General features: G+C 38.3%; 7 protein-coding genes, 1 long non-coding RNA gene, 2 other non-coding genes and 3 pseudogenes across 24 annotated transcripts; 6 read left to right on the top strand and 7 right to left on the bottom strand.

Moving 5' to 3' along the window:
* Positions 1–10,472: 10,472 nt before the first annotated feature.
* Positions 10,473–13,265, bottom strand: HNRNPA0 (heterogeneous nuclear ribonucleoprotein A0). Its single transcript, XM_028527362.2, has one exon. The coding sequence runs from the start codon at positions 12,923–12,925 to the stop codon at positions 12,014–12,016; it is 912 nt and encodes a 303-aa protein (XP_028383163.1). The 5' UTR covers positions 12,926–13,265; the 3' UTR covers positions 10,473–12,013.
* Positions 13,266–41,545: 28,280 nt separating this feature from the next.
* LOC114510334 lies at positions 41,546–44,284 on the bottom strand (annotated as a pseudogene).
* A 2,763-nt stretch (positions 44,285–47,047) lies between these two features.
* LOC114509108 (neuropeptide Y receptor type 6-like) lies at positions 47,048–55,031 on the top strand. Its single transcript, XM_028527193.2, has 2 exons — positions 47,048–47,800; positions 52,750–55,031. Exon 2 carries the CDS (start codon positions 52,930–52,932, stop codon positions 54,043–54,045), a length of 1,116 nt encoding a protein of 371 aa, XP_028382994.1. The 5' UTR covers positions 47,048–47,800; positions 52,750–52,929; the 3' UTR covers positions 54,046–55,031.
* LOC114510537 lies at positions 48,598–48,704 on the bottom strand. The gene has a single exon (XR_003685697.1). It is a non-coding gene; the product is annotated as a U6 spliceosomal RNA (small nuclear RNA).
* Positions 55,032–87,100: 32,069 nt separating the features above from the next.
* On the bottom strand, positions 87,101–119,731 carry LOC118498054. Its single transcript, XR_004900574.1, has 4 exons — positions 119,479–119,731; positions 113,214–114,304; positions 94,308–94,469; positions 87,101–87,304 (listed from the first exon to the last, which is right to left on the bottom strand). It is a non-coding gene; the product is annotated as an uncharacterized LOC118498054 (long non-coding RNA).
* LOC114510467 lies at positions 97,130–97,260 on the bottom strand. Its single transcript, XR_003685649.1, has one exon. It is a non-coding gene; the product is annotated as a small nucleolar RNA SNORA66 (small nucleolar RNA).
* Positions 101,654–118,380, top strand: MYOT (myotilin). 4 transcript variants are annotated; one of them, XM_028529068.2, is made up of 10 exons: positions 101,654–101,771; positions 104,578–105,144; positions 109,053–109,227; positions 110,051–110,155; positions 112,322–112,368; positions 112,932–113,064; positions 114,061–114,268; positions 116,468–116,633; positions 117,292–117,425; positions 117,636–118,380. In XM_028529068.2, the coding sequence occupies exons 2-10, from the start codon at positions 104,789–104,791 to the stop codon at positions 117,806–117,808; spliced, it is 1,497 nt and encodes a 498-aa protein (XP_028384869.1). In that variant the 5' UTR covers positions 101,654–101,771; positions 104,578–104,788; the 3' UTR covers positions 117,809–118,380. The 4 variants fall into 4 exon arrangements, with proteins under 4 accessions (XP_028384869.1, XP_035870720.1, XP_035870719.1 ...); XM_036014827.1 differs by having other exon boundaries at positions 101,656–101,771; positions 104,543–105,144; positions 112,319–112,368; XM_036014826.1 differs by having other exon boundaries at positions 101,656–101,771; positions 112,319–112,368.
* A 118-nt stretch (positions 119,732–119,849) lies between the features above and the next one.
* PKD2L2 (polycystin 2 like 2, transient receptor potential cation channel) lies at positions 119,850–142,481 on the top strand. Its single transcript, XM_036014830.1, has 13 exons — positions 119,850–120,641; positions 122,128–122,261; positions 123,234–123,469; positions 126,713–126,934; positions 130,244–130,472; positions 131,731–131,901; positions 132,168–132,349; positions 133,780–133,900; positions 134,803–134,904; positions 136,324–136,388; positions 136,944–136,998; positions 141,854–141,966; positions 142,380–142,481. Exons 1-13 carry the CDS (start codon positions 120,521–120,523, stop codon positions 142,474–142,476), a joined length of 1,848 nt encoding a protein of 615 aa, XP_035870723.1. The 5' UTR covers positions 119,850–120,520; the 3' UTR covers positions 142,477–142,481.
* FAM13B (family with sequence similarity 13 member B) lies at positions 142,088–220,329 on the bottom strand. 12 transcript variants are annotated; one of them, XM_036014818.1, is made up of 24 exons: positions 219,980–220,116; positions 206,019–206,185; positions 204,578–204,769; positions 203,928–204,140; positions 198,136–198,313; positions 197,696–197,837; positions 194,159–194,319; positions 181,090–181,131; positions 180,262–180,417; positions 178,480–178,612; positions 166,192–166,259; positions 163,483–163,531; positions 162,921–163,068; positions 160,084–160,149; positions 158,478–158,688; positions 157,770–157,899; positions 156,783–156,864; positions 154,922–155,151; positions 152,875–152,958; positions 152,114–152,209; positions 148,769–148,852; positions 148,509–148,672; positions 147,415–147,516; positions 143,802–146,154 (listed from the first exon to the last, which is right to left on the bottom strand). In XM_036014818.1, the coding sequence occupies exons 3-24, from the start codon at positions 204,732–204,734 to the stop codon at positions 146,031–146,033; spliced, it is 2,820 nt and encodes a 939-aa protein (XP_035870711.1). In that variant the 5' UTR covers positions 204,735–204,769; positions 206,019–206,185; positions 219,980–220,116; the 3' UTR covers positions 143,802–146,030. The 12 variants fall into 12 exon arrangements, with proteins under 12 accessions (XP_035870712.1, XP_035870711.1, XP_035870718.1 ...); XM_028528614.2 differs by having other exon boundaries at positions 144,435–146,154; positions 166,192–166,256; positions 219,980–220,277; XM_036014819.1 differs by lacking the exon at positions 219,980–220,116 and having other exon boundaries at positions 142,088–146,154; positions 206,019–206,202.
* LOC114510333 (protein PET100 homolog, mitochondrial-like) lies at positions 216,567–217,741 on the top strand. The gene has a single exon (XM_036014829.1). The coding sequence runs from the start codon at positions 217,100–217,102 to the stop codon at positions 217,343–217,345; it is 246 nt and encodes an 81-aa protein (XP_035870722.1). The 5' UTR covers positions 216,567–217,099; the 3' UTR covers positions 217,346–217,741.
* A 35,043-nt stretch (positions 220,330–255,372) lies between the features above and the next one.
* Positions 255,373–260,524, top strand: WNT8A (Wnt family member 8A). The gene is made up of 7 exons (XM_036014831.1): positions 255,373–255,440; positions 255,533–255,566; positions 255,793–255,931; positions 257,123–257,248; positions 257,965–258,107; positions 259,273–259,806; positions 260,095–260,524. Exons 1-7 carry the CDS (start codon positions 255,373–255,375, stop codon positions 260,260–260,262), a joined length of 1,212 nt encoding a protein of 403 aa, XP_035870724.1. The 3' UTR covers positions 260,263–260,524.
* A 5,289-nt stretch (positions 260,525–265,813) lies between these two features.
* LOC114510332 lies at positions 265,814–266,298 on the bottom strand (annotated as a pseudogene).
* An 11,162-nt stretch (positions 266,299–277,460) lies between these two features.
* LOC114510496 lies at positions 277,461–277,568 on the top strand (annotated as a pseudogene).
* The last annotated feature ends 4,721 nt before the right edge of the window (positions 277,569–282,289 follow it).

Raw genomic sequence — 282,289 nt, forward strand, 5'->3', positions numbered from 1 at the left:
AAGAACCTGAACAGACACTTCTCCAAAGAGGACATACAGATAGCCAAAAGACATGAAAAATGCTCAACATCACTAATCATTGGGGAAATGCAAATTAAAACCACACTAAGATATCACTTCACACCTGTAAGAATAGCTACATCAATAAATCAACAAACAAGTGTTGGTGAGCATTTGAAGAAAAGGGAACCTCTGTGCACTGTTGGTGGGAATGCAGACTGGTGCAGCCATTATAGAAAACAGTATGGACTTTTCTCAAAAAATTAAAAATGAAACTGCCATATGATCCAGTGATTACACTTCTGAGAATATATCCCAATGATCCCAAAACACTAATTTGAAAGACTATATGCACCCCTATATTCATTGCAGCATTATTTACAGCAGCCAAGATTTGGAAGCAGCCCAAGTGTCCTTCAGTAAATGAGTGGATAAAAAAGCTGTGGTACATTTATACAATAAAATACTACTCAGGCATAAAAAAAGAAGAAAATCTTACCTTCTGGAACAGTATGGATAGACCTGAAAAGTACTATGCTAAGTGAAATAAGTCAGACGGAGAAAGACAAATATCATATGACTTCACTTATATGGGGAATCTAATGAACAAAATAAACAACCAAACAAAATAGAAACAGATTCTAGATACATAGAGAACATACTGACAGCTGTCAGTGGGAAGGTGGGGTTAGGGCACTGGGTAAAAAGGTGAAAGGATTAAAAAGAAAACTATAGACAAACAACAGAATGGTGATTGCCAGAGGTAAAAGAGGGTTGGGGATAGGTAGAAGGGTAGAAGGTAAATAAATGGTGACAGAAAAAGACTTGACTTTGAGCGGTGAACACACAATATACAGATGATGTGTTATAGAATTGTATACTTGAAACCTGTATAATTTTATTAGCCAGTATCACCCCTCTAAATTCAATAATAAATAAATAAAATATAAGCTTTATTGAGGGCAGGGACTTTTGTCTCTTTTTAGTTTATTCATTTTCAGAGAGAGAAAGAGACATTGATTTGTTGTTAGACTTATTTGTACATCATTGGTTGCTGCTTCTTTGTGCTCTGGCCAGAGATCAAACCCACAACCTTGGCATATCATGATAATGCTCTAACCAGCTGAGCTATCTGTCTGGGGCTGGGACTTCTGTCTCTTGTTCAATGCTCTAGTTTCAGCTGAATCATCAAGCAGAGGAATCATAAGTTTAACCTCACATCACAGGAAAATAAGGAGACACTGAATTTCAAATAATGTGGAAAAACTCACAGTAGGTGGGGAAAGGAGTAAACTAGTGCAAATAGCTATGTCTCCTCCAAGTATGGTGGTGCCTGGGAGATCAAGTCATTAGAAAATGTGAAGGGGATTAAAGTTTTTTTAACTTAAGAGATGACAATTTATGGTGCATCCAAACAGGATTACTGAAGTTTTACAATAATAAAAGTAACTATTTACAAGAGTGTGGGCACAATAAGGAAACTCGACAAGGTTTAGAGAACCATCTTGGGACTCACAACAGGCAGCCTAAAGTAGCAATAGGAGGGAGTATTTACCAGAAGCTAGAAAAAACTTAGACATATAAGACAGAGTAATTGGAGCAGAGCTGTGGCCACTGATAACCTATTGGTGCTGAATGTGTGTATTTGAGGAGAGGGAACAAATATCTTTGTCACTTTTCTCTCTCTCCAAATCTCCTGCCAGTTTCTTCCACTGTCCAAACCCAACATGAAGCCAGAGAAGAAAGTATGCAGTTCTATAACACAGAGCAAAGAATAGAAAGATAGAGAGTAGATCAGGAAAAAAGGGAGAGAGAGAGAGACAGAGAGACAGAGACAGAGATAGAGACAGAGACAGAGAGAGAACACTTGGCATAGTAACCATTTTGCAAAGCTACCTTCAACTATGTCCAAACCTTCCTTCTAACTCTTCCCATTCCCAGTGGCATCACCATCCTCCTACTCACAGAGTAATCTTGATTGGACTATTCCCTCTTCCTTATTTCCCACATATCCAATCATTTGCCAATTATACTTTCACAAGTTCCCTCAAATTCTCTTTCAGTCTATTTCTAGTGCTATCTCTTTGTACATGCTTTCATTTTCTTACCTGGTTAACTAACATCAGTTGTTAGTTAACTTAGCAGACTTACTACCTAAAACTTTGTTTAAATGCCATTTATTTTACACAATGCTACCAGATTAATCTTTCTAAATTACTCTCACTACCACTATTATTGCTCAAAAACCTTTAGTGACTTCCATTGCCTGCCAGATAAAAGTCCAAACTCTTTAGTGTACTACTCAAAGACCTTGGTATGCAGTTTCAAACTTTTCCCATTTATTTCCTACAACTCCCCTTGATCCTTAGTTCAGATTAGCCACTTGTATTTGTAAGCATTTAAATAAAGGTTAGTGGAAAGAGTATGACCACTGGAATCAGGCAAACTTGGATTCTACCCCCAGCTCAATCTCTTCACCAGTTGGGTGGCTGTGGGAAAGGTACATTGTTCTGAGATAAGCTTCAGCTACCTTATCTATAAAGAGGATTATTGAATAGACACAGTGAGAATGTTTGTAAATGCACTGAGTACATGCACAGGAGACACACTTATCTGTATATGCTCCATGTCTTTGCCTTTTTGTCCCTCTACCTGAAACTACCTCCCCCACCCCTTCTTTATGGGGCCAGTTTTTTAGGTCAAATGATATATCCTCTACAATGCTTTTCTTATCTTCCTACCTGGAAGTCACCTCTCCTCAACACTCACATTATGTATATCTTCTTTATAGTAATAAGTACTTAACCACAGACAGCTAACATGGTCGAAATCTCTACTAGAATTGAAGCAGCAGAGTTATAGGAGTTTTCAAATCCAAGCTTACCCCAGTTAAGTCAAGGGTAAAACCTAAATTAAAAACAAATCTCAGCTACTAAGACTGCTCTACTAACTACATATGCTTATGTCACTGTTCTTCTCAAGAGTTAAGTCTACTCTGCAAATACCATGTGATTGGAATGAGGATGAAATAAAGGTACACTTTTTGCTAGTCAGTCATACCTCTTAATAGAGGTTCTACTCTTAGCACTACTATGCACCAGAAACAATTCACTTTTTCACTGAATCTGTTCAACCCTAATACTAGCAGTCTCTCTCCTTTTTAAAGACAAGAAAACTGAGGTTCAGGCCAATTTGTTCAAGGTCACAGAGCTAGAAAGTGACAGAGTCCGGAATTGAACCTGGTCTTTTTTTATGCTAAAATTTATGTCCTTAAGGACTATAAATTATTAAATCAGATGCCTACTTTGAGGCAAATTACTTTGCAATATAAACATCAAAGAACAAAATGCACCCTTCATATGGTATCCAAACAACAAGAACCAATGAAGGAGTGAAGCTTTAATGTTATTCGGAGAACATACACTGAATGACAATGGGACTTATTCCAGTTTGTTTGCATGATGTGAGCAATCTGAGATGCTGGCACAACACCAAAAAGGAATGGATACATCATTTCCAAAGTATTAGAATTCCAACCAGAATGCAAGTTATTTGAAGACAGGAACCATGTGTGACTCACTGCTATGTATTATCAGTTCCTAGATACGTTTTTGCACAAAGAAGGTAATCAACGCCTGATGAAATTGATGGTAAGCACTGGGAAATAAGCAGACTGTTTAAATGGTAGGAGTTTACATCAGAGAATTTTAGAGCAGGATATGATGATACAAACCTGTTTCAATTAATTTTTTCAAGCAATCCATACAAACTGGTAAAATAATCAAAGGAGCCAAGAAATCTGCCTGAATAGAAAAGGAAGCACAGAACTAAGAAAAGAATGCCTGGTAAGGTATCTTCTTGAATTATTTTCCTCTCTGAATATTCAAATCCTCTAAATCCAAGTGCAAGTTAAAAAGTAGGTAGAAAAAGTCAGTACATGAGAGACGTAATTGCCCTTTATAGCCTTTCTACTTTGGGATTCCTTTTTAAAAAGCAGCTTTCAAGTATCTCCTTTTTATGATAAATGTTTTATCTGGTAACATTTAAATCCTCATTTAGGGAGAATTCAAAGTTCACCCAAAAGCCAGTTCCAATGCCAAAGACTCATTTTCCTAAGCCAGTTGTATGCTTCTTTTTGAAATGAGCAATAAAGTCTATTTTCCAAGTAAGACACTTCCACACATATTTGGTAAAAACTAAATTTAAGCATCAAGAACATTCACAATATGCTAAATTCAAATTCAACCTGAGACTAATAATTCATGTGCATTTATTATTTTTCAAACTAATCCCACCTCCCCCATAATTATACAACTGTTAACTATTTTCAAAATGAAATTTAGGGCACATATAAACCTTTCAATTGTAACAAATTGTTTTTCTTCAGAAACTGCTTTAATGACTCCAAGTTATTTTCTAACAAACTTGGATTTTAAAATCAGCTAATATGCCAAAATATAAGGAAGACATAAGAAGAAAATGCAAGAATGGTGAGCATAATGCTAGCAGTAGCCTCCTAAAGGAGTCACCAAGACATCAATTATATTCTTATGGAAAGATTTACTAGTGTATAGTATTACCATTTCCCATTTAAGATCTTAACTGATTTGTTTTTCTAGCACTGAATATTTGAAGTTCTGCCTCCCTTAAGCTGATTTCACTGTTAATGCTTATCAAAAATTATGAATCATAAGATAATGCAAAATAAAAGTGGATGATATACTTTTAAAGGTCTTTGTGGTTTAGCAATCTAAGAAACAAGCAAGGAGCCCAATATATCATACTCTGCACTTTGGCATAAGCTGTGGAATGCCCTTTGCCATTCAAATGTCAAGACTAGTCCAAATGTCTCTTCTTTAACATTTTCCTTGACCCACACAGAAAGTCACCACCATGGCTCATATATCTCTAGCTAAAATGCCCACTCTATCACAATTTCTTTTTTAATTTTAAAAGACTTCGCTTACTTTTAGAGAGAGGGGAAGTAAGAAAGAGAGGGAGAGAAACATTGATCAATTGCCTCTCACATCCCCCCAACTGCAGACCTGGCCTGCAACCCAGACATGTGCCCTGACTGGGACTCAACCAGTGACCTTTTGGTTCACAGGCCAGCACTCAATCCACTGAGCCACATCAGCCTGGACTCCATGACAATTCTTTAAATTCCCACCACACAAACTAAATTGTAGGCATCTTGTGAACAAGGGCTGACACTTATTTATTATTTAGCTAAATCTTGCTCAATAAATTTTCATTGAATGAATATTATAGAAGAACCAGTCTAAGGGTTTCTCTTGAAGGCTGTTATTGAATCATTACAAGTGACTAAAACACATTATCAAATTAGAAAGTAATTACAGTCTTCATATCATAGAAAAGTAAGTTAACCCACTAAGGTTAAATAGTAAGACCTGAACCCATATTTCAATTGAAAATTTAGATCGTTAGTGCTCACCTCTGATCCAGAGCAAACCTCTCCCAGGATACCCTTTCCAAACTGTTATTTTCTCCACTTCAGCTTCTTGAGAAAGGATTCAGTAAACGTTTAAAATTCAACTGAAGATAATTTCTGTAGTGAAAATCCTCTATAAACACACAACCGAAATATGATGCTGCAAGTTTTAAGTCAGATAAACCAGAAAAGAGCAATAAATGGCAAATTTATTGCTATAAAATAATCCCAAACCTCAATGTACAGTCCCTTCAGAATATAAACAGCACCAAGGCTTGTTTTTAATGGAGACGAGTTACATATTTTCTAATCAAGTCTTTCTCATAAAACACTAAAACACAATTTGGGAGGAAAAATGACAAAGCAAAATTGGAATGTTAAGACTTCCTGCCTGGCCAGGTAGCTTGGTTGGTCAGCACATTGTCCTGATATGCCAAGGTTACAGGTTCAAACCCCAGTGAGAGTACATAGAAGAATCAACCATTTACATGAATGATAAATAAGTGGAACAACAAACTGATGTTTCTCTCTTGCACCAGCTCTAAAAGTCAATAAATAAAGTTAAAAAAAAAAGACTGTAGAATATCCAACAAATCCTTGTAGGGCTCTAGCTGGACACCAGTATAATCAATGGCTTCAGGCAAGCTCCTGTACTTTCTTTTTCCTCTTTGATATGTTGTAAATGGCAGAACAAGCCCTGCAGAAGTTGTTTTAAATTATAAGCAGGAGAAAAACAAGAAACATACTAATCTATAAATTATGGTGCATCTACATAACAGTATACCAGTTACATTAGTTATAGGTACAGATATGGAAGAACATCTTTGAAGTTAAAATACGTAAGTATATATAAAATGGTCCAATTTTTACTTGTCCACACAAATAAAAAGACCGGGAAGTGGACAAACTGTTAATATAGATCATCTCTGGGTAGTAGGAAATAGAAGCTTTTGTTTGTTCCCCTTTACAATGTGCCTTTAGATATAAAGGTGCCTGTTCCTTGTCAACAGCTATTGTAGGCAACAACAGTGATTGCCTACAACAGTGATTGTAGGCAAATTACTTAAATTAGGTAAGCCTGCAACTAATATGCAGCATAGACATGAAGATCTCATAGAGTTATTCTGAGAAATGAAATGATACATATGAAGTACTTAGTGCAAACACAGTAAATGGTACCTTTAACTTTCTTATTTCTTCACACAATAATGTTATCTAAGTGATATACGCGGACATCATACAGAAAAACTGGCAAGTGTTTCTGTAGTAAAATAACAGGAAAAAACAAAAGGGGAAGACAGTAATATACCCATATTTTGCTGTGTATAATGTGCACCCATGCTTTTGTGCACATTATACATGGGATTATTATACCCATTGTAATACACATGGTGTGTAATCATTATACTCATGTATAATACACACCCTTATTTTCCACCAAAAATTTGGGCAAAAAAGTGCACACTATACACAGCAAAATACAGTAAGGATCTTCACAGGCCATTAACTGTTTATCATGTATTATTTAGCTTTGACACTTTTCAGTATAAACGTTTTAGTTTAATTTACCCTAAGGCTTTAAAAAAGCCACTAGTAAGTATGTACCTTTCTCTGTATGTGTATTCCGAGAACTGAAAAATACTTAATGCCTGTTAAACTGATGCATTATTTAGCACATTTAACTCTGAGATAGCCATCTCATCAACTAAGTATTATTTGACAAGCAAAAACTATCTGCAAGGATAATAATCACTGCATTATTCCTAATAGCAACAAATTGAAGACAACTCATATGCATCAACAGAGGAATATTTTAAGCTATACTACAGCCATATTATGAAACACAAGAGACATTAAAAAAAATGAAGGCCACCCTGGCTGGTGTGGTTCAGTGGATTGATTGCCAGCCTGTGAACCAAAGGGTGGCAGATTCGATTCCCAGGCAGGGCACATACCTAGGTTGTGGGTTCAATTCCTGTTCAGGAGGCAATCAATCACCATTTCTCTCTCACATTAATGTTTTCCTCTCTCTCCTTTCCTCTCTAAAATCAATAAACAAATCCTCAGGTAAGGATAAAAATAAAAGAATGAAGGTCTATTTGCCTTGCTATGTGAAATGTTAATATACACATAAATTGCAAAACTATCTTTTTTTTAATTAACATAAGAGCATACAAAAAAAATCTAGCTGTATACCCATTGACAATGATTATCCTTGAGAAGGGGGTTTGCTCACATAAGTTAAGAATTTTACTCACTTTTTTCAGTTTGGTTTATAAGTAGTTGTTTAATTCTAGGTTATTTTTTAAAATACACCAGCCAAGCAGATTCAGTAAGATTTTTCAATTTTCTACTTCTTAGTAGTATTAGTATTTTCTATGACAAAGTACAACCCAAATGTTATGCAATACTATAATTTTCTAACATACAATGATGAGGTCTGTCTGGGAAAAGACCAGCCATTGTTAAGATAATGAGAACGGTTAGCACATCAGTGTAACCAGGTAGTCAAGGAGAGTGGACTGGGAATGTGCACACATGAACAACGATGACTTCACTGTAGTCAGTGGTGGCAGGAGATGCCATTGAGTGAGCACGTGTACTATGTGGTGTCATATTCAAAATGACTGAGCAGTAAGTGGGGAGATCAAAAATAAAGAAAAAATAAAACAAAATGACAAAGTAGGGCAACAAATCTAGATCAAATTTTGCATTAAGCTTGAACATTCCTCCGCAGAAACTGAGATGATTCAGAAGGCCAAGCAGCTATGGGCAACTGGTGATTGGCAGTTTCATCAGGACAACATGCCTTCTCATGCATCACGTCTCCTGCTTTTTGGCAAAACATCAAATCACCCAGGTGACTCAGCCCCTCTACAGCCCAGATTTGGCACCCTGCAATTTCTGACTTTCCCCAAAAATAAAATCACCTTTGAAGGGGAAGACATTTCAGACTGTCTATGAGATTCAAGAAAATACAATGCAGCTCATGGTGACTGGGAGAACTGTGTGAGATCCCAAGGTGCCTACTTTGAAGGGAACTGAGGCATCATTGTCCTGTGTACAGTGTTTCTTGTATCGTCAATAGATGTCTCTATTTTTTTCATATTACATGGTTGGATACCTCCTGGATAGACCTCTTATAAGCAGAAGGTGTGTTTCTTAGGCTTTACTCTCTCAAGGAACTTTTTAATTGAAAAAAAAACTTACGATGCATATTCACTTTTAATAGAAAGCACGAGACAAAGCATGAGACATTAATCTGCAACAAGACACTAGGGAAAAAGCATTGTCCTCCTCCGGTTTAGAGGTGGTCTTTGTTGTCCTGTTTCAGAAGAAAACAAGAGGGCTTTCTGAAACTGGAAAAGGCACTTTTCCCAGTGATCAGAACCTTCACTGATTCAATAAATTGGTTAAAATGAGAGATTTACTATCCTAAGTGCAAATATTATCTTTTGGTGTGACATCCACATTGTCTAGAGCAGTTCTGCTCAAATCAATCCAACATCCAAGAACCACTTTCAATCAACAAAGACAGAGGCATGCAATATTTAACATTAAACACAAATTCTCAAACAAGCAAGCACAGTTAAAAGTTAAATAAGGCTACAAATCAAGTAACTAACACTGTCACTTCTGGTCTTGAGGGAAATAATCATAAATACCAAATTCTTAAGTATCCTCAACCCTTTAACATTACTTAAAAACAAAAATTCATTGTGAAGTAAATTTAAATATGAAATTTATGTTCCCAATCACCAATTTATAGGAGAAAACCAACGTTATATTCTGAGTTACCACTATGAATAACCACTTGCACGTGTTATTAATGTTAAATTTTAAATATTGAAATTAGTATCAACTTTTAAAGACTTTTTAAACCACTTTAATGATTACCATTTAACTTATACTAAAAATACTGTAAAAGAAATTCTTCATGATAGGGAGACAAAAAAATACGTTCACTTTTATTTTGCTATCTTTCAAATTAAAGCATGGTGCAAAAATTGTATTGAATATTGACTAGATTCTGTATCACCTACTCCCATGAATTCACATATTAAATTTGAATATTGATAGTTCTCATAGATGAAAAGAAATCAAAACATACAACTGATTGTTCCCCTTCCAAAAAAAGTCCCAGATGCCAAAAGTGCTTGTATAAAAATCAGCAAGAGGAATTTGGGAAAAAGTAAATACCACTATGCTTTTGCCTCCACTAAATACCAGCCCAAATTACAGAAATTTGTAAAGGTAGATATATGACAATGAACAGCATACTAACTCGCTTTTCTAGCAATTTTTACATAATTCACATAACTTTTTACAACTATGTTGGAATTCAAAATGACAACAGTCTTATAACTTTGAAAACCCTCCAAAAAGTGGTCTATTCCAACTGACCCAGAAAAAAAATAGATCTTTCCACTAAAACTGAGTAAAAGACAGTGACAATTATAACAAAAAATTTAAGCATATCACTCTGTATCCTAGTAGCCCCCAAAATGCTGAACCAAATTACCAAATGAAGCTCACATGCAGTGTTTCACTAAAAGTGAAAAATACAACCAACTTAAGAGAACTGTAGAACAATTTGAGAGCAAAAGATTTGACGTGTTTTATTCAATGTGCAAAAACCTATCCCATTTATCATAGAAGTACATTTAGATATTTGTACCAAGCATCAGCTATCCTTTGTCAAATTGACAATTGAGCGTCCATAATCTGGCTTAGCAACCTTGACCTTTCCTCTAGGAAAGCAGAGCCTTGGCAATTAAGAAGAAAATTGACAAGAATTAGATCTTTAGAAACATATAATGACAAGAACTAAAAGAGAAAGGGGGGGGGGTCCATGTTAAAATAGTCTTTAAGCCAAAGAATCTCCCCTTCAAAAGTCTTCTTAGTATGACTTTCAACTGTAGAATTCAAGCCAATTATTTTATAATGTTAAATAAATGTTCTAGATTAATAGGTAATCTGAACCCACCCACCAGGTTATACATACTCTCACTCAATCATGTAAAGAATTGAATTCTTTATTTGTGATATCCATAAACGTTGCTATTCTATATTTCTATCCAGGAAGGCAATCTTCTCCTATGTTGTTTAGTTTTGTTATTTATAAACAACTGAAATCTATTGCATTAAAGGGCTACAAATACACATTTGTTAACCAAACAGAATACAGATATTTCGCTTTACAATTTGCACCTAAGACACCAGTACATGTAGCTGGTTCACGTTGTCATAGCAATTTGGGGCCACTGCCCAAGCTATGCATAGCAGTTTACATTTTCCAATCTCTTGTAAAAAGGGCAATTGTGATATGGGCTGTTAACTACATTCCTGTTAAGCCCACCTAAAGTAAACGTGTTACCAAAGTCTGAACAGATTTTTTGATGGCAAAACTTCTAAATCTGATGCAATTGTTCTAAACAAGTTTTTAAACAAATTGTTTTGCACATATACTGCCACTGTGCCAGTAGATGGCGCTACATACGTTGAGGGAAGGATTTCTGTGAGGACAGCAGCTATAGGAAAAAACGTTTAAACCTGCTCTGAAAATACAAAAATGCATTTAGTTTGAAGGTAAAATAGAACCCTTATTGTAGCCACTCATTACAGACAAACCATTAAGAGGGATAAAACTAGGCAATGTGAAAACTTTTAAATAGTTTATATGAATGAAACACATGCTTTACACAAAATATTTCTTTAGAACTGCACAGTACATACTTTTAAGTAAATTCTCATAAAAAGAAGTAACCAATAATGTCAAGATGATAAACAAATCCTTTAGAACAAGAGATGGATGCACAGAAACTTTAAAGATTTTTAAAAAGCCACACCCATCATTTCAAAAGTTTTGCCTGTAAAGGGATAAATTTCAACACATCACTAGTAGGGCAATGGGGAAAAAAAAAACCAGGACCTTTCAAAAGTCCCTCTGAGTACACATCAAAATTAAGAACACAAAAAATTTTCAACTAATATCCCTTAAAACTGTACGAAATGGATCATAGAAAAAAATGTTAGACATGTACGGTCAAACACAATGGTTTATTAAAAATAAAACGTAAAAATGATTTTTGTACATATGCTTCCAAATTTCAGGCATGGGATCCAAGTAGATTTCATAGAAAACGCTGTAGCCAGGTATCAAGTCCTTACAACAAAGTAAACTAACCCCCCACCCCAACTCCCACCCAAGTTTTGCTACAGAATCAGCAAGTTCACTCCCTCCCCCCAAAAAACACAAATTAAAACGAGACATCTTGCTAGTATAAAAACGACGAAAGTCCAAGTAATAATAAAAAAATATAGTCCATCAATAACTGTAACACAAAAATGTGTATGTGGGGCAGAGTCCATCTTCAGAGGCAGAGACGAGAGAGGTGGCAGGCAAACAGGGCAACACCCCCAAGAGTAAGCAGCCTTAGAAGCAGCTCCCCCAAGGGCAAAATGGGGAAGGCGGTGGGAGGGGAAGGGACTCGGGAATTGACCCTAGTTGGGTGGTTGAAGAGCTACCCCTATAGCCACTCCCAGGTGCTTGAAATTTTTTTAGAAGGAACTGCCTCCATAGCCACCCCCACCGCCATAGCCACCTCTGTAAGGTCCACTGTTACTGCGACCGCCCCAGCTGCTGCCTCCTCCACCGCCGCCGCCGCTCTTCATGGGCCCATAGGAGGACTGGTGCTGACTGTAGCTGCCGAAGCCGCCGAAGCCGTTACCGTAGTCGCTTCCACCGTAAGACGAACCGCCTCCGCCTCCTCCGTAGGCATTGTAGCCGCCGCCGCCGCCGCCGTAACCACCGTAGCTGTTGTAACCGCCGCCACCGCCCTTAGACAGGCCGTTCTGGTCACGACCGCCACCGCGACCCCGGCCGCCCCGGCCGCCTCGGGAGGACCGGGAGCCGCCTCCGCCCCCACCGGAGTGGATATCCTCCTTGGGGACGGCCTTCTTCACCTCCACACGATGGCCCTGGATTGGATGGAACTTGACCACTGCGGCCTTGTCTGCCGCGTCGTGATTCTGAAAATACACGAAGCCGAAGCCACGCTTCTTGCCGGACTGCTTGTCGGCAATAATCTCGGCCTTTTCCACGGTGCCAAACTGCGAGAAGTGCTCGATCAGGTCGCCCTCGGCCACGTCTCCTTTAAGGCCCCCAACAAAGAGCTTCTTAACCTTGGCGTGGGCACCGGGCCGCGCCGAATCCTCCCGGGACACCGCCCGCTTCAGCTCCACCGTGTTGCCGTCCACTGCATGGGGCGAGGCGGCCATGGCGGCATCAGCCTCCTCCACATTGGAGTAGGTCACGAAGCCGAAGCAACGGGAGCGCTTGGTCTGGGGGTTCACCACCACCACGCAGTCCGTCAGAGTCCCAAAGGCCTCAAAGTGGCCGCGCAGGCCCGACTCACTCGTCTGCACATTGAGGCCGCCTATGAACAGCTTACACAACTGGGAATTATCCATTTCCAAGGGCCGGGCCTTCCCCCCGCCCTGCGAGCTCCGAGGTTTCGCCGTCGCCGTTATCGTTGACTAAAGCCTCTTCACAGCTTGGGCCCAGCCGTTGCTGGAGCCGCCACCGCCGGTCACCGGCGGGGAAGGGAAGGAGGGAAGGGGAGGGAAGGAGGAAAAAAGGAAGGGGGAGGGAAGGGGAGAGGTGCCGGCCAGAGGGCGAGCAGAGAAAACTGGAAGACAACCAAGGCCGTTACTACCGCCACAGCCACCACCACCTCCGCTCTCCTACCTAGGCACCACACAAAGAGGCCGCTGAACGCGCGCGCACCCTCCCCGAGCCATGCGTCACCGCCGACGTACCGCAGCCCAGGGCTGCCCGCCAATCCCCGCCTTGCTCTCCTTAGTCCCGCCTACCGCGCTGCAGCGCCGCTCTTAATCACGGACTCCCCGCCCTACGCCGTCTATTCAAGCCCTCGGCCTTCTCTGCTCTGTCGCGCTTCTACCGCCCCATTTTCATTGCCGAGCTCTGCTGTGTGCCCTAACATGGGACTACCCCTGGCCTTTGCGTACCTCTGAGACTCATTTTTTCCCCAGCAAAGAGGCTGTTCCCAGTGATTTTACCCCTCCCCTTGCCGTGTCCCCCTCGCCCAACGCCGCAGTGGCGTTCGCGCCAGCCCCTTGAGAGGCATGTCAATTCAGCCAATCACCGCAACCCACTCGCACTCACTTCCGTTTTCCGCAGGCGCTCGACGGGCGCGCTCCAAGGAGCGCGCTGGTCTCGATACCCCCTATTGCGGAGCCTGCCTGTCACCACCGCACCTCCTCCCGCCCTGGGCTTGGGGCGGGGGGGGGGGGGGGGTGGGAAGGGCGAAGAGCGGGGTGCTCTGAGGTCCGTTCCCAACGGATGCGGCCTGGGACGCCACGCGCGGGCTTTTTGAAAACTTGACTGTTGGGAATGGGGGCCTGGATTCACCCGCCACGTTCCAACAGGGTCGCTACACCTGGTACCCTCCCTCTTCACTGTGGTACAATGATGGAGGGTAGAGGCCTCGTTGGGGAAGGAGATTAGCCATTTATAGTAGGCCCCCGCGCGGTTTAAAACATGGGCACGTGGCCCTGCGCAAAAGCAAGCCCCAAGCGACTTGAAGGACAGCCGTGTGCCAAAAGCGCTTAAGACTTGACGCCCTTTGGGGCCACCCGTGAAGCCCCTATGCGGCGCCCCTCTAAATCTCCCTCCGCCAAGACATTTTCATTTTACTTCAGTGATCGTATCTTACAGGTTAAGTTGATGATATCAATTGCTTTCTTCCCAACTAAAATGTTATTAGCTCTTTTTTTTTAAAGATTTATTTAATTTTAGAGAGGGGAAGAGAGGGAGAAAAACAAGGTTGCTCCCTGCCTCGGCTCCCCAACCACAGGAATCCCCACAACCCAGGCACGAGCCCTGACCAGGGGTGGACCTGTGGCCTTTCACTTCGTGGGTGGACGCCAACCAACTGAGCCACACCAGTCAGGGCAAAACATTAGCTTTTCACCGGTGTTTAATACCAGACTAGAAAATACATAAACATCATATATTGGGTTGGCCAAAAAGTTCCTTTGGTTTTTTCTGTAAGATGGCTCTAGTAGCACTTAGCGGGCTTTAACTTCATTTGAAAGGAGTTAGATTGTATTTTAACAGCTGTCATATCAGCATGCCTTTTTTAAAAAACATCAAAATTGGTGAATTTTTGTGTAGCCATTTTAATATTGAAGATGGAAAAATAAGCAACATTTTCAGCATATTATGCTTTATTATTTCAAGAAAGGTAAAAATGCAACAAAAATGCAAAAACAGTTTTTTGTTCAGTGTATGGAGGTGCTATGACTGATCAAACATCAAAAGTAGTTCAGGAAGTTTTGTGCTGGAGATTGCTTGCTGAAGGATATTCAGTGGGGTAGACCAGTTGAAACTGACAGTGACCAAAATGAGACATTAATTGAGAACAATCAATGTTATACCACATGGGAGATAGCCAACATACTCAAAATATCCAAATTAATACAGGTTATTGGTGAAAATGAAAAATGTCTATTATGTAAAAAAGCTAAATAGACTTTTTGGCCAACCCAATACAAATATGTACGCCTGATAACCACTTTGTAGACCCTAGTTCAGGTGGGAATGACAGAAAAATTATAATAACTTCCATTTATTGAACCTTTGTGTGCCAAGTGATACATGGAATGTGGCATAGAATGAGACATGATAAAACCAAAAGCCCCCAAACCATGTGGTAAATACTGAAGAACAGGAATGATTCCTGAAAGAGATGGAAGCTGCACTGAATTTCAGAGTCAAAGGCTAAATAAGATTTTTACAGGCAGTTTATCTGAGCAAAAGCTGGAGGACATGGACCTGTTTGGAGCAAGAGGTTTTGACACAAGGCAGATAAGATTGGTTAAGTGCCTTTGATATTATGAATATCTTGAATTTCAGATTGAATTTGAATGTTATTCCAAAGATATATAGATAGGCTACAAGGTTTGGAGACAAAGAGCACAGTGCCTGCCTGGCACATAGTAAGTGCTCAGTTTATCTCACAAATACTATGCTAAGTGCTGAGAATATGGCAGTCAACAATAGTCAAAAATCTCTGCCACCGTGGAGCTTACATTCTAGTGAGGAGAAGCAGACAATAAATAAGAATGGTATGTACACCTTAGACTATGATAAGTGTCACTGAAGAAAAAAAGAGGACAATAGGAAGCTATTATCTTGTTATAAAAAAAAAAACAAGTCAGATATGTCAGGATTACTAAATGATGGTAAAGGGTGAGAGAAATAAAAGCATTCCCGTGATTGAAATCTGGCAGCCTAAAACGCAGCAACAGTAGAACTAGAAAATCTAAGACAAACTATTTTGGAGAAAGTGGGGAAGATGATGAACATAGTTGTAGGTGTTTAAAGTGATGCTGGTATTCACGGTGCAATGTTTTCTGGGATGCCCAAGGCTGTAGCTCAGGTGAGAGAGTAGACTTCTGGAAATACATCTTAGAGTCATCCAAAAAATGTTAAAACAGTAAAAGATGAACTTCTAAAGGAAAGAGAATAAAACCATAACTTATTGTCCCATCTAAACTATAAATTCTAAAGTAACAATTTTTTTCTTACATTGTTTTAAAATAATCCTCCACATCACCTAATTGGGGATCCATTATGTGTTTAATTTCTCTTGAGGAGGAGAACTTCATAGAGGTGTATGTCTATTATAAACCTTACATATAGAAGAGACATTCAGGAAGCCCAGATAAATGTAAGAAAATTGGATGTTAGATTGTTCTCAGAGATTAGATTGGTAAAGGTAGATACAGTGAATAAAGAGTATTATATAAATGATGCACTCAGTTTCCTACCCCTCAGATCATGCAGGGAGACAAACCTTTTTTTACCTACTTTACCTTTTAGGTCATTGCCTGCCTGAAATTGTTTCCTGGCTTTACCTTGCTTATGATATAAGCAAGGTCAGTCTTCCAACACACACCAAAAAAAAAAAAAAAGGAAAAATATAACTGGAATTTAGACAACCTTTGGTTCTATCCCTCCTGCAAGCTTGATTACAAAAATATTGAATGTGATGGTTACACAACTCATAGAACTTCACACTAAAAAGAGTGTATTTTAATGTTCCTAAATTATATCTAGAAAAAGAAAGAGAGAACTAGAGAAAGGGAAAACTATGGCCATGTATATTTCCAGAAAGAAGCAACTTTGATTATTTTTTTAGTCAACTTTCTGTAACATTCAGAAATATCTTTTTGCAGTTAAGGTTCTGTTATGGACTGAACTGTGTTTTTCCCCCACCCTCAAGTTCATGTGTTGAATCCCTAGCCCCCAGTTCAAATGAGTGTACCTGTAATTGAAGATAAGGTCTGTAAAGAGGTGATTGACTTGAAATAAGGCTATGTGGGTGAGTCCGTAATCCAACAGGACTGGTGTCCTTATAAGAAGAGGATGAAACTAAAAAATAATAATAATAATAATAATAAATGTAAACTGTGATTGAAAATTTTAAAAAAATAAACTCCATGTTAAAAAAAGAGAGAGAAGAAGAAGGAGGAGGAGAAGGGGGAGGAGGAGGGGGAAGAGGAAGAGGAGGAGAGGAGAAGACACCAGGGGCACATGTGCATAAGGTGAAAAGTGATGACCATGTTAGAGGCAGCAAAAGAGTGGCCATTTGGAAGCCAAGGACAGAGGTCTCAAGAGAACCCAACTCTGCAGGCACCTTGATCTTGAACTTCGAGCCTCCAGAACTGTAAGAAAATTAATTTCTGTTGTTTAAGCCACCAGTCTGTGGTGCTTTGTTATGAGAGTCCTAGCAAACTAATACATCCCCCTAGAAAAGAAGTGCTTTCGGTGTCCATGTTCAGAAGTACGAGACTTCACACATTTGTACCTGCAAAGGTGCCTATACACATCTTGCCTGGATTTCTCTAGGCCAGATTACAACAGATTTAGTGATTTTAACCTATGAATTCTATAACAGGGTCACCAAAGTACATTCCTTAAAATTATGTAAATTAACTTTTGATTTGGAATTTTATGGTTTTTATTTATATTACCTAGAAGTTTATATATTTTTAGTGCATTGTTTTGAAGTCTAGTAAGAACTTCACATTTTTTGAGTATTTCCTTCAGCAAATCAATGTGAAAATCAAGTTTTTAATTGCACCTGTTTGAAATGTGGATAACAATTTACAAAGCTTCTTTTCCTAACTTACCACAGTAAAGAAAAATAATTTGCATTTATTGAGCTCAAATGCCATCAACCTAAAAAATGGGAACTCAGAATGAGATCTAATTTGTGAAGTGCTCTATACTCACACCTGTGAGTGAAGCAACATTCATACCACCATATGCATTTTGAGTCCTCAGGAATCTGGTCCTTCCTCATTTCTAAGAACACACTGAACAGAGCAAAGAACAGGTTAGTCTACTCAGTAAGCTGCAAGAGTAGTATTTACTTGTAGTTTCCAGTGAGTTCAGATTATATATAAAGCTTTTCTGGATCATTCAGGATCTAAACATTTTTAGTTAAATTATATTTATAATTTCAGTACATTAATATTAGGGAAAGAAAGCTACAGATTTTTTCAACTAAAACCAGCACAATAGAAAAATATAAAAATAATTAGCCAAGATTTATGTGAGCAACAGTGTAATGATGAAATTAGCAGCTATGAAATCAAGAATCACATGCTCCTTGAGAAACCTATTCCATATGATAATCACTGGCTGAAATCTCACAGTATACATAGCAGTGATTTGTTTGGGACTGGCTATGTGCACACCCTAGTTTACCTGAAACCTATTTTACTTTGCTGCCCAAAGTTCTAAATATGATTTATTTTTTCAGTTTCTGAAATAACATATGAAGCACTTTTCATTTATCAGTATCAATTAAAGGGGTTTCTTTCAAGGATTAAAATTGCATATAATTCAGTTCAAATTCTAATAATTTGCTGATTCCCATCATTAGTTTGGGAAGATTTATTTTTCACTAAGCTCTGATATGCTTATCCACTGTATCCAGCCAAAACATATATATTCTCTAAGTTTCATCACAAGGTTTTGTGCATTCTTTTATAAAATCATAGCATTAAAATCTTACTGACACATTCAAAAGTTCCACCAAAAATGAGTCCCATTATACCTGAGCATTTACTGTAGAACCCGCAACCTAGGTGTGTGCCCTGATCAGAAATTGAACCAGTGACCTTTTGTTTTGCAGGACTATGCCCAACCAACCAAGCCACTCTGGTCAGGCATGTAACTACTGTTTTGTTGGGAGGTGTTTTGAGACTACATAATATCTCTTTCTTCATCAGTCTTTCATCCACTAGTTTTTAGTATTCATTGATGCTTCTTGGCTGAATTAATTATTACAATGATGTTTTTGAAATGGTAATTTTCTAGCTCAATCATTCTTTCTACCTTTATCTTTCCCCCAATTATTTGTTCATTTGTTTATATCAGTATGTACTCGTGGATTCCTACTTTATTCAGTGGGTAAAAAGTTGCTATTATCATTATTTTGATGTCCTAAGTATCCCAGATTTCACCACTGGAAGCTCATTCAAATTGACTTCTCTGTTCTTTTGACATGTCCCCATATTCATCAAGCCCTTTTTACTTGCTGGCCTAAAAAGACATTTCAGGTTCATCTTGGACTTTCCCTGCCCTGGAATCAATTATTTTTCTAAGGAGTTCTGGCTTCTTTTAGTGAAGAATGGTACTTAGAAACCAAGGTATAAGCACTAGATGTGTTCAGTGCTGTTTGTTGCTGCTCCCAGACAGAGATAGAAAATATATGTATACACACATATATGGTACATTTTGTATACATGTACATTACAGGTATATAACCCATGCATTTATTTCTAAATTTATTTCTACATCTACCTATCTATCAATTAATCAAACCATGAGTTCATACCAGTACCTCCAATTCCAATCTGACACCACAGAGATCATTCTAGTTTTTTTTCCTTTTCCATATTTATAACTCTTTTCTCTGACGGTGAGAAACCAGGTTCCCATTATTCTCAATGTATTTACAAATATTATTAACTCAATCCTGCCTGTGTGTAATCAATTCTCTGCCCTGCCCACCACCCTTTCACAAAGATATCTTCCTTACCCTGTTCAGACTCCATACAGTGCTGGCCCATCACTGCTGCCATAGGTCCCTCTCATATAGATGCCCTCCTCATCCGGCTGGGCTTCAAATACCCTAGGCCAGGCCAGTTCCACCCTTGTGCAGAGATTATTCCCTCCCATCCCAGTCAAGTTCTGATATATGGTGCCAGGCCAGCAGGCCCATTCCTCACTCCTCATAGGTTTCAACATTTATCACTGAGCTAGCACTCCACCCTCAACTTAGATGCCTTCTTCCCCTCACTCATGCTCCAACAACTTTGTGCCTGGCTGCTACTGTCACCACCATTTTGTGCAGAAAAACTCCTTACCTCTCTCAAACTCCCAACAACCATATAGGCTGCTACACCTTCCACCTGATACACACCTTCTCACTCTAGTCAGGCTCCCATGCCAGGCAGCTTTCCCACCCTCATTCTCCACACTCCAATGCAGGTGCCTACCTTGCTCAGCCCTACCTAAGGGTTTTTTTATTGTTTTATTTTGAGAGGGAGGGAGGAACAGAACTGGTTTTATAATTAAAATGGCCACATGCAATTCCTGATCAAGATTTTTAATAATAATCTCTTCAATTTTTTACATTCACCATCCTCACTGATTCATACAATGATACATACAATGAAAATGTATTCATAGTTAGGTGGATAAAACTGTTAAATATTTTAATAATCATTTAGAAATGAACCACAATTGAATTTATACTTAAAAATATAATACCTCTGACTTTTCTTTTATTGGTAATTGAAAGCATTCTAGGCAGAGAAAACAGCTAGTGTAAAGGTTCCAAGGAGATAAGTACAGTGGGTGAAGATTACTGACAGAGGAGAAGAGTGGTAGAAGAGATTTCCGGTGCTAATTAATGCAAAAGAATGTCAAATTCAATTAAATTTTTCATATCAAGATATTTAAAATAATGAAGAGACTCTACTTGCAGTCTATATAATAATAGTTACCTTGTAGTTACCCTTAGATCCTACCACAAGTGCATCTCAGCTGCAGAGACAAAAGTACCCAATATACAGTAATTCAGGGCTAACACCCCAAATGGTGCCCGCCAGAAACCTCTGCCCAGGCTGTCTCCTTCATCTTCCAGACCAGCTATACACTATACTTATGGTACTCCTGAATCATTTTGTGTTCCATTGATTCCACTCTCCCCTGTTCTCAATAAGCAGCAGTGAATTCCTGAAACAGATGTCCAGCTGGTAGGTGACTTACTTGGCTACACTCAGCACCTTGCATCAGAGCAGCAAATGACACATATCCTTCAAATATTCTGCTATTAGCAGGGATGATGGGGGCTTGTGGTCATGCATTGCTCCATTATGAAGACCCTCTGCACAGGGATGAATGCTTCTGGTGCTGCTCCTGGAGTTTATCAAGAGCTGAGGAGATTAACATCTCCTGCATACCTCTAATCCATTTGAAACACACTGACTGGATACTTCTGGCTCCTTTTTCTTTCTCCCTTTGCCTAGATAAGTCTTATCCTGATTCAGAATTCAGTTTGGAAGTGAGTTCAAAATCATTCATTCATTCAATTAACAAATATCTAGAAAAAAAATGAAGAAAATTCCATTTATAATTGCACCAAAAAGAATAAAATACCTAGGAATAATTTAATGAAAAGGGGGAAAGACCTGTACACTGAAAACTATAGGCTATTGATGAAAGAAGCTGGAGACATAAATAAATGGAAAGATACTCTGTGCTTATGATTGGAAAAATATTGTTAAAATGCCCATACTATCCAAAAAAATCTACAGATTCAATGAATACTCCATTTAGAGGAAAAAGCTTGTGTAAAGGTCCCACAAAACAAAGAAGGCCAAAGAGCTGAATATTACTAACAGAGGAAAAGAGTGGTAGGAAATGAGGGCAGAGAGCTGACAAGGACTGGTTGCACACGGTATTGTAGGCTAGGCAAACAAATTCAGATTTTAAGAGCAATAGAAACCATTGGAGGATTTTAAACAAGGAAATAACATAATTTGATATCTTAAAATTTAAAAGATAACTGGTCTATGTGAATTATGGACTATAGAACAGAATCAGGTAAACCAGTAGGAATCTGCCACAGATAACCTAAAGGAGGAGATAATGATGTCTGGGAATTGGCTGGTAGTAGGAAACATGAAAGAGGTGGATGAATTCAAATATGTTGAGGTGGAAGAGTCAAAAGTAACTTGCTGACAGTTAATATAGGGTGTAAGAAAAAAATCATCAAGAATGGCTCGGAGGCTTCTGATTTAGGAACTGGTTAAACAGCAATTCCATTTACTGAAATTTGGAAGACTGGGAGGGCAGAAAGACTGGGAGCAGAGGAAGGTCTGTAGGTGAAAATCATAAGTTCTGTTTTGTACATGTTAAGTCTGAAATCCCTATTAGCTATCTAAGAAGAGTTGTTAAGTGGGCAATTGGATATATGGGTGTGGAGATCAGGGAAGGGTCAGGACTACTGATAAAATTTGGAAATAATTTGCTCACAGTATTTAAAAACATGAATCAAGATAACATAGCAAGAGTGTATAGACAGAGAAGATATCTCAAGATAGAGCCCGGGGTACTCCAACATTTAAAAGTTTAGTGGAAGGAAATGAGAATAAAGAAGACTTCCAGTCAAGATGGTGGCATAGGCAAACACAGCCGGCCTCCTCACACAACCACATCAAATATACAACTAAACTACAGAATAACCATCATCCAGAACCATCAAAATTGAGCTGAATGAAAGTCCTATAACTACAAAATTAAACAAGAAACTACATCAAGACTTGTAGGAATGGAGATGCAGAATGGGCTGGTCCCACACCATGTTCTTTAGGTTCTCCACTGGCCCCAGTTCAAGCTAGTTCTGCATGCCTCCCTACCCAGGCTTCTAGACCCAACTCTAACCAAAACAGGGGGTGGAGGCTTGCATTAGTTTTTGATCATTGCCATAATAATTTACTTCAAACTTAGTGGCTTAAAACAACACAAATTTATCTTGCAGTTCTGTAGGTAAGAAGTCTGACACCCATTTCACTGGGCTAAAATTAAGGGCTGCCTTCTGCCCTGGCTGGTGTGGCTCCCTGGATTGAGTGCCAGCCTACAAACCAAAAGGTCACTGGTTTGCTTTCCGGTCAGGACACAGGCCTGGGTTGTGGGCCAGATACTTGGTTGGAGGTGTGTGACATGCAACCTATTGATGTATCTCTTGTACCTTGATGTTTCTCTCCCGCTCTTTCCCCCTACCCTCCTCTCTCTCTAAAAGTAAAGAAATAAAATCTTAAAAAGAAAAAATAAGCTAAGCTAAGGGCTGCATTCTTTTCTGGAGGCTTTAGAGTATAAACTGTTTTCTTCTAGAGGCCGCTCACATTCCTGGGCTCATGGTCCCCCTTCCTCTGTCTTCAAAGCCAGCAATGGTGAGTCCAGTTCCTCTAACTGGACTTCAAATTTCTCCTGCTCCTTCTTTCATTGTCCCATTTTCTTTCTATTTATATCTCTGTCTATCTCTTTTTTAGTCTCTTTCTCTCCCTCTGACTGCAACCAGGAAAGGGGCTTGCTCATATGATTAGATTGTACCCACCTAGATAATCCAAAATATTCTCCCTACCTCAAGGTCCTTAACATTCTTAATCACATCTATAAAGAACATTTGGCCATCTAAGGTAACATATTCACACCTCTGAGGATTAGGACATGGATACTTTTGGGGGCTCTGCCTGTCACAACATAAAAGAGAAGAAGGTGCCCAAGTAGGAGCTAAAGGAGGAGACATATTCGTACAGGTCATAAAGCCAATGCTGATTCAATTAAGAGAAGTGCTAAAGGATATTTTTATTCAGTTTAGGATATTGATTATTCAGTTTACTTAGCACCACATATAAGATTGAAAATGCCAGATTTTTTGAAGCAGGGAAAGGGGAGGTAATAGAAGAGAAGGTTATAATCCAGAAAATAATACAGATAAGCTTCTGTGTCCTAAAACTGTTGCTTTGATTTGGTGGTTTCAAAGTTTGGAATCATAAACACACATATGTTGCTTCTCTTGGGTAAGTTACATATTTCAAAAGCAACTCAAATTTTTTATTTTCCTTTCAAATGTGATGTTCCATTTACATGCCACAAGATGGCAGAGAAGAGCAGAGAATAAATTCCTAAATCCAAATTAAAAAAAAAAAAAAAAACAACTAAAAAAAGAAAAGGTGTTTTTAAAAAAAAAACAAAAAAACACCTTTTCTTTATCCTTGAAGTCAAGTGCAGACCTCTGGATAGAGAGGGCAAATCCAAACATCTTAGAGTGGAAAATTACCTCATTTTTAAAGGCTTCCAGAAACATCAATTTCACAATTTTCCTCAGATATTTGGGAAACCTATTAAAAATGTCTATCAAGACAATATAACCAAGATGAGCTCAAAATAGTTAGACAAATTCACAAGTTCAGAGAGAACTAAGAATAACTTCATCTTAGAAAACTACCAAAAGCCAAAAAAAAAAAAAATCAAAAAACCAAAACCTAATGCCTTGACCTTCACCTCTCTAAGGAAACTTAATGGCTGCCTCCTGGTCATCCACCCTTGGCTGTCCCTAAAGCACCTCAAATTCAACTTGTCCCACATGAAACTCTCAATCTTCCACACTTTCTCTTCCTTGTGTTCCTATTTCAGTTAAGAATACCATCATCAACCTAGTTGCCAAATTCAGACACCCTCAGTATCCTTGTTGTTTCAATAACCCTCAACTTGGAAAGAATCCCCTTTTTTTCATCATTGTTGTCATTAGGAAGTCAACTATTAATCCAATTGTTCCTCCTTTGAAAGTAGTTTACTCTTTTCCTCTGGAGCTTCTGAGATTTTTTTCTTTGCCTATTTTTTGTCTATGATTGTCTTGGGTGGGTTCCTTTATCCTATCTGGGATTGGTGAACTTCTTTAATTCATTCTAAAATATTTTAGTCATTACACATTCAAATAATGCCTCTGCCTCATTCTTTCTCTCCTTTCCTTATGTAACCCCAATTAAATGAATGATAAATCCTCTTATTCTACTCACTACACATCTTAATCCCTCTTGGTAGTATATTCTTCTTGTCTCTCTTCAAAGCATTCTGGGTGATATCTTCTGATCTAGCCTCTAATTCACTCATTCCTTTAGTTGTGCTCCATCTTCTGTCAAACCCTTCAACTGAGTTTTTACTAAGTTATTCATCATTTCTAGAAGTTCTATTTGGTTCTTTTCCAAATATTTTCTGTTCCTTTTTATAATTTCCCATTTCCTGCATATATCCTTAGGCTTGTATTTTACCTCTTTAAACATTGTTGTATTACTTGTATTAGTAATGGAAGAATAGGTTACATGACAATAATAAATGGCTCTAAAACCTCAATGGCTATAACCATGAATATTTGTTTTTTGCTTTCTCTCTATGTTCACTGTGGATCAGCTGCAGTACTGACCCACATCTTCTTTGCTATTGGACCAACACTGACAGATAAGCCATTATCTGAAATATTAATGTTTATCATGAGAGAAGGGAGAGTGTGGCCAAGTACATGCTGACTCTTCAGTCTTTTGCCAAGAGGTGATATATGTCACTTCTGCTCACAGTTCAAGTAAAATCCTCTTGAAAGAAGGGATGCCATGTTTCATGAATAATAATAAAAAGTCTATCACAGCCCACCCTTCTTATTAAATATTCAGCCTCCCCATCACATACAAGTATACTTACCTCCCTCCTCCAGAGAGAAAACCCGAAAATCCCATACAATCATTACTTTGAGCACAAAGTCCAACATCTCTGAGTGCTATGTGTTCACCTCTACATCACTATATGAGGTTCATTTTAACCTAGATATCTTATAAACTAATAATACACATCATCTATTCTGTCCCATCCAATATATATACATATAAAATAGTGAAATAGAATCATAATAATTGCTATAATACTCCCACTCAGAAAAAAGAAATCATAATTATAAAATCCCACTGACTAGACAATTACAAAGGGTTCCTACTCTGAGGAGGGAAAATATTTTTTGGACAGGTCTTCATTTCACTTCCCAGGAATGTCCCCTATTCCACTGTTCACCATGGTACTCAGTTCTGCCCTCTGGCAGGATGTTCCTTTTCAGTTATTCTTGGTCACTGTGAAGACGTCATTGGAAAATATGCCCTCTTTGGGGACTTAGTAGCTTTCTCTGCATGTTTCCTTCCCATACAACATTGGGGCTAACAGTTGCAGAATCTTTTAATCCATGATAGTGTTACTTTTGATGTATAATTATTTCCCAAAAACGAACTCGATTTTTTATTTATTTTATTTTAATCAACTCACCCCACGCCAGCCTGAATAACCAACTGAAGACTAGCTGAACGGTAGAAGTATTATAACTAAGGATATACAGAAGAAACCACAGCAAGACTGGTAGGAAGGGTAGAGATGTGTAAAGGGCTGGACCCACACCCACATGTGGTGGTTGAGAATCTGGAGGACTATCTCAGTTACAAAAGCACAGCCCCCCCCCCCCGCCAAGGAGTGGGGGTCTCAACCACATGCAAGGGTTCCCAAATTAGAGCACCAGTGCCAGGAACAGAAGCTCACATAATACCTGGTTGTGAAAATCAGCAGGGGTTCCACCTGCCAGGGAGAGATGAGAGTCTGCTAGAAACCTAGGTACCCTCTTAAAGAACCAGCACACAAATCTCATTTGCACACACTCACCCTGGGCTCCCACAGAAGATCAGCAGCTCAAAGTGGACTGGAGTCTTATAGGAAGAGATTGGATTGTGTGGCTTCAGGGAGAGGGCTAGAGGGACGGCCACCAATGTCCCTGTGCAGAGTCCCTCTCCCATGCCACCCACAGATGCCATCTTTCCTCAATCAGCCTCGGGGAATTTTCTAGTCCCACCCTCCTGACTCCCTACAGCCCCGTCCTGCTAGGAAATCAGCTAGCTTGCAGCAAGCCTGGGCCTACAGTGCAGACTTTCTTGGAAGGCTCTTGAGGAGATCCTGGCAAAATCAAGGGATGTCAGAGACACACAGAAAGAGACTAAGTGTAGTGGCTTTAGGGTGAGGGCCAATTTTCCCACGTGCCCCAGCAGTACCACTAGCCCCACAGCATTAGTCTAAGAAGATGAGCTAGCTCCATCCTGTGAACTCACTGTGGCCCTGCCCTACCAAGCTCACACTCTTCAGAGGAGTCAGCTGGTTTAGATCAGCCTGGGCCTGCATTGTGGTTTTTCTTGGAAGGCTCTCAAGGAAACAAACTCAGGGGATGTCAAAAATGGACAGGGAAAGACTAAGTTGTGTGGCTTTGGACAAGGGCCATTTCTCCCCAGGTACCCAGTCAGCACCACTGTTCCTAAGCAGAGCCTTCCCTCTACATGGCCAAATCTTAATCTGTTTTAGCCTGATAAACTCTGCTGGCCAAACTCTGACATCTCCCTGAGACCCAGCCCCACCACAAAGGTCCACAGACCCAAGGCAGGTGGCAGTTGCCTTGGTATACACAGAAAATTTTGCTAAGTGTCTTTAGACCCAGCACTGGCACAGAGTTTGAATCTGTATCAACCTGATGAACACTACTCACCCCTATCTGATGACTCAGATTTGCCTCATGCAACTCACATACTGCCAGAGGCTCTTTCAACTGGCTAGCCTAATAGGCAGCCAATAAGTGGAGGCAGTACCAGGATGCCTTGTGCCTTTGCTGACCTGCCCCAGCTCAGTACTGGTAGAAGCTGGCCTCAGTATACAGCATGGCCTCCCCCATGCATAACCAGGCCCAGCAGAGGCAGACACTAATAGCTTTGTAGCTGCTAACAGGTAGCCCATGGCCATTTAGAGGCAGCATCTGACAAAGAGCTGCACCAGTACACCAGAAACCCCAAAACTAACACACACTGTGCCTGGCTTCAGACCACATCAGAGCATGACCCAATTAGCTCCACAAGGTTTTGGCAGGCACCAGACCCTGCTGGGATGAATTCTACTTCCTGGAGTCAATTCCCATGCAGCAACTCATATACTGTGGCTGGGGTCAACTTCAGTCAACAAGTCTGAGGGCCTGCCCCACAGGTAAACAGGACAATAGCAATGAAGACCAAACTACAGCCCTAGCCAAGTAGCTCAGTTGGTTAGAGCACTGTCCCAATACACCAAAGTTGCAGGTTCAATCCCCAGTGAGGGCACATATAAGAATCAACTGATGAATGAATGCATGGATGAGTGGAACAACAAGTCAATCTCTCTCTCTCTCTCTCTCTCTCTCTCTCTCTCTCTCTCTCTCTCTCTCTCTCTCTCTCTCCCTCCTCCCCTCCCTCCCCCTTCTCCTTCTTCTTCCCCCCCCCCCTTTTTCTATCTCCCCCTCTCTCTCCCAAAAAGATTTTTTTTAAAAGACTAAATTACATAGAATGGCTAACACAACCCATACAAGGGACATTCCTGTAGCACATAGCTAAGGTAATCAGAGAGACTGTACCTCTAGCCCCATAGGACACCTACTATGTAAGTACATCATATGAAGCCTAGGAGACATAGGAGATCTACCTAATAACACAGAAATATATACACAGAGTCAGCCAAAATGGAAAGACAAACAAACATACCCCAAATGAAGGAAAAGAAGAAACCACCCCAGAAAGACCTAAATGAAGTAGAGGCAAGCAATCTACCAGACACAGAGTTCAAAATAATGTGTATAAGGATATACGGTGAACTTAGTAAGAATTTCAACAAGAGATAACAAGCATTTTTAAAAACCCATAGAAATCATAAAAAAGAACCAGTTAGTAATGAAAAGTACAATATCTGAAATGAAGAATACACAGGAAGGAATCAAAAGCAGAGTAAATGAAGCAGAGGATAGAATAAGCAATTTAGAAGATAAGGTAGCAGAAAACAATCAGAGCAGCAGAAAGACAACATTTTTTTCAATGAGGCTAGGCTTTGGCCAGGTAATTTGGCCAGTTGTTTAGAGCATTGTTCCAATATGCCAGGATTGTGGGTTTGATCCCTGGTCAGAGCATATGCAAGAATCAACCAATGAATCCATAAGTAAGTGGAACAACAAAATCAGTGTTTCTCTCTCTTGTTCTCTCTCTCTCATCAAGAAATTTTAAAAAATTAAAAATTAGAATAATATAAGGGATTTTGAGAATAACATCAAGTGTAATAATACCCACATGATGGGGTATCAGAAGGAGAAGAGAAATAGCAAGGGACTGAGAACATAATTGAAGAAATAATGACAGAAAACTTCCCTAACCTGGTGAAGTAAAAAGACACACAAGCCCAGGAAGTGCAAGAGTCCCAAAAGAGATGAATCCCAAGAGGTCCACACCAAAATACATCATAATCAAAATGGCATAGGTTAAAGACAAGAGAGAATCTTAAAAGCAGCAAGAGAAAGATATTTAGTTACATACAAGGAAGCTTCCATAAGACTGTTGGCTGATTTCTCAACAGAAACATTTCAGGCCAAGATGGGATTGGTATGAAATATTCAAAGTGATGAAAAGCAAGGACTTACAGTGAAGACTACTTTCCCCAGCAAGGCTATCATTTTAAATCAAAAGACAGATAAAGAGCTTCCCCAACAAGAAAAAGTTAAAGGAGTTCACTACTACCAAACCAGTATTACAAAACACTTTAAAGCACTGTCTATAATAAAAAGAAGGAAAAAAACTGAGGAACACAGTTACAAAGATTAAATAGCAATAAATTCATACCTATCAACAGTCACTTTAAGTGTAAATGTATTAAATGCACCAATCAAAAGATATAGGGTAGCTGAATTAATAAGAAAACAAGACCCAACCCTGGCTGGTGTGGCTCAGTGAATTGAGCACCTGCCTGCAAACCAAAGGGTCACCAGTTTAATTACCAGTCTAGGGCACATGCCTGGGTTTCCAACCAGGTCCCCAGTGGGGGGCACATGAGAGGCAACCACACACTGATGTTTCTCCCTCTCTCCCTCTCTAAAAAATAAACAAAATCTTTTGAAAAAAAGAAAGAAAATAAGATAGATAGATAGATACACACACACACACACACATATATACATATATGCATATACATACACACACACACTGTCTACAAAAGACCCATGTTAAAATAAAAGATACACACAAAAAGTAAAGGGACAGAAAAAGATATTTTATACAAATGGAATGAAAAAGAAAAAACAGCATATCAATATTTATACCTGACAAAGTAGACTTTAAAACAAAGCCTATATTATATATGCACCCAACATATATAAATACATAAGTACCCAAATACATAAAGAAAATCTTAGAGGACTTCAAGAAAGATATTGATAGCAACACAATTATAGTGGGGGATTTTAACACCCCACTGTCAAAAGTGGACAGATCTTCCAAACAAAATATCAACAAAGATATTGTGGCATTGAACAATACCCTAGATTAAATGGACTTAACTGATATATACAGAGCCCTCCATCCCAAAGAAGTTAAATACACATTCTTTTCAAATGCACATGGAACATTTTCAAAGATAGACCACATAATATGACAGAAAACCACACTCAACAAATTCAAGAAAATTGAAATCATATCAAGCATTTTCTCTGACCACAAGGGACTGAAACTAGAAACCAACCACAAGGGGAAAAAAAAACCCAAAACACTCAAATCATGAAGATTGAATAGCATGCTTTTTTTTTAAGTTTTTTTAAAGATTTTATTTTATTTATTTATCTTCAAAGAGGGAAGGGAGGGAGGGAGAGAGAGAGAGAGAGAGAGAGGGGGAGGGAGAGAGAGAGAAACACCAATGTGCGGTTGCTGGGGGTTCTGGCCTGCAACCCAGGAATGTACCCTGGCTGGGAACCGAACCTGGGACACTTTGGTTCCCAGCCCATGCTCAATCCACTGAGCTACACCAGCCAGGGCTGAATAGCATGCTTTTAAACAATGAATGGGTCAAGAATGAAATTAGGGAAGAAATAAAAAAGTTTCTGGAAACAAATGAAAATGAACTCACAACAATCAAAAATCTGTGGAACACAGACAAGGCAGTCCTGCGAGGGAAGTTCATAGCGATACAGGCATACCTAAAAAAGATAAAAATATTTCAAACAAACAACCTAACCCTACGTCTACAAGAACTCAAGGAACAACAACAAAGACAGCCCACAGCAAGTAGAAGGAAGGAAATAACCAAGATCAGAGCAGAATTAAATGACATAGAGACTAAAAGCACAATTCTAAGGATCAATGAATCCAGGAGCTGGTTCTTTGAAAAGATAAACAAAATCGACAAGCCTTTAAGCAGACTCATCAAGAAAAAAAGAGAGAAGACCCAAATAACAATCAGAAATGATAGAGGAGAGATTACAACTGATACCACAGAAATACAAAGGATTGTAAGAAATTACTATGAAGAACTATATGCCAAGAAATTTGAAAACCTAGGGGAAATGGACAAATTTCTAGAAAAATATAATCCTCCAAACTCCATGAAAAAGAAGCAGAAAGCCTGAACAGACCAATAACAGCTAAAGAAATTGAAGCAGTAATCAAAAAACTCCCAACACACAAAACCCCTGGACCAGATGGTTTCACAGAAGGACTACAAAGCGTTTAAGGAAGACCTAACCCCTATCCTTCACAGACTATTCCAAAAAATCCAAAAAGATGGAAGACTCCCAAACTCTTTTTATGAGGCCAACATCATCCTAATTCCAAAACCAGGGAAAGACACAACAAAGAAAGAAAACTTCAGGCCAGTATCACTGATGAACATTGACGCTAAAATCCTCAACAAAATACTGGCAAACCACATCCAACAATACATTAAAAAGATCATACACCATGACCAAGTGGATTCATTCCAGGGATGCAAGGATGGTACAATATTTGCAAATCAGTAAATGTAATACATCACATAAACAAAAGCAAAGACAAAAACCACATGATCATATCAATAGATGCAGAAAAAGCATTTGATAAGGTACAGCACCCATTTCTAATAAAAACACTCTGCAAAGTGGAAATATAGGGAGTATTCCTCAACATAATAAAGGCCATATATGAGAGACCTACAGCCAACATCATACTCAATGGGCAAAAATTAAAATCTTTTCCACTAAGATCAGGAACAAGACAAGACTGTCCACTTTCAGCACTTCTATTCAATATAATACTGGAAGTTTTAGCCACAGCGATCAGACAAAATAAAGAAATAAAAGGCATCCAAATTGGAAAGGAGGAAACAAAACTGTCACTGTTTGCAGATGACATGATAATGTACACAGAAAATCCTATAGCCTGGGGCAAAAAGCTGATTGACCTAATAAATGAATTTGGCAAAACAGTGGGATACAAAGTCAATATCCAGGAATCAAAGGCATTTCTGTACACCACCAATGAAACAGCAGAAGCAGAAATCAAGAAAATAATCCCATTTGAAATAGCAAAAAGAAAAGCAAAATACCTCGGAATAAACCTAACCAAAGAGGTAAAAATCCTGTGTTCAGAAAACTACACAACACTGAAGAAAGAAATCAAGGAAGACACAAACAAATGGAAACATATACCGTGTTCATGGATTGCAAGAATTAATATCATCAAAATGTCCATACTACCCAAAGCAATTTACACATTCAATGCAATGCCTATTAAAGTACCAATGGATTATTTCACAGACATAGAACAAACACTTCAAAAATTTATATGGAATTATAAACGACCCCGAATAGCTGCTGCAATTTTGAGAAAGAAGAGTAAAGTAGGAGGGATCACAATACCTAACACTAAACTATACTACAAGGCCACTGTAATCAAAACAGCCTGGTACTGGCATAAAAACAGGCACATAGACCAATGCAACAGAACAGAGAGCCCAGAAATAAGCCCAAGTCTCCATGGTCAATTAATATTTGACAAAGGAAGCAGCAACATTAAATGGAATAAAAATAGCCTCTTCAACAAATGGTGTTGGGAGAACTGGACAGCCACGTGCAAAAAAATGAAACTTGAGCACCAACTTACACCATATACAAAAATAAATTCAAGGTGGATAAAAGACTTAAATATAAAACGTGACGCCATTAAAGTCCTAGAGGAGAATGTAGGTAGGAAAATCTCAGATATTTCACGAAGAAACTTTTTTACTGACATGTCCCCTAGAGCAAGGGACATAAAGGAAAGAATAAACAAATGGGACCTCATCAAAATGAAAAGCTTCTGCACAGCTAAAGAAAACAGTATCAAAATTAAAAGAGAACCAACTGTATGGGAAAACATATTTGCCAATGATACCTCAGACAAGGGTTTAATCTCCAAAATATATCAAGAACTTACATGACTACACTCTAAGAGGACAAGGAACCCAATTAAAAAAACTTCACATCTCCATGACTATTCTGTAACTACCAATTTGTGCTTCTTAATCCCTTCACCTTTTCATCTATTCCCTTGATACCCCCCTACCATCTGGCTCCCAGCAAACTGTTCTCTGTATCTATGATTCTGTTTCTATTCTGCTTGTTTGCTATTTTGTTTTTTAGCTTCAATTGTAGATAAATATGTCTTTATTGACCTTTCATTGTTCATATTTTTTTAAAATCTTCTTTTTCTCAAATTAAGTCCCTTTAACTTTTCACCATGGTATGGTGGTGATGAACTCCTTTAGCTTTTTCTTGTCTATGAAGCTCTTTATTTGTCTTTTGATTCTAAGTGATAGCTTTGCTGGACACAGTAATCTTGGTTGTAGGTCTTTGCTTTTCATCACTTTGAATATCTTTTGCCAATCCTTTCTAACCTGCAAAGTTTCTTTTGAGAAATCAGCTCACAGTCTTATGGGAACTGCCTTGTAGTTAACTACATGCTTTTCTTTTTTCTTTTTTTTTAAGATTTTATGTATTTATTTTTAAAGAGAAGGGAAGAGAGAGGGAAAGGGAGGGAGAGAAACATCAGTGTGTGGTTGTCTCTTATGTGATCCCTACTAGGGACCTGGCCCACAACCCAGGTATGTGTCCTGACTGGGAATCCAACTGGTGACCCTTTGATTTGCAGGCCAGCACTCAATCCACTGAGCCACATCAGCCAGGGTTACTTACTTTTCTCTTGCTGCTTTTAAGATTCCCTCTTTATCTTTAATCTTTGGCAATTAATTATGATGTGTCTTGGTGTGGGCCTCTTTGCATCCAGCTTGTTTGGGACTCTGTGCTTCCTGGACCTGTATGTCTAGGTTTTTCACCAAATTAGAGAGGTTTTCTTTCATTATTTTTTTCAAAGAAATTTCCAATTCCTTGCTCTCTCTCTTCTTCTGGTATCCCTACAATGTGAACATTGGTAAGCTTGAAATTGTCCCAGAGGCTCTTTATACTATCCTTTTTTTTTATTCTTTTTCTTCTTGTTGTTCTGGTTGATTGTTTTTTGGTTCCTTACATTCTAAATCATTGATTTGATTCTTAGCTTCATTCACTCGACTGTTGATTCCCTATAAATTTTTCTTTATTTCAGTTAGCATATCCTTCATTTCTGACTGTATATTTTTTATGTTGTTCATGTCTTCACTAAGTTCCCTGAGCATCCTTATAACCAGTGTTTTGAACTCCACATCTGAAAGATTGCTTATCTCCATTTTGTTTAGTTCCTTTTCTGGAATTTTGTTCTGTTCTTTCATTTTGACCATGCTTCTTTATCTCCTCATTTTGTCAGCCTCTCTATGTTTGTTCCTATGTATTAGATAGATCTACCATGACTCTCTGTCTTGGTGACATGGCCTAACATAGTAGGTGTCCTGTGGAGTCCAGTGGCACAGCCTCCCCTATCATCAAAGCAGGAACTCAAGGTTCATCCTCTGTGTGGACTGAGTATGCCCTCCTCTTGTTCTTGAGTCTTGATTGCTGTTAGCAGGTCGATGGGAGGGATTTACCCAGGCCAATCAGCTGTAAACATTGGCTCTGACCACTGACTACCAACTTCTGCCCTCCATGAGGATCAGCTGAGCAGGGGCCCATTACACAGAGCAGGGCTTACTTCAGCAGGGTTCTGGTGCCCACTTGTGTTCTGTCTGGGGCCACTTGGCATAACCTACAAAGCAATCTGCAGCTGGCTGCTTCTTGTGTGGGGTTTAGGGGTACCCTAGCGAGGCCAGGTGGTAAACCAAGGCCAGTTGCTACTAGTGCCGGGCCTGGGGCCACTTAGCAAGGTACAGCAGCTTGCTGAGACCTGTTGCTGCTTGTTTGAGAGGATTTAGGAAGATCAGAAGCATGTGCCAATGCAAGTCATTAGTATGGAAAAGCCATTGTTAACCGCTTGGGTGGGCCCTTAAGTTGGTTGGGGCAGAGTCTCAGGGAATCACCAGGGTGGGGCAAACAGTGTGGCCAGGTTGACAAAGTGTCAGATATGGTGCCTGACAAGCTCTGTGGCTCTGTTTGGGGAAGGCTCAGAAGAGGAGCAATGGCCTCTGCCAGCAATTCTGTCTTGAAGAAAGCTGTCCCCTAGCTCTCTCCCTGATGCCAGACACTTCAGTTCTTCCCTGTGTGCCACTGGTGCCTTTCCAGCTGCTGCCCCAGTGCTGGAACTCAGTGGGAGTGAGTCTGAGTAAATCCATGTGAGGACCATCTAAGAGGAACTACCTGTAAATCCAGAAGTTTCTTCCGTCGACTCAATCTCCACTGGTTTTTACAGCCAGAAGCCATGGGGACTTATCTTCCTGGAACTGGAACCCTGAGCTAGGGGGCCTGATGTGGGGCTGGAATCCCTCAGTCCTGATATATCCCTCCTGATTTTTAGCCACCACATGTGGGTGTGGGACCAACCTTTTCCACGTCTCTGCTCCTCCTACCAGTCTGGATGGAAGCAGTTTCTTCTTTAATTTGTGGTTACAAGAGTTCCATTCAGCTTGATTTCTGCCAGTTCTGAGTGATGACTGTTGTATAGTTTAGTTTTAATTTAGATGTAGTTGTGCAAAGAAGTGAGTCATGTTTACCTAAGCTGCCATCTTCCATTGGTAGATTCTTGTATGTGCCCTGACTGGTGATGGAACCCGCAATCTTGGTCTAACAGAAGGATGTTCTAACCAACTGAGCTTACTGCCAGGGCCACATCACAGCCTTCTTGCAATTAAGAACACTAGACAGTGCTGGCCACTGTCTTCCTCCACAGAACTAGGGGCCCACAGCAGCAAAGTGTAAGGTTGGACCCTCAGGTTGCAGTGGGGTGGGGCAGTTTGCACTTTGGTGTCCAGCCAAGTACAGGCCCTTCCTTGGAAAAGCCATGGCCCCTGAAAGAGTGGAGTGCTGGGAATCAAAACTCTCGTCGCTGAACCAACTCAGAGACAGCAAAGAAGAGGGCTAGCACAAAGAACGGAGCACCAGCTTTTCCATAAACATTGTGTTTGTGTACAAGGAAACTATAAAAGACCTCTATATCCTTGTAAGAGATCTTTCAAAAATTATAATAACACAATTCACCACAAGCCTTTGCATGTCGAGTGGAAAGAGAGTTCTGAACAAATTCAGATGAAAAATACAATGAGACCCTGGCCAGGTGACTCAGTGGGTTGGAGTGTTATCTCGTACATCAAAAGGTTGTGGGTTCAATCCCTGGTCAGAGCACATACCTAGGTTGTAGGTTGGGTCCCAGCTGGGTCCCATACAGGAGGCGAATGGTCAATATTTCTCTCTCACATTGATGTTTTCCTTTCTCTCTCTCTCTCTTTCTCTCTACCCCCTCCTCTGTCCTTCCCTCTCTAAAAATCAATAAAAACATATCCTCAGGTGAGGATTAAAAATAAATAAGTAAATATAATGAGGACAAATGCTGCCAAACAATATAATGGGAGAAAAACAGGTTTTTCACTGGTGAAATTTCCCTGTTTAGTGTCATTCTTTTAGAATTAGAAATGCTAAATTGGTACATTTTTTGTAGACATTTTTCTTTTAAGTAAACACGAGATAAATAAAAAATAATCTTAGTAATAAATCTAAATAAGGAACTATAAAATATGTCATTTAATAGTATTCTTACCAGTTGTTACATTCATAATTTAATAATAAACATGTTTGAGAATTACAAATAACTGTGTTCTTCTGGTTTGTTTGATTTGACATTCTGAAATATTTTCTAAGACTATTTTGTCAATATATTTGTACTCTTTGTCAATGTTTTCTTTGGAAATATAGCTACTACTAGAAATTAGCCACACTTGCAAGATATATTGTAAGTGGACAATACAAATATGTTCGTAGGATGTGCCTGAGATTTACTGCACAGTAAATCGTGCAGAATGGGGAAGGTGGAAAGTGGGTTGCGTGTAGATGAAACAAGATTTGCCCCTAACCTGTGTGTTTCAAAATTTCTATAATAAAAAGTAAAAACAAAAAAATGGAGAAACTGCATATGATATTAAAATATGTTCATTTTAGGTCATTACTTTTATTTGCTTGCATTCTGAAAAATGTTTTTAAAAATTTCATCTTGGTTTTTAGATAAAATCTAAATTATTGTTCATGTCACATATAATGTTAAGTCTAAATGTTAAAATATGGTTCATCTAGAGATTATATAGAATTAAAAAAAAAGAACAGTAGACAGCACTTCGGCCCTACACTGGGGATTATTTTAAAAAGTAAAAGCAGCAACGAAAAGCACAAAAATGCAAAAAACACATAGCACTAAATAGGCCACACAAAGGACACTTGTTCATGTATGAGAGCTGGAACAAGAAGGCAAAACAGTTGCCTTTATGGAAACGTGCTCATGAGGTGACTCAAACTTTTGACCATTCTCTGCCTGTCCTCAAATGACCATGAAAGCATTGTAGGTATTAATTTGAAGGTTACAAATAAATTTTAGTGACTAGGTGAACTCATAAGTATGGGATCCTTGACTAAAGATTTACTGAATATGTGTGTTCTCCAAGAAGTATCAGATGAAGCCCTGAATGAAATGGGCAAGAGGGTCAGGGAGGGGTACATTGTCTGGAAGGACTTGCATTTTGAAGAATATTCAAGAATTACAGAGATGAAAGGAATATTTGAAATTAACTAACCCCAACATTCCAAATGAAAGTCTAGTAAAAAGTTCTTCTGGAGATTGGCATGCTTTGTCATACTTGCCATAGCATCATGGGACTATGTCTGGACATGAGGATATATATCCAACATATTCAAACATTATGTCCCAGACTGTTAGTTACTTAGGGTAACTCCTAGAAATAAATATGGACTAATATTTAGCCACAAATAAAGTTGTTTATAATACAGTGATGTTTGTAATGGGGGGATGGGGAAGACCATCAATAGGAAACTTGTTAAATTATGCTCTATCCATAAAATGGATTATTATTGTTAAAGGAATAGTATCTTTAAAATAGCTCCTGATTTATATTACCAATTCTCACCCCTACCTCCACCATCCCCCTCCAAACCTGATCAGTTATCATCAAAAAGAGGTAGAAGGTGGGATCCTGTAAGAGTGGTATAAAAGTCAGCACTGTCCATGACCAAAAGGGGCAACAGGGGGTGGAAAAAAGGCAGGAAGGTTCTATGGAAAGTACCCTCACAGGGTGATCTGATCATAAATTCCTAACTGGACAGGTCATGGTGGGTAGTTGAACCCCAGGCATATAACTTATTTAGCAAAAGTTTCATCTTTGTTTTAAGAAAGTCCTGTCCATTGTTTCTGTACATCTAGGTTAACACACCTTTGAAAACAAGCCATTAACTACCTTCAAGAGAGCACATAATCTTGTTAACAATCCTATAATCCAATCCCCGCCTTGCTTTTCTCCCACCTCCTTGTAATCTTTCTTAAATCCCCTCCTTAATTTCAAATGCATAAAACAAGCTGCAAGATGTTTTTGTCCAGAGCATTCGAGATCTTGCTCCCTGGTATATGTCTTAGGTTTGGCTCCAACAAACTCATAAAAATTAAAAAAAATAAAAACTATTAAAAATTAAAAGTAAGCACTGTCAAAAAATAAAAGATTACGTTAGCTGCCATTTAACAATTGAGCTAGCCACGAGCTCACAGACTTCTTCCTGCAGAGTGAAGAAGATACCTCTGTCCTCTACTGAAACTCCTTAAAACCAGAGCTGGGAATAACTTGATTGGTTATGGGGAAGGGGAAGGGAAAGAATATGAAATAAAGTTGAAGAGGTAGGCAGGAGCTATGTCATATAAGACTTGTAAGCAATAGAAAAGAATCCTGATTAGATCAGAATTGCAATCAGACATTGTTAAAATGCATTACTCAAATAAGTGACATGACATAATTTATATTTTCTCAAAATTCACTTTGATACAGTGTGGAGAAATGATTGGGAGATAAAAGAAAATGTAAGGAGCCCTGGCTGGCATAGCTCAGTGGACTGAGCACAGGCTGAGAACCAAAGCATCACAGGTTTGATTCCCAGTCAGGGCACATTCCTGGGTTGCAGGCCACAGCCCCCAGCAACCGCACATTGATGTTTTTCTCTCTCTCTCTTTCACCCTCCCTACCCTCTCTAAAAATAAATAAATAAAATCTTTTTTTTAATTATTTAAAAAAAAGAAAAAATGTAAGGAAACAAATAGCTAGACTATTGCCTTCCTCCTAATGACAAATGAAGATGGTGCGGACTAGAGTGAGTAGAATAGCAAGAAAAAGAAAAGGATGGATTTAAGACACATTCTGATGAAAGTAATTGTCAAAAATGCTAAAATTGATCATATTACAGAGGTGATAGTCAGATTATTTTCCTCCTCATACTATTTCCTAAGTTCTTAAAAATAATTTTTTACATGTGAAATAAAAAACATTTACTTTAAAACAATTAAACTCTAAAATAAAATACTTCCAAGCAGACTCATGCCTAATATTTGCAGTATCTAGGGCAAGAATATAAATGAAGCCCATACCCGTATCTCTAAAAATTTTAAATTTATAAAACAGTATATTAAATAAAGTGTTTGATCCACATAACATGACAAAATAAAAAAATGTGTAAAGCTATGATTTTTATATGACTAAAAGTTGACAAAATAACAGACAACTGAATTTAAGTATTATGGTATATGTTTGCATATAATGTCAATGAGCTGGCAATGTATGGAGGAATAATAAACTAGATATACATAATTCATAACTTATAATATATTTCATCAAATTTATTTTCTTACCTTAATTTCATCAAAATTGCTAAGTTATGTTGTTATAAACAAGCTTTCATCAAATTGCCAGTAAGCATCTAAAAGATTAAAAATAAAGTGTAATTTGTTCAAAGTATATAAAATTTGAAGATATTGCCATGAAAAGATATACTACATTGGCCAAAAAGTCCATTTAGTTTTTTCCATAAAATAAAAGACACATTTTCTCATTTTCACCAATAACTTTATTGATTTAGATATTTTGAGTATGCTGACTATCTCCTGTGTGGTCTAACACTGATTGTTCTCAATTAATGTCTCAATTTGATCACTATAAACTTCAACTGGTCTACCTGACTGTGGAGCATCATCCAGTGAGAAATCTCTGGCACAAAACTTCACAAACCATTTTTGACATGTTTGATCAGTCACAGCACCTTCTCTATACACCACACAAAACTTTGTGTTTCAGTTGCATTTTTACCTTTCTTGAAATAATAAAGCATAATATGCTGAATTTTGCATATTTTCGTCCATCTTCAATATTAAAATGGCTGGCTACACAAAAATTCACCAATTTTGATAAGTTTTTTGTGAATGCACACTAAAATGACAGCTGTCGCAACATAATCCAACAAAATTGTTTCGAATGAGGTTAAAGACAACTAAGTACTACTAGAGCCAACTTGCAAAAAAAACCAAATGAACTTTTTGGCCAACCCAATAGTAAAGGTGAAGTCAAATATTATTTTCATATTTGTTTTCAAACATTATCTTTTTACAAATTTCCCAAAATTATCTATATAATTAAGAAGTAATATACATGCAGATTGGTAGTTTCAAAATAGTCATGGGAATATAAAGTACATTATAGAAAATATAGTCAATAATAGTGTAATAATTATGTATGGTGCCAGGTAGATACTGGAAATAACAGTGGGAACACTCCATAAAGTATATGATGTCTAACCATTATGCAGTGTACCTGAAACTAATACAAAATAATATTGAATATAAACTGATATTGAAAAAAATTTTAAATACATTTTGCACAGCAGAAAAAAGCAATATACAAATTAAAGTTAACAAATTCAAATTTTTAAGTAAAATTATTATAATGAAGTTGAAACTCATGCAATCTTTTTATTTTTTAAGTATATTTTATTATGTTATTACATTTGTCCCATTTTTTCTCCCCTTTATTTCTCTTCACCCTGCACTACCCATCCCTCCAGCATCCCCCCCATCTCAGTTCATTTCCAAGGGTCATACATATAAGTTCTTTGGTTTCTCCATTTCCTATACTGTTCTTAACCTCTCCCTATTCCATTTTGTACCTACCATTTATGCTTTTATTCCCTGTACGTTTTCCCACATTCTCCCACCTCACTCTCACTGCTAATTAACTCTCCATGTGATCTTCATCTCTGTGATTCTGTTCCTGTTCTAGTTGTTTGCTTTGTTTGTTTGCTTTTCTTTAGGTTCAGTTGTTGGTAGTTGTGAGTTTGGTATTGTTTTACCATGTGTAGTTTTGTTCATCTCCTTTTCTTAGATAAGTCCCTTTAACATTTCATATAACAAGGGCTTGGTGATGATGAACTCCTTTAACTTGACCTTATCTGGGAAGCACTTTATCTGGCATTCCATTCTGACAGCGTTTTTTTTTAATTCACTTTTTAAAATAGATTTTATTTATTTATTTGAGAGGGGAGGGAAGGAGAAAAAGATGAGAAGCATAGATATATGAGAGAAACATTCATTAGTTGTCTCCCCTTTGCATCTTGACCAAAGACTAAATCTGCAACTCAACCATATCCTCCAACCTGGAATCCTTCGCTTTGCCAGAGGGCCCCCAACAGAGCCACACAGTCAGGGCTGTTGTTTATTTATCAATAAGTTTAAATCCTGGAGGGGTACAGCATTACATGGATTCTGTGTCTGATGGCCTTAGCAGGAAGGTTGCTTCGAAATTTAGCACGAACCATGCCACTGTTTCCATGAACATGAGTTACCTTTCCCCAGATGACTCTGGTTTTGTTTGGTTTACCACCAGGAGTCACTGTGTTGCTCTTTGCTTTGTACAAATAAGCACATCTCTTTCCTAGATAGAATTCAGTTTCATCTCGAGCATAAACACCTTCAATTTTAACAAGAGCTGTGTGCTCCTCCCTCTGGTTCTGGAGACCCCATTTATAGCCAGCAAAAATGGCCTAGGACCACAGCCTTCCAGACACATTTGTTGTTGAAGAAGTCCTGTTCCTGGCAGGCACCACAGCCTTCAAGATGGAGAAAAAGCCTAACTGATAGCTTTGCTAGATAGAGTAATCTTGGATGTAGGTCCTTGCCTTTCATGACTTTGAATACTTCTTTCCAGCCCCTTCTTGTCTGTAAGATTTCTTTTGAGAAATCAGCTGATGGTCTTCTGGGAACTCCTTTGTAGGTAACTATCTCCTTGTCTCTTGAAGTTTTTAATATTCTCTCCTTATTTTTAATCTTGGGTAATATAATTATGATGTGCCTTGGTGTGTGCTTCCTTGGGTCCAACTTCTCTGGGACTCTCTGAGCTTCCTGGACTTCCTGAAAGTCTATTTCCTTTGTCAGATTGGGGAAGTTCTCCTTCATTATTTTTTCATAAGTCTTCAATTTTTGCTGTTTCTCTTCTCCTTCTGGCACCCCTATGATTCAGATATTGGAATATTTAAAGTTGTCCTGAAGGTTCCTAAGCCTCTCCTCATTTTCTTGAATTCTTGTTTCTTCATTCTGTTCTCATTGAATGTTTATTTCTTCTTTCTGCCCCAAATCATTGATTGGAGTCCTGGTTTCCTTTCCTTCATTGTTGGTTCCCTGTATATTTTTCTTTACTTCACTTTACATAACCTTCACTTACTCCTCTATTTTGTGACCATATTTAACCATTTCTGTGAGCATCCTGATTACCAGTGATTTGAACTGTGCATCTGATAGGCTGGCTATCTCCTTGTCACTTAGTTCTTTTTCTGGAGTTTTTGTTTTGTTTTGTTTTGTTTTTTGGTTTTTGGGTTTTTTAGAGAGAGGGGAAGGGAAGGAGAAAGAGGGAGAGAAACATCAATGTGTGGTTGCCTCTCATGCACCCCCTTCTGGGGACATGGCCTGCAGCCCAGGCATGTGCCCTGATTGGGAATCAACCCAGTGACCCTTTGGTTCAAAGGCCAGTGCTCAATCCACTGAGCCACAGCAGCCAGGGCTTTTTCTGGAGTTTTAATTTATCTTTTCATTTTGGTCACATCTCTTTGTCTCAGTGCACCTGTTACATTGCCCAGGGCAGAGCCTTAGATATTCACCAGGGCAGGGCAACCCAGGGTGCTGCATTATAGTACTGTATGTAGGGGCGGGGTATGAGAGGAAACAATGCTGCTTGCTCAGCTCTGGGCAGGCTTTCAGTCATGTTCTCTGCTACCCACAAGAAAATTGAGCCCTTCTCATGATGGTTCCCGGTGGGTGGGTTTGTGTACGTTCTAGGACCCATGGGCCCCTCCAACAAACTCTCCTGTGAGGCTGGGAGTTTCTCCCACTGCTGCAACCCCCACAGGTTTTTACAGCCATAGGTTTTCTTTCCTGTGCTGGAACCCTGGGTTGCACAGTCTGTCTCACTCCCCAGTTGTTCCTCCCGGTTTATCTGCACACAAATGTGGGGCCACCAGTCACCATCTTGCCTGCCTGGTCCTCCAGCCACTGCCTTGCCATGCATCCTCTCTGTGCCGCTGCCCATCTCCACCACTTCTACTAGTCTGAATGTATGTGTCTTCTTTAACTCCTTGGTTGTCAGACTTCCACACAGTTCAATTTTCTGGCAGTTCCGCTTCTTTTTTTATTTTAAATTTGTTGTTGTCCTTTTGGTTGTGCAAGGAAGAAAAGTGTATCTACCTATGCCTCCATCTTGGCCAGTCATGCAATTTAAAAAAGAACAAAAACAATTAAACATTAATGTATGTTTTTACAAAAATAGAACTATGCACAATTCTAGGTTTCAAGGCTCATACATTGCCTATGTCAACAATAGACATTACATATGTTGTCTGGACCGTCATATATAAAATTTAAAAGTAACATGAATTGTTCAGCCCTGGCTGGTGTGGCTCAGTGGACTGAGAACTGGCCTGCAAACTGAAAGGTCCCTGGTTCGATTCCCAGCCAGGGCACATGCCTAGGTTGTGGGCCAGGTTCCCAGTTAGAGGTATATGAGAAGCAACTGATAGATGTATCTCTCACACATCAAATGTTTCTCTCCCTTTTTTTCTCCTTCTCTTCCTCTCTCTATAAAAGTAAATAAAATCTTTTTTAAAAAAACATGAATTGTTCAATATTGTAAAATATTCCTTAGCTGCTGTGGACCACTATTACAAATATCACCTTAATTTCTGAGTAGAACAACAAATTGAAATACGAAGAGAAATAAGAAAGTAGATAGCAGTACTGAAAAATGATAATTCATTATGAAAAGCTCCATTGCATTTATGCTAAGTTAATTTTTTCCTCTCACCTAAGAACTTCTGCCCTTCTGAAATCTTCCCTAGACACCAAAGCAGTATCCATAACCTTCATGACATTCAGACATAATCACGTTTTGTTTTAAGGGGATAAGAAAAGTGATGGAGAGAAGTGTATCTGGAGCCTGAATGAGTTAGTCATTACAGTAAATATTTGAATTACAAATTGGAGTCTGCCAGGGCTAAGTACTGGAACCCAAATGGCAATTTTTTAAAAACATTTGTGATATATGGGTCCTCTAAGTACAAGATCCAAGGTACAGGCACTCTAAGGTGTTAAGGTGAAACTCTAAGCTTATTAAGTAAATAGATCACCTAGGATCTACTGAAATCTAAGGGAAAAAACATATCAAACAGGTTAATCATAATAGCTTTGTCTCTTTTTCTAAACGCATGTAAGCAGAGAGGTGTTAACAAAGTCGAGTCCTTGACAGAAGTAAAGACAGCTGTAGCAAGGTGAGAAAAGAGCAGGAAACTTTCTTTACTAAGCTTCTGGTATAATCTATCAGTTGTAGTAACACAGATGACTGAGACTTTGAGTTTAGATACTACTTATATTTGTCAAGATGCTCCTCAATCTTGATTTTCCCTACATTGTTCAAAGTATGAACTCAGAGAATTACCTAATGTTTTAGTTTACACTTATGAAGGCATATCAGTTTAAAGACAAAATGTGGTTTATAACTTAAGAATATATACAGGATGGGGCAAAAGTAGGTTTACAGTTATTTGTATGGAAAATAATGCAATAATTAATAAATAATACGAGAATAAACTGTGTTTTGTGTACTCACAACTATAAACCTACTTTTGCCACACACTGTGTAACTTAAAGTAATATATAACATAATGAGATGGGAGTAATCAGAGACTTAGTCCTTTCTTTGGATACTTGTATGGACTACACACCCTGCTGTCCAAGGCTACTAGTCTATGAACTAACTTTTGCAATTAAAACAATGAATTTTTAACTGAGGCAAACAAAACCCTAATGTTCGCTAAATTTTATCACCAATAATAAGTCCAGCACAGGATTACACCAAACATCCTATTAAAAATTTAAAAACAGCCCTGGTTGGGCGGCTCAGTTGGTTGTATTGCTGTCCCACACATCAAAATGTTGCAGGCTCGATTCTGGATTAGGGCACATACTTGGGTTGTGGGTTCAGTCCCTGGTCAGGGCACATATGGAGGGCGGCTGATCAATTTTTTTTCTCTTACATTGATGTTTCTCTCTCTCTTTCCCCTTCCTCTCTCTCTAAAATCAATAGGCATATCCCTGGGAGAGAATTAAAAAATTAAAATAACAACTCTAATTTCACCATTTCTCAACTTCTCATACTCATTCTAGACTTTCTTTGGGAAGGAATGTAGGAATAGAAAACAATTAACTCTGCTTAAGCTGGATTATATACTTGTCCTAAGGGAAATTCTTAAAAAATCAAGAATAATAACTATCACTTATTGAATATCAACTATGTGCTATCATTAACATTTAAAATAATCCTGCAAGAGAAATGGCAATATTCACCTTATATAAAAGGAATCAAGAACTCAGAGAGAAACTTAAGGTGACTCAGCTAGGTACTATGGGAAAATCTGGGTTCAGAGGCAGCTATGTCAACTTCAACTGCTTCTCAAAATCTTCACCATCACATATGACTAAGATGATCTCTTAGTATACACCAACCCTGTGGCCTCTGTCAGTATTTGTCAGTATTTTATGTATGAAATAATTTGTTTTTCAATAAGCCCTGCTGTCTCCCAAAGTTTGCTACTCTCTATATTTCAAGTACAAGAAGTAAGTAATGGGGATACCACGAAAAGGTGACTGAGTTATGAAGAGATATGGATCCTGAACTATTTTGACTGTATCTGCTCCTCAAGTTGCTACAGAGAAGACCAGCTGCCATTCCTGTAGCGCATACCCCCTTCTTTTCTGCCACTCTCCACTCTGCCTAGCAAGGGTCTGTAAAACACAGATGCACAATTTCCATGTTGTTGACTGCCTAGGAACATTGAAGGGTTTTTTTAAAGAGTTTATTTATTTATTTTTAGAGAGGGAAGGGAGGGAGAAAGAGAGAGAAACATCAATGTGCGGTTGCTGGGAGCCATGGCCTGCAACCCAGGTATGTGGCCTGCCTGGGAATCAAACCTGTGATGCTTTGGTTCGCAGCTCAAGTTCAATCCACTGAGCTACGCCAGCCAGGGCTGGAACATTGAGTTTTTATTAGTCATTGTGGTGTATGGAATGGGGAAACAGAATTGACTTGCATGGCTTAGTTATAAAATTTGGGGCTCTATCATTGAACCCATGGGTTAGGAAATATTTCTAAATGTTGCTAGTCTATCCAATAGGTGATGCCAAAAATATCTTCAACCACACTTGATATTCCACAACCTTGTTTCTCAAATACTTCACTCTCACTATAAAGAAATATTCCTTATATAGCATGGGGCCAAGGTAGGTTTATAGTTGTGAGAACAAGAAAAACATTATTTTGTATTATTTTTTCTTTTTTAAGATTTTATTTATTTACTTATTTATTTATTTTTTAGAGAGGGGAGGGAGGAAGAAAGAGAGAGAGAAACATCAATGTGCAGTTGCTGGGGACCATGGCCTGCAACCCAAGCATGTGCCCTGACTGGAAATTGAACCTACAACACTTTGGTTCGCAGCCTGCACTCAATCCACTGAGCTACGCCAGCCAGGGCTATTTTGTATTATTGTTTATTAATTATATTATCTTCTATATTGTAAACCTACTTTTGCCCCGCCCTGTATTTAATCTAAATTTTGCTTTTTTTCAGTCTTCTGTAACAATGAGGAATAGCCCCTTCTTATAATAATTTTTTAAATATAGAAGAGGGCTTTTCAGCCTTCACTTTTACTTAAGCAGTTCAGTTGTATCCATTTCAATGTGGTTGATAAAAATCCTATATAATAATCCATACTTTCCTGGGAAGTTAAGGTTAATTTTAATTTTAAAATCATTTTATTAATCTCATCAATTATAGCAAAATCAGGAATAAACACTGTCTATTAACATATAGTAAATTCTCTATAATAGAGCAATCACTAACATTTACTAATAATTTTCCAGGAATAATTAATTCAAATGTCTGATTTTGGCAAAGCTGATTTTTTTTAAAGTACAAATATACATATACATGCCAGAAAATGTCAGATTTTCAAAATGCTTTCTTATTATCATCTCTACAAGATGAGTGAAAGTGACATTTTGAACACATCTTTTAAGCAATTCCATCTGATATCACTGGGCTGAGATTCTAACTCCTCCCCTCAGGCTCTTCAGTGGCCTCAGATCCTACTGGATTCCAGAGCTCTGTGTGATGATTTCAACTCCAGGGAGCAGCTCTGAAATGACGCTGTAGATTGTCTGGGAGACAGATAAGCCAAGAAGGAAGAGGGGTATGTTGTGATTTGGAGAAGCAGCAAACACATCACCTTTTGACAGAAAAATAAGCTTAGAAAAATAATCACGGAAATGAAGAAAGTAAACATGTACCAGATGAAAAGAATAGCAAGAGAGCTAGAAATATCCAACAGGTAAGAACTGGGAAACAAACCTCTACAATGCTAAAGAAAATCTTGCTAATGTAAGATTTGATAAATGTGTATTTCATGTTAAAATATTCCCATTTTTAAAATATGTGAAGATTATTAAAAATTAGAACTGTCATATTTTCATGCCTAATCGTACTTGCTTATGTGATCTGTGTCTTCTTGCTTATGTGATCTGAAAAACAACTCCTTAGCTTTGGAATGAACCATTATAAGAAAATGATCAAAAGAAATCACCAAATGCTGGTATTGGCACAATAGGGTTTTAATTACTTTCTGTTTATCTGTTTGTAAATAAACTTAAACACCTGGTATACTTATTTTCATTGGCAAAGTTTAGCTCTCTTTTCTTGACACATTTAATGTATTGTTATTTTAAAGAATTGAAATCCTCAACAACCCTATAATAACAAACTCAATCATTAACTTTCACAGAAAATGAAAGCCAATTCATACAATCTGTGTTGGCTTGATTTTAAAAGTAACTATTAGACTTCAGGAGATAAAATATGTACATTTTTCACTAACAATTTATATGGACTCAAACATTTTTCAAATTGAAGGAAAAAACAGAAAAACCATCTCTAGCAGAGAAAAATCAAAGTACATGTAGTAAAAGAACAGATGAGTCAAATGTTATCCCTGGATCTTAAGTGTGCAGCACATACTTCTGCAATAGATAAACATAAAATAGTATTTTTTGGAATGGGTGAAGAGTTGAATAGGATAAGGAGTTTGCATGATATAGAATAACCAGGCCAATCACTTTTTTTTGGTCTTTAAAAAATACAGAACGCTTCATATATTTGCATGTCATCCTTGCATAGGGGCCATGCTAATCTCAGTATCATTCCAATTTAGTGCTTGTGCTGCTGAAGCATGCACAACACTTTTTCATAAGGCTGTAAGAAAGTAGGCATTTGTTTCTTGATGCTTCTTATGGTTACTTAATATAGTACTTTGTTCTTAGGGAAAGTTCTAAGAAGTATCTTTACAGAGATTCTAGGTCTATTTGTTTTCATGGAGGACAAAAGATTGATTTGATGTTTTTAATGCAGTGATCAAATAAACTAGAAATATTACTTGGCATATGTTTAGAAAGTAAAGTCTTATTCCTGACTCTGCTACTAATTATACAACTATGAGAAAGTCACTGGGTCTCAGTTGCCAGTGACTTAGTTCTGTACTCTAGACAGAAGTAAAGTATCATTCCTACCCAAAGTACAGGACTGCTGTAGAGATCAAGTAAGATGGCTCACCTTATCAGCACTTAAATTATTAAGTGAATTAAGGAATATGTTAGTACTTTAAAAATCATTAAGCCCTAAACAAGTGTGAGATGTTGTTGTATCAACATAGCCATAGAATCAGTGTTCCTAGAGGTTTGAGGAAAAGGAGAGAGAGTTCTATTGAGGGAATGCTTGCAGTGTGGTCCTGCCCAACTTTGGGCCCCTCACATACATGTTTGGAGAGTAGGGTGTGCAAAAGTTCACCTGCACAAAGCCACAGATTCCCTGAAGTTACATAAAAAATTTTTTAATATCAAAGAATTAGAAAGTGTTCTACTCACCTGCTCTTAATATTAAGAGCAAGAAATACAGAAATTTCTTCAAGAAATATAAAACAGGAGGCAGCAAAAATAGTAGAAAGAGCATAGAATTCTGAAAGCCAGGAGACTTGGGCTCTGGTCCTGTTCTGCCAGTAATTAACTGCAAAGCCACATCTGTCAAATGAGAGCAGTATATTAAAACACCTGTAGAGTCTCTTCCAGGTCAAAAAACCATAGCACCAAATGAAATATAATAGATAATATAAAATATGCTTTCCTTTTTCCTAGGTTATAGACAATTAAAGGGAAGAGGGAAACAGAAAAGAAAGAGACAGATAGGTAGAGAGGAAAAGAAAAACACAGAGAAACCAAAGGACAGACACATATGAACTCTATTCCTAACCCTACTCACTCCCACAAAAAAGAGTTCTTGGATAGAGACATAGAAAAACACACACACTAACAAAAAGACATTCAGATACAAAAGTAAATATGCATATAGAGACTTTGGCAGAGTAATTCTTTTATTTTGTTCATCTTGAAACTTTTAAACACAAAACTACTAAAATGTATAATGTAATATTATACTTTTACATTAAAAGCCTAAATACACCCAGCTCAAGGCATCTGCCTCATGAGGCAGACACAGCGAAGTTGAAGGTTGAAGACTACTAATTTCTACCATATGCTAAACTTATTTTGGGGCAAAATATCACTTGGTGATGGGAGAGCTCGTATCGCTGGTCATTTCCAACCAAACAAACCAAACATGAACTTTCCTAGAATAGAAATGTATCTCAAGAATTTTTTTATGAATCAAGGCTTAGTGTTATTTTGCTTCCAGGTAGGCAGTACTTAATATTTAAACTTAATAGTTACCTTTTATGTAAAGTATAAATCCCACATTGCCATTTCAAATCCGACATACAGGATTTTCCTGTGAAGTTTCTCTGTCCTGTGTAGAGGGCACTGGACAATGTAACTCCAGCACTCCCCTTTGACTCCCTCCCAAATGAGGCCCCTCAGACCTTCTGATTTTTCTGAGTTTTGAGCCTATATAGGAATTTACGGAGTAGGGAGATGATTTGTGCTTTGCTACTATTCAACACAAGACAGTAAAGGGGCGTCTATGAAGTTGCAGATCTGCTGTAAGTGATAACCATCCATTCAGTCCAGACAACCCAGATCAACAAGAATGAGCAACACAAAGGTTCCCCATGTTTATTCCCATCTCTATTACCACTCTGCTAGGAACTCTGCAAAATTGTATGAATTTCCACATCTGTAAAAAGAAAACTGTTATTCAAATCTATCTTGGCAGGATTCACAGGCAGCATTTCTTTCTTGTAGACAGTGTTAGGGCTGGGAAGGAAAAAAAGCACAAGACTTTGTTGCTTTTGTTGGGCTTTAGCTAAGCTTTTGGACCTTTCTGTACTTTGGTTTCTATCCATGAAACAGATAAAAAAAGCAATCCCTTCTCTTTCCTGCAACCTTGATGTTGGAGAAATAAATAGTACAGCAGACATAAAAGCACTCATAGATCTCTGGAGACCTCAACAAGGACAATAACACTAATAAGCACCTGAATTTGTATATTATTTGTTTATCAGATGCTTTAAATATATTATTTCACTGGCCCTTATACCAAGGTGTACAATAGGAAGGCCATTTTAAAAAATTCATTTGAAAGATGAAGAATCTGAGGCCCAAAGAAGGGGACTGACTTGCCCAGAATCAACCCAGCTAGTTGGCAGCAGGACTGTCAGGAAGTCTAGTGCTCATTCTGGCCTACCAACCAGTATAAGTAGTTATTGCCTCCTTTTCATTCCTTCCTTCCTCCAAGTGAAGCTTGCTTGGTAGGAGGTCTCTAGTAAACAACCATATCTTTCCATTTCTCATTTATATTTCTAGTCTGCTGACTGTCATAAAGAACTTAAATCTGTCTTGACATTCCCCTTCAACCAATACCTATAAACTCTAGGTCTGTTGAAACCCTGAATCACCCAAGCCCTAAACCCTCATTCCAAAAACCACTGTTTTTTAATTTTGCTATTTCTACTTAACACTGTATCACATTTAAGCCAAAGATCAGTTCCTTGGGTCTTCCTTTATAAGACATACTGTCTTTATCAACAGTTTCTATTCATCTCTGGTATTTTTATGGTGTTCCTCATTATGGTCTCTATTGTTAAAACCATGGACAGCCATAACAGGTATTTTTAAGGTGATTTCTTTCCAATGAGAATCTGCTAAGCTTTTGAACTCAGAGAGAATGTAAGAGCAAGCCAAGGTAATTTCAAACAGCAGATAAAAGTTCTCTCTCTTTCATTCGTATTGCTCAGCTTTCTTTATCAGTGTTATTATGTTTTCCTCAAATTCCTAGAGAATAAAGCAAGTCGAGGGGTATTTGTTTTCAATACCCTTTTTTTTCAAGGCCCTCTTTCAATATGTCCTTTTTGGACCAGAAATCTCAGCACTTAGAATGGCAGGGGGATTACCATGCCTGTTGTATACCTGGTATGAATAATTCCACTGAATACAACCACCCTAAGCCATGCTGAGCCATAGGACCAGGACCCCCTTTCCTCTGGAAGTCAGAAGAAGGGGCTCAGAGGGAAGGAGAATTGGAGAATGCTTTCTAAATAAAGTTAGTTCCAAGTAACACCTCACCAGGCTTACCCTTTGCCTTGATCTCCAGAATCCAAGCAGTGTACCTAGAAACTGCTTGTGCAGAGTATGGCTTCAGCTCCAAACAAAGGAAAAAGTACCACGAGGAGCAGTCATTGTTACTCCATACCAGCATGAGCTGTGATTCTAGCCCCCATCTCAGAGTAAAGGCTATAGATTGTCTCTGAGCAGGGGAACTAACAGATTCTACTCAGCACACATACACTGAACACCCATTATATGCTCTGTGTTAGGGCTGTGGGACAAATTCAGTTGCATGATCTCGTTTAATCCTTACAACAGTGCAAACGATATTTTTATCCCCATTTTGCAGACAAGAAAACCAAGCAGAAAGGCTAACTGATTTATGCCAAAGTCATACAGACACCAAATTGTGATGCTCTAAATGGAACTCAGATCCAGACAAATCACTTCTGGCTCCACAGCACGCACACACACAAGACAGAGGGGAACAGGGGTAGAAATGTATATTGGGGCCGCCTTATACAGTTAGTAGAATGCTGTCACATTTCCTTACTCATTAGCTTTAAAGAGTATGTTGGTGGGACAAAAAAAAGCCCTCTGAGATGAGAGGGCAATGGTATAGACAGACCCTCTGGATATCTCCCTACATCCTCTCAGAGACAATTTCCACCTACAGAATTGTCCAGGTTGTTAAGAATGTACATTAATATTCTGCATTATGTTTAATTTTTAGAATTTCAAAAGCATATTCAAGTCATTCATGCATTTCCATCAAGCACAAAGATCAAAGAAGATTAAATCTTACAAATTACTCCTTGGAAGCCTGAAAGCAAAGTACTTCCCAAGAACTGGTGGTTAAAATATTCACCCATACAAATTAACTTAGAAAAGCTTTCTCATAACCCTGACAACAATGGAACTTCCTTTAAACCATTCAGCAGCTAATAAAACCAGTGTAAAGAGCAACAACTCTGCATATTTTTACTTTGAGTCCTGTCGACCTTCTTCTCTAGCCTTGTTCCTACTACTCACAGCCTACACTGCGGTCTTCCTCATGGGCCTTTTTGGGAACCTCTCTCTCATCATTGTCATCTTTAAGAAGCACAGAGAAGCTCAGAATGTCACCAACATACTGATTGCCAATCTCTCTCTCTCTGACATCTTGGTATGTGTCATGTGCATCCCTTTTACTGTCATCTACACTCTGATGGACCACTGGATATTTGGGGATACCATGTGCAAACTCACCTCCTATGTTCAGAGTGTCTCCATTTCCGTATCTATATTCTCACTTGTGTTAATTGCTGTTGAAAGATATCAGCTGATTGTGAACCCCCGTGGCTGGAAGCCCAATGTATCACATGCATACTGGGGTATCACATTAATTTGGCTATTTTCCCTTATGTTGTCTATTCCCTTCTTCCTGTCCTACCACCTAACTGAGGAGCCTTTCCACAACCTCTCTCTTCCTACTGACCTCTACACCCACAGGGTAGCCTGTATAGAGAGCTGGCCCTCCAAAATGAACCAACTTCTCTTCACCACCTTCCTGTTTATGCTCCAATACTGTGTCCCTCTGAGCTTCATCCTCATCTGCTACCTGAAGATTGTCATCTGCCTCCGTAGGAGAAATGGAAAGGTGGACAGGAAGAGAGAAAATGAGAGCCGGCTCAGTGAGAACAAGAGGATCAATACAATATTGATCTCCATTGTGGTGACCTTTGGGGCCTGCTGGTTGCCCTTGAACATCTTCAATGTTATCTTTGATTGGTATCATGAAGTGCTAATGAGCTGTCAGCATGACCTGGTATTTGTAGTTTGCCATTTGGTTGCTATGGTTTCTACATGTATAAACCCTCTCTTTTATGGTTTTCTCAACAAAAATTTTCAGAAAGATCTGGTGGTATACATTCACCATTGCTGGTGCTTTACACCTAGGGAAAGATATGAAAATATTGCCATCTCCACTATGCACACAGATGAGTCTAAGGGATCATTAAGATTGGCTCCTACATCAACAGGTATATAAAAATTGGTAACATTTAATACTGTATGAAAGCCCTTCTTGAATGAGAGATTGAGAGGTAATGGCTGGAGATAGAGCGAGATTCATAAAGGAGAAGCGAAGCAAAAAAAAAAAAGAGCAACTTTATGCTACCCAGTTTTGCTTTAGGCCAAACCTGTCTGTGTCATCTCTCTTGCTCTCATACACACACACACACACACACACACACACACACAACCCCTTTTGTCTTAGGAGAATAACTCAAACAACTTAGGTGCCATCATTTGTAGCAGACAATGAAAGTGAGAAAGCAAGAGAGGTTAAGCAGCACTGATGGCTGGGGAACAAAGTACCCCAATACTATTATTCAATGGAATATCCACAAAAGTCATTATTAACGATACCTCCTTGTGTTGAAGCAACTTCACTTGCAGATGTGGAAAATATAACTTTCAACCTTGTAACTATTCAATTAGCAAACTCATAAAGCCCCCTTCTAATTTATTAATTAGCTAACAAAATAAGTTTGGATTGGAAGTTAAAGGAATGGTTCTACCTTAATATTTTAACTAAGTATTGTAATTATAATTAATTCCAATGCCTAACTCAGATTCTCTAATGTATGATAAAAGCACATTTTCTTCATTAATAATGCTATTAGCATCACCAGAACAGGTAACAAACTCCTATACTCCAATTATACTAAAAATCATATTAACTAATTTATTAATGGTAAATGTAGATAGAACCTTCATTTCAGAATGGCCTTTTACCCTTAAGCAGAGGTCATTATGAGTCTATCGCTAGGCCAGAGGGGCATTACCAGTAAACTTTTATAATTAACTCCAGATTTTTAAAAGCTCTCATAAATCTTACCACAAACATTTTTAAAACTCCCTTATCCCCACAGAGTAACTTATACAGGAAAATCAGCTAATCGTTTTCAAAAAGGGTACTAAGCTACTGTTCATATAGCCATTAGCTCAGTGACTTCTACTAAATCATGACCAGCTTTATCTCTTTTGATAAATATCCATATCCTATTACTTTCCAGCTGCAGCTTACTTGTATGTTTAAAATGTAAATGTTATTTTCTTTCTTTTGAATAAAAAGTAATGTTTCTCTGCATACCCGTGACTTTTCCATTGTTTTTTCCTGCACATTAGCCTTCACATTTTCCCCCAAAAAGATTATCTCTATCCCTATCTCTCCCTCCCTCTCACTTTCCTTTCCCTCTCTGTTTGCTTCCCTCTCTTCTTTCCTCCCTACTTCTTCTGTCTTTTCCTTCTCTTCAGGATTTGTGTTCTCTCTGTTATATCATTTCAGGGAAAATTAACAACATAAGAACCACAAGGCTCCAAAATGCAGAAGAATGTAAGTCTCACCAAATTGGCTGCAAATAAAAACTCATATCTAAAAACCAACTTTAGCCCTGACCAGAGTGGTCAATTGGTTGGGTATCATCTTGCAAACCAAAAGTTTGAGGGTTCAATTACTGGTTAGGGCACATACTTAGGTTTCGGGTTTGGTACCCAGTCAGGGTGCATACAAAAGGCAACCAATCAATGTTTCTCTCTCACATTGATATTTCTCTCCCTCTTTCTTCCTCCCTTCCCCTCACTCTCTAAAAAAATGAAAATAAAAACCAACTTCAAATGGTGTCAGCTTAGAATCTTAAAGGTATAGGACTGTGGTCAGTTAGCCCAGAAAGCAATCAACTCTCCCTTGACATTTTTTTCTATTTCACAGGTAGTGATTAGTAGTATAACTAAGACTAATGTAATATTTTACCACCTTAATAAAGGTACATTGATTCTAGTTTCCATTACTAAAATGATTCTGACCAAGCCACTGAAAACAGGAAAGGGCTTTCATGAAAATGTAATCCTATTCTCTCCCCGTACCCCCCCCCCCAAACACACCCAGGCTCCTCTAACCCTGGTCTCTACCCTGAATATTCAGAAGAGATCTCCAATCTATGATTGAATGTTATGCTTCTTCCTAGCTCCATGATAAGAGCTATTTCCTTTTCCTATAAAACTGTTTTATCTTCTAAAGTTTTCTTAAAGTTTAATGAAACAAAGGTCACTAATAATATAACTATAAATAAAAATCTCTCTTGTGTTTATTTTTACCTCAAAGAAAAATAGTCAATTAAGTCTACTTTTTCATGAATATCTTTATCGTTAAGGGGCTTACCTTCTGACAGGTAGCAAAGCACAGGTCAGTAAGTAGTTATTTGAAAAGCTATAATGGAAATATAAATCAAGTGTGGTGAGGGCCCAGTGAAGGTAGAATTCACTTTTGAGAGGAAACAAGGAAAGACTTCAGGAAAGTCAATCTTATTTCCCATTTTTTGCAGTATTTGTGGATTGTTCACACTAATATGGTCTACTGTTGAACCACTTGGTAAAAGAACTGAGACCTCATTTTTTTATTTATTTAAATATATTTTATTGATTATGCTATTACAGTTGTTCCATTCCCCCCCTTTATTCCCCTCCACCCTATGCACCCCATTCCCCCCCTTTAGTTCATGTCCATGGGTCAAAAATACAAGTCCTTTGGCTTCTACATTTCCTATACTATTCTTACCCTCCCCCTGTCTGTCTTCTACCTATCATTTATGCCACTTATTTTCTGTATCTTTCGCCCCCCTCTCCAACGCTGCTAACCCTCCATGTGATCTCCATTTCTGTGATTCTGTTCCTGTTTCAGTTGTTTGCTTAGTTTGTTTTTGCTTTTGTTTTAGGTTCAGTTGTTAATAACTGTGAGTTTGTTGTCATTTTACTGTTCATACTTTTTATCTTCTTTTTCTTAGATAAATCCCTTTAACATTTCATATAATAAGGGCTTGGCGATGATGAACTCTTTTAACTTGACCTTATCTGGGAAGCACTTTATCTGCCCTTCCATTCTAAACAATAGTTTTGCTTGATAGAATAATCTTTGATGTAGGTCCTTGTCTTTCATGACTTCGAATACTTCTTTCCAGCCCCTTCCCCAGTCTGGCAAAAGAAATAGACTTCCAGGAAGTCCAGGAAGCTCAGAGAGTCCCAAAGAAGTTGGACCCGAGGAGGAACACACCAAGGCACATTATAATCACATTAGCCAAGATTAAAGATAAGGAGAGAATCTTAAAAGCAGCAAGAGAAAAGGAGACAGTAACCTACAAAAGAGTGCCCATAAGACTGTCAGCTGATTTCTCAGAAGAAACCTTGGAGATCTCATTTTCTCACCTGCCACTCCTGTTGTCACATGAGCCTGCGTTCTTTCTAGGACGCCCTCTGAGATTGGAAGTTCATGGCATTTGCCAAGTAGCCCTAAAAATACAGTCTCTCCAATCAGGGCTCCAAAAATCTGTTTTCCCCTATCCCCTCACCTCAAATCATTTTGAATTGGGAGTAATATCTCATCTCTTTAAAAGTTTCCAGAAAAGACAACTATTAATGGGTGAATTTATGACCTCAAAAATGAGTAAAGTAACTCTTCTGAATGTGTCTGTTCAGTGATCCAGAGCTGAATGAGAAAATGGTAAAAACATTCTTGCAATAAGTCCCTTAAGTTTTCTTTCTGGCTATTTCTAAAGATTTCCAGAGAGTAATACCCAATAATTTCTAACACAAAAAATCAACAACATAAATGATGCAAAATAAGGAGTACATAAGTGTGGTTTAAATGTGTACGACTCATTTTAAATATGCATGGAAATGTGATGTTCTGAAAAAGGTGTATATGACTTGACAGATCAACATGTGTGAAGCTTCAGCTCAAAGGAGGAGCTCCCCACTTTCTGCTGAGCATGAACAGCATAATTCATCAGCCAGATGAAAATAGTCGATCTCTCTTCCTGTAAGTTTTGGTTTTTGTGGAATAAAGAAATTGAGAAAAATATACTAAGTTTTTAGCAGTGTATTAGGTATAGAAAAAAATGTAAGACACAGCCTTAAAGAGTTTACAATCTAGTTGAGGCATTAAATTACAGTTTACAATACTCCAGGGGAATAATTCAATGTCTTGGTTTCAAAGGCTTTCCTTCTGGTTAGGTTGAAAGGTGCCTAAAGGAAAGTTGAGAATAAGTGAAGACAGAGTTAATGTCTATTATCAATTTATCTTTATACCCATAAGTAAGAATATACTGGAAACCCAGGAGGAAATATACTAGATGAGGAGGCAAGAGGGAGTATTTCAAGACTGATATGACCAGGAAATCCTAGAATCCTCCCTGAAATCACCTATGCAATAGATGTGCTCATTCAATAAACTGGAAAAAGGAGATGATGAATATTTCCAGGGGGCTAAGGAAAGCAAAGCAGGTCTCTTTTGCCTGGTCTGTGCCCAAATCAAACTCCTTGTTGAAACTGGGACAGTGGTTCCCCTGCAGGAGAAGTGAAAGGATGTGGGATGCTGGTGACAAGAAAACATGCATCTTACATCTGTTTCCTGCTATTCCCTATTTTCAATAGATACATCTGAGCTTCTCAACTAGACTGTGAATTTTCAGAGACCCTGACCTACATCTTTCATTCCTTCTATATCAACCCCTCACTCCTTCCTAGAATATTTAAGATAGGACTAGGCAAGGAAAAAGAATTTAAAATATATAGATTTTAAAAATTATTTCTTTTTTTAAGATTTTATTTATTTACTTTCAGAGAGAGGGGAAGGGAGCAAGAAAGAGAGGGAAAGAAGCATCAGTGTGTGGTTGCCTTTCGTGCACCCCCAACTGGGGATCCAGCCCGCAACCTAGGCATGTGCCCTGACTAGGAATTAAACCCGTGACCCTTTGGTTCACAGACCAGCACTCAATCCACTGAGCCACACCAGCCAGGGCTTAAAAGTTATTTCTTAGAACACAAACTAGGCAGTAGCTACTTACTGAATGCCTGAATGTTTTCATACCTGTTTTATTAATTATCCAATGAGAGTATAAAAACACAATTCTAATTACACAGACATCATAGTAATGTCAATAAGGTGCAAAGTCCCACATCCTTCAGGACTAAATATAAATGTTTCTTAACCAACTCCTCTGATCCCCCAGGGCTATTATGACTCCCTAGTTGCTGCACTCATAGTACTCATGTATACCTACCATGTAGAACCATAAAGGTCTATTTACATGTGTGTCTGATTTTCATGTCATGAGCTACTTGGAAGTTCAGTCTGGGTCTTACTCACTATAGTGGCTCTAGTGCCAAGTATAGCATTTAGCACAAAGTGGGGGCTCAAACATCATTTTCAAACTGTAGACACAGAATAAATCTAGGGATAACAAACCTTTGTGTGGAAGTGGTGTATGGACCTGAACAGTAAGTGGGGCCTGAATGCTCTGGACTCAGTACCTGAAACAGCAGAATACCAAATCCCATCTGAAATATACAAGCCAGTGTCCAGGAAATCTGTATTGGTGGGAAGAGAAATACAAACACACCTTGGTACCAGGGGAAGCTCAAAGGTAAAGTGTATTTTTTTGCCTCACATATTATTTGCCAATAAGAGTGTACCAACAAGACTCAGCTAACTGAAAATACTCTACTAATTTCCAATTAACTAAGCTGATAGATTGGAGCTAATACAGCTTTTAGAAATAAAATGCCAGTTTTCCAGTGCAACCAGCCTCCAGGAGAGTGGGCCCCATTATGATTTTATCAGAAGAAAAACAAGACTCTTCATAAAAGGCCAAGGCACCAAAGAGCTTTGTCTTTTTCAGTGAGCCAAATTCTTCTCCACTAAGGAAAGATGGAACCAGAAAACACCCTAGTAGCCTCAGCAATCTTGAGAAAAAAGAACAAAGGTAGAAAGATCACAATACCAGATATCAAACCATTCTACAAAGCCATCATAATCAAAACAGCCTGGTATTGGTACCAGAACAGGCATATAGGTCAGTGGAACAGAAGACAGAACCCAGAAATCAACTCATGCTTTTTTTTCTTTTTACTGTTGTTCCATCACAGTTGTCCCAATTCTTCCCCCATTGCTCTTCAACCCATGCTTTTCTGGTCAATTAGGATTTAATGAAAGAGGCAAGAGCATACAATAGAGTAAAATAGTCTCTTCAATAAATGATGTTGGGAAAACTGGACAGGTATGTGCAAAAAAATAAAACTAGACCACCAACTTACACCATACACAAGAATAAATAAAAATAGATAAAAGACCTAAATGTAAGTTGTGAAACCATAAAAATCCTAGAAGAAAACATAGGTGGTAAAATCTCAGATATGTCATATAGCAGTGTTTTTGCTGATATGCCTATCTCCTAGGGTAAGTGAAACAAAGGAAAAAAATAAACAAATAGGACTACATCAAACTAAAAAGCTTCTGCACAACTAAAGAAACTATCATCAAAATGAAAAGGGAACCCACTGAATGGAAGAACATATTCACCAATGATACATCTGATAAGGAATTAATTTCCAAAATATATAAAGAATTTATACAATTCAATACCAGGAAGACAAACATCCAATTAAAAAATGGGCAGAAGACCTGAATAGACACTTCTCCGAAGAGAACATACAGATGTCCAATAGATATATGAAACAAATGCTCAATGTTACTAATCAGTAGAGAGATGCAAATTAAAACCACAATGAGCTATCACCTCACACCTGCCAGAATGGCTATGATCAATAAATCAACAAATAACAAGTGCTGTCAAGGATGTGAAGAAAAGGGAACCCTGGGGAACTGCTGATAGTGGGAATGCAGGCTGGTGCAGTCACTGTGGAAAACAGTGTGGCATTTTCTCAAAAAATTAAAAATGGAACTGCCATCTGACTCAGCAATACCACTTCTGGGAATATATGCTAAGAATCCCAAAACACCAATCAGAAAAGAATATATGCACCACTATGTTCATAGCATTATTTACAATAGCCAAGATCTGGAAACAGCCCAAGTGTCCATCAATAGATAAGTGGATAAAAAAAGATGTGGTATATTTACACAATAGAATACTACATGGCTGTAAAAAAAGAAAGAACTTTTACCCTCCCCAACAGCATGGGTGAACCTGGAGACTATTATGCTAAGTGAAATACGCCAGTCAGAGAAAGACCAATAGCACATGACCTCACTTATATGTGGAATCTAATGAACAAAATAAACTGACAAACAAAACAGGACCAGAGGCATAGATACATGGAATAGAATGACAGATCTCAGAGGGGTGGGGGTGGGAGGGACTGGAAGAGATTAGCCAAAGAACATATATGCATATATGCATAACCCATAGACACAGGCAACAATGTGGTAAAGACTGGGGTCAGGGGGACTGGGTGGAGGGGGTGACTGGGGGTAAAGGGGTGAACATGGGGAACATCTGTAAGAGTATTAACAATTTAAAAAACCCTAAAAGCAAAAAGTTGTTGAGTTATTGATTTGAAGGCAGTCTTCCTCATTCTGGAATCCCAGAAGCAGCCTTCTGCTTTTTCTTTCTTTTTTATTTTTTACAGGAACAGGAGTCCATGACTCCAGCTTTACACCTTCTACTTCCTGCAATTTAAAAGCAAAGACAAAAGTGTGTGTGTGTGCACATGTGTGCATAGCACCTAAAAAAATTTCTGGAAGGAAATATTCCAAAATGTTAACAATGTTTACCCCCAGGTGATAAGACTTTTGAGTGACTTATCCCTTTCCTTTTTTTTTCCTTGTTCCATCTTGCCTTCAAACTTCCTTTCCCCTCTAACGATTTTTAAAATTTTTTTACCTATTTGCTTATTTGCATTTTCTAAATATTTTACTAGGAATATTATTTGTATAATTTTTTCAAATGGATAAGCACCCGCCTCAAACACACACTCCTGAAAGTGGTCAAGAAAAAGATAGCTGAAAATAAAATTCACTACCCTGGAGTCTGGTCCAGAAAGCCAGCATAGGATGATCAGCCACTATGTGTTTTAATGATCTTATACCTTTATTTATTTTTTAAAATTATTTTATTGTTGTTCAATTACAGTTGTCTGCATTTTCCCTCCACCACTTCCCCCTACCCCAGCCAAACCCACCTCCCTCCCTTGTGTCCACTCTCCCCCTTGGTTTTGTCCAAGTGTCCTTTATAGTAGTTCCTGAAAACCCTTCCCCGCATTGTCCCCTCCTCCCTCCCCTCTGGTTATTGTTAGATTGTTCTTAATTTCAATGTCTCTGGTTATATTTTGTTTGCTTTTCTCTTTTGTTGATTATGTTCCGTTAAAGGTGAGATCCTATGATATTTGTCCCTCAACACCTGGCTTATTTCACTTAGCATAATGCTCTCTAGTTCCATCCATGCTGTCACAAAGTGTAGGAGCTCCTTCTTTCTCTCTGCTGCATGGAATTCCATTGTGTAAATGTACCATAGTTTTTTGATCCACTCATTTACTGATGGGCACTTAGATTGCTTCCAGCACTTGGCTATTGTAAATTGTGCTGCTATGAACATTGGGGTGCATAAATTCTTTTGGATTGGTGTTTCAGGGCTCTTAGTAGATAATCCCAGCAGTGGAATTACTGGGTCAAAAGGCAGATCCATTTTTAGTTTTCTGAAGAAATTCCATAGTTTTCCACAGTGGCTGCACCAGTCTGCATTCCCACCAATAGTGCACTAGGGTTCCCTTTTCTCCGCAACCTCTTCAACACTTGTGGTTTGTTGATTTATGATGGCCATTCTCACTGGTGTGAAGTGGTATCTCATTGTGATTTTAATTTGCATCTTTCTGATGGCTAGTGATGCTAAGCATCTCTTCATATGTCTCTGGGCCCTCTGTATGTCCTCCTGGGAGAAGTGTCTGTTCAAGTCTCTTGCCCATTTTTTTAATAATCTTGTACCTTTAAAAAGCAAAGAAAAACTCACCCCTTGCTCTTCCCAAGGTAGCCTTTCCACTCCATTTAAGACAGTCACCTATCTTTTTTTAAATATATTTTATTGATTATGCTATTACAGTTGTCCCATTTCCCTCCCTTTATTCCCCTCCACCCTACACACCCTCTCCCACCCACATTCCCCTCCTTTAGTTCATGTCCATGTGTCATGAGTTCTTTAGCTTCCTCAATTCCCATACTATTCTTGCCCTCCCCCTGTCTATTTTCTACCTATCATCTACGCTACTTTTTCTCTGTACCTTTCCCCCTCTCCTCCTCCCACTCCCTTGTTGCTAACCCTCCATGTGATCTCTATTTCTGTGGTTCTATTCCTCTTCTAGTTGTTTGCTTAGTTTGCTTTTTGTTTTTGTTTTAGGTGTGGTTGTTAATGATTGAGTTTGCTGTCATTTAACTATACATTTTTTTATCTTCTTTTTCTTATTTAAGTCCCTTTAACATTTCATAAAATAAGGGCTTGGTGATGATGAGCTCCTTTAACTTGACCTTATCTGAGAAGCATTTCATCTGCCCTTCCATTCTAAATGGAAGCTTTGCTTGATAGAGCAATCTGGGATGTAGATCCTTGCCTTTCATGACTTGGAACACTTCTTGCCAGCCCCTTCTTGCCTGTAAGGTCTCTTTGGAGAAATCAGCTGACAGTCTGATGGGAACTCCTTTGTAGGTTACTGTCTCCTTATCTCTTGCTGCTTCTAGGATTCTCTCCTTCATTTTTACCTTGGCTAATGTAATTATGATGTGCCTTGGTGTGTTCCTCCTTGGGTCCAACTTCTTTGGGACTCTCTGAGCTTCCTGGACATCCTGGAAGTCTATTTCCTTTGCCAGATTGGGGAAGGTCTCCTTTATTATTTGTTCAAATAACTTTTCCACTTGTTGCTCTTCCTCTTCCCCTTCTGGTACCCCTATAATTCGGATGTTAGAACATTTAAAGATGTCCTGGAGGTTCCTAAGCCTCTCCTCATTTTTTTGAATTCTTATTTCTTCATTCTTTTCTGTTTGGTTGTTTTTTTCTTCCTTCTGGTCCACTCCATTGATTTGAGTCCCAGTTTTCTTCCCATCACTATTGGTTCCCTGTGTATTTTCCTTCATTTCACTTAGCATAGCCTTCCTTTTTTCATCTAATTTGTGACCAGATTCAACCAATTCTGTGAGCATCCTGATCACCAGTGCTTTGAATTGTGCATCTGATAGGTTGGCTATCTCTTGGTCACTTAGTTGTATTTGCTGTGGAGCTTTGAGCTGTTCTTCTGTTTGCACCATTTTTTTTTGTCTCCTCACTCCTGTTACATAAGAGGGTGGAGCCTTAAGTGTTCACCAGGGTTGGGCAACTCAGTCACTAGGTTGAGACACTGTATGTGCGAGTGGGGTCCAAAAGGAAACAATGGTGCTTGCTCCTCTCTCTGTTGGACTTCAGTCCCTTCCACCACTTCCCCCAAGAAAACTGGGCCCTTCTGGCACTGATTCCCATGTGGGTGGGCCTGTGTACATTCCAAGACACCCTGGGTGTCTCCAACGAACCTTCCTGTGAGGCTGGGAGTCTCTCCCTGCGCCGCAACCCCCACAGGTAAGTTCCCAATCAGTGCCCCGAGGCTCTTTTTCCCAGCACTGGGACCCTGGGTTGCACACAATGCCTCACTTCACAATCGCCACCTTGCTGGGTCTGCCAGCTGCCGCCTGCGCACCCAGGGTATGCCCGCTGCAGTCTTGGGTGCTCGGGATGCCTTATGCGCCCAGTCTTACCGCTCTTCATGCTGAGACCCCTCTCTGCCCGGCTGCCTGGCTCTGCCTCTCCTACCAGTCTGGATGAACGTGTCTATTTTAACTCCTTGGCTGTCCAACTTCCATACAGTTCAATTTTCTGTCAGTTCTGGTTGTTATTCGATTTCTAAATTGTTGTTGTCCCTATGTTGGTTGTGTGAGGAGGCACAGTGTGTCTACCTACGCTTTCATCTTGGCCAGAAGTTCAAGACAATCACCTATCTTGTCCAGAACATGTGGTCACTGTGGTCTCTGGGTCTTTGCCAATGGTACTCTTCCAACCAGTTTTGATCCATGATTTCCTTCAAGGTCTAGTCCAAGACTCACCTCCCTTAAAGGACCTTTTCATAACATCCCTGATTCACACAGCCCTGAGCGCCCAGTCCTTGGACCCCCCAGCATGTGAACACAAAGTCACCTATTCCTGCTGTCCACACCTTCTCTAATTCTACACATTGGTTCTGCCTCCAGGCTGCCAGCCTCTCCCTACAAAAAACTATTAGCACCTGACCTGCAGATTCAGACCTTTACATCTTTGACTCACCTGAGTGTCCAGCATCGGGCCAGATTTACTTGCTGAGTGAAGAAATGATTAACTAACTAGAGACTTCTTGTCAGTGAGAGAAGATTCAACCTTTAAAACTCACACTCCTCAAATCTCAATATGTAATAGGATTGAGAATCCTTTTGTCCTATTAATCTTGTCAGAGTGAAGAAATTAAAGATTAGTATTCAAGAAGGAAAAAGGAAATATTTATTATTTATCTTTTAATAGGTTCACATACAGCATCTATTTTCTTACAAAGGCAATAGCTTTGTAAGAAATCACTGTTTACAATTACTAAAAGCTGTATAATAATTCATCGAGTGGATATATAATATTTTACTATTCATTTCTGTGGTGGATGTTTAGATTGCTTTAAATTTCTCTGTATTATAAATGACACTGTGACAAAACTTTGACTGTATTTTGGATTATTTCCTTAGGAGAGATTCCTAAAAATGGATCTGTCAGATCAAAGGTTTTGAACATTTTTATTAAGCCTGATAGATATTATAAATCCATGATGAATTCTTAAATACCTTTGACTTCAGATACTATGTTCTATTGCTAAGAAATAGAATCCCCCTTATGGTAAAGATTTTTCTAAGTAGGAAAAAATAGGAAGAAATAGTTGAGAAAGCAGACTCTGGTGTCAGACTACCTGGATTCAAGCACCAGTTCTGTCACTTGCTAGCTACACAAACACATGCAAGCCCCCGAATCCTTCTCGGACAATATACTCGTACATAAAGCACAGGGCCAGGCACAGGGTGAGGGCTCAGTAGAGGTGAACCTTTATCACTGCCTTTAGATTCCCAAACAGAAGCTGAATCTGTAATTCAAAAAAGCCAAGATAATCCTCAAATAATAGAATAAAAGTAAACATAAAATGACAAAATAATACTCCTGTAAGTAGACCATAAGTAAGCAGGTTCATTTACTGTGAATACTATTTACACCACTATGGTTATTAATTACATATAAATAAAAATAAATATCACTTTACTGAGTGCCTATCCTCTTTGAAAACTACATATTACTGTCTCATTTAATCCTCAAATAACTCTATATGGTGGGAGTAATAATAACAATAACTAATATTCCAAGTGCTTATTATGTGTCATGCATGGTTCTAGGTAATAACATTAATCACTCTAAAACCTATGAAATAAAGGCTTTTCATTTTACTATTATCCTCATTTTACAGATAATATAATCAAGGTACACAGAGGTTAAATAACTTGTCCAAGGTTATATAGCTAATAAGGTAGATATTATTATGCTTATTTTATAAGAAAATTGAGCTTTATGAAAATTGCCCATAAAGTAATTGGAGCAGGCTTTGAACCAGTATCTGTTAAATTCTCGAGTCCACATTCTTTTATTCTACCACTCTGCCACCTTTATGTGGATCTCTGTATGGGGAACACTCTGTACAGGATAGCAAATGTTTAAGGCTGGCTTCCCTCATTCCTGCCTCCTTCTGCCATAAGCCACAATACGCTGAGAATAGCCTCATTTTAACCGGTGCCTCTGAGAATATAATTGAGAAGGCAAGCCTAACAGAAAAGCCCACCTACTGAAAGGCTTCCCTTAAAACAACTTTTTATCTCTTCTGGGCATTGACCTGTGGTAATTCTTCTAGCATGCACACCTGAGAGTTCCTAAGGCCTCCCTTTCAGATACATGGGGATTCCTAATCAGGTGCTTCTGGCAACACTTCTTCAAAGATTTTTCAAATTATGTGCTACTGAGAACGTCTCCTATTTCCCCCTGCCTCGGAAAACCCTGAAAATTCTCACTACTGGGAGAAACAAAGCTGTTTCAAGCCTCCAAAACTACCTTGAAAATACATTTGCAAAGGGATGGAACCCACGGGGAGAAAACTGGACTGAAGTCTTAACTCTTGAACAAACTGACCATTTAATCTTGGACAAATTATTTCTTTTTTCTGTGCCTCGGTTTTCCTCTTCCGTAAAACAAAGGACTGGGTTAGACAGTTTTCCAGGTCCATCCAAGCTCTCATTCAAAGAAAATGAAAGTGAATTTGGAGTCCACAGCAGTGAAATCCCAAAAGGGCAAGCCCAGAACAAGGTTTGTAACCATTAACTGAACACCTGCCATGGCTGGCTAACTTGAACAGTGGGGAATTGCCCTGGGATTCTGATTTAAGAATGTGAATCTTTTGAGAAATTATTTAACATAGAGTTGAAGAATTTGGTACAGAAATGTAGGTAGTGGTAAAGAAATAAGTCTTCTTTACTTTTGCAGAATAAAACAAAGCAGCATTTTTTTTCCTACACTAAAAACAGGAGTAAAGATAGGATCCTGCTGCCCCCTTGTGGCACACTGGACAGCTTAAGAAAGAAGGGTTACTTCATCTGTTTCCCCCAGTCTAAATCCCTCTCAGGAGACCACATCTTCCTACACCCTTATAAAGCCTGACAATTCACAAAACACTTCCAACCCCATGATCTCATTTCATTCTCCTAGCAACTTTGTGGAGTGGCAAGAAGGAGATATAACTTCATGGTACCACAGAAGAAACCAAAGCTCAGACAGACTATGTGATTTGCCTAAGGTCGCACAGTAACTAACTGGCAGTGGGTGCTTGAACCCAAATCTCCTTACTTAAATCAGATAATTCATTGCATTCTACTGCATAGGGATGGGAATGAAACAGGTTCATGTATGCTCCCAGTCTAGGAATTTAAGAGCGTGGCTTAAGAAGAGGAACACTCAATTCCTTCTCTAGACACAACTAGCCACAGGCCACAATCAGGCTGCATGTCTATAGAAAAAGTCATCCAGGTAAGCCTGGACTCCTGCCTTCCTGGTTTGCACATCTATAGGCCTCTCCAGTTGCTCTCCCTCACTCTGTTCCCAACCCCATCCTACCTATCAGAGCTCAAGACATTTATATCTAAATGCTGACCAAATAAATCTCAGGCAAGGGAGCCACAACATCCAGAAAAAAGCAACAACTCCTGGGATCTCTTTTCTGTTCCTCGGTTAGAGCTCATATCCATGGATCAGCCCAAATTTTCTTATAAATTTTGATGAAAAGACCAGATGGCTTGTGCCATAATGATGTCATGCTCCCTGAAACTGGAGGGGCAATGGTGGGGTTATATGTTTTACCAAATGGCATATAGGAATGACCCAAAATTACCATATTTTAGGACTATAAGATGCACCGAACCCTAAGACATGCCTAGGTTTCAGAGGGGGAAAATAGGGGAAAAAAATTTGGAGCAAAAAATGTGGTAAAATATTTAATAACCTATGATCCCACCCCACCACTGCTCCTTGACTCCCACCACAGTGAGCCAGACTATAAGACACACCCCCATTTTCCTCCCAAATTTGGGGGGCGTGCATCTTATAGTCTGAAAAATACAGTAATCTGAGAATTTCAAATTTCAATTTCTCCAAGGGAACTATAACTTTTTTCATATAGAATTGCAAAGCAAAGAGAGAGGAAAAAGAGAATTGCAAAGCTTCGTGCCTAAACTTTCCACCACCATAGTTTTTCCTTTAGTTTCATTCATTCATCCATTCACTAAGTGAGCAGACATTTTACTAAATGAGTAGGGCACTGTGATAATCCCTTTAATGGAGACTTTGTTGCCTAGTGGTGAACAGAGGAAAAGTACATAATTATAAGTGCATGTGAGGTATATACAGTAAATGACTGGGGGTTAAGAGGAAAAAATAAAATTCCTCTAGGTTGGGGGTTAGGAGACTGGGAAAAGAATGGATAAAAAAACAATGTCACAGATATATAACACATAAAGCCTTTCACAGTCTGGCCTTTTCAAATCCTCCCTGCCTTCCCTCCTGTTACTACTTTGCTCTTACCCTACCATATTCTGAACATAAATTTTCTTTAGTAATGTAAGGATTAAGCATTTAGGTTTTGGCCCTGGCTCAATTGGTTGGAGCGTTGTACCATAGACTGAAAGGTCTCGGGTTCAGTTCCTGGTCAGAGCACATACCCAGGTTGTGGGTTTGATCCTCAGTCGGGGCACAAATGAGAAGGCATCCAATAGACATGTCTCTCTCACACCAATATTTCTCTCTCCCTCTCCCCTCCACCACCACCTCTCTCTCCTTTTCTATCTAAAAGCAATGAAAAAAATGTCCTTAGGTGAGGATAAAAAAAGAAAGAGTTTAGGTTTTGGAAACAGATCTTGGTTCTGATCCCAGCTCTGACACATTAGACAACCTTGGGTAAGCTACAGAACTTCTCCAAGCTTCAGTTTCCTGATCTGTAGAGTGGATATTTTAGTAATTCTCAATTTTAAAAGATTTTGTGAGAGTCAAGTGATATGATGTGTGCAAAGCACCTACCTTTGTGCCTGACACATAGAAAGGACTTAGTAAAGAGCAGCTGATGTTGTTAGTTATCTCTATGCCTTTGATCATATTGTTTTCTTTGCCTGAGACTCTCTTCACTTTCTCAAACTGTTTTACCCTTATTTGTCTTTTTTTGAGTACCCTGGATCCTACTAGCTGCTCCCCACTAAGTGCTCAGAACTTTTGTTCACACCTCCTTTACTGTATTTATGTGATACCAACTTGTAGTTGTTTGTAAGTTTGCCTTTCAGATATGTGGGGCTCGGAATGGGTCCTACTCATTCTGCCCTAGCACCTAGCACATCGTATGGCTCATGGTACCATTGAGAAATTATCATTGAATAAATAAGATTACATCTGAGCTGCACCTTAAATAAATGAACAGAAATTAAAGCATACATCTAGATGGCCTTTAAATGTGAATATTAACCTATTCACATTGTACATTAAACCATTCAAAACCACTAGAATTGATTACCAAGGATTAGCCTTTAAGATGGGCTGACATCATCAAACTTAGACAAATTTTCATTAGGAAAATCTGGGGGTCAATGCTTGGATGAATGAAAGCAGCCTGGAGCTGAGGCAGCAGCTCAGGAAACCAACGCAGGACTTCCTTGGGTAGCCATGGGTACTCTGGGGGTATTCAGTATTATAACTGTTTTAATATCTTGGTATGCTAGTTTTATGATCTCTCACTTCTGAATTCTGTTTCTAGTAACTACATTTTCTCCATGTTATGATGGTATGATCCTGTCTCTGAATGTCCAGTAATTTTTCACTGGATGCCAGATATTGTCATTTTCCTTCCTTTAGAGATTACTGTCCTGTGATGCCTTTTTTCCAATGTCTAAAAACTGTTGTTTTCTGTATGTTGTTAGGTTTTTTAGTTGTTTAAGGTGAGAGAATAAATTCTCTTTCTAATACTCCATCACAGCCAGGAATGGAAGGCTTTACAACCCCAAACAAAGGTATCAAAAGGATGAAGCATCAATGATTGCTAATACCACAAAAAGAAAGATAACTAGGCCATATGTGCTTCCTGATGGCATGCCATCTATGAAGTAGTCATGCAAAAGAGTATACATCAAAATGAGTCTCATCGAGTCTCTATATCCAACTATCAATTTACGGGAAATACAGAAGACAGAGGAACATCTTAAACTACACCATAGGGAAAAAAATCAACAAAATCAAAACTGCAGGAAATTCTATCAGATAAACAACTACTAGTTTTGTCAACAATTTAAATTATCAGAGAATTTAAAAGAGGGGGGAGCTATAAATTTAAAAAAGTAAAAGATGTATTAACCTATTGTAATATGTGGACCTTATTTGTATCCTGATTTCAAGCAAACAAATGGTAAGAAAAAATTATGACACTTAGGAGAAAATGGAAATTTGAACTCAGACTAAATAGCTGATGGTATTAGGGAATTATTATTAATTTTATGTATGATAATGGTATTACAATTATGTTTATTAAAAGACTCACCTTGTAGAGAAACATTCTGGTCTACTTATAGATGAAATAACAGGATGTTTTATATTTGCTTAAAATTAATATGATGGGGCAGGGGGGTGGGAGTACAGATGAAATAAGATCATGATTAGGAAATTACAGAAGTTGAGTGATATATATGTTTAAAAATTTCTATTATGAAAGAATTTTAAAAAATTTTAAAGAGTCATAACATTGAGATATGGGTTCCAAATCTGGCTCTGACGTCATTCTGCTCTGTCTTTATGAACCAATCACTTCTCTCTAGGCTTCAACTTTCCTTATAAAATATAAAATCCATTCCAATACACTTTCCATTATATCCATTTATAAGCTATGTGACACAGGAAAGTTACCTGATCTTTTTAAGCCTTAGTTTCCTCATCTGTGAACAGTAATATAAACACTAGCTAATTTTCAGGACCACTGAGTGGGTTAAATTGGGTATTGTACATTAAAGCCCTCATCATAGTATGTGGCAAAGCACTCAATAAATTTCATCTATTATTATCTCTTGATACATCTTAGAAATACCAATAGATGAATTCTGTACTTTTTTTAATGAAAGGACTCAATATGCCCTTATCCCTTCCTTCTCTATATCTCCTTTCTTTAGAACAAAAGCAGGAAAATCTGAAACTTCCTCTCTAAAGCCTATGGAACAATGTACCAAACAGCAGGAGCCAGGAGAAAAACAGCTTGGCTCCCCTTCCCAATGAGAGTCACTGCTGTGGACCTGGAAAGAGCAGAGCTACCTCTTTCATCATTTCAGAATATAGTATGCAGCTGTTCTTCTGGTATGCCACCCATCCTGAAGTTGCTACCAAGAGCTAAAAACAGAGCTCAGGCAATCAGTCCACTGTAGCCAAGATCATTCTTTTCAAAGAGGCCCCATTAGAAATAAAATGGGTACTTTGTGCCTCTTTTCAAACTAAGAGTGGGTCTTCCCCACCAGACTGCAAGTTCTTTGAGGGCAAAACCTGTGTCTAGTTTATCTTTATAGCTTATGCTCCTAGCAAAGCACCTGGGAGAGAGCAGGTTACTCAATAAATATTTGGTGAATGAAGGAACTAATTGTTTATTCTTTTGTTTTGTTTGGAGTAGGGCAAAAGGAAGAAAGGAACATTGACAGGCATACAAAGAACCAATTGTTGGAGGAATCTTTTTAACCATTTTTGCTAAGGAGTACCAACTTGTTCACAACTTCCAATTCATTTATTCTCCTTATTTCCCATTATTTATCTTTTTATAACTTCCCCACACTCCCATAAACTATTCATGGTTCACCAAACACACCCTGAATATTTTTCCTTCTAAACCTGTGCTCATACTATTCCCTTCATTTGTTAGTCTGTGTCTGTCTGTCTCTCTCTCTCTCAATATATGCATCCTTCAAAACTTGGCTCCAGTACCTCCTCTTCCATGAAGTTTTTCTCAACCACTATAGCTGAAAGGGATATCTTCTTGATTTCCTATGACACTTTAGACTTAGCCTGAAGCATTCATAATATTCTGTTGGGTTGGCCAAAAAGCCTATTACATTTTTCCATAAAATAAGAAACACATTTTTCATTTTTACCAATAACTTTATTGATTTGGATATTTTGCTTATGTTGGCTGCCTCCCACTATTGGCTTCCAGTGGGTAGAGGCCAGAGGTGGAGGTGCTGCTAAATATCTTCCAAAGCATAAGATAGCCCCACAGCAAAGAATTATTTGGCCAAAATGTCAATAGTACCAAGAAACTTCACAAACCACTTTTGACACGTTCGATCAATCACCGTACCTTCTCCATACACTGCACAAATCTTTGCATTTCAGTTGCATTCCTACCTTTCTTAAATAATAAAGCATAGTACACCAAAAATGTTGCATATTTTCTTCCATTTTTAATATTAAAATGGCTGCCCAAAATTCACCAATTTTGATGTTTTTTTAAATGCACACTGATATGACAGCTGTCACAGTACAATCTAACAAAATTGTCTCAAATGAAGTTAAAGACAACTAAGCGCTACTAGAGCCATCAGACAGAAAAAAACATAACAGACTTTTTTGCCAACCCAATGGTATGCATTGTGATTAAATGTATAGGTTTCATAACTTTTACAAGATTGAGGGCAAGGGTCATCTTTGATTCTCTTAGGTATCCAGCATAGTGCTTTGTACACACCAGTCATCTGATAAGTGTTTAGAACATTGATTGACTAACTCTGTAGAATAAGAAATATAATCATTCAACCCAATTTAAAGTATAAAACAAGTAAGCCTTAAATAGTGTGTTTTATTCATAAGATCTTTTTTTAAAGATTTTATTTATTTATTATTTATTTTTAGAGAGGGAAGGGAAGGAGAAAGAAAGAGAGAGAGAAACATCAATGTGCGGTTGCTGGGGGCTGTGGCCTGCAACCCAGGCATGTGCCCTGACTGGGAATCGAACCTGCGATACTTTGGTTCGCAGCCTACGCTCAATCCACTGAGCTACGCCAGCCAGGGCCCATAAGATCTTTTTAATTAAAAAGTTGATACATTGTTTTGGAAGTTTTGCCATCCTATTATTATCTGTTCTATTAGGCAATATCTTTTATTCAGAGACACCTAAGGGAAAACTCTCATGAAGCATATTTGTTTAATCAAGTGGATTTAAAAGAATAATTCACATCATTAAAAAATAATAATTTCACATATTCTTCAAATTCCAGGATAAGATAGCCTAGGGTATCAAAAAAACAAGATTGAGAATCACTAGACAAATACTGAACCTTGGGAGAAGCCCTTGTTTTTTTCAACTATTGTCCCTAACTACTTCCCAGCACAGATGTAGAGCACAAAAGAGAAGAAAGCATGAGAAACCATTTAAAAATTATATAACTTTAGGTTATTGCATTTCTCAAAGGTAAGGGCTAGTATAAAGGTAAATCTCATTTCTTGAAATTAAGGGTGAGCTGAGACTTCCTTGTTACATTGATAATTGCTTATTTTCTCTTCTAGATGATACCATTGCCATCATATATCTACCACTTTGTTGCCCTTTCCTCTTTGTTCATTCCTTCGAGATTAAAGATTAAGATACATAAATCAATGACACTCTCCTACACCACTATGCCCAGTAAGCAGTTCATTGTAGCCTTCTCAGTGTCATTTCTTAAAATTATATTTTATTGTTAAGAACATTTAGATCATCTAGTCTACCTTTTCCATTTTACACATGAGGAGTCCAAAGTGTAGAGAGAATATATTATTTGTTCAAGGTCACCCAGGTAATGTCCAATCTGAAAATAGAATCTCATTTCCTAACTCCTAGTTCTCAGCATTACACCCAACAAATGTCTGGGCACAGAGATGGCTATTAATAAATATATTTTAACTGAAATGAAGTTAACTTCATTGTTTAACTAAACTACCTGAATGAACACTTTGCACAGTGTAGAGGGAAGAGGTGAAAGTGCTGTTCTGGATACTATGACTTTAAAAGGCCATTTGGTACAGACTCTGGAGCAAGCTACTGAGTTCTGATGTGATCTCTATCACTGCCCATCTGTATGACCTTAGGAAAATTGCTTCACATTTTTTAGCCTCAGCTCCCTCACTTGTAAGATGAACATAACAACAGAAACTACATCACAGGGTTGTTTATGCATTCCATAACATTTGTTGGACACCTACTCTGCAACACGTACTGTGTAAGATGCTGAGGATACAATAATGGACAAGAAAAACAAGAGCCTACTACCCCTAGGAGCTAACAGTCTATTACAATTAAAGGATAGAATCTACATAAAATACCTACCTAGTAGAGAGTCCAGGACCTAATAAATGTTCAATATAAATGTTAGTAGTTGTTATTTTTATTTCAAATGTACTTATATATCCACATTTAAAAAACAAATTAGCAAATAAATCTTACAGAGACAGCTCCAAGCAATATTTTAGGGCATAAAACAGCTCATATAGCTGTGTTTCACAAGGACAGATATTATCACCATGGCAACATTTTTTTGAGTTCCTTAAGAGCACTTGCTTGATACTGCAGAAGTTTCAGGCATAATCTGTAAAAACAACTTGTAAAAAAAGTACGGGGTAGAGAAAATCCTCTCAAGTTTATGTCCAAAAACAACAATTTTCTCTATGGAATCATTTACTAAAATTTAATGTATATAATCTTAAATTAAGAAACGTAAATTAGAGGATAATTACTTGTATTATAGAGGAAGTCATCAAGGATTTCCTTTCAACAGCCAGCTTCACTAGCTCATTCAAAATACGATGTACTGTTCAAAACTCCACATGATTAACAAGCACATGAAAAGATATTCAACATCCTTAATCATTAGGGAAATGCAAATCAAAACCACAATGAGGTGACACTTCAAGCCCACAAGGGTGGATACAATTTTTAAAATGGAAAATAACAAGGGTTGGAAAAGATGTGGAGAAAGAAACTGGCACCCTCAACATTGCTGGTGGGAATGTAAAATTAGTTCAATCTCTGTGGAAAACAATTTGGCAGTTCTTCAAAAAGTTAAACATGAGAATTGCCATATGATGCACAACTCCTCTCCTAGATATGTTGTATAATCAGAAGAATTGTGTGTACATGAATGTTCATAGCAACACTATTCACAATAGACAAAAGGTAGAAATAGCCAAAATGTTCCTCAATAAATAAACAGATAAACAAATTGTGGTATATACATACAATGAAATATTACTCAGCCATAAAAAGAAATGGATTACTATTATATACTATGATGTGTATAGATCTCCAAAATATTATGCTAAATGAAGGAAGCCAGATACAAAAAGTCATATATTATATGATGATATTTATATTAAATACCCAGAGTAGATAAATCCATAGATACAAAATGCAGACTGGTGGCTGTCAGGGGGAATGGGGAGAAAGGAATAGGGAGACTGCCTAATAGATAAGGAGTTTTACTTTGGAATGATGTAAATGTTTTAGAATTAGGCAGAAGTTGTACAGCATTGTGAATGAACTAAATGCCACTAAGTTGTGTTACAAATGTTTAGTTTATAACAAATATTCTTTCAAAAAGTGTTAATTTTACGCTCATGCAATTCATCTCAATAAATTATTTTTTAAGATGTTATCCACATGGGCTAAAAACATAAAAATTTTAAGAAAAAAATTATAAATGATTGCTTAGTCATCTCAGAAACCCATGTAAATAGGGCCTATATCTATTCACAGTGAAGGAAGAAACAGAGAGCTCTTAGAAAGATCCTGTTTAAGAACAGTTTCTTACCCTTTGTAAGAGTATGAATGGACCTGGAGAACATTAAGCTGAGTGAAATAAGCCTGTCAGAGAACAACAACTATAATTTCACTCACATGTGGAATCTAGTGAACAAACTGAACAAACAAGCAAAACAAGACAGACTCATAGATTGGGAACAGGATAACAGCTAAGTGAGGAGAGGTTAAGGGGTGGAGTGATTTAACAAAAAGAAAAAGGACTCATGGACATGGACAACAGTGGGGTGACTGCCGGGAAGACAGGGGTATGATGCAAAACTAGTTTCTCTGTGTATGTGACAAATAGCATCTCTTCTTAGGATGTCAAGTCCTTGTCTGTTTAAGAAAAAATTAAGAAGTTGGTTTAGATGACCTGAAGCTTGCCTTGATCTTTAACAGCCAGGTAAGAACCAGCATCCAGGAACCAGATGCTGAGCCAAGATTCCTGCAGATAAAGCCCATTCAGCTCTCTGCACTCATGATTACATAGAATAAATTGCTTCCCTTCTGACAAAAACATGCCATGCCTGATGAGGGAGACCATATTTCTAATGAATCATTCCAGGAAAATTTGCCATTTTACATTACTACTGGAAATAAGATTACTGTGTATTGTATTTCCCCAGCTTTTGTCATGACCAACAAGCATCATTTAATATTTAAACAAATGGCTGAAACTAGAGAGTGAAGTAGTCTAGAACTATGAAAGAAAACAAAATAAAATAGTTGGTCTACATAGATGCTCAAAAAAAAAAAAAAAAAGAATACTGGCTGCCCTGGCTGTTTTGACCTCAGTGAATTGGGTAGATAGGTAGCCAGTTCAATTCCTGGTCAGGGCACAGGTCTGGGCTGCAGGCCAGGTCCCCAGTTGGAGACATGTGAGAGGCAACCGATTAAGGTATCTCTCACACATCGATGTTTCTCTTCCTCTCTTTCTTCCTCCCTTTCCCTCTCTCAATAAATAAATGAATAAATAAATCTTTTTAAAAAATACTGGCTGAATCGATTGGCTTACAAAATTTTTATAGCGGGGGGGTGATTACAATTCCATTTAGTTTACTGTATTGCAGCAATCCTGTATTACTTACTTAGGAATTACTTAGGGAAACTAAAAATTACTAAGGATTGCATTTAGGATACACTTAGTTTACTATAAATGCAGTATAACATTTATGTTTCTTCCTTTTGTTGGTTCTTTCATAATACCCTCCAGCTGCTCAGTACTATGCACACAGCAGGTCTTCAATCAAAGCTTGCTATTTAATCATATAATGTGTTACAGAGAGCTAAAGGCTACACTTGTCAAAGAAATTATCAGTTTATTCACGATAACAGGAAATTTATTATTAGACACAAATTCTTTTCTTAAAATATATTTTATTAGCCCTGGCTAATGTGGCTCAGTGGATTGAGTGTCAGCCTGTAAATCAAAGGGTCACTGGTTCAATTCCTAGTCAGGGCACATGCCCGGGTTGTGAGCCAAGTCCCCAGTAGTGGGCACACAAGAGACAACCACACATCAATGTTTCTTTCCCTCTCCTTCTTCTTCCTTTCCCCTCTCTTGAAGTTTCTTTTGAGAAATCAGCTGACAGTCTTATGGGAACTCCTTTGTAGGTAACTCTCTCCTTTTCTCTTACTGCCTTTAAGATTCTCTCTTTCTCTTTAAACTTTGGCATTTTAATTATGATGTATCTTGGTGTGGTCCTCCTCTTTGGGTCCAACTTTTGTTTGGGACTCTCTGTGCTTCCTAGACTTATATGTCTATTTCCTTCACCAAATTAGGGAAGTTTTCTTTCATTATTTTTTCAAGTAAGTTCGATTTCTTGTTCTTCCTCTTGTCCATCTGCCATCCCTATGATTCAGATGTTGGTATGTTTGGAGATGTCCCAGAGGTTTCTTATACAATTCTCTTTTTTAAAAAAATTCTCTTTTTTCTTGCTGTTCTGGTTGAATGCTTATTTCTTCCTTATGTTCCAAATTGTTGATCTGAATCCTGGCTCTATCTCCACCATTGTTGGTTCCCTGTAGATTTTTCTTTATTTCACTTAATGTAACCTTCATTTCACCCTGGGTCTTTTTTTATGTTGTTGTCATACTCACTGAGTTCTTTGAGCATCCTGATCACCAGTGTTTTGAACTCTACACTGATAGGTTGGTTATCTCTGTTTCATTTAGTTCTTTTCTGGGATTTTGTTCTGCCCTTTCATTTAGGCCATATTTCTTTGTCTCCTCAATTTGGCAGCCTCCCTGTGTTTGTTTCTGCATATTAGGTAGACCTGCTTTGACTCCCCATCTTAGTAGTGTGGCCTGTTGCAGAAAAGGCACCTGTAAACTGTGTGGAGTAGAGATTTAGGTAATTGCCAAGGCGGGGCAACCTACTTCACCACTTTATGGCTCTGTGTTTGGGGAGGGTTTGGAGAAGGGACAATGTCTCTGCCTGGCTTCTGGAGGTTTGCCTAGCACTTGTCCTATTTCCAGTCACTTCACTTATTCCCCATATGTGACTGGTGCCCTTTCAGCTATTGCCCTATTGCTGAATCCCAGAGAGAGTACGTCTGCATACATTCTAAGTCCATGCAGGCCCTTTAAGCAGAGTCTCCTGAAAATCTGGCAGTTTCTTCCACCATCCCAACTCTCATTGATTTTTACAGACAGAAGTTATAGGGATTTATCTCCTTGGTGCTGGAACCCTGGGCTGTGCAGTCTGGCCTAGGGCTGGGATTACTCACTCCCAAGGTATCCCTCCTGATTTTTATCCATCACACAGGACTTTGGGACTGCCCATTCCACCACCACCGCTTCTCCAAGCCACACTGTGTTTCCATGCCTCTCCACTTGTCTCTGTGTCTCTGCCTCTCCTACCCATCTGGATGAATGTGATTTCTTTAAATCCTTGCTTGTTGGACTTCCATACAGCTCAATTTTCTGATGGTTCTAAGTGGTATTTGTGTTGAAGTCTAGTTGTAATTCTGTAGTTGCACAAGAAGGTAAAGTATGTTTACCTATACCTCCATCTTGACCAGAAGTCCCCCAGACCTAAATTCTTGTATTGTATTTATGGAGTACTAATCTAACCAGGCCAGTTAAAAGTACATCAACCAATAGTGTGTAAAACAAAAGTCTTAAGCTTCCAAGAAAAAAAGTGCTGTTCCACACACTTCTCCGTAAATATCTACAACCCTGCATAGGGTTCTCCACCAAAGCCAATGCTAAGATATTAGATTTCTGAAATGAGTAAAGCTGTATTCCTGATCCAAGCAATTATAGCTATCTCCCATCTTTAATTTCTTTGAAATGTCAATACCAAAATTCTTTACATTCCAGATAAAAATGTTTTGATCTCCATGAGACTTTGGCTTCTGCCCTGCCTTTTATCTCATAGTTTTCATTTAGATTTAATGTATAATTATTAGTGGTTAACTCAAGGTCACATATTCTTGTCCTTCTGTGTGGTAAATTGAAAGCCGGGGCTGCACCAGAGGGGACTAGGGAAACCCTTCCCCAACTCTTTCATTGGATCCCTAGCCTCTTTGCAAACAGCTGTCATTCCAGTTTATGCCCCTCCTTGCCAGAGAGCAGGGATCTATCTCAAACAAACCCAGTCTCAAGTGGCTCTTTCTGTGAGGATAATAGGAACAGAAAAGTAGACACACCATGAGGAAGCTGTGAGTACCTTTGAAACCAAAACTGCTGCTTGACTGGGTTTTCTCATGCCATAGGGATTCTACAGATGAGAACAATCAACCATTCTTAATTCCTTGGGCACAGGACAGAGAATACAATCCTGATGCTTTTAATTTATAAATAGCTAGTATGGTAGCTTCCCAAGTCTACTCCTCTCAGGACTAAATACATTTACTCACTCATTCATTCACGTACTCACCAATAAGCACCCTCTTATCTAATGTTTGTTATTAAGCACTAAGCAAAATGCAGGAGTGGATTCAAAGATATAATGCAACTCACTATATCCTGGCTCTGAACATCTGGAGCTGCTACAGTTTCTACACTTCCCAGAACTCCTCTCTTTGGTCAGACAAAACTTCTAAGTGCCAAGCTGGGTGTGTGGGAGACTACAGAAAGAACAGCCCTTTCATTCTCTTCAATGTCATCTAAGCCCTTGACTCTCTGCACTGGGGAAGCCTGGCAGAATCTGGAGAAAGATCTGCAAAAGGGCAGCTGGTGACATTAAGACTGGAAATGAGCACTGGCCTGTGTGGCTCAGTTGGTTAGAGTGTCACTCCCATAACCAAAAGGTTGCAGGTTTGATCCCTGGTCAGGGTGTATACCTAGGTTGCACGTTTGATCCCTGATCCTTGGTCCAGAACTGGGCACTATGGTTCCCCAGTCCAGGCATATACAGAAGGCAACCAGTCAATGATTCTCTCTCACATCAATGTTTCTCTCTCTCCCTTCCTCTCTCTCTGAAAGCAATGAAAAAAAAAAATGTCCTTGGGTGAGGATGAAAAAAAAAAGACCAGAAATTACAGGGAAAGATAAAGAGAAATTGCATTAATAGAGCCAGAAGGAAAGGAAAAGGATATGTGGAAAAAAGAGAAGAGTCATGAAGAGAGAATAGTAAATAGCTGTTCTCTACCAGGGATGGCAGTGGGATTTGGGCTCACCTTACAGAGCTCAGGAATGTCTAGAGCCAATACCTACCTGTGAAGGATCTCTGAGCTGGATTAAAATATCTATTATGTATATTATGCTAACTGCAGGAAAACAGGTGGAGAGAGAATAAGCATTACTGAATCCCTATTTGATCTTTTCTTACATCACACAGCTTCAGTCAAAAGCCTAAGGAAATCCAAGGAATTTGTTTTTATGTACTTGATCTGTAGTTGATTTTTTTCTCTCACTTCACTGCCATATATTCCAAATTTTCTATAATGAGAAAGCATTTTTATAGAAATTTTGAAAGATTATTTTCTTTCAATATTTTGAAAGATTATTTTCTTTCTTCATGTATTTATTTATCTTTAATACTCACCCGAGGAGCCCAAGCTGGTGTGGCTCAGTGGATTGAGAGCCAGCCTGTGAACCTAAGAGTCGTTGGTTTGATTCCCAGTCAGGGCATATGCCTGGGTTGCAGGCCACATCCCCAGCAGGGGGCACAAGAGAAGCAACTACACATTGATGTTTCTGTCCTTCTCTTTCTCCCTTCCCCTCTGCTTAAAAATAGATAAATAAAATCTTAAATAAAAAATAATACTCACCCAAGGATATGTTTAGAGATTTTGGAGAGAAACATAGGTACGAGAAACATCAATCAGTTGTTTCCTGTATGTATCTTAATCAGGAATCAAACCCACAACCTAGGGTATATGCCCTGAGTTGAAATAGAACCCGCAGCCTTTTGGTGTATGGGACAATGCTCCAACCCAGTCACCTGGCCAAGACTAAATAAATTATTTTATAAAAATTTAAAAAGAAAAGCCTCCAGACTTGTAGAAAGGGCCCTGGGTCAAACTGGACATTGTTAAGTAGACCAAGAAATCCCAGAGCTCCCAGCACTAATTGCTCCCAAGGTCTGAAACTGTTGGCTTTTCTGAGTCTAGCAGTTAACAAGGGGACAATAATATCAGCCTTCCTCACAGACTTGTCTGAAGGTCACAAGATAAATAAGTGAAAGCATTTTTTTTTATTATCAAGCACTTAATCGGTGTAAAATAGTAAATTATTCCAGTTAAAGGCAACTTCCTATAAAACTAAAAGAGAGTAGGAATAGATATTAAAAAAAAATAGGGATTTACATGCATTTCCATTCCATTTTAGTTAAAATGAGATCTATAAAGTCTGACTGGCAAAGGCTCTTTGCTAAGAACATCTGAGCCAATAACAGATACAGAAGTTCAGCAATAAAAATCTTTTCTCCATGTCATATGACTTGGATTATTGCAGAATATTCAGGTCCTAGAACTGAGTTCCTGAGAATTTTTACCACCTTTCCAGCTCTGGTTGAATCTGACCCCTTGGAGGAAACACTGAAACCCAGCTGACATGGAAAAGTCCTAGCAAAAATATTTTTGAAATTAGAAGAGCTCAAGTACTTTCCCCTGAGACTGGCCCTGAGTTTGGTTTTGAGTTCTCACCTTGATGTATTTAGCCATGTCCTAGAGGAATTGGAGGGACTAATTAACTGAGCCGGACAAGAAGCAACAATAAGTTGCTCCTATAACAGGACAGGGCTATAGACTTTTACCAACACTAGTCCATGGCCAAATCTGTTTCTTATTCTGGCTATTTCCACAATGTATTAGGACAATGGATGATGTCAACACCAGCCAAGAAGACAAATTATCTCAACACTGAACCCCTGACAGCAGAATCTGTGCCCTGATTTATTTTTAGTACTTTCTACCTTAGTAATCCAGTCATTTGAAGAAAAGCCAGCAACCTGATGTTCTCTGAGTTCACCAGCCTTATTTATCCCTTAGCAATCTGTCAGACATTTGGTCACCTGGGTGAGAATTAGGAGTTTGGGTTCCCATCATTTGCAAACGAGGATTATAATCCCAACCCAAGTAGAAATATTGGTCTCACCATTTTACTGATAGCAACCTGGTTTTACTCAAGGGAGAAAGACAAAGAAAGAGAGGTTGCTAACAAAAACAAGTATGAATAGCCTATCATTTTTATCATCAGAGTGGAGGATGGGGTCAAAAGCAAGAATCCTGCTTTACTTTTCAGAAAATTTTAGACCTCAAATTAGGGCACACATTCTGTTCATCTTAAACTTCATATTGGACTATTGCCAAGAGTTCACAATGGGTAGTGGGTGTCTTTTCACCAAGATGCAGATATTAAAATATCAAAAGACTAATCAGTCATTTCTACATTTTTGCATTTGGAATTAACCCTAAATAATTCACTTTTATTTCAATCTCATACAGCTTGAGGACAGAGCTATACAACACCAGCCGTCTTCATATTTAAAAGTTGCACCACAAAGACATAATTAGAATCAAGTGAGGATCATATTCCTTGGCAGCAATTCTGCTCTGTGTCCCACTGATCCCTGAGCCACAACTGAAAACCACATGCCAACATTATTGTTGTTTTTTTTTCTACATTTTCTAAGCAGCCACAATGTGTCAGAAACTGTATAGATCACAGAAGGAAGGAAGGAAAGAAGGAAGGGAGGAAGGGAGGAAGGGAAGGAAGGAGGGAAGGAGGGAGGGAGGGAGGGAGGGAAGGGAGGGAAGGAGGGAGGAAAGGGTATGAGCCCTAAACTCATAGAATTATAACCCTGTGTACAAATTTATTTTTAAGGTTATTTTTCATGAAAGTGGGAAGAAAGTATGTAATGTTTTGACAGAAGAGGGAGTAGATGAAGTCAACTATCACAACCCTCCCCTGATTTGTTGGGGTTTTTTTTTTTTTTTGGAGTTTTCCACTTCAGGAATTTTCTAAACTTGCATGAAGTTCAAATTAGACTGAAGTCTGGGTAAGGTACAACTGTTCATTAAATCAAACAGGAAAGATCAAATGTCATCATCTTGGTGTTAGATATTTAGTGTTGAGTTGGATCTCACAGAAAAATTTACCAAGTACATAGCTTATGGCTGCATCCTTAAATAAATAAGGGGTTGGCATGGATCTCTTGGACTTTGGGCAGATTGAAGAGATTTATGATCCAAACAACTTCCCAGTCTCCCCACCCAGGGCCAGTCTGTAAAGTAAGTAGCTTCCTTGCTGCCAGTTCCCTCCTCTCTCCTTTCTGCACATGGTCTCATTTGGCATTAAGGGCCAGGAGTTGAGTCTCTGCTACTTGATACCTAATATGAAACTTCTACCCCATCTGTCCTATACATGATGACAGATAAATCTCCCTTAAGTACAGGTCCCATCATGTCACTGTATAACCAGTACAGAAGCCTGCAATGATTCCTTAACACATATCATCTAAATCCTTACCCTTGTACTCAGGGCTCTTTGAGATCTGATCCTAACCAATCTTTTCAATCTTCTCTCCTGTCAAACTGACTTACTTGCTATTCCCTATGCATGCCTCACATTTTAGCCATGTTAAGACTTTGCTCACACTACTTGTTGAATTGTGCTCCATGGACCAGAAGCATCAGTTGTACCTGGGAGCTTGTGAGAAATATAGGATGTCAGGCCCAACCTAGATCTATTAAATCAGATTCTGCATTTTAACAAGATTTGTAGGTGTATATATGCATATTAAGTTTTGAGAACCACTGCAAAACCATCAAATGCTTTTCCATATGCTTGAAGAGCTATTATTATCATTAATTTCTCTCTCTACAGAATATGGAAGTACCTAGAAAACAAAGCACTATCCAAATTATGTACCTAAGATCTGTTGTCCAGACCTCAGAGACAAAGGAATACCTTGAGTGAATACTCAAAAATCTATAGATTGACTAAATTGATTTAAATTCTGCAACTAAAAAGGTAACTAAAATCACCATCCTTTACTCTACTGTCTGAAAATCCAGGCCTAACCCACACAAACACTAACACACAGGGTCTTTTATGGATATGACTTATAAAAGAAAATAAAACTGCAAAAGAAAATGATGTTAAAGCCTGACAAGTAGCAAAACTGTTTCTGAAGCAAATAGACAACACTCTAAATTCCCTTTAAACTAAAAATGAAGGACTAGGTTTACTTGATGGACTCCAAGGTCATTTGGGGCTCCGGTATTCAATGATTTTATGATTCTAGGTGACATCACTTCTATATTGCCCCCTTTCTACCACCACCACCACCCCCTTCCCCCTACCCCGTGACTGTAGGAACCAAGGACAGCACTGAGATTAAGTCTGAAGCTGCAAAGCCTGACTTCCTCTCTCATTTCTCTCTAACCCCCAGCTTCTCCACAACCTCCCTGAAAAGCTCCAGCTCTGCACAAGTGTCTACTATCATTACACCTCCCTCGTGACCTCCTGGCATTTCACACTGCTCCTTGCCTTCATGAGTTCATCACTGTCACACTTCTCAATCCCTCACACAGTTCAACACTGCCAAGGTGACAGTGAGTTAAATTAAACTGTGTTAATAAAAGAAAGTTAGGAAAGAAATATGTCCTGCTAACCTTCCTAATCACCATCTTCTCCTCCCTTCGTAACTCCTTAGTAACTTTCTTGAGAGAACTGAAGTGGGGTATCATTACACCATATTCTACAATGAAGGCACTGGACCTACTGATAATTTACCCTTGGGGTCTCAAATATTTTATTTACTAAACACACTTTCAGTTCTGCCCCTGCCAAGACTACTGATGTGGGTCTTTGGGGACTTTGACCTAGAACTATTTCACATCTCAAAATGAAATCAATACAATTACCACAGATCTCTCTCACATTTTGTGAAAGCTTTTTACACACTGTCCAATTCTATTCATCTTAACATCACATATATTTTCTTATACATCTAAGAAATAGCAGAGTTAAGCTTCTCTGTCAGAGTTAAGCCTCTGACCTAGTGTCCTGTGTATGATAGGATTATTGATGGATATCTCTGCTTATATTCTTATGAGGCCCCTCCTAACTAAACCCAAAGGCTAGTTATGAAGTATTATGTCAGGTTTTTTCTTAGAACCCAGGTCCCCTTTCCTCCTAATTCCCAAGAAGGGCACAGGTTAAGGAAGTGTATTTCTTATAGTAGAGATTAAGAACTCTCTCCTCTAGAGATGGATTGTGTGGATTTCTCCCTGGCTCCACTGATTACTAGCTATGTGACTTTGGGCAATTTGTATAACCTCTCAAAGTTTGTGTTTCCTTATTTGTAAAAGGAGAATAATATCTCTACATCTTTGGTTTTTGTGAAGAATGAATGAGAAAATTATGGGCCCTGGCTGGCGTAGCTCAGTAGATTGAGCACGGGCTGCAAACCAAAGTGTCCCAGGTTCAATTCCCAGTCAGGGTACATGCCTGTATTGCAGGCCATGACCACCAGCAACCGAGCATTAATGTTTTTCTCTCTCTTTATCCCTCCCTTCCCTCTCTAAAAAATAAATAAATAAAATCTTTTAAAAAAAGAAAAAAAATTATGGGTAGTGCAGTGCCTGGGTAATTAATTTCATTCTACAATTGCTAAAAATCAATCTCAGAGAGGACTGAGCAAAGTATTTTATTTTATTTTATTTTATTTCATCTTTGCAAGGCCAGCTTAATGCTGCAGATTCTCCTCTCTAAGACTCTTCTAGTTACATGTGGCTCTAGCACATGCCGCTGTCTATGTGGTGGGTAACCTGACTCCCATCTAAGGACAGTATGTGGTCTTGCTATCCTTGTGCACACAGAATTCCTCTTGGCAATAACTCTGCATGTGAGTTTAGAGCAAACAGAAATGCAACATCCATTTTTAAAAATTGGGCATGATCTTATAATATAAAAACTTATGTATTGGGGCCAGTGACATCAAAGAGGACAAATTTCACTTTCTATTTTATGTTAAATATCAAAGGAAATACAGGAGGCAACCTATCTCTGTTTCTCTCTTACATTGACATTTCTCTCTCCCTCTCTCCCTCCCTCTCTCTCTCTCTCTCTCCCCTTCTCTCCTTTCCTCCCTCCCTCTCTCCCTCAAGTGAGTATTACAATAAAAAAAAAGACAAATGGAGGAGTGGAATGTATTCATGGAGAAATTTGTATCTTTATCTGAATCAATCTATCAGAGGATTGGTATAAAACAAATCAGTTTTTATGTGGGCTTCAGTGATAGCTTTGAGGGCTAAGTCTAAAGACAGAAAATACTGTAACTAAGAGGGACAGAGTTCTGGGGAGGAGCAGATAAAAGAGCTGGGGAGAACCTGCAAAATACAACTGAAAGTTGTTGATTGCGTCCAAGACAGTAAGGCCCTTAACTCCAGGCAACTGTTCTCCTGACATCTCTCATCAGCACCGTCACTGCAGGTGTGCAGAATGAGAGCAGAAAGTACTGTAGGCCATTCTCCCAGAGTCCAGGCCTCTGCCACCACTGCTCCCTTGTTCCAGAACTGGTTCAATTTCAATATTTTACCCTTAAATAAGAAAAAAATCATAAACCCAATCTTTAACGAAATTCAAAAGTTCTCTAACAATACAAAGTAAAAAGTAGCTTGCCATATAATTCAAGCCTATCATGTTTATCTTATTATTTGATTCCTAAGACCTGAATTTTTTACATAGAACTCTACAAATTAGTTTTTTTTTTAATTTAGTTCCTGTACTGCCATAATTGAGGGTCTACAAAGTCACAATAAAATAAAGTGGGGTTTTTTTTAACAAGACAAATGATTCTTGAACACTTGCTCTTAGAACTACACCTCCATATGAGAAAGCCAACTATCCTGAGGTCACCATGCTGTGAAAAGTCCAAGCCACATAAAGAGGTCCTGGAGGAATAGACACCATATGGAGAGAGACAGACAGACAGACAGACAGAGAGACACCAAATAGCACCAAGGTACCAGTCATGTGAGTGAAGAAACCATCTTGGAAAAATGCAACTAGGCCCACATGGCCCAGCTGACAACACATGGATCAGAGATGACCACCCAGCTAATGCTTCTTGCATTCCTGACTGAAAAACGTGAAGTCACCGGTAGAAGACTATATGCTCCAAAAGAGCCCCCTCAGTGAGCAAGTTTCAAAATATGTCCCAGTTGTTTGCAAGCCTACTAAGATCTCAGCATTAGGGTAAGGAAGTAGTGATATTTCCTAATTCATGACCAGGCATCATATCCTTTGATGGAGAGGCAGTCTGAGAAAGGCTGTGAACAATGTGAACCCTGATATCAGGAAAACAAGTGCAGTAAAAGTTGAGCCACATAGATATCCAAATAGAAATCTGCATGCTAAAGTGTAGTAATCTTTTAAAATAGCTTCACAAAGTGGTTTTATATCAAAATACCATTTTTCTATTGGAGGAACCATGAGAACCAGGACTTTAACATGAAGAAACATGATTGATAATCTCCTTGGCACTATGTAAAAATCAAGAAATTTGACAAAACACTAGTAAAGTGACAAAACATTAAGTATGATCAAGTAAAATTTCTAGTTATCTAGAAAATATCAGCTCACCCTTGACATTAGTTTAATGCAGCGATTTTCAACCTTTTTTTATCTCATGGCACAAATAAACTAAAATTACTAAAATTCTGCAGCACACCAAAATATATATTTTTTGCCAATCTGACAAAAAATGTAAGTATAATTTTGATTCATTCACATTGATGGCTATTGTGTTGGCTGTTGTCATTTTTTAATTTGGCAACCTAAGGGAAAAGAAGTCAGTGTCCCTGGCTAAATAAATTTTTCCATAATATCTGTTCTTTTGTGGACACTTCAAAATAATTATCTTTTTCTGTGAATGAAGGTTACTTAGTATGGCATTTGTTAATATACAGGAGATAAACAAACACTGAATATAAATCTAAAATAGATAAAATCATGTGACATTTAAAACATTTGAAACATGTGTTGCTAAATAGTCAGGTATTGCATATTTTAAAAAATTCTTGTGGCATACCAGTGTGCCATGGCACACTGGTAGAAAATTACTGATTTAATGTGTTAAAAATAAAAGGGTGATTTCTTTTCTGAAAAGCAAGAGATAAAGAACAAAAGAAAGAGCCAAATATGAAAACAATACGGTAAAGAAATCAAGAGATATGAACCCTGACTGGGTAACTCAATTGTTTAGAGCATCATTCCAATTCACCAAGGTTGTGGATTTGATCCCTGGTCAGGGCACATACAAGAATCAACCAATGAACACATAAATAGTACATGTGCTGCAGAAGTGAGCACTGAATACATAAATAAATGGAACAACATATCAATGTTCTCTCTGTCTCTCTCTGTCTCTCTGTGTGTGTCTCTGTCTAAAACTAAATACATATTTTTTAAAAGACCTGAAAAAATAAAAACCTGTTACTCAAACATGACCTAAATAAACAGGTAAGGTGCATGTTTAGAATTTCCCGTGTACCAAAACTTCCTTAACAACTTTTCGTAACCATTATTAAAACGCTCAGTTGATGTCAAATATCACCTTCTTTTCAAACAGTGTGATTATGTTCACAAGTCAAATTCATTCATTTTTGTGGGGACTGATAACCCTGTGCCATAGAAAGCAGAAGCTCTGGGCTTGTTCAAAAAGTGATGAAAAACATTGTAACTCAATACATAAACACAACTCACAACTCCTTTTCTGACTTAACTCATGTACATCTTTCCTCAACTATTTTTCTCCTCTTCTTGCTCTGTTAGGTACAACACAAAAACAAATTTTTTTCCATAACATCTGTTGTTTTGTGAACACTTCAAAATAATTATCTTTTTCTGTGAATGAAGATTACTTAGTATGGCATTTGTTAATATATAGTGGATAAACGAATAATGAATATAAATCTAAAATAGAAAAAAACATGTGAGATTTTAAAACATTTGAAATATATATTGCTAACTTGCCTTACTCCCTTCTCTTTCCCCAATTTTTGTCCAGTGTAGCTACTATCAGATTCTTCAGTTGCTCACTTGTAAAAAGATCTAATGTTCTATTTTTTTTCAGACCACTGAACCTACACAATATTCATTAAGCTAGCATAACTCTCCAGACATCCTAGCTCTTCAGGCAATGCTATAAGGGCATTGTCTTTGTTCATTTGTATGATTTCTATGTATCCTGCCATCTTTCCAGGGTAAGAGTGCCAAGGCCTTGGACTCTTCATTTGGTGGAGTCTAATTCTGTTCTCTTTACAAAGAGCTAGGGTTACACTCAGCAAAGGTTACCATTTACGTGAGACACGAAGCCTGCTAGCATAACTCATCACCAAAGTAAAACCCCTAGCTATTTTTTCTCTCAAGGGCATGCCGAGTGCTACCTAAAATCAAGAAGGAACACTTCAGAATGGGTCACAGGTAGAAGCCATATGCATCCAGAATCCACATTTTCATTTTAACACTCTGGAGTATGGTATTATTTCATAGCAGCCATGCAAAAGGGTTTCTTTTTCCTTGTTAAAACATCCTTTTCTAACCACTAAAGCAAAATACATGAGAATCTAGTGTAAAGACTACAGTGACTTTAGCTAGAGAACTCAATACTTAAAAGGGAGCTTTCTTTTACAAATTGTTCCTTTTCTGGAAGTAGGGGTTGATTGTCATATTTGATTTCGTTTTATCATTTACTCAGTGCTTTCCAAAACATGTGTTCTCAGAAATAAATAACACTTTAAATTGTTTAAGTAATTCTAAAGCTCAGTCCATCTTTTAAACACCTACATTATGGAGTGGCAGTCTAAGCCACAGCCCTAAGTGCCAAATGCCTTTGCTTTTAGCCCAATGTTCATCTTTATTTATCTTACTATCTCATGGAATTTCATCTATTCTGGTAATTATAAATCAGCAATTTTAAAGCATGATCAGACCCTGAGATTTTAAATATTTAAAAAGACCAAATGGATCGAGAGGAACCTTAGGGACCATACTACTTCTCATTTCTCATTAGATATAAGATCACTGAGATCCCAAAGGGTCTTGTTCAAGGCCATATAACTAATGACAATGACAGATATAGAATCAAATGTTCTTTGTGGGGTCATATGATCCAAATGTTGAATTGGGTAAATAAACCATCATAGACATAGTTTAAAAAAAGTGTCAGGTTACAAATGCAGGTGATCCTGACTCTAATCTGTTGAATTATTGACTTTAATGTGAGCTCTAGACTTTCAAGTAGCTAACACAGAGGGAAGTACAACCAATATTAAGATATGCAGTATCTGTGAGGAAAAACTAAACTAGTACCATGGGAGAAGCCCAATTATTCATGATACTGAGGACTGAGATATATATATGAACACTGACAACATCCTTCTTATAGTAAACACAGCAATTTGTTTCATTAGATTTCTTATTATAACTTCAGACCAAAACATAAATTCACAGACACTAATATATGCCCTCTGAAGTTATGTGTTGGGAAATAACTCAATACCTCTTCTGGGTGCAAGTGCTATAGTTCTGGAAAGGTAAACATCTAGATTTTTTTAAACATGAAAGTAGTTCCATCTTAGTCAAGAATGCAGATGTTCTGGATTGACCTGCTGTCTGTAACTAACCTAGTGTGAGTAGAATCAGTGAACTAGATTTTATTAAATTCCAGTGAAATTTGGACAGAATTTCCTTTTTCTCTTTCTTGTAGGTACCCAGGGAAGTAAGAAAACATTTTCTCTCTGTGATTGTGTTTGGAATATGCTACAGAAATGACAGAATAAGTACAAAAGGTACATGTGAAGTGCATTTGTTGCATATGAATATAGGGGGAATTCTACTTATAAAAATATACCCCCAAAATACCCAAACTTTAAAAAGTCTTATTTGCTTTATAAGTTATTTTCTTGTGCATAATTTAAGTGTTTAGCAACAGCCCACTGACTATTGGATTAAGACAAAGAAAGTTTAAAGCAAAACTATGAGAAGACATAATCCCCTAATAATTGGTCAAAAAGGAAAAAACTAAAATTATTATGCAACTCAAAAGAAAAATAAGGATTATAGGTTTAAAATGTGATGCATTCAAATGTATACAGTTAGGCATTTCCATCAAAGCCACCTCTGATCTTTCTTCAACTGGATTGTGTTTGGTTTTGTTCTTCCACAGGATAAAGAAGAAAACCACTAGAGTTTCTCTGACCAGAGTTCCCAGGTTAATAAAACCTCCAACATCAGATCAAGTTATTCTACCTTAGTTCGACCATTGTATATTGACCTTCAGAGGGTAGGTTCAGTTTTAAAAGCCTTTGGAGGGGTCCTGGTACTAGAGACACAGGTCCAGAGGAGAAGTTGCATTCGTTAATGCAACTTTCTTGAAAAGTAGTAAACATGAGGAGAGCCTCCAGCTGCATGACCTCAGAGAAAACAACAATGAAATCCATGGGTCTCAGAAATAGCTCCATGGTGGTTCTGTGAGTTGGCCATTTGTCTGTGGGCCAGACCAAAAGGGACAGTTGGTTTCTAGGAGCTCAGTCCCATAAAAAGTATTCCAACTATCTAAGGAATGAGTTTCCTATTTTAAAAAATGGGGCCGGCAGAAGATGCTTTTTCAAAAACCTAAAAGATACAAGAGCAACTGTATGGAGGAGGAAAAAAATCTAGTCAGTAAAATTTAGAAACCTTTAATATACAGTCTCTAAAAACTGCCAATACTCATTTCTCAAATGTAATTTCCCAGTGTTCTATTTCACCATCTCAGCTAATGGAAATGCTGGAGGAGAGAGAAAAAAGGTGGCACTGGAGCCGACATTGAAAGTGACATCTAAATTAGAAGCATCATCCTTTTCAAAAAGGAAACTTAGGGTGTGGTTGGTAGCAGCTAAAACTAATCCAGTCAGTTCATAGCCACCGTGCACCTAGGTTTCAGAGCCTTGACACTATGTATGATAGTGTCTCTTCTATTTCCTAAACCAGATGCAGAGTCCCTGTAACAGCCTGTCAGGATTCACTTGTGTTGTGGCCCCGTTTACCAAGGTAACCTACCCACACTGCATGACAAAGTTTGGATTTTACAGATAAATTGTAGGCATTATCGAAGAAGTACAAAGGAGGAAAGGGGAAACTAAAAAGAACCTCAGAGATTATTATTTTCTATTGGAGATAACTGAGTTCCAGAAAGGGTGAAATGTCAGAGAGCAACTCATGGTTTATCCCCTGCTCTTAAGACTTTTGCTCTGTGTCAATCCTCCAGCTCTGAAGGGCAACCCTTAGTGGACTGCCCTCTCAAAGCAGACTTGGCTCTGCCTCACCTCAAAATTTATCGGAGTCTCCTAACTAGCTAAAAGACATCGTTATGAAGTCAATGCACAAAGCAATATCTATTTCTTGCTTTGGTAACAGTCAGAAATCAGGATTGAGAATGCTCCTGTATCACCTACTAGAAACAGCAGGATTTAATCAGCTAGGTCAAACCAAACTAAGGTTGAAGTCCTCTGGGCTCTCTGTCTCCTAGTTTCCAAACCTAACAGAACTGGAACCACTAACCATTGCTGGTCCAAGATATGAGAAGCAGGGTAGGGACATAACCTGTACCACATACAGGATGGGCGACATAGGAAACAATGTCATTAAGAGAAAGAAGCACTACTATTTATCCTGGAAGCTCACTTTCAGCAGATGCTGTCAGGCCACAGGTGTTGATTATTGCCACAAGTCTCATCTGTCTCCTGCTGCATTCCTTCCCTGTGATATGCGGGTCCTGGGCATCAGGCCTCAAGCACAGGGCTGGCGGTCATTATGTCTCAACTAGGCCTCACCTGAGGACTTCAACTACTCCCTCTCTGGTGTCAGGATCGACTTATAATTTAAAATATAATTCTAGATTCTAGAGGTCCCTGGGGCTAGAAATAGAAGTGGAGGGTGAGGATTTAGGGAGGAAATTTACCACAAATGCCACCCATTCATGTATGCATTTATGTGAGACTAAACTAGCTATTGTCAATAAACACTTAAAACATATCAAAATAACTCTTCATTCTTTAAAGTTTTTAGATTATTTGTCTGAAATGAGCCTCAAAACCTCAAGGTAAGCTAAACATTTTTGTAGCCCTATTTCACAGGTAAAAAACCTGAGGTCCACAGAGATTAAGAGTCTTCCAAGTTCCTAGGATCAGCTTCAACAAGATAGTGGCAGAGTTGAGATTTTGGCTCAAGTCCTCTAAGTCATGATTCAGGATCCTTAACAAATTACAACACTACCCATACTACTTGACCAATAATAAAGATTAAATCGTGACTATATATGTACTCAACAAAATAATACAATGAAGTAAAAGACTTTTCAACTAATCTGTTTTCTACTTTGAAAAATGGCTCTTGGAGAGTAAATAACAACTTTCTCATTAAACACAACCCTATGAAAATAAGATAAAAATAATTTATGCCTCACTGTAAAGCACCAAAGAATTCCCAGCAGCTCCTTGTTTTGATTAAGAGACACTCAGTTGTCAATAATTATGATGAAAAAGCATACACACTTACTACAATGGCATCCCAAATCATTGTCTGCGAGTATGGTGAAAGTTTCCTCCATTCTGTGAATTCTCTGTTTGTTCTTCAGCATCTTCAAGACAGCTCTACAACCAGAGGTCAATTTGTCGAGTTTGAATGCTGAGTCCAGGCTACAGCCACAGTGCAAATTCACTGGGACAGAGAGGAAGAGCAGAGAGCAGACTCAGACAACTTTTGAATTCTGAGGAAAAGTATCATGATCAGATTTTCGATTTGCTTTTTATTCCAATTAACCTTGAAATATAATTCATGTTTAAAAACTTAATAGTTGATATGTTGCAGACTCAGAAATTTCTATTGTTAATTGTTATTTTAAATCCAAATGACTCCTGAATAGAAACAATCAAAAAAGAAAAGATAGCTGTTTTGTTTTGAATGAAATAGTTTTATTAGCTGTGAAAGAACTGGTTTATTTTCATAAATCAATCTTAACTATCTTCCCAATGAATTCTTGACATACAAACAAGAAAAGATATGAAATAAACATTTTTTAAAAGAGTGAAACAAATGAAAACTGATATATAACTTTCTAAATACTTTACTGTGTAAGTGTCCTACAAAATAATTAATAATTAATTTAGGGAAGGATAAAAAACATGCTACCCCTTATGGTAAGTACTAAGTTTATACTTTATAAACAATTTCTCATTGTTTCATTGTTATATTTCTCATTGTTATATTTCTCATTTATCCTCACATCAACATTTTAAGGTATGTACTATTATTACCTCCATTTTCTAAGTTAAAAAAACAAATCAAAACCCTAACATCAGAAATATTAAACACTTTGTTCAAGGTCACAAAGCTAGTAAATGCTGCAGCTAGGGTTTGAGTCCAAATTAGTTTCTGAGCCAAGTAAAGAGAATATATTCATTTATATGTCAATTCAAAACTGAACATTTGCACATCACATTTAAGAAACATCTGTATTACACAATGATATTCCTTGTTTTTTAGGATTTTATTTGTTTTATTTTAAAGAGGGGAAGGGAGGGAGAAAGAGAGGGAGAGAAACATCAATATGTGGCTGCCTCTCACGCACCTCCTACCAGGGACCTGGCCTACAACCCAGGCATGTGCCCTAGACTAGGAATCGAACCAATGACCCTTTGATTCGCAGGCTGGCACTCAGTCCACTGAGCCACACCAGCTAGGGTTTAATATTTCTTTTTAAAATAACACTTATTGCATTTTTCCAAAACTTACAAATTTATTATAATAAACTAGAAAATCTATAATAACACAAAGAAGAAACTTTAAATTACCCATTTCTTTCTCACCACCCAGAGAAAACTGTTATTAACCTTTAGTGTTTTTTTCTACAGTAATACTACAGTACTTTCATAATGTATTTAACTTTATTTTAAAGATATTAAAAGAAAAGGTTTTTCTTGGGAGAAAGGGGCTAGCTACCTCATGATTAGTGTAGCAATGATTCACATTCAGTGAAGAGATATTACCAGGTCTTACACTCATTTTAGAGATGCAGAACAAAGGCCCAGAGAAGAAAAGTAATTTCCACAAAGTCATAAAGCAATTTTGTGGTAAAATAGAACTAAAATACAGTTCCAGCACCCTGCCAAGTATTTGTTTCTTTACACATCTTTTGTGAGTTTCTACAGAATTTATAGTCTCTGACTCCAGATTATAGCTAAGTTTGTATTTTCTTCCATTTATTTCTCTTATACATATGGCCCCTTCTCCCAAATAAATTAACTGTCGCCATTTAAATTCTCTCTCTATTCTCTTGTTTTATATTTCAGGAGCTCATTTATCATCCATTCCTGGTAAGTACAATTTTTCAACATCTTGATAATAAATGACTAAGTCAAAATTAGCATCAGAAGACTTTGTCTCCTAAATTACTTTTGCCTTCATGAGCAGTTTTGAGACTACCCTATGCCAACTCTTGAACACAGAAGAAACAAGATAACTGGAATCTTTAGGTGTATTTATTCATCTATTCATTCACTCAACACCTATTTCCTGAGTACAGACTATGGCCAGGTTCCAGATTCTGTTCTTGGCCACAGTTCCTGTCCTCACAGACCATGCATTCCTCCTATAATTCCACTTGGTATAGTATTTGTGACTCATGAACTATGCACAGAGACAGGAAGGAGGCGTCCTGACATCAAACATCCAACTGTTGAAATTGGGACACCCAAATATTCTGGTCATGTTGAATCTCTTTTCAGAGGAAGTCTGCACCTTGATTATCACAGAAGTATTTCCTGAACATTCTGGAGAATTCAAGTGCATTGCAGAAAACAAGGCTGGGACTGCAGTCTCCACAGCAAGACTCTTTGTTTCCCCAGGTAATTATTCTTCAGGATCTCCCTGCTCCTTTTTATTCAACCTTGAGCCAAGAGGAAGATTCTCTGCTTCTACCTGAACTAGTGACTATATTTTTCAGAAGGAAAAGAAGTAGAGAAATCAGAGAGCACTCCAAAGTTACCCATCAGGAAATTTTCTCCAAAACTGGCTTCCTTTCCCTGGAGCAGTGGCAGCTACACAAAGGACAAAAATCCAGACAATACCCTAGTACATCTTAAGCCAACTATTCCTGAACCAGCCATTCCCACTGAACATGAGATCCAGATTCCAAAGGAAGATTTCTGCACCACCAGTGAAAATTCCTCTGAGCTACAACCACAATGATAAGGGCAGAGAGACCTAACATTCAGTCATTCAATAAATGTTCTTGGTTCTACAGATAGAATAGTGAACACGGCAAAGCTCCTGCCTTCAGGGAGCATGCATTCTGAGATTAATTACTTTATTGTCTTTTACACTGTGCTAGGAGAATGGACCACCTCAGTAGCTTCTGAGGCCAATACATGTCTATCACCAAAATTACTTTAGCAAACCTGGTTCCCCTTACTTCTGCAACATCGTGCAGAGTTAGTGATTAAGTTTGCACTTAGACGAATCACTTTAACTGTCATTTCTCCCTCACTCTCCATCACCATGGATAAAATAGTAAGTCATGTACTTAGATGTACATTTAAGGGTTTGTTACAGAGACTTACTGAAAAAAATTAACAACGCTCAAATGGCAAAAGATTTTGAAGTGAAATCTTTTTCCAAAATAGAATGCAGTGTTCTATCACAATATAAATATGTAAAATATTTTGCGACACAAGTGTCTTCATGGTCAATCTTAGAATACAGATGTAATTATCTGTATTGCATTGAGAGAACAAATGTATAAATGGGAAGATAATTCAGTAAGTGAATTTGCCAGTCAGGCTATGTTTAAAACAACATAATCTACCACCATCATCATACTCCAAACACGAGCTTCAGCCCAAAATATTGATTTAAAAACAACCTAAAAATTGATAGTTAAGGCCTTGGCTCAGTTGGTTAAGTGTCGTCCCAGTACACCAGGTTTATGAGCTCAATCCCCAGTTAGGGCACATACAAGAAGCAAACATTGAATATATAAATAAGTGGAACAACAAACCAATGTCTGTCTGTCTCTCTCATCAATCAATACAATTTTAAAAATTGATACTTAAAAGTCATTTATGATTTTTGCTTTCAACAATATCTAACATAGTCCACTAAATATTTTACCAACATAAAGTTACCTTTAAACGCCTTTAGTAAAACTTAAACAGCACTCTTGACTAGTTACCTAGTACAACTAATAGTAGTCTGTTAATTACAAAGTAAAAAAAATATTGGAATCTCTATTAAGACAAGATTTCTTGAGTAATATTTGGGTCTATTAAGTGAAGGAAATATATCATGTCAGAGATGGAAGGAATCAGAGGTCATTTACATGAAGTTCCTCATTCTACAAATGACTAAAACACAGATTGGCTTGCATTGTTGAGGGATGGTTCTTCATGCTGTTATGATGCTGGGACAGGTACTTCAAATGTTCTTGCAATGAAGACAGTGAGGGAAAGACTTTGGACTTTAGAGACTAAAAGACCTGGAACAATGTATGTGAAGTACATAGTAGGAGTTCAATAAATAGTAGCCAGTACTTCATTGCATTGTTTTTTATCAGAATCAGTATATCTCCAGTAACAGTATGATTTGATTTCCATTGGTCTCCTGGAATCCCTTTAGCTTCCAGGATCTCTAGTTGCCTGAGCAGTAGCTACCCCTATAAATGAAGATTTCTCATGGGGTCAAGTAAGAGTGGGTGTGTGGGGCAGTAAATAAGACTGCACATTTTTCAACAAACATTTATTAAGTATGTTCTGTGCTGGACCTGCCTTGAGAAGATAGCCAATACTGATATGTGAAACTTTTCTCCATGAGTACCTGTGTTTAGCAGTGAGCCTTTAGGACTTAGAAAGACCTTGAATTTATAATATCTTTCACAGGAGGTTACCATCTTTATCATTAACAAAATCTTCTGTGGGTAAAATTATTGGGTAAAAGTTCCACAAAAGTTAACATGTTTTTATAAAATGTCTGTTATGAGCTACACTGTCCTAGGCAAGATAAACTGTAAATAGTCCCTTCCTCAGAAAAAAAGTTAACCTAGTGTAGGAGATACACCACATAACAGTCCATTGTATGATTTTCAGTTTTATTTGAGTCTCTCAGCAACCTCTGATTTAGATTAGTATAACAGATACTATCTTTGTTCTTCAGTTAATTATTAAAGCTCAGAGAGTTTAAGCAGCTTGTCTGAGGTTACACAGTAAGTAGGTGGTAGAGCAGGCATTAACACTTGGGTCTCCAAATAAAAAGGTTAATGTGTCTAGAAATTTGTAAAACATTAACCAAATTAATGTTATCATTTTCACTGTTTGACTCCAAACCTAGTGGAGTGTCCATTATTATTTCTTATGTGAGAAGAACATAAGATTGAGTCAGGTGCTAGAATGGATATTTCAAGTTACAAGTGCTACAGTGGGGTTTCCTTTCATTATACGTCTAAACAGAACTTCAGTAATCCCAGTGAATTATGTAAACCTGAAAATAAATAAAACGTTCTTCACTCTTTAGTCCTCTCATCTTCAATGTGACATTTTCCTTCTCAGTTAATACAGCAGAAACTAGCTTCATCGCATACACCTGACCTCTGACTTTAGCAGCTCATAGAACCATTTTTACAATAGTATTTACTATATTTCACATTTTAAAAAAACAAGAGCTATATATGAAGGAGGGATGAAGGAATGACAGGGAAACAGCTACCCTTCCACTGATGATAAGGAGGAATTTCCTTAACATACAGCAGGAAATAACAGGAAGTTACCTTGTGTGAGGCATTAGAACAATTTACCACAGACCTTTACTGACAATTTAGAGAAAGAAATGAAAAAAGTTGTCTTTGGGGCAAGTTTAATATGGTTCACCCACCTGATATCTTAATAATTCTGTTTTAGGATTTTCTCAAATAAGCAACTAAACCATTCAAGTAGCTCTGTTTGTGAGAAAACACAAAACATTCAAAAAAGCAAACCAAACATTAAAAAGTAGAAAAAGAGATTCAAAATAGATGATTAAATACAGATCTTTAACTTCTGAGAATGGTGTCATAAGAGAGGATCTTACTTACCTTTCCCAAAACATCCTTGATGCCCTTGCTGCAGTGAGAACCTGAGCCTAGATGTGCCGTGGAGGTCCTGCCCTACAGCCCCTGTTACACCTTACAAAGGCCTGGGGACAAGAAGAGGCAATGCTTAAACAATAAAGAGTAAATGCAACTAGGATGCATTTTTCTCATCTTGCTTCTTAGGCATATCCTTTGTTCCTCTCAAATAAGTTTTTTTAATTCTCAAAAAAAAAAGTAAATGGAAGTAAAATTCTGACTCAACTATGGTACATACATTTAGAAGTGACAATTAAACAGTTTGTCCTGGGCATCTTTCTTACTTGGATGTATATCTCAAACTTTTAGGTACTAAGAGCTCACTAATCTAGTATTTCCTCTTCCTTGTCCCTATCAAACCCTGTTCTCAGGAAGATATACCACAGTTAAGTGCTTAGAATAGAGCATTTCTTGTAGAAAATGCTATATATGTTGCTTATTTTTATTATTTTTACTGTCACCTGCATTTCTATTTTAAGTCTTTCTAATTTGAATGAAAAGTCTTTTCCCTTATAATGGAATTTGAAATAGGAGATGCACAGAAATATTTTGAGAGATTCCTGAAATAAGACTTTGTAGGCAAACAGCCTACTCATCAAGTCTAGTATGCTTTTCCTACTAAACACTGGCTGCATGCCCAGGCAGCAGTTACTAAACTTCCTCTGAACACCAAAGGCAGATACACCTACATGGTCAGCTGTGAAGAATTTTATATGCCTTACATGTGCTCAAACACCTATTTGTTGGGCCCTCAGGTACATGGTAATTAAATCAAGTTAGGAGTATCCTTGAGGGAGAGGAATAAACAGATAGGCTTTAAACAATAGAACCATATCAAAATTGAAGCCATTTAGATGCGGATAATTCCACTCAACTGGCCTGATCCTCATGCCACCTAATCCTCTCCACTACCTATTTTGTTGATTTGAAGATTTCTTCTATAATTATTTACTGCCCTGCACAAAAATGGAAACCTAAATACCAAAATGGTCTCCTTGATGAAAACAGAAGCTGTAAGGAAGATGAAGGAAAGAGGGCTGACAGTACAGAGCCTTGAATTGTATAGATTGCTTCTTGTTTGGTAGTTTCTAAAGTGTTGCAAAGCATTCAGGATAAAAGTACAAGGTATAGGAGCCATATACTATACAGATTCAGAAAACTTGCTAAAGAAACCGTACCATGTTTTTCCACCTCCCCAGTGACAGATCACTATCACATGCTCTCCTGCCTTTACTGAAACCACACCTCCTTTCTTAAAATGAACTGCTTGAACCCTGCTCCACCCTCACTCCCATTTGGAGAAAAAAAAAGTCTTCAGGTGAACAACTTTCCAATACAAATCAATTTGGATCAATTTGGAGCCCACCCATCACTGGTCATTTCTGGAGAAGTCTTACTAGATAGAACACCAGTCTTAGAATACTCGTATATAAAGAAGGGGCTTAGTCCTTCTTTCTTCAACAGGGAAGATTCACAAAGCCCCCACCACAATAAAGAACTGAGTTTTCTTTATACTTTTTCCCATTTCCCAATTCATTGCTCTTCCTCCTACATGAGTTTGCTAAAGCTCATAGTCAAAATTCACACCTAAAATAAAGAGACCTGAAAGAGAAGCTCATGTAATCCCACTCCTTAAATATCACTAAGACATCTGAGATATTGTTTAGATTGTGGACTCTTACTTTGACATGCCAGCATAGGTAGATGGAAAGGCAAGCACATCAGATGTCACTGTTTGGCAGCTGATAAAAGTCAGTGGTGCTATAATACTAAGCACAGAGCCACAAGATTAGTCTGTGAGGGAAGGGATGCCTTTTCCTTCCCTTCGATAGTGGGTTAAACCCAGCTGGCACCTCCAGAACTTACGGGTAAGTCCCTTCTTTATTCCTGCTACAGTTTTGGGTTTTGTTTTTGTTTTTTGTCCAAAAGAGGAGTGTGTACAGAGGTGATCTTCAGATACACAGTTTGAAAGCTACATCATAATGGTATTATACAAAGATTTGAAGAGAAAGTGGTCTTTTCATTCCACTAAAACTAGAAGGCACTGTAGAAGGGTATAAAAGATAGTTATGAGTTGTTACTTTTAAGTCATCATTTTTCCTTGAAAGGAAACACTTGGTCTTACTGTAATCATGGTGATATCCTACAGCTTCAAAATATCCTCAATCAGTCTTTTGTGCAAGTCTGTACTATATTAGAGATAAGAAAAAAGTTAAGATTTTTTAAACAGGAGACTAGTATTTTATTTATAAAATGTTGATATTTATTTAACATAATGGCCATGTAATAGAATTTATTATAGAACTGAATTGTTGCACAATAACTGCAAACATAAAGAAAAGCCTTTCAGAGTTACCTGTGGGAATGAACACCTATATAAAATTCAGTGAGAGATGAACAAAATAAAAATTTTGAAAGGACATATTTTTAATTGAGCTTAAAAAATAACAGGAATTTTTAACTATGTAGGCTGATATCAAAATGAACAAAATAGTTGACATTAGAAATATATGTAAAGAAAAATAAGGAACTTTGGAAAATATCTGCTGGCTGAGGGGAATGGTGGGGGGGAGGTAGACATCTGTACTTGAACAATAAAATTTTTAAAAAATGAAAAAAAGAAAGTATCTGCTGGCTATTAGTTAACCAGTTTATTCCTTGCTATTTAAAATGAATCTGATGCATCGCCTGCTCAAAAAGGAATTTAGGAACCAAACTGGATTCAATTCTGCAATGAATAAACTAATAAATACAGAACTATTTGCCTTGAAATAGAGCCTTTTTTTGAGAAAATCTAATTAAAGTCTCCTCTGGATGTTCTTCTTCAATGATTTCAAAGCCCACTATAGTTAATTACTAAAATGTACTCTAATTGAATGTGTTCATGTTCATAAACTTGAAGTTAAGGAATATATGATTTTTTAAGTCTCTTTAACAGAATCTTTCTCTTGACTGTTTAGTTGCATTTTTGTTCTTTCCAAAAATTACTAGTTTTAATTTAAACTACAGGCACAATTTGGATGAAGTTGTCTGGAAATTTTTCATTAAAAAAATGATGCTTTTTTCAAGATTGGACATCAAATAATTGTTAAGATTTTATTTCAGTAATGACAGTTTGGCTAATATTATCAGCTAAAAGTTTGATCTAGCATTTTCTCAGTGCTGGTTTAAACTATGTGAAATCAACATACTTTGAACTAAATTACTTAATACCTTAAATAAATACAGAAACAACGCTTCAATTTATAGGGCCAGTCTTTGTGTGGAATGTCTGTACACAATCCTGCTTCAACTTACCACACTAATGAAAGAAGTGAGAGGCAAGTATAATCCCTAAGGTGATTTTAGTGACAAATGACTTTCATCCAAGGAAAAATGGGGATCTCCTGTAAAGAGTAGATCTAAAAGCTAAGTAAGAAACATGGCACCTATCTTTTCTTTGTAAGGTATAGGCCAGCTTCACAGCTGCCTTACTTCCTTCGTAATCCTGTTGGTCATTTCAAAAGAAAATATGACAGGTGCTAAAATAATTTTTAAATTGGTCTAAAATATATATTAAACAGGTAAAATAATAAAAAGTAAAACTAAATAATTAAGAACACATCAAGATAAATAACTAGATAATATAATCTAAAAACAACAGATAAAATACAAATGGCTCTGGAATGCAGTCAGTAACATATATTATACTCACACAGAGAGACACAAACACATAGTCACTCCTTAATTATTGTCTATTTTGGTGCTATAGTCAATTTGGAATCAAGGGAAGAAAAAGAGGCAGTGAATTGTAAGGTTAAAAAAATCCACCCAAATTGACAACAGTGAGTTATAAATGTTCCCTCTACTTCGTGAAATTGTGAAAAGATGAAAGAGTAAATATGGACATTAAAATGGCATTCTTTTTTTTAAGATTTTATTTATTTATTTATTAGAGAGGGAAGGGAGGGAGAAAGACAGAGAGAGAGAAACATCAATGTGCAGTTGCTGGGGGCCGTGGCCTACAACCCAGGCATCTGCCCTGACTGGGAATCAAACCTATTATGCTTTGGTTCGCAGCCCGCACTCAATCCACTGAGCTACACCAGCCAGGGCTAAAGTGGCATTCTTTACAAAAGAAGCATATTGCTCCCCTTGACTTACCAAGACATCCCTCACATGAATTAACTGGTGTACCAGGAGAGCTGTTCTTTGGTTTTGATGAGCAATGGGAAGGATTCAAACTGAATGGAAGTTGACATGCTATATATTTAACTGCTAATAATTTCAAATCATTAAATTTCTGTGGTTAATCAAATGGTAGACTCTGGGCAAAAGTTAATCATGAGACATAGAATTATCACATTGAGCACTGTCACAGAATTTTTCATAAATAACCACTTGGCAAACTCAAACTTTGAGATCCTACATCTTGAAGCCCCTGGATATGCTTAAGAATCACCCGGAGGCAAACACTAATTAATCCTTTTTTCTTATTCTCATGGGGAGAAGTCATTTGTGCAAAGACAGAGAATAAAGGAAGAAGCGTAGAAACCAGGCAAATTCCACTTTGAGATAACCTTGAAAGAACCAAAAAAAAAAAAAAAAGAAAGCACACAAGCCCCTAAAGATGTTAAGTAAACAGTACTGTTTTTTACAGAAATATTGTAACTGAATCATTTTCTCCATTTGAAGGAAAAATATTCTTCAAGAGACAGCCACTCCATCAAAGCCAGAAACACAGAACTCCCAGGATCTCAACAAGAAGGGGCAGACCAAAGTTGCTTCTGATTCCTTGCAACCTTCTGTCATTCCAGGCTTGCTGCCCCAAATTCAGGACCTCAGCCATCCAGGAGCAAATCACTGTAGTAATAAATTGCCTTCATCTTCCATATACCAGCTAAGCATGTTTAACTACGAACGGCCAAAACACTTCATCCAATCCCAAAACCCATGTGGCTCCAGACTGCAGCCTCCTGGACCAGAAACTTCCAGCTACTCTAGCCAGACCAAACAGTCTTCCATTGTCATCCAGCCCCGCCAGTGCACAGAGCAAAGATTTTCTGCTTCCTCAACAGTGAGCTCTCACATCACCATGTCCTCCTCTGCTTTTCCTGCTTCTCCCCAGCAGCTTGCTGGCTCCAACCCAGGCCAAAGGGTTACAGCCACCTATAACCAGTCCCCAGCCAGCTTCCTCAGCTCCATATTACCATCACAGCCTGATTACAGTAGCAGTAAAATCCCTTCCACTATGGACTCCAAGTAAGTGAGTTTTTAAAATATATGCATTTGGATGTATACTTCATATACAATATCTTGAGGATGGCAGGGGGTGGGGGGTAGGTAATGCTGTAGTTCATTCTTCTAAATGGAGAAAAAGGCAAGGTGACGTGAAGGTCTCATCCCATAATTCTCCTAGAACATCTTGAACCAGGGTACTGGCAATAAGAGGTCATCTGACCCATTCTCTAGTGTCCAGGTTGAGCTGAACCCAAACCATCTATTACCCCATACAATTACTCACCTATTATTTTCCATCTTCAAAACAAGATTTCTGACATACTCAAGAACACCGAACTATTCCCCCAGTTCTAAGTTAAGTTGCTCGTGCTGTAAATTTAATTGCTCTGGTTCTGGGTTCAGTTGAGATGATGAACACCTGCCTGATAGGATTTCCTCTCACATAAACAGAAGCTATTAAATTTCTTCCTAGTTTCAGTCTTTTCTTCCTATCCACTTCCCCTCTGATCTTAAATACTCACTTGCCTAAAAAGAAAATCTGGGATTCAGAAAATAAAGTGTATGCATTTCCCTTACTATGATCAGAAGAAAAACTTGAATAGGTAAAAGGTTTATGACCTGAAGGTTGCCTTTGGTAATTAAAACTGCACTTTGTTTCAAATTGATGAGGCTGATCTAAATGCAGGGATGAACACCTGTAGCTTTATGCAAGCATGTACTATTTTCACAGTCCTAAAACTGTCCTAGGAGAACCTGATATGAAGGACATAGTGGTTGTGCTTTTTTTAAAACATGATCTGAATACTTTGCGCTTATGCAAAGTTAGGGCTATCAGTTTTCCTGTTCCTTGGCAGGCTAGAACATCAGAAAATTAAATCAGAGGCATCTGAAAAAGATTGTCCGATGGAATGTGTTTTGTTTGTTGCAGGCGTATTGATAGATTTGCTGTAATTCTTGCTAATTTTGCTCAGTCTTCTCTAGAAGCTAATTTTTTTCTGGAGATTCCTATTGTGGTGAGAACCCTGAAAACCTAGTTGAACTGACTATGGTGATTCAATTTGGAAAGAAAACTTTTCAATATTTTTAAGAATAAAAACCAAGAAAACCAAAAATACTTGTTAAAATCCTAGATACTAGGCTGAACCATTCGAAATGGCTGATAGTCAATTATTTTTGACCTACAAAAATGGCATTTCTTATGTTTGACCTAGTGTTTTTTAAAAGATGCAGTAAAGAATTAACAGCCCTCTCTTTTTCCTCCCAAATTCCCATTATACCCATTTTCACACATTATAGATTTTTCTTGGTAATATTTTACCCAGACAATCTTTTTCCATCTAGTTTTCAATTATTTCTGAATTTCCTATATGAGCATTTTTAAATCTAAAATAACCTTTTCTGACATTTTTCTTCAAGTCTTTCAACCCTACTCCAAATTCCTGCCCAGAAAAGAAAACCATCAAATAAATATCACTGAGCCTCAACCATATACCTAGCTCTGTGCACAGAACTAAGAGATGAAGAAAAGCAAAAAATAGAAAGGATAAGAAATAAAACAGAGGAGGTCCCCAAACAAGAGATCAAAGATCCAGCTTTAGCTGTTCCATTTTCAGCAACCATAGATAACCCTTTTAATCTTCCACAGCCACTTGATACCCATTCTGTGTCCAGCTGCACATGGTGGAAAGCTCTGGCCCTTTGAACATTTGTGCACAACTCCCCTCATTGTTATGATGAGCTTAAAAGTTTGCCATGTTTTCTAAAATAATCCCTTGGATTCTGATCCAGAGAAGTTTGAAAGCTTTATTTAGCTTTTCGTCAGTAGAAAACCCTTAAGCAAATGTTCTATTCAGTTGATCAAACCACAGACTAGAAACTGAGAGGAACCCTTTAATTCTAATTACTCCTTTCAAAAACCTTGCTGTGTGATATTCAGCGACTTTGCCAATTCAGTGATTCAGTTTTCTGATCCATAACAAAATTAAGGATTGGGTAATTAATGATAGGAAAAACAGACCTATACAGCAGTGTGCAAGTATAATATTAGTTTATAAATATGAGTTGCTATCAAGTCCTAACACTTAAGCCATCTGAAGTGGTAATAATGAGTGTATTCAGTGAATAAAGGGAGGCTGCCTATATATATCAGTAATTCTCAGGCTTCCTTTTGATAATCCTTCAAGATTTCTCAGAGATATTATAATATGTTATGACAGTCTAAAAAAATTATTTAATGCTAACTCACTTTAACAAATGTGTGACTTAGATGGTGAACTAGCATTTAAAAAAATAGGCTATTTTAACTTCATACCACTGGAGAAACAGATCTAAAAGACCAAAAGAATTTTACCACTTTGACCTGGGAATTCAATCGTAAAACAAATGAACAAAAAACACTTTATTTAGACACTTGGTTTGGCTATTTACTTAACTGAACAAATCAGACTTCAGTTAAAGATTAATGTGGACAACCCTGAAGATCTGAAATGTAGGGAAGGGAAATGTGTATCAACAACTTTCATTACAGAGCATCTTGAATACAATAGAAAACATTCATTCATTCAACTGATATCTATACCCAGGTTCTGTGTCACGGGATATATATAATACAATGATGAGTAACAAGACTTCTTTTCAGTATGTGTACAATCTAGAGATTATTAACCAAGCCCCCAAAGCCTACAAAAATTTGAATTCTGGCTCCACTCAGAAAAGATAGCTTTCCACTTAACTTACAAATTCTTTTAATGATCCTTGATAATATCTGAACAGGAATATGTCACAGAACAAAGGCTGCCTCATCTGGATAACTGGAGAATGTTTATTATAATAATGTAAAATAGTCAGTAAAGGTAGTGGCCAGTTTTCCCACATTAAATAGATATAAGCTAGCAACTATATGACACTAAATTAATAAACTGAATGAAATATGAACAAAGCACTGTGAAAACTGTACCTAACAGATCAAATAATATAGGAGTACCTAAAGACTACCCCTGCCCTCCATCAAAAGGAAAACTCTGGGAGTGGCAAGAACATCTTAGAAGAAAATTTAGAATCAGAACTTGAAATAAGGATTTAAACAAAACTCTTCAACTGCTATTCAAATTTGCTTCCTTTTTTCCCAAACCCTTCTTTAAGTTTACATTTCTTTCTTTTTCTTCCCCTAATTATTCTTTTCTTTCTCCAAAAATCACTTTAGCAACATTAAAGAAACTGTCACTACTGTAGAAGCTATGTGTTATATAGTGCCATATTTGCACTTTCTAGAATAAGAAACTAATAGAAATTGGAAATTAATAGAAAAACCAGCAACTATGTAAACTGTAGGCTCCATTCAAAACAACAGAATAGTCACTAAATACCAGTGGTTATACTGGTAAATGTTTAACATTCAGCTGGAGGAAGGAGCCATGATTTCTGGTATTTACCAATCTCCCTGGTATAGAGATTCCTACCACCACCAATTTCAAACTACCAACATGAGATCACAATAGCTGGGAAGAGATGCTAAACATCAGCCCTCTTGAGCCCATATGAGTCAGTACCAGCACATCACTGATTAATATCCACCTATTAATCAAACTTATAAAATTCAATTTTAAGATCAAAAGAGCTCTCAAGCTACAAGTAACCAGACTTCTTTAGGCAAGGTCTTTAAGGAAGGACATCCTCCATGTATCTACTCTAAATTGTTCCTCCTGCTACTTGATTTTCACTTGCCAAAACTAAAAGAAACAAAAAGACTGGTAATAAGTCTTATAAAATCCTTCTTGACTGTTACTAGGGAAATTAGTGTTTTTATTAACACCAATAGTACTAAGTGGTAGATTCAAACTATCTAAAGGTGACTGACAAGGGAAGGCAAACTCGCTTTTAGATACACATCTGAAAGATCTTCTTTTTACAATTTTTCTTTCTTTTTCAAGTTATCAACAACCTTCAGCTGGCCAACCTGTAAATGCTAAGCCATCCCAAAATGCAAATGCTAAGCCCACACCAAGGACTCCTGACCATGAAATACAAGGATCAAAAGAAGCTCTGATTCAAGATTTGGAAAGAAAGCTAAAATGCAAGGACAGCCTTCTTCATAATGGAAATCAAGTGAGCAAGATGTCTATTCTATACAAAAAGCCAGTTAAAATATAAAATCTAACTTCAATAAGAAAGTTCTTTCTGTGTTACAGATCAATGAGCATAAAATTGGCAAAGAATAGGATAATCTTTTTAAAAGGGAATATTTGGGTCCTATTTCATATTTCTCTGCATGAAATCACCTCTTAGTTTTAAGTAGTAAAAAAAACAAAGCAAATGAAAAATCAATCTGAATGATTTAATATTATCTGTTTTAAGTATTACCCTCTCATAAAATAAGTCTAAGGACCAAATAACTAATAGGAAATACTGTCAACCTGACTTCTTCATGTGCTTTGGTATATATTATTGATGGACAAATAGCTATAAATTTTATTATGTAACTCTTACTGTGCACATTTGTTTTAGTCACCTATCTTTGAGACAGTACTATATGCCTTTAACCCAAATACATTTAACCCATCAATTGTACTGCTTTCAACCAGAAGTTAGTAATTCAAATATTCAGTGTTCATTTAATAAGAGTTCTTTCTGAATATGAGAACATGCAATACTTTATTCTAAGACAGAGCCAACTGGAACACACAAAACAAGAAGGGAAAGAATTTCCCTTTACCTGGGAGAGCCTTATTTAGGGGTAATCAAGGAGCAAAAAAGAAAAAAGTGAGTATTACAGATGAGGGAAGTGGCAATAGATTGGAAGGAAATACTTATAATTCAGTACAGAACTATACTTTCTTGGTAAAATTCTCAGTAGTTTTAAGTTAAACCTGTACGAACAACTTTTATTAGATCTCATTACCATTCTTCTTAATGACTTACTTCTTTACAGCGGCTAACATATGAGGAGAAGATGGCTCGCAGATTGCTAGGACCACAGAATGCAGCTGCTGTATTTCAAGCTCAAACTGACAGTGAGGCACAAGATTCACCACAGGTAAATTAAAACAATCTTTATCTAACTGGAGCTCTTTTGGTGTGTGTGAATTTTAAATGTCTACTATTCTTAACATTTATAAATAGCATTTGAAGCAAAAGTCGATCACTTCCATGGGAGAGGCCATGATGGGCTAAAACATATAAAGTTTAAATTTTATCCCATTTTACGATGGTTCTAATATCTGCTAAGAAATGACACAAGGACAAAAAACACCAGAAGGCTAATGGAGTCACTTTTCATCTGGACGTTTATGAGTCAGTTAGATCTAAGACTTTTCCTACAATGTCTGTATGGACAGAGAATTTATGAGTTGTAAATCTTCAGCAGGCCAGGAGTTAAAACTCTAAACCAAAGTAATTATAATCTTTTCTCACAAGCTGTTTATCATTTCAATGTTTTAAAATATAGTACTCATGGTACTAATAAAACATCCAACTCCTTTAATCATGTTCCTATATTCACAATTGTTTATTAAAAACAAAACAAAAAAATAAGCCTTATGAGTAATGGCTTTAAGATGAACAAAAGCATCCTTTTCAGAAAGTGATTAACTTTATGAAGAGAATGAAGTGAATATCCATCCCACAGGCTTGTACCTAACCAACCTAATTTTAACAAGCAAAGTTAACCTTGAGTAGAAATTCATAGTTGGAGAGGCAGACTGAACTGTGATTGTTCTATATTCCTTCTGTAGTTACCTTTCATTCCTTCCCAAAAAGTCCACAAGAAACTGGGAGCTAAAGGAATGAAACTGGGCAATCAAGAATTCCAAGCTTCTGCCCTGGCTGATGTGGCTCAGTGGATTGAACTCTGGCCTGCAAAACAAAGGGTCACCAGTTCCATTACCAGTCGGGGAACATGCCTGGGTTGCAGCCCAGGTTCCTGGTAGGGGGCAAGTGAGAGGCAGCCACACATTGATGCTTCTCTCCCTCTCTTTCTCCCTCCCTTCCCCTCTCTAAAATAAATAAAGAAAATCTTTTTAAAAAATAAAAAAAAAGGCCCTGGCTGGCGTAGATCAGTGGATTGAGCGCGGGCTGCAAACCAGGCATCGCAGGTTCAATTCCTAGTCAGGGCACATGCCTAGGTTGCAGGCCATGGTGGTATATATATATATATATATATATATATATATATATATATATACCACCTTAAGGAGAAAAAGTAAAAAACTTTGGATATTTTAACTGGATTATTTTTATTTTTTACCAAAAACTTAGTTGATTTGCTCACTGACTGTTCTTCTGACATTTTGCTTAGAAAATCTTATGGCTAGCCAAAAAGTGTGACAGTTTTAAGAATTTTGTTTTAAAATGACAAAATACATTAAACATGCTCATCCAAAAATAAATTATTTGTAATGATTTGCTGTACAGGTGTTTTTCAGACATTCAGATATAGAAACTGTATTTTCTACTTCTTTGTATCTCCCACTAAGGCAAGCACAGTGAAATACACAAAATAGGCACTAAATATGTAATCAATTTATTAATTCTATTATAATTGTCATCAGTTCCTGATTTTATTCTCAAATACAAATAATTTTCTGGTGCTCAGATACAAATTCTAAAAGATGTTTGTTTAACTTAAATATACTCTTATTAAGTGGGAAGTAATTAATGGTGTTTTCAAAGCCTTTTCATAGCTCTACACATATCTTCCATGGTGTCCATCAGGACTTTGTGTCATGAGCTAAAAAGGGAAGTATTTTCCAGTCTAATATGTGTTTACTGCTGTTGGTGCCACTTTTGAGCAGTAGGCATTAATACCCCATATCTACTGCCAGCACAACTGACTTCATGTCTATTCCTGTTTTACTAAAGGACAATCTGTACTATGTGCTCCCATTTCAAATATACCAGAGGACACACCATCCTTTGTCATTAAATAGTCACCTGAAAAACGAACCGCTATCAATTCAAAGCCTATCTAAGTTTTATAAATCATGCCTATGGAACAATCTTATTAATTCTAGGATTTTCTTGCTCGAGTATTAGAAGGATAGTGTAGGATGTTTTAGATGCTTAAAAGCTTAATATATAGAACTAATCATAACTGTAAAAATACAGCCAACACAGAAATGTCCCTTTCAACTACAGCTACTTAGTTCTGTTTCAAGTTAACAATCGCATGTTGACATTATCACTTTGTTTTAATTTCAAGCAGCACAATTCAGAACATGCACGACTGCAAGTTCCTACATCACAAATAAGGTAAAAAAAATTTAATTTTAAATATGTTTTGCTATCTAAAATGCTTTCAGATTAAAAATATAATATTCATAGAGCCCTCAGGCTTCCCACATACCTTTTATAAAATACAATGTGAATTTTCTGTCAGTGATGATGGTCAAAATTTTATCCATTAAATATTAGAACTATCTTAGAGTAAGTTTTCTAAATGTTTTGGTCAAATAAGCCAGGACCATATTTCCATGTTAAACAACTTTTTCATGATAACAGGAACCCAATTCTAACAATCTTTGCATGTGGTTAAGAATTGTCCACGGGGTACTCTGCATTTTAATAGATCAGTTTCTTGAATTTATAGTCCTGTAAAAAAGAAAGATGTGAAATTTGTACCAGGTGTTTCTCAACTGCTACCATTTCCAATAGTTATCAAATATGCCAGAGCTAAATACAACCCTAAGGCCTCTCTCCATTGTTATCACTCTGTCAAACAGTATAGACTCTGGGGTTTCAAATTTGATGGCTAAACTATATTTGTGTGAAAGAAAGAACTTTTCTGCTAAGTAGTTATGAAAATATCTTTGTAGAAGTAGATCATCTTCAAGGGGAGGTGTGAATGATGAGGATGCAATCCAGGAGAAATTTTACCCACCTCGTTTCATTCAAGTGCCAGAGAACATGACAATTGAAGAAGGAAGATTCTGCAGAATGGACTTCAAAGTAAGAGAAGAGTTTTTAAGTAGTGGAGGAAAATTAACCAGGGGATACTAAATCTTGACAAATGTCCTCTTCCTTTTTAAAGCTTGCTACACAGCTTGAGAAGCAGTATGTATAGTGGGTAAGAACACAAATGCTAGACCCAAGCTTACCTGGGTTTGAATCCTGGCTCTGCCACTTTTCAGCTACGTAACCTCTCTGTCACTTAACCTCTCTGTGCTTTTGTCTCATCTGTAAAATGAGAATAACAAATGTACCTACTTCATCAAGTTGTTTGAGGATTAACTGAGCAAACAGGCATATGGTATTCACAAGAGTGTCTGCCATCTAATAAATAAGTGCAGCTATCATAACAGGGTCTCTAAAGTAAAATGCCTCTGTAATTCTTCTCCATTAAGAAATTCAAGCAACACTGCTTTCTCTCAGCCTAGAACAGTTCTTCAAGCTAGAATAGCTTTTCAGAAAAGCCAACACTTTCATCATCCTCATTTTGAAGAATTTTTTCTTATGTTTTTCCAGATTCCTTATGAAGTCAGTGTATAGATGGATTCAATTGTTAAGGCTTATATAGAACACTTAACAAACTGTCACCCATACACCAGAACTACAGCTTGAGAACACTGTTTTGGAAAGGTATTCATTGGATCAGCAAGCCTCACATACATGTGCTTCTGGGACTGCATTTGCAGTCACCATTGACCAGAAAAGCCATGTAACTTCCATACTTCTTAATTAAAAGATCTTAAAGAGTCTGAGATTGCATATGAGAGAGCGAGATAGGGTTTAAGATAGTCTGAAAACACTATATTAATTTCAAGAGTTTTCACTTGTACTGTTTTGTTAAAAATTATTGAAAGCAAATACCTTTTTTAAGCTCTTGCTTTGCATTTTCGATCACAAATGCACTCAGGTACTGAAATTGTTAAAATTCATAGACAAATTGGTTCCTGTGATGCTATAATTAAAAATTCTGTCATCTCCTTGTGTTTTCAATCCTAGGTGAGCGGATTGCCAGCTCCTGATGTGTCATGGTATCTAAATGGAAGACCGGTTCAATCAGATGATTTTCACAAAATGATAGTGTCTGAGAAGGGTTTTCATTCACTCATCTTTGAAGTGGTCAGAGTTTCAGATGCAGGGGCTTATGTATGTGTTGCCAAGAATAGAGCAGGAGAAGCCACCTTTACTGTGCAGCTGGATGTCCTGGGTAAGCCTTCTAAAAGATCATAAAGTATCTTTAATCCTGCAGTATTAAAAAAAAGAAAGTATTAAAAAAGAAAATTCCTGAAGACTTCATATTTAAGGTTAATGTCTACATTATACAACCCAATTTTTAGCCCAATTTTTTTTTATTATCTTCTCCAGAGGACATGCTTATTGATTTTCGAGAGAGAGGAAGGGAGGGGGAGAAGGAGAAAAACATTGATGTGAGAGAGAAACATCTATTGGTTGCCTCTTGTACATGCCTCAACCAGGGGTTGAACCTGCACCTAGCCATGTGCCCTGACCAGGAAACAAAACCATGACCTTTTGGTTCACAGGATGATGCTCCAACCAACTGAGCCACATCAGCCAGGGCAGAAGCATTGCTATAGATGTAACTAACACGTCTTAAAGTGAAAAATGTTAGTCTAATCATTTCTCTGGTCTACAATCTAAAACAATCAATCTAACTCACATTTTTACAGTATTGTCATAATCATGCACAGTTTAAAACTGAAGAGTAAATATCAACTTTTAGCCTTACACTGTGTTCCTTTTACTTGGAAACTCATCTGTAATTATGACAACAAAAACATGCCTATTTACTTTAGAAAACAGAAATAGCAAAACTCATGTTTCAAATTTTCTTTTTCTTTTTTTTTAAATATTTTATTTATTTATTTTTTAGAGAGGGAAGGGAGGGAGGGAGGGAGAGAGAAAGAAACATCAATGTGCGGTTGCTGAGGGTTATGGCCTGCAACCCAGGAATGTACCCTGGCTGGGAATCGAACCTGGGACACTTTGGTTCCCAGCCCGTGCTCAATCCACTGAGCTACGCCAGCCAGGGCTTCAAATTTTCTTTGTGAGGCAGTTCTCATACAGTTGATGTTCTGTTTTAAAATATTACAATTTAAGTGCTTTAAATATCTCACATTTATAATGGTTTAAGCCGTGGTATATCGCATAAGTAAGATTTTGCTGTAATTCACTGTTTGTTATATAAAAGCTTGATCAAGTTAGAAAATTTTCTTGAGTCTGTATTCTACCCAGATCAATAAAAAATCTTTAAGATTATTCTATGAGCCCTGGCTGGTGGGGCTCAGTGAATTGAGTGCCGGCTTGAAAACCAAAGAGTCACCGGTTCAATTCCCAGTCAGTGCACATGCCTGGGTTGTGGGACAGGTCCCCAGCAGGGGGCGCACAAGAGGCACATTGATGTTTTTCTTCTCTTTCTCTCTCCCTTCCCTTCTCTCTAAAAATAAATAAATAAAATTTTTTTTTAAAGATTTTTCTATGATATAATAAGGGGGCTCAATCTAAGGAAAAACTAGAGATCTAGAAATCAAAAAACAAAAACAATTCAAGTGATTAAGTTTTGGGTAAATCCTTCTTGTGCCAATAGCTCCAGAAATACTACAATGTTAGAGCTGAAAGAGACCTTGGCAGGCATCTGTCCAATCAACTCATTTCTCCTTCAGAAAAATTAGGGTTATGGTATTATAGTATCATTTCCTCTTTTCTCTCAGGTATTTGAAGAAAAGTAAAGACATAATAATTAATGACATCTGTGTATTACTTAATACTGATCGTTTACAAAGCATTTCTTCATTCATTATTTCAATTGATCCTCACAAAAATTCTGTATAGTAAGCACAACAGTCACTATTACTTGGGTATTGTATTATTTTACAGTAGATAAAACTATGCCTCATAGAAACTAAACAAATTTTTCCCAATTTGGCATGGCTAACAAATAGAGAATTTGAACCCAAGTTGTCTGGTACTCTTTCCACCACTTATGCTGCCTCCCTACAGAAGACGTGGCGAGTGAGGACAGACTTAAATTCTTTGAATGAAACATGATTATAAATGCAATGCATCACTACCTTACTGTTTTAGAACTCTTAAAAATGGTATTGTATATTATTTTAGTTAAAGCTGAAACATAAAGCTTTATGTTTTATGAATCAGTAGTGACTGACTGGTACAGAAAAATATTAGGGACAGATGTGGGGGGTTTATTTTATATTTTGCTTTTGCATTTTAAGAAAGAACTGGTCTTGTCCTGTACATCCATATTGTTACAAAATTCCAATTGTGTTATTACTTTTTATAACTTTTATATCAACATACAAATTTCATACTTTGACTTGACTAATATCATTTTTATATTTCAAATACTTGATTTTTCATTACTATGTAGCAAAAGAACATAGAAGAGCACCAATGTTTATCTACAAACCACAGAGCAAAAAAGTTTTTGAGGGAGACTCAGTAAAGCTAGAATGCCAAATCTCAGCTGTACCTCCACCAAAACTTTTCTGGAAAAGAAATAATGAAATGGTACAATTCAACACTGATCGAATAAGGTAGGATAAGTATTTCTAGACTTACCTATAGTTTAGTTTGGTGAATCCAGTTATACTTTGAAATGCATTATAAATGGCATGCATCTGTAATCTCGATTTGTCTTGTTTTTTTTTTTTAATTTTTTATTTACTTATTTTTAGAGAGGGAAGGGAGAGAGAGAGAAAGAGAGAGAGACAGAGACAGAGAGATATCATTGTGTGGTTGCTGGGGGCCGTGGCCTGCAACCCAGGCATGTGCCCTGACTGGGAATCGAACCTGTGATGCTTTGGTTCGCAGCCCGCGCTCAATCCACTGAGCTACGCCAGCCAGGATTTGTCTTGTTTTTAAAACATATACAGAAATATCATAAACCCCATTAAGCCATAATCCATTAATCAGAAATTTCAAGCATAATGTAAGCTAGCATTTATAGTACCTTGTTACTAACAATAAACAATAAAGTAAGCTAGCATTCACCTTGTTACTAACAATAAATGAGATTTGGTAAGGGGATGTTTAATTCAAGAAAACCAATAGCTATTTGGCAATAATTAAATACAGTCTCAGAATTTCCATATGCTTCTTTTTCTTATTAGTCTATGTAGATTGGGGCATCATAAAATACTTTCACAGGAAAATTAATTCCTACACTTTCGTTTTATAATTGTTTATTTTCAGCTTATATCATGATAACTCTGGAAGAGTTACCTTACTGATAAAAGATGTAAACAAGAAAGATGCTGGGTGGTATACAGTGTCTGCAGTTAATGAAGCTGGAGTGACCACATGTAACACAAGATTAGATGTTACACGTAAGTCTCATTGTTATAAAGAGATATATCAAGTGCTATAAAGGATTTAAGATTTAATAAGAAACACAAATCCTGGCAAAGCACAAAATCTGAGGGATTTTCCCCATACATAATCAGTTTTGATATTTTTCTTTTCCGGTTTGATAATGAATATCTCATGCAACCCATTTGTTTACATTTCTGAATTGACTTTTATTTGATTTATTTCAGCCCGTCCAAACCAAACTCTTCCAGCTCCTAAGCAGTTACGTGTTCGGCCAACTTTTAGCAAATATTTAGCACTCAACGGAAAAGGTTTGGATGTGAAACAAGCTTTTAACCCTGAAGGAGAGTTTCAGCGTCTGGCAGCTCAATCTGGACTCTATGAAAGTGAAGAACTTTAACAAATTTACCAACATTGGAAAACACAACTACACTATTAGTAATATATTCAATTGAATTTTTAAAATAAATCCATAGCTGTATTAACAGATTATGGCTTTCATTAGGTAACATAACTAATATATATTTATACTATTACTTATCCTTTGACTCTTGCACATTCTATCTACATCTCTAGTTTGTGAAGCCAACACAAAATTTGGGTACATGGGTTTGTAATTGTAGAAAACTATCTTAAAATGTGGGATTTTAACATTTAAGTCATACACATTTAACAACTACAGGTTATGAATTAACATCAACTTTTTAGACACACCTAATGCTTATAATAAGATTTACTGGTACTGCTTTCTAGTGTTCTACCCATTTTCTCTTATAGGAATACTAACATGATATAGATTATCTGAGTGTTCCACAGTTTTATTTCAAAAGACAATAAAATTTCAATTATTTAAAACAGATTGTCTTCTCTTCACAAAAGTCTAGATCATTAACATAAAGCTTCCGTATTTTATTTATGAAATGACTAGTAAACCCTATGAATAACAAGTTCCAAAACAGCAACGATATTACATTCTAGAGCATGAGTACATCCTCCTGGTAAAACTCAAGGCTGTCAATTCCTCCTAAAACTGAGCTCCATTTCCAAGGTTTACACTTCAAAGGCATGAGGAAATCTCTCCTGAAATTTGGATTTGGTTTTAACCGAACAGATCTCGAATTCTTCAACATCTTTGAGACTACTGAGCTCAATGGAATAAGAATAGTCTGTAGAGTCATCTGCTTAATTCTTATATTTAATGTAAAACCGAAAAGCTCTATTTTGCTGTTTTTCTCCATCCTACATTTCAAGTTCTCGTATCCTGTTACATTACAAAGCATCATTTAGCATGTAAGCATCTGAGAGTCTACGCTCAGGAAAGGGAAAATCCTTTCATTAAACTACTCTAACCTCGGACAGCAGCACCCTTTTCTTTCCCTCAGGCCCCTGTCCACCGCCGTCAGCCTTGCGCGGGGCCTCTCCTGCTCCTTTCAGCTTTGGTCGCCTCTGACTCTCCCTGCTGTGTGGCCTAGTTTTGCTTTTTATCTGCACACAAAACAGCATTTATGAACATCAGTCTACATCTCTTTCAGGGAAATAACAAAAGTCGCCTTTATTTTTTCCTTTCAAAACAGCTTGATGGTTTTCTTTGCTGGCTGCTCTGGGGTCTTTGGACTGATTTCCGTCTTATTTTCCTTTCACCAACGTGAGAATTCCTTCTGTCTCACATCCGGGAGGGATTTGGATGCCTTAATTTACAGCCAGATTTGTTTGGTCTTCCTTTTCTGCAGCTGGTTCACAAACCTCCTTCTGCGCATCTGGGCTCCAAAGGACTAGTGTTTTGGCCTACCCTTCACATATTCACTAAAGAGCTGGGTTTAAAAAAGAAAAAGAAAACTATTTTAACGCTCCCTTTAGCCACACTGGGAGGAAAGAAGAGTGGAAGCTATTTCTAACGTCTCTCGATTAATAACCAGTTTCTACAAGAGCAGCGGCAGCCTGGGTCTTGGTCGGGCCCTGGGACCCTGGCGTCCCGTGGACCTTGCCCAACAAGCCGTAGTCTCTGGTAAATTATCGATCCTCTCAGCACCCTCGGTTTCTTCAGAACTAAAATGAGGACAAAACACCTACCTTTCAAGAAGGGGGGTGTGAAGACCAAACAAGCCAATAAATATTAAAGGTATTCAAGAAAGAGTATCCCGTTATAATTAATTACTACTATCTTATCATTAATCTCAGGCCCCAAACCAGGCTTGCCCTAGAAGTCTAGCCTCCTCAGGAGACAAACGCCGCAATCCCCGGCCCCGCCTCAGGCGAAGCCCTTCCAGAGGGTCCTCGGTGCGCACGCGCCCCTGCAACTTGTAGCGCAGTTTGCGCCCCTCGAGGAGCTGGAAGCTCGCGCAAGCGCGTGAGCTAGGCGGCTCGCGCAGGCGCAGCTGGCCTGGGGAGGTTGAACTGGCGTCCCATCCAGGTCCGTCATGGCTGAGGCGTCCCGTTGGCACCGAGGCGGTGAGGCATGCTCCCAAACTGGGTGGGACAAAACGGACTTGTCATTTCCGCAAAGAGGGGACGCTGTAGCCCCATATCTGTTCATGTGAGAGATGACCTCCAGCACGTTTATCCTTCTCCGCCTCCCCTTACGCGGGGAAGGACGGTGATCCCATTTTACGGATTGGAAAACCAGAGCTCTGTAGGGATGTGGCACTCGCTCCTCGCCCTAAACTCGAGCTGGGCGCTGGCATTTGCTGTGCAATGACCGTGGGTAGACCAGTCTCCGAAGTCCTTTGTTGATGTAGGGAGACTTAACTTTGACCGACCCCAAGCCTAGTTCTTTTTCCCCTCCAGGCTTCCCAAGAATCAGAAGTGACTGGCAGAGAAAACGATAAGGGGCAGGTGTGGTGGGTTTGTTTTGTATTTTGCTTTTTTCATTTTAAGACAGAACCGGTCCTGTACACCCACACTAAGTTATAAAATTCATTAGTATGCAGTCACAAAATGACTACCCACTTACCCCAATGGGAAAATGTTAGTAATTAATTTTCCTTCATAAAAATGAGAATCAAAAAATAATCATAAGCCACTGATCCTGATTCACACAGTGTAACACTAAAAGTGGCTGTTTTTCCATCATTGTTACTTATACTTATTATGAATTACACAATAATGTAAGGAAATGCTTGTTTTATATCTCACAGGGATTCCAAAACATAAGCTGCCTTTCAGAGAGGAAGAAATTAGAACGACACCTCTGGAGTTACTACTCTATATTATTTTTTTAATAATCCTATGTATATGTAAGTACACAGATATAGATGAAAATATTGTTTAAACTAAAATTATATGGAGATGAGAAATAAAACGTGGACTTAATAAACCCATAGGCTTTCAGAATACTGACATCTCAAAAACTAGTGACCCATTTCAGACATGATCTTAAATTCATATAGACTGACAGTTTCCAGTTCTTAAGGGACAAAACTTGACATCACAGATGTAAGGTACAGCTTTCATAGTCAACATTGATTGAATTAACTATTCCTTTGGGTTGGCCATTCTATCTTGAATATAAATTATTCCCTTGAGTTGGCAAGTCTCACTTGATTTCTTTTAGAGCCATATAGGTACATTAGCTCAGTTTCATAGGTCAAACCACAAATGAGGCCAAAGAAGTTAGTCTTAGTTTCAGCTTTATTCTCTTCCCTGTTCTGTTGCACAACTGTAAAATATGCTTGTGCTGAGTCACAGAACACATATAGGTCAATGCAGATCTTTTAAGGACTGGGAAAACCTGCATTCCTCCTATCTTTGGGTCAATAGCATTGACTTATCAGTATTAAAGAGCATTTTGTCTTTAAAGTGCCCAACATACAGTAGATGTAAACTTACTGGCCAGACTTACACCTCATTTTGATGTGGACTACATACTGGCAATCATGTATCAATTAATTGCTTTGTAAAGGTGAACTTGAGTTGGGTCTGAATTACAAAGACAGCTGTAGCCAATCTCATAAATTAAGATAGGCTACTTTTTAAATACTACAGAATATTTAGGGAATTGAAAAATATAAAAAGATCATAATCCCATTATTCAGGGATCAAAAATACTTTTTCATAATAAAAAGAATTGAAAACCTAAATCTCCAAGAACAGAGGATTTGTTTAACATTGTGTACAGTGAAATAATGCAACATTAAAGATTGGCATAGGCTCGTGTGTCATGGATTGATGTTGAAGGTACATGGTTTGTACAAACTAAAGGGCTTCTAGCAAAAAAGAAAAAAAAAGTTTAGTGTACATTTAACTCTAAAACTGATCCACCCATCCCTAGAAAGTGATAGAATACTTTTAAGAGCTGTTAAAATTCTTATCATATGCCATAACATAGTCCCACATGCATTATTTCACTTCTCATAGCAAAACTGAGATACTAAAACTGTTATGTTTGTATTAAAAGTCCATCATCTTAACTACTCACCATAATATATTGCCTACTCTCAATATGAAAAAAAGAATCAACTTGCAGAATAATATGTGTAATGTGATCCCATTTTTGTAAAAAAAAGTTATTTTCTGTAGAGTGTATGCCAAATCTAACTCTAGCTGTGGAATTACAGGAATCTTCCTGTTTTATATATTTCTATTTTAGTTATTATAACTTTTATAATTAGACAAAAAATTGAATTTCAAAACAAAATTTGGAACAAAATTAATTACATATTTAATCCTAATAAACTCAGTTTTTAAACATAAAATTTTATACAAAAAAATTCTTCTCCTTAGTGACATTTGGAATGACAAACCCACACATGTATTACTTAAACAAAGTTATGTCATCTCTGTTTTTGGACACTTCTGTGCCTGGTGAGGAAAGAAGCAACTTTAAGTCTATTTGCAGGACAGCTGATTTTTGGAAGGTAATGTATCATGTGACTGTGGATAAACTAGCTTTAGGGATTGTACAAACCCTTGGCACATGTAGTAGGCACTTGATACATGTCTGTTGAAGGGATGAGTAAAAGTGAAATAATTTCTTTATATTAGAATCAACCAACCAGTGTTTTTTGAGGACCCATGTTCTCAATGTGATCAAGTTCTTATAACTTTAAAAAAACAAACATTATTTACTGTATTTGGAAAATAAAAAACTTGCTTCTTATGTGGAAGGTTAGGATCCGAAGTCAGTCTATAATCATGTATAGTGAAAATTACTCCTAAGAAATGTTTAAATTGTCCCTAAAGTGAAATATTTGTGTTTTGGATATACTATACAACGCTGTACTGTGTGTTACAGTAATGTAGAGTATATAATAAAGAGTACCTCTATGAAACATAATTTTATAGTGTTTTTAATTGCATAGGAGAATCATTCCTTCAACATTGGAACACCCTTGTTTATTCCATTACACTCAGCAAGATGCTTACACTGTGAAGGAAGAACAATTAAGGAAAACGGCAGTTTTGGGTATCCCACATCACGACCATTAGAGCATACCTAGAAGAGGTAGGGAAGGCTTTCCAGAGGGGATGACAATTCAGCTGAGTTGTAAGGGATGAGTAATGGAAGGACATCGGAGGAAGAATAAACAATGTGTTCTATAGGTAATTCCACATACGGAGCTATGTTTGACATTACAGCATATAAAATGCCAAACTACGAATTAGTTCAAATCATGAATACCATGCTAGGAATTTGGAACTTATGAAGGAGACAAGGGCATTATCATCATTATCATTAATATTAATGTTGGTTTGGTCACTAATTTAATTTTCATACTCATCTTCAAAATCACTGGTTTTTAGACTCCTGTCAGTAACATGAGGAATATAGGTTCTGTTATACATGACATGAAAACATTTTTCCATAACGTTTATTTTTCTATGTGAAGTTTATGGAAGGACCCCTTTTGGAAGGTCTGTACTGGGACTCACAGCACAATGACAAAAGCAGTCACATCTACTACGAGAACATAGTTCTAGGAGTCCCCAGAGTCCGTCAACTCAAAGTCCGAAACAACACGTGCAAGGTCTATCCATCTTTTCGGCCTTTAATGACTGACTGTTATGCCAAATACACTTCTGAAAATGAAGACGTATCTGATTTTGGCCTTAAACATGATACTGAGTAAGTAGTATAAAATTACACATAACTTATCCTAGCAGCTTACCATTATATCTTTAAACAATTATGAAAATGTGTATGTTTTTCGAAGCATACCAACAGGGGTCTTGTGTCAATATTAGTATCAAAGGACAACTCAGATATTGTGTTTAGCAAAGGAAGAATGAACTGTTACTTTTTGTTGTTATTTACCAAATGCTATAAAGTATTTTCATTTTTTCCTGGTATATAAAGTGTTACCTCATTGTACACAAGGCAAAGCATCTAGTTTTGCTCTTACACTAGCAGTGAGCTCTTCTGGCTTTGGCCAGAAGAGCAGTGGCTCTTCTGGCTTTGGTGAGTATTATATACTCACCTCAAACACATCCCAAATGCTCCTTGGCATCTCTAAGGAGTATCCTAGGTGTCTTAGGCAATTTTCCTCCTTTCTCATTCTGACTTGCCTCAGTGATCTCTCTATTGCTGCTATTGTTAAAAGGGACAGTACTTCTCTGCAGGTAGCACTGCATCTGATGACACCTGCCAAAGGCATTATGGCCACTGTTCTCCAAAGCAACTGGTGTAGAGTTCTAGCTACACATTATATTAAAAATACAAAAGCTCAAAGCCACTGACATGACCTTCCCTTAGCACAGAAACTGCTGGCATTATTGCTTTTAGGGTCTTATGAAAACCTTAAAGGGCAGATAATAAATCTTTTTTAAATATCAGAAATAAAAATATTTACAAAGGTTTACCCTGTCCTACTCACAACTCCCACTCCAGAAGCATTTTTACTTCTTTTGTTCTTCTGGTATATGTTTCCTATTTCTTTTTTAAATTTTATTTATTTTAGAGAGAATGGGGTGGGGGAGAAACATCAATTTGTTGTTCCACCCATTTATGCATTCATTGGTTGACTCTTGTATGTGCCCGGATAGGCAATCAAACCTACAACCTTGGCACATTGGGACAACGCTCTAACCAACTGAGCCACCTGACCTGGGCACTTCCTATGTCTATATAACATGCTTATACTGCTATTATTGATCTTAGTTTATGTATCATCTCTGTCATGGAAGGTGACTGTCATTTGACCCTCTTATACCACTCCCTTTATTACACACACCTCTTATTCCTCTTAGTCTGTAGTTATACCACTTGTTACTTATTAATCAGTTTATACTATAAATATTAACAATGATTATATCTCCTTTCTTGAACAACCTCCCCTGTAATCCCAAGATTATGCCCACATTGCTTTGTAGTTTTTGTTGACTTCTCTTTGTGTGTGTTTTTGGGTGTTCTTCAGGACAATAGAGAATGCTTGCATAATTCTTATAAATCTAATAAATTCACAAAGATGGTGACATTACCTTAAACACTACAGTACTATATACTGTTTCCCTTTCAATGAAAAATTACAGGATAAATTATTTAAGTACAAATTTTAAAGTGGAATTTGAAAACTCATGTTAGGTATTCAAATTCCAAATTCTCATAACTACAAATAATTTAAATACCAAAATTAACACTATGAATTTAGAATTATAGTAACTTTCATTCCCTAACAACCAAAGTAAAAATCAATTTGTACTTATCTACCCAAAATGTAACATTCATTAATTAAAAACATTTAAAATTGGAAGTAGGATAGTGTTGGTGTAACAAATGTTCTTGTTTCAATTTAACAATCATGTGAAAAACACTCAAAAATACAACTATATGCCTTGGCTGGCGTAGCTCAGTGGATTGAGCGCAGGCTGTGAACTAAAGCATCACAGGTTCAATTCCCAGTCAGGGCACATGCCTAGGTTGCAGACCACGGCCCCCAGCAACCACACATGGATGTTTCTCTCTCTCTCTCTCTTTCTCTCTCCCTTCCCTCTCTAAAAATAAAAAAATAAAATATTTTTAAAAATACAACTATACAATTTTCATTAAATGAGTATTTTTTCTTGGTGGTGTCACTCCCCCGCCCCCCACTGCTGTCAACAATCATGGTATTGTAATAAAAAATGCAAACTGAGTACGTCTCTGGGTGATTGCTCGGTCTGTTTTGGGAACACGGAATGACTAAAATGAGGAATCAAGGCTTTTTTTGTGATACACCAAAATTAAGATAAAAGTAGACAAAATGGAAACAAAGTTTAATTATGCACATTTTGCTTTATGTACTTTAATTAAAACAAGATACCTAAATAACAATATGTACGTTATAACAAAGGTTCTATTTACTGGACATTATATAAATGGTGTATGACCTTTGGAAGACACACTATGAAGCACCTTTTTCCCCACACTGAGACAGAGCTTTCTTAATCAAAACTCTTGGTCTTGTTCTAGTTAAAGGGTTAAGATCTAATAAAACAATAGGGACAAAATGTCAAAGAACAAAATCAGTAATTTTCTAGATTTTAAGCTCTGAGTCAAAAATAGATTAAAATTTTTTTTTTCTCATAGCAGGTTGTCCAGTGTCTTGTCCACAATAACCACTTAAAAAAAACATATACCTTAATTCTTTTAACTTCATCCTTAACTCATTGTCTTGCTTCAAAATTACTCTACTACTAGCCCTCACTGGCGTAGCTCAGTGGATTGAGCGCAGGCTGCGAACCGAAGTGTCCCAGGTTTGATTCCCAGCCAGGGGACATTCCTGGGTTGCAGGCCAGAACCCCCAGCAACCACACACTGATGTCTCTCTCTCTCTCTCACTCTCTCTCTCTTTCTCTCTCTCTATCTCCCTCCCTTCCCTCTCTAAAAATAAATAAATAAAATCTTAAGAATATATATATATATTAAAAACAGAATTCTTTAAAAAAAAAGATGTGCTCTATTACTAGTATTTTTAAAAAAAGAAAATTAATACTTATGAACTTAGTACCACTTTTTTTAACTGCTACTTCTGAATGAAAGTTTAGCTGAAGCCCTGGCTGGCGTAGCTCAGTGGATTGAGCGCGGGCTGGGAACCAAAGTGTCCCAGGTTCGATTCCCAGCCAGGGTACATTCTTGGGTTGCAGGCCATAACCCCCAGCAACCGCACATTGATGTCTCTCTCCCTCTCTCTCTCTCTCCCTCTCTCTCTCTCTCTCTCTCTCTCTCTCTCTCTCCCCCTCCCGCTCTCGCTCTCTCTCTCTCTCCCCCTTCCCTCTCTAAAAATAAATAAATAAATCTTTAAAAAAAAAAAAAAGAAAGTTTAGCTGAAATTCTTAGACTACTTCTCAGTCAGTCTTCTCATCTCTCCATTATTCTTTTTCTATCTAACAGATGGAAGTACTCTGCTCCTAGTACCAACTCCACGTGGCACCGGGGATTTGTTGGTGTTTACCATAATGGGGGATATCTTTTCACTTTATCAAAATCAAAATCTGAAACCGAAACCAAGTTAACTAAACTTCAACAGAACAGCTGGATCACAAGAGGAACTCGAGTTGTTTTTATTGACTTTTCATTATACAATGCTAATGTAAACCTGTTTTGCATCATCAGGTGAGTGACCTGAAACCTTTATTATATAGGCATTCTAAAAAGCATCCAGAGCCCTCATTAGGGTTTCCAATTTTTACTGAGATTAAAATTAAAACCGTGAGCTCTGGCTGGTGTGGCTTAGTGGACTGAGTGCTGTGCTGGCCTGCAAACCAAAAGGTTGCTGGCTCTATTCCCAGTCAGGGCACATTGCCTGGGTTTCAGGCCAGGTCCCCAGTAGGGGGCATGCGAGAGGCAACTGATAGCACATTGATGTTTCTCTCCCTCACTTCCTCCCTCCCTTCCCCTCTCTCTAAAAAATAAAATCTTTAAAAAATAAAATGAAAAGCTTCAAGATAAATAAAATGTAGTTCTGCTAATAATGAAAAAGAAGATAAAGCAACATCATATTCAGGTTCATTATTTCAGGATATTCTCAAGAACAATGTTAGTTTTATATTACTAGAGGATATAAAGTCTTATTTCTTGTCATTCTACAATTGCAGTGATCTAACAGTTAGTCTTGCTGATTTCTTTTATTCAGATAATTCGAATCTGTTAACTTTCTTTCAGAATGAGCTTTATTATTGTGTCAAGAATGAGCAATTTTTATTCTGAACAATATTTAACAGTAGCCAGCACCCTAGAAATGATACAACAGGTGGTGATTTGCAAAAAATGACCTCAAAAATTCAATCATTGCCATGTAACCTGGCAAGGGCCCTGCCACCCAGGACAGGGAGTAATGCCCCAGCCCTCGATGCTTGAACTCAACCATTTGATTTGCTTTGATCAAGGGAATGCTGGCACATGATACAAGCAGAAGTTTAAAACAAGTTTATATATTAAAACTTGCTCTCTTACACCTCTGCCATTGCAGTAGGACATGCCTGTGCTAACTCATTTAATCCACCAGAAGGAAGAGAGACATCCTCTTGTAGAGAAGAACCAACCAAAGAGAAAAAATGCTTTCCTTTTAGTCCAATTACCTTAGGTCATCTACCTAACCTGGACCATGCTAATTGGTTTAAGCCTGGGTTCTAGAATCAAACTCTGACAAAGGAAATAGGATTACCATTTTTGGACCTGTCTGTAGGTTGAATTAGTTTCCTCTAAGTGATCTGGGATTTGCTGGGTACCTGAGGTAATCAGAGTTCTGTTAACAAGAAATCACGGGATAACAAATGCTCGAGAGGCAAACAGTAATGTCCACTGTCTTCTCAGTGAGTCACTTTTCCCTTGTGAGCCTCACACTTGTACTCTGAGTGGGATATAGAACTGGTGTTTACTCTGATTAGGGGACTCTAACCTTGTGTAATAGTTACAGTGAAACACAGCCATGGCCTTTACAATTTGTAAAAATGAATAAAACAAGAAAACAAGTAAATTACTTTAAGCAGCCAGTAGATATTATACCTATTATTTTATAGTTCTTCAGGGAATCAGAGCTTTTTACCAACATTATTCACCCTTCCCACTAGTCTATATCAGGATAAAATGAAGAATACAAATCATTTCTATATCCAAAATAAGAGTAGAAACATTGGGGTAACTGGCCTAAACACAAATGGAGAACTCCTTGTAATACTAGACTAAGTCCACATTTCCTTTCTCCAGGTTTTATGCTTATTGTTATCTTTTTTTTAAAGATTTTATTTATTTACTTTTAGAGAGAGGGGAAGGGAGGGAGAGAGGGTGAGGAACATAAATGTGCAAGAATCAGTTGCCTTTTCACACACCCTCAACTGAGGACATGGTCTGTGACCCAGGCATGTGCCCTGATGGGGAATTGAACCAGTGACCTCTCAGTTTGCAGGCTGGCACTCAATCCACTGAGCCACAGCAGCAAGGGCTGTTATGTTTTAAAATGTTATTTTTTAGAAATTAAAATTTTGAAACTTTTACGTGGTAGGATATCTAATCAGTAGTTGTGAGGAAGCATATTGCTTACACTAAGACTTTACTTGTTTTCCTTTTTGTACATGTATCTGGGAAACTAAAATAAATGCTGGGTTTTTTTTCTTTTTGCTTATTATTTTACACTTCAGATCAAAATATTAAGTTTCTTTCACTCCACTCACTTATCCAACACTGCACACCTACTATGTGTAAAGTGGAACAGACGGTTCTTTTCCATTAACTTTTTTTTTGGCAGCACCTGATTCCATAACCAGTAAGATTTGTTACTATCTTTAGGTAGGAATAATTACTTTGTGACGCTGTGACAGAAATGCTTGTTCTTTAAAGTACTACCAATTCTGAATTATCTGAAGTTGTGGAGAACACTAGAAATACAGTGAACCTCAAAATCTTTGTGTTGAAATTCACTCTTGTATTTGCATATAGATCTTTGTATACAACACCCAGTGCCTAAAGTAAACTTATCGTTTGTGTCCTGGCTGTTGTGACTCAGCAGATTGAGTGCCGGCCTACAAACTGAAGGGTTGCTGGTTTGATGCCCCAGTGAGGGCACATGCCTGGGTTGCGGGCCAGGTCCCCAGTGCGGGGCACTCAAGAGGCAACCACACATTAATGTTTCTCTTTCTCCCTCCCTTCCCCTGTCTAAAAATAAATATTTTTAAAAATAAACATAACATTTGCTTTAGTGTAATATGTGATTTTTTTTATTTTACATTTTGCATTTTTATTTGAAATCTCCCATTTTTTTTTAAGATTTTATTTATTTATTTATTTTTAGAGAGGGAAGGGAGGGAGGGAGAGAGAGAGAGAGAGAGAAACATCAATGTGCGGTTGCTGGGGGTTATGGCCTGCAACCCAAGAATGTACCCTGGCTGGGAATCGAACCTGGGACACTTTGATTCCCAGTCCGCGCTCAATCCACTGAGCTACGCCAGCCAGGGCGTAATATGTGATCTTGACATTTAGAAACAAGTATCTCTGATAAGCTAGAGAAAGTGTATTTTCCTCCTCTGAAGTATTCAAGAAGTATGCATTTGGGGGCAGTCCTTGACTAATAACAGAAACTAACAGTATAGCATTTTCTTAAACATCATCTCATTCTTATGTGGAGATGAATTAGTATCCCCATTTATGAACAATCTAAATTCAGAATAGAATGAATGTCCAGCTAAAATCACATCTTACTCTTATTTACCTTGGTCTGTGATCACTGTAAATATTCAAAGCACAAAAACCAGGCAGAGCCATTAAAAAGTAAATTCCACTAGAAAATTTTCAAATGGGACACATGACCCCAAGGAAACATGTTTGTACAAAATAACTGATTAGCACCAATTAGCAATTTCACAATGAATTATGTACTGAAATATAAATGCCTGAAATGCAGTTACTTTCACAGATCTACTTTTACAGATTGGTGGCAGAATTCCCTGCAACTGGAGGAATACTTACTTCGTGGCAGTTTTATTCTGTGAAGCTCCTCAAATATGTTAGCTACTATGATTATTTTATTGCTTCCTGTGAAGTCATATTTTTTATTTTTCTTATTGTTTTTGCAATACAGGAAGGCAAAAAATTAAAAGAATTCAAGTTTGCCTATTTCAAAAGTATTTGGAACTGGCTAGGATTACTACTTTTGATAGTAAGTATATATTCACAAGTATGGTTGAAGAGACTCATACATGAACTCATCAATGAGGGGTGTAAAAAGTAAATTTCTATTCATTAAGACTTATTTTAAAGGTTCCAAGTAGCAATCATAAAATGAACTGTTGCAGTGCATATTAACGGTGTGCCTCTTAAAGGGAAATGACTATTTTTCCACTTGGTTGCATCCTTGGGAGAACCAGCATAAATCTAAAGAAATAGGTGATTCCATAGGCATTATGATTTATCGGATGTGCACAATACGTCTCACCTACCTCCACTTAAAAATGTATTCCTTGCAGGGCCTCATACTGAAAATCTTGGATCTTTTGGGACAAGGTCCTTTAAAATATACTCCTCTATGTGACCTAAATCTGCTTTCCTCCTCATGCTGACTTGTGAAAGAATAGCCAAAAGACAAGCCTCTGCAAAATACTGAAGAAAGAGGTTTGAGCAGCCAGAGGGTAGCTCATGGGGATAGGGAAATAGTTCCTGAAGGAAAGTTCAAAGACTGCCTGTCCTGGTCACTAAACCATACTGAAATAAACAGAGAAGTAGGCAGGGCTGGCTGGACATCAAAAGCTTGGTTTTAGGAGCAACGAATACACTTTTCTGGCTTCTACTATCTTTCACCCCTACTGGTCAATTTAGTATATAAGCCTTGTTTCCCAAAACCAGATTGCAAGTTTATTGGAGTCAGAGAAAGTGTGCCATCTACCTTCCCTGGCATCTCCAGTAATACTTAACATATGGCAGGCACAGTGTTAAATGTTTGACGATTTGAGTATTTCAGGCATGGGAAATCAAGAAAATTTTCACGAGTTACAAAGCTTGGAAGCCTAGTTCTGAAATCTCCTGAAGTTAAGGGATCCAGAAGGGTTTGTTTTTGAAACTGTAAAATTTCCTCCTTGTGTTACATAGGGAAATAGTGAACTTTTAGGTATCATGTGGTTAGATGGGATAGGAACCCTATATCAGAATTACATCATCATTGTACACATTTGTGCTTCATGGCCCAAAGAAACAAACAGGCCAGACAGATTAGAATGGCAAGATCAATGTTTTTCTACTTTATTATGTTACCTTAAACGTCTATAAACTGAGGCTTACTTCCATATAAAAGCCTATGTTTAATCTCTCCTTCCCTTTTGTCGAATTTTTCATGAACTTTTTCAGGTGCTTCTTCACAGGATGCAGGGGATTTAAGAGGTAGAAATAGCCTTTAATTTAATCCTTCTTTTTTTCCCATATAGTTATGTTTTGTGGCCATTTTCGTCAACTTATACTGTAATATAAAAAATTCTCTGTTACTTGAACCGCTGTTAAAAAATACTGAGAAATATCCAGACTTCTATTTTCTTGCATCCTGGCACATTTATTACAGCAATGTAATTGCTATTACCATCTTCTTTGCATGGATAAAGGTATTTATATTTTATTGGACACAACAGAAAAGATATTATTATTAAATATCAAAATGGGAACTTAAACTACAAAGCCATAAAAAAGAATATTCTTGACTTTTAAGTAATTTTAAAAGGAGTTTGGCCTTGTAATGATTGCTGGCAAATCCTCAAATATTCCTATCATTAAGTACCTCCTTTAATTTGAAACAGATTTCTCTGGAAGTTAACTAAATTTTAGGTACTTATAGTATTTCACATTTTATTTCAATTAAATTTGCTTTCAGATACTCAAATTCATAAACTTCAATAAGACCATGTTTCAGCTGTCATCAACTTTGTCCCGCTGCATCAGAGACATAGTAGGATTTGCCACCATGTTTTTTATCGTCCTCTTTGCTTATGCCCAGTTAGGGTTCCTTCTTTTTGGATCACAGGTTGACGACTTTTCCACTCTTCAAAATTCCATGTAAGCTCTTAGTATAAATATAATTATATTTTCCAATTTATAACAAAAAACCATCGAATGATCTATAAGTAGTAACATAAGCTTTAATAAGTTAAATGTGGTTTATTTTCACTAATGGCCAAATACATCATACTCAAGGAATGGTTAGGCATTGAAAGAGCCAAATGGATAGTGAAATTGGTGTTTTAAGAGTTACTAGGTCAAACTGGAAAAATTATTTTCATTTCTTAATTAAACACAACTCAAGGATAAAAGACCAAGTTAAATACTGAAACAGAACCTCTTATTCTCCAATCCCAAAGAGGAAAAAAACATCTGATTTGTTGTGTAATTTTGGTTTCCTTGCAATTCAGCATTTCTCTTTTTATTGTATATAAAGAACATTACAAACCAGTATTAAAACCTGGATAAGTATTTTATGTATGATTTAATACGATCTTAAGTACTGGGGATGAAATTTGAGATAACTTTTGAGTCCTGGGACTCCCAACTAGCTGATTTCTTTGAAAATACTTTATTCCTTCATTGTAGATAGCTCATGCCCCTTTTATGTGATTGGCTGAAGCAACAAGAAACAAGAAGCATTCTTCCCTTTGAGCAATCATGCAGTATCTAACCACCTTTAAAAGTTCCTTCCCAGGTTTCCCCTTAAAACAAGGAACTCACACACGTAATTTATTAACATGCCCCTGGTGCATATGTGGCATTACCACTGCAAAGTGATGATGAGAGAATAAGACATTGGGGTAAGAAACTCTAATTCTACCTCTACTATAACTGTGCTCATTCAAAGCCTTCATTTCTTAATTTTCCATCTTTAAAATTAAGGAAATGAAGATTTCAAATATTTTTAAGTGCTATTTCATATCAAAATCAAGCTTTTATAGTTACTGAAGAGAATAAAATAAACTCATGTTTGAGGAACATTACCAGCATTTGGTTGAGATTTAGCAAGTGACAAATTGTTGGTATCATTATAAAAAGAGCAAAAATTAAACATATCAGATATTATAAGAAACTTGAGGGCTCTTGGGTCTAGGTACAAGTTGAAAATCACTTACTGGACGAGGTCAAAGTACTCTTAAGTTTTAGAGGGCGCAGGAATAACTAAAAAGTCCACTGCTGAGATCAGTTGGTAAAAAGGTCTCAAGATTCAAATCTTGTAGGTAAACATTGGGTTCACAGTGGTTAAATAAATTGAAACCCAACATTTCCTGGACTACCTGTTAAGCTATTGAGGTACCTCAGGTCTGGGCTTCAGGGAATTTTCTACATCTGCCTTTATAGACCTCTATGTTAACATAACTAAAGCCAGAGCGCAAATGCCAGACACAGCTGAATACTTCCTGGACACACTAGTAACCCCCATCAGTTGTCATGCATGTATAAAGGGATATACTATTTTCTAATGATTTCCTTTCTTCCCAAAGATTTGCACAGTTTCGAATTGTTCTTGGGGATTTTAATTTTGCTGGTATTCAGCAAGCCAGTCCTGTCTTGGGACCCATTTACTTCATCACCTTCATCTTTTTCGTGTTCTTTATCCTGTTGGTAAGAATGACCATGTGTTTGCTTTTATGCTTCCATTTTTAGAATAAAAAAATTAACAATTCAGAAGAAATTTACGGTATCACTGCTTAGATGTCAGAACACTTTACAGACTTAAGAATGGTGCAGATTCCTAGTATCCAGTGTCTGAATATTTTCAAGTTGTTCTATGGAGAATGTGATCACCATAGTTACCATCTGGGTGTTCACTGTGTGCCAGAAATGTGCTAAATCTTTTACAAATATAACTCAAATGTCCCAGGTCCCTTGAGCCACAGACATTCCATACCAGCAGGTATGAATTAGACCATTAATATTCTGCCCATATTGCAATGGCTTTGGCCCTCAGAGATGAAAGTTCACACCTGTGATTTTTAGGAGTCCCCAGGACATGCTCCTGACCTCCATGAAAACGTTTGTTGTTATAGCCAGAAGTCTTCGCAGTGACATAGCTGGACCACAGTGAAAGCTGGAGAGGTGGGCTGTGGGTAAAAATACCCCTTCCACAATCGTTTGTGTTCTCTGAATAGTAGTAGTCTAAGAGCCTCAGTAAAATTTGCATTTAAACAGCTACTTAGAATTTTTTTTAAAAGCCCACCCTTATAAAACATATAATTTACATTGTTTTCTTCTGATATGTAATATCGATAAATTGATGTATATACAAGTAACCAGTTCATATGCACTACTTTAAATTCTGCTTATTTACCATAAACATATCTGCCCAGGCCCACACACTACACAGCAGTACTCACTCTACTCTACTAGCATCTTCTTAGTCACTTCTGTTACTGACCATAGGAATTACTTTTAAATTTTAAATTTAGTTTCACAAATCCCAGCACTTGTCAAAGTCACTAACATTTAAATTTTTATTGAAATAATTATTTAAATATTTCCCTCAGAACATGTTCTTGGCAATAATTATTTATGCCTATTCTGAAGTGAAAACCGATTATTCAATAGACAGAAGGCCAGATTTTGAACTCGGTAAAATGATTAAAAAGGTACGTCAAATTCTTTTCCTACTTAGAATTCTAAGAGAAATCTTGTTCAGTTTATACACTTGTAGTTTGAGTAACATTTAAACCTCTAAATGACAGGGAGTTTGGGTTTTGTTTTTGTGGGGGCATTTTTGGTGGGGGGGGGGTATTCCTATTTGTATTAACTGTGGCCAAAATCATTTCAGAGTTTAATGTATCAAATAGTAATTGCAAATAGTGCAAAAGCGCTGAATAGGAGTATCTTTCAATGTGCATGCTAGCAAACCTGTAAACAATCTAAACTCAGAACTCCAGATGCCTTTCTTCCTCCCTTTCCCACCTCTGTTAATGACAATACTCACTCCTCAATCACCCCTGGCTCGAAAACCTGGTATTTATTTCCATGCCCCTTACTTGATCTGTTGCCAAGGCTTGTACATGACATTTACCTATGTAGTCTTTGCTCATGTTTGTGGAACTCAAGGACACTTCAAATTCTAACTGCCACCACTAACCGAGGGCCCTCAGCACTTTCCACCCAGCCTTCTGTATAGTAACATCTTCTTACCTGTTCTAGCCTCTTTCTGGCACCAGGTCAGCTCTGAGCATATCACTTCTCTGCTCAAAATTCCTCAAAGTTTCCCTGGGCCTATCAAAATAAGTCCAAATTCCTTGCTCAAACATTCAGGGCCCTTTTAAAGTCTCACAGTCCCAAACTATCATAATTCACTATCACCTGACTACAGCATTTCTACCTCCTCTGCCTTCATTTATAGCATGGTACATGCCAGCCAGTGTTTTAAGCACAGTGCTATATACCATGCTTGCTCTCTCTCCTCTGCTCATGCTATTCTCTGACCCCAAGTATGTTCCCTCCGCTCTTTCTCTCTCTGACGTTATCTTCTCCCTGACAGAGTGGAATCTTCTCTGCCTGCTTGACACTTACCTCACTTTGGGTCATAGCAGCATTATGTGCATACATACCATGCTGCCCCCTTCTGCATACCCACAGCTTTGCACTTAACATGAAAACAGTCCTAATGGCTGTGGGGTTTAAGAACTCTGTCCAAGAACTCATCTGTGAAAGAAAAATGTTAATATGCCCCTTACTGAGTATCCTTATGGTTTCCTCTTTTATCTCAATTATAATGTTGGTTATATGCATTAAAGTCTTAACACCTTTACTGCAATGTTAGTAACACTTTTTAAAGATTTTTCCCTCAAGTTCAGGTGTGATGCCCACAGGAGAATCCCTTTTTCTTTTCACCAGCAGGCAGAACCCATAGTGTCAACAAACTGAAAGGAGGATAATCATAGCATTTGCTTTACCTTTCTTTAGAGTAGCAGTCCCTAGAGATTAGCACTTACATCCTTTACCTGAACCAAAAGTGAATATAGGATATATTTTTGATGACTTTTTAAACTATTTTCAATTATGCCCAGTGTTGCAACAATGTCCTCGAAAAACTCAAACTAAAGAAACCTCAAAAGGATGAAGACGATAAAGGGTAAGATGACTTTAAATTTTTAATTTACCATTTTAAAGCTCTATATTGTATGAGAAACTGACATTGAGAGTAAGGCTTTGATAGCAAAACCACCACCATCCAAAGTACTGACTCTGTCTTAAAACTGTAAGCTAATGTGAAAATAACAAGGCGTGCCGTGCTACTAATAAAGCTTAACAGAAGGTGGGCAAGAGAGTAAAGTCCCTTTAAAAAGGTAGGAAACAATTTCCGTCTACATTAGGTACACTCATTTAGCTAGTGAAATAAAACCATTTTACACAAAATAATTAATAATACACTTAACCTTTATTAAATCACTTTGCTGTCAAAATACTTCCGAAACCCACACCTCTGACAATGGGATATTGTATAAACAGTTTCTTATAGCTAGAGATGTGAGTCTCTGGATAACTAATCAATAACCACATTTTCCAAATTAGTGTTATCAGAAAGAACAGAAATACAATTCAGATCTTTTCCATAAATCTGACTGTACTTTATGCTGGCACTTCCTTTTTTACTAACATATGCCTCTAATTTCTATTTTATACTCAGTATAAAAGACACAGATTTGGCTGAACAAGCCAGAAGAGAAGGCTTTGATGAAAATGTAAGATTTTAATTTTCTCATAAAGAATTTATAGCTTTATTAGAAATATGCTCATAGCCCTGGCTGGTATGGCTCAGTGGACTGAGCACCGGCCTGCAAACCAAAGGGTTGCTGGTTTGATTCCCAGTCAGGGCACATGGCTGGGTTGTGGGCCAGGTCCCCAGTTGGAGGCATGCAAGAGAAAACCACACACTGATGTTTCTTTCCCTCTCTTTCCCCTCCCTTCCTCTCCCTCTCTCTAAAAATAAATAAAATCTTTAAAATTAAAAAAAAAAATACGCTTACAAAAACATTCTGATTAAAACTGAAATTTTTTTTCAAAACAGTAGTTGCCACCTCCAACTGTTTCTCCCAGAATCCAGATGCTTGTTTAGGACAAATCATTTGGATTCCAGATGCTTCCTCTTTCTTATTGCTGCTCTTAGCCAGACACCCTGGTCCTAAAGCTGTGTACTCACTGTGGGATAATCACACAGGGTTTAGAGAGTATACTCTATTGAGACAATTATGTAATTTTCCTCTTGCAATCTTTAATGTGATAAATTACTTCAATAACTTTTTATACTTCAAAATTGTAACATACTCAACAAATGACTCAGTAAATATGTGTTTAAGAAATAATTATAAAGCACACAATATACACAAGGAAGAAAATATAAGCCAAGGATTTTTATATCTAGCAAAGCTGTACTTCAAAGCTCAGTTTCTTTCTCTTTTTTTAAGATTTTATCCATTTATTTTTAGAGAAAAGGGAAGGGAGAAAGAGAGAAATATCTATGTGAGAGAAAAACGTCAACCAGCCACCTCACCCCACACGCACGCCAATGGGAACTGCACCTGCAACCCAGGCATATGCCCTGACTGAGAACTGAACCAATAACATTTTGCCTCGCAGCACAATGCCCAACCAATAGCCTTACTGGTCAGGGCTCCAACAGTTTTGAACATGCAAGAAGTCAGGTAATACTGTTGCATTCCTGAGAATTCTACAAGAGGGTCAGGTTCACCCAACCAGGAGATGACTGGAGAAATTTTGCAAAAAGGAAGGAAGGAAGGAAGGAAGGAGAAGGTATAAAGTAGAAAAAGCTGATTGGTTCATATATAATAGCTAAAAGTCTAAAAATTATCATTGTGTTAATAACGAAGGAGAAACTTTAGCATATTTAAGAGTACAATAATAAATAATATAAAAAATTGTATTTAATAATTAAAAAAAACTTTTCTTCACATTTTAACCTCTCTGAAATCAAGTAGCGCCTTATGGTTAACGGTATGTCATACTTTAATGGGCAGCATTTTTACTAAGTGGTACATAAAATAACAGTATGTCTTACAATAGACTCTACCTCTCCAATACAAAGAAATATAGTAACATGATTAAAAATATAACTGGGACCCTAACCAGCATGACTTAGTTGGCTGAGCATCACTTTGAAAAGCAAAAGGTCGCCAGTTCAGTTCCCAGTCAGGACACACGCCTGGGTTGCCAGCCTGGTCCCTGGTTGGGGCGTGTGGGAGAGGCAACTAATCAATGTTTCTCTCCCTTTCTCCCTCCCTTCCCTCTTTCTAAAAATAAATATTTTTTAAAATTAAAAAAATATATATAACTGGGTAGTAGAAAAGAAGGAGATGAAGAGGAAAAAATTACAAGCTAATTTTCTTGTTGAACTTGTTTGGTTCCTTGCTGAGGGAACCACAGCAAGAAAGGAAGGAACCATGGGGCATAACAAAATACATGAATAAAAACAAAAATACCTGAAAGGGCAAAAGTACCAAAACAAAAAAAGAGAACAGAAAGTATAGCACATAGTAAAAGACATAAAATATAACCATAAGACAGTATGATACAACCATGACCATATATGACATATCAGTAATGGCAAGAAAGAGAATAGGTCAAGAAAAATGAAAGGATAAAAAGAAACCAAAACAATATAATGAATAGGCAATCTTACATATGTATTAAACTCAAAATACACCTTCTTTTTGAAAACCCATTCATTAAAAATGATCATATATTGGGCCACAAAGAAAACCTCAATGAATTTCCAGTAGTAGTTAATATAGAAAAAAATGCTCTGAAAACATAAAAATATATTAATGAAATTAGAAAATAAAAAAATTGAAGGCCCTGGCTGGGTAGCTCAATTGATTGGAGCATCATCCAGTGACAAATCTCCAGCACCAAACTTTACAAACCACTTATGTTTGATCAGTCCCAGGACCTTCTTCATACACTGCACACATCTTCTTTTGTTTCGGATGTTTTCACCTTTCTTGAAATAATGAAGCATAATATGCTGAAATGTTGCTTATTTTCTTCCATCTTCCATCTTAAAATGGCTATCCAAAAATTCATAAATTTTGATTAAGTTTTTTGTTAAATACATGCTGATATGGCAGCTGGCACAACACAATCTAACAAAAATGTTTCAAATGAAGTAAAGACAACTAAATGCTACTAGAGCCATCACATGGGAAAAAAACTAAACAAACTTTTTGGCCAACCCAATAAATTATTGTTTTCCTACTCCTTTATTGAATTCTCTCATACATTTTTCAGTTCATTGTGCACCTAGAAAATTTAAGGGAATCACAGAGGTCATCACTACCATTTCCTTTTTAATTGTTATATATTCTAATTTATTTCCAAAGACATACAAATGGTCATCATTAGGTACATAATACAGGTGCTGGAGAGAACTTCCATCTGCAGAAGCAATGCTGAGAGAAAAAAACAAACCCTAGTCTCCTCCATCTTCTCATAAGGAGGAACCTAACAAATCCAGTACAAAAGTCTGGGGAATAAGTTCTCAAAGCCTGAGACACAGCATCACAGAGGAGAGAGTATATGAGGATAAATTTTGGGTTGAGAGACATTAGCTACATAATTGGCCCAGTTTGCCCTTTTGGCTATTTACTACACACATTTCAACTTCCATAAAATGCAGTAACTACATAAAGTTTCCAACTAGTAAGATAGAACTATCTTTTATACAAATGAAGGTACTCATTCTCTCCCCAAAAAGGGTGAAGCAAAATCCCAATAGTAATTGTATCCATCCTCTATGATATTAATGCCTTTTCTACTCAAATAAAAATTCCTTAAGAACTTGATGTATAAACTACAATGTTTATTTTTGGACATGAAGTATTAGGAGCAACACACCACCCAAGATTTTCCAGGCTCCAAATACAGCCCTCTCTGCACTCATCTTGTGGCAGCATCCAACTTGCCCTTGACAATTAGAATCAGTCACCTCAGTCAGTACAATTTTTGTCTCCTGGGTCAGTAGCCTGAGGGATCCCCAATGGCCAGATGGTAGTCTCAAATTCTTAAGTCAATTGTTTGTGTCCTTGGTGGAAGCACGCTATTTATGCACTTGTTCCTCTGGCCCTCCCCAGCTACTACCAAGGACTCATCACTTAGGGTCCAATCACACTAGGTAGTTTAAAAGTAGAAACACACAAGGGTGTTAAAAGGAGGAGGTTTGCTACAAATAATTCATTTCTGAGGTATTAGAGAGTGTAAGAGCCAATGTGGTACACTAAATTAACCCAGACACAACTGTAAAAGGCAGCAAGCACCTACAGGAAAGAGGTGGGATGATTAAAATCTGGGAGCTTGAAAGAAATGCCCCAAAGAGATACTGCTGTGTCTACTATTTTCCTATGACTGTCAAGGGAGGCTTTCAGAGATCAAGTGATGGTTGAGATGGGTTTTTTCAAAGATGAGTCAAGTTTATCAGATTCAGTCTATTCAATGTGTATTGCTAATGCTTCCACATTATAATAGGCCTGGTCACTTTGAAATAGTTGTGGGACCTAACCACTTACTAAACACATTAAAAGTGCTAGTAAATATGTCAAAATGTGGGTGCTCTATTGTGGTTAAAATAAAAGTAGAAAGACTGAAAGCCATCCTTTTCTACTTCAAATATGTTGGAGTAAAGACAAACACTGTCTGATAAATAGTTTCTCTGGCCAGAACAGCACACATTTATCAAGCAAACAGTGCAAACTTAGGCACCACCATGCGCTCTGAGAAAGGTAGTGACAGCCTGTATATAGGGATCCACTTTGCCACTTTGCATTATTGCTGGAGCAGGCAGTATCGTACTCATTTACTGACAAGTATTTGAATCACAACTGGTTGCACTTTCCTCTTTCCCTCTCTTTCCAGAGCTGCTCTGATTTCCCACAATGTACAAGGCAGTTTTTCTAAAGTTGGGGAAAAGGTATTTGGACACTAAAGGAGAGTGGGCGGTAGTGAGGCCAAAGCACAGGAAGGACTGTTTAGGATCAGAGGAGGATGTAGTAAGAATTTTCTAGTATGAGAAGCCCATACATGCGTAAGTGGACAGATTGCAGAGCCCAAGTTGATGCAGTAATTATGAGGAGGGGATTGGGATGGTTAGGTAAGACTGCAGGAGTCTGGCTGAGAAGCAATTGGGTGAGCAAATACCCACAGATGTACTTTGAGCACACTTGTTTCATTCCAGAATAGAGGTACAGAAATAGCTCTCACCAAGTACAGAATGACAGAATGAAGACAGCCATGAAACAAGTCAGCTGGAGATGCAGAGGGGAGGACGCAATGAAACGAGAATAAGCTAATAATTATAATTTTAAAATTCCCCAACTCTACCAACAGTCCTAACTAACACCAGGCCCACTGAAGGGACTGCTGATGCACAGACTTGAAAACTGGCAAGGCAAAAAGTCAGTGGGGCTCAAAAGCACAGTCCTGGAGGGTATGGTTTCAGATTCTCCAGCTTGTGATTGTTTGTGTGACAAGCTTGAAATAGAGAAAAATGTAAAGATTGCAGCCTGGGCTTTTCCTCTAACTTGACAGGAGATTCGAAGTGCAGAACAGATGAAAAAATGGAAAGAGAGGCTGGAGAAAAAGTATTATTCTACAGAAGCTCAAGATGACTACCAGCCTGTCACTCAAGAAGAATTTAAAGAGTAAGTATTTGGGATACATGGCACCAGGACTGGGGACTTGAGTTACACACATTATTTTCTGAACCCAAAACCTATTCTGCTAAGATGCCACTTTTGTTTTTCCATTTTCTTTTTACCCAACTTTAAACAGAAAGCCACAAGGCTTCATTTGTTTAAATGTAAGAATGAGACCAACTACTTTTACCCTTATATCTCTAAATAGGAGCTGTCATTCATACTTGGTATACATAGCAAATACTGTTCTCCACACAACTTTAGAAAATTTGATCCCTAACTGACTAGGCATGTGGTAGGAGCTTCAATATGACCTTTCCACTCAAAGCATTTCACAACAGGCACTATTAATCTGCTGTCTCTTCATGCACAAATGTGCTACTGACTCACTCTCTGCTTCTTTCTATGTTATCCTGTAGCCTGTTTTTATATGCTGTGGAGCTGGAGAAAGAATTACACTACATCAGTTTAAAACTCAACCGAGTGATGAGAAAGGTCTCGGCTCTACCCTACTGAGTCAAGTGGAGGTGAGAATCTGTGATGCAGTCATTGCACATTTCTAACCATGATTCATTCCTGCACTGAATTATTTCCTGAACTTACCCCCATTTCCAATATACTTTAAAAGCACTAAGCCACCTATCATCAAACTATTGCCAGAGTCACTGATAATCATCGAACAAAGTCCAGGACGTAAGTGCCCCTGAATGGGATCCACTGTACAACCCACACATTTTACAACATGCTTCTAACACACGGGTTCACACAGAAATTTCAAAATAAATTACTATTAAATTCTAGGAATGTGAAGATAAAGTAGAAAATAATACTTCCTTTAGTTCATGGGGCAGGTCTCTAATTAATAGTGCAGTAAGCAGGCAAAGACAGTTTTCCCAATGCTCCACAGAGTGGAAGAACTGTCAGTGCGCTTATCATGCACCATGTTCCAACTTCCTTTAACCAGGCAACAAAACCAGAGGAATCTGCAAAGCCATCAGACAATGGCTCAAGTAAAACAACCTCACCTCCATTCTTCCTAATCTGAAGTCTCCTATGAAAAGCCAGTGTTAAAAGAACAAACTTTCCAACCACCTGTAAAAATTTTATTAATCTCTTCAAACTGGAAATTCATATAGACGGTTTCTAAAGTAACACATCTGAAGTTTCCCAAAAGTGCTTCCTCAACCACTTTAAAAGGTAAACATACTTTAAAAAATAAAGGGCAAGATAAGAGTGTCAGGGTTATACAAAATCAAGTTATGTTAGAGAAGTACAAATGAGGACATGGCAAAAGCCCCTGGTTAGATGGTTGGAAAGTTATGTATGTATAGTTGGCATTTTGGAAACTAGAAGGAAACTCTTGAGGTTACAGAGGCCTCCTAAAAGAACCTTTTGTTCTCTTAGCCCAAGCCAACAGCATCTGACCATAGTACTCAACTTCCACAGCACTGCCCAGTAATCCTTGGATTTTAAAACTTAAATAGAGGAAGCTTTAAATCTACCCACCTTCCTCAGGCCAAGCTTTTCTCTTACACTGTACATCGAGTTTTCTTAATAGGAAAATTCACTGCAATGAGAAATGCTGACTGTTCATTCTCTGTGCACCTTCTCCCTACATTCCCACAAGGTAATCAACAACATGGCCTCTCCCTGTCTTGCCACTCCCCAGAGCTGTAGCCAGCCAGGTGGTTCACTAACACTGTTGTCCCCTCATATAGGCCCAGGTTGGGATAATTCAAACATAGCCTGAGAACACTAAGACACGGGAACACAAAGTTTTTTCCTTTTTTAACATCTAGAGGAGAAACAACAACAACAACAAAAAAAGCAAACATTTACAATGACTTAGAACATTCAAGTTCTTTTATTATAAAAGTCTATACAATCAAGTGCCAGACACAGCAATGCAAGTATACTGGTGGTCATATATATCTATATATTGTTTGTATATAGATATACAGCTTTTACTTGTACCAAAGTAAAACTATCACAAACTGCCTAATTCTACCACCTATTGCTCAACTACAACACACAATACTGTCACACAGTGTAAGTGCTGCCATGCCACTTTTATCTATTCTATTCGCAGCCAAACATTAACAGTGGATAACCAACATCATGAAACAGCTGTTAATTTTAAAATGAAACCAGTCAGGCCACTGACTTATAAAAATATGGTACTTATATAGATTTAGCATTATAAAGAAGGAATATATTATTTAAACATTTAAATAGTGCATATGGACATTTTTGCATGTGGTATATAAAATAAAACATTCATATAAAACAATATACAGCGCACATTAAATTAGATGTTTGAATATACTCCTGTCAGGAGACTGATAGAAATTAACTAAATGTACACTGCATGATGGAGTCAAATCAAAGTGATCTTTTGGCATTTTCAATTTCACTTTTCTAGGTATACATTATAAATAACCTAGCTGTAGCAAAAGTAAACCACACGAAAAAGGTTGGATTTAGTGCTTTATTCCCCAACTACATGATCACTACCAATGAATATTCCCTCCCCACAAAAAAGGCATTGCACACACAGGTGAAATGTGAAGTACTAGAAATGCGAAGTACTAGAAATGCTACTTATTAAGCTACTTCATATGCTTACTATGTAATAGCCAGAAGTCTGAGGTTCATGCTTCCCCCGTCTTATTAAAGGATGTTGCAAAAGTCCACTTTGTATGGAACAAATTGTTAACATTAGCTAGTTAAGAAAACCATGCATGAGTCACTGCATGCAAAACATGGGCACAATCAAAGTGAGACACTCATCAATCCAAAAAAGCACCAGGAAAAAAAGTAATACTTAGATTAAGCCTGACCAAAATATGCTATTAACACCTGTTATGTTGTTAGCACAAATAGAGTCACCATTCTGTGAAAATGGTTAGCAGAATGATACCAGGAGAGAACCTGAAAACACGCCATGCAAAGCCAAAGAAAAAAAGACCTGCTTACAGTATATGACAAGGGGCATACCACTACCCATCCTGTGACCAGCTGCTTTAAACAGCCTGTGACTGAGTAAAAGGTGGTCCCTTTAAAAGATGTTTTATGGATTTTGCTGATTAAGAGAGAAAAAAAAAAGATGTAACCCACCCCCCATGAAGGTATACAGAAAAATGCAGTGGTATAGCCCTTGTTCAGAATAGATTTCTTCAGGCATAATCATTCTTCTGCCAATGCCAGCCCATTTGATTGAACACACAAATGTGAGTCCCATCAGAGTTCCTACATACTGACATGGCTATTTTCTCACATTACTGGAGGTGGGTAGGGCAGAAAAAAACGGAGGAAATGATCCAGACAAAGTACATCACCACCAACTGATAAACAGTAACTAAGAAAGCAAACAGTAACAAATCCCATAGGCAGCATGTGGTATGATTCAGTTTTGTGTGTTTTGTGTGAAATGTGTTTTCACTACAGGAATAAGCAAGGTCACTTTTTGGTCTACCTTCTGTTATCTTGAGCCAGGAACAGTGTGACCAATGAATTGCAAAATTTTGCTAACATACTACCTGTGCAAAAGTGTCACTTTGAGAATTAAACAGAAATGTGTTCCACAATGGGACTTGAAATTTCAGTTGATTTTGGTTTTCTAGGAAAACACAGAACATAGTTGCATGTGTGCACATTTATAGGCTTTTCTTTCATATTTTCAGTCATTCTGTAAGAAAAAGGCAACCGAAGAATTCAAGGTGAAGATTTCTTCTTAATTTTCTTCAGTAATGACAAAAATAATAAAGTTGGAAAAAACAAAAAGCTTATACTTCCAAAGTTCTTGAAGTTGAAAGGATAAAATACTAGTCTTTTGCTAACAGGATGTATCTGTGGTACAAAACAATGAAGAAAATTGGATGTTTGTTAAAGGTGGAGAGGACAGTCTGTGTTAATACGGACCATGTGCTCCCTAGAGAGGGTCTACTTACCCCTCATTTCTCTAGTGGTGCCACAACCAAGTTACAAAATGAACTCAAGTACCAGCCAAGTACACACGACCATAGCTTAAGGGAATACAACTGATTTTATGATGTATCAAGGAGCCTATTTTATATGGATTTTGAAGAATCTTGTTTGTTGATAAGAACTTCAAGAAGCCTAAGCTTGGCTTTAATTTTCTTGTACTCCCTGTATTCCTCAAGCACTGGGACACGATCCTCTTTCTGGGCATTCCTAGGGGAGAAAATAAAATGTGTGATATTCTAGAGATCATCTAGAAAATAAAATACCAGTTGTCCTAATGTGAGACAATGTTACCAAATATAAATTCAAATTTTAAAAACTGCTTTTTAAGAATGTTAGACTAATTCCCTCCAACTCCAAGGAACATTCCTGAACTACTTATATTTTTGATGAATTTCTGTATTGCTAGATTAAATGGTACTATACTTATCAATGATCACTGCAGATAACTAGAGCTAATATTTCAATAAGACATTCATTGCTAGACTCTGTCAGGTCTGTGGATGCATATTAAGTGCTAGAGGGCTACAATGAGTCATTTCATATATTAACTGTAGCTTCAGTGAATTGAGATGTGAAAGTAAAACATCTTACCTGTGGTAGCAAATAAGTAGTTTCCTCATTTTGTATTATTAATGACCCAATGTAATTTAGTTTAATCACTAAACTAATCACTAAATGCTAGGTAAAGCATCAAACCATCTTAAGTAGTATAATTATAAGAAAAGTTTTCTTCCAATAAGACAAAGAATTAGAAGGTACTTGAAAAACCCATTCCTGTACTCGAGATTTTTTAAACCATTTTTGCCAACCTATATAGAAGACTCAATAGCCACTGGCTGGTAAGACCACCCAGTTACAGGGAAAAACTTTTCTGAGACGTAAGATAGCCCTCATTTCTGGCTATCATTTGCATTAGAATGTATTTTTATTTTAAAAAGAGTCTCAAAAAAAAAAGTCTCACCAGGTGAACCATGCATGATGCAGTTAGATAAAGACAACCTGTCATATTGTATTATAGGAGCCACATGACTGCCACTGTGTTACCTTGGAAATATGCAGCCTGGAATGAACAACAGCATGTGGCCTAAGCAATGATGGTCTCAATATAGGAATCCAAACTAACTAAAGATACAACTCATGTTATGGGACCCTTTCTAAAATGAGAAACATTTCACAAACACTTCTCAAAGGGTGAGGATATAGTGTAAAAGAACATAAAATAGTTGCCACTCAACCAAGCCTTCCTAGGACAACCTTAGATTATTTTATCAGATGTTGTTTAACTCCAGTTCTGACTTTTCTTGCCATTAATAGCAGGGCTTCAACATATAAAATAATGTTCTTACTTTTATTTTCAAAGCTAATATCCTTATATGCACAATTTATTTCTGTTCCTATATATTTGAACTGATGGGAACTTGTGAGTTTAAGGAGAAAGAGGACTCAGTTTTGTGATGTTCAACAAACCTTCCGTTTTGTTGATAAAATGCTTCTTCAAAATCCCTTAATGTTTTACGCAGTTTCTTTTTTTCAGCTCTGGCTTTCCAAAGTTGTTCCAGTAATTCAGGCCTAAAATTGAAATAGGAAGAAAACATTACTGAAAGGACACTCTTGATCCATTATGGTATTAACAGTGTTTTTTGAACCCTGGCTGCAAACAAAAGTCAGCTGGAGAACTTTTAAGATATACCAATGCCTAAGGTTCACCCCAGACCAACTAAATCAGAATAGCTGTCGGTAGGGGTCTGTAGCAGTACTTAAAACAACAACAACAACAACAACAACTACTACTTCCCAGGTAATCCTAAAGTGAAGCAAGGGCTGAGAATGACAGGCACACAGGGGTGTCAAACTCATTTTCACCAGGGGCTACATGAGCCTTGTGGTTGCCTTCAAAGGGCTGAATGTAATTTTAGGACTGTATAAATGTAACTACTCCTTAACTAGGGGCAAGGAGCTCGGTGCTGCCGCTGGGCAGAAACAAGGTACCAGGTTGGATAAAACAGGTGCAGGGCTGGATTCAGCCCTCGGGCCTTGTGTTTACCACTTGTGCTATAGCAGGTGAGAAAGTTGATAGAGAACATGAATGATAAGTGTTCCTGCACTTTGTTATGCAGCAAATATAGAGTTTTAGTTTTTAAAATTTTCAAAACACATTAATGTTTAATTTTAAAAATGTGAATTAGGCAAGATGTATTTATAAATCACATTTTTTTAAAAAAGGGTATACCTCTTAAGCACTAGATTAATTCCTTCCAAGTGCTTGATTAATTAACATTAATTTTTTAAAGATTTCATTTGTTTTTAGAGAGGGGGAGAGAGGGAGAGAAACATCAATGTGAGAAAGAAACATTGATCGATTGCCTCTTACACGCCCCCAAACTGGGACCTGGCCCACAACCTGAGCATGTGCCCTGATCTGGAATCCAAACAGCGACCTTTTGCTTTGCAAGGACACCACCCAACCAATTGAGCCACACTGGTCAGGGCTTAACATTACATTTCTTGACATGTAAGTTTTATTATACAAATAGGCTAAAATCACAAACTAGCCTACATACATAGATGCTGCTCGAGTACTTGACAATCGGAGATCCAGAGCCAGTTTTTCTTGATTTTCCTCAACATCAGATTCTGAGTTTTCTAATGAAGACTGTGCCTGGTCAGCAGTTTTCAAGATATCAGTTAACTCAGGGGACAGACTAACACCATCTTCTTCTTCTTCCTAAAAAGATATTCAAACAAAGAATCAAACACGCCAGGACTTTCAACTTCTAACTTCTCCTTTAGAAAAGAGATCAGAGAATAATTTAAGGATTACCTTGATTTCTTCAAAAAAGTGAGCGGTTTCTCCTTCTATGATTGGCTGTAACATCTGACCCCTTCGCTTGATGGATGGAGATCCCTGTAACAATCAACATACAAATGGTTTAACATTTTAAGTATTTAAAGTTATGAAACTTCATTTCACTGATACCAAACTTTATTTTCAAAATGTGAATCATTTATGCTTTAAATTATTTAGGAATTTCTGGGTAAAATTTTTTTCTTATATGTTATTTTCTAGTTAGCGTATTTTGCCATATATAATAGCACTTTTTTGCCCAAATTTTAGAGGGAAAAGTAAGGATGCATATTATACTTGGGTAGTACTAATTCCTTATCTATATGTTTTTAATTCTTTTATTTATGCTTATGCATTAAAAGCGTAACTCTAGAAAGCAGTAACAATATCCATATGTAAAATAATGTTTTGGATTACAATAATCAGTTTTGTTTCTAAATACAAATAAAAAATTGAATTAAAAAACTAAAGTAAAAGATTTCTTTTCCTGAAAGTTTGGAGCAAAAACACGGGTATGCATTATACAAAGGAGCGTGTTACACACAGAAAAATACAGTATGTGTGCACAAAGTGAAAATGACATTTTATGTCTAGATAATTCTAAAAGAATTATATTCAGCAAATATTTTTAAAATTCTAAACAAAAGAAAGCATGACAATGTAAGTGAAAGCATTTTATTTTTTTTTAAGATTTTATTTATTTATTTTTAGAGAGGGCAGGGAGGGGGAGAGAGAGGGAGAGGGAGAGGGAGAGGGAGAGGGAGAGGGAGAGGGAGAGGGAGGGAGAGACATCAATGTGCGGTTGCTGGGGGTTATGGCCTGCAACCCAGGCATGTAGCCTGGCTGGGAATCGAACCTGGGACACTTTGGTTCCCAGCCCGCACTCCATCCACTGAGCTACGCCAGCCAGGGCTGCATTTTATTTTTTAACAATAGCTGTGAACCACTTTGGTCTAAGGACTTTATACTTTTTAAAAATTAACAGTTTCACTAAGATATAATTCACGTACCATAAAATTCGCTTTTAAAATCCACAATTTATTGAAATTCAGTATATTCACAAGTTGCACAACCATCACCACTATCTAATTCCAGAACATTTCATCACACACACTTAAACAACCCCCCACCAAAAACACCCTATATTATCAGCTGTTATTCTCGTGCCTCTCCCGCAACCCCTGGCAAACAATAATCTACTTTCTGTACCTATGGACTGGCTTATTCTAGATATTTCATATAAATGGAATCATACAATATGTGGCCCTTTGTGTTTCACTTCTTTCATTATGCATAAATACTTTTTCAAGGTTCATCCATGTCGTAGTATGTATAAGAACTTCATCATTCCTTTTTATGACTGTATTCCACTAGATGGATACACTACTTCTGTTTATCCATCAGTCACTGGACATTTGGGTTATTTCTACATTTTGACTATTATAAATAATGCGATAAACATTTGTGTAAAAATTTTTGTATAGGCATGTTTTCAGTTCTCTAGGAGAACTGCTAGGTCATATGGTAATTCTATGTTTAACTTTGTGAGAAACTGTCAAACTGTTTTTCAAAGTGGGTGCAATATTTTATTATTTCCACCAGCATTGATGGTTAATTGATTGTTATTATCTTTTTTTTTATTGTACCAGTGGGTATAAAGTACTATCTGAATGTGGTTTTTATTTTCATTTCCTAATAACTAATGATGCTGAACATCTTTTCGTGTGCTTAATGGCCATTTATATATCTTCTCTGAAGAAATGTCCATTCAAATCCTTCGCCATTTTTTAAAGTGGGTTATTTATCTTTTTATCATTGAATTATAAGAGCTCTTTATATATTTATATGCAGTCCCTTATCAGATACCTCATTTGCAGACATGTTCTCCCATTTTGCAGGTTGTCTTTTCCCTTTAAGTGGCCTTTATGCACGAAAGATTTTAATTTTCATGAAGTCCAATTTATATTTTTCTTTTGTCACTATGGTTTTGGTGTCATAGCCAAGAAAACATTGCCCAATCCAAGATCAAAAAGATTTTCCTCTACTTCCTAAGAGTTTTACAATTTCAGCTCTTAAACTTAGGTCTATAATCCATTTAAAGATAAATTTTGTGTGAGGTAAGAATCTTATTTTTGCATGTGGATATCCAGTTGTCTGAACACTGTTGAAAAACCATTCTTTCGTACTGAATTGTCTTAGCTTAATTTTTAGACTGTGAATTTCTTTTTATCACAGTCATATTTAGGAACCCTTAAGATCTAAAAATGCTTCCTATGGACTCAGTTTTTAAAAACAAACTTGTGGAATTCAAAAATGGTTTTTATATAGAAATTCAAAGACTATATAGACTATTACAGAATTATGAAAAAGGTCAGTGACACACAAAAATACCTTGTCATCAAAGGATATAATCTGTATTAAATAAACCTTTATGTGCAAAGAATATAAACTCTACAGGCTTTTTTTCCCTTGTTCAAAGAAAACTGAGATGACCAACTAAAAAACAGCCAAATAAAAAAGAATCAGTTCATGTGAGTGCTAAATAAGAAGTGCTCACGAGGCCAACATGGACCTTCTAACGAGCAGTCAGATGGTGAAAGCGCGAAGGAAACCAACCCCCTGCAACCGACTACCAACACCAAAATGGCCTGCAAGCCTACACACCCTTCCAAGTTCTAGTAAGTTCATTCCTATGAGTTGATGCAAAATGGGCTACATGCTGTTTTCTACTTGAGCCTGAGAACAATCTAGAGCCACACTATCAGCACTTAATCTATACACATGTATTAGAGTTTCATTTTTCTCTAAAAATGTACACAAATATGAATAAGCATTATTTTAAAGGATTTTTTTCATTTAAAAATATAAACTTGGAAAAAATCAGTTGATATTATTCTGCAAAATAAGTAAATACAATCATGATGGCCATCACAAAACTAACGTAATTTCAAAGACATGAACTGAAATGGAAAACCAGGCAAGGGTTTGAAATACAGGTTTTTTAATTCCACAAAGTAGGAGACTCTGGGCATATCATTACTGAGTCTCAGTTTCATCATCTGTGAAATAAGACTATCTTCTGTTGCTTGTTGTGACTTGTCAGAATTTAATGATTTAATCATACATAATAATGCTTTACAAAAATCACTGGGAGGTAATAATAGGCACTTACTAATTTCCTGGTCTTCTGAAAGTAGTAAATTTACCTTACAGACACAATTCATGCCACTGTGGCTGTGTCTTTCTCCCATATACCACCACAATTTTTAATAATAGGTCTTGGTAAAATTAACTAGATAAATATTTCCATGTTTTACTTACAAGGACAGGAATGATGCTAGCTCTTGTCAACATCTGTTTTACAAGTCTGTATCTATCATAGAGAGGTTTAACAATGTGCCTTTCTTCCTTGGTAACCTGCAGCAAAAAAATGGAAATCAATTGGTCATTAGAAACCAAAAGAGTGGCAATATGACTTTGCCCCCAATTTAAAAAATATTCTTTTAAATAAATAGGCAATCTCCCAAATGCATGAAACAATGCTCTATGAAATAGCTCTGAAAATTTAGGCTACAAAAGTGATCTGTCCCTTTTTTCAAGATAAAAAATCGCCCTGGCTGGCGTAGCTCAGCGGATTGAGCGCAGGCTGCAAACCGAAGTGTTGCAGGTTCAATTCCTAGCCAGGGTACATTCCTGGGTTGCAGGCCATAACCCCCAGCAACCACACATTGATGTTTCTCTCTCTCTCTCTATCTCCCTCCCTTCTCTCTCTAAAAATAAATAAATAAAAACTAAAAAAAAAAAGGTAAAAAAAAAAAAAAAAGATAAAAGATAAAAAATCTTTTTTAGGCCCTGGCTAATGTGGCTCAAGTAGATTGAGCACTGGCCTGCGAACCAAAGGGTTGCTGGTTCAATTCCCAGTCATAGCACATGCCTGGGTTGCAGGGCCAGGTTCCAACTTGGGGTTGTGTAAGAGGCAACACAGTTTCTCTCACTCTCTTTCTCCCCTCCCTTCCCCTCTGTCTAAAAATACATAAATAAAATCTATTTAAAAAAATCTTTTTTAGCAAGAGAGACATTACCGGCCTTCCATGTTGACTTTCATAGTAAAGAAGACTTTTCTGGAGAGACGTTTTCTCTTCTACCAAATGATCTTTTGTCATTTTCTAGAGAGGAGGGGAAAAACACTCTCATTGGCACCCTCATTACTGTTCTCACCCTCACAATGTAAATAATTCAGTTGAAAGGGCAGCCAACCTATCACCACTCTAACCTAGGCCAGTAAGAATAGATCCTTTGTGGATTTGCAGGCAACATTTTCAGTCACCTGGAGAATCTGATATCCTGACATTTAGATACCAACCTCTTTGGTGGCTTGATTTTTATTTTGTCTAAATAAATTATGAACACCAGCTTAGTGATCTTAGGTGAGTTACTGAACCTCTTTTTGTTCAATGTCCTAACCTATATAAAAGGGGAAACTTCACCCTACCTCATAAGCCTCATAATAGGTTAATATGTTGTAAAGACACACATAAATGCCTATCATTTTATTAATTTGCATAGTCTTTAACTGACATTATAACTATAATTTTATATGTGTGAACACACACATACAAAAACACACATGTACATACGGTCTCATAATACATTATTTCTCCTCAACTATTAACAAAATCTGGCAGCAGTACAGTATAAAGACCGTGGAAAAAAAAAAGTCAGCCCTGGCTGACGAAGCTCAGTGGATTGAGCGCGGGCGAAGCAGTGTCGCAGGTTCGATTCCCAGTCAGGGCACATTCCTGGGTTGCAGGCCACAGCCCCCAGCAACCGCACATTGATGTTTCTCTCTTTCTCTCTGTCTCCCTCCCTTCCCTCTCTAAAAATAAAAAAATAAAATCTTAAAAAAAAAAACAATGTCAAATTATGATCTTCAGCTTCTATTCTATGACCTCATCCGGCACTTCCTTTTCACAGTGCTCTTCGCATGACTTTTAGTACTCTAACAATACTAGAGTAGGCAAGACATGCCAAACTTATCTGCCCACAGAACCTTCCTGCTTTGTTCCACAGGACCTCTGAACATCTCAGTGCACCAATGTTCCACAGACTACCCTTTAACACTAGGCTAAATAAATCTACTTAATTCCAGAGCTAGATGGTACTATCTATCCTGTTTCTCACCAGAGTGAAATTACAGGTAAAAAAAAACATTTAACAAATATCACTTTAGATTACACTCAATAGAGGGCAGCTGGATGCAGACTGTTAAAAACTATAATTTCAACCTCAAACTTGAACCTAAAACCTAGCATAATGAATGTGAAAAAGCTCATGTAAAAATGAATGTAAAACTAATTCAATCAAAATCACTTCAAGGGAGCGAGGAAGCAGTGGGTCTAACACAAAATTGAAAAACGAGTTGGAGCAAAGGAGCAATCAACTTCTAATCTAGCTCAAAGAAAAGTGACTCCAATATTTAGATCATGAGAGAGGTGTACTCTGTTGTCAAGATAAGAATTCAAATCATTACCCCTCACTGCCTGGACAAGGGTTCACTTGAGACCATCTACTTCTGTACTAGCCTGATAAATCTCATCTGATAAATAATGTTGGCTGCCAAGTATTTTGACCAGAACTGCCCTAGGCATGGGCTTTAGTGAATAACGGTTCCTTAAAAAAATTCATTCTTTTAATTATGTTAGTATTTTAATGGACATAATCACAGCCATGTAAGTTATAGGACTGTCAAAGGGACTCAAGGGTAGAGAGCACCTACTAGTTGGGGCCAGGCATAAACTAAGAATTCAATAGATTTAACTATTAAGATACAAAGTAAGAATTCAAACTAAGGCTGTTTCATGTTCTTTACACACTCAGCTTGCGACCTGCCTCCAATATAAATGAACAAATCAGTGTTCTAGTGTTTTTAGTCTTATTATTGTGGCTCAGTCCCTGAATGACAGGATACTTCTGGTGTGCTGATGAAAACATGTTTCTGTATCTGCAGACTTGGGAGGCAGACTCAGGCCACTCAGACTACCTAGGCATCTCTATGCCACTGTGGTCAATTACTTTTTGTTTCAGGAACTCTAAAGGCTAGTCTGGGCAAACACCATAGCTCAAGATTACTTTGACATCTTCTGGAAGACATCTCTCAACACGTTTTTCTTTCAGTCTCTTCAGAATAAGCTCAAGTGTTGCTTCCTTAGATGGCTTCTTCTCCTTGTGAATGACCCTGGATTCATCTTCATTCTCTTCATCTTCATGGTCTAGAGAAGAGCCAAAGCTTTTTGGAAGAGTGTTACTACGTGGACGTGACTGAGGTACAAATTCTCCATCAGAACTTCTGTGTTTTCCATCTACCAGAACCAAGAGGAAAGATCAGTGATTTTAGCTAAAATGCAACTAGGTCAAAAGAGTAAGCTGTAAACAAGATATACAATAGGAAAAGATACATTTAATAGCACACAGGCTCAGATAATTCAAGGTTACATGAAATATTTAAATTCTACATTTATTTATATATAGCAAGACAGCTATACTATTCATTCTTACAAGCAATATTCATAGGAAGCTTATTATAAAGTAAGATGCTGTGATAAGGATTGGAGAAAGAAGCACGGTTCTTATTTTCATGGGGCATAACATTCAGAAAAGTAAAAACAAAAACCACGTAATCAAATTCATAAACAAAATTATTTCAAAGAGTTCTAAGTACTATAAAGAAGACAAGACAGAATGTTATACAGTGCTGACGGGAAGAGACTTGTTTTTGGATAGGCCTGACAAGGAAGGCCTTTCTGAGATAGTGACATCTTAGTTGAACACACAATATGGAGATAACCTGATAAAGAAGAGTTAGGGGATGAACATCCCTCTCCACTTGAGGCAGCAGGCCCTAAGTGTGGCATGTTTAAGGAACAAAAAATGAGAAAGTGGTGAAATGAGCTAAGGGCAGAGTATGCAAGACCTTGAAAGTCATGGCAAGAAATCTGGACTTTATTTTAAGCTGGAAGGAAAGCCCATTGAAGAGCTTTGAGCAAGATTGTAACCGTTTTTAAAATGGTAATTCCAACTTGCTTGGAAACTGGCATTAAACAAGGAAATGCTTAACAGAGCTGTAGGAAACAATTCTAAAGAAAAGATAAGAGACTTAACTACAAGAATGTAAACTCAATGACAACAGACACTGTCTTGTTCACTCCTATAAACTCATATGTCCACAAATACTTTATACTTAAATAACTAGAAATCTGGTTGAATTCAAATGAATAAACCAAAATATGATGCTCCAGATTATACACCTATACTTGGTACAGATAAAATTTTTTAAGTATTTATCATTTTAAAACATGCTCACTATAACACACATGAAGTACTTATACCTTAGCAACTGCTATACTAGGTTAACATGCAGTAACCCAATACCTAGTTTTTAATTCATGAAGACTTACTATTAAGTCTCTGTGGTATAAATAGTTCATTATGATTAGATATTCTTACCAAAAACCAAGTCTGCTTAATATACTTAAAATATATTTCAAATAAACTTTATAATACTACCAATACAATCTAGGGCACCTTTCAAATGAATAGTACTAAGTAAAACAAAGGAAAGAAATAAAAATAAAAATGAGAAAAATAAGAAAACTTTTACTTGACAAACAGTGTCCAAGATTTAAAAGTACCAAAATTAGAACAGGCTGACAGTGACCACAGGGGAGAGGGGAAGGGTGGGAATTTCAGGAGGAAGGGTTTACAGGAACAAGTATAAAGGACACATGGACAAAAACAAGGGCGGGGATGGCAGGGTGGGCTCAGATGGGAGTAAAAGGCAGAAAACTATACTTGAACAGCAATTAAAATTAAAAAATAAAATAAATAAAAACATTGCATAAATTGAAAAAAGTACCAAATTTATAATTCTAATAGATATTATGAAGAATATTTTTAAAATAAAACTATACTACGAAAGTGGCATATTTTATACCTTTAATTTGCTTCCGAAGTTTGGTAAGCTCTGTCATCCATTTTAATACCTTTGGATTAGCTGCAATATCACTGTATGAAGGCTGAAAAGTTAAACAGAATCACTGTCAACTTTGTGGTAAGCAATAATTACATTAATTTGTATCAAAGTAATATTTTACAGTTTCCACAGCAGAGACATCACTCAATCCTCATTTTTGTCTTACCTTAAGTAGATCTTAAGACAGGATATTAAGTCAAGTTCTCAGAGCAGGATTTATCAACCAAAAGAAGCCGAATTTGAATATGGATCTTCTGAATGTTTGTATAGGACTCTTTCCACTTCATGTTCTGATTATTAAATTATTACCTTAAACTTATTGTTAAATTTAAATTATTTCTTATTGTTATTACATTTTACATTTATTATTTATATTTATGTGTTATATTTTATTTTTTAAAAGATTTTATTTATTTTTAGAGAAGGGAAGGGAGGGAGAGAGGGAGAGAAACATCAATGTGTGGTTGTCTCTCATGCACCCCTCACTAGGGACCTGGCCCACAAGCCAGGCATGTGCTCTGACTGGGAATCAAACAGGAGACCCTTTAGTGTTTGCGGGCCGGCGCTCAATCCACTGAGCCATGCCAGCCAGGGGAAAAGTTATTTATTATTTAAAATTATTAAATTAAACTCTTTTCTCCACCTCTTACCCTCCATACTTGTGGTTTTTAAGGGAGGGCAGAAGTAGCATGAACGTGATTTATCAATGTAAAGTATTTACTTAAAAAATTCTACAGACTGTTTTGCCAATGGAAACCTAAAGAAAGGATGGCAAGAACACTGGCATGGAACTCAGAAGGCTAAGCTCAGATCTGTATGATCACTACTTCTCTGGACATCTCAGATTAGTTCTCTCTCCCAGGAAAGAGATGGACTGATGAATCTTCTCCAAAGACCTCTTCCCAGTTTCAACAGATCTACCTCATGCAGGCAATACTGCAAACTTACCTTGCTATTTCTTTCCCTTTCAAATTGTTCTTCAAATTGTCTGATTTTTTTCTGAAGTTTTTTGACCAACTGATATGGTGTTCTGTCTTCTCTTTTTTCATCTTTTGAACTAAAGGATGATCTTCGAATCCTGAATTAAAACAAGAGGCAAACACTATATGTTAAATTTCCAAGTTATTAACAGCATATCTCTTATTGCCCTGATTTAACATAATACTATCACCAAGAAGTATATCCCTAACACTAAAACGCAGTCATAAAAAAGAAACTTATGCCACAAAATTAGCTAACACAAATGTTGGCGAAAACAATCTGGAATCATTCAGAAGTTGTTTGAGCAGCGCAGAGCTCTCTTTGTGTTCAAACTGCAAAGGAAAGTTTCTGACGTTAAGAATAAATTTAATTGAAAGTTTTGACAATAAGAACATTAAGGGTTGATGAGCTCCACTTGCTGTTTCCCTTCCAGAGTTCGGTATTTCAATCATGAAGATTAAATGAATAAATACATCCTGAGAAAATTTCTATTAGACAGCAAATCCCAAACTGTACACCTCAACGAACCTAGAATTTAGGAATCCAAAAAATTCAAAGTTACAAAAGTGCTTTATGAAATAGGAGAGAACTGCAGGTCTAGAGAATTAAATCTCTCAAAGGATGTGGGTACATAATAGGAATCGCCTCTCACGGGTACATTAAAATATCACATACCTAGCAAAAGAAAGTGCTTTAGATGAGGAAGCCAACGTTTCTGGATCATGTAGGAAACGCTGGCTTTGCCCAAAATCTAAACTACGGTGTGATAACACTGGAGGACAATCCTCTTCCAGGGGGTGATGATTCATTCTTCCAGCTTGTGGAGAGAGCTGAGCTTCTCCAGATTCAGAGTCTTCCTGCCAAGACTTAAAAGCAGGAAACGGCTCTGTAAAGCAAACACAAAGAATAGTACCATGGGTCTCTGGTTTCCACATGGGAAGAAAGGTTACACAGTATCAGCTATATGTTCTTTAAATCATATCATTATGTGGTGATTCATATAATATTTATGATACTTTTTTAAAAAAGGAAAGTATACTAGGATCTTCATAAAACCAAGCAGAGTTTAAAACTGCCTGAGTTTCATTTTTCAGCCCAGAATTCTATTTAAATTTCTGAACTCAGTCACAAAGCAATAAAGGACACTGTCAAGCTCTTTAAAATTTTATCAAATGCTGTTTTTCAAGTAGGGGAAGTCCTCATTTAGAAACACTAAAAAGTCCTTAGTTAGGAATATGACTTAGCCAAAAGCTGCCAGGGGAACAATCGCCCCTTACAGACAAGGGGCTATGTTAAGAAGAAGTGGAACCTATGAAGAACACTCACCAAACAGAGTTCCCTAACTGCAAAAGAATTCTAACATTTCCAAACAAGTGCCTAACCCATCTAACAGCAACTGGCCTGTAACATTAAACTGTGGTGGTTACCTTCTGTTGCAAGATTCCTATAAATAATATACATTTTAATAATTAAACACCCAACAGTATTATCAAGACATAATTTAATAGCAATAGTCTTTCTTAAGCATATTTTATTGTTTATTCTGTAAGTACTCAAATAAAACCATGTTGATATATTTAATATCTTTGCACATATAAGGTTTAATTACATGTAACACATAGAGATAAACATACAGTGCACAAGTATACTCCAAATACAAAATGGACTTCAAGTATCACTGGAATCTTTCAGGGAGGGGAGACATTTTTCACTTTTTCATTTACACATTAACTTTATTTATAACTACAGTTTAAAACTTTGATGCTGTATCTATTAACAATAACAAAAGTAAGTGTTTTTGGATGCAAAGATGGCTTGACAGTGTCAAAAATCAGGAATGATGTTTTCTTTCTCTTCACACAATAGCTAAGATTGCAACTTTAGTAATTTAGTTTTTTACTTTACTCATTAGCAATTTAAAGATTACATTTTTCAGGGTAATAAAAATATAATTTAGTTAGTTTTTAAAGCCAAGATCAATCTGATAATTAAAAATTGAATACAAAGCGTGCAGTCCCACAATAAACCCAGCAATAAAGTGATTTTCAGAACCCTTGTACCTGCGTCCCAGCAAATAAGTAACTAGTAATAAATATTTCACGAGAAATCTCCTATTTTAAGAAAAAAGAGAAGTAACAGAAACAAATTTTTCTGGGTACCACTTTTAACCCAGACCAGTTTTCCTACTACATGGGGACAGCAGGAGAAGGGCTAAGAAGAAAGGCAAACAAAGTGAACCATAAAAAGGCAAAAAAACTAAACTATGGTGAACCATACTTACCCTCCCCATCTCTCTGCAGATGCATTGTTTTGAAATCAATGAGGGGAAAAGTGATAGGGCATGACGCTAATAAAATGGAAAAAATGGCAAAAAATACTAAAGTGAACACACAGCACAGTCAAAACAAACCATACACATAACTAACACAAAGCCAAAGATACCAAAAACATTTCCCTAAAACCAGTTAGGCATTCAGCTCAAAAACTTTATTCAAAGAAATTACTACTAACGAAAACTTTAAAAACAAACACAAACATACATTTCCATTTAAGCAAGCAAGGCAAAAAAATCAAAGTAGTACTGTTTTCTTAAAACTCAAACATAAAACTAAAGAAATGGAAACTCTTAATGTGGTACTATTTGAAGCTTTTCGGTATAATTGATTTAACAGAAAAATATCTCCCATCGATTGCACTTTGAAAAGATCCTATTGTTTGCCATTCAAGAATTAGCAGGAGAGAATCTGAAGGAAAAACATTGTCCACTTCCATTAAAAGCCAAGACCTTTTGAACAGCTGCTACAAATTCATCCTGGTGGGTAGATACCGTATGTGCTACCTGCTTGTGAATATTAAGAGGCACACTCAAACAAGGCACGCCTCTGATTCCAAGGTTATCTAGGATATAAAGTAATTCAGCCTCTTAAGACTTTTATTTAGAATATCCTAACTCCTTGTTGAAAGTCAATCTTTGTACTGGTGGCAAAGTAGAAAGGAACATCATGGTCTGCTAACAGGCACTCTCCCAAGCACATACAGTGCTCAAGTCTAAGAAATTCACTCAGATGTCTATTACTCTTTGCTCTCTGACCCCTATTCCTGGAAGTGCCTCAAGGAGGCCTGCATGGACTTGTCAAAGCTAACGAGCAAGAAGGATAACAAGGGCAGCTCAGGCACTGAAAATCAGGGATCAGTAGTCCATAGTTATCTTCCTTCTACATCACAAGCTATTAAGGGGTGGATTCTGACAAAGAAAGAAAAGAGAGACCAGCATTAGGTTCTCTTTGGGGAAGTCGCCAGAAAGCTGAAGCTAGACAGACAATGTCCTATCTCCTCGAACAATGAAAAACAATTGCTCTTCTAATGCTTAACACTTAAAATGAGGACTTGCAGAATTGTAATAGGTTTCATTCTCCAAAAAAAAAAGTGTTAATTAAGTCCTTTGTCAGAATCCCAGTCTCATCTTTCAGAGACCCCTCTCCCACTGTGGCTCCAGGGAGGGTCTGCAGACTACCAATCCTTTTCAGCAACTATGCCAGGATAAATAACTAGAGGGACATCTGATCTTCACTGCCCCCTAGATAACATCTCCTAACTCTGGGGAGCATCTTCATGAATTCTGTGTCCTGAATAACCCAGAACAAACCAAATGAAAGATAACTTCCTGACTTGTGTATCAGTCTAAATTAAGACACATAATATTCTACTGGGCATGCCAAACATCTAGACAAAAAATGCAGGGGAAAAGAGAGGACAGCAGTATAAAGGCTGGCAGAAACAATGACTCGGGACTTTAAAAACTGACTCTTTCTTAAAAATAAATATTGATATATAAAAACACTCCAACTGTGATCAGATGAATAGACTTGAGGCGGCAAAAGGAGTCCGTGGTAGTGGCACTGCAGTTCCTCTTGCTACAGCCACTGTAAGGGTTTCGCTAACTTCCCAAAGGTGAGATAACCAAGAGATCTTCATCCACGTGAACAAACATGTAACTTTATTTAAGATTCCTGAGTTGTCTCGTTGTCCCTTTATCAAGGAAGGTGTATGATCCAAAAGGCCTCCTGGGTCAAATCTGTTGCTTGCTTCCACTCCCCACTCCAACATTTTATTTGAAAGTTTACAAATATAAAGGCAAGTTTAAAGACTTTTACACTGAACATCCATATATCAATTACCTAGATTCTACCAATGACATCTGACTATACTTGCTTTATAATAAATACTTATCTATTCCATTAATCATATTATTTATTCTTGAATTTTGAAGTAAAATGCAGATATCAGCACACTTCCCCATAAACACTTCAGCATGCAAATCCATCACTGGAGTCCAGTATTTATTTAGTTTTTGCTTCTTTTGATAAAAATGGAAAACATATAATAAAATCCAAGTTTTAAGTATACATTTGCTGAGCTTTGACAAATACATATACCCATGTGTCTTGATTTTTTAATTTAAATTCAAACTTCTCTCCTTTGTAAAAATTGCTAGGAACCTGCTCCCAAACTTAATGCAGGGAATACAACCTAATACAGGGAAGATATGGTACAGTATTTGCATAGAAATGCCCCTGAAGATCATTTTTTAAGAAAGTATCTCTGATGATAAAGAAGAGGGAGCTATATATAAGCCTCCCTCTTTAAACTTTGTTTGTTTATTTATAGGGGAAGGGAGGGAAAAAGAGGGAGAGAAACATTGATGTGAGAGAGAAACATCCATCAGCTGCCTCTCATATGCACCCCAACCAACTGAGCCACTCCAGTCAGGGCAAGCCTCCTCTTTTAAGGTGGTAAGATCCCTACGCACTAACATACTAGACTTTCAAAGACTGGTCAATATCACCTAGTTTAACAATTAACAAAAGCCTATCCTAGTGCCTTGATTTTTTTTTAGTCAGTTCTAACACCCATCTTCAAAGCTAACGGATAATAATCTCATTAGTGCATTTGAGTAAAAACATTCACTCACTCTTATATGAAAGGAAGAAAAAAAAAACACCAGAAAATCAAAATCAATAAGGTTGTCCAGAAAAGGACGGTAATCTCATTATTGCTTTGGGCAATTTCAGTTACAAAGAGCATTATGAGGAAAATAATATGTATGGGTGAAATTACCTTCCCATTTATCACCATCAGAAACACTCTTCAGATCTAGATGTGGAATTTGGACACATGCTGCTTCTCCCTGAACTCCAACACTCTGATCTCCCAGCACTTCTGATTCAGGGTTGGCATTCAAATCACATATCTTGCTATGAGAATCCTGAATTTTAAAACAAAGAATACTTTCACAACCAGGACGCTTTTCATACACAGCTTAAAGACAACCAGCACATATACTTGTGGAGTCTTCATCAGTTTACTGTGCCTGTACAGTCAGCTATCCCACTCCCACCATCCAAACTATTTTCAAATATAAATTTGCAGTTTTATAATATGTCTTACTGGGAGGGAAACAAGGTTTGGATCACAAATTCAAGAAAGTGTTTTCATAACTAAGTTCTTGTAACCAAAAGTGGCAAATTAAGTGCTACTTAAACTGTAGAACATTATTAAGAATATCTATATTAAACCTCCTTGAAACCTATACAACCCAAGAGTTAAAAGCCAAATATAATAACTGGTAGACTAAGCCTAGTCAAATTTTAGAGAATGATAAGAGAAAAACAATTCTTACCAGAATCAAGTGTGACAATCGATCACTGTCAAATGACAAATACTCTTTCCTAAAAATACAAATAAAGTTATTAGTCTTTTAAGAATAAATAAGATTATTTTCATTGCATATTGCTTACCTAGATTCCTCTCTTCCCCATATAGTTAGCATTTACAATGTGAGAGAAGAATGACAACTAGGCACATGCCCCTTCTTTGGAGCCCTGTATCTGGAAATCACACACTACTGAAGAGATCCACAGAAACACTTCAGGTTAGAAAAATTAAGTAACATTCACCACCCTCCCACACAAGCACACACAAAACCAACAGTAACCTTAAAATAAAATCCATAATAAACAAAAACCAAAAGGATCAAATGTATAATGAGTTTTAAAAATAAATACTAGCTTTTAACCAAATAGCTTTATACTCCCCCACTCTGGAATATTTTTTTTCTTTTAGAGATGATTTTTTAAAGGTGTAGCTATGTCCTATATTTTAAGTCTGACTGTGTTCTGTCATAGTCAAAGCAAGTTTACTACTTCTAAAGCTCTCCCTTCTCAAAACATAATAGAACATGTAAACTGGAAAAAATTTTTAATTTATATTCACCTCTTATTTCACCAACAAAACCAACCCCTATTTAGAACAACTGTGACAGCAAGCTGTCAGAGATGATCTCTACCTATATGACCAGTCAACAGAGCATCTAATAGCACAGCAGGTTATCAGTACACCTACTGTGGGACAGTTCTCCCTAAAAACTCAGTGGCAATTTACAGTGACACACGAAGGTGCTGCTTCTACCCTGCCAAAACGGAGTGTGCATTCAGAAGACAGGTCGTGATGTAAACACGGCAAGCCATCTCCTCATCTACCAATGACCTTGTTCTTACTGAGGATGAGAAACAGCTAAATTCCCTAGCAAGCTTAAAGGCTTTCCTTTGCTTAGAGTGGGAGCAAGCAGTGGAATGAGCTAAATTCTACCCTGGCAGACTAAAAGACCTAATCACCTAAGTTCAAGAAACATGAGTGTTAAACACCTTGTCAAATCCACCTAACCAAGAAACTCTTTGGATCTAAAAACAAGTTTGCTAACCTATACACAAGTTGAAGAGGAAAGAGTTTATTCCAAAAAGATTGGGTCCTCACTACTTGGATCCTTATTGTTCTACCAAATCCAGATGTCATCATTCTGGGGATGCCTGTTAATGCTGTTAATCTTACATCTTCAGCCCATATCTCCAATACTCCCTGGGCTGGAAGAGGATCATTCCTGCCTCCTGAAAGGAAGCACAGGGAACTGCTGTGAGCAGAAAATCTGTGGACCTTCAAGGAGAGGGGCGGTCCAGAGACGGGGCTCTGAAGAATTTACTTACCCTCAGAGAAGAGGTTTCCTACTCATGATTAAAAGAGACAATGGCATTACTGCCAAGTTTACCCTCATCAATGGGCTACCACCAAATTAATAATACTGTTTGGAATTTCTCAGTATGTACAACCTAGTCTACAACTTTATTACTGATTTATTTTCAAAATATCAATTATCTTTCAGAAGAAAGTTACAACACACTTCTAAGCAACATCTTAAAGAATCATAAAAAGGGGAACAAAATCCAAAACCTACATGGTTACTTAAAACATTCTAGAAAGCTTCTGTTCAAAGGGACTCTTTCTACTGAGTATCTATGGAGACTACAGATGGCTGAGATATTCATTGCCTCAAGGAATCCCCTTCCCATTACTGCTAGCCAAGGAGGTAAACAAGAACCAACTGCATAAGATGGTTATGCTAAGTGAAGTAAATCAGGAGATAAGAGAAAAAACAAAAAACGTATGATTTCACTCTTATTGGAATATAAAACAAAAAGCAAACAAACTGACAAAAAACAAGCTAAAACAAATTCAAAGATACAGACAACAGAATGTAGGTTACCAGAGGAAAAGAGGGAAGGGGAAAGCAAATGGGGAAAAAAAGGTCAAATATTGGTAACAAAAGGAAACTAGACTTTAGTGAAAACGCAATAGAGTATATAGATACTGAATTATAATGTTGTATACCTGAAACTTACATAATGTTATTAACTAAAGTTACCTCAATAAATTTAATAAAAATAAAATTTTTACAAAGTCAGTGCTGGTACATACCAACAAGAGGAAGAACAAAAACACCCTATACATATCTGTCCAAGCAAATATGCTATGATCTTTCAGTTAGTCATCCACAGTTCCAAGACTACGATACACTAAAAAGTGTATTCAGAATATCAATAGATTCCCACCCTGGCCAGGGAGCTCAACTGGTTAGAGCATTGTCACGATATAGCAAGGTGGTGGGTTTGATCCTCACTCGGTCCAGACACATACAAAAATCAACCAATGAACACATAAATAAGTGGAATAACAAGCTGATCTCTCTCACTCTTCCTCTCTCTAAAATCAATTTTTAAAACAAGAATGTCAATAAATTCCCACTTGTTCTACAAATCAAGTGTAAGTTTTAAGTGTCTCCAAGGCAGGGTGTTCATTCTTCTGAATGTTTTCCAAGTTGTAACTAATGTCTGTCTGGACCTGCACCCCTTTGAAAGTAATATGTTTATGGTTACCATTAAAACAAGAACCTTGGTTCTTTAGGTTATCTAAAATATGCTATAATAGAGTCATATAAAAATTTCATCCCCCAAATTTAAAAATGGCTACTTAATCAGCAACAAGAGAAAATGCTTACCTCTCAAGACAGCCGTCTTCACTATCACCATGGTCACCACATGGCTCTAACAGTATACCTACAGACTGATAAAAAGAACACCGCTGCATTAATGGAGCTCCCAATACTCATATATGAGAAGTTTCCAATCTAAAGTAGGATAGCAGATTATAAGTTAGTCAAATGCCCCTCTTTAAATACTACTTATAATAGTCTATAGGTGATGGAATCTCTTTTTACAGAGAGTATTTTATCTTCCTCAAAACCTGAGTCATATGTTTATGTGTATGTATGGCTGGATGTGTAAAATGAGGACCCTGCATTTCTCATTTCCCATTAGGTAACAGGTACTGCTACTACTACACTATGACATTCTTTCTCCCTCCTTAAAATTTCCTCCTCCAAAAACGATGGTCTTGTGGTCCCACTTGCCAATTGCTACTTCTCCTCCCCCTCAGCCACAAACAGAAGTTGGTAACAGGGGAATCGTGTAGTTCACCAGATCCCTTTATTACATATATTTGAAATAACTGTGAAGCTCAGAAGCATATGAGAAATCTTCTCCATTTCTTAATGGGCTTAACTAACACCATCCCATTCCTATTCCTCCCCAAAATGCATACCTACCAAGTCTAACACAAATGTCCTGTGCATCACGTGCATCACTACAAATAATGCAACCTTTTTCAGGGTTTTTGATCACCACTTCTAAATTCAACAAAAGGTGCAATTCTTAGATTCTTAAGAAACTACCACTGGTCCAGTTTTGTTTAATATGAAAGACAGTCCATAATTATCTGGAAAAAGCTAATAAAATACTTCTTCCTTTTCAAGTGACATATCTCTGTAAGGCTAAATTGTCCTCACACACATCAAACAAAGGAACCTACAGCAACAGACTGAATGCAGGCAGAAGTAGATATGAGAATCCAGCTGACTTCTATTAAGTCACACAGGCATTAACAATATTTGTACAATGAATAGGTCAAACCATGCCATTCCTCAAAATAAAAAATTTTAAGCAGCTGTTTTTATTAAGAAACAAGCAACCTGTTTAAATAGATTAATAATAACCATTTTTTAACTTTCCAGTTTTCATTTCTAATATAGTAAGTATTGACAGACACACAATAATCGCTTTATGAGATTCTCAATAACTTTTAGGAGTATAAAGAGATCCTGAGACCCAAAGCGTGACAACCACTGGTACCTAGAAACAGACTTCAGCACCCTTCACACTCTAGAATATAGTATCTTCATTTTTAAATATGAAGGTTTCTGGATACATGAAATAACTATTACCCAGACCAAATATTTAAAATGAGCCTTGATATTTTATGCAAAGAACCAAATTAAGTCCCAGCTCTACCTTCCTCATTACAAGTATGAGCATTAATAATAATTTACTTGTCCATCCAGTTATTGGGAAAGAATCAAATAAATAGCTTGTAAGAAAAAATATAAAGTTCTATTACAAAAGCATACTATTACATCACCAGGTCTTACTCAACCTACAATTCTTTTTACTATGATACAATTGAAACAAACTATAAAAACTGATTTATACCCACATACGCTTCAGAGAGAAATTAGGCAAAAAATACTTAAACAAATGGTGAAAAGTAGTAAATAAAAAAGGCAATTGTAGGCAATAAAAAAGAAAAATGTAGTGACAGAAGTAAAAGATGACTGACTGGCAGTGAAGCAAGCAGATGATGTTTAATTAGAGTCAGGTACAGAACTGTGATCCATATCATGCCCCAAAGAAAAGTGAGAGTTACTAGACTCAGGTTAGACTTCGTATGTGTCAGGCATATGGCCAGACGTCAATGTAACAACAGATGGGAAATATACAATACTTTCTTTAGAAACTAAAATATGTTTCATCACTTGAAGAAGTTTTACTTCCTCAGAATTCATGCTAGAAAACATTCTTCCTTTGTACATGGGTAGAGTAGAACTTATTTTTTTCTAAAATATTAGCTGCAAAATAGCCCATATTTTTTCCCTATTCTTCACCACAAATAGTGAGATCCTCAAAAAGAGGTCTAAGGCACTAGGGTCTCAATTCAAGCCAGTAAGTTCTGGCGGTGGCAGCAGCAACAATAGTGGGAGCAGCAACTGCAGCACAATCATACTGCCAGCATCTGAGGGCAGGGGTGTCAAACTCATTTTCACCGGGGGCCACATCAGTTGCCTTCAAAGGGCCAAAATAATTTTACAACTGTACAAATGTAACTACTCCTGAAGTCCTTAAGGAGTTGAAACTACATTCAGCCTTTTGAAGGCAACCACAAAGTTGATGTGGCCCCCAGTGAAAATGAGTTTGACACCTGTCTTAGGGGCTATCAGAGCTGACTGCCAGGAGGTAATTAAAAGCCTAGTGGGCATTTCCAGTAATTTCTCTGGTCTCCTCCCACTCCTTAGCCATCATAATTGGTGCTTCCACATTGCTTAGTTCTGCATCTTACCATCTCCAACACCCACCTAGTTTTGCAGTAAGGGAATGTTAGTTACTTCTTTTAAACAGGCTAAATACCCACCACTCCATTCTGTACATTTCATAAATATACATCAATCTAGCCCAATTTCTTCCTCTGAATTAATGTGGTCAACACTGATGAGGTCTCAACAACAAAGGAAACTATAAAAATAAAATGAAAAGGCAAAGCTACAGAATGGGAGACAATATTTGCAAATCATATATCTGATGGGGGTTAATATCCAAAATATACCAAGAACCCATATCCCAATAGCAAAAAAAAAATTCAATTAAAAATGGACAGACCTGGCTGGTGGGCTCAGTGAATTGAGTGCCAGCCTGTGAACCAAAGGGTCACTGATTCAATGCTCAGTCAGGGCACATGCCTGGGTTGCAGGCCATGACCCCAGCAACCGCACATTGATGCCAAAAAATTAAAAACCGAACTACCAAATGATTACCAATAACTACACTTCTACGCATGTCTCTGAAGAGAACAAAAATACTAAGCTGAAAAGATACCTGCGCCCCTCATGCTCACTGCAGCATTATTTACAATAGCCAAGACATGCAAACAACCTATGTGTTCATCAATGAATGGATGGATTAAAAAATTGTAGTGTATATATACAATTGAATATTATGTGGGCATAAAAAGGAAATCCTGCCATTTGTGACAACACGAATGGACCTTGAGAGCATTATGTTAAATGAAATAGGTCAAACAGAGAAAGACAAATACTGTACAAACTTCTTAAAAAATAAATGAGGCATGACGACTATAATTAATACTCTAGTATATATTTAAAAGGTGATGAGAGTTGATATTAAAAGTCTCATCACGAGAAAAAATTTAATTGTGTGGTAATGGATCACATGTTAACTAGACATGCAATCACAATACATACATATATTGAATCGTTATACTATATACTTGGAACTAATGTTGTATGTCAATTATATCTCAATTTTTAAAAAACAAAATGAGAGAGATTGGGATATAAAACAAAATTAAAAACATGACTGAGTAGTTGTTTCCAGTCAGAGCTTTTGGGTATTTCTGTAACTTAAAACAACAAAAACACAAATAAAAAAGCACCTATGAGATCTCATAATACAGTATAAGTCAAATTGACATCCATCTCTCCCTCTTAGATACCTGCTAGAGTTTCTTAAACACTTCTGGCCTTAAGTTTGAAAGAAGGTAATTAATCACATGCCAGAAGTCTCAGTGTTTGGAAGATACAAATAACTGTACACTTAGTGGGACACAACCAATGAAAGCCTGCTAAACCTGAAATGAATTGTTTCTATGAGTCTACTGATAAGACCAAGTATTATCAGGTGAACCTAATCAGACTATTGATTTTCAGACTGTTTCATACCCCCAAACAGTACAAATTACTGTACAATTTGTACCTATTTAAAAAAATTTGACATAAAGATCTGGACTTCCGGCAAGATGGAGGAATAGGTGGACGCACTGTACCTCCTCATATAACCAAGATTAGAAAACCAATAATTTACAACAATAATTTACTATCAGAATAACACCCAGATCCGGCAGAGGATTTATCTGAATGGAAGTCGGGCAGCCAAGAAGTTGAAGTAGACGTGTTCATCTGGACTGGTAGGAGAAGACGAGCCGGGCGGGCGCGGGGCTGGCTCCGGTCGGCGGCACGCGGAGGTCGGGGGAAGGTTTGGCGCGAAATCGGCGCAAAAGCCATCCGGGGCACAAGAAGGCAGCGGTGATCCCTGAGTACGCAAGCTGCGGCTGGCAGACCCAGAGGGGTAGCGATTGTGGACCAGGGCAGAACTCGCGGCCCAGAAGCCCAGACAAGGGTCTGAGTCCAGGGGAACGGAACTATCGCCATTGTTTTCTCCCACCCAGCTCCTGCTCCCGCCCCACCCCCACATATAACGTCACAATCTAGCAACTGGGGTGCCCAGCCCCGGTGAGCACCTAAGGCTCCACCCCCCACCATGACAGGAGCAACCAGACCGGAAAAAAAAAAAAAAGGAGAGACAGGGGAAAAAAAAAAATGTTTTCAACAGAGCAGATCAGTCCCCCAGGACTCATCCTTTTGAGTGACCAAGAATTAGCCAATCTATCAGATGCACAGTTCAAAACACTGGTGATCAGAAAGCTCACGGAGCTGGTTGATTTTGGACGAAATTTAGATGAAATAATGCAGATTACCATAAAGCAGATGCAGGAAGACACGCAGAGGAGAGCCAATAGTGAAAGGAAGGAATCTGAGTCTCAAAACAATACAGTGGACCAGAAGGAAGATAGAATCAACCAAGCAGGAAAGCATAATGAAATAAGAATTCAAAAAATTGAGGAAAAGATTAAGAGCATCCAAGACACCTTTAAACATTCCAATATCCGAATTATAGGGGTACCACAATCGGAAGGGGAAAAGCAACAGATTGAGCACGTATTTGAACAAATAATAAAAGAGAACTTCCCCAATCTGGCAAAGGGAACAGTCTTCCAAGAAATCCAAGAAGCTCAGAGAGCCCCAAAGAAGTCGGACCCAAGAAGAAACACACCAAGGCACATCATAATTACATTAGCCAAGGTAAAAATGAAGGAGAGAATCCTAGAAGCAGCAAGAGGAAAGGGGACAGTAACCTACAAAGGAGTTCCCATCAGACTGTCAGCTGATTTCTCCAAAGAGACCTTACAGGCAAGAAGGGGCTGGAAAGAAATATTCCAAGTCATGAAAGACAAGGACCTACATCCCAGATTGCTCTATCCAGCAAAGCTCTCATTTAGAATGGAAGGGCAGATAAAGTGCTTCTCAGATAAGGTCAAGTTAAAGGAGTTCATCATCACCAAGCCCTTATTTTATGAAATGCTAAAGGGACTTATCTAAGAAAAGAAGATAAAGAAAAGACATGTATAGTAAAAGGACAGCAAACTCACAAATATTAACAACCACACCTAAAGCAAAACCAAAGAAACTAAGTAAACAATTAGAACAGGAACAGAACCACAGAAATGGAGGGCACATGGAGGGTTAGCAGCAGGGGGGTGGGAGGAGGAGAGAGGGGGAAAAGGTATAGAGAATAAGTAGCATAGAATGTAGGCTGAAAATAGATAGGGGGAGGGCAAGAATAGTACGGGAAATGTAGAAACTAAAGAACTCATAAGTATGACACATGGACATGAACTAAAGGGGGAAATGTGGGTGGGAGGGGGGTACAGGGTGGAGGGGAGAGAAGGGGGGAAATGAAACAACTAATAGCATAATCAATAAAATATATTAAAAAAAAGAAACATAAAGATCTGAGATTCAAGTGTCTGCGTGCTTTTTCAACACTCTGCAAATCTCAGAAATATCAAAGTGCCTTTTAGATAACATAATTAAATTGAATTATTCTACAAGTAAAATTACACATGTATGTATGTATATGCATGTATATGTGTATGTATATATATTTTTGGCAAGGGGCTAGTAGTGAGGAAAGCGTAAGGCAATCAGAATACTTGCTGGTAACATATCCTAACTTTGAGTTTTCAGATATTCTGGTTTAGAGGTAGTTTTATTTTTTTCTTGCTGCTGGAAAAAAATTTTCCCAATTGGAAATTAAATAATTTCCTGCTGACATATGGCATATGTGTGTGTGCATGCATGCACACGTGTACCTATCCCACATAACTGTCATTTTTTACCGTGGAAAACTGCTCTTACTAGCTGTAAAATGAACACTGCGTTTTACTGCAGTGGTCCCATTGCCCAGCTACTTTTGACTCAGACCCACTTCATTCCCCGGGTACGGGTAGCACGCTGTCCTGGGGAAGATTCTGTATGAGAGATTATTCAGGAGCTCTAAGCCTCTTGTCAAGAGTCTGTCGATCTTTACTTACAGACCTTGGTTTTCTCCTTGGGGTTCAGGCAGGCAGGGACATGTAAACTTATTTGACAGAAACTTTTCTAAGTGTTTCTAAGTATTAACTTATTTAATCCTCAAAACCACCCTATGAGTTATTGTTATTATTATCCCTATTTTATAGATAAGGCAAAAAAATGTGTCCAAATTTTACAAGAATTTCAGAACTCTCGGAAGACTCCTGTGCCAAGATTAATATCACTTTTAAGCAACAATTAATCTTACCTGCTGGCCTCTCTCTATTCATAAGTGCTCTTGACTTTCAGAGGTCATACACCCCTTTGAGAATCTGATGAAAGCTCTCAACTTTTTCCTTGGAAAACTCACATATGTTACAAAATTAACCTATATCCCCAAGCCATCCGCGGAGCCCAGGTTAGAAACCCTGCATGTGGTAGAGGATGCATCAGTGCTCTCTGGCGACTTCTCTCCATGGGAGCCCCAACCATACACTCCAAAATCCACAAGCTACTGTGAGTGCCACACATCCCTTCTTTTACAGTTACTGTAGATCAGAAATCATCTAAGCAAACTGAAAACATAGTGGTTATTTATAGAGGGTGAGATTCTTGGGTACATTCACAGTCTGCATGATGTATTTCTGAAATGTTTAAATATTTCCCTATAAGCCTGTATCACTTTGGTGATCAGGAGTGCTATGAAAGGTTATTTAAAGGAAAAACCAAAAATTTGCATCACAGATACACTCAAAATGTGCTAAATTATGTACATACAGGGATATTCATTGTTGCATTGCTTGCAATCCTCCTGACCGGCTTCAGCCAAGGAGAGGCTAAGGAAACCATGGTGTCTCCTTCAGTGGATTGCTGTGTGACTACTGAAGAAAAAAAAAAAAAACACGGCAAGATAGCTCTAAAAGAGCTTCAAGATCTACCATCTGGAGATTAAAGCCAGATGGGGGATGGGGTACAGGGCGCTGCAATTTTGTAGAGGCAAGAAAAGGAAATATTGGTTGATGCATCTCATACCTCCAGAGGACCAGTGAAGGCCAGAGACAGTTACGATCTCCGGAAAGTCAGAGCAGAAAGGGAGATTTACTTTCACTCCATGCCCTACCTACCTTTGAATTTGTTTCATTTATGTGCTACCCATTCAATAAAACAATAAAAATGTTTAAAAAAGAAAAACAAATTTACAGACCCATCTCGTCATATCAATACAAAAATCCTAAATGCTACAGAATTCAATAGCACATTAAAAAATACACTAATTTGCAGAAGACTTATCTGATAAGACTGCTATTCAAAATAAACAAAGAAGCCCTAGCTGGCGTAGCTCAGTGGATTGAGCACGGGCTGGGAACCAAAGTGTCCCAGGTTCGATTCCCAGCCAGGGTACATGACTGGGTTGCAGGCCATAACCCCCAGCAACCGCACATTGATGTTTCTCTCTCTCTCTCTCTCTCCCCCCTCTCCCTTCCCTCCCTAAAAATAAATAAATAAATAAAATCTTTAAAACAAAAAAAAAATAAATAAACAAAGAACACTTAAAACTCAACAGAAAAAAACCTGATTTTAAAAATGGGCAAAAGACCTGAACTCAGCAAAATACACAGATGGCAAATATGCATATGAAAAGATACTGATCATTAAGTCATTAGGGAGTCACAAGTTAAAATGAGATACTACTACACACCTACTAGAGTGGCCAAAATCCAAAATACTGACACTACCAAATGCTGACATGGATGCGGTTCAACTCTTATTCACTGCTGGTGAATGAATGAGAAACACACTCACTTTATGAAGGCATTCAGTTCATAACAAACATGACATTTCAAATCAGTGGGGCAAGATGTTCTATAAAGTCATGTATTAGAAAAACTAGGGTAAGTATCTAGGAAAAAAGATAATTCATTCTTCATACCTTAACAATGAGAAATTCTCAATAAGCCAAATATTTAAATGTGAAAAATGAAACCAAAGAAGTAATTAAGAAAGTTAGTTTATAATCTGAGATTCTGAAAGGCCTTTCTAACAGTGACATAAAATCTAAAATCTTGTTTAAAATGCTGATAAAAGGGAATATTGTCAAAAAATCACCTTAGTAACAAACTGGAAATAAATATTTGCAACTGATCACAAAAACAGGGAAGTGAGGCTATTTCCTTAATAAATAAAAAGTGCCTACCAAAAAAAAGAAACCCAATTAAAAAATGTGCAAAGGCCCTGGCTGGCGTAGCTCAGTGGATTGAGCACAGGCTGGGAACCAAAGTGTCCCAGGTTTGATTCCCAGCCAGGGTACATTCCTGGGTTGCAGGCCATAACCCCCAGCAACCGCACATTGATGTTTCTCTCTATCTCTCTGCCTCTATCTCTATCTCCCTCCCTTCCCTCTCTAAAAATAAATAAATAAAATCTTTTTAAAAATCTTAAAAAAAAAAAAAAAAGAATTCCTATTTAAAAAAAAAATGTGCAAAGGATATGGAAAACTAGAAGTAGAAATAACTCTCAACATTATTATTTTCTATAGAAATGTTAATGAAAATTACAACATACAAATTTCCCTACCCAGGCTGTAATTTAAAAATTTGCTACTGGTGAATGAAGGGTTCATGAAATAGGTACTCCTACAAATGCCTAATTGATAGTGTAAATTAGTTCAATGGAAGGCCATCTGGCAATATACAGTAATATTACAAATGCTTATACTTTATGACCCAAAATTCTGCTCCTATAAATTTATTTTAAAATAAGTTTGTATGAGGTAAAATGGTGTATGTATGAGGCTATTCACTGCTGCAGTTTTTGATAGGACAGTGCTTTTTATAGTTTTATTATAATCAATAAGGTAGAGAGGAAATTAATATGGATAGATAGGGATAGGAAGGTGACTTCTATATATCTGTTTGTAGCTTTTAAATTTTTAATTGACCCTATCCCTTTTCAAAAGACAAATCCATAAAAAGTATATTTTAAGAATCTGTAGAACAAAAACCAATTATCCACACACAGAGCATTTAGTCACTAAAGATTCCTTAAAAGTGGTAGTAAACTAAGAATGGCTTTTACATTTTTTAATGGCTGGGAGAGATCAAAAGAATAGTATTTTGTGACATGTGCAAAATATAGGAAATTCAAATTTCAGTGTCTATAAATAAAGTTTTATTGGAATACAGCCATGCTGTACTGTTTACGTATTTTCTATGGCTGTTTTCATGCAACAACAGCAGAGTTATATAGTTGTGACAGACTGTGAAGGCTCACAAAGCCTAAAATATTTACCACCTGACCCCTTAGTAAATAGTTCACTGACCCCTATTCTTCTATTCAGGCTTACAACTTCTCTGGACTCTACTTTCCACCTAAGCCACTCGCATCTTGCCATGTCAACCACTTGTCCAACTCATACTCCCCTCTTATGGCAACTTTTTCATTTTGTTCTCACTTCTACTGAGCCGGCTTCAAGGCCTTATTTCAAGTTTCCAATCCACTCACTGATCGTGTACTCTGCACCCGTGGCCAACTACTGACAACTATTTTATCAATGCTCTTGCCAACAGGGAACAAGTTAACAGTCAGTTTTCTGTCCTCCAGACAGACAAATTCTACATGATAATGTCAAATAAGTAACCTTGCTTGAGTTTGCTCACTACTAACATGCCATCAAACCTCAGCTAGACCACTGAACCACTGATACTCAAGTACTACCGACTCACTTCTACTTGGTCTCTGGTCTCTGTGATTTCATTCCATGAAGGTTCCTACAAAACTTCAACCAGTTTCTTCAAACCCCAAACCCTATTCCTATCTCCTCACAATCTGAGAATGAGACATTTCATTTTATAATGGTCAAAACCATCAGGAGTAAACCCTCCAAACTTCTACTTCACAAAACATTCTTTATCTCCCCTTCGGCAGAGGATTAAAGGAGCTCTTCCTACGTAGGAAGAGTCACTCAACCTGTGCCCTGAATCGTCTTCCCTCCATCTCTTTCCCCTACACCCTCTCCATGCAATATTCCAGTAATTACCCTGTTTTTCTCATACTTTTTCATTCTCTCCCTACTGGTGACTGATTCCTACACTCCTAACCAACATGTTCAAAACAACACAAAAACTCTTCCAAAATGAGACTGCTTCATCCGTTGGCTTTTATTTTCAATGCTAAAACTTGTCCAAAAGGCATTTCACTTTACTGCCTGTACGTACTCATTTGAATCTCATTCTCCTACCCCTAACTTCAGCCTTCCTCCTTAAAATCCAGTACCTATGGAATCTCCTCTTGTTTTATCAATAATTTCTATCACTAAATCCAGTGAATTTTCTTTAATTGTAATTTTTCATTTAAATTATTTGATCAAAAACAATAAACAGTCAGAAACCTAAATGTAAAAGAGTAAACTGAAGAAAAGCAAAATCATTCATTATCCCATCAGCCACATATGTCCAGTATAAATATTTTGTTGTATATCTTCTTCATCTTTTATCAGTATCTTTCTTCTTGTCAATATCACACAAATTGGAACTACATTAGTTCTGATACAATACCCCCATTATGTGGATGTACCATGACTTATCTGACCCCTCCTAGTTAATGAAAACTTTTTATGTTTTCTACTGCAAATAAATCCCCATAAGAATTCTAGTAAACAAATCTATGCATACATTTCTGGTTTGTGTGTATTTTCTTAGGACATAGTCCTAGATTTTGAAATTTCTAAGTAAAAGGTTTTAAGTCCTTTTTTCTTATTGTCAATACGTTTTCCAAGAAGTATATCATGGCTTCTACACTTCCAACGTCTATGTCTAAGACTACCTATCTCCCATTACCCTCACCAACACTGATGTGAGAAGCATCAATTGGATGCCCCCTGTACCCGCCTAGACCAGGGATTGGACCCACAACCTAGGCATGTGCCCTGACTAGCAATCGAACCTGTAACCTTTCAGTTATGGGATAACACACTCCACCGAACTAAGCTATACCTGTCAGGGCTATACTATACCTTCTTTTGATATTTAAAATAATTCTCTAACATTGGTATTACCCCCCCTACTTATCTACAGAAAAGAGAAACTCAGAGAACTTATGTGATTTGACTGAAGTCACACTGCCATTAAGAGATGAAGCCAGAATAAACCTCAATTGGTTGATTGTAAATTCCTTATGCCTACTTTAGCTTATGGTTTAGAATGAAAACACGCTGAAGAAAACTTCCTTATCAATTATTTTATTTTACAAAGTGTTATCAAAACTGAACTTTGAGCCCTAGCTAGTATAGCTCAGTGGATTGACTGCAGGCTGTGAACGAAAGGCTCGCTTGTTCAATTCCCAGTCAGGGCACATGCCTGGGTTGCAGGCCAGGTCCCCAGTTGAGGGACACGTGAGAGGCAACCACACACTGATGTTTCTCTCCCTCTCTTTCTCCCTTCCTTCCCCTCTCTCTAAAAATAAATAAAATATCTTAAAAAACACACACACACAAAACACTAAACTTTGAAACTTATCTTAGAAAGATGTTGCTTTGTTATTGAAATTATGTTAAAAACAATGTTACTACTAACAATTGTGGTAGTGAAGATAATTTATTTTTAAAATGATATTCATGGATTTTCTCTAATTATGAAAAGATTCTATATTCTTCAGAAAAAACCTGGGAAATAGAGAAAAACTTTCAAAAGAATAAAATTCAACCACAATACCTCCAACCATCTCAGCTAACACTGTAATTTGTTTCTTCCAGGAAAATATTTTAAAGTAAGGCATTTTATACCTACTTCTCTACCCAATGATGGTCTCTGACCTCTACTGAGAAAATGTATGTTCTCGAGACTTAAAATCAAGACAAATACATTAGCAAAGATGGTGAACTATGGCTTTTGGTTCAAAGGAACACATGAAACACTCTGAGTTGTATGTCTACCACACCTAACAGAGTTTTTTTTAAGTCTTTGCGTTTCTTACCTGGTTATCTTCTTCATCCTCAAATACAAAATCTTGCTGCATAACTTCACTGTCCAAATTAGTACCAGCCACAGGTTCTGAACAGCCTCTGTTACTTTCACTGGTATTAATAATATCATCAGCAATATCAACCCTAGTAATGAAGATTAAAAAAATCAGATCAGACCAAATATGGAGGATGTAACGTGTTTAAAATAAATAACAATGATCTGAAACTTTTACTTATTAAAGAAAATGTGTCCTTGTCATAAAAATCCATACTTTCTTTATCCTGCCCAGTTCTATTATTAAATGCACTGTTTATTTTTGTCTCTGCATGGCATGTTGTAAGGAATCTACCTTATAAAATTTTCAAAAGCAAATGAATGGGCTTATAAATAATTTATGTGCCAAAGTACTATTTCCCTTAAAAATATATACCCTCAGTCGTAATAATGACATACTTATTTGATTAAAACACAAGTCTGGCACTAGACACCATGTAGCATCCAACGCCTTATCAAGTACAACGGGAATAGCTTCCTATTGCTGACTTCCCACCCTACATAATGTACAACATGCAAAACGCTGCAGATTTTTGTTCACAAAGACAATACCACTGCTGAGAGAATATGAGAAGTAAAAATAAGAATATTGTCCCCAGTGGTAAAAATGAGAGTATTGTCTGGGCATGGGTATAGGTTTTCAGGATCTTTAACTAAGCTAAGAACAAACTCCAAGGAATCTGCTTATATCATATCCATTGAAACATTTTCCCACTTTTCCCAACTTTTATCTACTGCTTTTTTTCCCTTAATAATCAGCCCACAAACTCCCTATAGATCCAGCTCTATGAGTTCTAGTCATGCCTTAAAGGTACACAAACCAGGGCCACTGCAGAGCTGCACAGGCTGGTGATGCCATCCATGCAAACTACACGACACACCCAAAGTTGTACAATGTGGTATTCCTACAATAAACATATTCCAACCACTGGTTTTCATATCCATTAATTTTTCTTTCACTTCATATTTAATACCTATTCTAGTGTACTAGATATATTTGGCCCTTTAAAAATTTATTTCTTTAAAAACAAAATCTCTCTACCCAATCATCTATTTTTTTACCTTCCTATGAATCCTCCAAATTTGAGTACATCTTTCTCATCTATCCCACCCTCCAAAAAACTGGTAAGAATTGTAAAATCACTACATGTCTCGGAGGAAGGCAATTATATAAATCCTAAAGCGCACAGCTGAGGTAAGAGGAAATAACACCAGGCTTTCATTCATATGAAGGTAACAAGTCACATTAAGAATGGAGTAACATCACATCACACAGTACATAGAGTTATTTTAAACTTACACGAATTCAACAATTAACAGCTACCCTAAAAAAAGTGTGTAGGGAGAACAGAGGCTGGTGGCAGGAGTAACAATTTAAATAGCAAAGGATGACTCTGCTCACCATTTCCTCACTGATCAGTGTTGCCACTTTCCTGTCCCTGTAACTAATCTGTCTGGACATCTGCTGGTATCCCCTCGTGTGACCATATGTTAGTCTGTAAAGGTAAGCTAACTACTTTATCTGGTATTCCGGGACTTAAAGAAAAATTTATGAGATTTGCGGTGTTACATAAGTGTATGCAATTTATATACGAGTACATGAAACGTCACTTTCCACAGTGACTTTCGGAAATCCCCAAGTGAGACCCCATTATTTAAGTAAAAATACGATTTTTTAAAGATAACTAAACAACTTTGTAACTTGTAATAACAGTAAAATGTTTTAAAAGTTTCTTACTGGCTATTAGATCCTTCCCCATCATAATGAATACTTCCTGTCTCATTATTACACACCAGACTTTGTTGTGGTAGATTCTTAAGATCATGATCTATGCTGCTCTGCAGATCAAAAAGGTGCTGTTCTACAGCTGCTCTAATTGTTCTTTCTAAAATGCTACAAAACAGAAACATTTTAGTGAGAAGCAGTCACCCTAACTGGGTATTAGTTCACATAAACCCAAATGTTAAAACCTATGACCAGTAAAAAAATTATTATGGTATTTAAAAGGGTAAGCTAGAGTGTAAAACGAAATACATAAAAGGAACACACAATACTGGTTTAAATTTTAAAATGAAATTTGCCCAAGTAGATATTATACAAATCAACCATAATGTCACTATTATTACTGAGGTAGGAAGGACCAGTTGTGCCAATAATTCGTCCTCCCTGCTGTATAGATAGCCACTTAAATAGATTCTTCAAAGCTATGTTTGCAAAGCAAAATAATTTACCAACACTCAGCTAAATAAAAGAAACAAACTATAAAAGTACTGTTCATATTTTTTACATGGAGTCTACTTCTTAAAGAAAATAATAAAAAGCTCTGAGAGTTTTCAATCTTTTGAGAAGATAAAAAAATCACTAAAGAAAGTTCATCTTTACTTCATAAATTAGTACAATGTGTGGCTTCATTTGTTCCTACTGCAGAACACAAAATACTAACCAGTTTCACTGTGCTATGTACAATCCTTCCTCTAAAGTTAAGAACAATACATGATTTTCATTTCCACAATTCAGCAATATTTTTAAAAATTTTAAATTGTCTTCTACAGGTATACTACTTACTCCGCAGAGGCTGGTGAGATGCTGGTGGGAGATATATGGGCACTGTAAACCAAAGAAAGAAATTAGCTATTAAATTCTTAAATATTAAGTGACTACAAAATGTGCTGAAAACTGCCACATTTGTACCACCTTGACACAACCAGAAGAGCATGCAGTTTATTATGTTCATCTCTAGCAGAGTAAGACAAAACACACTCTATGTGCAATTTAGCCAGCTACTTCATCTGATGCTCACTTGGAAAAACAACTGTCCTATCCCAAGTCTTAAAAGGAAAAAATTGACTATGGGCCCAACAAAAGCACCCCATCTAGGATGGTATGACAGCCTCAATGCTGGCCCTACACTCCATGCCAGAAGTAACAGCATATACTAACATTCAAAGGATGTTCTCAAGCTACAAAAAGAAAAGGCAAAATGGATGCTAAAATTCAGACTATGTCATTAGGTGTGCCAATAACAGACTTTCCTTAGCAAATTTTGCACATTTTCTACTGATACTTACAAAACTATATATAATAGCCTAATTTTTGTCACAGTTATCAAAAGTACAACCTAAGCCCACAATAAGATGTGAGCTTAAACCACTAAACTGTTTAAAATTAAAATGTTGGTGAGGATGAGAAGCAACTAGGACTTTCATGTAGTCCTAGTGAGGATGCAAAATGTCCCAATCACTGTGGAAACCAGTTGGGCCAGTTTTTCTAAAACTTACTAAATGACCCAGCAATTGTACTTTTAAGTGTTTACTCAAGAGAAAGGAAAGCATTAAGTCCATAGGAAGACTTCTACAATCACAACAGGTTTATTCATAATAGAAACAAATAGACTCACACAGATGAATGGATATACAAAGCATGGGATATCCCTACAGTAATATACACTCAGCATTTTCAAATAGAAGGCATAAACAACTGATTGATACATCCAACAAGAATCTAAAAAAAAAGCCCAAGCAAAAGAAGCCAGACACAGAAGAGCACCCACTATGAGATAAATTCTCTCTCTCTCTCTTTTTAAGATTTTATTTATTTATTTTTAGAGAGGGAAGGGAGGGAGAAAGAGAGAGAGAGAAACATCCATGTGCGGTTGCTAGGGGCTGTGGCCTGCAACCCAAGCATGTGCCCTGACTGGGAATCGAACCTGTGATGCTTTGGTTTGCAGTCTGCGCTCAATCCACTGAGCTACACCAGTCAGGGCGAGATAAATTCTCTTTATAAAAAATTCTAAAACACTCTGACTGGCATGGCTCAGTGGGTTGGGCATCATTCTGCAAACCTAAAGGCTGTTTCAAAACATGTCCCCTGTTGGGGGTGCATGAGAGGCGGGCCCATCAATGTTTCTCTCACACATCAATGTTTTTCTCCCTCCTTTCCCCTCTCTATAAAAATAAATAAATATTTTTAAAAAAATTCTAAAGCAAGTCCTGGCTGGCATAGCTCAGTGGATTGAGCGCGGGCTGGGAACCAAAGTGTCCCAGGTTCGATTCCCAGTCAGGGTACATGCCTGGGTTGCAGGCCACAACCCCCAGCAACTGCACATTGATGTTTCTCTCTCTCTCTATCTCCCTCCCTTCCCTCTCTAAAAATAAATAAATAAAATCTTAAAAAAAAAATTCTAAAGCAGGCAAAGCTAATCTATACAGTGACAAAAACAGATCAGTGGTTGTCTAGGACCAAAGACTGGGGGGAGGGAAGAGTTACTGTAACAATGCATGTAGAAAATTGTCTTTCTCTTTCAGGATATTTCACTGGCATTAAACTGTTAGGCTCCTACCCCGAACTTTCCTAGTTAAGTGATCTCAGCCTTGGAATAAGGAAATAGAGAACATCGATACGTTTAAAAAAAGAAAAGCACGTGGGGTCATAGAAATATCTTGATTTATATTGGTTGTTCAAATGTATATATGTGTAATACATGTTATGTGTGCATTCATGAAATGGGCACATTTTATTATGTAAAAATTATACCTCAATAAATTTTATTTTTAAAGAAAAAATCAGTAAAGGAAAAAACTAATATGCAATAATAGAAGTCAGACAGTAGCTATTCTGGGGAAACAGGGAGATGGTTAATGTATGAGAAAGAGCAGGTGACCCAAGTGGTGCTTATACAAGCTGAGTTCACTTTCTAATAATTCGATGACCTTACAATTTGTATGCATGTAATTCTTCAATAAAGCCATTTTTTAAAAGTTAATTTAAATTAGTTTTATGAAGCTCCTCTATCAAATGTGCCAAAAGAAACTCTAACCAACTTGAGGAACAGAGTTTGTAAGGTTAATATTCCCTGGATTCTCTGGAGGAAACCAAATGAACATCATTTACCATTTATCCAGTAATCTTTAGGTATCCCTTACAACAAGCTCATCCACAGCAAATTGCACAACTGCTTTATTAGACAACAGTAAGCCATCCAGTTTGACAAACATAACATAACCTCTCCTAGCTTTGAAAAAAAAAAATTTTAACTACCAATATGCCAGTTTTCATAAATGGGTTATTCTTACTCTAAATGCTTTCATGCTGATAAACTCAAGGGAAAGACTTAAAACATTTCCATGTTAAATAAAGTTTTTAGGAACTTCATTTCTGAAATCAGAAAAACCTAGGCAGAAAAATCACATATACACACACAAAGAAGAGTATGGCCAGCCATCACTTTATCTCTATTAATTTCAAGTGAGCTGAAGTCAAATATTTAGTGATTTCTGAAAAATAAATCAATAAATAAGGCTTTCCCTAAATAGTGTTTAAGCATCAACAAAGATATCAGATCTTTTTCTAATATTTTGCTGCAATGACCTAGTATTTATATTTTTAATTTCAGTTATAAGTAGCTATTTAATATAAATAGTTAAGTCTTTATGGGGTGTGAGACCCCTACATTTTCCTCAATAATATTTGCAGTCTCTAAACTTAGATAATTCCTCACCTATTCAGATTATTTGTTTTATTTTTAATACCTAACTGCAATTGACTGACAGTGTTGAGTGGTATAAAGAAAATTTATAAATTCAACACCCTTCTTTATGATTTAATTTCTGATTTCTGTTGAGCTTTATCATATACCAAATTCTCAAAGGGTTCTCATTCTCAACTACTTAGTCCATCAGTCTGTTACTAAAGCCTTATACCATGTTTTAACTTTTGGTATAGCCTGTATCTCCTATATTCTTTTTCAAATTTGCCATTGTTAGTCACCTACTTATTCTCCCAGAGGATTTTTCTCACCTTGTTTTTATCTGATTACATTATCACTAAGATGACAGTAGGTAAGTGGATACTAGATACTTAAAAAATCAAATGAAAAGAATGTAAATAACAATGCTATTCCCAAGATTCAAAAAGTAAAAATCCAATTGATATAATGGAATGAATATCACACAACAATGAAATGAACAAACCACAGTGACATGCAACAACATGGATAAATCTCACATACAGTGGTTAATGAGAGAAGCTGGAGCAAAATTATACACACAAATTTAATGTTCATATAGCTCAAAAAATACAAGGAAGGGATGTCATAAAAGTCAGCACAGTAGTTACCTTTAGTGGGGAGGGAAGAGATCAGAATTATAGGAGCTACTGGAGTGCTGTCAGTGTTTATTTCTAAATGTGGGCAGTGGTTCCACGGATATTTGCTTTTTACTAACTTGTTATATTCTCCCAGAGGAATTTTCTCACCCTTTTTTTTATCAGACTAGATTATCAATAAGATGATAGTAAATAAAATGGGCACAAGACACTTCACAAAGAATCAAATAAAAAGAAAAATAATAACCTGGCTGGTGTGATTCAGTGGATTGAGCGCCAGCCTGTGAAACACAGGTTGTTAGTTCAATTCCCAATCAGGGCACATGCCTGGATTGCCAGGCCCCCAGTAGGGGGCGCGTAAGAGAGGGAACTACACATTGATATTTCTTTCCCTCTTTTTCCTTCCTTTCCCCTCTCTCTAAAAATAAATAGCCCTGGCAGGTGTGGCTCAGTGGATTGAGTGCTGGCCCGCAAAACAGTCGAACCAGCAAGTTGCAGGTTTGATTACCGTCAGGGCGCATGCCTGGGTTGCAGGCCAGTTCCTAGTGGGGAGCGTGCAAGAGGCAACTACACGTTGATGTTTCTCTCCCTCCCTTTCCCTATCCCTTCCCCTTGCTCTAAAAATAAATAAATAAAATATTTAAAATAATAATAAAAATAAATTTTAATTATTAAAAAGAAAAATAATCATATTAATATATTTGTCTTATGCCTATTTCTGTATGTATAATTTTTTCCCCCAATTTTAAACAGTAAGATTCCTGGGTCCCTCCTCAAACCTATGAGGTGGGGCCCAAGAGTCTACACTTTTAACAAGCACCATTGATGATATTTATCCACACTAATAAGTTTAAGAAACAATGGCCTAGCTCAATATCTAGCCTCCAAAAAGACTAAACTTCAAAAGTTCTGATAGTCTTAAATTGGACAGGTAGGCAAAAGAATTGATCTTTTTGTATCTTATACCTTTAAATGCTACTGAAATTAAATTACAAATATATATATGAGTAGTGATCACCAAGACAGATTATTAATGTAACAGTAAAGATTAGCCCTGGAGACTATGGTAAGATAAATAAACAGCTCCTTTCCATAAGAACCTTCTCCCCACCCTGAAAAGCCATAATAAACAAATCAATTAAATAGATTTGTGCTCTGTAAGTCAGAATGTCACCCATGAGGTCACAAAGTTGACTTTGTCCTCTGAACTTCTGAAAGACAAAGGACTGATTAAATCATAGTTTTCAGATTTCAAAGAATTTTTTATTTTCAAACTTTAGCCAAGTTCTGTGGGTAAAGAGCACTTATGTACAAACCAGGGCTAGCACACACTTAACGGATGGCTGTAAAAAAGATTTATCAATCTAGTTACGCATCTGCAGCAGCAGCAAAAGAGCACAGGTGTCATAAGGATGTGAGTTCTGATTAATTAAAGATACAAGAAAAATAATTACTGACATTTTAGGTCAACTTACTAAGGTACCACAGAGAGATGCCATAAAGACCACCTAAAAATGCTATCTTCACTAAACCCCCAGACAGGAAGACCAGACTAAAGGGACAAAACAGTAAGTCACATAGGTCATACATATTTTAAAGTCTCAGTCAAATGTAACATTAAGGATTATAGCCATTCTTTGACCTCTTTCTCCTCTCTGCAGTTACCATATTTTTCAGACCATAAGACGCACCTAGGTTTTAAAGGAAAACAGGAAAAAATTTTGAAGCAAAAAAATGTAGTAAAATATTTAATAACAAATAACATAATATTTCACCAATGTAAATATAAAGCTACATTCAGACTATTAGACACCCCCCATTTTCCTCCCAAATGGGCGAGGGTGTCTTATAGTCTGAAAAATACGGTAACTCTATTTTTTTTAATATATTTTATTGATTATGCTATTACAGTTGTCCCATTTCCCCCTTCACTCCCCTCCATCCTGTGCCTCCTCTCCCACCCACATTCCCCCCCTTTAGTCCATGTCCATGTGTCATACTTATGAGTTCTTTTGCTTCTACATTTCCCATACTATTCTTGCCCTCCCCCTATTTTCAACCTACATTCTATGCTACTTATTCTCTATACCTTTTCCCCCTCTCTCCTCCTCCCACCCCTACTGCTAGCCCCCCCTTGTGCCCTCTATTTCTGTGGTTCTGTTCCTATTCTAGTTGTTTACTTAGTTTCTTTTGGTTTTGCTTTAGGTGTGGTTGTTAATATTTGTGAGTTTGCTGACCTTTTACTATACATGTCTTTTCTTTATCTTCTTTTCTTAGATAAGTCCCTTTAGCATTTCATAAAGTAAGGGCTTGGTGATGATGAACTCCTTTCATTTGACCTTATCTGAAAAGCACTTTATCTTCTCTTCCATTCTAAATGAGAGCTTTGCTGGATAGAGCAATCTGGGATGTAGGTCCTTGTCTTTCATGACTTGGAATATTTCTTTCCAGCCCCTTCTTGCCTGTAAGGTCTCTTTGGAGAAATCAGCTGACAGTCTGATGGGAACTCCTTTGTAGGCGACTGTCCCCTTATCTCTTGCTGCTTCTAGGATTCTCTCCTTCATTTTTACCTTGGCTAATGTAATTATGATGTGCCTTGATGTGTTTCTTCTTGGGTCCGACTTCTTTGGGGCTCTCTGAGCTCCTTGGATTTCTTGGAAGACTGTTCCCTTTGCCAGTTTGGGGAAGTTCTCCTTTATTATTTGTTCAAATAACTTTTCCACTTGTTGGTCCTCCCCTTCTGGTACCCCTATAATTTGGATGTTGGAACATTTAAAGGTGTCCCTCGATGGTCTTAAGCTTTTCTTCGATTTTTTGAATTCTTATTTCATCATGCTCTCCTGCTTGGTTGATTCTATCTTCCTTCTGGTCCACTGTGTTGTTTTGAGACTCAGATTCCTTCCTTTCACAATTGGCTGTCCTCCGTGTGTCTTCCTGCATCCCTTTTATGGTAATCTGCATTTTTTCATGTAATTTGGATCCAAAATCAACCAGTTCCGTGAGCTTCCTGATCACCAGTGTTTTGAACTGTGCATCTGATAGATTGGCTATTTCTTGGTCACTCAAAAGGATGAGTCCTGGGGGACTGATCTGTTCTGCTGGAAACATGTCTTATGTCTTTCCCTGTCTCTCCTATTATTTTACTTATTTATTTATTTTTTTCTCCAGTCTGGTCGCTCTTGTTATGGTGGGGGGCGGAGCCTTAGGTGTTCACCGGGGCTGGGCGCCCCAGTCACTAGATTGTGACGTTATATGTGGGGGCAGGGGCGGGAGCGAGGACAGGAGGGATCAATGGCAACTGTTCCGTTCTCCTGGAGTCAGACACTTCCCTGGGCTTCTGGGCCGTGAGCTCTGCCCTGGTCCACAATCGCTGCCCCACTGATTCCCCCAGCCGCTGCTCGCGTACTCAGGGATCACCGCTGCACCGCTGCGCTCCTGCGCCCCGGACTGCTGTCGGGCCGATTTTGCGCCAAATTTCCCCCGACCTATGCGCGCCTGCGACCTGCGCCAGCCCCGCGCCTGCTCGCTCAGCTCGTCGTCCCCTACCAGTCTGGATGTACGGGTCTACTTCAACTTCTTGGCTGTCCGACTTCCATTTAGATAAATCCTCTGACAGTTCTGATATTATGACTGCAAATCATTGTTGTAAATTATTGTGGTTCTGTTCTTGGTTGTGCGAGGAGGTACGGTGCATCCACCTATTCCTCCATCTTGCCAGAAGTCGGTAACTCTATTTTTAAATCTGCCTACAATCGCATAATCTTCTTGAGGACCTAAAATCAATCTTGCAGTCATTTATTCTAATACAAACTTTTTGTAATTCAAATATACTCACTACTGTTATTTTAATTTCCCAGTTGCAAATATTTAATGTTACAAACAATACAGTACTACAGCTCTATTTCAATTCAATCTGATAAGGATCGCTTTACCTGTGCAACAGAGCTTGAAGCCATTCTGCATACCACGGAATCTCCCAACAAAACCATCAAGGGACTTCAAACACCACAAAAGATGGTGACTGGCTTATAAAAACTGCTGAGCAATTATCAGAGCTGCAGCCTGAACAAAAGCAGGCTGCAACTAGAGGTCACTACTAACAAGGAGGGACCCAATCAACACTCCACAAATTTCTTCCCAAGTACTGTGCAACTTGGCATGAGGTAGGGAAAGAAGGATTATTTTTAAATCTAGCTAGAATTCCTATAAAATTATTTAAGCCTAACCCAATATAAAGCAAACAAACCAATCTATTTGTTTTCATTGGTCATACTATTATAACCAGGGATATAAATTATGTAAACATGAAGTTGCTAAAACAGATATACAACAATACTATTGTCCAGTTATCCATTTTTGGAAAAGTATTAATAGTTAATTCTTAAAATCTTAAATTAGGAAGACTGCCAGATAATTCATGCCAGAATCACATCAAATTATTACCATTTTAAAAAAACTGTAGTTTCAAAAAATGTACCGTACAAAACAAAAACAAAAATTCCATGCCTTTTCAGCTAAAAGTAAAACCCCCTTCTTTACTTTCCCCTAACCTTGGAGTACCCTATCCCTATGACAAGAGTAAAATGAAAGATTCCTCACTATCAAAACATTAGTTAATAAGTTAGAACAACCGTAACTCTTTAAAATATAAAACGCTTCATTTATAAAGCCAGGCAAAGGAGGGAAAGAACACCTATTAATATCTATTATGCTCCGATACTTTAAAAAATCTTTTACTGTAATATAAAACATTCTTATAACCGAGAGCATAAATTCTACTTCTTCCCAGACAACATTTCTGATACCTAAGTACCTCTTCTTTACACTTCTAAGTAAAACCTAGCTACTGAAAATGCGGATTGAAAAAAATCTGTCAACTGAAATATTCTGCAAACAACCTAATTTCATGGATGAAAGAAAAGGAAAAACTTGCTATAGTAATTCCCCCTCATCCATGGAGAACAGTCCAAGACCTCCAGTGGAGCCCTGAAGCTGCAGATAGTACCAAACCCTATACGCACTGGGTTAGCCAAAAAGTTCGTTTAATATCAGGTATTGTGGTCCCTCCCGCTTTGTTCTTCTTTCTCAAAATTGCTGCAGCTATTCAGGGTCGTTCACGGTTCCATATATATTTTTGAAATGTTTGTTCTATATCTGTGAAATATGTCATCGGTATTTTAATAGGGATTGTGTTGAATCTATAAATTGCTTTGGGTAATATGGACATTTTGATGATGTTGCTTTTTCCCATCCATGAACACGGCATATGCTTTCCATATATTTATGTCTTCCTTAATTTCTTTCCTCAGTGTTGTGTAGTTTTCTGAGCCCAGGTCTTTTAGCTCCTTGGTAAGGTTTATTCCTAGGTAATTTTTCTTGTTGCTATAGCAAATGGTATTTTTTTCTTGATTTCGGATTCTGATCTTTTGTTGTTGGTGTAATAAAAATGTCTTTGATTTCCGAATATTGACTTTGAACCCTGCTGTTTTGCCAATTCAGTTATTAGGTCAAGTAGTTTATGGGTAGAGTCTATAGGGTTTTCTATGTACACTATCATATCACCTGCAAACAGTGCCAGTTTTACTTCCTCCTTTCCAATTTGGATGCCTTTTATTTCTCTTTCTTGTGTGATCGCTGTGGCTAGGACTTCCAATACTATATTGAATAGAAGTGGTAAAAGCAGATATCCTTGTCTTGTTCCTGATCTTAGTGGGAAAGCTTGGAATACTATGCAGCAGAAAGAAGGAAGGAGCTCCTAACCTTCACAACAGGGTGGATGTATCTGGAGAGCATTATGCTAAGTGAAACAAGTCAGGCAGTGAAAGAATAATACCATATGATCTCACCTGTAAGTGGAACCTAATCAACAAAACAAACAAGCAAGCAAAATACAACCAAAACCACTGAAATAAAGAACAATCTGACAGTAATCACAGAGGAGGCAGGAGAGGAATAATAGGGGATAATGGGGGGCACATCAAGGAACACATATGAAGGACACTTGGACAAAGCCAAGGGGGTGTGTTTGAGGGTGGGAGGCAGGAATGAGTAGGGTGGCGGGGAGTGGTGGGGTAAAAATGGAGACAAATGTACTTGAACAATAAAAAAAGAGAGAGAAGAATTTCACAGATGTAATTAGTGTCCCTAATCATTTAACTGTAAGGTAATCAAAAGATTATTATACTAGGTGGACTTGACCTAATCAGGTAAGCCCTTAAAAATCAGGTAAGACCTGTCCCTCTCTGTGAAGAGATTTGAACTGCGAGAAGGCCATGTAGTCAGAACCTGACAGTGTCCTCTAAGAGCTGAAAGCAGCAAGAAATTGAGAGGAAAAAAAGTTCGTTTTGTTTTTTCCATAAAATAAGAGATACATTTTTCATTTTCACCAATAACTTTATTGATTTGGATATTTTGAATATGTCAGCTATCACCTGCTACTGGCTTCTAGTGGGTGCTGCTAAACATCTTCCAATGCATAAGACAGCCCCACAGCAAAGAATTATTTGGCCAAAATGTCAATAGTACCAAGAAACTTTGCAAACCACTTTTGACACATTTGATCAGTCACAACAGCTTCTTCATACACTGCACAAGTCTTTTTTTTTTTGCATTTCAATTGAATTTCTACCTTTCTTGAAATAATAACATAATACGTTGAAAATGTTGCATATCTTCTTCCATCTTCAATGTTAAAATGGCTGCACAAAATTCACCAATTTTGGTAAGTTTCTTTTTAAACACACGCTGATATGACAGCTGCCACAATATAATCTAACAAAAACTTTTTAAATGAAATTAAACACAACCAAGCACTACTAGAGCCATCATATGGAAAAAAACAAACAAATTTTTTGGCCAAGCCAATACTATGTTTCTCCTCTAAATACACGCCTATAATAAAGTTTAACTTATAAATTAGGCACAGTAAGAGATTACAGCAAAAAATAATAAAATGGAACAAGTATAACAATATACTATAATCAAAGTTATGTGAATGTGGTCTCTCTCAAAATATCTTATTGTACTGTGCTCACCTTTCGTCTTATGATAATGCAAGATGATAAAATGCAAACATGATGAGATGAATGACATAGGCGTCATGACATAGTATAGTATTAGGCTACTACTATTGACCTTCTAAAGATATATAAGAGAAGGATCATCTGCTTCAGCTGATCCTGGATCATAGAGCCATGACAACGTCAATGGTTGGACGTTAGCAGCAGGTATGTTGATGGTTGAGGAAATTTAGTATTTTCTGACCACAGTGACTGTGGGTAGCTGAAACCATGGAGAGCGAAACTGCAGAGAAGAGGTGACTGACTACTGTAGTATGTTTCTTATGCCGCTGTAGTCAGCTGAAGGCATATTTCCTCAACAATAATGCATATACAGAATGAAGTTAAGATCAATCTCAAAACCCTGAACTAAGAGCTCTTCCTCAATCACTATACCTTTTGCTTCGCACTTAAAATTGAACCAAGCAGAACCAATGAACTCACAAAACTGAAACCCTAGCATCAATAGACTAAAAAGAGAATATCGAACTTTTCATTCTTTCTAAATTCCAAGTTTAGCAAGACATTAAAAGCACAACTTCAAATGAAATTTATAATGCCATTTACCTGGCATTACCTGGGGTTGTTTTTTTTTTTTTTTTATGTGTGGTTCTGTAAGCATAAGTATATATTCATATCACCTAAACATCAAGCTAAAATAAATATTTCCAATATAGACTACAAAAAAAGACTATGAAGCACAGGGGAAACAAGAACTCTTTCAGAACTCTCCCATGTCTTTAAATTTTGTAAAGATTCCCCTTAAATCTGTATATATTTAAATAGCAAAGCTAAATTACAGATGAGTATGTGGATATAAAGCACCATTTTTTCATCTGAAGATACAAAGCACTCCAGAAACAATTTTGAGATTTCCATGGACTTCATAGATAAGATTGAGGCTCAAAAGCAATTAAAATTCCTGCTTTTTATGTACTCTAGGTTATCACATCCTAAACCCCATTATTTTTCCAAATGGCACTCAGCTCAAATCTTAAGAAAATATGGGTAATGTCAAAGAATATATAAAAGTAATAGATGCATAAAGTAGACTAATCAATATAGCTCATACAAAAACATTTAAACCACTGGTTCTCAATGGGTGCTCTAAAAACCAAAAGATCAAATATAGAGAATACAGGTTTTTTTCCAATACATTGGCATGATGATGCAAATTCAATGGTAGAAAAAACTGTTTAGGGTCTTAGCATAAAATCAGGCAAGCTGTACCAAACAGTCCCATGGCCACTGCTTTCTTTATAACCACCCACTTGCACCTTTTTTTTTTTTTAAAGAAGACCAGTCCTTGATGGAGAAACAGTAAAAACTATTATTTTATTTCAGCCCTTGAGTATACTTCTTTTTAGTATTTGGTGTGACAAAATGGGAAGTGTACTTTAAGTACCTAGGCTGCATAGCTTAGTAAAATGCCTATATTGTTTGAGTTGACAGCTAAACTTAACATGGAACACCATTTTCCCTTGAAAGATAGACTGAAAACTCTAGTTATTCCAACTTAAATGCCTGGCAGACATTTTCTCAAAAATTAGCAAAGATTGTGCAGATTCAAGAAAAACAACTAACAGTACTGATAAAATTCAAGTTCAAGAAAAAAATTAAAACTGTGGAAAACACCCTCTATCATATGAACCAGCAACCCTTTGGTTCACAGCCCAGCACTCAATCCACTCAGCTACATCAGCCAGGTAAAGATTTTTTTTTATATAATTAGTGGTGACTTAAAGAACGTGAACTTTCAATATATCATCATTTGAAAGATAATAAGTCAGTGAAGCAGTTTTTCCGAATGACCAATAAACAATGTCACAAAACCAAGTATGGGTAAAGATTCTCTCAAAGTGCCAGACAGACCAATGGATTACAGTATGAAAAATTCAGATATGGTTTCCAGTTCCACATCACAAATAACCTTTAAGAAACTACCACTAATCTAGTTTTGGTATACTGTCAAATAAGAATATCCACAATTATCCAAAAAGGCTACAAAAATTCTCCTCTTTTCTTCCAACTACATACTAGAGTGATGCCAGATTTTCTTCAAATATTTTAACAACAAAAAGGCAACAAATTAAATGCAGAAGAAAATGTGAAAAACCCAGCTATCATTAAGCCAGATATTAAAGATATTTTAAAAAATGTAAAACAATGCCACTAAAAAAAGTTCTCAAGCAATTCTACTTCCAAATGTTCTGAAATTTTACCCAACCCAACTAACATGCAGATAATACAAACTTTAAGAAATATATGGAAGAGGTCATATTTTAAAGAAAGGTGGTATACTCTGTAACAAATTTTCTTAGCAAGATTGCTTCTCTAAACTTTTCTTGTTGCTCTTTCTTATACATAAACCAATCTTTCACATGCTGTTACAATTTTTTTATTTAGTACTTAAGTGAATCTACATCTAGAATGAAATGCTGAAAAGCTAAAAGTTCTTCTAACCAAAATACTACCTTGTTGATGCTGTAACACTATTTGGTTCCAGGATGCTTTCAGTCATCCTTAATTGTACCACCTCTGGCATATCATTTGATTTTTCTGCCCCCTCTTCTGGAAGTTCTTCTATATGCTCCAGTTTTTCATCTTCTTCTTCTTCCTCAGAAAGTTCATTAACCTACATAAAAGGAAACTGAGAATTAAAATTTAACAAAATTGTTAATTAACACTATTAAAGATATACTATTCTGAGAAAATTTTAAACACAACTCATTTTTTACTTCATTTCCTAGGACCAATTTCTGTTATGGAACAAGTAATTGCAATCTTTTTCACAGTAGAATAAAATTGCAAACCAGACATACAGACTATTTAAAGTAAGGAAGTAATGATTACATTAGTGTATCACTAGAAACATGCATGAGAATGTAAATTTTTGAAAAAGCTTGCATACTGTAGTTAGCTAACATTAGGAAAACTTCATTTCCTAATCAATTAGTTTTGTAAATCTAATAGTTACAAAAACTTCTAATTGATCTAATTCCCAATGCATTAAACAAGTGATTTTCATAGAGAGTAAGTGTAGAAGGGGGGAAGGGCAAAGAAATTTTGCCTTAAAGTGTTAACTATGTTTTAGAAAACTTCAGCTAACTTCTAAATGATTCAGATTGAAATTCTTCATGAAGAGACTGGATCCTACAACAAAGGGAAAACACATGACCATTAAACCCAACTCAAGGTTATAATTCTCTTTCTGTCAGGGGCTATAAGGTATCTTCCATTATCAACTACCCAAATATATTATCACACTAATAAAAAGACACTGGAATATTACAGAAGGAAAATCAACAAAACATTTTCAAATGAGAAATTTTAAGATATCACAAAGAAAAAACTACCCACACATGGTCTTGACATCTTTTATAAATTAATACTAGTTGTGGGGTGAAGGGAACAAGAAAAAAAGAAAAAGGACTAATGGACATGGACAACAGTGTGATGTTGGCAGAGGGGAGGGCAGAATAAGAGGGCTAAATGGTAATGGAAAAAATACAACAGATTAAAATTTAAAAGTAATGCTAGTTGTAAACATCAAGTAGTAAAAGTATACTTTCATCCATTTTAGCCACATGCACTAGAAATACCTAGAATAAATTTACACTACAGATAACTGGTGTTTTTCCTGATGGACAGACAAATACAGTTGCTAGAATACTCTCAGAAAGTAAAACTTCAACCAGAAGAAAGGATATTACACTATGATATTTTGCCACATTGCTATCCTAATCAGTAAAAACAGACTGCCTACTTTCAAGCATAAGACAGAATGTAGTTCAAAAGCCAGGCTTTGTAGGGGGAAAGATCTATGTTCATATCCCTGTGTGCTCTTAACTGTCTGTCAACTTACTTAACTTCCCATGGCCAACGTATAAAATGGAGGTGCTATTTACCTACCTTAAGGTCTAGTTAAAAGGATTAAATCTATGTAAACTCTTCAGCAGTGTCTATACATAAGAGAACAACACCAGTAATAGTTATCATTGTAACTGTAATTATCTTATCTCTATATAGCATAGATCCTAATTTCTACAAGTAACATCACTTTTTATAAGAATGAAGAAGAGTATCTGTTACCCAAACTACCTAAAGCAGGAACTCTTAACCACTGGCGTATCAAGGTCACTAAAAATTCATTATTAACAAGAGTTAATGATCTCTATTTGTGAACCATTTACTTTATACACAAAGTATATGACGCAGATTCTCCTGAATTTGTTGTGCTTGTAAATGTCATCCCTCATACCACTTACCATATATAATAATGATGAAAAAAACTGAAAATTATCAGCCTAAGTGGTTATTAACTGAGAAGATTTATATACAAGGGTGAAATTTTCAAATAATAGATCAGTGTTTAAACTGGAGCAACTGAAAAATTATCCTTTTTTTCCATCTATGATCTTAACTAGTGAAAATCAGGAATGTACTTGGTAACCCAAAGAAAAAAAACTGGCTAGAAAATACCATTTTTTTCAAGTACAAAATGGAAATTATCATGGTTGATCAGTGAAGATTTGGACACAATGGAATATCTTTGAAAAATTTTAAAGGCGGCTACATAAACTATGAATACATGAGTATTTTATGCAGTCCACAAACTTTTGGTACAGAGGTACTACTATTTTAATATATTACATCATACATTTTAAAATCAGTTTGTCTACTGTCATCAGCTCTTAGAACTACAGAAGCCTATACTCAATTATGCTGAACATACTATTCAATTCAATAAGCTTTATGTAAATTAACTGGCATTCTCTAATATTTTTACCAATAATCACACACTAAGATATAATACGAACAATGAACTATGGGTTTTTCTTCCCCCCCTCCCAACTCCCAGGACTCCCAATGTAACTTCCTGCATTAAGAATTGACTAAATTAGCCCTGGCTGGTGTAGCTCACTGGATTGAGCATGGGCTACAATCCAAAGGGTCACCAGTTCGATTCCCAATCAAGGCACATGCCTGGGTTGAGGCCAGGTCCCCAGATGGGGGCAGGTGAGAGGCAACTTACACAGTGATGTTTCTCTCCCCCTCTCTCTCTCTCTCTCCCTTCCCCTCTCTAAAAATAAATAAATAAAATCTTTCTAAAAAAATGAAGGGAAAGAATGTGTATGGGTAAGAGCAAGTATTTTACTGTATATTTAATTTTTTTAATCAGGTGAATTATTATTTACTAAAAACAAGTAGCAGCCCCAACCCACATCCAAAATATAAATAATTTCGTAATACAAGTTTGCTTGACAAATCATTTCACTGAAGCGTAAAAGAAAAATTTCCACACAAATTAAATAACAAATTCTAAATCTAAGTGTGGATAATGTGGCTTTATAATAAATTACAATTACTTAGTATCAATATTCTCATTTCATAAATGAGAAAGTAACTAAGGTACTTGTACAATCTCAACTAAGGCATAGCAGTAACATAAACTATAACATATCCTGAAAAATAGATTTAATATTCAAGAATCACACGAGTTAAAAAATTAACTCTAACCTAAACTTATTTCTCCTGATGCTTCCTTCCCATTAATGACAAGTGCACTGCTATACTGAGTTGCTACTTTAACTTAAAAAAAAAGCTTTGTTTATTTAAGAGTTTGTGTGAACTCTGTATTGAATCTTTCCCTCTACCCACATTCCTCTATGCTAGCAGTTTCTTTGTACAGACAAAAAATAAAAACAAAAAACCCCACTATTCTTACAAAATAAACAATGCTTAAGTTAACAGAAGAAAAAACACAAAGAAACCCACAAAATCTCTACTATATATTCTGGTTTCAATGCCTTTCTCATAGTACCCAAATTGAGGACAAGAGGTTTTTTAGAAAAATACCACATTTATATACGACGCAGATGTAGATGATTTGATATAATAACCAAAAGAAGTTCTTCCAATTTAGAACTGAAAATTCCACCAAAGTTTGTGCCAAGCCCATTTTTTTGAAAAATTTCTTCCTCCAAGTAGAATATTTAACATATTCTCACCTGTTCAGTAATTGAACTCAAATCATTAGATGAAAAATCTTCCTCTTCATTTTCAAAAAACTCATAGTAGTTTTCCAGAAGTCCAGCCATTATCCTGCTCACTATTTCTTGCTCTTTCAGATCTTCCACATCTGTGTAAATGCTAAGAATAAAAGTTAAATTGAACTGAAATTTCTTAAATCAATCACAGGTAAAGTTAGAAGATGACCAACGAGCCACTTTATGAATCTGACCAATTTATGTCATCATTCTGCACCTCAGTTTTCCTATCCACAAAGCCTGCCTAATTTGTACCCAGTTCAAAAAATGCTAGGAGGACAAACCAGATCTACTATAAAAAACAGTGGTTCACCAAGCAACCTTTGATCCTTGGGAGACAACAAATAATTCTATTTCATAAATTCAGTTTTTATTTAATTGAACAAAATTTATAAACTTACTGGAAGACATCTGGACCAAAGACAGCAGCCAAAGAGTTTGCAGACCAAATTTCTTCATGATGTGATGCTACATTGGCTAAAAATCTACACAGAAACTTTAACAAACTATAATTAACAGGTGGAAGCTGTTGCAAGAGGAACCTCAACTTTCTTCCAAATTCATCTTCGTTATTATAATCTATAAAACATAATGACAGGTTTTTTTAATGAAGTAAAGCAAAGCTCAGATATTCTGCCAGGTTCACATAATTCCACCCACTCACCTTTTTACTGTAACAATTCAAAACCTCTTCACTTCCTCTATTAGAGGCCAAATGCCTCTGGGCTTTGCATTTCACTTATTAAGGGCAAGAGAAGAGGTGGAGAGAAGGAACTATCAACCCCTCAATTGCTGGAGGATGTTTTCCTCATCTATTACTCATTGGCCCTAATTCTCCAATTTATTTATTTTTTTAATTCTCATCATACTGCCTCTTGCATGACTGTACCTGTATTTCCAAATTAGTGTCAACTATAACAAGTCAAAATACACTGACCAATACCAGTCAACACCAAGTACTAGTGAGCAAAGACAGGCAATTTAATCTTCTAATAATATCAGTGATACTTTTGCACTGGAATGAATGAGAAAACAAGGAACAAGGCAAGAGAGACTTCCTTCTCCCTTGATATCCCAAAATGAACAATTAACTTGAGCACTATCAATAGAACTAAATAAAAAGAAATCTCACTTCTTTTTTTTTTTTTTTAAAGATTTTATTCATCCATTTTTAGAGAGGGAAGGGAGGGAGAAAGAGAGAGAGAGAGAGAGAGAGAGAGGGAGAGAAACATCAATGTACAGTTGCTGGGGGCCATGGCCTGCAACCCAGGCATGTGCCCTGACTGGGAATCGAACCTGCGACACTATGGTTCGCAGCCCGTGCTCAACCCACTGAGCTACGCCAGCCAGGGAAATCTCGCTTCTTATTTGTGTTTTTCCTCTAGGCTGTTTTTGGTTTTGGGTTGTTATGCAAGTGAATTTCCAACTAGCAGAAGCTATGTCCTCTGTTTATATCAATGAGCTTTCATGAACAGAAAAAGGGCCTGTATCAATGCCACTGATTGGTCAGGGCTCCACTTGGGCTTCACTTAAGAGATAATTCCTCAGGGATACTCTCAAAATGAAGTAATTTATTCCTTCAATAGTGAAAATGAATCTAATTTTTAAAAATATTTTTCTTGCCCTGGCTGGCGTAGCTCAGTGGACTGAGCGTGGGCTGCGAACCAAAGTGTCACAGGTTCAATTCCCAGTCAGGGTACGTGCCTGGGTTGCAGGTCATGACCCTCAGCAACTGCACATTGATGTTTCTTTCTCACTCTCTCTTTCTCCCTCCCTTCCCTCTCTAAAAATAAATAAATAAATAGATAGATATAAATAAATAAAATCTTTAAAAAATATATTTTCTTCTGGTCCTTAAAATTAATTTTAAAAATAATATTTGGTTAAAAATTCTTAATAACAGGTTATGATCATGATATTGGCTAGCTGTGCAAAATAAGACACATCTAAGAAGCTTATCAGGAAAGAGTAGTCATATGAGTTTTACTTAAAACCACATATACCAACTCAAAAAATATATGCAAGTAATTAACATTATCAATATGATGACTACAGCAACACTGACAAATTCATATTATCCTCTTTAATTTTGTATCACTTATCATCTAACATACCCATATATTTATTTGGTTTACCATTTATTTTCCCTCTATCTCCCCTTATGCCCTTTAGAATTTTAGCTCAATGATAGCAGACATTTTCATCCAGTTTTGTTCACAGCTGCATTCCTGGAATCTGTTAACGGTGCCTAGCACATAGCAGGTATTCAATAAATATTAGCTGAATAAACTGAGTAAGTACACAATCACTGAAAAAAGATGCTGGACTACTAAAGCATTTGATTAGTGAATAGGGTGGTAAGATTGTAGACAATGTTTTTACTTAGAGTACACTGTCCATGTTGCTCTACTTCTGTCTGTGCACATTTCTACTACACAAAACTGTTTATACCTGTCAGGCTGCTTCTAAAGTCTTCAAATAAGGCAGAAAAGCCTTTCAAACACACACACATTCATAAACCATACACGTGCTTAAATTTCTTTCCTTTTGAGCCTACTTCCTAGTTAAATCATATCCTGGAAAAAATATATGTACATATCAAATAAGTTTCCCTTGACTCCCAATACTTTCAGGCATCAGTTACAAAACTGGGAACTGTACTTTCTACCAAAACAGTAAGTAGTTGGACAAACCAGCATGGTCTAAAACCAGTGGCTGACAAAAGTTGACAAATCAATGGAATGGGTGGTTGTCATAATTTGGGGGAAGGGGTACTAGTGCATGTAGTAAGTAAAGGCTAGGGAATCCTGCCAAACATCCTTCAATTCACAGGACAGTACCCTGTAATAAAGAACTGTCTATCCCAAAATATCAATAGTGCCAAAGTTGTGAAATCCTGGAGGTTTTTTATTATTTTTCTTATATATTGATTTGGGGGTGAAGGATGAACTTCTATATCCTGTTCCACCCATTTATGCATTCAATGATTCATTCTTATATGTGCCCTGACTAGGGATCAAACCCACAACCTTAGTGTATTGGGACAATGCTCTAACCAACTAAGCTAACCGGCAAGGGCATGACATCCTGGTTTAAATAAAAGATCTAATCACATCAGAAATGCCATACTGCAGTGTACTGCTATCACAGAAAATAAATACCACTTTTTAAAAACACTAACTTAGCCCTGGTCGGTGTGGCTCAGTGGATTGAGTGCCAGCTTGCAAACCAAGGTACCTACAAATCAAAGGGTCCTGGGTTCAATTCCCAATAAGGGCACATGCCTGGGTTGCAGGCCATGTCCCCAGTAGGGGATGTGTAAGAGGCAACCAACCACACATTAATGTTTTTCTCCCTCTCTATCTGCCTCCCTTCCCCTCTCTCTAGAAATAAATAAATAAAATCTAAAACAAAAACCAAAAAACACTAACTTAAATGCAACTGCAACAATGTCCCCCCAGGATCTTCAAAACAATAATCTCATGTATTTGTGAATGCCAGTTAAAATATTAACTACAATATTTATCTACAGTAAATGGTGAGGGGAATCTTAGAGATCTAGACACCTTCCCCCAAAAATTGGTCAAAGGATAAACAAAATAAAATACATTATATTACAACAGAAATGCCATTATGTCCATACAAGTACTGCCACACCCACCTATGATAGCTATTAAAGAATAGGTGTGCATATGGGTGCGTGTGCACGTATATATACCACAAGCATTATAAACCATAAGCATTTCTGCACACTTGAATTCTTTCAAATTTATTTAGTCAGCCATGACTGGTGTGGCTTGGTTAGTTGGGTGTCATCCCACAAAGTGAAAGGTCGTTAGTTTGATCCCCAGTCAGGGCACATGCCTGGGTTGCAGGGTCAGTCCCTGGTCAAGGCACATACAAGAGCCAACTAATTGGTGTTTTCCTCTCACATTAATGTCTCTCCCTCTCTTCCCCTCTCTCTAAAAATAAATAAATAAAATCTTTTTAAAAAGAAAATTACTTAGATGCATTTTCTAATTCTATGAATAATAGATAACGTAGAACATGATGCTGTCATACTTTTAAATGAATACAATCAAAACGACAATCCTAGTGATAAAGTTTTTGACAGTCTCAATGTGTCAATGACTTATTACCAATAAGACTCACCACAACAATCTTTTTATAAATTTTCATTCAAGACCTAAAGATTATCTGACTCTTGGAACTTTAAAGAGTTGTCTACAATTCAGCTAATACAGGGAACATAAAGCCCTATCACTATAAAACAAAAAGAATTGCTTTAGAGTCATAAAAACATCTTAGAAAATTCTAACAATCATTTTCATTACATATTTAATGGAGGCAAAATGCTCATTAGGCAACTCAATACAAACATTTGGGAAAAAAAAACCCTACAAGAAGACACATAGCTCAGATTCAATCCCTGGTCAGGGCACATACAAGAATAAACCAATAAAGGCATAAATAAGTGAAACAACAAATTGGTGTTTAAATAAAAAACAAACCAAGTAAAACCCCCACAAGAAAATGAAGAAATAAACTTAGCCCTAGATGGTGTGGCTCAGTGGATTGAGCGCAGACCTGCAAACTGAAAGTTCATTGGTTGATTCCCAGTCAGTGCACATGCCTGGGCTGTGGGCCAGGACCCCAATGGGGGCCTGTGAGAGCCAACCTATTGATGTTTCTCTCCCTCCCTTCCCCTCTCTCCAAAAATAAATAAATAAAATCTTTAAATCCAAACAAACAAATGTAAATGGAAAACACCTTATTTAAGAAAGAAGAAAGAAAGAAAAAAGAAAAAAAAAAAAGAAGAAAGAAAAAGAAAGAAAGAAAAAAAAGAAAGAAAGAAAGAAGAAAGAAAAAGAAAAGAAAAGAAAAGAGGAGAAGAGAAAAAAGAAAGAAAAGAAGGGAGGGAGGGAAGGAGGGAAGGGGGGAGGTAATGGATTCAAAACAAAAAAAATTAGTATTTTGCCCTGGTTGGTGTGGCAAAACGTCACACTAGTGTCAGCCTATGAACTGAAACGTTTGGGGAGATACTCCCAAATGATATCCTCCTTTTCTGACTACATAATGCTTAAGGATACACACAAACTTATTATAAAATGTCCTTGCACTGAGGAAGTATTTATATACATTTTTTAGTCCTTACTCAAGCACATTTTTTTCATTGCTTTTTTAAGAGAGGGAGGGAGGGGTGGGGGGAGAGAGAAACATCGATGTGAGAGAAACCAACTGGCTGCGTTCTCACACATGCTCTGACCAAGGATCAAACCCACGACCTTTCAGTCCACAGGACGATGCTCCAACCAAATGAGCCACAACAGTCAGGGATCTAATTTCCTAACATCACAGAATTTCTCTAGAAGCCCCAATTCAAAAAATTTAAAAGATTCCATAATACAAAGAGAAAAGCCAGTATAATTTAAAATTTCAATAAATATTGTCACCTTTATAAAGTTCTTCTATAGTGAAACAGGTCACTCATTACATACAAAAAAACACCATCTGGCTCTAGGAACAAACATTTCCTCACTTGCTGGCTCTTTTGCCCTTCTGCCTACCTGTACCTTTACATTTCTTGTCCCTAATTCCATTCCAACTGGGCCCTACTTTAGTCACCACCAAAAACTAACCCAACAACAGCAATTTTTTCCTTTATTCAGCTGGGGGACTGATGACCAATTTGATATTTTATTCCTTCAGGCAGGTGTCCAAGAACAAGCTTTAGTTATATTTTAAACCTAGAATTAACACTGTGTTCTGGTTTCTGCTAGGAAGTCCTATCAAACCAGAGATAAATAATATCCTATAGTGACATCACCACTAAGCAGCCCCACTGGCTATTATTGGATACTCTGCCACACATCACTATATATATATTTTGTTTTTGTTGTTGTTCCTTCTTTCCCTACCTTCCTACTCCTTGTTCTTATCTCCTGCCTTTCCTCCTTCGAATCCCATATCCTTGATCAATTATAAGTAAACAGTACCACAGGAATCTAACAAGTTGCCATTCCTTGACTAGACCACAGAACCTCAAAAAGCTTATGTTTTACAGATGGGAACATAAGAAATAAGTCTCAGAACTATTATACTATAATTACCATTTACATGTCAAGATTTCTAAAACATAAGGATTTTGAAATTAATGTTCAATGACTAATTGATGAGAATAAAATTTTGTTACCTTGAGAAAGCTGCATCAAGTGAATATGCAAACTGCCAGGGATAACAGGTTCAGGAAGTTCTTGAAGGAAAAACCTAAGAAGACTAATAGCTGAGGGAACATCTGCTTCCTTAACCAAATCCACTTCTTCTCCACTGTCGTATCTCTGCCGAAGCCACTCCACTGTCTCAGCATTTCCATTGACTTGGAAAAGTCCTTGTTGCTCCAGACCTCCTACATTAGTTCAAGCCAAAATTAAATAAGCTTCAACTTCAATTACTTGGTCATATATTCATTCTCCAATCAACTTAAAATACTCAGTTTTGGAAAGCCATTCTTGGCTCCCCTGACTGGGCTAAATGCCTTCCAATTATAGCTCCAACTGTACATTTAGAAACATACTAACTCTGTCCTGAGGGATATTCTATTTTATCCACCCCCTATTATCCATTAAAAAGAATCCTATTACCCCCCTCCCCCACTAAAAAATGCTCTATGCTGGGCATTTCTGAGTATAAAATACACTAAAACGTAAAAAAAGAGCATTTCTATTGTTTTTCCTTACTATATTTTGGATTTTTCATGCTTTTAAAAAAAAATGTCCATGGTCAAAAAGGATAAGTTGTGTTTATTAAAACAAAGGCTAGCCCTCGAAGTAAGGAAATGTATACCATGTTCCTCAATATAGTCCACAACGTGGCGGACTATGAACGGAACCTCATTGTCTGGATGTCCTCCCTGCTGCAGCTCATCAAGTGGAATTCCAAATATTTTGTTAGCAAGAACGGAGTTGCAGTTACTCAAGGAAGGGGAGGAGCTCTTCCTCATATCTTTTTTGCAGCCAGAAATCAAAGCTGTCTTTTCTGCCAAATGAAAAACAACAACAAAAAAGACTATGATTAACCTGTGGCAATATGACTAAATACAGTAAAGAAAGAGGCTGTACACCTCAGTGTGTTTTCGTCTATTAAATATGTTCCAGTTCATCAGGCTCATAGTATGTTCTACAAATAAAGTTCAATACAATCATCTAAGCATTTTCTAATGTATAGGGTTAGTTCTCAATACTCCATTTAGCACTTGCATATTTATTAAACAATGGCAAAATTGATCATTAATCTTAGCAAAGGACATAAATGTCCCAAAGACAAATTAAGGGGCAAATCTGGCTCCAAGAACACCTTTACTGACCAAGTTTATTAATGACACAGGAAAAAAGCCAACTGAATCATTTCTGGACTCTGTTATATGAAGCTCATCTAATCCTTCCATTCATAACCACCCAAATAGAAAAAAATCACTTTTACAACGTGATAGGCCAAAAATCACTTTATAAACAATGGGCTAATACAAACAAGATTAACCAGTTCTTTTTTCTACATGACAGAGCAGCCATAATAGGTCTTTATAAACAAAGGAATTTTTCAGTTCTTAACATCAACATTCAATGAAAATGTTCTTTTATTAATCCGTTTCATCATTATTCAAAATAAAAATCTGTACAGCCAGTCTAGTTCAGAAGAACCAAGTCATTTGTCTTAACTTTGTAGGAATTGTGATCAGTAAAGAAGCAAGGGGAGAAAACAATGTTGCCAATATCAAAACACAATCCCCCCAAAAAATTCACTTTCTAAAATAAACATATAACTTTACATAGAAAAGGATTATATTTAAAAGAAAGAAAAACTCTTTCAAAAGTCGATAATGAACAAAATGACAGAAAGTGAGCTTTTTCAACATCTCAAGAGAAACAACTCCTTTTGCACTATGAGAGAAAGATAACACAGCAAAAAAATTAATCTGCTCAATATTCTGAAACTTTTAGAAAAACAAGGACCACGTGTAGAATAGATGTACACACTGGATTAAGAGAGTATCGCAAAATGACTGGGAAACAAATCCATCCAACTTATAAGAACCCTGGACATTAACTTAGGAACAGCAAAGAGCCATAAATGTAAATAGTTTTAAACAAGCAAGATCCATTCCTCAGCACATTTAGAGCCAGCTAATGACTACAAAACCTCAAATTAATAATCAGTAATAGAAGGTAAACTCCAAAATCTCTGTGGATTCATACAGCATGGGATAATTACCATTTTGAAAACTTACCTTTGAGTACTTAAACACCTAAGTTTAAAAAACGGATTCTGCACCAGCTACCCTCACTGAGCAAGCATTCGTTTGTCATTTATGGCTGTTTGAGATTATGACAGAAGATCAGCCTGTAGTTCCTCATTGAAGAAACGCAGAACTCGATCAGTACTTCAGCAGTTAATCTAGAGGGGGGGAAAAAACAATTCTTTTAATTTCCCACATCTTGTAACTGTGAAGAGAAACCAGAATAAGCAATGAGGTTCACTTAGGAAGGTGCCTATACTGAAAGGCATTCTTCTGCCTAAAAAGTATCTATGACCTATATGGAAGCAAAATCTTGTACAAACCTTAGAGCTATGATAGCCAATCAGGGTAAGAATCTTTCTCCCAAAAAGAAATAACGGAATTGTACAGGAGAACCTTTGACAGTACTCATCTTCAGGGATTACACTATTCAAATAACCTATTTTCCACAATGGACCCATCATTCGCACCCCACTCAGTTCCATTCCATCCTCCTATACTCAGAACAAAACATGGAAACATTTTCAGATCAAAGAATAAAAGATGTAATTTTAAGCTTGCAACTTCACTTATGTACTTTATTCTTTTCTTTTGATACAACAAATATTTTGTTAGCAAGAACTAGTTGTCTGAGCTTTCTGATTTGGAAAGGCAATAGTACATGTTGGAAAAGAACAGTTAACAGAAGCAGAAGGGCATGCACTCAAATATCAAATATCAACTAGACCATTCTGTAGATGTGACCCTGAACAACTTCCATGTCCCTAAGCCTGTGTTTCCTTACATAAAATAAATACCTACCCACCTATTAAGTTTAAATGAGATAACACCATATTTTGCTGTGTATAATATGCACCCATGTTTTTGGCCCAAACCTTCAGGAAAAAAAATATTTTGTTTTAATTTTTTAATTCAATTTTTTTATTTGTTTACATTTAGATACTTGTTTTTTAGTACTACAAAGGAATTTTAGCATTTATTTTTGAACATATGGATATCGTCATTGCTTTCTACAGTTATACTTTTTATCAAAGGCATAAATAAAAGAATTAAATACAGTTATATAGATACGGAATTAGTAGTACCCATGCATAATGTACATTCTTCTTTTCCCCTCAAAAATTTGGGCAAAAAGGTATGCATTATATATGGCAAATTATAGTATACACATATAATACACAGAGCATCATTTTCCATTCTTTTCTTTGCATAATGTTCAAGACCAGCAAACAGGCTGGAGAGAGAGGGAAAGAAGGGAAAAGCATGTTTGGCAATATGTTTAATCATCTGTGAATTCTCATAATCTCTTTTAAAAATCTTTTAATAGCTCAGTAAATTGCATTGCAACATTCTGCTTAAGAAAGCTCAGGGTTCAGGTAAGCAGAAAAGCAGAAGAGTATTAGCAGTCAGTGCAGTTTCTTAAAAAATCTTAATATGCATACCTCTAGAAAGAACATTAAAAACTGAGGGGAAGGAAAACGACATTCCCACAACAAACCCTTAGTAGATGATTACTTCTAAAACATCCTAAAATGCCTGCTAAAACATGTAGTCTATTCATCTGAAAAACAGCTTCAAAGTTACAATTATTCCTCCTGTAGTATCCATAGAGGACTGGTTATAAGACCCTCCTCAGAAACCAAATCTGAAGATTTTCAAATACCCTATATAAAACAGTAAAGTATTTGCATATAACCTATACACATCCTCCCTACACTTTAAATCACCTCTAAATTATTTATAATACTTAATATAGTGTAAATGCTCTGTATATAGTTATTACACTATATTGTTTAGGGAATAATGACAAGGAAGAAAAGTCTGTCCATATTCAGCACCAACCATCACAGGTCTAACTACATAATACACATCAGCAACAACAAGCTTTTTTCCCCCCAAGTATCTTCCACCCGCCCCTGGGCTGAATCCATGGATGAAGGATGCACAGATACAAAGGGTCAATTATATGTAAGATCCTTTAGAGAGGTTAACTTCAGGGACAAGATGTTTAATGAACTTAACATTAAAATTCAGGCTGATACCATCATGACATAAAGAAAAGGGGAGCTTGCTTGGTGTACAATAAAGAAAGACTCACTGGAAGAGTCTGTCAGGGGCAAACTCTATATATCACTAAAATGACTATTCATTTAGTGTCTTGCTAGTGAGACCAAAACCCAGTTATGTCATCCTGTGTTCTCTACTACTCCCAGCCTCTACACAATCTGAAAAGCATCTTTCCTATAGCAATGCTGGGGTGGGAATCTATGAATTCATCAGTACAAATTGATCCTTACTACTAGGAACACAAAGGCATAAATTTTTTCAGCTGTCGAGTTTTTCTCCTGAAGAACATCGACAACAACAACGAAAACAGCAGCAGCTAATATTAAATTAGCAGTTGTTATGTGCCAGGCAGTTCATGCATTTCACTTGTATTGATAAGGTATTATTATTTATTTACCCCTCACCTGAGGATATGTTATGGACTTTAGAGAAACATCAGTCAGTTGCTTCTGGTAAGCGGCCCAACAAGGGATCAAATCTGCAACCTTTTGGTGTACAGGACCATAGTCCAACCAACTGAGCTACCCAGGGCTAAGGTATTATTATCTTAACCCTCATTTTAATGAGACATTGCATAGAGGTTTACCAATTTACCCACAGTAATCCCAACTTTTAAGGGTCAGAATCAGAACTGAACCCAGAGAGTTTAAACTGAATTTATATTCTGACTCTTAAAAGTCCTTGCTCTTAATCATTAAACTATCACTCTAAGTAAATTTTCACAAGTTGTAAATTATCACAAAATCTCCTATTTTATCACTCCCTGACCACAAAATCTATATACATTTTAGGTCATTTATTCCTAGCTTGCTTAAAGGTACTTACTAGTCGATGATTATTCACTTGAGATCTCTATCTAAGTGCATACTGCTGGGGCATTTGGACTGGAGCAGCCCAAAATAAACATTCCTGCAGACTGCAAAATAGTTTCTGACATACTACTTAGTCCTGCTTCCCACCCCTTTCCACAGCTTAAATTATGTAAATATTCCCTTCATATATGCAGTGAGTTGAATAATGAGCCTCAAAATTTTATGTGACCTTATTTGGAAGATCTTTGCATATGTAATTAGTTAAGCATCTCAAAATGAAATCACTCTAGATTTAGGGTGAGTCCTAAGTCCAATGACTGGTGTCCTTATAAAATGACCACAACACATACCATGAGTAAGGCCATATGAAGAGAGAGGAAGAAAATAACAGTTAAGCAGTGACAAGACAAGAAACATTGAGAGCCACAGGAAGCTGAAAGAGGAAAGGATTCTCGCCTAGAACCTTTGGAAGGAACATGGCCCCGCCCACACCTTGACTATAGACTTCTGGCCTCTCAATCTGTGAGAGAAAAACCTCTATTGCTTTATTAGAGTCACCACATTTGTAGTAATCTGTCATGGTACAGCCCCAGAAAACTAATGAAATATCTCAACTACAATATCCAATTCCCCAAAAAGGGGGAAAAAAAATGCAGCTGGTACCACAGAAAAATATCTTCAAGAAATCTGATGAAATTCTGACAGGATCAATAAAATACACACACACAAAAAAAGCAGTTAAAAGGCTTGACAAAGCCCAACCTGGTGTGGCTCAGTGGACTGAGCACCAGCCTGCGAACCAAAGGGTCGCCAGTTCATTTCCCAGTCAGGGCACCTGCCTAGGTTGTGGGCCAGGTCCCCCGTATGAGAGGAGTGAGAGGCAACCACACACTGACATTTCTCTTCCTCTCTTTCTCCTTCCCTTTCCCCTCTCTAAAAATAAATGAATGAAATATTTTTAAAAAAGAGGCTTGACAAAGAGGATACAGTGTGTAGACTTTCAAAATAACCAACAACTTCCAAAAGCATAATTTTATTATAATCAAAACAGAAAAAAGCCACCAAGAAAATCATTTTAAGCCCAAGTGACAGTTCAGTGCCTAACATGGTGGTATTGACAACATAAAAACTCTTGAGTCTTACATCAAATACTTTACTATGAAACAAGAGTGATAAAAGTAATTCAATTAAAGACCAATTATCAATAAAGCTGGCTGATGGATACATTCAGGAACATGTACTTCGTATACCAGCTATCAACCTGAATTCTGCCAAGGCTCAAGGAACTTCTGCATTTATATATGACAGCAATACCTTCTTAATAGCATAGAATCTAAGTTTCAAACACCTAATACAATTAGTGAGGGGCTTTTTAAAAAGGGTGGAACACCAACATCAATACTATAGATAAAAGGAGACAGCATTAACTAAGCTCTTACAATATGTCAGGAACTATTTTAAGGACTTTAAATGTATTAACTCATTTAATCTTTACAACAATCCTATGGAGTAGATACTCTCATTATATCCATTTCACTAATGAGAAAACTAAAAAGCACTTAGAACTTTATGGAATGACAGAAATGTTCTATGTTCCAATTGCGGTAGTGGTAGTTACACTGCTTAATGTACTTGTCAAAGTTTACAGAACTGAACAATTTAAATTGGTGAATGTTATCATATATAAATTATACTTCAAAAAAGTTGAAAAAATACCTGGCTAGCGTAGCTCAGTGGATTGAGCACGGGCTGCGAACCAAAGTGTCGCAGGTTCGATTCCCAGTCAGGGTACATGCCTGGGTTACAGGCCATGACCCCCAGCAACCGCACATTGATGTTTCTCTCTTTTTCTCCCTCCCTTCCCTCTCTAAAAATAAATAATTTTTTTTAAAAGTTGGAAAAATAAAGAGAATTGCAAAACTGAAGTACCGCATCCCTTCAGTAGATTAACTATTTAATATCAAACTATTTTTATTACAGAATACAATACTTTCCACCCACAAAAGAAAAATAAAAAATGTCTTTTAACCATATTTCAAGAACCAATCCTGTTTGGTCCTTCTGTTTTATCTAGCATATCCAGAAATTACTACATAATTTTCTATAAAGCATAACTAAGAAAAACAGATTAAAGCTGCACTGAAGACATAAATTTTAGACATCAGTTTAGAGTCTTTTCAAACCAAATAATTTCACAAAACACTATAACAGTAACAGATCTGCAACATACTAATAAAAGTTTTGTCATTTTACCCATAAGACAATCTTTGGTAAGAGCAGTGTCTCCCTAGATACATTATCATTTTTTGTGTGAAAAGGTTCTACCTTCAAACTCAAAGAAATAAATAAGAAACATTGCTTTTGTCCAAAATGCTTTCAACAAAGTAGGATACAGTTTACAGACGGAAGTTTAAAAGAACTACCTCAAAATTGCTAAAACCCCCCAACCCCCCCCTAACCACCCTCCAAAAAAAAATCCCTATCATTAGTATAAAGAGAGAAAAGCAAGAGGGAGCTAGGTCTCAATAAAGACAGTAAACTGTGGGAACAGAGATTTAAGTGTTGTAGACAACTGCTGCATCTAACTCGGAATCAGTGAACAAAGCTTAAGGAAAATAACTGTACCCCTACTCCATACATTCAGCTTTCCGTTAGTAAGCTCTCAACAGTTCACCAAAGCAAAGGAAAAGACACCTCTTTCATTCTGACTAAACAAGAATGGTACTACAAAAGTTGCCAATATGCTAAATAAATCCATGGTTCCTTCCTGGCCTGAGAAACTGACAAGGCATTAATTTGTCTGAGATCCTCAACAGTACACCAAGCAAACAGAAAGGCTGAATATATGTCTCAACAACACATAACCTTATCTGTCAAGTGTTCATAGATGCTATCTGACCAGGAAAACACAAAGTCATTTAAATCTATTATTAGACTCATGATGACTTTGCCCTTAAGTAATTTACCAAAGCATAACTAAGAATTCATTGGTAGAAAGCTTTTAAATTAAAGAGAACTTTAAAACTCAAAGTTTAGGAACTTCTTTGCCTTAAAAAAAGAAAACTATGAAGGACTTCTTGCAACAATTATCATCCCTGTGCCTGAGGATTTGTTCATCTGTGTGCACTTTAACATACGACATGTGGGAACAATCCTCCTCCATGGTGATTCCACAAAACAATGAACAATAGAATTACACATATTTTGTAGGACTACATTTGTCCAATTGTGGTACTAGATACAGCACACATTTTTCAGACTGCAACTCACTAAATGTAAAATAATTCACCTCAAGACAGCTCATTATTCCTCTCTTATTCAAGTATTCAGGCAAAAATTGGTTGCCCCTAGAGATAATCTATTGGTAAACAGCCTTCCTAATTTTAACAAACTCTCAAAGGGTTTCATGGCCACAGTCAATTATTCTATAACATCCAACTATGATTTCAAGCTACTAAAATCAAAATTAATAAAGCCAGAGAGATAAAATCTCTTGTGACTAAGTCCCCTCACTTATCTCACCAATCTCCTCAATACTAAAATCTAACCTGAATTCTCCTGCACAAAATTCCTGAACTTTTTTCCTGAACTTTCCTAGCACCCCCAACTCCAAATTTTTTGATCAGAAAGAAACTATGAGCACAGCACTCATATATGTATGTGTATTTCTAAAGTAGAGTAGAAGACAATATACTAGCATATTATGCACACCATAAACATATACAAAAACATTTTAAGATTAAAAATAAGTAGAAACAAATTTTAAAACTATACACACTTAATTAGGTCATCTGCCCATCCAAAGTGCCAGCACATCATTTTTAATACCAGTGACCAGGAGCACTGGGTCTCCAAATTCATCTGGAGATGGGGCCAGGTTTATTCAAAGTAGGTTTACCATTGTGAGTATGCGAAACACACAGTAACTCTTGCATTATTAATTATTGTATTATTTTTTATACATACCACTGTAAACCTACTTTTGCCCCACCCTATATAGAATGCAAAGCCACAACCCCAATCCAGCATCCATGACAACCTGGACTGGGCCTGTGTGTGTGAAATAAACTCTTCAGATGATTATAATGCATTCAAAGTTTTAAGAACCTCTGGCATACAGGATAAACTCTAAACTCCATTGCATGGTCTACAAGTACTTCACCTACCAGTAAAGTCTCCTTTCTTGCCACTCCTCCATCTCACTCTACTATTCAGAAATAAATGCTTAACTACTTGAAGTTCACAGTCCACATTATCTAGGTTTTGCACATACTATTTTCTATACTTAGAACCCTAACTCAACAACACAACCAGCCCCATCTTGTTCATCAAACTTATACTGATCTTCAAGTCTCAACTCCAGCCTCCTTTGAAACCTTCACTAACTTCCTGAGACAGTTCTCCATTGCTCCTAATGTACCTCTCACCTTTTTAGCAATTACCTCATATAACTGAAAAGTATGTCTGTCTCTCAATAGAGGATCCTTGAAGGCAGGAAGCATGTCATTTCATGTTTGTATCACCAAAGGCTTCACACAATGCCTGACAAATAATTTAGTTTTTTAAATATGTGTTGAATAAAGACATAAATAAGAAGCAAATAATGCTGGCTAGTTCACATTAAGAAGACTAACAAGACAGGGCACCTCCTACAGCAATTAAAAGCTGCCATACCTACTTCCAGCAATAACCAAAGATAATCAAATCAAGAAGGGAAAGCAACTATCATTTATGGAATATCTATACTCATTTTACAAGTTATTTCTCATACCAAGAATGATGCTGTGAAGCAGGCACTATTCCCTTTTTACATGTATTTTGAAGTCACTCAGCTGAACTTCAAAATTTGTAAATGGTGATGCTGGAATGTGTCACTGGATCTAACTGCAAATCTTTCTAATGAAAGTCTTAAGAAACCAGCCCTGGCTGGCGTAGCTCAGTGGATTGAGCGTGGGCTGGGAACCAAAGTGTCCCAGGTTCAATTCCCAGCCAGGGTACATTCCTGGGTTGCAGGCCAGAACCCCCAGCAACCGCACACTGAATGTTTCTCTCCCCCCCCCTTCCCTCTCTAAAAATAAATAAATAAGTAAATAATCTTAAAAAAATAAAAATAAAAATAAAAAAGAAACCAGAACATTAAAATAAGCACTATTACAGGGCACAAAGTATTCACTCACATTTACTTAGAAACCAGTCACAATTCTGATTCAAAAAGCCAAGGAGACCATGAGGTACCTGGAGTTAGTCTCCAAGATTAGATAAGGAAATTTCCCCAAAGAATGACCTCTTGAGATCTGTCAGACAGATCTAGAGTTCTACATAGGTACCATATCAGTACATAAAAAAAAAAGGAAAGAGTTTAATCCTACTTATGCAAGTATGAAGAAAGGCCACGCTTGAAATGCCTGTCTCCTGATTAAAGGGTAAGCCTGTAATGTGCTATGGCCAGATGGCTCCCAATGGGTTCCCTTTCCCCACAGCACTTAAATGTCACTGGTCTGCTAATTTAGCATGATATTCTATTAAGTCAAAGTGAGTATCTGCTAAATTAGCTCTTCCCACTAGGCATTAGCACAATGATTGATCCTTTTTTAAAAATTAAAAGTACACAATTTTACATGCATAATAGAAAACATTCTTGTCAGTTATGTGTGTGCATAATCTCCATTTTGACAAATGTTAACTCTTCAAGACTCCTCTATTTTAGTAATCTTTCACCTCTTCTCCCCTGAAAGCATGCACACCCAGGGCCTACCTTAGTCTACTGAGTAAGGTCGTAAGATGACTTATCATTTCTTCTTGCTCATTAACACAAAACTACACCACACTTGTTTTTTTGTGTTAGGGGTATTAAGAGTAATTAAACAACTTGTTCTAGCCAAATGAATCCCTTGAAATTACAACATTTCTCTTTTTGCACAGACTTGTATAAAAACTGCTCTGAAAAACGGGGGGAAAGCTGGAACATGAAAAAAAGGCACTGACTGTATTTATTTGTGCATCTGTCTTCTCCACTAGACTGTCAACTTTGAGAGCTTTGTCCCACCCCCCCCCCCCACCCCAGTTGTGAACACTAAACAACAGCAGAAGCCAGTATCTGAACTGATGATCATTTCTGGTGTACTTGCCAGTTCTCTGTCCAACTAATCCTCACAACCATCCCCTGTGATAAGCATGGCATTCCCTTTCTCAGAAGAATAACAACAGAAATCTCAGAGAGGTGAAGAAACTGTTCAAAGTCACTGAACTACTTACTAGAACTTTAACTTTTGCTGTCTTTTAGGTGCATGCTCTTCCAGGCAACAACACTAAAGTCATTACTGAAAATTTTGTTTAAACTTTCATTGAAATGTATGAGGCTACACAAAAGTAATTCACAAAACATTTAAATGTATAAAACCACACATAAAGCCTCACAAAAACATTTAAATGTATAAAGCCACACAGGAGATAATTTATAAAACACTTAAATATTCTGTACTTGCCAAAAAAAATTCCTTATCCAAATACTAGAATAGTCCTTAACTGAAAAAGATTTACTTTTTGAAATTATTAGTTTCAAGTGATTCTACAACCAACAATACAAAATGTGGTCTGCTTTTTCCACAAAACTTTCATTTTATCTGATCATATATATGAGCTCCTCTGCCTTTCCAAACTTATAATCCACTGTGACTAGCATTTGTTTCAAATTAGAACCATAAAGCACCTTCCCCTGCTGCCCTCCCCTGAAAAATATTAAGCACCTCCTAAGTCAATCTTGATAAGTGGTTTTTGGTTTTATTTTTACCTTTACTCTTCAACTGCACAGAACAGCCACTTGATACACAAAAGCAAACATGAATATTATAAGAATAAGTAAACTCAAATTTTTCTTTTTTAAGACTTTATTTATTTATTTTTAGAGAGGGGGTAGGGAAGGAGAAAGAGAGGGAATGAAACATCAATGTGTGGTTGCCTCTTGAGCCCCACTACTGGGAACCTGGCTCGCAACCCAGGCATGTGCCTTGACTGCAAATTGAACCAGTAATGCTTTGGTTCGCAGACCCATGCTCAATCCACTGAGCTACACCAGCCAGGGCAAATTTTTCTACTTTTTTTTTTCCAGAAAAGAGCAATAATAGAACCACAACAGACATCTCTCTGAAAACTGCTTAAAAATAAAAAGATAAAGCTGTGGCTGGTATAGCTCAGTGGACTGAGCGTGGGCCTGGGAATCAAAGGGTCACCATTTCAATTCCGAGTCAGAGCACATGCTTGGGTTACAGGCCAGGTCCCCAGCAGTGGGGTGCATGAGAGGCAACCACATATTGATGTTTCTCTCCCTCTTTCTCCCTCCCTCCCCCTCTCTAAAAATAAATAAAATCTTTTTCTAATGAAATTCTTTTAAAAAAAGAGCAAAGAAAGGACTTAAAAAGATATTTCTCTGAAGATACAAATGAAAAGATGTTCAACATCACCATCTCTTAAAAATATGTAAATCAAAACCACAATGAGATACTACTTCATTTCCATTAGGATGGCTATTCTCAAACAAATAAGCCAACAAACAAAAAAGAAAAGTAATAACTGTTGGAGAGGAGGAGAGGTCGTGAAGAAGTTGGAACCCTTGTGTACTGCTAAATGGGAATGTAAAAGATGTATCTTAAAAAGTTAAAACATAGAATTACCATATCATGCAGAATAAACCCAAGGTATATAAGGTTGACTCTTGAACACCATAAGTATTAGGGGCGTTGTCACCCATTCAGTTGAAAATCCATATATAACTTTGACTCCTCCAAAATATAATTACTAATAGCCTACGGTTAACTGAAAGCCTTACCAATAACATAAGCAGTTGATTAAAATGTTTTATATATGCCTTATATATTATATTCTTACAACAACACAAGCTAGAGGAAAGAAAATCATAAGGCAGAGAACAGCATTTAGTGGAAAAAAAATCCTTGTATAAGTGGGCCCGTACAATTCAAACCCATGTTGTCAAGGGTCAACTGTACTCATACATATATACCCAGAAGAATCAAAAGTAGGGATTGGAACAGATACTTGTACACTAATGTTTTTGTGTGTACAAAAACTTACTAGAGCAGCATTACTTTTGGCTTCACAAAAACCAAAAAGTGGTAACAATCCAAACATCCATAAACAGATGAATGGATAAACATCTTATCCAGCCTTAAAAAGGAAATGCAAGTGGCTCAGAGAAGTAGAATGGGGGTGAAATCGGACATGTTTCAGATAACACTGTACCTCACCTTCCCTGTGACTATGTTCTGGATTGCCAATCCGGCCCAGTGGTTTGAGGACCTCATACAGCAAAAGAAGGAGCTGTGGCCACCTGAGGAGAACCAGTGCCAACAGCTAGAAGATTTCAAAGGGAAAATAAGGAAGCAACAGGAGAAGCTCCTTGCGGCTGCCCAGCAGAGCTACTGAGACCCCCAAGTGCCTGAGTCCCACCCATGAAACAATACAATTCAGTTCTGTTTCTCATGAGGAAAAAAAGGAAGGAAATTCTGATACACACTACAACATGAACTTTGAAAACATGCTAAATAAGCCAGACACAAAAGGACAATGTTATGATTTCATTTACATGAGGTACCCAAAATATGCAAATTATAGAGACAGAAAGTAGAATAGAGGTTACTGGTGGGGGTGGGGGTGAATGGGGAATGAGGAATTACTGTCTACAGAATTTCTGTTTGAGATAATGAGTAAGTTCTAGAAATGGAAAGTGATAATGGTTGCACAACGATGTGAATGTGCTTAATGCTATTGAATTGCACATTTAAAAATGGTTAAAATGGTAATTTTTATATAATGTATATAGTTATAATTTTTTTCAAAGTATAGCTACAGCTATTATTTCCCCAATACTAAAGTTAGTGTACAATGAAGGGGGAACCTGTCCAGATTGAGGTTATTCATAAATGATAATAAAAGCAGTTGTCATTTTACTGATGAAGAAAAACATTTCAGCCATTTTCTCTATCCCAAAACAATAGCATTGTAATAAAAAATAAATAAAAAACATTTACTTCACCCAATGAAGAATTTTAGGCTCATAGAAGCACAATTTACAATAGCTAGATGCTGGAAGCAACCAAGATGCCCATCAGTAAATGAATGGATCAAAAAACTATGGTACATTTACACAATGGAATTCTAGGCAGCAGAAAGAAAGAAGGAGCTCCTACCCTTTGCAACAGCATGGATGGAGCTGGAAAACATTATGCTAAGCGAAACAAGCCAGGCAGTGAAAGACAAATACCATATGATCTCACCTTTAACAGGAACCTAAACGACAAAACAAAGAAGCAAGCAAAATATAACCAAAGACACTGAAATAGAGGACAGGCTGACAGTGACCACAGAGGAGAGTAGAGGGAATTTAAGGGGACAGTGGGAAGGGTTCACGGGAACAAACTTAAAGGATACATGGTCAAAAACTAGGGGGAGGGTGGTAATGGGAGGGAAGTGGGGAGGGGTGGGAGGGGTGCTGGACTGGGAGTAAAAAGGAGAAAACTGTATTTGAACAATGATTAAAATAAAATTTTAAAAAAAGAAAAAAAGAAATTAAAAAAAAGAATTTTAGGCTACTGTGATATGCCTTTCTGTAGCTTTTCAAGGATTTAAACTGTCACAGATCACTAATTAGTGACACCATTAAATTGGAATACTGCCTCAGTTTCCAAAGCAGCACATACTAAGAAAGTAAGAAGAGGCCCCAGTGGATGTACAAATAATGGCTAGTTCATTAAATTCCATTCAACAAGTACTTACTAAATGCATAGTGCCTATGAGAGAAACCAAGACCAAAAAGTATTGCAAGGTTACAAAAAGGGAAGTTGATGACAAAAGTAGGCTCACATTAACCCAGAAAGTCAGTAATACAAAATTACCCTTTACTGCTGCCTTTTAAAAAGTTAAATGCAGCCCTGGCTGGCGTATCTCAGTGGATTGAGCGGGGGCTGCGAACCAAAGTGTCGCAGGTTCGATTCCCAGCCAGGGCACATGCCTGGGTTGTAGGCCATGGCCCCCAGCAACCGCACATTGATGTTTCTTTCTCTTTCTCTCTCTCTCTCCTCTCTCCTCTCTTCCCCCTCCCCTCTCTAAAAATAAATAAATAAATAAAACCTTTAAAAAAAAAGTTAAATACATCCCAGTTATTTAATGTTCACAGTCGGCAATACTGTGGTTCCGGTTGCCATTTTTAAATTATCAGGAACTTGACAGTAAGGTAAATGCTCAACACTTTAGGTACTTTTTTCATTAACTAGACAGTTAATTAATTAATTATAATGGGGAACTGAATAGTTTTGCAACTGCCTTTCTATAAAAGTTAAGTTGATTTCTAATTTATTACCAACAAAACAAAGTTTACCAATTTCCCACTGGGCAAGTGTGCCAACCGATTCAATTTCCTATAACCTTATCTCGGAAACCAGGCGCCCCATCTGCAACTTAACGCTGTATCCTCTGGCCCGATCTATGCAGAGTGCGTTCTAGACGAGTTCCTCCGAGCACCCACAGCCCAATTTCAGCTGCATTCTCTGAATATAAGGAAGTCAGCAACCACTCATCTCACGTGATCTTTAAAAGGGGCGCAGTCGAGCCCGGAATAAACCACACTTCTTTTTTTTCTTTCTTCTGCATTAACTTCACTGCCCAGCATAAAGGAAGTGGGCAGAGAGATGGCGCAGGGCCGGTGTGCAGGGGAGCCTAGCAAACAAGCGTGGGTGGCTATGCCTTCTACTCTGGAGGAGCTCGGAGAGAAGGCACACCCCGCTCACGCGCACTGCAGCGGATGGAAAATCGAAGACTGCCACACCCCCCACAGCCAGGGGCACGACTTCCTCCCGTCCTGCTCGAGAAGAAAGAGAGTCTACTCTACGAAAGCCCCACCTGCGGGGTACTGCCCAGGATCCCCACCACCCTGACGTGCAACGCCCTTGAGCCCTGCGCGGGTGGGACTCGGCGCTGGTGGGCTGCAGGGGTGGGGGGAGAGAACCCAAGCTACCAGCAACTCACGCATGCGCAGATACAAGCGCCCGCCAGTTCGCCTACCGTTGGAACCGCGACGCCCCGTTCCCCGGCTGCTTCTCCAGGACCCGCAGCGTCGGCAAGAGGACGAGAACTGAGGCCTCAAGTGGCTCCGCTGCCGGTGAGCCTCTTCCTAAGGAGACAGCTGGTGGGAGGCTGAAGCAACGGCTGAGGCACAGGGCCAGCCCGGGAAGCGACCCCCGGATGCCCCCGGCGGTGGCGGCGGAGGCGGTGAAGACGGGAGAGAGAGCGCGCGCGCGAGGGCGAGAGTGGCGACGGAGGCAGTAACTGAGGCGCAGAGCCTCCCTAACGGCGAGCGGGAGGAGAGCGGAGGGAGCAGGGCGGGTAGGGGCCGGGCCGGACGTGACGTGCGTGGGAGGGGCGGGGCGAGGGCGCCGAGGGGGAGGGGGGGTGCCCTGCATTCCCCCTACCCCCCCACCCCCACCCTGCCTGCATTCTGAGGGTTTCCGAAACGCAGTTCTCCTCCCAAATTTGGGCCCTGGGTTATGGTGCAAGAAGTCGGGCGCAGGCCTGAGGGAGGTGCCTGGGGGAATCCTCAGTCTGGGAGGTAGGAACAAAGATAGAAGACACTGGGGAGGGGATGTATGAGGTATAAAGGACCGATACGGAAGACAGAGATCGCGTCTGGTCTCTGCGGAGAAGGTTGTACCCCCGCTGCAAAGGCCGGAATAACCCGGTGCTCGTGTCGAGGTTAGGGGCCCCGAGACCTTAACTGAAAACCACCGGGCAGCCCAAGGCGGTGACTCAGGTTTCTATTCCCAGCGATGGGGGTTAGTTCTAGGACCATGCCCAGCCCCAACCTGGCCTCTTCACCTAAGGATAGGACCCAGAGTCCAGAGAGAGTGAAGATGCCTCTGGTGCCGAGGGAGTCTGGGAATATGAAAGTCGATAGGCATAATTCTCGCAGGAGGCTTTCTATGCTAAACCAGAGTTTGGGAGGCAGAGCTGAAAGGAGGAAGAAAGAAGGAGGAGCTCTCTGAGCCTGGCTTGGCTTGCATAGCCACCCAGACCGACCCTACAGCTCCCAGATGCTCACAGAGGTTTGCATATTCAACCAATGTCTGCTTTGCTTTAGTCTATTAAGGCCTTTAAGATGTTCCATTTAGTAGAATACAGTTTGCTGCCTTGAAACTCTCTGACAGTAGGTAGATCCACACCTGCACAAAGAATTCTGGGTGTCTATAAAAAAATAAACCACCGCGATTTGCTCATCCCCTACCTGCCTCAACTGGAAGTCAGTAACCTGGAAAATTTAAAACAGGAACCTTCATAGAACCTGGGACAAGAAATTTTTTTAAAGTGTCGCCCTATAAGATGATCTATAAGTGTGTCATCAGAGAGAGTAAAATAAGTCTTCTGTAACCTAAGTGTCACATGCCCAGGTGATGCTGTCATAAAAGAAGGGTGGGGTCCACAAAGAGCATAATCTGAATAAGAATGAATTGTGAGCTCCCACTCTGTCCAGAAGAGGGGTTATTGATTCTCATGACCAGGCCCAATACCCATTATCAGGACAGTTTAAAAAATTCAGATTCAATCATTCAGTCAACAAATACTTATTGAATATTTACAATGTTTTAGTCTCTTGTGATACATTAGCAAATAAAATTCATGCCTTGCCCTGGCTGGTGTGGCTTAGTTAGTTGGGTGTCATCCCACAAAGTGAAAGGTCACTGGTTTCCAAGGTCCTCAGGGTACATGCCTGGGCTGCAGGCATGGTCCCAGGCTGGGGCCCGTTTTAGGCCCAGTTGGAGCACATAGGAGAGGCAGCTGATGGATGTTGTCTCTCACATCAATGTTTCTTTCCCTCTCTTTTTCCCTACCTTCCCCTCTTTCTAAAATAAGTAAACAATGTCAAAGATAATAAGATTCCTGCCTTTTTCTAGTTTATATCTAGCAAACTTAAATTCTGAATATTCTTTAAGAACATACAAAGACTGGGATGGGGGGAGTGAGGGGAGAAAATGCAGACAACTGTAATTGAACAACAATAAAGTAATCTATGAAACAACAACCAAAAAACAGAACATACAAAGAGCCCTCCTGTGATTCCATACTCATAAAGTAGCCTTCCAGTCACTCAAGGGGGTCTCAGTAAATCACACCCAGTGAAAAACAATTGTCCGAGGCACATGACTGGTTCCAGTTATACTAGCTCTATGGTCTTTCTCAATAAATTCACATCATGGTTTATAAATCAGCCTCTGTTCACTGGGTTGGATTATGGAGTTGTTTTTATCCAAATTAATTTCACAGAGCCTGATTAAGTTTGAGTGAAGTGAAATGTAAGTTTCTGAAGCTACCAAACTGAGGACTAGGCAGACCCTGCTTTCACAGAAGCCAAAATAGGATGCAGCTTATGCAGTCAAACATATCTTTCTTTAAACGTCTTAAATGGAAGCTTTACCTGTGATTTCATGCTTGAAGAACAGGGGTGAAATGATTGCTTCTAAAGCTAAATTATAACCTAGTAAAAATCTAGTAAAAATTATGAGAGTAAGTTGCTAAAGTAAAAAATCATCCTGAATCTGTCCCACCTATGCAACATAGGTCCTTGTCGACATTACTGACTGTGATAGGAACTTTATTCTGAGTATGAAACCCAAGACTGTAAGCTCCCAGGGGACAGGGACTCCCTTGCACTTATGTGTCCTACTTTCAACATATGGGCTATCAAAAAACAAATGAACTGATTTAAGGACCAGTTTCGCCTGTAAAACTCAAGAACATGTCCTTGGAAGATATATTTTCCAGATCGTACTGTATACTAGGTAACTAGTATGTTCAACATACTGTTTTACATTTTTAAAAACAAGACAAAATAGCCCTGGCCGGGTGGCTCCATTGGTTGGAGCAAGATCCCATACACCAAAAAAGCTTCTGGTTCGATTCCTGGTCAGGGCATATACCTAGGTTGCAATGTTTGCCTCTCTCTCTCTCTCTCAAATCAATAAGTGTATCTTCAGGGTGAGGATTAAAGGTATACACACACACACACAAGACAAAATACCTCTGTTTTTATCTTTTGCCATACCTTTAAGCCTATGCAGTGGGAATAGATCTGTCACACCTGATTGAGATGGGTTCCATGAGTTGTGTGGTCCCTCTTAGAATAGAAGGTCCTATGGTCATAGAGTCACAAAATGTGAAACTTTCCTCTCTTCTCCAGCTAGGGACAGCTAGCTCACTCCTTGTGGAGGAGAGACATCACACCTGTCTCTATATTTCTCTTCCAGCTTACCAACCATATTCAAAGAGAAGGAGAGAGAGGAAAAGAAACAGTGATGTTCTTAACTTTTATTTACATGTGATGATTTAACACTCTGGGCCTGGTAGATATTTAAAATTGCCTTTTTTTCTGATGGATACTTTTATGGTTATTTCAGAAACCACCACCAGGATATCCCTACTCTGTAGCAGTTTCCCATCCATAGCTCTCTTTATCTGAGCAAAAACACACTCTTTGGACAGGGTTTTGTTGGAGGGTTTTTTTGTAAGTTTTATTCATCAATTTTGAGAGAGAGAGAGAAAGGAAGGGAGGGAGAGTGAGAAACATCGCTTTGTTGTTCCACTTATTTATGCATTCATTGGCTAGTTCTTGTGTGTGCCCTGACTCAGGATCAAACCCACAACCTTGATATATCAGAACAACACTCTTACCAACTGAGCTACCTGGCTAGGGCTTTTTAAATTTTTATTTATTGATTTTAGAGAAAGGGAGGAAAGGAGAGAAACATCAGTTTGTTGTTACCCTTATTTATGCATTTATTGTTTGATTCTTGTATGTGCCTTGACTGGGGATTGAACCCACAGCCTTGGCATATGGGGATGATGCTCTGAGTTAACCAGCCAGGGCCTATTTTGGCAGTTTTTTACTCCCTCTTTGAGCCCTTAGGGATCTGGTGGACTACCTCCAACTTCTTGTCTGTTGAAACCCTTTTTTCTCTGTAAGGGCCCTGTCAGATAGTGTCTAAGATAGCTCTCACACTAGCGCACCTGCAAGGTTCTATGCTCCACACCACTGGGAGTGTCATTCACATCATCCTTGTTGTAAATGTGTACATGTATTTTGACAGTCTTCCAGGAGGTGGCAGTAAAGTGTTTTGTCCAAACAAAATTAGTGTGACTATCTCCAATAGATGGAAGTGAAGTTTCTGGACAAAGAACACGTTTCTGACAGCGCTGTTCAGACTAGTGTGACTGAGGATGTTCCACACCTGGTCTGCATGAAGCTCTCACGCACTTCTTGCCCAAACTGACTCAGGAATGGAGGCCATTCCCAGGGCAGCTTCAGTATTCCTCTTCCTCTGCTGCCCAAACAGCTGCCAGTCCTTCTCTTGTCTACTGTCTTTTCCTGGCAGGAGCAGACACAGGTCCACTGTGCCCCTCTAACTGCAAGTACTTGAGTAGTTTCTCAAGTACTTGAGTAGTTTCATTTTAGGTCCTCTCAGTTTGAGACAAGAGGCAGGCAGGCATCTGAGGTAAGAATCAATCACTGCATACCAGCAATAGTCTCCAAAGAAATATTCCTCAATAATTCTCACTTGACCTTTTATAACTTGCTAGGAGAATTTAGACTGATCTACATGATTTTTTCTAAATCTTCTCATTTCTAAGGGAAGTCCATTTTAGAACTCACTTGAGTGAGGTTTTGGGGGGGATGGGGAAGAATTGTTGAGTTTTTTTGGTAATATCTTGGTACTCCAGTTAAAACAGTACTCAGGGGTGGAAATGGAAGGGAGGTGGGGAGAGTTGGGTGAGTGGACTGGGATGGGAATAAAAGACAGAAAACTGTACTTGAACAACAATTAAAATTTTAAAAATTACACTTATTGTCCAAAACAACAATAACAACAACAACAAAAACAGTACTCAACCAGGGATTTTTTTTTTTTGGAGGGGGTTGGGATCATGTCTGGAGACATTTTGGGTTGTCAAAACTAGGAAGGTGCTAATAGCATCTTGTGGGTACAAGTCAAGGACATACTACAATGCACAAGACTGCCTTCTCCACAACAAAGACTTATCTGGCTAAAAATGAAACTTGAACATCTTGTAATAAAATGGAATTTCTACACTTGGCAGTCACTATGAGAATATCTCAAAATTACATCACTTTTCCTTCCTTTTTCCTACAAATGCTTTACGTGTAGATGTAGATGTCACATTTTAATATATAACTAGCGTCAGAAACTGCATTTCAGATAGCTGTTTGGCTAGGATGAGCAGTGACTGGTATGATTCTAAGACTTCCTCTGGATGTGAGGCCTGCCAGGAAAACGATTACTTAAGGTGAGTTTTGTATAACCCAGGGAAACACATTTTACCCAATTTATCTGAACAGAGACTTATGTCTCTCAGAAGTGAAGTAATGAGTCAAATCACCTTGGAAGGAGACTATACTTGCTGCAACCCTAGACCATGTCCTAGATGCCAGGGAGGACCTTAGTATGCCTATATCCTGACTTGAAGTCAAGGAGTAGCTCTGACTCTGTAGTAGTCATTTCACAACTAATACCCTTATTATTCAAAGAGAATGCAAATGGGCTTCTCCCCCACTCCCCACCATAGATTAGTGGGATTGATTGAATTTAGCACTTCCAAATTATAGAAGAATGTGGAGCCCATTTCATATGCCATTGCTAAGGAAACTTGCATTATTCTAGTGTCTTCCTCACCCTACTGATCTCATCTCTACCCACGGCTATTTGAATACTAGCAGATAGATGAACTTCTGTTCAGTCAAGGCTGCTATTATCTTTTTTAATACAGTGTTCACAACAAACGAGCCACAGTAGCCAGCAAGAGCCAAAAAGTTATAGTACTCAACCAGGGATTTTTTTTTTTTGGAGGGGGTTGGGATCATGTCTGGAGACATTTTGGGTTGTTAAAACTAGGAAGGTGCTAATAGCATCTTGTGGGTACAGGTCAAGGACATACCAATCCCCACCGATTCTATCATCTCTTAAAAAATAAAATAGACACAGCAAACATTCAATAATTATGAATGTTGGACATGGAGTAAGAACATTGAACTTGTAATAATAATAATAATTTGTAACAAGAACCTGCATTAGTACTGAGCCCTGACACTAGCCATGTGACTATGGTCAAGGTATTTACCTAAATGTACCGTAGAGTCCCCTCTGGTTAAAAAGAGGAAAAATAATACCAAAATAAGTTGACATGCATAAAAGTGTTTTATAAGCCATATACTACAATTTTTTCACTGCTTCTACACTCTTTCAGAGGCTTAAAGAAGTATCTGGAAATATTTTGCCACCACATTTGGGTGTTTATTGCCAGTGATGAGGCCACAGAAGTTCCTAAATACTTGTCCATTTATTTTACATTTTTAAAAGATTTTATTGATTCTATTTTTAGAGAGAGGGAAAGGAAGAGAGAAAGAGAGGAAGAGAAATATCAATCAGTTGCTTCTCGTATGCGCCCCGCCCAGAGACCAACCCACAACTCAGGCTCTGACCAGAAATTCAGCTGACGACCCTTAGCGTTGCTGGATGGCGCCCAACCAACAGAGCCACAACAGTCAGGGCCATTTCTTTTTCGATGAAAACCACCCCAAACTCTTGGTGCAGCTTTTAAGATCTTCTGAACCTCATGAATTACAACAAATACAAGCACATCTCCTTAATTAGAAACATATTTACACTGCCCACTTACAGGATAAGACTTAGGTGTGAGTCGGGATGGGAAAACAGATGCGGTTTTTTGCGCAGAGGGGTGGGGGCACTCCTGCACAGGGAGAGGTGGGAAAGACTCTGACTCCCACTGAGAAGTAAAATGGTATCAAATCCAATCAAACTCAGTAATTAATTTTCACTTTCTTGAAGCACTCAACTCTACCAAGGAAAAAAGAAAGGACTAAACTCCCAACAAATTAAAAGCTAATAAAGAAGCAACTCACCATTAGTGGTCCTTCTGGCTCTTCCGAGGAACACAGTGGAAATCTGTCTGTGCCGCTTTCCCCAGGATCACTGTGCCAGCATGCAAGAATGCATGCTCTTCATAAACAAAAAATAGTACTAGCTGCAAAGAGAAGAAACTGTTCCAGGGTGTACAAATCCCACGCCAACATCCAAAATAATGGCAAATATTGTTCTGATCTTAGCAACCCAATGTAACCTTTATGCCATTTATTTATTCAACACATGTTTCTTGAGCAACTATTAAGGGCCAGGGACTGTGTTAGGGTATGTAATCATGACCTCTGCCCTGAAAAATCTTCATCATACATATCTCTGGAATAGGAATGTTTTTGGAACAGAACCAAAGTTAACATAATGTTGACTTCAGCTTCGGCATTCACTCTCACAGCTATTGATGCCACCCAGTTTGGGGAGCTGGAACAATTAACAATAACTGTCATCTTTGCCAAGTCTACATTTTTGCATGATAACTCAAAATTCAGTAGATGACAACAATATAAACCAATGAGACTATGAACTATAAGACTAAGTTGTTTGAGCTTCTCCATTAAATTCCTATAATCAACTAGATAATTTTTCAACAGTTGGAACTTGTTTAAAAAAAAAGAATAGGGGACTTCCGGCCAAGATGGAGGCATAGGTAGACACACTGTGCCTCCTCGCACAACCAAAATAGGGACAACACAATTTAAAAACAGAATAACAACCAGAACTGACAGAAAATTGAACTGTATGAAAGTGAGACAACCAAGGAGTTAAAATAGACACGTTTGTCCAGACCGGTAGGAGGGGCGGAGTTGGCAGCTGGGTGGAGAGAGGTCGCAGCACAAAGAGTGTTCGGACGGGGCGTGTAAGGCATTCTAGGCATGCAAGACCGCAGTGGGCAGACCCTGGGCACGCAAGCAGCAGCTGGCAGACACCAGCCAAGGGATGGCAACCGGCAGACCCAGCAAGGCGGCGATTGTGAAGCAAGGCACTAGGGGCAACCCAAGATCACAGCGCTGAGAAGTAGAGCCTTGGGGCACTGATCGAAAACACCTGTGGGGGTTGAGGCACAGGGAGAGACTCCCAGCCTCACAGGAGAGGTTGTTGGAAAGACTTATGGGGTGCACAAGCCCACCCACACGGGAATTAGCACCAGAAAGGCCCAGTTTGCTTGGGGGAAGTGGCAGAAGGGACTGAAGTCAGACAGAGAGCAGAGCAAGCGCCATTGTTCCCTCTCAGACCCCGCCCCCACATACAGCGTTGCAACCGAGCTACTGGGTTGCTCAGCCCTGGTGAACACCTAAGGCTCTGCCCCTCATAAGTAACAGGTGCGACCAGACCAAAAAAAAAAAAAAAAAAAAAGATGGCTCAGACAGAAGAACAAATGAAAGTTCCAGAACCAATACTTTTAAAAAACAGAGAGATAGCCAGCCTATCAGATGCACAATTCAAAGCACTGATGATCAGGATGCTCACAGAATTGGTTGATTTTGGTCACAAATTAGATGGACAAATGAAGGTTACGCTAAGTGAAATGAAGGAAAATGCATGGGGAACCAATAGAGATGGAATGAAAGCTGGGTATCACATCAATGGAGTGGACCAAAAGGAAGAAAAAAAGCATGCAATCAGAAAAGAATAAAGGAATAAGAATTCAAAAAAATGAGGAGAGGCTTAGGAACCTCCAGCACATTTTGAAATGATCCAACATCCGAATTATAGGGGTACCAGAGGAGAAGAGGAAGAGCAACAAGTGGAAAACTTATTTGAATAAATAATAAAGGAGAACTTCCCCAATCTGGCAAAGGAAATAGACTTCCAGGAAGTCCAGGAAGCTCAGAGAGTCCCAAAGAAGTTAGACCCAAGGAGGAACACACCAAGGCACATCATAATTACTTTAGCCAAGGTAAAAATGAAGGAAAGAATCCTAGAAGCAGCAAGAGATAAGGAGACAGTAACCTACAAAGGAGTTCCCATCAGATTGTCAGCTGATTTCTCAAAAGAGACCTTATAGGAAAGAAGGGGCTGGAAAGAAGTATTCCAAGTCATGAAAGGCAAGGACCTACATCCCAGATTGCTCTATCCAGCAAAGCTTCCATTTAGAATGAAAGGGCAGATAAAGTGCTTCTCAGATAAGGTCAGGTTAAAGGAATTCATCATCACCAAGCCCTTATTATATGAAATGTTAAAGAGACTTACCTAAGAAAAAGAAGATAAAAAATGTGCACAGTAAAATGACAGCAAACTCACAATCATTAACAACCACATCTAAAACAAAAACAAAAACTAAGGAAACAACTAGAACAGGAACAGAACCACAGAAATGGAGATCACATGGAGGGTTAGCAACAGGGAAGTGGGAGGAGGAGAGAGGGGGAAAAGGTACAGATAATAAGTAGCATAGATGGTAGGTAGAAAATAGACAGGGGGAGGGTAAGAATAGTATGGGAATTGTAGAAGTTAAAAAACTTATAATTATGATACATGGACATGAACTAATGGGGGGAATGTGGGCAGGAGAGGGTGTGGAGGAGAATGAAGGGAGGAACATGGGACAATTGTAATAGCATAATCAATAATATATATATATATATATATATATATATATATTTTAGATTTTATTTATTTATTTTCAGAGAGGGAAGGGAGGGAGAAAGAGAGAGAGAAACATCAATGCGCGGTTGCTGGGGGCCATGGCCTGCAATCCAGGCATGTGCCCTGACTGGGAATCCAACCTGCGATGCCTGGTTCGCAGCCCACGCTCAATCCACTGAGCTATGCCAGCCAGGTCCAATAAAGTACATTTTAAAAAAAGAATAGATGTTCTTTTCTTCTCTTCCCTTTCCCTATATCCATGCAATGGAAAGAAAAAGTGCCCAGAGATTCAATGAGACATTCACAAAACCATGGGCCTTCTGCTACCCCTTTAGCCAGAAATCCAGGTAGGAGGCTCTTGCCATTCTGCATACTCTACCTCTTCCTTAGAGGCTTTAGGCTTTTTGGCTTTCCTACCTTTTGACCAGCCAGGCTCCTTCTCAAACTCCTGTCATTGGGACCACACCTTTTGTGGCAAACTGACAGCTCAAATACTAGCAGATTGTAATCTAACTGTGTACAACCATATTTTTGCTAAACATTTACACTTGACTGCTCTTTACTACTGAAGACAAGGGTATAATGATTTGCAGAAGCATTTGGTGTTTTCCCAACCCCCAAGCTCATCAGCAGAGAAGCTGTAAAGCATGAAGGTTCACACCCTTGTTTCAGGCTTTCATAGTGAAAGAGCAGCCAAACTGTGTACACAGGGGAGAAGTATTATAGTTACTGTGCATGTGTCTTATTATCCCTATTAACCTGTGGCACTGTCTGTATCCTAAGTAAGTGTCTTACCCAAAACAAGTACAGCAAAAACACTTGTTGAAAAAAGAAATGACACTTTTTAAAATCAAGTTTGCTGTTATTTAATAAGGTTTTTCTATTTGTTTCTTCTTGTTTGCTTTATAGTTGCTTTTTCTCCACCTGGAATACGTGATACTTCTTACTTAGCACACACAAGTACTGTGCTAAGGGCTGGAGATGCCATAGTGGACACACTAGACATGATTCTGGTCCTGTGAGGAACACAAGGTATTATGCCTATTACATGGCTAACTGCCACTTGTTCCACAAGCCTAAGTTCAGCCCAAGTGTCCTAAGTGTCACTTTATCTGAGCAGCCCCTGTGAACTTGTCTAGATTAAAAAGGCAACCCTATTCTCCAGGCCTCTGTCATCTTGCCCATAAATCACATTGCCGACTTCATCAAAACTGAAATCCCCAAAGGGCTATATCCTCAGTGGGAAAACAAGAAAAAACCTGACCTACAGAGGGAAAGGGTAAGCATACCTGACTGTCTTCACTTTAACTGTGATGGAATAAAATAAAAGGAAACAACTCTCCTCCGAGAATCCCTATACAAGTTTGCAAGCATATTGTGGGGAGCCAGAATTTCATACTACCTGTATGACCCAGAAAACCTTAAGCTGAAAACTATAAAGGTGATCACTTTAGTGTAGTGCCCAGGCTCCCTGTATAAGCAAAAGTAAATCCTCTCTGGAAATCTTACAGATAAGGTTCCAAGATATATGACCTCACAATAAATTATCACCAAAAATACAAGGAAGTAATGAACTTCAGAATACCTCCAGTGACTGCAGTATTCTAGCTCAGATAGAGAATATGAAGAAAGTATATGTGTGATACTGTGATATAATCAAGACACATACATTTTGTTTTTGTCCTAGGTTCCTGACACAGAGCTCTTAAAGCCCTTGTGATTTCCTGAGTGATACTGGTAAGGAGTATATTTTGTTACTCATAACAAATCCCTTTCCATCACACCTGAGTTTATGGTAATGAAGTGACTTGAGGTGTGGCCCCTAGATAGCCTCCAATGGGGCTGATGCCAGAAAGACCAAATGATTAGAGGGTTGGAACTTTCAGCCTGACCCCTGACTCCCAGTGAAAGGAGGAGAGCTGAAGATTAAGCTCTATAAAAACAGCCTCTAGACAGTAAAAAGGCAAGGAAATGGATTCATTTTTTCCTGGAGGCCTCTCTATTTCCCCCTAGATCCCTGATTTTAGCCCAGAGAGACTCCAATCAGACTTGTGACCTACAGAACTGTAAAATAATAAATTTGAGTTGTGTTTTTATATGCCTTATTTTGGAATCATGATAGATTTACAGAAATGTTGTGAAGATTGTACAGAGTTCCCAGATTCCCTTAATGTGAGCACTTACACCTTTTTTTTAAAAAAAGACTTCAAAGCAGTTTTAAGCTCACAGCAAAATTGAGCGGAAGATGCACAGACTTCCCATAGAGCCCCCGTCCACACACACGAATTTGTATTGTTTTAAGCCATCAAGTGTGGCAGTTTGTTAGAGCAATACTAAAACACTAATACACCAAATTATGGCATTTCTAGGAGGAAAAAATGGGAGGTAGATAATTTAGGAATACATAAATATGTAGTAAAATGCTAAAGAAAAATGAAGGAATAATGAATCCAAAATTCAGTATAATTGCTACTTGTAGTGGAGGGTATCGGACAAAAACCTTGTAAGTCACCTCTATGGCAGCTAGAAAAGGGGTCATTTGGGTAGACGAGTGAGAAAACGTCAGCCCAGTAGGCCTGCAGCACAGCAGCAGGTGGAGTCTTTGTGCCCACGGAAAAGCCCATCCTTCAGGAGATCTCCCTTCCCTGGCAGGGACCAATGGGCACCACAGTGCTGGCAGTCACCCCCCAGAGGACCTTCAGAAGTTTTGTGCTATTCTACTTCTCAAGCTGGGTGGAGGATACAGGGGATTCATTTTTCATAGTTATCCTTCAAACTATGTATATACATTATATACTCTTATGTAGATATTGCTTGCAATTTTATATTTTCAAAGATTTTATTATTTATTTATTTTTAGAGAGAGGGGACTCTCACACGTCCCCAACCAGGGACCTAACCTGCAACCCAGGCATGTGCCCTGATGGAGAATCAAACCAGCGACCTTTTGGTTTACGGGAAGATGCCCAACCCACTCAGCCACACCAGTCAGGGTTGTTCACACTTTTAAATTGTGAAATATTCAGCAGTGTGATGAAATGTAGTACCGTTGTACCCCATGCAGGCCACTGCCAGTACTTTGGCGCCATTCCCCTCTGTGTATAATCCAGAAATCACGGAGTTCTGCAGGATGTTACAGTGATGTTTTTCTTAACTGCAGATAAGCTCTTTTCAGAGTTGGGGAATAGGAAAACAGGATTCCCCTTCTCCCAGCCCCACTCCTATCTTAAACAAGATTTTGTGCCTATTTTCTGCCTGGCTGGCATAGCTCAGTGGATTGAGCGCGGGCTGCGAACCAAAGTGTCACAGGTTCAATTCCCAGCCAGGGTACATGCCTGGGTTGCAGGCCATAACCTCCAGCAACCACACATAGATGTTTCTCTTTCTCTATCTCCCTCCCTTCCCTCTCTAAAAATAAATAAAAATAAAATCTTAAAAAAAAAAGAAATATTTAAAAAAAAAGATTTTGTGCCTGTTTTCTCACCAGATATTATATATAATGGTTTGTTGGGAACCTCCCTGCCTGGCATCAGAAGCTGTAACCCCTGCCAAGGCTAAGGCTGAGGGAGTGGCCTTGGACCATAAGCCAGCAAAGAGACAAAAGCTTATCTCACTCTCAGGAGCGCAGCTTCTGCTGCTTCATTCATAACTGAACCCCAAAGCTTGGTCAGTTAGCCAGTGACGGGTAAGATTCACCAAGGGGGGAATGATCTTAGACAGACACGATGACGTGAGAGGCCCCCAAAAGAAGGACTTTGGGGGCTACAGCAAAAGGGGGTGATGGACCCTCGCTCCTCAGCTTTGACATAGCCTGACACACCCTGAAACAATGACAGGGTGGTGCAGCTCTGTGCTGAAAAGGGCGGATTCTCTGGGCGATCAGGCCTAAGAAAGAACATGTAAATTACTGTGAAACCTTCTTTGTTTAGAATGCTCTCAGTTGAATGAGAAGGGTCCAAGGAGGAAGTTAGTTTGTTCTTTAAAAGCCTTGCAGCTCTTTGACCCTGACTCAAAATAGACCCGCAGAGTTCCTTGTTATTTATTGTTCCTTACTTCCTCGTAATGAGTAATGTGCTTTACCTGAATTATTATGCAAAACGAGCCCAATAAAAATCGGATGGTAAATCGGTGCGCTTCCCACTAGAGGGGGTGGCCATTCCATCCCTACTTCTCCACAGAAACTAGTCTGTTTCTGTGCATGTTTTTTCTCCGTTTTTCGAGGAACCATCCGCAGCATTCTGTGATCACTGCTGGCCGGTGACCCATGCATCAATGGTTGGAGCTGAATGTGCACACTCCAGAGAAGTTGGTGGGCACCTCTAACCCAAGAAAGCTCCCTGAGACCTACAGCATAACTTCATTATTAGGAACCTGGCATACCTGATAAAGTCAGGCATGCTGACTCAAGAGGAAACAAAGAGATACATAGGTGAACTCGGAAGGCTCTCTGACAGCCCAGCAGCCTTGGATTCTGAGAGGCTGCATCTCTGAGACCTTGACTCTTCCAGACAAGACCAGGACGGAAGGCTGCTGCAACGCCTCTCCCTTGTTCCCAGGCAGTCTTGCCATCTTCAGAAGGGGTCACTTGGGTTCACTTGCCTGACAATCCAAGCCCCAAACCATGATGAGGAAGTTTTCCTTCCTACATACAGGCTCTTCCTACCCTTCCAGACCTGAGAAGTGCTTGTTTAAATGTTAGATCTAAACAAGTACTCACACAGGGGCTGAGAGATCTAATTCATACCACCACCTTTTTTAAAAAACTTTTTTCGAATATGGCAAGTCCTCAGTTAATGTCATCAATAGGTTCTTGAAGCAAAATGATGTATAATGAAACCAATTTTATTTTAGGCTAATTGACATAAACAAGAGTTAAGTTCCTGCAGCATATTTCTGGTCACAAAAACATCACCAAACTTTTAAGTAAAGATCCAAAACACTTCTAACATTAAATACTGAAATAAATGTGAGCTCTACATCCATTTAAGAAAGATTAATAAAAACAAGTAAGAATTATTTTCCAACCTGCTCATTCCAGTTTAGGGTCACGAGTGGTTAGAGCCTGTCCTGGCAGCTCAGGGTGCCAGGCAGGAGCCCACCCTCACAGGATGCCCTTCCACCACAGGGTCACTCACACATAGACCCACTCTCACTTGCACTGGGACAATGCAGGCAGGCATGCCATGTCACCTCACGTGCACCTCTTTGGTCTGCGAGAGGAAATCAGAATACCCAGAGAAAACCCAGATAGACATGGGGAGAGCTGCAAGCCCCACATGCACATTGGCCCCAATGAGAATTTATTATAATGTTTTCATCAACATTATAATAAAATAACATTGAACAAAATGACATTATTGGAGGACCTGCTATACAAAAATAATATATAGTCATCAGAGGAATTCAAAAAATGTAGAAGACGAAAGAATGAAAAGCAAAAATTCTCTCTTTACTCTCTAATCTTCCTTTCTTCCCTAAAACCAAACCTGAGGAGGTATATCTTCCCAGATGTCTTTTCACACAATTATAAAATGCAGACACTCACACGATTATTATTATTAACATAAATAGGATCATACAATAATGTTCTGTAATATGCTTTTTACACATAACATTCCATTGAAATATGTCCATATTAGTAAATTTAGGTTGTTTCCAGTTTCCTCTATTAAAAATCATAGTGCAGTGAGTGCTTGTACATGCGTGTATATTTGTATATAACAGATTTCAAGAAATAAAATTATGGAATTAAAGAGTAACATGTTTAAAATTTGATAGATACTACCAAACTTACCTTGGAAGAGGTTTTGTGAACAGTATAGGAGAATGACTACTTGCTTAAACTTTCACCCAACTTGGATATTATGTATATTTTTACTTGTTGCCACTTTGATGAGCAAGAATAATAGTACACGTTATTTAACTTGCATTTCTCTAATTACAAGTTTGCTGTGTATATGCTTCCTGGCCAGTTGTATTTCCTAGTGAATTTCCTACCCATTGCCATTGCCTATTTTTGTGCTTGCAACTTCCCCATCTTGATCATAAGAGTGGCTACTATACATTGAGTACTTGGTTATGTGCCTGCCACTGCACTAGGTGCTTTAAATTTTTTTTTCTTAAAACAACCCATTTGACTTCCGGCAAGATGGAGGAATAGGTGGACGCATTGTACCTCCTCGCACAACCAAGAACAGAACAACAATAATTTACAACAATGATTTGCAGTCATAATATCAGAACTGTCAGAGGATTTATCTAAATGGAAGTCGGACAGCCAAGAAGTTGAAGTAGACCCATACATCCAGACTGGTAGGGGACGAGAGCCGAGCGGGTGCCGGGCTGGCGCGGGTCGCAGGCGCGTGTAGGTCGGGGGAAATTTGGCGCAAAATCGGCCCAACAGCCATCTGGGGCACGGGAGCGCAGCGGTGCAGCGGTGATCCCTGAGTACGCAAGCAGTGGCTGGGGGAATCAGTGGGGCAGCGATTGTGGACCAGGGCAGAGCTCACGGCCCAGAAGCCCAGGGAAGTGTCTGGCTCCAGGAGTACGGAACAGTCGCCATTGATCCCTCCTGTCCCCGCTCCCGCCCCTGCCCCCACATATAACGTCACAATCTAGCGACTGGGGCGCCCAGCCCCGGTGAACACCTAAGGCTCCGCCCCCTATCATAACAAGAGCGACCAGACCAGAGAAAAAATAAATAAATAAATAAAATAATAGGAGAGATAGGGAAAGACAGAAGACATGTTTCCAGCAGAACAGATCAGTCCCCCAGGACTCATTCTTTTGAGTGACCAAGAAATAGCCAATCGATCAGATGCACAGTTCAAAACACTGGTGATCAGGAAGCTCACGGAACTGGTTGATTTTGGATCCAAATTACATGAAAAAATGCAGATTACCATAAAAGGGATGCAGGAAGATATACGGAGGAGAGCCAATAGTGAAAGGAAGGAATCTGAGTCTCAAAACAACACAGTGGACCAGAAGGAAGATAGAATCAACCAAGCAGGAAAGCATGATGAAATAAGAATTCAAAAAATCGAAGAAAAGCTTAAGACCATCGAGGACACCTTTAAACGTTCCAACATCCAAATTATAGGGGTACCAGAAGGGGAGGACCAACTAGTGGAAAAGTTATTTGAACAAATAATAAAGGAGAACTTCCCCAAACTGGCAAAGGGAACAGTCTTCCAAGAAATCCAAGGAGTGCAGAGAGCCCCAAAGAAGTTGGACCCAAAAAGAAACACACCAAGGCACATCATAATTACTTTAGCCAAGGTAAAAACGAAGGAGAAAATCCTAGAAGCAGCAAGAGATAAGGGGACAGTCACCTACAAAGGAGTTCCCATCAGACTGTCAGCTGATTTTTCAAAAGAGACCTTACAGGCAAGAAGGGGCTGGAAAGAAATATTCCAAGTCATGAAAGACAAGGACCTACATCCCAAATTGCTCTATCCAGCAAAGCTCTCATTTAGAATGGAAGAGAAGATAAAGTGCTTTTCAGATAAGGTCAAATTAAAGGAGTTCATCATCACCAAGCCCTTACTTTATGAGATGCTAAAGGGACTTATCTAAGAAAAGAAGATAAAGAAAAGACATGTATAGTAAAAGGACAGCAAACTCACAATTATTAACAACCACACCTAAAGCAAAACCAAAAGAAACTAAGCAAACAACTAGAATAGGAACAGAACCACAGAAATGGAGGGCACATGGGGGGCTAGCAGTAGGGGTGGAAGGAGGAGAGAGGGGGAAAAGGTATAGAGAATAAGTAGCATACAATGTAGGTTGAAAATAAATAGGGGGAGGGCAAGAATAGTACGGGAAATGTAGAAACTAAAGAACTCACAAGTATGACACATGGACATGGACTAAAGGGGGGAACGTGGGTGGGAGACGGGGTTCAGGGTGGAGGGGAGTGAAGGGGGAAATGGGACAACTGTAAGAGCATAATCAATAAAATATATTAAAAAAAGATGCAGGCAGACATAAGATAATGAAAAAAAAACCATTTTGCACATGAGAAATATGAAAAACATACAGATGAAAGTCAAACCATGTTTTTTGTTTCTTTTTTTTTACTGGTCTCTTATCCTGCAGGCTGCATTTTCTCTACTATGTCACTGTAGCAAAAAAAAAAACCTTCATTTTACTCAAAAGTGGAAACCCCAAATGAAAGTGACTTACCAAACATAGCCTCGTAGCTACATGCCCATCTCAGTCTGGACCACTGGAAGGCTTTTTACCACTCTGGTCTTGCTAGAACACAAGGTCGAACACTGTTGAAAAACTGTTCACACAAATATATCAGACTTGACTGCCCTTGTTATCTGTGTCCTTAAAGATAAAGAACCAGCCCACAGGACAAGGGTTTAAGATAAAATACAAACACCAAGAAACATGGAGACCTTGGGCCCCATTGCACGTCACAGTGAAAACAGAGGGCTGATGGCAGGACAAGTCAGCCCCAGGGACTAGTAAGGTTTCCAGTCACCTCCCAGCACCCACCAGCCAGCTGAATTAGAGAAATGAGTAGCAAATAGTCAGTTTGAGGTCCTCGTATAGCCAGTCAAGGCCCATATGAGCATCAACCAATGAATACATAAGTGGAGCAACAAATCTCTCTCTCTCTTAAATCAATAAAAAAGAAATGAGAAAAAGGGCCCTGGCTAGTGTGGCTCAGTGAACTGAAAGGTCACCGGTTCAATTCCCAGTCAGGACACATGCCTGGGCTGCAGGCCAGGAACCTGGTTGGGGCATGTGAGAGGCAAATAGCACATCAATGTGTCCTCTTTCTCCCTCCCTTCCCCCTTCTCTAAAAATAAGTAAATAAAATCATTAAGAAGAAATAAGAAAAAGCCTGAATAATATTCTACTTAAAGAAAGAATTTAAGAATTTTACTTCTTTGCCCTGGCTGGTGTGGCTCAGTGAATTGAGCACCGGCCTGCAGACTGAAAGGTCACTGGTTTGGTTCCCGATCAGGGCACATGACTGGATTTCAGGCCAGGTCCCCGGCTGGGGGCCTGTGAGAGGCAATTGATTGATGTATCTCTCACATATCAATGTTTCTTTACCTCTCTTTCTTCCTCTCTTTCTGTTTCTCTAAAATAAATAAATAAAATCTTTTAAAAAGAAAAGAATTTTACCTCTTTAATAAGAGGCATAGGAAATGTAATTTTCTGATTTTTATTGTTCAGATTGTCATGTTCTAAAGAAAAGGAGGATAGAGTAAGTTATGTCTCAGAAACTGCCAAAGTTCCTTCCTTCCAAAAGCATTAGTCAAATACCTTATGTAGTAAGTTGACAACAATGTGGAGGTGCATTAAACTAGTCGGTCTACCTTCATATAATTAAACATTCCCACTAATAAAAAGTAAAAAAAAAAAAAGAAAGAAAGAAAAAAGACCTATGTGCCAGACACTGAGCTGGGCAATGGTGGTAGAGAGAATACAACATAATTCCTATCCTTTTGAGGAGCAAAACTCCATTTCATTATGATGTTAATATTTTATAAAGCACTTTCACATACACTATCTGAGTCATCCTATAAATACATATTATGATTACAAATTCAACCTGGAAGACGCCTACTTTTTATTTTTTTCCTTGTCTTTCTTTGTTCTCTGTGATAAATCTAGGGAGGGCCAGATCTCTAACAGGTAGGGTTGTAGTTGGGGTCTGGGAGAGGAGAGTAAGACCAGGACGGGGAGAGCTTATCCTATGGGCAGAATTAGTTTCAGGATGCTTCAGACAATATTATCAGAATCTTAAATACCATCTCCACCCTTTCAAATACTTAAGGTGAGCCATTCACTCATAAAATCTTTCTTTGAATTCAAGGTGATTCTTCTATTTCAAGACAGTTAAACTGAGTCACAGAAAAAGAGCCACTTTCCCAGGATTAGATAGCAAAAGGGAGTAAAATTTCATTCTCTTCGCCTCCCAGATTCTCACTCAGTGAAGCTCTGCCATGAAGGTCAGAGTGCTGATGCTCACAGCTAACTAAATTACGTTTCAAATCATATCGATGACTGCTCTGCAGAGCTGCACAAGTAACCTGTTCACCTTTGGAATTCTGTCACCCTTAGCTCTGAGGAATTCACGGGATATGTTCTGCCTCAAGTCTCTTTTAGAAGTTTCTACCTACTAATTTTTCCCAGGTGGTTGTAGGGTCCTATTCACCTGTGCAAATGACCATGTCCTAAGTTAGCCCTGAAAAACTTCTTCAGAAAGTTTAGCCATACTGGATATGCCTTCTTGCTTCTTTGCTGTCTAATTCTTAAGTGTGAGCAAAGGAGTTTATACCCCAAGACTAGCCTGGTTGTCAGGGACAAGCACTCACCTGGGCCCTCACCCACCTCACCCACCATTACTTCACCTTCCATTTGCAGTTTCCCTATTTGCACACAATGTAGAATTGGATGCTTCCTTCCTCCTGGCCAGAAAGTTTAGATAGATTTTGATGTAAAAGCAGGGCCAAGGATTTTCTGGATTCTTTCAGAGACACAGGCAAACAATTGTTTCTTTGTCAAAGATCTTTTGACACCAGCCACTACAGCACAGACACACAAGTTCCCAGAACTGAGGTAGACAAAGTGGAAGGCAAGGGACTGAGGTCGGCTGGCTGGAGGAAGCTCCAGTCTCCCTCTCGTCGCTCTTCCAGCTTTGCCCAGGAGCTTTAGAAGCACTAGTTTGATTCAGCCAGCACTACTGCTCTGGGGGTTACGAAGTGAAACACTTCTGGGCCCCAAGGTCACGGGATAACAAGCATTATGGGATATATTTGTCCTATGACTGGCTGGCTTTTTTCTCGCCTCCTCAGAGTTGAGCTTCATCCCACATAATTCTCAATGCTGAGAATCCTAGTGGCTGACCAAGGGACGGAGACAAAGGGCCAGACCAGAAGACAGTCCCACAGACCCAAGTAGAAGAGCTGGCTCAAACTGCGGGACATCTAATTGCTCAAGAAGGGGAACCTGAGATTTTCCCCTGTGGCTCTAAGCACTTCCCTAAACACAGCCTGTTCTTCAGCACCAGCTATGGAACCGGAAGATTCAGTAGAGCCAAGTGAATGGCAGGAGAAAAAAAGCTCCATTATTCCTAAAACAAGCCCCCTTCACTTCCCAGCCTCTGGGAGAACAACAAGTAATGAGAACAGCAGCCAATGAAGTGTGGGAAGAAAGCATTACCTCATCAGGGTGAGACTCCATTGGCTGACATTAGCCTGGGCATGGCTTTCACAGGAGGAAAATTAACCCTTGCAGGGATACAGACTTCACAGGAGACTCCTTGACTCCACTAAAAAAGGGATCAATGGGGAACAATAGACCTTTCTTAACATTTTTCTTAAGCATAAGTTGTTTTATAATGGTTATGAGAAGGTTTAGATATCCTCTTCCAAAAAATTATTTGGTGACTTTTGGAGGGAAAAGGGAGCCATTTGTAATAGATTGATAAAGTAGAGTCAAGAGGAAGAGGCATTCAGTCTTGTTCTAAACCTGCAGTGGAATAGTCAGAGGGACAAAGACCAAAAAGAATAATAAAAATCAAAACACTTCAGAACAGATTAACAAGAAACTGACCTTATTTTTGCAATTTATTTTTTGGAGTTTGTTCATAGCTACAGCCTCCATGTTTAGTGCAAACTGCCAAAAGACATCCTGGTTTGTTTGTTTGTTTGTTTGTTTGTTTAAGATTTTTAAAAAAGATTTTATTTATTTTTAGAGAGAGGGAAAGGAAGGGAGAAGTAGAGGGAGAGAAATATCAATGTGTGGTTGACTTTTGTGTCCCCCACTGGAGACCTGGCCTGTAACCCAGGCAAAAAGATTTTTTTAAATTTATTTTTTAGAGAGAGGAGAATGGAGGGAGAAAGGGAGAGAAACATCAATGTGTGGTTGCCTCTCACGGGCCCTCTATTGGGTACCTGGCCTGCAACCCAGGCATGTGCCCTGACTGGGAATTGAACTGTTGACCCTTTGGTTCACAGGCTGGCACCCAATCCACTGAGCGACACCAGCCAGGGCTCCTGTTTTTGTTTTTGTTTTTGTTTTTGTTTTTAAACAAATAAGTATCAGCAGACAAAAGTTCTAGTTTATAACTTTAATCCTATAATGAATAGACCTTTCAGTAAACCTTGTCTCTGAGGATCAAACCCCATGTCTGATAGAACCAAGTACAAAATTATTTTGCGTGCAATTGCTGTCAAAAACTGTGCAATTGCATTTAGTAATTAAAGTCAAAGGAAAGGAAGGCATATCTCCTAAGATCTTTTCATCAAGTAGAAATTATTAGCGCTCATCTAAGGACTAATTTGCAAACAAGGCATGAAAACCACTCTAATTTTAAATATTGAGAGCTGAGTATTTGAGAAAGGAGTCATGTTTTCATATTATAGCAGAGGCTATTTTGGGAACATAATTATATATTTTATTCTAAATTGATTTTAACTTAAAATTGACAGAATGTATCTGAAGGACTGTTATTGTTTTCCTGAGGGCTTACAAATAGCTACTTTTCACTGAAGTAGGCTAACCCAATGACAGGTTGACTTGTGTGACAATGTAGCTCACACTCAAGTCTCCTTCCACTGTGCAGCCAGGCCTATTTGAGCCCAGCCCAGACTGCAACCAGCAAGCCTCAAGCATGTTGGAATGTGTGTTGCAATCTGCAAACCGGAACTCTACAAAAAAGCAATGTGACCACATTAAAACAGGACTAAAAACCAAAATCCTCTTAAGAGAACGGATTCTAGCTGGGGGAAATCCTTGAGATACATTGTGCAGGGCATATAGACTGTGAGGACAGAGTCCTAAAAAAAAACGAGTATTCACTTTGGTGATCAGGTCACAGGTGCCTTGTAAAAACTTTTATCTGTGACACCTTTGGACATCTAAAAGTCATTTGGCTGACTTTTATTCAGCACTTCTCTGTGCCTGGTGCTGTTTTTATAAAGATTTGTCTGCACCTGGGGACTCCTCTTGATTCAAGCTTGTCTCCCACCACTTCTAGAAATAAACTATAAGAAATAGTTCAGTTTTCCCTTGCGCAAAGTTCCTTAATAATTTTTATTTGTGGAGCACCTATTGTCAGGTACTTTCTGAGCAGACACTTTCCAGACTTTGAGCAGATATTTTCCATTTATCAGAGGTTCCCAAGCTTTCTTTGTTCACAGAGCCCACAGTGTCTCAGTAAGTTTCCCGCCATTTCTTTGGCCAAAAGAAATACCTAACAATTCCATTTAGTAAGTAATTGGTTCCAAACAACCTACATTAGTTTTATTTCATTCCTAAATAACCACAATTACTTATTGACAGGATGTCTGTACCTACTGCACACTGCTCAACTTCTTCATCAGATTGGACACCAGCACCCTCATTTCACACTCCATGTTGATTTGCACGTGGCACTTGCTTTTTATCACACTGAAAGCCCAGCTTTGTGAAGATACGGCATAAATCATCAAGGAACACAGCACAATCAAATGTTGAAACTGTGACCCACCTCTGGTACCCAACTGACGTGACTGTTTCCCTTGAAAATTTGAAATGTCCCGTGGTGGTACCCATGAGTTCACTGCAGGGCCTTAGATCACCTCAACACAGTGTGGGAACCATGGACACACACTTGCTGTTCCATGGTTCAGTGGATCTTTACAGTGAATCTTCTTTGTAGGTGCTACTCCAATATTATAAATCTGGGAATTAAGGCTGAGGACAGTTCAGTAATGTACAAAGTTCACACAGCTAGTGATAAGCTGTGCTACCAGGATCTATACCTAGGTCTGCTCGACTCAACACACTCCCTGTTAGCCACGCTATCTTTCTCACTGCTGTGGCAGGATGTAGGAACCACAGGTCATCGGAGCTGGAAGGAATCTCAGAGGTGATGCAGTCCCAGCACTCTGGTTTCACAGATGAGGAAATGGATGCCTAAGAAGATAAAGGATTTGCCATGGCTGGTATGCCTCAGGGGATTGACCACACACCTATGAACCAAAGGGTTGTTGGTTCAATTCCCAGTCAAGGCACATGCCTGGGTTGCGGGGCCAGGTCCCCACTTGGGGGTGCTCAAGAAGTAGGCACACATTGATGTTTCTCTCCCTCTCTTTCTTCTTCCTTTCCCTTCTCTCTAAAAATAAATAAATAAAATCTTTAAAAAAAAAAGAAGATAAAGGATTTTATGAAGACATACACTGGTTAAAGGCAGGGCTAGAGCCCAAGCCGGGCACCCTATATAATAATTTTATAAAATACAATAATATAATATGAAATGTAAATACTAAATACTAAATATAATACTAAATAACTTTATTTTAATACAATATTTTTAAAATAATTAATTCTAAAATATAATATACATCTTAGTAGAAAATGGCATAAAGCATATGTCTGTGTGTGTATATATCTTTACAAATAGGTATACAGTAAACACCAGTGCAACCATCACCCAGATTGAGAAACAAAATACTGCCAGCACCTTCCCCAAATCACAGCTCCCACCCTTCTTTTTAGAGGTGACTTCTATCCTGACTTTTATAATCATCCTTTCTTTGTTTATAATTTTACCTAATGTTGCCATAGTCATAAATAATATGTGGCTTAGACAGTACACGGCTTCCCCCAGGGCCCAGCCTCCTGCTCCAGGCCGCCCTACAACCCAGAGGCCCCACTCAGACTAACCTTCACATCTTCCTGGCAGACCCTCTACTTCCTGGGTTTCTCATCCAGTTGCTTCTTGAGAAAACAGTGCATGGGAAGTAAAAAGAAAAAAGTCAAAACTGCGTATCTGAAATGTTTTTATTGCATCTTCAAATATGATTGGACAGTTTGGCTCAAAATAGAATTCTAGGTAGAAATAGATTTTCATGGGATGTTTTAAGGCATTTCTCCATTGTCTTCTATCTTCTAATAGCACTTTTGAAAACTTTGATGTTATTCTTATTCCTTTCCCTTTGTGGATGCCCTCTGTTTTCCCCCCTGGAAGCTTTCAGGATCTTTTCTTCATGGTGGTTCTAGAGTTTGGGAGTGACAATGCTGTGCTCCACTACCTAGATCCCCCTGCAGAAATGCGGGACTTGCTCCTCCAGCTTCTGGAATGCTGCCATGACCCTCAGCTGTCAACCTTTGGGGTATGCCTTTTAGGGTTGTCCATCCTGTGACCCACAGGCTGCATGCAGCCCGGGATGGTTGTGCATGCGGCCCAACACAAAATTGTAAATTTACTTAAAACATTATGAAATTGTTTGTGTGATTACATGTCACAATGTATTTAATGTGTGGCCCAAGACAATTCTTCTTTTTCCAGTGTGGTGCAGAGATGCCAGAAGATTGGACACCCCTGCCAGCTGAAGAAAACTTCCCGGACCAGCCTGTACCCAACAACTAACAACATAGGAGTCTGAAGGCCCAGCTCCCTCACCGCAACTGGCAACAATTCTTAGGGCCCATCCAGTTCGAGAGCTCCCTGGAGGTGGTTGCCTGAGGTCTTCACTGTGCCTGCATCAGAGCCCAGCTTCTCCCTCTGCCCAGTCCCGCTTCCTTCCTCTTCCTTCCACACATGTGGATCCCGAGGGCACTGTCTCGTAAGCGTCCTGCCTGCAACTCCCCGTCTCAGTTTGCTTCCCAGAGAACTGACTTGCAACTGCAACATGCCTGGCTCTGAGTCTTGTTTGCATTCATCATGTTGAACCATCAAACCCATAGGCCCCATATTACTGCTGCTGTTTATCTCCACTGTGAGTACAGTGGCATTCATGCCCATTTTATAGATGCGCAAACTCATGCTGCAAAAGCAAAATGACTTGCACAGAACAGTCAAACAGGTAGTAAGTGGTTGCAATGGGATCTAAAACCAGGTCTGTCTTACTGTAAAACCAGTGTGGCGCTCTTTGTTTTTGGAGTGGCTGTGGGAGTTTGGGCTACACACACTGAGTCCCAGGCATTCTGAGGAAGGAAAGAAGAACAAACACCAGAGTGAGCAGAAACATAGAAGCCAAGGACACAGCATGAACTCAGTTATCTACAGTCTCTCAGCACGAGCCGTTTTGTTCCCGGGACAGAATCCTGCCTGTGCCTGTTGCGATAACACAGTATGCCTTCAGATACTACAGCACCCACTCAAATGAAAGCTGAATGTTTCTGCACAAGAGCTTCTGGTAAATATTGGGACAGAAACAGCTGGTAAAAAAAAAAAAGAAATATTAAGTGGTGAAAAAGAGATTCTATCTAGTGTTTATAATTTCTGACAAAGATTTGCTATTTAACTATACTACCAGCAAAGTTTACGTCACATTGGGAAGATTCTTTCTATCTGGGCCTCAATTTTTCTTTTGTACAAATTAAAGGGTTAAAATAGGTCAATCCCATGGACTTTAAAGACTTCATGAGTAACCACATATCACTGTGAACATCTATTCCGAAAACATCGACCTTCGTTCCTCAAATATTTATTAAATGCCTGCTATAAGTCAGGCACATTTTTAGACACTGGGGATATATAAATGAGCAAAACAAATGAAAGTCCTCAGCTTAAGGACTTGACATTGAACTAGAACACTTACATGGTTCTTACCTTGTGCCCAGAAGAGGTCTGAGCACTTTAGACAAACAGACTCATTTAGTCCCATGACATCTCTGTGAGGTAGATACCGTTAATACCATCCCCATCTTACAGATGAAGACAAAGGTACAGAAACTCGAGGTTATACTAATCAGGTCCAGAGCCAAGATGTGAACGCAGGCAAGCAGTCTGACTGCAGTTTCTAGGCTCTTATGTTATGCCACTGCTAACTCTGGAAAAATTCAATGAAACTACTTTCAAGATTAACTGGTTTTGAATTTCTTGCCAAAAGGTGATGACCTTATAAAGCTGGCATAAAAGATCCATTTAAAAATAGTATGACCCTGGTTGGTGTGGCTTAGTGGGTTGAGTGCTGGCCTGTGAACCAAAGGGTCCACAGTGCGATTCTCAGTCAGGGCACATGCCTGGGTTGCAGGCCAGATACCAAGTAGAAGTCCCATGAGAGGCAACCAGATGTTGATATTTCTCTCCTTCTCTTTCTCCCCCCCTTCCCCCTCTCTAAAAATAAATAAATAAAATTTAAAAAAATAAAAACAGTATATACTCAGAAAATTTACAACAAAGAGGAACATTTTCTATTTAATATTGATAGAAATCGACAGAAATTATTCTTTTAGTCACCAATTAAAATTCTAAATAGAAATTATAACCACATAGAGTTCCAATATGACTGTATATGCTATAATTTAAGTGGATGTAGTGTCAGCTCAGAGCTTTGAGAAATTTCTTTTTCATTATTAAGTTTCTTATTTTTTGGTTTACATATTTCTTGAAACAATATGACAACAAGGAACAATAATCTTCACTTTATTTTGTAGGTGACAACTAATAATTATAATATACTATTTGCTGGTATTAACTAATGTCACTCACAGAAAGATCTGTAAGAAAGGATAGTCTGTATAAAACTCACTGGTCCCTGAGCCTTTGGGTGCGCCCTCTGTTGGCGAGATTCGTTCAGCCCAAGCTTAAGGCAAACTCCAAGACAAAGTCTGGATGTGGGCAGCCTGGACAAATTCCCAGATTGTCCAATCAGTACTGGATGAGCTCTTTGATATCATCTTGTCCGGGTACCCTATGTTGCAATTGAGGAGGAAACTAGGGCTCAGAAGGGAAGGGAGTTAGTAACAGATGCAGAGCTAGAGCCCAGGCCTCCTGATGGGATCAACTGTCCCAGTTTTCCCAGAATGTGGGACCTTCAGTGTTAAAATTGGGCAAGTCCAGGGAAAAAATAGGATGCCTCTTGGTTCTGGCTGTCCACTGCTTTTTAAAAATATCTTCAGGAGGCTGCATCATTCCCTGCTGGGCTCAAGCTCAGGAAGAACTTTCATCTATTCCCTTTGACTTTCCTTTTGAGTTTTACATAGAATTTTTAAAACCGTATTCTCCTGCCTATTGCCCACTTCTCTTCATCTGCTCTCTCTTGTTTTGTCCAGAAAAGCTGAGTTTGCAGGGCAAGCAGGGTTGTAGTCATTTAGGAATTAAGAGGGAGTGATGTCATCTCTAGAAATTATTTCACCCAACTTATGCTTCTGAATGGTCAAAATGGCATCCAGAGAGTGAAACAGCATCCCTCACATCACATGGGAGGTAAGAGCTGGCCTCTGAGTAGGTAGATAACTCCAGGGAAGGTGTGATTTTAGAAGCAGGGCTGACTCTGACTGCCTCCTCTTCATCAAAGACCTCTTCTTCCTACCTATTCAAGCCAATGATTCCATCATCAGAGTTTCGTATCAAATGTGAATTCCCCTGGCAAAGGTTGGCAAATCAGCTGTCAGACTCTCCAAATGAATGGCTTCCTCAGAAACTCCAAACACTTCCCTGACTTCCCAAGGCACTCGTCCTAGCCTGTGCATGCACAGCTCTGGCTCACACGCTCATGCAGTTGTTGGAGACCCGGCTCTTCAATAGTCTGCATTCTCACTGCATGCATTCCCTCTGTGTCCCCCACAGGACAGGGGCATCTCTCCATCCAGTACCATTATAGGGCCACATGAGAGCAGTGTCCCACAGGATAAAGTATAAACTCCTCTGCTTACATGTGGAGATCTGACTTGCTAAAGGACATGCTCTGGACAGGGCCTTGGTCTGTTGATTCACAGATATACTCCCAGCACCTAACTTGGTGCTTGGTACACATGGGTGCTTAAAAAATATGTATGTTGATCAGCTAACTGATTCAACTCTTTCTACACACATTTATCACCTAAGACTTCCTGGCTACCCTCTACTCACAAACTTTAACAACCTGACCTTGCACGTATACTCAATGGTCAGAATTGTCTGTTGCACCTTGGTTCTTGTGCTTTTTACTCTGGAGACTTCCTTCTTTCATCTCCAGCCCTCCTCATCTGCCTATTCTCCAAGTCCTATTTCTACTATGAGCCTTCCTGAGTACACCAGCCCAACACGACCTCTTTTGCCACACAGCAACTGTATTCACCGCTCAGCTGGCCCTCCACCCTCCGCTTTGCTTGTTCTGGGATTCTGCACAGCCCTTGTGCTGCGACCAGCTGTACTCTTTATTATCCCCCCACCTCCTTTGCTGGTGTCACTTCAGTGGGAACCTGTCTTTGGCCCCTGCTCTTTCTCTCAATCCCTCTCTCCAGTGCCCCAGGCAATCTCACAGCTTCCACTATTTCCTCTCCCCAGTAGATGCCCAAATCTAGACCTTCAGAATTCTGTCCTCTCTCCCCTGCTCCTGAGCCAAATCTTCAACTACCAAACATTCCCATTGGGCTCTGCTGCCATCCCGTTTATCTCTACATGAAGCTCTGATTTCCCAGGTGACACCATCACCCTTCTCCCCAGTCACACAGAGTAGAAAATGCTGAGTGAGCTATGGATTGGGGAGAAGGGTGAATGGGAAATTAAGTGCCAGGACTGTCAGTTCTTCATGAGAGACATCTCCATCTCTCTCCCACCCCCAGTCTTTGCCCACACAGCAACCAGAGTGATCTTTTACAAATGGGAGCCAGATTCCCCTCCCTCCCCACACATCCACTTAAAACCCTGCAATGACCTCTCATCGCCCCTAGAATAAAGGGCCCGAATGATCTGGCTCCTGCTGCTTCCCTCAGCTTTCTCAGCTCCCCACCCCACCACCACCGGAGGACTATACCAAGAGCTAGAGAATCTGACCTTGGGGTTCCTCTGCCAGGGAGACTTCTCCCCCTACTCTTTGCAAGGTTGACTTCTTGTCTTTAAGAACATGCTCCAGCCCTGGCCAGGGAACTCAGTTGATTGTCCCATACACCAAAAGGTTGAGGGTTCAATCCCTGGTTGGGGCACATACCTAGTTTGTGGGTTCAGGTACATGCCCTGATTGGGGGTCAAATGAACAATTTTTTGGTGTACAGAACAATACTCCAACAACCTGAGCCACCCAGCCAAGCCAAGAATTCCTAATTTTGATTTAATATAAAAAGTAAAAGAAACAGGCATATTGATATGTAGTATCAGGGAAAGATGTCCATGATATAAAAGTTTAAAAACCAAATCGAGGATAACAGCACAATTTTATTTTTAAAATTATATATATAAGAATTTGTGTATGCAGAGAAAAAAATTCACACTAAACTTTTCATCATGGTTACTTACAAGGGAGTGGGATGGGGAAGACTCTTTATTTTTTACATTATATGCTTCCACATTATTTAATTTGTTTTGGTAACAAGCATGAATCACATACTGTTTTTAAAACCCATTTATTCATGTGTATACATCAAGTATTTGTTGTTTGGTTGATAACTTTCTCATTTATATCTTATATCTACAAGTTTTTCAAAGACAAGATCATGTTATAAGGATTACTATACACCCTCCACAGTGCCAACTCGGAACTGCCTACCCGTTAGGCAGGTGCTCAGTAAAGGCTGAAACTACGATACTGAATCCCACATCAAAGCAACGAAGAGCCTGTTGTACTACTCACGGCCACCAGATGGCAGGTCTCCATCAGAAGTCCTCTTCTATGGCAGTGTTTCCTACCCTCACTCCTCTAACCTTTCCACAGGGTACTTGATCTCATTATGGTAGTATTATAAACTGGTTTTAGTTTTCTTTCTCAGATCAGATTGAGAACATCTTCAGGATAAAAATATAAACTAAGGATAATTCATCTTAGACCCATAAGTGTCAGTACTGGCGTGAACTCAGCAGGTGGATACAAGGTCCTACAGAAGTAAGGCCTGCTTGAATGTGGTTGGTAGGATAATAATATGGGTGTAATAATTGATAGTTTTAATTTGAACATTTCACCTAAAATGTCATATGGTGTGGTTGAGTGTGACATTATGATACAGGATTACATACCTATGATTTTGTAAAGAAGATTTTGCAATAAAAAAGGGGTGTTATTTGTGCCAGATCCATTTTCTAGAATGAATAAATGGATGTATATTTCTCCAAAAACTAATAAAATCCCACAATTATCTCCACACTTTCTTTCCCAATGATTAATTAAGAAAGATTAATTGGGCATTTCTGTGCCCTACCACGTGTCCAGAGATGGGTGTTTAGAATGGTGAAAGAATAAAAGATACAAGTAAGGGGGGTTGTGCCAACTGAAATGGGAGTCTCCCTGGAGGAACCCCTCCAGCTCCACACCTCCTTAGGCTAATGGTGAGGATGTAGCTTCTGCCATCTGGGCATCTCATTCCGATGAGACAAATATGCTGCTCTCCTTGGAGAGCGCCCTGTGTAACACGGATTGACAAGGCCTAGCCCTCGGGAGCTTCCAGACTGATGAGGGAAACACACCATCCAACAAGAAACAAATCTAACCATGGCTTGCAGACCTATCCTCCTGAACGTACCCCAGCTCTCACAGGCTCATGAGTTCAACAGACCATCATCTGCTCCCATTTTCCACTCAGGAGGGCCTCCTTTCCTCTCCTTACAAGGAGCACCCCAGGTCTGAGAGGGAAACCAAAGAATTCTCCTCTTCCTTCTCTGGGCATGTTGTTGAGGAAGTTTGCAAGTCATTGAGACTAAATCGAGGGCCAAAGGGAGGGTCAGGAGCTCAAGCAGCTGTGGCATTTGGACTGGGAGTCAAGTATCCCCAGGGGGTGGAAAGAGACAAGCTTCCAGGGAGGAGGGGTAAGACCAGAGATGGAGAATCCCTGAGCTCTGCTCAGTGTCACAGCTCAGGGGAATATGCATGGAGGCCCATTTTCCCCCTTCCCACCCTCCTTATCTAATTAACAGAGGAGTGTAAAAAGTCAGAAATCCTATCTCTCTCTCTTCTGGCATTCTCCAACCACCCTCTACCCTTCTACTCCACACCTTCTCCCAATTTGCTCTGCAGTAGAAGTAGCCCCTATAAGCTCAGAGCCCTGAAAGGAGCCTCAAAAAGAAAAGTGGGGGCACAGGGATTTGGGGAGTTTAGTGAAAGTGCACATTTGGAAAGCAGTATTGGCCTGGGATGCACACCATCGTCATCACAGAGTAGTGACCAAACATCCTGGTTTGCCGAGACTGTCCTGGTTTAAGCACCAAGAATCCCAAACCACAGGAAACCCCCAGTGCTTGCTTCGGACTCCTGGAATCTGAACATTTTCAATACTAAAGATGGAAGGGAATTCTTCCCTTCCCAGATTCTTCTGATCTGGTCCCACCTCCTTCCTAGCTCCATGAATACCTTTCCAAAGTTACCTGAATTTATTTATTGTATTCTATTTACCATCTTCTACCCTACATTATAGTTAGACACACACATTACCTCCTACTTACTGGATTCCAAGCTCCTTGAGGGCTTATGGCTCCTTGAGGGCTTAAGACCTATGGCTCAGGAAGACTTAAAGACTTATACATGATTGGAACAAAAAAAATGCATTTTGTGTTAAAGTCCACAACATATTTTGCATTTTATGTCCCAGTGAGGGGCCTAGAGGGAGGGCACAGGGCTCTAATAGTTTTCTTTAAGGTGGTTCCTGGCTTAGAAAACTGACTATTAAATTTTCCAGAATTTTTCAAACTGGTTGTTAAACACAGTTTTTATTAAAAATTAAATTATATAAACATACAATTAAATAAATAATATTAAAAACAAACATAAGTACTCAAAATTCATCATTTCCTACTTATTTCCTACTTATTTCTTACTATTAGCTATACGCAAGGTTATTTACATCTGTTATTTCTTTTTTTTTTAAGATTTTATTTATTTAGCCCTGGCTGGCATAGCTCAGTGGATTGAGCGCGGGCTGGGAACCAAAGTGTCCCAGGTTCGATTCCCAGCCAGGGTACATTCTTGGGTTGCAGGCCATAACCCCCAGCAACCGTACATTGATGTTTCTCTCTCTCTATCTCCCTCCCTTCCCTCTCTAAAAAATAAATAAATAAATAAATAAAATATTTAAAAAAAAATTTTTATTTATTTATTTTGAGAGAGAGAGAGAGAGAAACATCAATGTGCAGTTGCTGGGGGTTATGGCCTGCAACCCAGGCATGTACCCTGGCTGGGAATCGAACCTGGGACACTTTGGTTCCCAGCCTGCGCTCAATCCACTGAGCTACGCCAGCCAGGGCTATTTCTTTTTTTATGATAGGAATACTATATGATGGATGATGTGCTACTGTTCATCTCTTCCCAAGTCCATGTTGGTAATTTGAAATTGACCATAGTGAAAGTATTTACACTATGAAAATCAGCAAACACTACCAATCATGGCTTCCGTGACACCAAAGCTGGTTGCTGAAGTCTACCAGCACACCACTGGTTCAGGGACACTATTTTGTCTGTCCTGTCATAGGCCCACTCGGTCTCTACTGTCATCTTCTGCTCTAGTCTTCATTTCAGATTTCCATTCTGGAAAGAGGGAAACCAAGAGTTCTATCACCATTAAAAAACTAATGGGATCATAGATCGGGGGTTAAGGAAATGGATGCACAGGTGGGCTGCAAACGATTTGTAGGCCAGGGTGGAGTGAGTGCCTTTCTCTGGCTCTTCACTCCTTCCAGGAAACCTGTGTCCACAATGAAGGACTGTGGTCAGTCCAGCTCAGGTGTCCTATGTAGACAGAGCCCGAAAGGACTCTGAAGAAGGCACTGGTTGTCCTCCAGGTATCTATCTTACATGTCTATCTTGATGGCCAACTGAAGAATTCAAAGATAATTAAGATGGTTCCCATGCTGACAGGTAGGGAAGGCAATGGTCACCATTTCTGGCCTCCAATTACCTGTGGGATTAATAGATGCTGTAAATCTTAAAATTGGGATTGAAACATTCAAAAGAATTGGGAAAATGTTTAGAGGTCATTCAACATTCAACATCTTCCCTACTCCTTCATTTTACAGATGAAGAGACTGAGTCCATATAGTAATTAATAACTGGCCCAAGGTCACACAACAGATGAGTGACTGAAGTCCAGGGCTCCCAATACTTGGAGCCAGTGGCCTTTCCTTAACATCTCAAGTTCCTTTTAAAGAAATTATATGATCTTTAGAGAATCTGAGCAGGATCAAGCACACAAAGAAAAGCACATTAACTTCCCCTCTGCTTCCTAGAAGAAAAAGGAAGGTGTTTATAGAGTACCAACTAAATGCCAGCTGCTATGAGGGACAAAGAGGAATAAGACTCAGTCGATCAAACAGGAAGTGAATTTGGAGTCACTCCTAAAACTCTTTCACAGGGGGTGTGGGGGGACTTCCTTGGGGCTAACAGGAACCCTGATCTGACCCCACAGTGAGTAGCATGGAAATGAACCCTGCCGTCTTAAGAAATGAAAGCTAAAACTAGATTCTTGATCGGAACTATTAGGAAATAGAGGAAAGGTCACTGGGACAAACTCAGGGTGCTTTTCCTAAGTAACTCAAGCCCCCAACACCTCTTTTCCCCAAGGAGAGAAGCCCACAAGCAAGCAGAGGAAAAGCTTGTTGAACTGAGGCAGAGCTTTACTCCATTAAGGACATTTGGCATTTGTGACATTTGTACCCATCCTTCTAGAAAAATGAAATTTAAAAAAGGGCATAAAAATAGGAGCCCAAATTTCTTATTAGATTCAACATATCTAAAATTATTCCATCAAGTAGTTATAAAAGTTTCTAAACATTTTCATTTCTGCACTTACCTTATCAGAAAGAGAACAGTTTGCAGACTGACACTAATCCTGACTCATACTTTGAATTGCCCTAAAAAGGCCTGGAGACCCCTTTGCCCCCCATACGTGTCAGGTGAGTGGAAGCCTAAGCTCTGTTTCTCATCCAAATCAGGTCTGGGGTGCTGGGAAGCGACCTGGAAACCCACAGTCACATGGTACTGAGTCAGGACTCTGACTTCTTGCTTGTACTTCCCTCTGAACCCCAGCCTTAGGGAAGGGCTTCTCCAACTAAGGAAAATCCCTACCCCTTCACCATAATCCCCAATCCTACCTAACGGCGCCTCAGGTCCCTACTAGGAGGCAAAATCATTCATTCCATCATTTGTTCATCCATCTAGTCATCTTCTTAAGCACTACAAATATGAAGTGAATCTAAAAGACAGATTCCTGTCTAAGGGGCTGACGTCCTTGAAACAAAGTGGTATGAGACAGAAAGCCACCAGTCTTTTCAAATACAGCCCTGGGTGCCCAAAGGTTGTTTCCCACATACACAAGCAGCTAACAAACTGGAGATCTAATCCTCAAGTACAAAATGATAGACTCTTAGGAATGAAAGAAATTTATGAGAACTTACTTTGGTAGAATGTGCTAGAAGGTACTGCTGCAGAGATGATCTCTGAAGTGTTTCTGCTTCATGGTCACCAAGGGAGGAGGTAGAAACAGTGCACCCTTTTACATGGGTTCCCTACATAATTATTAACACCTTAGAGATAAAGGCAGGGCAAGGGGTGGGGTTTCAATGACAGATAAGGACACTGCAGCTGCAAAGGACAAGTGACCTACTTTCAGGGTTAGGAACCTTGCCTGCTCCAGGCTACAGGATTCTGAGAAATGAGCCCTCAAGCAGGAAGAGACATAAGTCTGACTTGCAGAGGAAAGATACCTCCAGGGTATGGAAAGACTTCAGACCCTCTGTCAGCCTGGGAGTGGAGTAGGGCTGAAAGGGCGGGGTGGGGCGGGACTTTTCTTGAGGCTTTGGGCTGAGTCCCTCCTCCCTGGTCCCCCATTGGGTCAATGGCTCCAGCAGCCCTGCCAGTGAGGGACAAATGAAAAGAGCTGTTGATTTTTCCCCCTTGGCCATTCAGAATTTCCCCACATAAATACTGAGAAAGACCCTGCCCCTCCTCACTTTTTCTCTGGAGTTGTCCCTGGGCTGAGTCTGGTCCCCTAGGGGTGGGCAGGGCCATGGGGGATCTGTTTATGCTCAGGGTGGCTGTGGGCATATGCTGTGCCACCTTCAGTGCCTCTGCCTGGTAAGTGCTTCCCCCGACGCCTTGCTCCCTGCCAAGGAAGCCCTCGTTATCTCAGCCCTGTTCACCAATGCCTCACTTTTTCTTTTTGGTAGGTCAGTGAACAATTTCCTCATAACAGGTCCCAAGGTAGGATGTCCCTGGCTTCTGTTTTCCCCACCCAGCTTCTTAAGGGAATTCTTCTGGGGAAGGAAAAGAGGGGTGGGGGGACAGTGCCAGAAGTCCCTCACCCAGAGGAACCCATGCCTGTTCCTTAATGGAGAGCTAACCCATTTAAGTCCTGCTCCCCACACCCCTAATTTGACAACCTGCTCTGAGCCAGGGCTGAAGCTCATAGTCCTTTTCCCTTGGCAAGGCCTACCTGACCTACACTACCAGTGTGGCCCTGGGTGCCCAGAGTGGCATTGAGGAGTGTAAGTTCCAATTTGCTTGGGAACGCTGGAACTGCCCTGAAAATGCTCTCCAGCTGTCTACTCACAACAGGCTGAGAAGTGGTAAGTTTGTGCACCTGTACAAGGGGTTATATGTGCATGGAGATGGGCTTGTAATATGTGTGAATGTGTAGCATGTATGTGCACAGTGAAATAAAAAAGTTATCCATGATCTGCTGACCCGCCACTTGGCTACATAACCTTGAGAGAATTACTTCCCCTCTGTCAACCCCAGTTTTGTCATTTCGTTATAAGGCCAGCTCTGTTTAGCTCACCAGGAATATTATAAGGGTTGAATGAGGTAAACATAAAGGTATTTCTTTACAAATATAATAATTATTCTATTGGTTTAATGCATGCCTGTATTTGATATTTGTATACACTTATCTTACACTGATCTGGATGAAATAAAAATGGGGAAAAGGCTCTGTGTTTGCAGCCCCTGAGGAAGTGTCCCATCTGTCCAGCTGTCAAAAAGTCCCAACAGCTGAGGAGCTGAGAGATCACATTGAGCTGTGCCTCAGGTGGGGTGGGGTATGCACATGCAGCGGGGGGGGGGGGGGGGGGGGGGCGGGGCAGGGGCAAGGGAGGCTATTTATAAGTATGTATAGTAGTTTGCGTAAAAATCATTTACACAGGAACCATAAAGAACTACCTAAAAAGAGTTGTGGGAAGAAGTAAAGAAGATGGAGACAAATAGAAATATTTCTGTGGGTTATACAAAAAAATGGGGAGTATGTGGAAATGAAATGGGACATTGTTTATAAAGAGTTTAGGAAGATATCAGCTCAGTACATGGGAGCCATGATCATTATGATTATTACATAGCTCTACTTTCATGTCAGAAAGAAGAAAAGTCCCTTCTGTCTTTCCTAAGACAGCCTCATGGCCCTAAGTCCTCACTGCCTGAGGACTGAAAGCAGTGGCTAATGACCAGAGGCCTAGGCTGGACTTCAGGAGAGAGGGGCCCTGGCCCCAACACCACACACACAGCTGGAGAGGAGAGTGGCCTTGGTCTCATTTCTCTGCCTCTGGGTTTTACATTCCTTCCCTATCTGTAGCACGGGTATGCTCATTCCTGCCTGAACAAAGTAAAGATGAAATAAGGAGATATGTGCTGATCTCTCAAGTATAAGAACATTCTCTTAAACCAAAAGGGAGTGGGGGACAAGGGAGAGAAACAGCATTGCTTCTCCAAAGCCTCTGCTTTGGGTCATCAGAGTCCAACTTTCCAGTTCCCTTTCTCTCTCAAAGCCACCCGGGAGACTGCATTCATTCATGCTATCAGTTCTGCTGGAGTCATGCACACCATCACCAAGAACTGCAGCATGGGCGACTTTGAAAACTGCGGCTGTGATGAGTCAAAAAATGGGAAAACAGGTAAGTTGGGCTCCCTGATGAGAGGAAGAGGTGAAGAGTGCAGAGCTACATGCAGACTAAAGTCTTCCAGGGAAAGGCTGAGGGGCACAGCTCCAGCTCCCTCAAACCCGTGGACTCCAAGAGCAACTTCATAGGTGGGAGGTCCTGGACCTAGACTCTCCTGAGAGCCGAGCTGGGGTCCATGATTCCAGGAACAGCACATAGCACAGAGCTATAAAACAAGGCATCTATAAACGAGGAAGCCAGAAATAGTTTAAAGCTAACCTTGATATATCAGGGTTAGAATGGCTTGTCCATAATCCAGAGCACTCAAGTATGCCACCTAAGACTTACTCAGATTTGTCGCTTATGAGGGAAGAGGCGACTCTAACAAGACTATTAAAGAATAATGGTGCAGAAGTCCAGAATGTCTGACCTAAGATGAACCTTTGAGGTTAGCTAGGCCATCCTCAGTGTGCCTGCCTTCACTGTGGGTATAGAGACTAATTACTGAGAGCTAGGAAGTACCTGAAGGGTGGACAGTTGGCTTTGGGAACAGGAACCCTCCCCCCCAACCCTAAGTACCTCCATTTCTCTGTCTCACCTTCAGCTGCAGCTTTATATGATTCTAGAGCACATGGGGATGGCTTGGCCGTGCCAGCTGACATGACCATGGCTCTTCTCCTGGGGGCTTGGTAGGGAACTGTATGCAGAACTTATTCTGTTCTTATGTGTAGGAGGCCATGGCTGGATCTGGGGAGGCTGCAGCGACAATGTAGAATTTGGGGAAAGGATCTCCAAACTCTTTGTGGACAGCCTGGAGAAGGGAAAGGATGCCAGAGCTCTGATGAACCTTCACAACAACAGGGCAGGCAGGCTGGTGGGTATAGGAGTTGGCCAGTCAGCCATCAGACTCAGTATTGGCAACAGCTTCATATCTGTACAACATTTCACAGCTTTCAAGAGCTATCTCCTATCCAAGTTTCATCCTCACACCACTCAGGAGGACTGGGATGGCTCCCCCATTCTCTGGATGACAAAGCCAGTTAAGGTCAAGCCAAGTGGCTTATCCAAGGCAACACAACTAACTAACAAGCATCATAGCCAGACAGTGAACTCAGATCTTCTAGTCTAGTCCCCTTATCACTAACACTTGTGCTCTGGCCCCTCCACAGGCCTTGCTTCCATGATTTAAATTTTTAACCCTTTCAACTGTATGTTCTAGGAAATTAACAGGGGCTTATCGTCCAGCCCCTGTCTTAAAGTCTGTTTGGGCTTCAAGGGATTGGGATTGACCTAGGCTTCTCTGGAGGGTTTATTCTCTGCTAAGACTTAGGGTGGGGTGGCAATCCCTGGAGTATTCTGTTCTCAGATCTGGGAGCAAGTTGGATTTAGAGCTAAGAGCATAGAAATTTCCCTTTGAATCTATGTTTAGATGTTCTGGTTGCCCAGGGCAAAAGGAAGAGGTCTTCAAAGCAATTACAACCATGGGTAATTGCTTTGGGGTAGGGGGATTCCAACTCTAGGAGCTTCCTTCCCTCTGGGAGAGGGTCCAGAGCACATATCCAGGTCCTCACAAATACTCTTATCGCCCAGCTTCAAAACAGTAACAGTGCCAATGACCATATTTTTCTCTATAATTTACCAGTACTTCCTTGACCATCCTTATTCCAATTAGGCAGATAAAACTACAAGCTCAACAAGTGACGAAGTTTGGGCCTGGAGCCTAGGTTTCCTGACTCCAGTAACCTTTTCAACACCTGTCTGGTTTTCCTTAAGAATTTCCTAGGGAAGATTTAAAATCACCAGTACCAAGGTCCTGAAGCCCTTGAACACTCTAATTGATAAGATCTGAAGGAGGGCCCAGGGATAAATATTTTTCATGGCCTTCCCCAAGTAATTCTGATGTTCCTCCAAAGTTAAGAAGCACAACTCTAAAATATTCTTTTTAATTGCAAACTTTTGGTCTTCCCTACCCAGAGCTATTCTCTCATTTGTTCTCTATCCCTCTCTCTCTCTCTCCCTCTCCATCTCTCTCTCTCTAGGCAGTGAGAGCCACCATGAAAAGGACCTGCAAATGCCATGGCATCTCAGGGAGCTGCAGCATCCAGACATGCTGGCTGCAGCTGGCTGACTTCCGGGAGGTGGGGGACTACCTAAAGGCCAAGTATGACCAGGCACTGAAAATTGAAATGGATAAGCGGCAGCTAAGGGCTGGAAACAGTGCCGAGGGCCGCTGGGCACCCACTGAGGCCTTCCTTCCTAGTGCAGAGGCTGAGCTGATCTTTTTAGAGGAGTCACCAGATTACTGTATCCGCAACTCCAGCCTGGGCATCTATGGCACAGAGGGTCGGGAGTGTCTGCAGAACAGCCACAACACATCCAGGTGGGAACGGCACAGCTGCAGGCGCCTGTGCACTGAGTGTGGCCTGCAGGTGGAAGAAAGGAGAATTGACGCCATCAGCAGCTGTAACTGCAAATTCCAGTGGTGCTGTACAGTCAAGTGTGACCAGTGTAAGCATGTGGTGAACAAGTACTATTGCACACGCTCCCCAGTCAGTACTTGGCCCCTAGGCAAAGGCAGCACCTGACAACACCCACACAAAATCATTTGCTTAACTGAATGACAATGGAGGGGGACACAGCTTCTCGCTTGGAGACAGTAGATTGAATAACAATTAGAAAATCACAGGGTTGGCCTGTAGTCCTCTTGATATCTGTTATACATGGGAAAATTGAGGCTCAAGACTATACAGCATATTCCTGACAGAGCTGAAATTGGAACCTGGGCCTCCTTATCTGGGCAGAGCCCATTTCATCTTCCTACACATTACTTCCTGGTCTTTATACCTGTACTTCTGCGGCTTGTTTGGTTTGGAATCCATATCCAGAAGGACCTTCAAAGTACTGTTCCCTGCAAGTTTCAGAACACATTCAACACAACTGTGCTGCTGAGAATCAGAAGGAATGGAAGCAAAAAATTAAAGAGTTCTGTCCAGATTCTTAAAGGAGCAACCTCCCCATATCCTGACTAGTTCCAAAAAGACCAGCTAGGAGTTCATGCAGATGAGTGGGCAAAGACAGATACCTGCCTAGTGAATGAGAGGCTTTCAGGGTGTTCAGTTTTTCACCTGAGTAATGCACTTTTGAAAAATTCTTCCCACCCAACCCTGGGGAAACCAGGAGCCAACATAACCTGAGGACTTTGCCAGCTCAGAAACTGTTTCTGGGGCCCTGAAGAAGTAATAATGGTATCAGTGTCCCAGTAAGTGGACAGGTGACAACAACTTACCCAGACCCCGCTTCCCCAGCCCCAGAGAGATTTACCTGCAGAGAGCTGTAAAATGACTCTATTTTGTTATTTTCCCAGATTGGGAACTGAACTTTATTTTGTAATAAATGCTTCTAGAATGTATATCCAGCTGAAGCCTTTTATTTCTCTCTTTGGAAAACTTAGGACCAGAAAAGGGATAGGAAACCCTGCTTCTGTATTCCAATTATGCACAAGGCTAAGGGAGAAACTGGAATTATTCAACCCCCTAATATCAGTATCTGACAGATAATAAGAGTGAAACTAAGGAACTGGCCAAGAGGAAAACAATCCAGACTCCCAGATTTAAAAGGTGTCATTTTAATGCAACCAAAGCAACTTGAGGAACAAGGAAGCCCTTTGAACTTGAACCATATTCAAAGTGTGTTTACTCTCTTAACTTGGGCTTCCTGGGGAGTCTGTACACCAAGGACCTGGGCCTCAGGGCAAGAGACTAGGAAAGTTGTGGATTCTACCTTCCTCATTTGCACTTCTACATCTTCCACTGGCAATCTTTGGGGGAGGAGTAGTTTCCCCATAAAGGCCCTGGGGACACAGCCATTGGTCTCCTAAACCTGAGCATTTCAGCCTGGGTGGGGGGAAGGGCTCTCTTCTCTGCAAAGCACAAGCATAAATTATTTTTTAAAATACCAACAGGAAATAACCAAGCCTTATTATTATTATTATTTTGAGTGAAAAGGAAGGTGAAATGTTCATTGAGAAAGTTGGTGTCTCAAGAGAAACCATAAGCAGGTGTCTTGAGAGTCCACTCTGGTGTTTTTAAAAACCAGGCGCCAGAGACAAGAAGAAATCCATAAAAATGTAGCCTATGTCAAAAAATTGGAACATTTCTTCTACCTCCGTCATTCTAAGGAAGGTACAAAAATACGCTACAGTTAGCAACAGAAATGTGGGGGGGAGGTGTGTAGAGGTAGTAGATGGGGGAATGGGAGAGATGCTATCTAAGCACAGAATTGTGAAAAATAGGCAACCAAAAGATTATTTCCCTGTGATTCCAAGAAAAAAAACACGTAAAGGTATCTTTATGTGTGAAACCCTCAATAAACAGGTGCCAAAGCACCCATCATGACACCTGAGTTGTGATGCGGTGTGAGGGAAATGAACAACCGGGGTTTTCTCCCTTTATTCTGAACTAAATCTCCGTCCAAAGAACCTAGGTACATATTGCTTTGACATTTCCCCCAGGACCTTGCTGACATTCCCAAATAATCTTAGGGGGGATTTTCAGAAACAAACTGTCCCTGCTGCCCTGTCCAAACTGTCATTCAAGAATAAGATGCCTTGTGTTTTCTGTGGGTTTATATCTGAGGTTTCACTAATGAAACCCAGAGCAAATTGGGAATTCCATGAAAAGTTTGTCAACTTCCCCAAAAAGCCCATAGTCCCACTCCTTCCAAGACGCATTCATCTTACTCTAGTGGCAATCAATCACATCAACCAATCCTCCCACACGGACCCTGGCCCAGAAACTAAAGGAATTTGAATTTCTCTACATCCATCACCTTCCTGTCAGGGATTCATTCCAAGGCATTACAGTGACATTCAGATTCATTAGTTACCACCCTGCACCCCTTCCTTTTGGCTCATCCTTAACAAGGGGGCTATCGTTAAGGTGACAGAACAGTAAAACCCCCATGTTCAATAGGTTCAGGACCCAAGACAGGAAGATTGGCCACAATCTGCTGAAAAAGGAGTCAATTCAATGAAGGAAACATGTGCGTGAGCCTATTCCCATGTTTTAGTAAATCCAGACACTGCACTTCACATCACCTAGAGAAAGAAGCCTGTATTTTCTCAGTCTAGATTAAAAAGGAGAATATATTTACGCTTGTCAGGCTCCTACAGATGTTTTCCTCCTTATCCTCTTTCTTCTCACTTGACTTTTGCTGTAGGTGGAATTAGGACTCCTTTTCCTAGAGTGTCCTATGGTCCCCTGACAATTTCCTCAGGGCTTGCTGGTGGGTTTATCACACAGGTAAGGGTGGAAAGGAAGTGACTGAACACCTACTAAGTGTCACATACTTAATATATATTATCTCCTTTAATCCTCAAAACAATCTGATTAAAATGTTACGGTTATCCCCCTCTTACTACTACGGAAAATGGCTCAGAGAAGGTAAGCATCCAACCTAAAGTTAAACGCAAGAGAGATGGATTTGAATTCGGGCCTGCTACCAAAACTCTGTATGCACCACTTACACTCTGGGCACTCTGGGAGCCCAGGGATCTCCAGCCATAATCTTTATAGTACTGACAGCTTTGTTGAGTGACTACCATTCATATGCAGTAAAAGGTGTCCTCTTCCTCCCCCTTCTGTAAATAGAGTCACATTTCTCAGCCCTTCTCTAGAATGAAAAAACCTAACTTTTGACTTGCAAAGACCTTCCTTAGAATGATAAAGCAGATAGCCTGACTCCTGCTGACTTGGGAGGGCAGAATCCTGGTTCTCAGGGGATGCTCAATGAAAAGGGCTAACTATTATGGTCTATATTAGAGGTCAAAGTTTCAAAAGGAATGCCAAAGGAGGGGTGTTTATTTTAGAGGACAAAGGAAGGAAAAACAGGATTCAGAGAAAGATAAATTTCTAGCCCCAGATTACAAATTATTCATAATTTTTATCACAAAAGGCAGTGACTTAGAGTCCAGATGTTTGTATTGGGAGAAAATGAAATAAAAGCTAGGACCAGAGCAAAGAAAAGGTTAAAGACATTTATTTGGTAGGACTAGAGCTCCAAATCACCTAATCCTGCAGCATTCCCTACACTGAAGGAAAGCTGGCATTAGAGGAGAAAAATATCCCACTCAGGATCGCCAAGTGAGACAGCTAAAGACATAATACTGGGCTCCAAGGCCCTGAACACTGTCTATGGCTGGTGCTCTGTCCACCCTGTCAGGCTGCCCCTTTCATCAGGAGAGTGATGCACGATGGACCAATGGGAAGCATTAAGGAAATTAGGCCAGGGCTGTAGGAAGCTTCAGACTGAACTTGGCCAGGGAGGGAATAGGGAAGATATGAGTAATGAAAGTGGGGATGTAGATAGGAGGGTGGGTGGGATGTGGGTAAGGGAAAGGCCCAGTGATGCATCAGGTACCCAAATTTATTCCCATGTTCTTCTCAGCTCCTCGGGTACCTTTGCAGACGTAAATGGAACTTGGTAATCCTGAGAAGATCCCTTGTCATTTCATCATCAAGAACTTTTTGCAGCCTATACCAGATCACTTGATTCAACCACCTGCTTCTTAACGGGAGAGCTCCCAATTCAAAGCTGAAGGGAAAGAAGAAGTACATTGTACAGTGTTCTGAAATACCATTAGGAGAAGGAAGCCAGTCCGTCCCCACCTGGGAATGCTTATTAGGACATTTGCTGCATGTCTAACCTGAATCAGCACTGCTGTATTTCAAGCCTACCAAATCTTCTAGGACTTCTCATGGATTCAGGCCTTCGAACACGTCTTTTCTCCAAGCTAAGAAACCCTAATTACTCCAGTTTTCCACTAGTTCTCTCTCACACTCTTCTTAGACTGTCTTCAAATGCACCTCCTTTGGGTTTCTATGAGGAATTTGTGGGATGTGAATCCTTCTCAAGCCTCAACTGTCATCATCTCTTTGTCCTCAAGTATCTGAAGAATCTACCCATTCTTAGCTGTCACAGAACTCTGATGGCCCTATCAAGTTCCTCTTGCATTCTTCCCTTGTCCAAGTTCATTTCTAACTCCCTCCATTTCAGCCAAGTAGTCTTGATTCTCAGCTCCATCAGCTGGGACCTCAATCATCACAGTCCTCCTGTACTAGGGACTTGAGGTGGTATGGGTGCAAGAATATGAACTTGACAATCAGGACACACTTCTTTCTCTGCTCTCACCTGTGGAGAAGTTACATACCTTAAAGTTCCAGTTTTACCTTGGCCAGGTGGCTCAATTGATTGGAGCATCATCCAGTACCCCAAGGTTGAGGGTTCAATCCCTGGTTAGGGCACATACAAGGATCAACCAATGAATGCATAAGTAAGTGAGACAAAATTTATGTGTCTCTCTCTGAAATCAATAAATTTTTAAGTAACATTAAAGTTAAAATTCCAGTTTTATTTCTCTGCTGATGACTCCTAAATCCCCATCTCTGTGCAAGCGCTAAGCACCACAGCTGTTATTTCATAGGCCATTTCTACTTGAGTGACAGAATTGATTTTTCGTTTGACTTCTCTGTTTCCATCAGTGGTCAATTACATTTTCAGTGCCTGAGGCTTATTTCTAGGTCATCCCTGATGCTTCCCTCTGCTGAACTTTTTGTATTTAGTCATCTTTCTTTGGTTTGTCCTCCTAACCTATCCCCTCCTTTCCATTACCTTTGCCTCCACACTGGGCTGTCTATTGTACCTTGTACCTGACTGTCACACAAACTCAATAACTGGTATTTTGCCTCTCAACTCTCCACCTAACACAGTGTTACCATATTTATCTAACAGACAACATAATTCAATTCATTATGACCTGATTTAAAAAAAAAATTGTGCCCTGACTGGTGTGGCTCAGTGGACTGAGTGCCAGCCTGCAAATCAAAGGGTCGCTCATTCAATTCCCAGTCAGAGCACACCTGGGTTGCAGGCCAGGTCCCCAGTAGGGGGCGTGCAAGAGGCAAACACACATCAGTGTTACTTTCCCTCTCTTTCTCCTTCCTTTCCCCTCTCTCTAAAAATAAATAAATAAACTCTTTAAAAAATATATTAAAAATTATTTTTAAAATTGTGCTCTGCTGGTGTGGCTCAGTGGATTGAGGGCCGGCCTGCAAACCAAAGGATTTCCAGTTTGATTCCCAGTCAGGGCACATACCTGGGTTGCAGGCCAGGTCCCCAGTAGGGGGCATTTAAGAGGCGACCACACATTGATGTTTCTCTGCCTCTCTTTCTCCCTTCCTTCCTCTCTCTAAAAATTAATTAATTAATTAATTAATTAAATAAAATAAAAATTGCAATCCTAGAAAATAAAATCCTAATTATCTGGCCAGACATTTAAAAAATTATATTGTCTTTTTTTAATAGATTTATTTATTTATGTTTAGAGAGAGAGGAAGGGAGGGAGAAAGAGAGGGAGAGAAACATCACTGTGTGGTTGCCTTTCACCTGCCCCCTATTGGGGACCTGGCCCACAACGTAGGCACGTGCCCTGACTGGGAATGGAACCGATGACCCTTTGGTTCACTGTCTGGCACTCAATCCACTGAGCCATACTGGCCAGAGCTGGCCAGACATTCTTTTTTCCCCCACAATCAAAACTTTATTGAAAAACCGACACCAAAATAGGAAATCATTGTTGTATACTTACATAAAATTAAATGTAATTGCATTATCTTGGCAGATTAAGTAGAATTACTGACCTGATAAAGCTTTCTGTGATACCACAGAAATTCAGGAAGCTGTGTTGCTTTCTTTTAAATGAATACTCTTCTGTGAGTCTAGCCTTTCCTTCTGTCGGCTGGCACAACACTGCTGAACAACCTACACAGAGAACCACTGTCTGAGCATGGCTGAAAACCGTGGTGATCTTCTAGCAGCCTGGACATTTTACATTCATAAAATAAGAATTTGGACTTTGAACTAGTCGTCTCTTTTTATGTTTTTTCTTTTCCTCTTGCAAGGACGGATGTAGTGAATCTCTAGCCAAAGGTGTGTTGATCCGTTCTTGAGGCCAGCCATCCAGCTCTCTGAGGCGACACCCTTGGCAGACACCACTCGATCAGGCACCAGGCATCAACTTCGGGGTGGCCAGACATTTTAAGTCTCCTAAAGTTGATACTATCCTACTGTAACATTAAAAAATTTTGTTCTATGAATATATTCTCTTTTTTTTTTTAAGATTTTTATTTTATTTATTTATCTTCAGAGAGGGAAGGGAGGGAGTTAGATAGAGAGAGATAGAGAGAGAGAAACAGCAATGTACGGTTGCTGGGGGTTATGTCCTACAACCCAGGAATGTACCCTGGCTGGGAATCGAACCTGGGACACTTTGGTTCCCAGCCCGCGCTCAATCCACTGAGCTACGCCAGCCAGGGCTAATATATTCTCATAAAATTCAAACAATTTAGAAGTAAATAGGCCAAAAAGTAAATAATCACCTTCATTCCCTTCTTCCCCCAGCCCACTATCCTTCCCAGAGATAACTTCTCCCAACTTGCTTTTCCAATTTTACCCCTGCTTCCTCAGTTCCAGGCAGGCCAGGTTATGACAATTCCTTGTATATATTGTTTCTATGCAATGTCTGTATCCCAGTTGAGACCGTCTCCTTCTCCAAAATACCTTTGTCCTACCTACTGCCTCTCCAACCCCAAACACTTCCTCCTTGAGGTTTATCTGCTCCTTGATATTGCCTGCCTTTTGTCTGATAGAATTCAAATATCACTGCCTTTGATATCTAGGCATTATATATATTTTTATATCTCAACAATAGGGCTGACAAGTCTCCTCAGAAGGAGGGTCATATCATCCCTCTCAGTACCTCTGCAAGCCTCTTACAACACCCTGCATGTGATGGGTGATTAGTGCTCTCCAGACATTAAACAATCTTGCCCAAAGATGTTATGAGATATTAGAGGAGGAGGAAGAGACCTTAGAAATCATCCCCTACAATCTTTTCACCTTTCAGAAGAGGGAAAACAATTTGCCCAAGGTCATTTGACTACTTAAAGGAGTTGAAGATAGATCTCAGGTCTCCTAATTCCAAGTTCAAGCAACCCCTAGATCCTCTGCTTTGGGGGGCTCTTTACTATTCTTAGGACCAATCAGCTGGGCAGTAATTCAGACAGGTACCTGATGGGGAAGAGCTTGGATGTGCTATATTTAAAAATGAGAGGGGGGGGGGGGGGGGAAAGGAGAAGAAGGAGGAGAAGGAGGAGGAAGAGAAGAAGAAGAGGAAGAAGGTGAAGAAGAAAGAGAAGAAGGAGGAGGAGGGGGAGGGGAGAGAGGGAGAGAAGGAAAGCAAGAAAGCAAGAAAAGGAAAGAAAGAAAGAAAGAAAGAAAGAAAGAAAGAAAGAAAGAAAGAAAGAAAGAAAGAAAGAAAGAAAGAAAGAAAGAAAGAAAGAAAGAAAGGAAGAAAAAGAAAGAAGAAGAAAGAAGAAGAAGAAAGAAAGAAAGAAAGAAAGAAAGAAAGAAAGAAAGAAAGAAAGAAAGAAAGAAAGAAAGAAAGAAAGAAAGAAAGAAAGAAAGAAAGAAAGAAAGAAAGAAAGAAAGAAAGAAAGGAAATATATGAGATTCCCAAACACACCATTACCATTTAAGCTCAAGGCAAAGGAAAAGGTCAGACCATTCCCCCTACTACACTACCCTTCACTGCACATACGCCTTCTTCCCTTCCTTGGTATTCATCTTAACTTTGCATTACCTGAATAAAAATGTTGTAGGGCACAAAATCAGAGACACCTGGACTTCTGGTATTTCTGAAAACCCAGTGCTTCTATTCATGGTATATGCCTGTTATCCCAAGTATACTTGTAATTGTGCTTCCTTCCACTCTGAAAAGTTGATAATAATTATACAGTCCCCTATTTATAGCCCCCTTCATCCATCCATTCATTTAATAAATATGTATTGAGAACCTACTCAATAAGTATGCACAGGCCTACACAGGCACAGATAGCACTAATGCAATGGGTGAGGAAGTTCTTGACAAAGACAAGGTCTCTGCCCTCATGAAGGACATATACAATTAACAAATAAATAAATAAATAGATAAATACAGATTTAGATAAGTGTCATGACAAAATTAGTGCAGTTCTTACAGTAAAGCAGCAATATCTTTAAAAAAATAGTCAGAGAAGGCTCTCTGTAAAGTTGACATTTAAGCCGATACCCAAAGGATGAACAGGAAGCAGTTAGAAGAGCTGCAGGACAGCATATTCCAGAGAGAAGCATTAACGAGCAATAAGGCCCAAGCAGAAAACAGCTTGGAAAATTCCAGGACATGATCCAAGTTCGATGTCACTGGAGCATAGTTTGCATGTGGTGGCACGAGAGGAGCTTAGAAAAGTAAGCAGAGGTCAGATCATGCAAGATTCAGCAGGTTATGGTAAAATGTCAGAGTTTTGTTGCAGAGAAATGAGAAGCAATTAAAAGATTTTAAGCAGCCTGGCTGGTGTGGCTCAGTGGTTGAGTGTAGGCTTCTGAATCAAAGGGAGGACGGTTTGATTCCCACTCAGGGCACATGCCTGGGCTGCAGGCCAGGTCCCTAGTAGGGGACACTTGAGAGGCAACCACACATTGAAGTTTCTCTTCCTCTCTTTTTCCCTCCCTTCCCCTCTCTACAAATAAATAAATAAAATCTTTAACAAAAAAGATTTTAGGCAGATAGTGATAGGATCCTATTTATTTTGTAAGAAAATTCATACTGCCTGCTTTATATGGAAAATGAACTGGAGAGAGGCAAGTGTAGAGGCCTAAAGGCAAGGATGCAATTGTATTAGGCTGGGCAAGAGTTGATGGTGGCCTGGACTAAGGTACAGACAGTGAATGGAGAGATGAGGGAAGATGAACAGTATGTATAAAAGAGGTAGAACCAACAAAATTTGTTGATGGATTGAATGTGGTAGGTGATCTAAGATAATTTCCAGTTTTCTAGCTTTAGTGACTGAGTGGCAGGTGGTGTCATTTATGGACATAGGCAATAAGAGAGAGAACCAGAGTGGGGCTAATGGAAAGATGGGAATCAAGAGATCCATTTTAAGCATGTTAACTTTGAAATTTTTCTGAGACATGCAAATGGAAATATTAAGCAGGCACTTACTTGGCTATTAAGTCTGGGAAAGCTGGATAACAAATTAGAGAAGAAATTTGAGATGGAGATGCAAATTTAGGAATCACCAATATAGAGATAGTTTCTGAAGCCATGGGAGTAAATGAAATTTCCTAAGAAGAGTAGGAAGTAAAGGGGAGAGGGCACAGGTCCAAGTCCTCAAAAATACTGCACCTCTCTTAATATCCACAAGTGCCCAAAGAGGAAGCTGAGCAACTAAACCTCATTTTTATTCTGGGCATAGGTAGGTACAGACTTCTGGCAGGTAGAGAAACAGATGAGCTAACCTTTGCGGGCCTCCGTCACTCTATTCATCCAATGAATGCCTTCTATGAGTCAGGGACTATGCTAGGTGCCTGCTGGGGACACAAAGATGAAGGGACATAGTCTCTTCTAATCAAGAAGGAAAGCACACCTGTGCCTATAATTATGTGGTGTGATAAACATCCTAGTGGAGGTGTATGCAGGGGCAGTGGGAACACACGGATCAAAGCAGTCAATGTCTGTCCCGCCCAGAATTGAAGCAAAGGAAGTAGTGAGAGGAGCTCTGAAGCCAGAATGGCTCTCCACACACTCTCCTGTTTGTTTCTGTTTTGTCTCTTAATAAATCTTGTGCTTCCTAGAATAAATGTAAAACCATGACAGGTTGGTGGGGGTAAAAACGAAGGCTTTGATTGACAACAAAGAACTGCCCTTTCCAATAAGCCTTAATCAGGGGTGGGATGGGAATGAGGGTCAGAGGAAAACATGGAAGAAGAGAATGGTTTATTGGTGTTCACAAAAAAAAGCAATAAAATACTTTGCCCTGAGCTGCATAGGGGTCATAATCCATATGATAAGCTATCATTAACATGAGGAGGAAATTGAAGTTTCATTTCCTTGCTTTTGTGGCACCCCTTGAATTGGGTTGATGACACCATTCAGTCAGTCAGCATGAGGCCTGCCTTACCAATTTCGTTTTGCAAAACAAAGACAGTCACGGTCAAACTCAGTTGGTCAATTCCACAGATTAACAGGAGAGCAAGTCAGCTGGAAGAGCTCTGGCTGGGAACCGATAGGGTTAATCCCAGGCCAGCTTGGCAGGGAGCTTCATAAGATCCTTCAGGCCTGGCACCATCTCACTCCTCATGAGCTTCCCACACTCCCCAGTTTCCTGAGGTTGATTCTAAATTATTTCCAGGGTTTGAAGCACAGGACTGGGCTGAGGGAATGGATGTATTGCCCCATTGTGTCATATAATCTTCCTTCTCAGCCTGATTTCTTCAGCCTGGCCCAGTAGTAAAGTGTGGTAGAAAAATCTGGCTGGAATCTATAGAAACACAAACTGGAAAGAACAAATTTTCTTTAAAAATTAACAGTAATTCAGCCTTGGCCAGGTGGCTCAGTGAGTTGGAGCATCAGCTCCTGACACCCCAAAGTTGTGGGTTAGATCACCAGTCAAGGCACAAACAAGAATCACCCAATGAATGCATAGATAAGTGGAACACCAAATTAAGATCGAGGTCTCTCTCTCTCCCTCTTCTTCTCTCTCTCTCTCTCTCTCTCCCCTTGCTAAAATCAACTTAAAAAAAAAAAAGACTGCGAACCAAAGTATCATAGGTTCGATTCCCAGCCAGGGCACATGCCAGGGTTGCAGGCCACGGCCCCCAGCAACCACACATTCATGTTTCTCTCTCTCTCTCTTTCTCCCTCCCTTCCCTCTCTAAAAATAAATAAATAAATCTTAAAAAAAAAAGAAAGAAAAAAACATGGTCTGCCTTTAAAAAAATAATACACAATTTCTTAATTCCTGGGCTCCAATATGTATACCTACATAACCTACAACCTAAAGAAAACAGTGAAGATGAAAAAATTGTTAAAATTGTACTGAATAGCCAGGCACTTTTGTTGCCACAATGACTAAGACATGAGAAAATAATTAGAGGATGATCCAAGTCCATTCTGATTCTTCTCCATGTCTAGAATCTGGAGTTTTCAAAGTTTCCATTAGCTAAGAAAATTTCATTTTTCTCTCTTTCTGAATTATTGTATTTCTGATGGAAAAAAACACAATTCTACCAGTAACACAAAGGATGATCAAAGAGCCAAGAAAATCTGTACATGCAATAAATTTGCCTGAATAATAATGGGATTCATGTTCCAAGAGAAATAAAGTAATGTTTAATTTTAGTTCCCTAAAGGTTGTCTTATATTTTCCCTCAAAGGATTTATTCCTGCAATCTTCCGTGACAATAAACCCAGTTTGATTTTCAGGTAATATAGGAAGGCAATTCAGTTTTGTGGGGAAAGTGATGCTGATTATGCTACAAATTTTGCTACAATGCCAGGCAATTACTCCCTGAGCTTCAATCTCCTTATTATAAACAGCAATGGATTGGATTAGATTGCCTTAGATATTCACAAATTTTAAAATTCTATTCTGAACCTCTAAATTTCTCTATCTTGACAGTTCTGGCTTTCAGATATGTCCTGTGCCAATTGCCATACAGAATAAATTAGAACTACTTTTGGTTTCTAGAAATATGTAGCCTGTAAAGTAGCAACAGTCAGATGTTCCTCATGTATATATAGTCTTATGATTAGGTTTCACTAATTTGAACTTTGTGCTGAAGGAAGCTTATTTGTATATTATATTTAAAAAGGGTTTACTATTACAGTAACCCCACAAATAAGACTGCAGTTTGAGGTTCTCAGCTGCTTATGACAACAATGGCTTCAAGTACTGCTTCTCAAGGGGCTCCCTCATGTAATGAGTGGCACTCTGGATGTGAGCCAGGAGCCTGGATCATCAGCCATCAGCTTCCCATGTGTCCTTGGGCATGTCTCAGCTATCCTGAGTCTCATTTGCTTCAAGTATAAACAAAGGGGTTGAATTAGGTGGTTTAAAATCAAATGGCCAAGTTTATTTTTAAGCAGATGAGCAAGAGCAAGTAGTAGTTAAGTGTAAATAAAGGCATTAACACCTCTAGTAATATAGAGAATGAAGGGGATTTGGTGGTGCTTTCTAGTGGTGAAGGACAAGAACCTGTGGTTATCAACCATGAAAAAGCAAGAGCACTAACCAAGTAAAGCTCCAAATTTCACTACCTCGATTTATACACAATAAATCCATGAGGTAAATAAATTTGATTTATACCCAACACTTAGCCCTATGAGGAAAATGAGAAGTTTCCCATGTCTGTGAAATAGCACCATGATGTAATGGAAAGGCTTTAGAAACAAGTATAATTAGTTCAAAACTCTGGCTCTAATTAATTCCTAGTTATGGCCTCTACATCAAACCACTTTAACCTCAAGATTGTTTGAGGATAAAGTAAGATAATATAGGTGAAAGTGCCTAACATGGTGCTTGGCACATAATAGGAACAGCAGACAGTAATACTTCTACTAATGATGGGAACACAATCCATATGCAAAGTTAAAAATACAAGAGGTAAACAATCAAAGCTAACATTGAGTGCTTACTCTCTGCCACCAGGCACTGTCAGGTACTTTTACGTATATCGTCACACTTAACCCTCCCAACAGCCCATGAGGTCTTCACTCTCACTAGTTACCCCAGCTTGCAGAGGAGGAAACAGAATGAGCAAGAGTAAGCAACACTTCCCATAGTCACAGAGCTTGGAAGTCGTGGAGTTATGATAAAAAAAAAAACTGCTTTGCTGTTTCCAAAGGCCATTTCACCATATTGTCCACTATGTTATACCAAAGGAGTTATTATTAAGCACCAAAGAAGTCAGAAATTAACCATGAGTAGTTCATAGGCACGAGAGATAAGCATGTATTAGAGCAAAATTACAGGATATTATTTTCTAGGCTAGCGATAGCATAAAAGAGTAGGAAAGGCTGCCCTGCTGGTGTGGCTCAATGGATTAAGTACCGGACTGTGAACCAAAGGATTGCTGGTTGGATCCCAGTCAGGGCACATGCCTGAGTTGCGGGACAGGTCCTCAGTAGGGGGCGCTTGAGAGGCAACCACACATTGATGTTTCCCTCCCTCTCTTTCTCCCTCCCTTCTCCTCTCTCTTAAAAAAAAATAAAAGAATAGGAAATGCTGCCAGCCAGTATTTGTGATATGGAGGAGAAGTAAGAAAAGAGAATGACTTTAGCAAGTGTACAGAAGTAGAAATGAGCAAGGGGAGCAAATAGACCACTCTAGCTACAGCAGTGTCCTTAAAGGCAGGTTCTGGGGGGATAAGGTTGGAAAGATAAGCACTGGCCAGTCTCTGGGAACCCTGAATACCAGGCTAACAAATATAAAATATTTGTTCACTATATTAGGTATACACTAGATACTCAATAAGTATTTGTTGACTGTCACAAAATAGAATTAATTTTAAACCTAGCTGCCCAATGGAAGTAGCAAACCTGTTTTCAATACAGGCATTATCCGCTCATCTTGAGTCTCCTGGCCAACCAGAACAGGAAGAAAGCATGTTAGCACACTGTTTTTAACTCCATCACTCTGTGATGTATTTCATAATTTCAAAATCATTATAGCAGCCTACATGGAGGTCAGGAATGCCACACTCACTTGAAACTAATAGAATATTGTACAGGGTAGGGCAGAAGTAGGTATACAATTGTGAGTATGCAAAACACAGAGTTTATTCTTACATTATTATTTGTTATTTTACTGTTTTCCATATGAACAACTATAAACCTAATTTTGTCCCACTGTATATGTCAACTATACTTATTTTAATTTTTTAATCCTTACCCAAGGATATGTTTTATTGATTTTTTTTGAGAAAGGAAGGGGAAAAGAGAAAGAGAGGAACATCAATTGGTTGCCTCCTATACACACCCCCACCAGGGTTTGAACCTACAACCTAGGTATGCGCCCTGACCTGGGACTGAACCTACAACCTTTTGGTGCAAGGGACAATGCTCCAACCAACTGAGCCACCTGGCCAGGGTTAACTATACTTAATTTTTTAAAAAAATGAATCAATATAGCTTACAATTAATAAATGCAAACAAAAATATAATGGTCTTAGAAAAAAGATAAAGGGAAATGATCAAGAAGGGGGCAGGGAAAAGGATGAAGAGACTTTCAAAAAACTAGAACTATAAAAAGGAAGAAAAGTATTTATTATATTATGAAAAGATGCAAGGGCACAGAATCCAGTGAAAAGGCCAGCTCAGACGGCTTCAGAGATAGGTAACTACTGAGGAGCTGAGAGAGGAGGGCAGGTGGAGCACCCTGACCATAGGAAAGTAAAACAAAGGATTTGGCTTCCTACATACAATGCTGTGTTCAGGTTGGGGCCTGCCATATTAGCCCCAGAAAGAGGGCTGTAACAATGTGATTTCACCAATGGGATAATACCCTGACAATATTACATTTTTGCCTAGTTAGTATATTGTGTCTCACTACAAAGATCACAGTGGTTTCAAATATTACCGTTTTCTCAAACCATCCATGAGAGGCACGAAGGAATTCATAATGGCTTGCCATTTATGTGTTGAACCTGTATCTCTGAAAAGGTGCACACAAGCTAAAGTGGACTAGAACTTGGAGGTCCTCTTAAATATAGCATTTTATTTTAATTGAACTTTGAAAGAATGAAGCTTTAAAGTCAAAATTTTCACTGGGGTGTTTAGTCTGTAGCCAGTCATCGGATGGTTAGAAGTTTGGCATGACCAATTCTTCACAGTCCATTTGCTAAATGACACATTATAAAAACAAGCACCATTGAAAAGGATGTGCTTGTTTCCAAAACTTCAGTCTCATTGTAGGCTGATTGTTTTATATTGGTCCTTGTCTAACCATTTTATGGTGCAAAAGGCTCTAAACCACATATATATGTTAAAGATTCCTTGAATGTTCTCACATTAGCAAGGACCAGGAACACTAGATAAAGTCCAGAGAGGTTGTCATTCTGGCCCCAACATAAAGGCCACCCAGAAGGATCAGAATCTTACAGTCCTGATTAAGATTTATTAGCCCTTAAGATGCTTATTCTTATAAAACAGCCTAACTCTCTCCAACCCATAATTAGAAAACTTGTCCCCAGATCCTAGTAGAAGACTTAAGAACGCTACTGAAACTCAGTAGAGCTGCTCCAAAAAATAAATAAATAAAAGAAAGAAAGAGTTGTACACTAAAAGAGATCCACATTCTGATGACAGACAATTTTAAAGAAGGATCAAGAAATTGCAGGTTAGGTTGACCCATTGTTGGTAGTTTATGTCTTTCAAGGGCTTTGTCTATTCCATCTAATTTGTCATATTTATTGGCATAAAGTTGTTCATAGTATTTCCTTATTATGCTTTTAATATCTGTAAAGACTGTAATGACTTGATAATATTGGGCTGAATAAGCAGAGTTAGTTTGAAAAAAAAAAAAGAGTGGGGAGTTTGAGGCTGCTTTGATACACCACACGAAGCCCTAATTTTCCAAAGCACATTCCCCCACCTCAGCCAAGAAATGCAGATGAGGCAAGTTAAAAAAAAAGGATTTAAAAAACATTATTCTAGTGATGGGGCTGTTGGTCTGATCAGCTGCCCATTTGTCTGCAAGCTGCTTTCTCCCCCCATTCTGTGCTCCCTGCCATCACAGTGCAGCTGCTGGCCAGGAAGCCTGAGGATGGGGCTCCCTCTGGAGCTGATGGCAGTGGCACTTTGGAAAGTGCTGGCAGGGGGTGGGCTATAAAAAACAATTTGGTCTGGGAACAAAAGGCATCAATCACAGCAGAGGATGGGGGAGAGTACTTTCTGGGTCACCTTGGAAGCAGGAAAGAAATAGACAAGTGTCATTTTACTTAGTCATCTCCTCGTTCCAATGGACTAAAGGGTCTCCCTAATTTAACAGGAAAGCTACACATGACTATTTTACAAAAATCTTTTTCTTTAGTCATGTGCTTTGGTGAGGTGGGGGAAAGCCATCTTACTTGTAGTCTCTATGTAAAATTGCCAGAAATCACTGGACTCTACTTTTAGTTAGTAAACTCTCTAAGCCTGGGAGTTTCTGGGATTTAATTAACTTTTGGGAAGCAATTATGGATCTTAAATGAAAGGTCCAAATTAGTATAAGGAATGTTATTAGTGAGGGGACTAACAAAAATAAAGAACCCAAGGGAAGCACTTAAAGTCACAGAAATAGCAAAGAAGAGTTGAGCCATCTCTGAGTCAAAAACCAGAGCTTAATCTTAATAATTCCTATAGTTAGCTGCATAAGAGAAATTGCAGTATTTCTGAGTTGGGAAAGTACTTCTCAAAAGTATTCATGAATCTTTCAAATCAAGCTAATATGTGGCACCATTAAACCAGGGCAGGTAAACTATTGCCCTGGGTTCTCCAAGCATAATTCTGCTCTTCAGCCCCTGCCCCCATATAGAAGCTGAGGTAGGTATGCCCAAGTGAGACATATTCCATATTCCTTGGCTAAGTATAAGAAGGCTGGCAAGAGGTCTGGGAAGAGGGGGTCTTCACTCCAGATCTAAACTTCTAAAGAAGTAAAGAAAAATCTAAATTTCTACTTAGTTTCAAGTCATAAGAGAGCTGCATGCTTGCTTGCTTTCTTCTTTAAGCTCTTTGAGTCCTGAGAAAGGAACTAAAAGAAGTGACATATCTGGATTAACTAGGATACAACACCCAGTGTGAAAGAAATGCATTAAAATCACCTGCATTTAGTGATGACAAATGTATATACAGTACAGTCTATGCCAGAAAACAGTCTTCTCCCCTTTGTAGCTACCTAGGAAGTAAATAAGGAGTCTTTTCATTTTCCTATTCACCCTATGTTATACTTTCCAGTTCTGCACCATGAAATAATTACCTCAAATATGTCCAAAATTAAATAATCCTCTGGCTAACTATATTATTTTTCACTTGCATGTATTTGTCTGTCTAGTCTACCTCCAAAATATATCTCTAATTAGTCTTTTTTCCCTGTTTTTCCCTCCATAAAAAAAAGTGGCAGAGATGACTTCCAGTATGGAAATTTGTTTGCTATATATAGTGGGGCCTCTTTTTTCCACAAGAGGAGGCTCTTGTGGTGAAAAGGACCTCCTGAAGCTGTTGCACGGAAATCCCATTGTAAAAGCTATTTGCTTTTTCCTGTATGTTCTTGGCCATTGCTCAAAATATAGCAATCTATTACTTATCTCTAAGATTTCAGTGCTGTATGAAAGGAGAGAAGGTTAGCCTTCTCTGACAGGATCGAGCCTAACATGCATACTGTGAAGGCACTGCCACCTGCTTCTTGGTAGCTAACCATGGTTTTGGGGGGGTTAAGATTTTATAGATCAGAATGTTCTTTCTCTCTCTGAAGCAGGCCTGTGCCTATACACTCCTCCTTCCCCCAGGAGTGTTTTTGTTGCCTTTCTTTTTCTTTCCTTTCCTTTTACTTTTCTTTTTTCTTTCTTTTCCTTTCTTTCTCTTCTCTCTTTTCTTTTTCTTTCCTTCCTTCCTTCCTTCCTTCCTTCCTTCCTTCCTTCCTTCCTTCCCTCCTTCCTTTTTTTAAATACCACTTTTGTTTTTAAACCCTCACCCAAGGATACATTTTTATTGATTTTAGAGAGAGAGGAAAAAAGAGAGAGAGAAAGAGAGTAACATGAATGTGAGAGAGAAACATCAATTGGCTGTCTCCTGTACAGGCACCAACCAGGATCAAACCTATAACCTAGGTATGTACCCAGACCAGGGATCCAACCCACATCCTTTTGGTGTACAGGACAATGCTCCAACCAAGCCACCCGGCCAGGGCTTCTTTGCCTTTCTTTTTTCTAAGCTCCAATGGCCCTTATTTTACCTCTGTAACTTGTTTCCTGAGCCCACATAGGCCACTTGGCTATGTGGCCTTCTTCCAGGGCTTACTTCTAGGGCATTCTGTGACTTTCTAAGTAAACTTTTGACTGTAAAAAAGAAAAAAAAAGAGCTTTTCTAGCTTTGGGTTTCATTGATTTTTCTCTATGACAGTATTTCTCAGTTTTCATTTTTTGTCTTTATTACTTTCTTCCTTTGCCCTTGCTTCAGGTTTGTTTAGTTTCTTCTTCTTTTTTCTAGTTTATTAAAGTGGAAAGTAAGAATGGTAAAAACAAACAGATTTTAGTCTGTCTTCCCAACACTGAAGCTAAACGTGTTTTGAAATACAGAAGGCAGGCACATCAGTCTCATGAGGAATATATCCAAAAATTCAGATAAATGCTAGCACTGAAAATTTGCTAAACATTTTGGTCATAGATAGCTTAAAGATATCCTATTAATAAAAATGTGTTGCCAGCACTTTCAAAATGTGCATTCATTAAGATGTTTATCTTTTTAATTCTTTAAAAGAAAAACTACAAAAGCAGTTACCATGAACACTATAGAAAAATTTAAAACACAGCTAAGCAAAAACAAGAAAAAAACTCAGCATAAATGCCATCCAGAGATTATACATGATAACATGGAGTAGGTATCCTTTTACATCTTATTAACCACATGTACACACTACATGTATTTTATCAAAGTGAGAGCACACTCTAAATACTCTGTGACATGGTTTTTCACTTAACACTCTTTACCTTCCAAGGCAATCAATTTTCATTTCATCTGAATTCAAATCTTTCCAGTTGTCTCAAAATATCCTTTGCAGCTTGTCTGCCTAATTCAGGGTCCAATACAGAAACAGGTATTGATTCTCTCATCCAAGTACTAACCAGGACCGACTCTGCTTAGCTTCTGAGATCAGATGAGATCAGGCGTGTTCAGGGTGGTATGACTATACACTGATTCTGATTATATATCTTAAATCTCTTTTAACCAAAACAGTCCCTTTTCTCATGATACAAATTTGTTGAAAAGATCAGGGCAGCTATCTGGGAAAACATCTGTCTTCTGAATTTTTCTGGTTGCTTCTTTATGGTGTCCCTCAGGTGTGGTCCCTGTATCTCCTATGTTAATGTAAACTGTAAGTTTTGCCTAAAGGTCTAATAACAATAAGGTATCTATTTTTGGCTAGAACACATCATAGATAATTTGTATATTTCAGTTTGCATCAAATTGAGAGCTCTATAATATCTGAGTGTCTCGTATCAATGATATGAAAATTTGACCACTAGTTATGGTAATGACAGTTAAATCTTTACTCTTTTTTCCCAACTTCATTTATAAATAGTTTTAAAGTACAGTAAAGTTCAATGGAAAGGACAATAAGCCCTGGCTGTTCAGCTCAGTTGGTTAGAGAGCATCATCCAGATACACCAAGGTTGTGGGTTCAATCCCTGGTCAGGGCACATATGAAAATCAACCAAGGAATGCATAAAGAAGCAGAACAACAAATCAATGCTTCTCTCTCTCTCTCTAAAATCAATCAACTAAAAAAAAAAAAAAAAGAATAGTACAATGAACACTCAAGTACCCTAGATTGAACAATTGTTGATATTTGCTAACTTTGTTTTATCTATGCATTATAAAAATATTTCTTTCTCCAGCCCTGGCCAGGTAGTTCAGTTGGTTAGAGCATTGTCCTCGTAAGTCAAGTTGTAGGTTCAATCCTCAGGCAGGGCACATACAAGGATCAACCAAAGAATGCACAATTAAGTGGAACAACAAATTTATGTCTCTCTCTTTCTCTCTCTCTCCCCCCTACTTCCTGTCTCTCTAAAATCAATAAGTAAAAATTTTTTAAAATATTTCTTTCCTACAGAAACATCTGAATATGTTGCAAATATCAACTTTACCTCTACATATTTCAGACTGTACATAAATATAATGACATTCTCCTTTTATAGTCATGTAATTTTGACCCTACAAAATTTAGTAATTATTCCATTATATCACTAATATTTAGTCCATATCTAAATTCCCTTAACTGTACCTCAAAAATCTTTTATAGATTTTTAAAAACCAAGATCCAAGTAAGATCTAAGCATTGCAAGTGGTTAAGATGTCTCTATATCTTTCTTTAAAATTATTTAAAATTTTTCATTTACAGTTGACATATATTATTATATTAGTTTCAGTGTATACCCCAGTGATTAGACATTACATAACTTACTAAGTGATCATCCCGATAAATCTCTCACCCTTCTGACACCATACATATTAGAATATCATTGACCATATTCCCTGTGCTGTACTTTACATCCCCATGATGACTATTCTGCCACAACCAATTTGTACTTATTCCCTTCATTTTTTCCACCTATTCCCCCAACTCTTCTCTCATCTGGCAACCATCAAAATGTTTTCTGTATCTATGAGTTTGTTTCTGTTCTGCTTGTTCATTTACTTTTTTAGATTTTTTGTTGATATGTATTTTTGCCATTTTGTTGTTCATATTTTTTATTTTTGTTTTTTCTTCTTCCTAAAGAAGACCCTCTAACAGTTCATATAATACTGTTTTGGGGGGTGGTGAATTCTTTTACTTTTTCTTGTCTGGAAAGCTCTTTATCTGTCCATGGATTTTAAATGAAAGCTTTGCTGGGTAGAGTAATCTTGGTTGTAGGCCCTTCCTTTTCATCACTTTGAACATTTCTTGCCAACTCCTTCTGGCCAGCAAAGTTTCTGTTGAGAAGTCAACTGACAGTTGTATGGGAGCTGTGTTGTAGGTAACTGCTTTCTCTTGCTACTTTTAAGATTCTCTCTTTGTCTTTCACCTTTTGTATTTTAACTGTGATGTGTCTTCATGTGGGTTTCTTTGGGTTCATTTTGTTTGGAACTCTCTGCACATCCTGGATTTATATCTCTATTTCTTTCATCAAGTTAGGGAAGTTTTCTGTTCTTATATTTTCAAATAAATTGTCAATTTCTTGCTCACTATCTTCTCCTTCTGGCACTCCATGATGCAAATGTTGGTGTGCTTTAAGTTGCCCTAGAGGTTCCTCACACTATCCTCATTTTGGGGGGATTGTTTTTCTTTTTGCTGTTCTGATTTGGTGCCTTTGCTTCCTTATTCCAAATTGCTTTTTTTTTCTGAGTTAAATTGATGCCCTGACATCAATTGGTTTTATTCATATTATAAAGAAACAAGTGGGACAACTGTAACAGAATAAACAATAAATATGAAAACAAATTGCTGATTTGATTCTCAGCTTCATCTACTCTGATTTCCTATAAATTATTCATTTGTGATTGATTATTTTTTATGCTGAAGTTCTACGTTCATTGAGCATCCTTAAAACCAGTGTTATGAATTCTCCATCTATTTGCTTGTCTTCATTTTGTTTAGTTCTTTTTCTGGAGTTTTGTTCTGTACTTTCATTTTGGAACATTTCCTTGTCTTCTCACTTGGCAGCCTCCCTGTGTTTGTTTCTGTGTATTACACAGGTAGAGCTGCTACATCTCCTGGGCTTGGTAAGGCCTATTGTAGTAGGTGTTCTGTAAGATCCAGTGGAACAGCCACCCCTATTACCCAAGCTGTACACTTGAGATGTGCCCCTTGTCAGCTGTGTACACCCTCCTGTTGTATTTGTTTTTAGTGCTCTTGGCATATCAGGGGGAGGGATTTACACCCAGGAAGATCAGCTACAGAGACTGGCTGTGACCACTGACCAATGACCTCTGACCACTATGGAGGATAGGCTGTACAGGGGGCCCCCCTTACAGTGTAGGACTTATTTCAACAGGGATCTGGCACCTAGTCCACCCCTGAGAGTGTCACTTGTGGAGGTATTGGATGGTGGTACTTGGATGTGGTCTAAAGCTGTCCACTGGGTGTGCTGGCTCTGGGGCCTCCTGAGAGATGCAAACCAAGGTCAGCTAAGAGGGACAGTGTGCACTAGGTCCTTTGTCTTGAGAGTTTTTAGGGGAGGTCCTAGGGAAGATCTCAATAGAATATTCATCAGCTTTATGCTGGTGCACCAAAATGAAATTTATCTCTTTGACTTTATCCATCCTGGTGTGTGGTTGGCACAAATGGCACTAATTGGATTTCTGTTATCTCCCTGAGTAGGGTGATTTAAGCTATTTACCCTCTGGTTGAGGAGAAGTATACACCATTTACTCATAAAAGTCCACAGTTA

The sequence above is a fragment of the Phyllostomus discolor genome, chromosome 13 (genome assembly GCF_004126475.2).
Source record: "Phyllostomus discolor isolate MPI-MPIP mPhyDis1 chromosome 13, mPhyDis1.pri.v3, whole genome shotgun sequence".
Classification (NCBI taxonomy): Eukaryota; Metazoa; Chordata; class Mammalia; order Chiroptera; family Phyllostomidae; genus Phyllostomus; species Phyllostomus discolor.

Bases quoted from the DNA above. Each gene is read 5' to 3' on its own strand.
- PKD2L2 (XM_036014830.1), top strand. From the start codon at position 120,521: ATGCTTGTTTTATATCTCACAGGGATTCCAAAACATAAGCTGCCTTTC. The intron at 122,262-123,233 runs GTAATGTATCAT...TTCTATGTGAAG, and splicing joins GGACAGCTGATTTTTGGAAG to TTTATGGAAGGACCCCTTTT. The intron at 134,905-136,323 runs GTACGTCAAATT...AATTATGCCCAG, and splicing joins TCGGTAAAATGATTAAAAAG to TGTTGCAACAATGTCCTCGA.
- LOC114510333 (XM_036014829.1), top strand. From the start codon at position 217,100: ATGCAAGTGGCTCAGAGAAGTAGAATGGGGGTGAAATCGGACATGTTT.
- FAM13B (XM_036014819.1), bottom strand. From the start codon at position 204,734: ATGAGGAAGAGCTCCTCCCCTTCCTTGAGTAACTGCAACTCCGTTCTT. The intron at 197,838-198,135 runs GTAAGTTTATAA...TTTTATTCTTAG, and splicing joins TTTGGTCCAGATGTCTTCCA to CATTTACACAGATGTGGAAG. The intron at 166,260-178,479 runs GTAAGAAACGCA...TGTTCTTTTTAT, and splicing joins AGGATGAAGAAGATAACCAG to CAGTCTGTAGGTATACTGTT.
- HNRNPA0 (XM_028527362.2), bottom strand. From the start codon at position 12,925: ATGGATAATTCCCAGTTGTGTAAGCTGTTCATAGGCGGCCTCAATGTG.
- WNT8A (XM_036014831.1), top strand. From the start codon at position 255,373: ATGGGGGATCTGTTTATGCTCAGGGTGGCTGTGGGCATATGCTGTGCC. The intron at 255,932-257,122 runs GTAAGTTTGTGC...TCTCTCTCAAAG, and splicing joins TCACAACAGGCTGAGAAGTG to CCACCCGGGAGACTGCATTC. The intron at 259,807-260,094 runs GGCAGCACCTGA...CTTCTGCGGCTT, and splicing joins GTACTTGGCCCCTAGGCAAA to GTTTGGTTTGGAATCCATAT.
- LOC114509108 (XM_028527193.2), top strand. From the start codon at position 52,930: ATGGAACTTCCTTTAAACCATTCAGCAGCTAATAAAACCAGTGTAAAG.
- MYOT (XM_036014827.1), top strand. From the start codon at position 104,789: ATGTTTAACTACGAACGGCCAAAACACTTCATCCAATCCCAAAACCCA. The intron at 109,228-110,050 runs GTGAGCAAGATG...ACTTCTTTACAG, and splicing joins TTCTTCATAATGGAAATCAA to CGGCTAACATATGAGGAGAA. The intron at 110,156-112,318 runs GTAAATTAAAAC...TTTAATTTCAAG, and splicing joins AGGCACAAGATTCACCACAG to CAGCACAATTCAGAACATGC.